The sequence below is a fragment of the Triticum urartu genome, chromosome 1A (assembly GCF_056163025.1).
Source record: "Triticum urartu cultivar PI428250 chromosome 1A, HENAU_Tu73, whole genome shotgun sequence".
Taxonomy (NCBI): domain Eukaryota; kingdom Viridiplantae; phylum Streptophyta; class Magnoliopsida; order Poales; family Poaceae; genus Triticum; species Triticum urartu.
This window is the reverse complement of record NC_141873.1, coordinates 347,053,579-347,341,936: the sequence shown is the minus strand read 5'-3', so window position 1 is coordinate 347,341,936 and position 288,358 is coordinate 347,053,579. Positions and strand designations below refer to the sequence as shown.

The window sequence follows — 288,358 nt, the reverse complement described above, 5'->3', positions numbered from 1 at the left end:
GATGATGATGGCCATATCATATCACTTATATTGATTGCATGTGATGTTTATCTTTTATACATCTTATTTTGCTTAGATCGACGGTAGCATTATAAGATGATCTCTCACTAAATTTCAAGGTATAAGTGTTCTCCCTGAGTATGCACCATTGCGAAAGTTCTTCGTGCTGAGACACCACGTGATGATCGGGTGTGATAAGCTCTACGTTCAAATACAATGGGTGCAAGACAGCTTTGCACACGCGAAATACTCGGGTTAAACTTGACGAGCCTAGCATATGCAGATATGGCCTTAGAACACTGGAGACCGAAAGGTCGAGCGTGAATCATATAGTAGATATGATCAACATAATGATGTTCACCATTGAAAACTACTCCATCTCACGTGATGATCGGGCATGGTTTAGTTGATTTGGATCACGTGATCATTTAGATGACTAGAGGGATGTCTATCTAAGTGGGAGTTCTTAAGTAATATGATTAATTGAACTTTAATTTATCATGAACTTAGTCCTGGTAGTATTAGCATATCTATGTTGTAGATCAATAGCTCGCGTTTAGCTCCCCTGTTTTATTTTTGATATGTTCCTAGAGAAAAATAAGTTGAAAGATGTTAGTAGCAAAGATGCAGACTAGCTCCGTGATCTGAGGATTATCCTCATTGCTGCACAGAAGTATTATGTCCTTGATGCACCGCTAGGTGACAGAACTATTGCAGGAGCAGATGCAGATGTTTTGGACGTTTTAACAAAAGCTCGGTATGATAACTACTTGATAGTTTAGTGCACCATGCTTTACGGATTAGAACTGGGACTTCAAAAATGTTTTGAATGCCATGGAGCATATAAGATGTTCCAAGAGTTGAAATTGGTATTTTATACTCATGCCCGTGTCGAGAGGTATGAGACCTCTGACATTACTTTGCCTATAAGATGGAGGAGAATAGCTCAACCAGTAAGCATGTGCTCAGATTGTCCGAGTACTACAATCACTTGAATCAAGTGGGAGTTAATCTTCCAGATAAGATAGTGATTGACAGAGTTCTCTAGTCACTATCACCAAGTTGCTAGAACTTCGTGATGAACTATAATATGCAAGGGATAACGGAAACGATTCCCAAGCTCTTCGTGATGCTGAAATCGACGAAGGTAGAAATCAAGAAAAGCATCAAGTGTTGATGGTTAACAAGACCACTAGTTTCAAGAAAAGGGCGAAGGGAAGAAGGGTAACTTGAAGAAGACCAACAAGCAAGTTGCTGCTCAAGTTAAGAAACCCAAGTCTGGACCTAAGCCTGAGACTAAGTGCTTTTACTGCAAAGGGGCTAGTCACTGGAAGCGGAACTGCCCCAAGTATTTGGCGGATAAGAAGGATGGCAAAGTGAACAAATGTATATTGGATATACATGTTATTAATGTGTACTTTACTAGTGTTTATAGCAACCCCTCGGTATTTGATACTAGTTCAGTTGCTAAGAGTAGTAACTTGAAACGGGAGTTGTGGAATGAACAGAGACTAGTTAAGGGTGAAGTAACGATGTGTGTTGGAAGTAGTTCCAAGGATGATATGATCATCATCGCACACTCCCTATACTTTCAGAATTAGTGTTGAACCTAAATGAGTGTTATTTGGTGTTTGCGTTGAGCATGAATATGATTTGATCATGTTTATTGCAATACGGTTATTCATTTAAGTTAGAGAATAATTGTTATTCTGTTTACATGAATAAAACCTTCTATGGTTATACACCCAATGAAAATGGTTTGTTGAATCTCGATCGTAGTGATACACATATTCATAATATTGAAGCCAAAAGATGCAAAGTTAATAATGATAGTGCAACTTATTTGTGGCACATTCGTTTAGGTCATATTGGTGTAAAGCGCATGAAGAAAATCCATGCTGATGGGCTTTTGGAATCACTTGATTATGAATCAGTTGATACTTGCGAACCATGCCTCATGGGCAAAGATGACTAAGACTCCGTTCTCCGGAACAATGGAGCGAGCAACTAACTTATTGGAAATAATACATATTGATGTATGCAGTCCGATGAGTGTTGAGGCTCGCGGCGGGTATCGTTATTTTCTGACCTTCACAGATGATTTGAGCAGATATGGGCATATCTACTTGATGAAACATAAGTCTGAAACATTTCAAAAGTTCAAAGAATTTCAGAGTGAAGTGGAAAATCATCGTAACAAGAAAATAAAGTTTCTGCGATCTGATCGTGGAGGAGAATATTTGAGTTACGAGTTTGGTCTTCATTTGAAACAATGTGGAATAGTTTCACAACTCACGCCACCTGGAACACCACATCGTAATGGTGTGTCCGAACGTCATAACCGTACTTTATTATATATGGTGCGATCTATGATGTCTCTTACCGATTTATCACTATCATGTTGGGGTTATGCATTAGAGACAGTTGCATTCACGTTAAATAGGGCACCATCTAAATCCGTTGAGACGACACCATATGAACTGTGGTTTGGCTAGAAACCTAAGCTGTCGTTTCTTAAAGTTTGGGGCTGCGATGCTTATGTGAAAAAGTTTCAACCTGATAAGCTCGAATCCAAATCGGATAAATGTGTCTTCATAGAATACCCAAACGAAACTGTTGGGTACACCTTCTATCACAGATCCAAAGGCAAGATCTTTGTTGCTAAAGGTGGATCCTTTCTAGAGAAGGAGTTTCTCTCGAAAGAAGTGAGTGGGAGGAATGTAGAACTTGATGAGGTAATTGTACCTTCTCCCGAATTGGAAAGTAGTTCATCACAGCAATCAGTTCTAGTGATCTCTACACCAATTAGTGAGGAAGCTAATGATGATGATCATGAAACTTCAGATCAAGTTACTACCGAACCTCGTAGGACAACTAGAGTATGGTCCGCACCAGAGCGGTACGGTGATCCTTTCTGGAAGTCATGTTACTAGACCATGACGAACCTACGAACTATGAGGAAGCGATGATGAGCCCAGATTCCGCGAAATGGCTTGAGGCCATGAAATCTGAGATGGGATCCATGTATGAGAACAAAGTATGGACTTTGATTGACTTGCCCGATGATCGGTGAGTCATTAAGAATAAATGTATCTTCAAGAGGAAGACGGACGCTGATAGTAGTGTTACTACAAAGCTCAAATTGTCGCAAAATGTTTTTGACAAGTTCAAGGTGTTGACTACAATGAGTTTTTGTCACTCGTATCGATGCTTTAAGTCTGTCCGAATCATGTTAGCAAATTACCACATTTTATGAAATCTGGCAAATGGATGTCAAAACTACATTCCTTAATGGATTTCTTAAACAAGAGTTGTATATGATGCAACCAGAAGGTTTTGTCGATCCTAAAGGTGCTAACAAAATGTGCAAGCTCCAGTGATCCATTTATGGACTGGTGCAAGCATCTCAGAGTTGGAATATACGCTTTGATGAGTTGATCAAAGCATATAATTTTATACAGACTTGTGGTGAAGCCTGTATTTACAAGAAAGTGAGTGGGAGCACTACAACATTTCTGATAAATATATGTGAATGACATATTGTTGATCGGAAATAATGTACAATTTTCTAGAAAGCATAAAGGAGTATTTGAAAGGAATTTTTCAAATAAAGACCTCAGTGAAGCTACTTACATATTGAGCATCAAGATCTATAGAGATAGATCAAGACACTTGATAAGTTTTTTCAATGAGTACATACCTTGACAGGATTTTGAAGTAGTTCAAAATGGAACAGTCAAAGAAAGAGTTCTTAGCTGTGTTACAATGTGTGAAATTGAGTAAGACTCAAAGCCCGACCACAGCAGAAGATAGAAAGAGAATGAAAGTCATTCCCTATGCCTCAGCCATAGTTTCTATAAAGTATGCCATGCTGTGTACCAGATCTATTGTATACCCTACACTGAGTTTAGCAAGGGAGTACAATAGTGATCTAGGAGTAGATCACTAGACAACGGTCAAAATTATCCTTAGTGGAATAAGGATATCTTTCTCGATTATGGAGGTGACAAAAGGTTCGTCGTAAAGGATTACGTCGATGCAAATTTTGACACTGATCCAGATGACTCTAAGTCTCAATCTGGATACATTTTGAAAGTGGGAGCAATTAGCTACAGTAGCTCCGTGCAGAGCATTGCTGACATAGAAATTTGCAAAATACATACGGATCTGAATGTGGCAGACCCGTAGACTAAACTTCTCTTACAAGCAAAACGTGATCACACCTTAGTACTCTTTGGGTGTAAATCACATAGCGATGTGAACTAGATTATTGACTCTAGTAAACCCTTTGGGTGTTGATCACATGACGATGTGAACTATGGATGTTAATCACATGGTGATGTGAACTATTGGTGTTAAATCACATGGTGATGTGAACTAGATTATTGACTCTAGTGCAAGTCGGAGACTGAAGGAAATATGCCCTAGACGCAATAATAAAGTTATTATTTATTTCCTTATTTCATGATAAATGTTTATTATTCATGCTAGAATTGTATTAACCGGAAACATAATACATGTGTGAATACATAGACAAACATAGTGTCACTAGTATGCCTCTACTTGACTAGCTCGTTAATCAAAGATGGTTAAGTTTCCTAACCATAGACATGAGTTGTCATTTGATTAACGGGGTCACATCATTAGCAGAATGATGTGATTGACTTGACCCATTCTGTTAGCTTAGCACTTGATCGTTTAGTATGTTGCTATTGCTTTCTTCATGACTTATACATGTTCCTATGACTATGAGATTATGCAACTCCCATTTACCGGAGGAACACTTTGTGTGCTACCAAATGTCACAACGTAACTGGGTGATTATAAAGGTTCTCTACAGGTGTCTCCGAAGGTACTTGTTGAGTTGGCGCATTTCGAGATTAGGATTTGTCACTCCGATCATCGGAGAGGTATCTCTGGGCCCACTCGGTAATACACATCACTATAAGCCTTGCAAGCATTGTAACTAATGAGTTAGTTGCGGGATGATGTATTACAGAACGAGTAAACAGACTTGCCGGTAACGAGATTGAACTAGGTATAGAGATACCGACGATCGAATCTCGGGCAAGTAACATACCAATGACAAAGGGAACAACGTATGTTGTTATGCGGTTTTACCGATAAAGATCTTCGTAGAATATGTAGGAGCCAATATGAGCATCCAGATTCCGCTATTGGTTATTGACCGGAGACGTGTCTCAGTCATGTCTACATAGTTCTCGAACCCGTAGGGTCCGCACGCTTAACGTTCGGTGACGATTTGTATTATGGGTTTATGTTTTTTGATGTACCGAAGGTAGTTCGGAGTCCCGTATGAGATCGGGGACATGACGAGGAGTCTCGAAATGGTCGAGACGTAAAGATAGATATATTCGATGACTATATTCGGACATCAGAAAGGTTCCGAGTGATTCGGGTATTTTTTGGAGTACCAGAGAGTTACGGGAATTCGCCGGGGAGTATATGAAGGAAATATGCCCTAGAGGCAATAATAAAGTTATTATTTATTTCCTTATATCATGATAAATGTTTATTATTCATGCTAGAATTGTATTAACCGGAAACATAATACATGTGTGAATACATAGACAAACAGAGTGTCACTAGTATGCCTCTACTTGACTAGCTCGTTAATCAAATATGGTTATGTTTCCTAACCATAGACATGAGTTGTCATTTGATTAACGGGATCACATCATTAGGAGAATGATATGATTGACTTGACCCATTCCGTTAGCTTAGCACTTGATCGTTTAGTTTGTTGCAATTGCTTTGTTCATAACTTATACATGTTCCTATGACTATGAGATTATGCAACTCCCGTTTACTGGAGGAACACTTTGTGTGCTACCAAACGTCACAAGTAACTGGGTGATTATAAAGGTTCTCTACAGGTGTCTCCAAAGGTACTTGTTGGGTTGGCGTATTTCGAGATTAGGATTTATCACTCCGATTGTCGAAGAGGTATCTCTGGGCCCTCTTGGTAATACACATCACTTAAGCCTTGCAAGCATTGCAACTAAATGAGTTAGTTGCAGAATGATGTATTACGGAACGAGTAAAGAGACTTGTCGGTAACGAGATTGAACTAGGTATTGAGATACCGACGATCTAATCTCGGGCAAGTAACATACCGATGACAAAGGGAACAACGTATGTTGTTATGCGGTCTGACCGATAAAGATCTTCGTAGAATATGTGGGAGCTAATATGAGCATCCAGGTTCCGCTATTGGTTATTGACCGGAGACATGTCTCGGTCATGTCTACATAGTTCTCGAACCCGTAGGGTCCGCACGCTTAACGTTTCGATGTCGATTATATTATGAGTTTATGAGTTTTGATGTACCGAAGGTTGTTGGGAGTCCCGGATGTGATCACGGACATGATGAGGAGTCTCAAAATGGTCGAGACATGAAGATTGATATATTGGACGACTATATTCGGACACCAGAATGGTTCCGGGGGTTATCAGATATATACCGGAGTACCGGGGGGTTACCAGAACCCCCCCGGGGGTTATTGGGCCTCATGGGCCCAAAGTAGTGGAAGAGGAGAGGCAGCAGGAGGTGGCACACAGCCCCCCTTGCCCCAATCTGAATTGGGAAAGGGAAGGGGGCGCGGCCCCCCTTCTCCTTCCTTCTCTCCACCTCCTCCTTTCCCCTTCTCCTAGTTGGAATAGGAAAGGGGGGGGGGCAAAACCTACTTGGAGTAGGATTGCGCCCCTTGGGCGCGTCTCCTCCTCTAGGCCGGCCCCCTCCTCCTCCACTCCTTTATATACGTGGCCAGGGGGCACCCCATAGACACAACAATTGATCTCTAGATCTCTTAGCCGTGTGCGGTGCTCCCTTCCACCATAATCCACCTCGATCATATCGTAGCGGTGCTTAGGCGAAGCCCTGCGACGGTAGAACATCATCATCGTCACCACGCCGTCGTGCTGACGGAACTCTCCCGTGAAGCTCTACTGGATTCGAGTTCGCGGGACGTCATTGAGCTGAACATGTGCTATCGGAGGTGCCGTGCGTTCGGTACTTGGATCGGTCGGATCGTGAAGACGTATGACTACATCAACCGCGTTGTGCTAACGCTTCCGCTTTCGGTATACGAGGGTACGTAGACAACACTCTCCCCTCTCGTTGCTATGCATCACCATGATCTTGCGTGTGCGTAGGAATTTTTTTGAAATTACTACGTTCCCCAATAGTGGCATCCGAGCCAGGTTTTATGCGTTGATGTTATATGCACGAGTAGAACACAAGTGAGTTGTGGGCGATATAAGTCATACTGCTTACCAGCATTTCATACTTTGGTTCGGCGGTATTGTTGGATGAAGCGTCCCGGACCGACATTACGCGTACGCTTACGCGAGACTGGTTCTACCGACGTGCTTTGCACACAGGTGGCTGGCGGGTGTCAGTTTCTCCAACTTTAGTTGAACCAAGTGTGGTTACGCCCGGTCCTTGCGAAGGTTAAAACATCATCAACTTGACAAACTATCGTTGTGGTTTTGATGCGTAGGTAAGAACGGTTCTTGCTAAGCCCGTAGCAGCCACGTAAAACTTGCAATAACAAAGTAGAGGACGTCTAACTTGTTTTTGCAGTGCATGTTGTGATGTGATATGGTCAAGACATGATGCTAAATTTTATTCTATGAGATGATCATGTTTTGTAACCGAGTTATCGGCAACTGGCAGGAGCCATATGGTTGTCGCTTTATTGTATGCAATGCAATCGCCCTGTAATGCTTTACTTTATCACTAAGCGGTAGCGATAGTCATGGAAGCATAAGATTGGCGAGACGACAACGATGCTACGATGGAGATCAAGGTGTCGCGCCGGTGATGATGGTGGTCATGAAGGTGCTTCGGAGATGGAGATCACAAGCACAAGATGATGATGGCCATATCATATCACTTATATTGATTGCATGTGATGTTTATCTTTTATGCATCTTATCTTGCTTTGATTGACGGTAGCATTATAAGATGATCTCTCACTAAATTTCAAGAAAAAGTGTTCTCCCTGAGTATGCACCGTTGCCAAAGTTCGTCGTGCCCAGACACCACGTGATGATCGGGTGTGATAAGCTCTACGTCCATCTACAACGGGTGCAAGCCAGTTTTTGCACACGCAGAATACTCAGGTTAAACTTGACGAGCCTAGCATATGCAGATATGGCCTCGGAACACTGAGACCGAAAGCTCGAGCATGAATCATATAGTAGATATGATCAACATATTGATGTTCACCATTGAAAGCTACTCCATTTCACGTGATGATCGGTTATGGTTTAGTTGATTTGGATCACGTGATCACTTAGAAGATTAGAGGGATGTCTTTCTAAGTGGGAGTTCTTAAGTAATATGATTAATTGAACTTAAATTTATCATGAACTTAGTACCTGATAGTATTTTGCTTGTCTATGTTTGATTGTAGATAGATGGCCCGTGTTGTTGTTCCATTGAATTTTAATGTGTTCCTTGAGAAAGCAAAGTTGAAAGATGATGGTAGCAATTACACGGACTGGGTCCGTAACTTGAGGATTATCCTCATTGCCGCATAGAACAATTACGTCCTGGAAGCACCGCTGGGTGCTAGGCCTGCTGCAGGAGCAACAGCAGATGTTATGAACATCTGGCAGAGCAAAGCTAATGACTACTCAATAGTTCAGTGTGCCATGCTTTACGGCTTAGAATCGGGACTTCAACGACGTTTTGAACATCATGGAGCATATGAGATGTTCCAGGAGTTTAAGTTAATATTTCAAGCAAATGCCCGAATTGAGAGATATGAAGTCTCCAATAAGTTCTATAGCTGCAAGATGGAGGAGAATAGTTCTGTCAATGAACATATACTCAAAATGTCTGGGTATCATAATCACTTGACTCAACTGGGAGTTAATCTTCCTATTGATAGTGTCATTGACAGAGTTCTTCAATCACTGCCACCAAGCTACAAGAGCTTCGTGATGAACTATAACATGCAAGGGATGGATAAGACGATTCCCGAGCTCTTCGCAATGCTAAAGGCTGTGGAGGTAGAAATCAAGAAGGAGCATCAAGTGTTGATGGTCAATAAGACCGCCAGTTTCAAGAAAAAGGGCAAAGGGAAGAAGAAGGGGAACTTCAAGAAGAACAGCAAACAAGTTGCTGCTCAGGAGAAGAAACCCAAGTCTGGACCTAAGCCTGAAACTGAGTGCTTCTACTGCAAGCAGACTGGTCACTGGAAGCGGAACTACCCCAAGTATTTGGCGGATAAGAAGGATGGCAAGGTGAACAAAGGTATATGTGATATACATGTTATTGATGTGTACCTTACTAGAGCTCGCAGTAGCACCTGGGTATTTGATACTGGTTCTGTTGCTAATATTTGCAACTCGAAACAGGGACTACGTATTAAGCAACACTGGCCAAGGGCGAGGTGATGATGCGCGTGGGAAATGGTTCCAAAGTCGATGTGATCGCGGTCGGCACGCTACCTCTACATCTAACTTCGGGATTAGTTTTAGACCTAAATAATTGTTATCTGGTGCCAGCATTGAGAATGAACATTATATCTGGATCTTGTTTGATGCGAGACGGTTATTCATTTAAATCAGAGAATAATGGTTGTTCTATTTATATGAGTAATATCTTTTATGGTCATGCACCCTTGAAGAGTGGTCTATTTTTGATGAATCTCGGTAGTAGTGATACACATATTCATAATGTTGAAGCCAAAATATGCAGAGTTGATAATGATAGTGCAACTTATTTGTGGTACTGCCGTTTAGGTCATATCGGTGTAAAGCGCATGAAGAAACTCCATACTGATGGACTTTTGGAACCACTTGATTATGAATCACTTGGTACTTGCGAGCCGTGCCTCATGGGCAAGATGACTAAAACGCCGTTCTCCGGTACTATGGAGAGAGCAACATATTTGTTGGAAATTATACATACAGATGTATGTGGTCCGATGAATGTTGAGGCTCGTGGCGGATATTGTTATTTTCTCACCTTCACAGATGATTTAAGCAGATATGGGTATATCTTCTTGATGAAACATAAATCTGAAACATTTGAAAAGTTCAAAGAATTTCAGAGTGAAGTTGAAAATCATCATAACAAGAAAAATAAAGTTTCTACGATCTGATCGTGGAGGAGAATATTTGAGTTACGAGTTTGGTCTACATTTGAAACAAAGCGGAATAGTTTCGCAACTCATGCCACCCGCAACACCACAGCGTAATGGTGTGTCCGAACATCGTAATCGTACTTTACTAGATATGGTGCGATCTATGATGTCTCTTACTGATTTACCGCTATCGTTTTGGGGTTATGCTTTAGAGACAGCCGCATTCACGTTAAATAGGGCACCATCGAAATCCGTTGAAACGACGCCTTATGAACTATGGTTTGCCAAGAAACCAAAGTTGTCGTTTCTTAAAGTTTGGGGCTGCGATGCTTATGTGAAAAAAACTTCAACCTGATAAGCTCGAACCCAAATCGGAGAAATGTGTCTTCATAGGATACCCAAAGGAGACTGTTGGGTACACCTTCTATCACAGACCCGAAGGCAAGACATTCGTTGCTAAGAATGGATCCATTCTAGAGAAGGAGTTTCTCTCGAAAGAAGTGAGTGGGAGGAAAGTAGAACTTGATGAGGTAACCGTACCTGCTCCCTTATTGGAAAGTAGCTCATCACAGAAACCGGTTCCCATGACAACTATACCAATTAGTGAGGAAGTTAATGATGATGATCATGAAACTTCAGATCAAGTTATTACTGAACCTCGTAGATCAACCAGAGTAAGATCCGCGCCAGAGTGGTACGGTAATCCTGTTCTGGAAGTCATGCTACTGGATCATGATGAACCTACGAACTATGAAGAAGCGATGGTGAGCCCAGATTCCGCAAAATGGCTTGAAGTCATGAAATCTAAGATGGGATCCATGTATGAGAACAAAGTTTGGACTTTGGTTGACTTGCCCATTGATCGGCAAGCAATTGAGAATAAATGGATCTTCAAGAAGAAGACTGACGCTGACGGTAATGTTACTGTCTACAAAGCTCGACTTGTTGCGAAAGGGTTTTGACAAGTTCAAGGGATTGACTACGATGAGACTTTCTCACCCATAGCGATGCTTAAGTTTGTCCGAATCATGTTAGCGATTGCCGCATTTTATGATTATGAAATTTGGTAGATGGATGTCAAAATTTCATTCCTGAATGGATTTATGGAAGAAGAGTTGTATATGATGCAACCGGAAGGTTTTGTCGATCCAAAGGGAGCTAACAAAGTGTGCAAGCTCCAGCGATCCATATATGGACTGGTGCAAGCCTCTCGGAGTTGGAATAAATGCTTTGATAGTGTGATCAAAGCATTTGGTTTTATACAGACTTTTGGAGAAGCCTGTATTTACAAGAAAGTGAGTGGGAGCTCGGTAGCATTTCTGATATTATATGTGGATGACATATTATTGATTGGAAATGATATAGAATTTCTGGATAGCATAAAGGGATACTTGAATAAGAGTTTTTCAATGAAAGACCTTGGTGAAGCTGCTTACATATTGGGCATTAAGATCTATAGAGATAGATCAAGACGATTAATTGGACTTTCACAAAGCACATACCTTGAAATTTTTTTGAAGAAGTTCAAAATGGATAAAGAAAATAAAGGGTTCTTGCCTGTGTTACAAGGTGTGAAGTTGAGTAAGACTCAATGTCCGACCACTGTAGAAGATAGAGAGAAAATGAAAGATGTACCCTATGCTTCAGCCATAGGCTCTATCATGTACGCAATGCTGTGTACCAGACCTGATGTGTGCCTTGCTATAAGTCTAGCAGGGAGGTACCAAAGTAATCCAGGAGTGGATCACTGGACAGCGGTCAAGAACATCCTGAAGTACCTGAAAAGGACTAAGGATATGTTTCTCGTTTATGGAGGTGACAAAGAGCTCATCATAAATGGTTACGTTGATCCAAGCTCTGACACTGATCCGGACGATTCTAAATCGCAAACCGGATACGTGTTTTTATTGAACGGTGGAGCTGTCAAGTGGTGTAGTTCTAAACAAAGCGTCATGGAGGGATCTACATGTGAAGCGGAGTACATAGCTGCTTCGGAAGCAACAAATGAACGAGTCTGGATGAAGGAGTTCATATCCGATCTAGGTGTCATACCTAGTGCATCGGGTCCAATGAAAATCTTTTGTGACAATACTGGAGCAATTGCCTTAGGAAGGAATCCAGATTTCACAAGAGAACCAAGCACATCAAGAGACACTTCAATTCCATCCGGGATTTAGTCCAGGTGGGAGACACAGAAATTTGGAAGATACATATGGATCTAAATGTTGCAGACCCGTTGACTAAGCCTCTTCCACGAGCAAAACATGATCAGCACCAAGGCTCCATGGGTGTTAGGATCATAACAGTGTAATCTAGATTATTGACTCTAGTGCAAGTGGGAGACTGAAGGAAATATGCCCTAGAGGCAATAATAAAGTTATTATTTATTTCCTTATATCATGATAAATGTTTATTATTCATGCTAGAATTGTATTAACCGGAAACATAATACATGTGTGAATACATAGACAAACAGAGTGTCACTAGTATGCCTCTACTTGACTAGCTCGTTAATCAAAGATGGTTATGTTTCCTAACCATAGACATGAGTTGTCATTTGATTAACGGGATCACATCATTAGGAGAATGATATGATTGACTTGACCCATTCTGTTAGCTTAGCACTTGATCGTTTAGTTTGTTGCTATTGCTTTCTTCATAACTTATACATGTTCCTATGACTATGAGATTATGCAACTCCCGTTTACCGGAGGAACACTTTGTGTGCTACCAAACGTCACCACGTAACTGGGTGATTATAAAGGTGCTCTACAGGTGTCTCCAAAGGTACTTGTTGGGTTGGCGTATTTCAAGATTAGGATTTGTCACTCCGATTGTCGAAGAGGTATCTCTGGGCCCTCTCGATAAAACACATCACTTAATCCTTGCAAGCATTGCAACTAAATGAGTTAGTTGCGAAATGATGTATTATGGAACGAGTAAAGAGACTTGCCGGTAACGAGATTGAACTAGGTATTGAGATACCGATGATCTAATCTCGGGCAAGTAACATACCGATGACAAAGCGAACAACGTATGTTGTTATGCGGTCTGACCGATAAAGATCTTCGTAGAATATGTGGGAGCCAATATGAGCATCCAGGTTCCGCTATTGGTTATTGACCGGAGACATGTCTCGGTCATGTCTACATAGTTCTCGAACCCATAGGGTCCGCACGCTTAACGTTTCGATGCCGGTTATATTATGAGTTTATGAGTTTTGATGTACCGAAGGTTGTTCGGAGTCCCGGCTGTGATCACGGACATGACGAGGAGTCTCAAAATGGTCAAGACATGAAGATTGATATATTGGACGACTATATTCGGACACCGGAATGGTTCCGGGGGTTATCGGATATATACCGGAGTATCGGGGGGTTACCGGAACCCCCCCGGGGGTTATTGGGCCTCATGGGCCCAAAGTAGTGGAAGAGGAGAGGCAGCAGGAGGTGGCGCGCAGCCCCCCTTGCCCCAATCCGAATTGGGAAAGGGAAGGGGGCGCGACCCCCCTTCTCCTTCCTTCTCTCCACCTCCTCCTTCCCCCTTCTCCTAGTTGGAATAGGAAAGGGGGGAAAAACCTACTTGGAGTAGGATTGCCCCCTTGGGCGCGCCTCCTCCTCTAGGCCGGCCCCCTCCTCCTCCACTCCTTTATATACGTGGCCAGGGGGCACCCCATAGACACAACAATTGATCTCTAGATCTCTTAGCCATGTGCGGTGCCCCCTTCCACCATAATCCACCTCGATCATATTGTAGCGGTGCTTAGGCGAAGCCCTGCGACGGTAGAACATCATCATCGTCACCACACCGTCGTGCTGATGGAACTCTCCCGTGAAGCTCTACTGGATTCGAGTTCGCGGGACGTCATCGAGCTGAACGTGTGCTGAACTCGGAGGTGTCGTGCGTTTGGTACTTGGATCGGTCGGATCATGAAGACGTACGACTACATCAACCGCGTTGTGCTAACGCTTCCGCTTTCGGTCTACGGGGGTACGTAGACAACACTCTCCCCTCTCGTTGCTATGCATCACCATGATCTTGCATGTGCGTAGGAATTTTTTTGAAATTACTACGTTCCCCAACAGTATATGGGCCTTATTGGGCTTTAGGGGAAAGAGAGAGGGGAGGCTGCACCCCCCCAATGCTTAGACCGAATTGGACTAGGGGGAGGGGCGGCGCCCCCTCCTTCCTTCTCTTCTCTTTTCCCTTTCCTTCTCTCCTATTCCTACTACTTGGAAGGGCTCCTAGTTCTACTGGGAAAGGGGGAATCCTACTCCCGGTGGGAGTAGGACTCCCCTAGGGCGCGCCATAGAGAGGGTCGGCCCTCCCCCTCCTCCACTCCTTTATATACGGGGAGGGGGCACCCCTTGGAGACACAACAATTGATCTCTTGATCTCTTAGCCGTGTGTGGTGCCCCCCTCCACCATATTCCACCTTGATCATATCGTAGCGGTGCTTAGGCAAAGCCCTGCGTCGGTAGCAATATCATCACCGTCACCACGCCATCGTGGTAATGGAACTCTCCTGTGAAGCTCTGCTAGATCAGAGTTCATGAGATGTCATCGAGCTGAACGTGTGCTGAACTCGGAGGTGCCGTGCGTTTGGTACTTGGATCGGTCGGATCGTGAAGACGTACGACTACATCAACCGTGTTGTGCTAAAGCTTCCGCTTTCGGTCTATGAGGGTACGTGGACACACTCTCCCCTCTCGTTGTTATGCATCATCATGATCCTGCGTGTGTGTAGGAATTTTTTTGAAATTACTAAGTTCCCCAATAGAGAGGGGGGTTGCGCCCCCCTTTCCTTCTCCTTCTCCCCCTTCCTTTCCCCTCCTAGTAGGAGTAGGAAAGAGGGGAATCCTACTCCTACTAGGAGGAGGATTCCTCCTCCTGGTGTGCCCTCTAGGGCCGGCCGGCCTCCCCCCTTGCTCCTTTATATACGGGGGCAGGGGGCACCTCTAGACACACAAGTTGATCATTGATCTCTCCTAGCCGTGTGCGGTGCCCCCCTCCACCATAATCCACCTCGGTCATACTGTAGCGGTGCTTAGGCGAAGCCCTGCAATGGTAGCTTCATCAACATCGTCACCACGCCGTCGTGCTGACGAAACTCTTCCCCGAGCTCTACTGGATCGTGAGTTCACGGAACGTCACCGAGCTGAACGTGTGCTGAACGCGGAGGTGCCGTACGTTCGGTACTGAGGATCGGCCGGTTGTGAAGACGTACGACTACATCAACCGCGTTGTCATAATGCTTCCGCTTAATGGTCTACGAGGGTACGTGGATGACACTCTACCCTCTCATTTCTATGCATCACCATGATCTTGCGTGTGCATAGGAATTTTTTTGAAATTACTACGTTCCCCAACAGTGGCATCCGAGCCAGGTTATTGCGTAGATGTTATATGCACGAGTAGAACACAAGTGAATTGTGGGCGATACAAGTCATACTACTTACCAGAATGTCATACTTTGGTTCAGCGGTATTGATGGATGAAGCGGCCCGGACCGACATTACGCGTACGCTTACGTGAGACTGGTTCTACCGACGTGCTTTGCACACAGGTGGCTGGCGGGTGTCAGTTTCTCCAACTTTAGTTGAACCGAGTGTGGCTACGCCCGGTCCTTGAGAAGTTTAAAACATCACTAACTTGACGAACTATCATTGTGGTTTTGATGCGTAGGTAAGAACGGTTCTTGCTCAGCCTGTAGCAGCCACGTAAAACTTGCAACAACAAAGTAGAGGACGTCTAACTTGTTTTTGCAGGGCATGTTGTGATGTGATATGGTCAAGACATGATGCTATATTTATTGTATGAGATGGTCATGTTTTGTAACAGAGTTATTGGCAACTGGCAGGAGCCATATGATTGTCGCTTTATTGTATGCAATGCAATCGCCCTGTAATTGCTTTACTTTGTCACTAAGCGGTAGTGATAGTCGTAGAAGTAATAGTTGGCGAGACGACACGATGCTACAATGGAGATCAAGGTGTCGCGCCGGTGACGATGGTGATCATGACGGTGCTTTGGAGATAGAGATCAAAGGCACAAGATGATGATGGCCATATCATATCACTTATATTGATTGGATGTGATGTTTATCCTTTATGCATCTTATTCCGCTTTGTTTGACGGTAGCATTATAAGATGATCTCTCACTAAATTTCAAGGTAAAAGTGTTCTCCCTGAGTATGCACCGTTGCCAAAGTTCTTCGTGCCGAGACACCATGTGATGATCGGGTGTGATAAGCTCAACGTTCATCTACAACGGGTGTAAGGCAGTTTTACACACGTAGAATACTCGGGTTAAACTTGACGAGCCTAGCATATGCATATATGGCCTCGGAACACTGAGACCAAATGGTTGAGCGTGAATCATATAGTAGATATGATCAACATAGTGATGTTCACCATTGAAAACTACTCCATTTCACGTGATGATCGGTTATGGTTTAGTTGATATGGATCACGTGATCGCTTAGATGATTAGAGGGATGTCTATCTAAGTGGGAATTCTTAAGTAATATGATTAATTGAACTTAAATTTATCGTGAACTTAGTACCTGATAGTATTTTGCTTGTCTATGTTATTGTAGATAGATGGCCCGTGATGTTGTTCCATTGAATTTTAATGCGTTCCTTGAGAAAGCAAAGTTGAAAGATGATGGTACCAATTACACGGACTGGGTCCATAACTGATGACTACTCAATAGTTCAGTGTGCCATGCCAAACCCACTGCAGGGGCAACGCCAGATGTTATGAACGTCTGGCAGAGCAAAGCTGATGACTACTCAATAGTTCAGTGTGCCATGCTTTACGGCTTAAAATCGGGACTTCAATGATGTTTTGAACGTCATGGAGCATATGAGATGTTCCAGGAGTTGAAGTTAATATTTCAAGCAAATGCCCGAGTTGAGAGATATGAAGTCTCCAATAAGTTCTACAGCTGCAAGATGGAGGAGAATAGTTCTGTCAGTGAACATATACTCAGAATGCCTGGGTACCATAATCACTTGACTCAGCTGGGAGTTAATCTTCCGGTTGATAGTGTCATTGACAGAGTTCTTCAATCACTGCCACCAAGCTACAAGAGCTTTGTGATGAACTATAATATGCAAGGGATGGATAAGACGATTCCTGAGGTCTTCGCAATGCTAAAGGCTGCAGAGGTAGAAATCAAGAAGGAGCATCAAGTGTTGATGGTCAACAAGACCACCAGTTTCAAGAAAAAGGGTAAAGGGAAGAAGAAAGGGAACTTCAAGAAGAACAGCAAACAAGTTGTTGCTCAAGAGAAGAAACCCAAGTCTGGACCTAAGCCTGAGACTGAGTGCTTCTACTGCAAAGGGACCGGTCACTGGAAGCGGATCTGCCCCAAGTATTTGGTGGATAAGAAGGATGGCAAGGTGAACAAAGGTATATGTGATATACATGTTATTGATGTGTACCTTACTAGAGCTCGCAGTAGCACCTGAGTATTTGATACTGGTTCTATTGCTAATATTTGCAAGTCGAAACAGGGACTACGGATTAAGCGAAGACTGGCTAAGGACGAGGTGACGATGCGCGTGGGAAATGGTTCCAAAGTCGATGTGATCGCCGTCGGCATGCTACCTCTACATCTACCTTCGGGATTAGTTTTAGACCTGAATAATTGTTATTTGGTGCCAGCGTTAAGCATGAACATTATATCTGCATCTTTTTTTATGCGAGACGGCTATTCATTTAAATATGAGAATAATGGTTGTTCTATTTATATGAGTAATATCTTTTATGGTCATGCACCCTTGAAGAGTGGTCTATTTGTGTTGAATCTCGATAGTAGTGATACACATATTCATAATGTTGAAGCCAAAAGATGTAGAGTTGATAATGATAGTGCAACTTATTTGTGGCACTGCCGTTTGGGTCATATTGGTGTAAAGCGCATGAAGAAACTCCATACTAATGAACTTCTGGAATCACTTGATTATGAATCACTTGGTACTTGCGAACCATGCCTCATGGGCAAGATGACTAAAACTCCATTCTCCGGAACAATGGAGCGAGCAACAGACTTGTTGGAAATCATACATACTGATGTATGTGGTCCAATGAATGTTGAAGCTTGCGGCGGGTATTGTTATTTTCTCACCTTCACAGATGATTTGAGCAGATATGGGTATATCTACTTAATGAAACATAAGTCTGAAACATTTGAAAAGTTCAAAGAATTTCAGAGTGAAGTGGAAAATCATCGTAACAAGAAAATAAAGTTTCTACGATCTGATCGTGGAGGAGAATATTTGAGTTACGAGTTTGGTTTAAATTTGAAACAATGTGGAATAGTTTCGCAACTCACGCCACCCGGAACACCACAGCGTAATGGTGTGTCCGAATGTCATAATCGTACTTTACTAGACATGGTGCGATCTATGATGTCTCTTACTGATTTACCGCTATCGTTTTGGGGTTATGCTTTAGAGACAGCTGCATTCACGTTAAATAGGGCACCATCAAAATCCGTTGAGACGACGCCTTATGAACTGTGGTTTGGGAAGAAACCAAAGTTGTCGTTTCTTAAAGTTTGGGGCTGCGATGCTTATGTGAAAAAGCTTCAACCTGGTAAGCTCGAACCCAAATCGGAGAAATGTGTCTTCATAGGATACCGAAAGGAAACTGTTGGGTACACCTTCTATCACAGATCCGAAGGCAAGACATTCGTTGCTAAGAATGGATCCTTTCTAGAGAAGGAGTTTCTCTCGAAAGAAGTGAGTGGGAGGAAAGTAGAACTTGATGAGGTAACTGTACCTGCTCCTTATTGGAAAGTAGTTCATCACAAAAACCAGTTCCTGTGACACCTACACCAATTAGTGAGGAAGCTAATGATGATGATCATGAATCTTCAGATCAAGTTACTACCGAACCTCGTAGGTCAACCAGAGCAAGATCTGCACCAGAGTGGTACGGTAATCCTGTTCTAGAGGTCATGTTACTTGACCATGACGAACCTACGAACTATGAGGAAGCGATGATGAGCCTAGATTCCGCAAAATGTCTTGAGGCCATGAAATCTGAGATGGGATTGATATGTCTCCAACGTATCTATAATTTTTGATTGCTCCATGCTATTATATTATCAACCTTGGATGTTTTATATGCTATTTTATATGATTTTTGGGACTAACCTATTAACCTAGAGCCCAGTGCCAGTTTCTGTTTTTTTCCTTGTTTTCAAGTATCGCAGAAAAGGAAAATCAAATGGAGTCCAATTGACCTGAAACTTCACGGAGATCATTTTTGGACCAGAAGAAGCCCACGGAGTACTGGGGGTGGGCCAGAAGAGTCCCGAAGCAACCACGTGGGTAGGGGCGCGCCCTACCCCCTGGGCGCGCCCCCCTACCTCGTGGCCGCCTCGTGGCTCCCCTAACCGACTTCTTTCGCCTATATATATATATATCCATATACCCTAAAAACATCGCAGAGCAGAATAGATCGGGAGTTCCGCCGCCAGAAGCCTCTATAGCCACTGAAAACCAATCTAGACCCGTTCCGGCACCCTGCCGAAGGGTAATCCCTCTCCGGTGGCCATCTTCATCATCCCGGTGCTCTCCATGACGAGGAGGGAGTAGTTCTCCCTCGGGGTTGAGGGTAAGTACCAGTAGCTATGTGTTTTATCTCTCTCTCTCTCGCGTGTTCTTGAGGTGCTACGATATTGATGTATCACGAGCTTTGCTATTATAGTTGGATCTTATGATGTTCCTCCCCCTCTACTCTCTTGTGATGAATTGAGTTTTCCCTTTGAAGTTATCTTATCGGATTGAGTCTTTAAGGATTTGAGAACACTCGATGTATGTCTTGCATGTGCTTATCTGTGGTGACAATGGGATATCATGTGATCCACTTGATGTATGTTTTGGTGATCAACTTGCGAGTTCCGTGACCTCATGAACTTATGCATAGGGGTTGGCACAAGTTTTCATCTTGACTCTCCGTTGGAAACTTTGGGGCACTCTTTGAAGTTCTTTGTGTTGGTTGAATAGATGAATCTGAGATTGTGTGATGCATATCGTATAATCATACTCACGGTTACTTGAGGTGACATTGGAGTATCTAGGTGACATTAGGGTTTTGGTTGATTTGTGTCTTAAGGTGTTATTCTAGTATGAACTCTAGGATAGATTGAACGGAAAGAATAGCTTCGTGTTATTTTACTACGGACTCTTGAATAGATCGATTAGAAAGGATAACTTTGAGGTGGTTTCGTACCCTACAATAATCTCTTCGTTTGTTCTCCGCTATTAGTGACTTTGGAGTGACTCTTTGTTGCATGTTGAGGGATAGTTATATGATCCAATTATGTTATTATTGTTGAGAGAACTTGCACTAGTGAAAGTATGAACCCTAGGCCTTGTTTCAACGCATTGCAATACCGTTTACGCTCACTTTTATCATTAGTTACCTTTTTATTTTTATATTTTCAGATTACAGAAACCTTTATCTATCATCCATATTGCACTTGTATCACCATCTCTTCGCCGAACTAGTGCAGCTATACAATTTACCATTGTATTGGGTGTGTTGGGGGCACAAGAGACTCTTTGTTATTTGGTTGCAGGGTTGTTTGAGAGAGACCATCTTCATCCTACGCCTCCCACAGATTTATAAACCTTAGGTCATCCACTTGAGGGAAATTTGCTACTGTCCTACAAACCTCTGCACTTGGAGGCCCAACAACGTCTACAAGAAGGTTGTGTAGTAGACATCAAGCTCTTTTCTGGCGCCGTTGCCGGGGAGGTTAGCGCTAGAAGGTATATCTTTAGATCTTGTAATCGAATCTTTTAGTTTCTTGTTTATCACTAGTTTAGTCTATAAAAGAAAACTACAAAAAATGGAATTAAGGTTGCCTCATATGCTTCATCTTTTTAATATCTTCCGTGAAAATAAGGATTCCGATAATTGTGCTCAAGTGCTAGAAGAAGAATGCATTAGAATGTTCGGCACTAAATATTTGAATGATGAGCATGATTGCAATGTTGTTAGTACGAATTCCTTGAATATCCATGATGCTAATGATATGCAAGGCCACAAGCTTGGGGAAGCTATGTTTGATGAAGATGATAATTTTTGTCCCCCAAGTTTTGATGAGCAAATTTATTATGATAATAGCATGCCTCCTATTTATGATGATTATATTGATGAAAGTGGGTTTGGAAGAGTGTCAACTTTAGGAAGTAATGATCCCACTATTTTGGAGGATGTTGAATATTATTGTGATAATTATAAAAGTGGATTTGGAGAGGTCATGACTTTATTTAGTAATGATTCCACTATTTCGGAAGAGGTTCCAATTGATTATGGGAACAAAGTTGCTATCTATGATGATTATTGTGATGACTTGTATGCTATTAAGAATAATGATAACCATGAAACCTGTCATCATGATTTTAGTTTTCAATTGGATTATGCCTCACATGGTAATTATTTTGTTGAGTTTGCTCCCACTAATATTCATGAGAAGAAATTTGCTTATGTGGAGAGTAATAAAATTTATATGCTTGTAGATCATGAAAATAATGCTTTATGTGATGGTTATATTATCGAATTTATTCATGATGCTACTGAAAATTATCATGAGGGAGGAATGTATGCTTGTAGGAATTGCAATAATACCAAGTTTCCTCTCTATGTGCTTAAAGTTTTAAAGTTATGCTTGTTTTGCCTTCCTATGCTAGTTGATTATTGTTCCCATAAGTTGTTTAATCACAAAATCCCTATGCATAGGGAGAGGGTTAGACTTAAATGTGCTAGTCATATTCTTCATGATGCTCTCTTTATGTTTCAATTCTTATCTTTTATGTGAGCATCATCGAAATCATCATGCCTAGCTAGGGGCGTTAAACGATAGCGCTTGTTGGGAGGCAACCCAATTTTATTTTTATTCCTTGCTTTTTGATCCTGTTTAGTAATAAATAATTCATATAGATTATGCTTATATGTGGTTTTATGATTTTAATTAGTGTTTGTTCCAAGTATAACCTTTGGGAAGACTTGGGGAAAGTCTTGTTGATCTTGCTGTAAAAAACAAAAACTTTGGCGCTCACGAGAATTGCTGCCATTTTTTATTGGAGAGTGATATTTAGATAATTATTTTTGAAGATGGTTAATATATAAATTCCTCACGTCCATCAATTTATTTTATAATTTTTGGGGTTCCAGAAGTTTGCGTTAGTTACAGATTACTACAGACTATTCTGTTTTTGACAGATTCTGTTTTTCATGTGTTGTTTACTTATTTTGATGAATCTATGGCTAGTAAAAGAGTTTATAAACCATAGAGAAGTTGGAATACAATAGGTTTAACACCAATATAAATAAAGAATGAGTTCATTATAGTACCTTGAAGTGGTGTTTTGTTTTCTTTCGCTAACGGAGCTTACGAGTTTTCTATTAAGTTTCGTGTTGTGAAGTTTTCAAGTTTTGGGTAAAGATTCGATGGACTATGGAATAAGGAGTGGCAAGAGCCTAAGCTTGGGGATGCCCAAGGCACCCCAAGGTAATATTCAAGGACAACCAAGAGCCTAAGCTTGGGGATGTGATACGTCCATTTTGCATCATGCTTTTATATCGATATTTATTGCATTATGGGCTGTTATTACACATTATGTCACAATACTCATGCCTATTCTCTCTTATTTTACAAGGTTTCCATAAAGAGGGAGAATGCCGACAGCTGGGATTCTGGGCTGGAAAAGGAGCAAATATTAGAGACCTATTCTGCACAGCTCCAAATGTCCTGAAACTTCACGGAAGACATTTTCCGAATATATAAAGAATACTGAGCGGAAGAAGTTCACCAGGGGGGCCACACCCTGCCCACGAGGGTGGGGGCGCGCCCTACCCCCCTGGGCACGCCCCCCTACCTCGTGGGCCCCCTGGTGGCCCTCCGATGGCCATCTTATGCTATATGAAGTCTTTCGATGAGAAAAAAAATCATAAGCCATCTTCTCGGACGAAACTCTGCCGCCACGAGGCGGAACCTTGGCGGAACCAATCTAGGGCTCTGGCGGAGCTGTTCTGCCAGGGAAACTTCCCTCCGGGAGGGGGAAATCATCGCCATCGTCATCACCAACGCTCCGCTCATCAGGGGAGGGCAATCTCCATCAACATCTTCACCAGCACCATCTCCTCTCAAAACCCTAGTTCATCTCTTGTATCCAATTCTTGTCTCCAAGTCCAGGATTGGTACCTGTGGGTTGCTAGTAGTGTTAATTACTCCTTGTAGTTGATGCTAGTTGGTTTATTTGGTGGAAGATCATATGTTCAGATCCTATATGCATATTAATACCCCTCTGATTATGAACATGAATATGCTTTGTGAGTAGTTACATTTGTTCCTGAGGACATGGGAGAAGTCTTGCTATTAGTAGTCAGGTGAATTTGGTATTCGTTCGATATTCTGATGAGATGTATGTTGTCTCTCCTCTAGTGGTGTTATGTGAACGTAGACTACATAACACTTCACCATTATTTGGGCCTAGAGGAAGGCAGTGGGAAGTAATAAGTATATGATGGGTTGCTAGAGTGACAGAAGATTAAACCCTAGTTTATGAGTTGCTTCGTAAGGGGCTGATTTGGATCCATATGTTTCATGCTATGGTTAGGTTTACCTTAATACTTTTGTTGTAGTTGCGGATGCTTGCAATAGAGGTTAATCATAAGTGGGATGCTTGTCCAAGTAAGTACAGCACCCAAGCACCGGTCCACCCACATATCAGATTATCAAAGTACCGAACACGAATCATATGAACGTGATGAAAACTAGCTTGACGATATTCCCATGTGTCCTCGGGAGCGCTTTACATCATATAAGAGTTTATCCAGGCTTGTCCTTTGCTACAAAAAGGATTGGGCAACCTTGCTGCACTTTATTTACTTTTGTTACTTGTTGCTTGTTACAAATTATCCTATCACAAAACTATCGGTTACCACTTATTTCAGTACTTGCAGAAAATACCTTGCTAGAAACCGCTTATCATTTCCTTCTGCTCCTCGTTGGGTTCGACACTCTTACTTATCGAAAGGACTATGATAGATCCCCTATACTTGTGGGTCATCAAGACTCTTTTCTGGCGCCGTTGACGGGGAGTGAAGCGCCTTTGGTAGGTGGAATTTGGTAAGGAAAAATTTATATAGTGTGCTGAAATTTACTGTCACTTGTTACTATGGAAAGTAATCCTCTGAGGGGCTTGTTCAGGGTATCTTCACCCCGACCAGTAGAGCAAAGACTTGCTCCTCAACCTACTGAACCTACTGAAAATGAAAATGAAAATGCCTGCTTTGAAATTCCTTCGGGTATGTTAGAAAAAACTGCTAGCTAATCCTTTTGCAGGAGATGGAACAATGCATCCTGATGAGCACCTAATATATGTTGATGAAGTTTGTTGATTATTTAAGCTTGCAGGTGTACCCGGAGATGTTGTTAAGAAGAAGGTCTTCCCTTTATCTTTGAAGGAAGATGCATTGATATGGTATAGGCTAAGTGATGATACGGGGTCATGGAACTACAAACGATTGAAATTGGAATTTCAATAGAAGTTTTATCCTATGCATATTGTTCATCGTGATCACAATTATATATATAATTTTTGGCCTCGCGAAGGAGAAAGCATCGCTCAAGCTTGGGGGAGGCTTAAATCAATGTTATATTCATGCCCCAATCATGAGCTCTCAAGAGAGATGATTATTCAAAATTTATATGCTCGGCTTTCTGATAACAATCGCACCATGCTCGATACTTCTTGTGCTGGCTCTTTTATGACGAAGTCTATTGAATTCAAATGGGATTTATTGGAAAGAATTAAATGCAACTCTGAAGATTGGGACCTCGACAAAGGTAAGGAGTCAGGTATGACACCTAAGTTTGATTGTGTTAAATCTTTTATGGATACCGATGTTTTCCGTAGATTTAGCACTAAATATGGACTTGACTCTGAGATAGTAGCTTCTTTCGGTGAATCTTTTGCTACTTATGTTGATCTCCCCAAGGAGAAGTGGTTTAAATATCATCCTCCCATAAAAGTAAAAGTAGTTGCACCTATTAAAGTTGAAGAAAAGATTATCCCTTATAATGATCCTATTGTTCCTACTTCTTATGTTGAGAAACCACCTTTCCCTGTTAGGATAAAGGATCATGCTAAAGCTTCAATTGTGGTTCGTAAAAGCAATATTAGAACATATACACCTCCTGAGCAAGTTAAAGTTGAACCTAATATTGCTATTGTTAAAGATCTCTTGTCTGATAATATTGATGGGCATGTTATTTATTTCTATGATGAAACTGCTAGAATTGCTAAACCTTGTGCTAAAGATAAACCTAGACCTGTGGTAGGCATGCCTGTTATTTCTGTTAAAATAGGAGATCATTGTTATCATGGCTTATGTGATATGGGTGCCAGTGCTAGTGCAATACCTATTGGCCTATATAGAGAAATTATGCATGATATTGCACCTGTTGAATTAGAAGATATTGATGTCACAATTAAACTTGCCAATAGAGATACTATTTCACAAATGGGAATTGTTAGAGATGTTGAAGTCTTGTGTGGGAAAACTAAATATCCTGCTGATTTTCTTGTTCTTGGTTCCCCACAAGATAGCTTTTGTCCCATTATATTTGGTAGACCCTTCTTAAACACTGTTAATGCTAAGATGGATTGCAAAAAGGATGTTGTTACTATCGGTTTAGATGATATGTCTCATGAATTTAATTTTTCTAAATTTAGTAGACAACCCCGTGAAGAAGAATTACCTAGTAAGGATGAAATTATTGGTCTTGCTTCTATTGTCGTACCTCCTAGTGATCCTTTAGAACAATATTTGCTAGACCATGAAATGATATGTTTATGAATGAAAGAAGGGAAATAGATGAAGTATTCTTTAAATAGGAACCTATTCTGAAACACAATTTGCTTGTTGAAATCCTAGGGGATCCTCCTCCACCCAAGGGTGATCCCGTGTTTGAGCTTAAACCGTTGCCTGATACTCTTAAATATGGTTATCTTGATGAGAAAAAGATATATCCTGTTATTATTAGTGCTAACCTTTCAGAGCATGAGGAAGAGAGATTATTGAAAACTCTGAAGAAGCACCATGCTGCTATTGGGTATACTCTTGATGATCTTAAGGGCATTAGTCCCACTCTATGTCAACATAAAATAAATTTGGAAGAAGATGCTAAACCAGTTCGTGATCATCAATGATGGCTGAATCCTAAAATGAAAGAAGTGGTAAGAAAGGAAATACTAAAGCTCCTTGAGGCAGGTATAATCTATCCCGTTGCTGATAGTCAGTGGGCAAGTCCTGTCCATTGTGTCCCTAAGAAGGGAGGTATTACTGTCGTTCCTAATGATAAAGATGAATTGATTCCTCAAAGAATTATTACAGGTTATAGGATGGTAATTGATTTCCGTAAATTAAATAAGGCCACTAAAAGGATCATTACCCCTTTCCTTTTATTAACCAAATGCTAGAAAGATTATCCAAACATACACATTTTTGCTTTCTAGATGGTTATTCTGGTTTCTCTCAAATACCTGTGTCAGCCAAGGATCAATCAAAGACTACTTTTACTTGTCCTTCTGGTACTTTTGCTTATAGATGTATGCCTTTTGGTTTATGTAATGCACCTGCTACCTTTCAAAGATGCGTGCGGCTATATTCTCTGACTTTTGTGAAAAGATTTGTGAGGTTTTCATGGACAATTTCTCCGTCTATGGATCTTCTTTTGATGATTGCTTAAGCAACCTTGATCGAGTTTTGCAGAGATGTGAAGAAACTAATCTTGTCTTGAATTGGGAAAAGTGCCAATTTATGGTTAACGAAGGCATTGTCTTGGGGGCATAAAGTTTCTGAAAGAGGTATTGAAGTTGATAAAGCCAAGCTTGATGCTATTGAAAAGATGCCATGTCCCAAGGACATCAAAGGTATAAGAAGTTTCCTTGGTCACGCCGAATTTTATAGGTGGTTCATTAAGGACTTCTCAAAAATTTCTCGGCCTCTCACTAATTTATTACAAAAAGATATACCATTTGTTTTTTATGATGATTGTGTAGAAGCATTTGAAATACTTAAGAAAGCATTGATCTCTGCACCTATTGTTCAGCCACCTGATTGGAATTTACCCTTTGAAATTATGTGTGATGCTAGTGATTATGTTGTAGGTGCTGTTCTAGGGAAAAGAGTTGATAAGAAATTAAATGTTATTCAATATGCTAGTAAAACCCTAGACAATGCTCAAAGAAATTATGCTACTACTGAAAAAGAATTCTTAGCAGTTGTATTTGCTTGTGATAAGTTCAGACCTTATATTGTTGATTCTAAAGTAACTATTCACACTAATCATGCTGCTATTAAATATCTTATGGAAAAGAACGATGCTAAACCTAGACTTATTAGATGGGTTCTCTTGCTACAAGAATTTGATTTGCATATTGTTGATAGAAAGGGAGCTGAGAACCCCATTGCAGACAACTTGTCTAGGTTAGAAAATGTGCTTGATGACCCACTACCTATTGATGATAGCTTTCCTGATGAGCAATTAAATGTCATAAATGCTTCTCATATGGCTCCATGGTATGTTGATTATGCTAATTACATTGTTGCTAAATTTATACCACCTAGTTTCACATACCAGCAAAAGAAAAAGTTCTTCTATGATTTGAGGCATTACTTTTGGGATGACCCACATCTTTATAAAGAAGGAGTAGATGGTGTTATTAGACGCTGTGTACCTGAGCATGAACAGGAACAGATCCTACGCAAGTGTCACTCTGAAGCTTATGGAGGACACCATGCTGGAGATAGAACTGCACATAAGGTATTGCAATCTGGTTTTTATTGGCCTACTCTCTTCAAGGATGCCCGTAAGTTTGTCTTATCTTGTGATGGATGTCAAAGAATTGATAATATTAGTAGACGTCAAGAAATGCCTATGAATTATTCACTTGTTATTGAACCATTTGATGTTTGGGGCTTTGATTATATGGGACCTTTTCCTGCCTCTAATGGATATACACATATTTTAGTTGATGTTGATTACGTTACTAAGTGGGTAGAAGCTATTCCAACTAGTAGTGCTGATCATAACACCTCTATTAAGATGCTTAAAGAAGTTATTTTTCCAAGATTTGGAGTCCCTAGATATTTAATGACTGATGGTGGTTCACATTTTATTCATGGTGCTTTCCGTAAAATGCTTGCTAAGTATGATGTTAATCATAGAATTGCATCTCCTTATCACCCTCAGTCTAGTGGTCAAGTAGAATTGAGTAATAGAGAACTCAAATTAATTTTCCAAAAGACTGTCAATAGGTCTAGAAATAATTGGTCCAAGAAACTTGATGATGCATTATGGGCCTACAGAACTGCATATAAAAATCCTATGGGTATGTCTTTGTATAAAATGGTTTATGGAAAAGCACGTCACTTACCTCTCGAACTAAAACACAAGGCATATTGGGCTATTAAAGAGCTCAATTATGATTTTAAACTTGCCGGTGAGAAGAGGTTATTTGATATTAGCTCACTCGATGAATGGAGAACCTAAGCCTACGAAAATGCCAAGTTGTTTAAAGAAAAAGTTAAAATATGGCATGATAAAAGGATACAAAAGCGTGAGTTTAATGTAGGTGATTATGTATTGCTATGTAACTCTTGTTTAAGATTTTTTGCAGGAAAACTTCTCTCTAAATGGGAAGGTCCTTACGTTATTGAGGAGGTCTATCATTCCGGTGCCATAAAAATCAACAACTTCGAAGGCACAAATCCGAAGGTGGTGAACGGTCAAAGAATCAAACATTATATCTCAGGTAATCCCATAAATGTTGAAACCAATGTTATTGAAACTGTAACCACGGAGGAATACATAAGGGACACTTTCCGGAACGTTTCAGACTCCAAAAAGGAATAGGTATGTGGTACGGTAAGTAAACCGACTCCAAAACAGTTTTTAACGCAATATTTATCCGTTTTGGAATATTTAGAAAAATAGAAAAATAAGTAGCAGTCCGGGAAGGACACGAGTCCTCCACGAGGGTGGAGGGCACGCCCTACCCCCTGGGCACGCCCCCCTACCTCGTGGGAACCTCGTGCGCTTTCCAGACTCCGTTTTCTTACACGACACATATTTTGGTCGGTAAAAATTCATTATATAATCTCCCAGAGGTTTTGACTCCCGTATCACGCAAAAATCTCCTGTCTTTGTTTCGAGCTGTTTTTCTGACAGATCTAGGTCATCATGTCGTCTTCAAGTGCCCCCAAGGACCAGTTCTTCGAGAAGGTCATCAACCCCTACCTCGCGGAGGTGCTGCAACACCCTCAAACCATTGAGATGCGTGAGGGGTTGTTGCACATCCGTGATGTTGAGGGACCAAGGAAGACCGGAAGCACGGAGGCAAGGCTCGAGGCATTGGAGCAAGAAGTTTTCAAGTGTCAGGAGATGGTGGAGCGTGGACTCGATTCCAATCACATTATGATCACGGAGTTCACCAACAACCACAAGCTGGACGTCAAGGACATTGGGGAGGCCATCTTCAAGCTTCATGAGAAAAATGAGCACCTCCAAGCCCAGATCTATGACCTGCAAAATCAAAACTGTGAGTATGAATATAGATTCAAGAGGATGAGTTTGGCTGCAGATTTGAGGTTTCAGGAGACTCGATCATCCTTCTATGATGGTGAGCCTATGCTTTGGAAGAAGGACGACAAGCCTACGCCATCAACAAAACCATCACCTTCTCCACCAACAAAGAAGAATTAAGTATCTAGTATGGGCACTCCCCTTGGCAACTGCCAAGCTTGGGGCAGTGCCCCGGTATCGTATCACCATCACTTTTATCTTTACCGTTTTCCTTAGTTTGACCCTTTTGGTAATATCTTGATCTAGTAGAATAAAAGTTCTTAGTATGATCTAGTTGTGAGTTTTGCTTTATGATCCTTCTATGTAATCGAGTCCGTGAGCTATATATAATGAAGATTAGTGTTGAGTCAAGGGCTTGATTATTTTTCCATGATCCTAAGTGAATAAAAGAAAAGAGAAATAAATAAAAAAGGAAACAAAGAGATCATATGGATCTTATGGAGAGTAATGAGCTCGCATAGAAAAAATATGATGAATAAAAGTTGTTGAGAGTTGACAAGCATAGTTTTGGTCATCGTTGCAATTAATAGGAAGTAATAAAGAAAGAGAGGTCTTCACATATAAATATACTATCTTGGACATCTTTTACGATTGTGAGCACTCATTAAAATATGACATGCTAAAGAGTTGACCTTGGACAAGGAAGACAATGTAATGGGTTATGTTTTCTTGCATCTGAGATAAATTATATTGTCATGGATCATCCAACATGGTTGAGCTTGCCTTTCCCTCTCATGCTAGCCAAATTCATCGGACCAAGTAGAGATACTACTTGTGCTTCCAAATACCCTTAAACCAGTTTTGCCATGAGAGTCCACCATACCTACCTATGGATTGAGTAAGATCCTCCAAGTAAGTTGTCATCGGTGCAAAGCAATAAAAATTGCTCTTTAAATATGCATGACTTATTAGTGTGGGAGAAAATAAACTTTATACGATCGTGTGATATGGAAGAAATAAAAGCGACAGACTGCATAATAAAGGTCCATATCACAAGTGGCAATACAAAGTGACGTTCTTTCGCATTAAGATTTTGTGCATCCAACCATAAAAGCGCATGACAACCTTTGCTTCCCTCTACGAAGGGCCTATCTTTTACTTTTATTTCCCACCTTACATAAGAGTCATGGTTATCTTCACCCTTCCTTTTTACATTTTATCCTTTGGCAAGCGCAGTATGTTGGAAAGATCCTGGTATATATGGCTAATTGGATGTAAGTTTTCATGAACTATTATTGTTGACATCACCCTTGAGGTAAAACGTTGGGAGGCAAAACTATAAGCCCCTATCTTTCTCTGTGTCCGATTAAAACTCCATACCCATAAGTATTGCGTGAGTGTCAGCAATTGTGAAAGACTATATGATAGTTGAGTATGTGGACTTGCTGAAAAGCTCTTATATATTGACTCTTTCCTATGTTATGATAAATTGCAATTGCTCCAATGACTGAGATTATAGTTTGTTAGTTGTCAATGAAGTTTACGATTCATACTTGAAATTGCGATTGAATTATTACTCTAGCATAAGAAATCATATGAAAAGAATTATATAAGTTGTTGTTCTAAGAATGATCATGATGCCCTCATGTCCGTATTTTATTTTTATCGACACCTCTATCTCTAAACATGTGGACATATTTTTCGATTTCGGCTTTCGCTTGAGGACAAGCGAGGTCTAAGCTTGGGGGAGTTGATATGTCCATTTTGCATCATGCTTTTATATCGATATTTATTGCATTATGGGCTGTTATTACACATTATGTCACAGTACTTATGCCTATTCTCTCTTATTTTACAAGGTTTCCATAAAGATGGAGAATGTCGGCAGCTGGGATTCTGGGCTGGAAAAGGAGCAAATATTAGATACCTATTCTGCACAGCTCCAAAAGTCCTAAAACTTCACGAAAGCGTTTTCCGAATATATAAAAAATACTGAGCGCAAGAAGTTCACCAGGGGAGCCACACCCTGCCCACGAGGGTGGGGGGCGCGCCCCTACCTCGTGGGCCCCCTGGTGGCACTCCGATGGCCATCTTCTGCTATATGAAGTCTTTTGATGAGAAAAAAAATCATAAGCCATCTTCTCAGACGAAACTCCGCCGCCACGAGGCGGAACCAATCTAGGGCTCTGGTGGAGCTGTTCTGCCGGGGAAACTTCCCTCCGAGAGGGGGAAATCATCGCCATCGTCATTACCAACGCTCCTCTCATCGGGAGAGGGCAATCTCCATCAACATCTTCACCAGCACCATCTCCTCTCAAAACCCTAGTTCATCTCTTGTATCCAATTCTTGTCTCCAAGTCCGGGATTGGTACCTGTGGGTTGCTAGTAGTGTTAATTACTCCTTGTAGTTGATGCTAGTTGGTTTATTTGGTGGAAGATCATATGTTCAGATCCTATATGCATATTAATACCCCTCTGATTATGAACATGAATATGCTTTGTGAGTAGTTACATTTGTTCCTGAGGACATGGGAGAAGTCTTGCTATTAGTAGTCATGTGAATTTGGTATTCGTTCGATATTCTGATGAGATGTATGTTGTCTCTCCTCTAGTGATGTTATGTGAACGTCGACTACATAACACTTCACCATTATTTGGGCCTAGAGGAAGGCATTGGGAAGTAATAAGTAGATGATGGGTTGCTAGAGTGACAGAAGCTTAAATCCTAGTTTATGCGTTGCTTCGTAAGGGGCTGATATGGATCCATATGTTTCATGCTATGGTTAGGTTTACCTTAATACTTTTGTTGTAGTTGTGGATGCTTGCAATAGAGGTTAATCATAAGTGGGATGCTTGTCCAAGTAAGGACAGCACCCAAGAACTGGTCCACCCACATATCAGATTATCAAAGTACCGAACGTGAATCATATGAACGTGATGAAAACTAGCTTGACGATATTCCCATGTGTCCTCGGGAGCGCTTTACATCATATAAGAGTTTATCCAGGCTTGTCCTTTGCTACAAAAACGATTGGGCCACCTTGCTGCACTTTATTTACTTTTGTTACTTGTTGCTTGTTACAAATTATCCTATCACAAAACTATCTGTTACCACTTATTTCAGTACTTGTAGAGAATACCTTGCTGGAAACCGCTTATCATTTCCTTCTGCTCCTCGTTGGGTTCGACACTCTTACTTATCGAAAGGACTACGATAGATCCCCTATACTTGTGGGTCATTAGGATGCCCCGGATGGCATCCCCTCTTTCGTCTTCGTACATCGGTAACTTTACTTGGAGCTATATTTTTATACGCCACATGATATGTGTTTTGCTTGGAGCGTCATTTTATTTTCTTTTGTTTTGCTTGATGTTTGAATAAAATACCAAGATCTGAAATTCTTAAATGTTAGAGAGTCTTCACATAGTTGCATAATTATTCGACTACTCATTGATCTTCACTTATATCTTTCGGAGTAGTTTGTCATTTGCTCTAGTGCTTCACTTATATCTTTCTAGAGCACGGCGGTGGTTTTATTTTGAAGAAATAGATGAACTCTCATGCTTCACTTATATTATTTTGAGAGTCCTAAACAGCATGGTAATTTGCTTTGGTTATGAAACTAGTCCTAATATGATGGGCATCCAAGAGGAATACAATAAAAACTTTCATATAGAGTGCATTGAATACTATAAGAAGTTTGATACTTGATGATTGTTTTGAGATATAAAGATGGTGATATTAGAGTCATGCTAGTTGAGTAGTTGTGAATTTGAGAGATACTTGTGTTAAAGTTTGTGATTCCCGTAGCATGCACTTATGGTGAACCGTTATGTGATGAAGTCGGAGCATGATTTATTTATTGATTGTCTTCCTTATGAGTGGCGGTCGGGGACGAGCGATGGTATTTTCCTACCAATCTATCCCCCTAGGAGCATGTGTGTAGTACTTTGTTTCGATAATTAGTGGATTTTTGCAATAAGTATGTGAGTTCTTTATGACTAATGTTGAGTCCATGGATTATACGCACTCTCACCCTTCCACCATTGCTAGACTCTCTAGTACCGCGCAACTTTCACCGGTACCATAAACCCACCATATACCTTCCTCAAAACAGCCACCTGCTACCTCTTGAGCACTGCGTTGGTTTTTCCCTGAAGAGGAAGGGATGATGCAGCAGAGTAGCGTAAGTATTTCCCTCAGTTTTTGAGAACCAAGGTATCAATACAGTAGGAGGCTACGCGCGAGTCCCTCATACCTGCACAAAACAGATAAATCCTCGCAACCAACGCGATAAGGGGTTGTCAATCCCTACACTGCCACTTACGAGAGTGAGATCTGATAGATATGATAAGATAATATTTTTGGTATTTTTATGATAAAGATGCAAAGTAAAATAAAAGCAAAGTAAATAAAAAAGTATTGGAAGATTAATATGATGAAGATAGACCCGCGGGCCATAGGTTTCACTAGTGGCTTCTCTCAAGAGCATAAGTATTCTACAGTGGGTGAACGAATTACTGTTGAGCAATTGACAGAATTGAGCATAGTTATGAGAATATCTAGGTATGATCATGTATATAGGCATCACGTTCGAGACAAGTAGACCGACTCCTGCCTGCATCTACTACTATTACTCCACTCATCGACCGCTATCCAGCATGCATCTAGAGTATTAAGTTAATGAAAACAGAGTAACGCCTTAAGCAAGATGACATGATGTAGAGGGATAAACTCATGCAATATGATGAAAACCCCATCTTGTTATCCTTGATGGCAACAATACAATACGTGCCTTGCTGCCCCTACTGTCACTGGGAAAGGACACCACAAGATTGAACCCAAAGCTAAGCACTTCTCCCATTGCAAGAAAGATCAATCTAGTAGGCCAAACCAAACTAATAATTCGAAGAGACTTGCAAATATAACCAATCATACATAAAAGAATTCAGAGAAGATTCAAATATTGTTCATAGATAGACTTGATCATAAACCCACAATTCATCGGTCTCAACAAACACACCGCAAAAAGAAGATTACATCGAATAGATCTCCACAAGAGAGGGGGGGAACATTGTATTGAGATCCAAAAAGAGAGAAGAAGCCATCTAGCTAATAACTATGGACCCGTAGTGTAGGATCGAAAGTATGTCTAGAGGGGGGGTGATTAGACTACTTGACCAAATAAAAACTTAACCTTTTCCCAATTTTAGTTCTTGGCAGATTTTAGCTATTTTGGGACAAGTCAAGCAATCATCACACAATTCAAGCAAGCATGCAAAGAGTATATTGGAAGCGGAAAGTAAAGCATGCAACTTGCAAGAATGTAAAGGGAAGGGTTTGGAGAATTCAAACGCTATTGGAGACACGGATGTTTTTCCCGTGGTTCGGATAGGTGGTGCTATCCTACATCCACGTTGATGGAGACTTCAATCCACGAAGGGTAACGGTTGCGCGAGTCCACACAGGGCTCCACCCAAGGGTAACGGTTGCGCGAGTCCACACAGGGCTCCACCCATGAAGGGTCCACGAAGAAGCAACCACCCACAAAGGGTCCACGAAGAAGCAACCTTGTCTATCCCAGCATGGCCATCACCCACACAGGACTTGCCTCACTAGCGGTAGATCTTCACGAATTAGGCGATCTCCTTGCCCTTACAAACTCCTTGGTTCAACTCCACAATCTTGTCGGAGGCTCCCAAGTGACACCTAGCCAATCTAGGAGACACCACTCTCCAAGAAGTAACAAATGGTGTGTAGGTAATGAACTCCTTGCTCTTGTGCTTCAAATGATAGTCTCCCCAACACTCAACTCTCTCACATAGGATTTGGATTTGGTGGAAAGAAGATTTGAGTGGAAAGCAACTTGGGAAGGCTAGAGATCAAGATTCATATGGTAGGAATGGAATATCTTGGTCTCAACACATGAGTAGGTGGTTCTCTCTTAGAACATATGAGTTGGAATGATGTGTGTGTTCTGATGGCTCTCTCAACGAATGAGAAGGAGGTGGAGGGGTATATATAGCCTCCACACAAAATCCAACCGTTACACAGTTTTCCAATCTCGGTGGGACCGAATCAATAAGCTCGGTCGGACCGAAAATGTAAACCTAGTGACCGTTAGTGATTTTCGGTGGGACTGACATGAAACTCGGTAGGACCGATATGGTTAGGGTTTGGGCATAACGTAATCTCGGTGAGACCGATTACACAAACTCGGTGAGACCGAATTTGGTAATTAGCTAACCAGAGAGTTGGTCAGGCAAACTCGGTGGGACCGAGTGGAACTCGGTGAGACCGAAAAGTTACAAAGGGGAAACACTGAGTTCACATCGCAATCTCGGTGGGACCGATTCGCTCTTTCGGTGGGACCGAAAAGTTACAAAAGGGAAACAGAGAGTTTGCAACCCCATCTCGGTGAGACCAAGATCCTTACCGGTAGAACCGAATTGCTAGGGTTTGGCAGTGGCTTATGACAAGTGAAACTCGGTGGCGCCGGATAGGAAGAACCGGTAGGACCGAGTTTGGCTTAGGGTTTAGGTCATATGTGGATATGGGAAAGTAGCTGAGGATTTTTGAGCATATCACTAAGCACATGAAGCAAGAGGCTCATTAAGCAACACCTCATCCCTCCTTGATAGTATTGGCTTTTCCTAAAGACTCAATGTGATCTTGGATCACCAAAATATAAAATGAAGAGTCTTGAGCTTTTGAGCTTGAGCCAATCCTTTTTCCTTAGCATTTTGAGGGTTTCACTTTCACATCCATGCCATGCCAATCATTGAGCTTTCCTGAAATAATCATCTTGAAATAGCATTAGCTCAATGAGCTATATGTTGTTATGAATTACCAAAACCACCTAGGGATAGTTGCACTTTCAATCTCCCCCTTTTTGGTAATTGATGACAACATATAGATCAAAGCTTCGACAAATGATAATAAACATGAAATATATCGTCGCTTTGAGAAGTATGTGATAAGTAAGAGCTCCCCCTAAAGTTGTGCATATTTAAAATTTGCTTTGGACTGCAAATGCACAAGGAGTTAGAGTCATGGGTTACTCTTCCATGTCACATACATCTTGGTGGAGCGCTTAAAATGATAAGAATGAAATACATGCACTCATCACCAAGAATAGTGAATGATCACATAAGATAGATAGGATAATAGCATTAAGCAAGCATTAAGTGTAGCTTATGATCAAACACATGATCATCAATGTCTCACAAATAGTGACGTAGTATCTCAAGCACTCAAAAGCAAACGAGTTCGAAAAACCACCAAATAAAGCAAGAGAGAAAAACAACACTCTCTCTCTCGAAGCCTATGATCTATACATCTTCTCCCCCTTTGGCAACAAGTTACCAAAAAGTTCCTAGAAAATGCATAGCACTAGATCAACGCTCAGGCTTGATCTTCAGGTGGTGGTGGAGTCCGGATCACTCCAAGGACGAAGGCTTCGGTAGATGCTGAAGTAGACGCTAGAGTTGGAGCTGAAGTAGATGCTGGAGCTGGTGGAACTGAGGCTGTAGCTGGTGCTGAAGTGGTGGCTCTGGTGTCAGCAACTGGCACTGCAGATGACCTCGGGCCTCGTGGCACTCTGGCAAAGGCATGAGTTGTAGTCCTGCCTCTCCTCTCCTGCATGTCCTCCTGGAGCTGCTCCACTTCAGACTGAACTTCCGTTACTTTGACATCCAAGTCATAGAACTTCTGTTCCATGATTCTCTCTAGGCTCTGCTGATTTTGAGTGAGGGTGGCCAGACTTTGCTCAATCCTCAGCGTGGATGCAATCAAGTAACCAAGCTGCTCTTGTTTGGTCTTCAAGAAATATTCAGATGCCTCCTCTTGAGTAGGCATCTTGGCAGCTTTCTCCTTCCTCGCCTTCTCCTTCTTTGCGTAAGCTTGTGCAGACGATGGCTCGTTCTCAGTCATCACAACTTCATTGTTCTCAAAATCTGGATGGATGGGCAAATGTTCCTTGTCCAATAAATATATGCCCGTGCCCATCTTGGAGTTGATGAGCTCCTGAATCTGAGGGGCATATCCGCAGCTCCTCTTCTGGTCTGCTGCAGTCCTCTTGATTGTTTCCACTATGAGGCTCATCACCTTGAACTTCTGGGGCACATCAAACACATGTAGCAAGTTGATAGCATGGCCTCTGATCATCTTGTGATCACCTGACTTAGGCAATAAGGTGTGCCTCAAGATCCAATTGATAGTCGGGAGCCCTGACAGAAGGTAATGTACTGAGCCAAACTTGAAGGTATCAAGTGCTTCATTTGGGATCTCCTTGTACATATTTGACATTGAGTTGTGGTCCATCTTCTTCTTGGCATAGATGTCCATGTCATCATCATGCTCCTATGGGGCATTAATCAACGTTGCCCATTCAGCAACTGTGGATTGGTACCTTGTACCCTCAGACATCCATGTGATCCTCCCATCTGGATAAAAGTGAGCTGTGGAGTAGAACTGCATGATGAGTTCCTCGTTCCACTTTGTGAGCTTCTGCCCAACAAAGTCAGCTACTCCACAAGCTATGAAGCTGTCTTGCACTCCAGGATAGTGCTCCTCATTGTCCTTGATGTATGTCCAATCAACCCATCGCATATCACAGACAATGGGCTTCTTATCTAGCAGCATTGTCTCATAAAAATCTTGCTGCTCCTTGGTGTGAAACCTGTAGTCCACGGCAGTCCTTCTCCTTGAAGCATATGGGTCTGCTTCTCTCCACTTCCTCAGCCCTGAATCTCTCCTGAGCTTCATGTCCTCAGCCACAGGATGAGCATCATTGTGGTCTGGGATCTTGGGCTTTAGCTTCCTTAGGACATTCTCTTCCTCTTCTTCAGCAACAGTCTCAGGCACTGGGGCCTTGTTCTTCTCAGCTGCAGGAATGCTCCTTGTATTTCTCTTGGGCTTTGGCTTTGGAGCTGGCTTGGCCTTGGAGGCAGCTCCCCCTGATTTTATGGCATCTCCCATTAGCTTGGGTGCCTTGGGCGCTGGTGCAGCCACCTCTTCCTCTTCTTCCTCTTCCATGATGGAAGCTTTGCCAAGCACTCTAGCCACAGTCTTCTTCACCCTTTCCTTTCTTTTCTTGCCCTCAGCTGCAACTGGCTCTATGGGCTTCTCAGTTGACATTCTGGCCTTTGACATTGGCTGCCTGCCTGCTGGCCTTTTGATTTTCAGGCCTGGCTTAGTGCCTTGAGCTGGCTCAACTCTCTTGGAAGTGGCCTCTTCCTCTGCCACATAGTCCTCATCTTCAGAATCTGAAGTCCTCTTCTTCCTTTGTCTCGTGGCAGCCTTTGGCAAATTTCTAGGAGTGCTCCTGCTGCCTTCATCAGAAGAGCTGGAGGGACTAGTGCCCTCACTCATGTGCACCTGCTGCTCTGACATATTTTGGCTATCACTTTGATCAGACATGCTGCAAACTGACTGCTGACCCTGTGAATAGTTTATAGAAGAGATAGAGTGGATGAGCATCACAAAATGCAGGGATTTTTGCAAAAGAATGATCCAAAAACTTAGTTTTAGTTTCCCACTGAAATCATCTCGGATCTACCGATTTTCAAACTCGGTGATACCGAAGCAGTTTTGGAACCTAAACTAGTGAACTCGGTAAGACCGAGTCACAGTTCGGTGGCACCGAGACTGCTAGGGTTTCACAGAGTTCCAAAATCGGTCACACCGATAAGTAATTCTCGGTCAGACCGAGTCTCACTTGTGCAATGGCATAAGCCAAATCGGTGGGACCGAATTTTTCAACTCGGTGGGTCCGAGATGGTTTCGGCGGAAACCTAAACCTAGAATTTTCGAATCAAACCTAATCTATGAGCGTTTTGACTGGATAGGAGTGTTTCAATCGTGGCAAGAATCATGAAGAACACAATGTGCTAGGAATTGGACGGGGAATAGCACTGTGATCAAGTCCATACCCTAGTTCGATGGAGACTTGCTACGGCGGCAACGGCGAGGCAGAATTCCCGTTGACGGCGACGGAGACCAGCGACTGGAGGCGGCTGGCGGCGAGAAGATGATCTGGAGACCACGAGGGCAGAGCAGGCTATCGCGCGGGCGAAGGGGTTCGGAGAAATTTCCAAATTTTGCCCATGACTATATATAGCTCGACCCTGTCGGTGTGACCGAGTGGAACGACTCGGTGGCACCGAGATTCATAACTGCGTGCAGTTACTGAAACTCGGTGTGACCGAAAGGTTCAAATCAGTTGCACCGAGATCGAAAACCTAGATCAACTTAATGATCTCTGTAGGACCGAAGTGGAGTATCGGTCAGACCGAGAATCATAAAGAGGTTTTGGAAGTTTAAGTCTATGACAAATCGGGGACTCCGAGCGCTCCTCACACAGAGTGGTTCGAATCTGACTTGATCAAATTTTGTGATGCAGCATGAATAGAGTTTGAGACGAGAAAAGCATCGATAGCTAGAGGAGGTTCTTAGGCATTCTTGTCCATCCACTTGGCAAAAGAAGATAAAACCAAACAATCAAAACAACAAGTGGATGTCCTCGAATGAGTAAAATATGCAACCAGCATGCTCACACAATAAGATGGCAAATGAAATATGTGACAAGGCATGCACAACCAATTCTAGCATCTATCAAGCAATTTGCGATGACTAGGTCATCTATATATGAGTATATTGACTTAGGAGCCAAGTGAGAACACTTGATCATAGGTCATACTCATCGTTTAAGCTCAAGTGGGGTTACCACTTTTACATAAAGCATTGTTGTGTTCACATCTTTAGAGTTGCTTTAGCTCAAGTCTTAGAGTAAAGCTCCCCCTAGATGTGATATCCCCCCTAAGAGGGATGAACTAACCTTGGGTTTTGTCGATGATGACTTCATGTAGATATTGAAGATGTGGATGCTCAATGTTGGTGTAGATCTCTTGGAGCTATCCATTTGAGTGAATTGCACTTTCAATACCTACATGGGTTAGTCCCACAAGGAACAAACAAGGATATCCATAGACATAGAGTGATGCACACAAAAGATGATGTCCATGAAAACTTTTAGGTTACCTTGTCCCTTGTCTTACCAACAAGAGGGTTTGTGACTCCTTGAACTAGTGCAAGATGTGGAAGTTGATTTCACTTGTTCTTGCCAAAATGATAAGAGTGAAGTATGTTGGCGGAGTCACCCTCAAGAACTCTCTAGTTCTTCTTCTTTTGGATCCACACCATCTTGATGGGAATCCTTGGAGTTGTAGTCGTACTTGATGAAGTGGAACTTGAAGTAGTCTTGGGAATCCACCTGACTAAGGTCTTAGGAGCTTCTTCAAATGCGTCAATTTCCTCTTGAAGCTTGTCCTTGCCTTTTTGCTTGTAGTCTTGTGGTGGAAGATCATCTTGAGCTTGTGTCCCCTTGAAAGAAGTATCATACTTCCCTTGTTGAGGAATAAACTTTGTCTTGGGGTATTGATCTTCTTCCCACTCAACTCCATTGGCATTGAACTTTCGTTCAAATCCAACACCTTGATTCTTCCGGTGCATTCCTTGCTTGCGCACAATTTCCTCGAATTGCTTACTCCCGGCAAGGCTTTTGTACACTCCTTTCTCTATAATTCCCTTCAATAAACTATTTTCTTGCTCAAGTGTAACTTGGCTAACAGAATCATTAGTGGAATCAAGAGAACTACTAGAAGCAACAATATTGGATTTAACATGATCAAGAGAACTACCTCATGGCCTCCTCTTTTGTTTCTTGACGTAGGGTCCAAGTCCTCTGGATCATGTTCGGTGAGAAAATCACGTTTCCGAAGGTTTCATTCCGTTTGGACTCCGTTTGATATTCATTTTCTTCGAAACCCTAAAATAGGCAAAAAAACCATCAATTCTGGGTTGGGCCTCCGGTTAATGGGTTAGTCCCAAAAATAATATAAAAGTGGATAATAAATCCCAATAATGTCCAAAACAGTAGATAATATAGCATGGAGCAATCAAAAATTATAGATACGTTGGAGACGTATCAAGCATCCCCAAGCTTAATTCTTGCTCGTCCTCGAGTAGGTATATGGTAAAAACAGAATTTTTGATGCGGAGTGCTACTTGGCATAATTTTAATGTAATTCTTCTTAATTGTGGTATGAATATTCAGATCCTAAAGATTCAAGATAAAAGTTTAATATTGACATAAAAAATAATAATACTTCAAGCATACTAACTAAGCAATCATGTCTTCTCAAAATAACATGGCCAAAGAAAGTTATCCCTACAAAATCATATAGTCTGGCTATGCTCTATCTTCACCACACAAAGTATTTAAATCATGCACAACCCCGATGACAAGCCAAGCAATTGTTTCATACTTTTGACATTCTCAAAACTTTTTCAATCTTCACGCAATACATGAGCATGAGCCATAGATATAGCACTATAGGTGGAATAGAATGGTGGTTGTGGAGAAGACAAAAAGGGAGAAGATAGTCTCACATCAACTAGGCGTATCAACGGGCTATGGAGATGCCCATCAATAGATATCAATGTGAGTGAGTAGGGATTTCCATGCAACGAATGCACTAGAGCTATAAGTATATGAAAGCTCAACAAAAGAAACTAAGTGGGTGTGCATCCAACTCGCTTGCTCACGAAGACCTAGGGCAATTTGAGGAAGCCCATCATTGGAATATACAAGCCAAGTTCTATAATGAAAAATTCTCACTAGTATATGAAATTGAAGAAATGAGAGACTCTCTACTATGAACATCATGGTGCTACTTTGAAGCACAAGTGTGGTAAAAGGATATTAGCATTGCCCCTTCTCTCTTTTTCTCTCATTTTTTATTTGGGCCTTTTCTCTCTCTTTTTTTATTTATGGCCTCTTTTTCTTTTTTCTTTTTTTTCGTCCGGAGTCTCATCCCGACTTGTGGGGGAATCATAGTCTCCATCATCCTTTCCTCACTTGGGATAATGCTCTAATAATGATGATCATCACACTTTTACTTTCTTACAACTCAACAATTACAACTCGATACTTAGAACAAAGTATGACTCTATATGAATGCCTCTGGCGGTGTACCGGGATATGCAATGACTCATGAGTGACATGTATGAAAGAATTATGAATGGTGGCTTTGCCACAAATACGATGTCAACTACATGATCATGTTAAGCAACATGACAATGATGGAATGTGTCATAATAAACGGAATGGTGGAAAGTTGCATGGAAATATATCTCGGAATGGCTATGGAAATGCCATAATAGGTAGGTATGGTGGCTGTTTTGAGGAAGGTATATGGTGGGTGTATGATACCGGCGAAAGGTGCGCGGTATTAGAGAGGCTAGCAATGTTGGAAGGGTGAGAGTGCGTATAATCCATGGACTCAACATTAGTCATAAAGAACTCATATACTTATTGCAAAAATATACAAGTTATCAAAGCAAAGTATTATGCGCATGCTCCTAGGGGTATAGATTGGTAGGAAAAGATCATCGCTCGTCCCCGACCGCCACTCATAAGGAAGACAATCAATAAATAAATCATGCTCCGACTTCATCACATAACGGTTCACCATACGTGCATGCTACGGGAATCACAAACTTTAACACAAGTATTTCTCAAATTCACAACTACTCAACTAGCACAACTTTAATATCAGCATCTTCATATATCAAAACAATTATCAAGCATCAAGCTTCTCATAGTATTCAACACACTCAAAAGAAAGTTTTATTATTATTCTTGAATACCAAGCATATTAGGATTATTTTAGCAAATTACCATGCTATTTAAGACTCTCAAAATAATCTAAGTGAAGCATGAGAGATCAATAGTTTCTATTAAACAAATCCACCACCGTGCTCTAAAAGATATAAGTGAAGTACTAGAGCAAAACTATATAACTCAAATGATATAAGCGAAGCACATAGAGTATTCTAACAAATTCCAAATCATGTATGGCTCTCTCAAAAGGTGTGTACAGAAAGGATGATTGTGGTAAACTAAAAAATAAAGACTCAAATAATACAAGACACTCCAAGCAAAACACATATCATGTGGTGAATAAAAATATAGCTCCAAGTAAAGTTACCGATAGAAGTAGACGAAAAGAGGGGATGCCTTCCGGGGCATCCCCAAGCTTTGGCTTTTAGGTGTCCTTAGATTATCTTGGGGGTGCCATGGGCATCCCCAAGCTTAGGCTCTTGCCACTCCTTGTTCCATAATCCATCAAATCTTTACCCAAAACTTGAAAACTTCACAACACAAAACTTAAAGTAGAAAATCTCGTGAGCTCCGTTAGCGAAAGAAAACAAAAGACCACTTAAAGGTACTGTAATGAAATCATTCTTTATTTATATTGGTGTTAAACCTAATGTATTCCAACTTCTCTATGGTTTATAAACTATTTTACTAGCCATAGATTCATCAAAATAAGCAATCATCACACGAAAAACAGAATCTGTCAAAAACAGAACAGTCTGTAGTAATTTGTAGCTAGCACAAGATCTGGAACCCCAAAAATTCTAAAATAAATTGCTGGACGTGAGGAATTTATCTATTAATCATATGCAAAAATAATTAACTAAATATCACTTTCCAAATAAAAATGGCAGCAGTTCTCGTGAGTGCTAAAGTTTCTGTTTTTTACAGCAAGGTATCAAGACTTTCCCCAAGTCTTCCCAACGGTTCTACTAGGCACAAACACTAATTAAACACAAAAAACACAACCTAAACAGAGGCTAGGTAAATTATTTATTACTAAACAGGAGAAAAAAGTAAGGAATAAAAATAAAATTGGGTTGCCTCCCAACAAGCGCTATCGTTTAACGCCCCTAGCTAGGCATAAAAAGCAAGGATAGATCTAGGTATTGCCATAATAGTAAGATAGATCATTAAAAATCATTTCATATTCTCTACATTCGGCGGCAAGTTTTCTTTGAGGAAAGCAAAATTAATCAAAAGGGCTAAATTTAATGGGGCAAAAGTCCCCAAGATCAACCTTGGGAGGTATAGGTTCCTCCTTTGGTCCTTCGTATTACACAACCAATTCATCATTATAAGCATTCTTTGGGTAGAACTTTGTGAGCCTATATTCAAGAGAATATCCTAGCTCATTATTTCGAATGGCCAAATCATCATTAAGCGCATAAATTCTATCAACTAAAACATTGGTACGAACCCTTTTTCTAAGATTTTCATTGAAAGCAACATAGTCTAGAGATTGAAAACGCATTATTTCTTCTTGATCAAAAAGGATAGCCTCTATGGGAGGACGGCAAGCGTCTACCCTATAATGCGCAAAGCTTTCTTTGACTTCTCTTATTATGAATCTAAACTCATGAGCCAAAAATATAGTAGCGGCACGCTTAACAGAAGAATGCTCAATATTAGAAAATTCTAGGAAAATCCTTTGTATGCAAGGATGCAGGTGCATGAATTGTCTTTCAAGTTCAACTACAAGCATGGCAATAGCGTCTGCAAGACTACTAGTTCTATGAAGGATAGAACTACCCATAGAAGGTAAAGTACCGGCACAAGTAAAGAAATCTTGAATAACTCCTTTTCCAATAATATTACCACTACCAACACGGAATTTTTTTGTATGTCAGATGGGGGGTTCTTTAGCAGGAGCATCAGAATTTTTCATGACATTATTATTGTCCATATCGACAATAATTTCCCCTATTTCAGACATAACGGCAGAAAGTGCAAAGGGCAAAAAGAGGCAAACGGGAAATAGAGGGAGGATAGAGAGAGAGAGGACGAATAAAACGGCAAGGGTGAAGTGGGGGAGAGGAAAACGAGAGGCAAATGGCAAACAATGTAATGCGGGAGATAGGGATTGTGATGGGTACTTGGTATGTTGACTTTTGCGTAGGCTCCCCGGCAATTGCGCCAGAAATCCTTCTTGCTACCTCTTGAGCACTGCGTTGGTTTTTCCCCGAAGAGGAAGGGATGATGCAGCAGAGTAGCGTAAGTATTTCCCTCAGTTTTTGAGAACCAAGGTATCAATCCAGTAGGAGGCTATGCGTGAGTCCCTTGTACCTGCACAAAACAAACAAATCCTCGCAACCAACGCGATAAGGGGTTGTCAATCCCTACACGGCCACTTACGAGAGTGAGATCTGATAGATATGATAAGATAATATTTTTGGTATTTTTATGATAAAGATGCAAAGTAAAATAAAAGCAAAGTAAATAACAAAGTATTGGAAGATTAATATGATGAACATAGACCCGGGGGCCATAGGTTTCACTAGTGTCTTCTCTCAAGAGCATAAGTATTCTACGGTGGGTGAACGAATTACTGTTGAGCAATTGACAGAATTGAGCATAGTTATGAGAACATGTAGGTATGATCATGTATATAGGCATCACGTCCGAGACAAGTAGACCGACTCCTGCCTGCATCTACTACTATTACTCCACTCATCGACCGCTATCCAGCATGCATCTAGAGTATTAAGTTAATGAAAACAGAGTGACGCCTTAAGCAAGATGACATGATGTAGAGGGATAAACTCATGCAATATGATGAAAACCCCATCTTGTTATCCGCGATGGCAACAATACAATACATGCCTTGCTGCCCCTACTGTCACTGGGAAAGGACACCGCAAGATTGAACCCAAAGCTAAGCACTTCTCCCATTGCAAGAAAGATCAATCTAGTAGGCCAAACCAAACTGATAATTCGAAGAGACTTGCCAAGATAACCAATCATACATAAAAGAATTCAGAGAAGATTCAAATATTGTTCATAGATAGACTTGATCATAAACCCACAATTCATCGGTCTCAACAAACACACCGCAAAAAGAAGATTACATCGAATAGATCTCCACAAGAGAGGGGGAGAACATTGTATTGAGATCCAAAAAGAGATAAGAAGCCATCTAGCTAATAACTATGGACCCGTAGGTCTGAGGTAAACTACTCACACTTCATCGAAGGGGCTATGGTGATGATGTAGAAGCCCTCCGTGATCGATGCCCCCTCCGGCGGAGCTCTGGAACAGGCCCCAAGATGGGATCTCGTGGATACAGAAAGTTGCGGTGGTGGAATTAGGGTTTTGGCTCCGTATCTGATCGTTTGGGGGTACGTAGGTATATATAGGAGGAAGGAGTACGTCGGTGGAGCAACAGGGGGCCCACGAGGGTGGAGGGCACGCCTGGGGGGTAGGCGCGCCCCCCTACCTCGTGGCCTCCTCTTTTGTTTCTTGACGTAGGGTCCAAGTCCTCTGGATCATGTTCGGTGAGAAAATCACGTTCCCGAAGGTTTCATTCCGTTTGGACTCCATTTGATATTCCTTTTCTTCGAAACCCTAAAATAGGCAAAAAAAACAGCAATTCTGGGCTGGGCCTCCGGTTAATAGGTTAGTCCCAAAATAAATATAAAAGTGATAATAAAGCCCAATAATGTCCAAAACAGTAGATAATATAGCATGGAGCAATCAAAAATTATAGATACGTTGGAGACGTATCACCACTGTAACATCCCAAAATTCTAAATTTTGGAATGTTATAAACAAATTGATAGATTTGATTGATTGTTTGATTGATTGTCTGAAAGTGAGTGAATTCGAAAATTTTGAAAGTTAAATGAGAGGGAATAAAAGGACTTTCCCAAACTTTCATTTTTGCATTTTGCTCTCCATGAATTCAAATTCTTTTCAAATACAAAACCCTTGAGCGAAGATGATATGACTTCTTCCATTTAAAAATAAATAAATGAAAGGGTATTTGAAAATAATTGAATTTCATTTGGAAATATTCCAATTCTGAAACTTTATGCGACTCAATGATTTTCACGAGAGAAGATAAAATGACTTCTTCAAATTATATGAAATATGAGTTGGGAGTTTTCTCAAATTTGAAAGAGGATCATTTGATTTATTTATTTCATCTTCAATTATTTTTCCAATATCAAAAATATGAGAGAGGGAAATAATATGACTTTTCCCAATTCCAGAAAAATGAAGATTTAATGAATAAATCAATTTTCGATTCTCCGGTGTTTGTTTGCATTTTTTTTTGAATAGGGAAAAATGCGTGTTTTCAAAAATTGCTTTTAGGCCCGGAGAAAAGTTCATTTTGTTCGGCTCATTTTTAGGAGTCGGGGAAAAATTTACTTTTAGAATTTTGAAGCCCGTTTAGTTTTCTTTTTCGTTTTTTTTTCTGCGCGCGAAATCTGTTTAAAAAAACTGCAGCGCCTTGGGCCAAAGGCCCAAGCCACCAGCCGGCCGAGGCCAAGGCCATCGCTAGCGCCCCAGCCTCCCCGTGCGCCAGGGAGCCGCCGCCTCTTTCTTTTAGGAAATCCTAGTAGGACTTTGGTCCTACTTCCGTATACTCCTTTTCTATTTTTAGATCTTTTCCCTCCCTCTTTTTTATTCCTATTCCTAGTCTAATTTCTTGTCCCCTACCCCAAGTAAAACCCCCCCTCCCCAATATAAATACCCAAGCACCCCCCCTCTAAATCATCAAACCCAAAGCCTAGAGCTCCACCCCACCCCGCGCCCCACACCCCAGGCCGCGCCGCCGCACCACCCAAGCCGCGCCTCACCCCGCGCCTCTCACCCGCGCCGCCGCCCTTGTGCATCGCCGCCGCGCCCAACGCCGCCCAACCCCGCGCCCTAGTGCCGCCACCGCCGCCATACACCGCCACCGCCGCCATGCGTCACCGCGCCGCCGCCGCCCTGCGTCAACGCCGCCGTCGCCGCCGTTCGCCGGAGGTACCGCGCCGCGTCTCTTCTTTCCCTCGGTTCGGTTTTTCTTATAAACCGTTCCGATTCTTTTCTTCTCTACCGATTCGTTTTCTCTTCGATTCTTCGCCAAACCGTTCCGGTTTTCTAGATCGGTTTTCGTTCTTCTTTCGGACTGTTCGTCTCAACGAACGTGATCACCGAGTATTCCCGGTTAACGACGTCCATTCGTATAACCGTTCTTCTTCTTTTTTGTTTTTCATCGGATTTATTCCGCGATCGCGATCTCAGATCCGATCTTCTTTTTAGTCTTTCTTTTCGCTCGCTTATCGGAATCAGGTGATTCAAGCGCCTGGAGTTTCATCTCGAAACCGCCGTTCCGTCTAATCAACTTGAACAAGTTTTTGCCCCAGTAAAATTTTACCTAGTTTCAACTTGCTAGAACCGAGTTGTTTTTCCGCCGTTTTCCGTCGTTTGTTCGGTTCTTTCTTTCTTTGCAACCGGAGTTCTTAAGTTGAACTATCTGGTTCGTTCTCTCGTTCGAGTTTTACTTGTGCATTAGATGAGTACTTATTGTGTGGTTACTATTGTTTGCTTACGATAGATTGACCGGAGTGTGACGAGTAGATCTATCAAGAGTTTTGAGTGCGAATCATCTTCATCAACATTGCAGGCAAGTTCACACTTTGATCATATCTTTTCTACAACCCATGTTTTATTGCATTAGATCAATCCTCTCACATTGCATGATTAGGATCTAATTAAATTGTGGGATGGGAAGTAGATGAGGTAGTACCTATTACCTGTATTATTATGAAACCTTTGGGAGTTACTTCTACGTTTGCTTATATTATGCCATGCTATGCTAGTAGACGTGGATTGGGTGAGTGATATCCATGACAGATGTGAGATTGATAATTTTAATGGTTTATCTAAGGTGGCAACTTAAACACACATCTGGGTGGATTGAGGCACCTGATGTCTATCAGGACTTGCCTGTTTTTTTTGGACCGCCACCCAGGCTCAAAGGGATCATAAGATCTTTCATGCTAGAAACTTCCGTGTGCAGCCACATGCCATTATGGGCTCTGGCATAGTTGACTAAGTTGTGCGAACTCTTACGGGGTGGACTAGCAGATGTAGGGGTTGTAGGTGGTATGGTCTACCCCACATGTAAGGTGCTAGTGCTTCTGAAAGACTATGTCTCGGTCATCCGTTTCTCAAACACCAAGTAGTGCGAGAAAACAAACGTAGGCGATCGGGTCATGTGGGGAAAAGTGCGCAAACCTCTGCAGAGTAACAAACTAATCATGATTAGCCGTGTCCCCGGTTATGGACAACTTGAGTATCTAGTACTTGAATATCATTGTGAATCTCAACATGTTACTTCTAATTAATGTTGTTGGGTTTTTAATTATTTTAATTGGGATTGAGAATGCTGTCAACCATTCTCAATGTTTCACAACCACCATGATAGTAATTAATCTTATTCCTTTGCAGTAGGGAAAAATTGGCTTTACGCAAAAACCTTATAACCATAGAGCTTTTCCACCAGCCAAATATGCATGTAGTGATAGCCATTGTTCATCATTCTCTATGGTGTGAATTTGCCAGTACATTCAATGTACTGACCCGTTTCGGGCCGCAACGTCTTATGTTGCAGGTTTCTTACGACGAGTAAGTGTTACGTTAGGGTTAAGATTTCTACACTCAACTTTGCCGTTGGTGTTGATGGGAATCCACAACCTTGTTGCTTCCGCTATATTGGATTGAGGTAATAGTATTTACGTTACTTTATACATGTGATTTACCTCTGTTATAAATCCTTCGAGTACTGTGTGTGTCAGCATACTGATCCAGGGATGACACATAAGCACAGAGACTTGATCCATTCGGGTCGGGTCGCTACAAGATGGTATCAGAGCACATGTTGACTGTAGGACGTGACCCTAGAAACTGGCAAGCCCAGAGCAAAGATTTTCTCTACAACTTTCCCTTTCAAAAAGATCTTTTACCTCTCTTCTCTTCTAAGCTTATTCAAAAAAATTCCCTTTAGTGAGACTATACCCCCTTTCCCCTTTTGACCACACGAAGGATTCCACTGATGAGACAACTCCAAGAAGTACAGGATATCAGACAAGTAAGACCATTCGGAATGAAGAGGATTTTGCCATACATTATGATAAGGGAAACTACAACGGCTGAAGAACGAAGACTAGGAGAATTGAAGGCTCTGAAGAATCACCAGATTTGTATGACCTAGGAAGGCTACCCTTTTGGAACTTGGCAGACTATGAAAGTTGTCAATACCCGAGATCAAGGTGTATGGGAGAAAGACCGAAACAAGGAGCATGAGAACTCAAAGTTCTGTTAAGGAAAACCCTAAGGCAGGGGATATCAATTATGGAAGATAGCTCATAGCAATGACAAGGGCAGAAACACGGTTATCCGTGATGTCATCCCCGCTAATGCTATTGTCACCATGCTGAGTTAAGCATGCATATGCATGGAAGGATTAAATGGTAGAAGGCTGATGGAGCACCTATTAGTAAGATGAAGTTTTAACCTTAGCCAGTGTATCACCAGGATCTGGAGTGTTACATCAAGAAGTTAAAATGGAGCTCCAGGAAGTCGTATTAGATAAGGAAGTATTTCATGAGGAACTTAGGACCCAGAAGTTGAAGTAGCCAAGCTGGAGGAGCTACAACCACGAGATACCGGAGAATTTTCAAGAACTAAAGGACAGTATGACCATGGTTCATGTGAAGGATGTTGAAACCAGAAGTTTGGAATGCCACTCCAGAAATATTAAAGGACGTCACAAGAAATTTTTGTCAACAGAGAGGATCTGGTAGAAGAAATTGAGAAGGACAAACACGATCGGAAGAAGCCATTGGAGGCATGAACAAGGCTTGAAGAGTTTGGCAACGTTGACCTTTAGAAGACCAAACCCCTATTATATACCTACGTTAGATGCGACGTTTGTGAGCTGTCATTTGTTTGATATTTTTTGACAGCCACAACAAAAATCTGTCTTTTCAAAACTTTTGTTTGTATTGTGTGTCCCTCTCCCTCTCTCTTATCTCACCCCAAAACCCATGGACCCAATAGAGGATGAATGAAGATGAGCCTATATTTTCTGGACCGATGAGTCAATTGGAGACGGACCGATGGATCCAGAACATGGAGGATCGCATGGAGAATAACCCTATAGTCGGAAAGGATATGGCCCAGCATGCTCTTCAATGCTTTGAAAGAGGTGCTGCTACTTGGTGGAGGATGTACCAAACCATCAATGGATGGCAAGGAGTAACCACTTGGAAAGAATTTAAGTTGACTTTGCTAAAGTCTCAGTTTGTGTCCCAGAAGTTGAAGCCTTATGGAAAGGATATGAGGAAACCATGTGCATGCAAGATTTGTGGAGAAATCGGACACACCCATAAAGAACACGAGGATGAATGCCCTAATTGTGAAGGAAGTCACCCAGCTGAAGAATGCCCAACTAGGCAGATCACTTGTTTCTTGTGTGAAGGGACTACCCACTACCCTGCACAGTGTCACATTTACCCCTTGGTACAAAGAACCATCCAGCAGAAGGAAGAAGCAATGAAAGGAGCCCCAATGGAAAGTTTAGAAGAACCTGCGATGAAGGAAGAGGTGGAGGACACACCGAAAGAGGAACCAATTAAACCCTGCACCAAGTCTTGCTATTCATGTGGAGAAGAAGGACACGTATCTCAAAATTGTATGAATGGGAATCTAGTAGAATTCCCGACTGAGGAAGTAGAGTATGACCCACAGGAAATAGAAGCCCTGATTGGAATGGAAAAGTCCAGAAAGAGAAGTAGATTGGATTCCAGGAAGGACCTGAGTCATATCACCTGTTACAGGTGCAAGGAGTCAGGGCACTACCTCAACAGTTGCCCAAAAAGGAAACCTCGATACTTGCCAGAAGTAATATGTTTCAGTTGTAATGGAGCAGGGCACTTTGCCAGAGAATGCCCCAAGGAGAAGGAGCCCTGTGCTAGATAGTTGAGTTTGCAACAAAAGAAATGGAGTAGTAGAAGTGAGAACATTTTCTTTTATATTGAGGTGTTGAGCTGAGACTTGTAATGGAAAAGCGAGAGATTGTAATCACTTGAGAATGAATAAAGTTAGCCTCGTTGGTACTGATATGGATTCTATGAGTTGTTACTCTATGAAGAAGGATTTTGACCATTTTTGAGAATATGAGAAATATGGTCTATGGAAGATTTGTGCATTTTAAGGGTGGTAGTACCCTGTAAGAACCCTTGACCCCTGGAAAAGATAAGGATACTCCACTGAGTGGACTTCAGACAAAATGAATACGAGTTTTGTCTCGATATGTGTGATGCCCCAAGAGTATGTGGGATGAAGTTGGAGACCGACAGTTGTTTGGACCAAAGGAGTCAGAAGAGAATGTTAAGTTTATTCGAGATAGACTGGAGGTAGATCAATCCAAGCAGAAGTGTTATGCAGACTCAAAATGCAAGGAGGTAGTCTATGAAAATCGAAGACAGAGGATATTTTCATGTGCCCCTATACGAGGAGTTAAATGGATTGGAGTTAAGGGAAAATTTGCCCCGAGATTTGTAGGATCCTACCGAGTTTTGGAGCATATGAGAGAAGTGGCCTACAAGTTTGAGTTACTCGAAGGACTGTCAGGAGTTCAAGATGTGTTTCACGGTTCCCAGTTGAAGAAGTGCCATGCAGAGATGGCCAATAATTCCGTGTAAGGACGCTTGACCCTGGAAAGGATAATGATGTTCCACGAAGTGGAATATGGACTTCATAAGTATAAGTTTTACCTCGGTATATGGGAAATCCCACGAGGATGAAGAGATGAATTACTATTGGATATAAAGGAGGTATGATGTCGGAAATATGGATCAATGGAAAATTCCATGATGAGTCTGAGTAAACATGTCCTAATGTTGGTGCCAATAGAAGGAAGGAAGACAATACAATTGGATGGATTTAAGAATACTAGGAAGTTGGAAGTTGGAATAATGATAAGTTGCCCAATGATAAGTTCAAGGACTACAAGTGATGAGATGGACCATAACCCACAGGCCCCAGGACCTGCCAAGAAGCAAGCACATTCTTGCTGAAGGAAAAACCTTGGAGGAGTTATGTTTTATCGATAGACGATTTTATAGGAGTTTACGCAAAACCTGAGAGTTGTGAAGGAACGATAGATGTTTGTCTGGCTTGCAGAATCCATGGATTATCCGAACTTGGTTCGTCGACAAGAGAAATTCTGCAATGCTTGTGAGGATGACCGAGTGTTAGAATGCGAGATTCGCTAAACCGTATACAAGGTAATGATTTGGGTGCGGGATGGATTGATCACCATACCGACTTACTCTTATTATTCGCCCTGCTATATGGGATGGTAAATCTGAGTGACTTACCTATAGTAGAGAGACGGCGATATTAAACCCTGTTTAAACTTAGAATGGTATAAGAATTTTTCCCTTGTACAAGGCAGTTTTTGCCAACCGTAGGTTATACGGTGAGGATCAACCCAGACCCATTTCCTGCAGGAGAAACCATAAATTGTTGACCACCATGAGATATCGATAGCTGTTTAGTTTTGGCACCAGACCCTTCAGCTAAGAAGACCCAGTCTCGGAAGAACCTTACCTAGATGAAAGACAGAAGAATTGAGGAAAAGGTTATGCCACTACCGGAAGAACTCAGAGAAGGAATTTTCTCGAGAATCTGAGAAGACCGACACTGTTAACAATATGGATGAAGTATATGAGTTTTGACAGAACCGTAACCATGCTTCTAAGGGTGGTAGCACCCCAGACCCCGGTGATAATTGATGGAATTTGAGGAGACCCCCAAACCCTAACCTTTTTCTTGCTAGCCTCTCCGAATCTCGAGGACGAGATTCCTTTTAAGGGTGGTAGGTTTGTAACATCCCAAAATTCTAAATTTTGGAATGTTATAAACAAATTGATAGATTTGATTGATTGTTTGATTGATTGTCTGAAAGTGAGTGAATTCGAAAATTTTGAAAGTTAAATGAGAGGGAATAAAAGGACTTTCCCAAACTTTCATTTTTGCATTTTGCTCTCCATGAATTCAAATTCTTTTCAAATACAAAACCCTTGAGCGAAGATGATATGACTTCTTCCATTTAAAAAAAATTAAATGAAAGGGTATTTGAAAATAATTGAATTTCATTTGGAAATATTCCAATTCTGAAACTTTATGCGACTCAATGATTTTCACGAGAGAAGATAAAATGACTTCTTCAAATTATATGAAATATGAGTTGGGAGTTTTCTCAAATTTGAAAGAGGATCATTTGATTTATTTATTTCATCTTCAATTATTTTTCCAATATCAAAAATATGAGAGAGGGAAATAATATGACTTTTCCCAATTCCGGAAAAATGAAGATTTAATGAATAAATCAATTTTCGATTCTCCGGTGTTTGTTTGCATTTTTTTTTTGAATAGGGAAAAATGCGCGTTTTCAAAACTTGCTTTTAGGCCCGGAGAAAAGTTCATTTTGTTCGGCTCATTTTTAGGAGTCGGGAAAAAAATCACTTTTAGAATTTTGGAGCCCGTTTAGTTTTCTTTTTCGTTTTTTTTTTCTGCGCGCGAAATCTGTTTAAAAAAAACTGCAGCGCCTTGGGCCAAAGGCCCAAGCCACCAGCCAGCCGAGGCCAAGGCCATCGCTAGCGCCCCAGCCTCCCCGTGCGCCAGGCGCAAGGCGCCAGGGAGCCGCCGCCTCTTTCTTTTAGGAAATCCTAGTAGGACTTTGGTCCTACTTCCGTATACTCCTTTTTTATTTCTAGATCTTTTCCTTCCCTCTTTTTTATTCCTATTCCTAGTCTAATTTCTTATCCCCTACCCCAAGTAAAACCCCCCCTTCCCAATATAAATACCCAAGCACCTCCCTCTAAATCATCAAACCCAAAGCCTAGAGCTCCACCCCACCCCGCGCCCCACACCCCACGCCGCGCCGCCGCACCACCCAAGCCGCGCCTCACCCCGCGCCTCTCACCCGCGCCGCCGCCCTTGTGCATCGCCGCCGCGCCCAACGCCGCCCAACCCCGCGCCCTAGTGCCGCCACCGCCGCCATACACCGCCACCGCCGCCATGCGTCACCGCGCCGCCGCCGCCCTGCGTCAACGCCGCCGTCGCCGCCGTTCGCCGGAGGTACCGCGCCGCGTCTCTTCTTTCCCTCGGTTCGGTTTTTCTTATAAACCGTTCCGATTCTTTTCTTCTCTACGATTCGTTTTCTCTCCGATTCTTCGCCAAACCGTTCCGGTTTTCTAGATCGGTTTTCGTTCTTCTTTCGGACTGTTCGTCTCAACGAACGTGATCACCGATTATTCCCGGTTGACGACGTTCGTTAGTATAACCGTTCTTTTGTTTTGTTTTTCGTCGGATTTATTCTGCGATCGCGATCTCAGATCCGATCTTCTTTTTAGTCTTTCTTTTCGCTCGCTTATCAGAATCAGGTGATTCAAGCGCCTGGAGTTTCATCTCGAAACTGCCGTTCCGTCTAATCAACTTGAACAAGTTTTTGCCCCAGTAAAATTTGATCTAGTTTCAACTTGCTAGAACCGAGTTGTTTTTCCGCCGTTTTCCGTCGTTTGTTCGGTTCTTTCTTTCTTTGCAACCGGAGTTCTTAAGTTGAATTATCTGGTTCGTTCTCTCGTTCGAGTTTTACTTGTGCATTAGATGAGTACTTATTGTGTGGTTACTATTGTTTGCTTACGATAGATTGACCGGAGTGTGACGAGTAGATCTATCAAGAGTTTTGAGTGCGAATCATCTTCATCAACATTGCAGGCAAGTTCACACTTTGATCATACCTTTTCTACAACCCATGTTTTATTGCATTAGATCAATCCTCTCACATTGCATGATTAGGATCTAATTAAATTGTGGGATGGGAAGTAGATGAGGTAGTACCTATTACCTGTATTATTATGAAACCTTTGGGAGTTACTTCTACGTTTGCTTATATTATGCCATGCTATGCTAGTAGACGTGGATTGGGTGAGTGATATCCATGACAGATGTGAGATTGATAATTTTAATGGTTTATCTAAGGTGGCAACTTAAACACACATCTGGGTGGATTGAGGCACCTTATGTCTATCAGGACTTGCCTGTTTTTTTTTGGACCACCACCCAGGCTCAAAGGGATCATAAGATCTTTCATGCTAGAAACTTCCGTGTGCAGCCACATGCCATTATGGGCTCTGGCATAGTTGAATAAGTTGTGCGAACTCTTACGGGGTGGACTAGCAGATGTAGGGGTTGTAGGTGGTACGGTCTACCCCACATGTAAGGTGCTAGTGCTTCTGAAAGACTATGTCTTGGTCATCCGTTTCTCAAACACCAAGTAGTGCGAGAAAACAAACGGAGGCGATCGGGTCATGTGGGGAAAAAGTGCGCAAACCTCTGCAGAGTAACAAACTAATCATGATTAGCCGTGTCCCCGGTTATGGACAACTTGAGTATCTAGTACTTGAATATCATTGTGAATCTCAACATGTTACTTCTAATTAATGTTGTTGGGTTTTTAATTATTTTAATTGGGATTGAGAATGCTGTCAACCATTCTCAATGTTTCACAACCACCATGATAGTAATTAATCTTATTCCTTTGCAGTAGGGAAAAATTGGCTTTACGCAAAAACCTTATAACCATAGAGCTTTTCCACCAGCCAAATATGCATGTAGTGATAGCCATTGTTCATCATTCTCTATGGTGTGAATTTGCCAGTACATTCAATGTACTGACCCGTTTCGGGCTGCAACGTCTTATGTTGCAGGTTTCTTACGACGAGTAAGTGTTACGTTAGGGTTACGATTTCTACACTCAACTTTGCCGTTGGTGTTGATGGGAATCCACAACCTTGTTGCTTCCGCTATATTGGATTGAGGTAATAGTATTTACGTTACTTTATACATGTGATTTACCTCTGTTATAAATCCTTCGAGTATTGTGTGTGTCAGCATACTGATCCAGGGATGACACATAAGCACAGAGACTTGATCCATTCGGGTCGGGTCGCTACAACCACTATACCTACCTATTATGGCATTTCCATAGCCATTCCGAGATATATTGCCATGCAACTTTCCACCGTTCCGTTTATTATGACACGCTCCATCATTGTCATATTGCTATGCATGATCATGTAGTTGACATCGTATTTGTGGCAAAGCCACCGTTCATAATTCTTTCATACATGTCACTCTTGATTCATTGCACATCGCGGTGATGATCATCATTATTAGAGCATTTTCCTAAGTGAGGAAAGGATGATGGAGACTATGATTCCCCCACAAGTCGGGATGAGACTCTAGACGAAAGATAAAAAGAAAAATGGGGGAGAGGCCAAAAAAAGAGAAAAGGCCCAAATAAAAAATAAAAAATAAAAAAATGAGAGAAAAAGAGAGAAGGAGCAATGCTACTATCCTTTTACCACACTTGTGCTTCAAAGTAGCACCATGATCTTCATGATAGAGAGTCTCCTATGTAGTCACTTTCATATACTAGTGGGAATTTTACATTATAGAACTTGGCCTGTATATTTCAATGATGGGCTTCCTCAAAATTGCCCTAGGTCTTCATGAGCAAGCAAGTTGGATGCACACCCACTTACTTCTTTTGTTGAGCTTTCATACACTTATAGCTCTAGTGCATCCGTTGCATGGCAATCCCTACTCACTCACATTGATACCTATTGATGGGCATCTCCATAGCCCGTTGATACGCCTAGTTGATGTGAGACTATCTTATCCTTTTTTGTCTTCTCCACAACTACCCTTCTATTCCACATATAGTGCTATATCCATGGCTCACGCTCATATATTACGTGAAGATTGAAAAAGTTTGAGAACATCAAAAGTATGAAACAATTGTTTGGCTTGTCATCGGGGCTGTGCATGATTTAAATATTTTGTGTGGTGAAGATAGAGCATAGCCAGACTATATGATTTTGTAGGGATAGCTTTCTTTGGCCATGTTATTTTGAGAAGACATGATTGCTTTGTTAGTATGCTTGAAGTATTATTGTTTCTATGTCAATATTAAACTTTTGTCTTGAATCTTATGGATCTGAATATTCTTGCCACAATAAAGAGAACTACATGGATAAATATGTTAGGTAGCATTCCACATCAAAAATTCTGTTTTTATCATTTACCTACTCGAGGACGAGTAGGAATTAAGCTTGGGGATGCTTGATACGTCTCCAACGTATCTATAATTTTTGATTGTTCCATGCTATTATATTATCAACCTTGGATGTTTTATATGCATTTATATGCTATTTTATATGATTTTTGGGACTAACCTATTAACCTAGAGCCCAGTGTCAGTTTCTGTTTTTTCCTTGTTTTTAAGTATCGTAGAAAAGGAAAATCAAACGGAGTCCAATTGACCTGAAACTTCACGGAGATCATTTTTGGACCAGAAGAATCCCACGGAGTACCGGGGGTGGTCGAGAAGAGTCCCGAGGCCACCATGAGGGTGGGGGGCGCCCTACCCCACTGGGTGCACCCCCTGCCTCGTGGCCGCCTCGTGGCTCCCCTGACCGACTTCTTTCGCCTATATATATCCATATACCCTAAAAACATCGAAGAGCAGAATAGATCGGGAGTTCCGCCGCCAGAAGCCTCTGTAGCCACCGAAAACCAATCTAGACCCATTCCGGCACCCTGCCGTAGGGCGAATCCTTCTCCGGTGGCCATCTTCATCATCCCGGTGCTCTCCATGACGAGGAGGGAGTAGTTCTCCCTCGGGGCTGAGGTTATGTACCAGTAGCTATGTGTTTGATCCCTCTCTCTCTCTCTCTCTCTCGTGTTCTTGAGGTGGTACGATCTTGATGTATCGCGAGCTTTGCTATTATAGTTGGATCTTATGATGTTCCCCCTCTACTCTCTTGTAATGAATTGAGTTTTCCCTTTGAAGTTATCTTATCGGATTGAGTCTTTAAGGATTTGAGAACACTTGATGTATGTCTTGCACGTGCTTATCTGTGGTGACAATGGGATATCATGTGATCCACTTGATGTATGTTTTGGTGATCAACTTGCGAGTTCCGTGACCTCGTGAACTTATGCATAGGGGTTGGCACAAGTTTTCGTCTTGACTCTCCGGTAGAAACTTTGAGGCACTCTTTGAAGTTCTTTGTGTTGGTTGAATAGATGAATCTGAGATTGTGTGATGCATATCGTATAATCTAATCATACCCACGGATACTTTAGGTGACATTGGAGTATCTAGGTGACATTAGGGTTTTGGTTGATTTGTGTCTTAAGGTGTTATTCTAGTACGAACTCTAGGATAGATTGAACGGAAAGAATAGCTTCGTGTTATTTTACTATGGACTCTTGAATAGATCGATCAGAAAGGATAACTTTGAGGTGGTTTCGTACCCTACAATAGTCTCTTCGTTTGTTCTCCGCTATTAGTGACTTTGGAGTGACTCTTTGTTGCATGTTGAGGGATAGTTATATGATCCAATTATGTTATTATTGTTGAGAGAACTTGCACTAGTGAAAGTATGAACCCCAGGCCTTGTTTCAACGCATTGCAATACCGTTTACGCTCACTTTTATCATTAGTTACCTTGCTGTTTTTATATTTTCAGATTACAAAAACCTTTATCTATCATCCATATTGCACTTGTATCACCATCTCTTCGCCGAACTAGTGCACCTATACAATTTACTATTGTATTGGGTGTGTTGGGGACACAAGAGACTCTTTGTTATTTGGTTGCAGGGTTGTTTGAGAGAGACCATCTTCATCTTGCACCTCCCATAGATTGATAAACCTTAGGTCATCCACTTGAGGCAAATTTGTTACTGTCCTACAAACCTCTGCACTTGGAGGCCCAATAACGTCTACAAGAAGAAGGTTGTGTAGTCGACATCAGGGATCCATGTATGAGAACAAAGTGTGGACTTTGGTTGACTTGCCCGATGATCGGCAAGCCATCGAGAATAAATGGATCTTCAAGAAGAAGACTGACGCTGACGGTAACATTAATGTCTACAAAGCTCGACTTGTTGCGAATGGTGTTCGACAAGTTTAAGGAGTTGACTACGATGAGACCTTCTCACCCGTAGCGATGCTTAAATCCGTCCGAATCATGTTAGCAATTGCCGCATTTTATGATTATAAAATTTGGCAAACGGATGTAAAGACTGCATTCCTGAATGGTTTTCTGGAAGAAGAGTTGTATATGATGCAACCTGAAGGTTTTATCGATCCAAAGGGTACTAACAAAGTGTGCAAGCTCCAACGATCCATTTATGGACTGGTGCAAGCCTCTCGCAGTTGGAACAAATGTTTTGATAGTGTGACCAAAGCATATGGTTTTATACAGACTTTTGGAGAAGCCTGTATTTACAAGAAAGTGAGTGGGAGCTCTGTAGAATTTCAAATATTATATGTGGATGACATATTATTGATTGGAAATGATATAGAATTTCTGGATAGCATAAAAGGATACTTGAATAAGAGTTTTTCAATGAAAGACCTCGGTGAAGCTGCTTATATATTGGGCATCAAGATCTATAGAGATAGATCAAGACGCTTAATTGGACTTTCACAAAGCACATACCTTGATAAAGTTTTGAAGATGTTCAAAATGGATCATGTAAGAAAGGGTTCTTGCATGTGTTACAAGGTGTGAAATTGAGTAAGACTCAATGCCCGACCACTGCAGAAGATAGAGAGAAAATGAAAAGTGTTCCCTATGCTTCAGCCATAGGCTCTATCATGTATGCAATGCTGTGTACCAGACCTGATGTGTGCCTTGCTATTAGTTTAGCAGGGAGGTACCAAAGTACTCCAGGAGTGGATCACTGGACAGCGGTCAAGAACATCCTGAAATACCTGAAAAGGACTAAGGATATGTTTCTCGTTTATGGAGGTGACAAAGAGCTCATCGTAAATGGTTACGTCGATGCAAGCTTTGACACTGATCCGGACAATTCTAAATCACAAACCGGATACGTGTTTATATTGAATGGTGGAGCTGTCGGTTGGAGCAGTTCTAAACAAAGCTTCGTGGCGGGATCTACGTGTGAAGCGGATTACATAGTTGCTTCGGAAGCAGCAAATGAAGGAGTCTGGATGAAGGAGTTCATATCCGATCTAGGTGTCATACCTAGTGCATCGGTTCCAATGAAAATCTTTTGTGACAATACTGGTGCAATTGCCTTGGCAAAGGAATCCAAATTTCACAAGAGAACCAAGCACATCAAGAGACGCTTCAATTCCATCCGGGATCAAGTCCAGGTGGGAGACATAGAGATATGCAAGATACATACGAATATGAATGTTGCAGACCCGCTGACTAAGCCTCTTCCATGAGCAAAACATGATCAGCACCAAGACTCCATGGGTGTTAGAATCATTACTGTGTAATCTAGATTATTGACTCTAGTGCAAGTGGGAGACTGAAGGAAATATGCCCTAGAGGCAATAATAGTTATTATTTATTTCCTTATTTCATGATAAATGTTTATTATTCATGCTAGAATTGTATTAACCGGAAACATAATACATGTGTGAATACATAGACAAACATAGTGTCACTAGTATGCCTCTACTTGACTAGCTCATTGATCAAAGATGGTTAAGTTTCCTAGCCATAGACATGAGTTGTTATTTTATCAACGGGATCACATCATTAGGAGAATGATGTGATTTACTTGACCCATTTCGTTAGCTTAGCACTTGATCGTTTAAGTTTACTGCTATTGCTTTCTTCATGACTTATATATGTTCCTATGACTATGAGATTATGCAACTCCCGAATACCGGAGGAACACTTTGTGTGCTACCAAACGTCACAACGTAACTGGGTGATTATAAAGGTGCTCTACAGGTGTCTCCGATGATGTTCGTGGAGTTGGCATAGATCAAGAATAGGATTTGTCACTCCGATTGTCGGAGAGGTAACTCTGGGCCCTCTCGGTAATGCACATCACTATAAGCCTTTGCAAGCAATGTGACTAATGATTTAGTTGCAGGATGTTGCATTACGGAACGAGTAAAGAGACTTGCCGGTAACGAGATTGAGCTAGGTATTGGGATACCGATGATCGAATCTCGGGAAAGTAACATACCGATGACAAAGGGAACAACGTATATTGTTATGCGGTTTGACCGATAAAGATCTTCGTAGAATATGTAGGAACCAATATGAGCATCCAGGTTCCGCTATTGGTTATTGACCGGAGACATGTCTCGGTCATATCTACATAGTTCTCGAACCCATAGGGTCCGCACACTTAAAGTTCTGTGACGATTGGTAATATGAGTTTATATGTTTTGATGTACCGAAGGTAGTTCGGAGTCCTGGATATGATCACGGACATGACGAGGAGTCTCGAAATGGTCGAGACATAAAGATTGATATATTGGAAGCCTACATTTGGACATCGGAAGAGTTCCGGGTGAAATCAGGATTTTACCGGAGTGCCGGAGGGGTTACCGGAACCCCCCGGGGGTTAATGGGCCTTATTGGGCCCTAGTGGAGAGAGAGGGGGGCCGGCCAGGGCAGGCCGCGCGCCCCCTCCCCCTCTGGTCCGAATTGGACTAGGAGAGGGGGGCAGCGCCCCCCTTTCCTTCTCCTTCTCCCCCTTCCTTCCCCTCTCCTAGTAGGAGTAGGAAAGAGGGGAATCCTACTCCTACGAGGAGGAGGATTCCTCCTCCTGGCGCGCCCTCTAGGGCCGGCCGGCCTCCCCCCTTTCTCCTTTATATACGGGGGCAGGGGGCACCTCTAGACACACAAGTTGATCATTGATCTCTCCCAGCCGTGTGCGGTGCCCTCTTCCATCATAATCCACGTCGGTCATACTATAGCGGTGGTTAGGCGAAGCCCTGCAACGGTAGCTTCATCAACATCGTCACCACGCCGTCATTCTGACGAAACTCTTCCCCGAGCTCTACTGGATCGTGAGTTCGTGGGACGTCACCGAGCTGAACGTGCGCTGAACACGGAGGTGTCGTACGTTCGGTACTGAGGATCGGTCGATCGTAAAGACGTACGACTACATCAACCGCGTTGTCATAACGCTTTCGCTTAACGGTCTACGTGGGTACGTGGACGACACTCTCCCCTCTCGTTGCTATGCATTACCATGATCTTGCGCGTGCGTAGGAATTTTTTTGAAATTACTACGTTCCCCAATAGTATATCACATATATATGACATATATGCATGTTTAAACATCAAAATCAGTTGTTCTAATTCAATAACCAAGCTTTGGATCAATACATAATATATATCAGAAACAAGAATAAAGAATAAGGCAGACGGATGGTTTTGTATAGAAGCTTAGCCGGCCAAATGCCTCAAATTTAGCGCTATAGCGGGAAATAACAGGCTATTAGAGCAACTCTAGCAAACCCCGCATCCCGCCGGCCCGTAAAACGTGTTTGCAGTTCGCGCAAAACTGCTTTTGCGGGTAGGCATGGACAACCAGAGATGCAGACCCCTCAAACGGACCTGCATAAAAGTATATTCGCGGAATATGCTTTTTTAGGGGTCGGCTTCTCCGGGTTCTACTTGAGCACCACTGTGAAGACCCGCAAACAGAAAAACTGCAATTCTCGCATTCGACATAATGTTTCACAAACAAGTTCAAATTCAAACGACATAACACAGTTTTACACGCAAATAAAAGCCAAGTTCAGTATGGCAAACACAAAACAGGGCCCTGCAAAAGTTTGCGCCCATGTCCCGCACCATCTTGGTCGATCTTTACTCCGCGTCGTCGAGTCCATCTTAAAGTTCATCGCCACCACCGAATCCACCTCCGACGCTTGTTCCAACTCCTGCACCGAAATCATCAACATTGGCACCATATGGAGCAAAGAAAACATCTCCGGAACTGTAGCACGCACTGGCCGACGCAACCATTCTCCTCTTCAAGATTTCTCTCCTTGCCATATCATGCCATGTTTTGGTGAGATCGTCCATATCATTACGGTTCATTGACATGATCTTGTTCTCTTCGGCGAGCAGTTTGGACATGGCTTTGTTTTCTGCAGCGCATGCTCTTATCTCCTCAATGGCAGCTTTGCGCAGCCCTTCTTCCTTGAGCACTTTCCACTTTTCTTGCTTCTCCTTTGCCTTCTTCTCGGCCAACTTTTTCTTGATCTCCAACGACTTCAACAACATCGACTCGTTTGATTGCACCATGGCATCAATCTTCTCCCTCAAAGTCGATGCTTCTTGCTCTCTCTTCATCTTCTCCTTAGTATTCTTGTCGCCATCGGTCTTGTGCAAATTTCTTGGGCCATCATCATCCTCATCTTCATCCATGTTTGAAAGTGAGCCTCTCTTGGTGGGGATTCTTTGTCGATCAACTTCCACTTCTCGCACTTTTGGAGCAACTCCCAACAATGCTCTAGTTTGAAGAATTTGCCTTCCGAAGCTTCCATGTCCTTGTATCTATGTTGAGCAATCTTGTCCTACATAATGTGAACAAAGTGATGCAATCATTTCCCATGATGCAAATATGATGATGCACAACTTGAACAAAGGCAAAAAAAACTCACATGGTCGGACTCCATGGTGCCACTTGGAGGTGCATTGCGTACTTGCTCCAAGCAAGCTGCCCAACGACTGCACATTTGCTTGATATTCTCCCAACGCCCTTGAAGCGACCGAAATGTGCGTGGAGTCCTATTGGGATGCTTTGACATAATGTGAAAGTATTGATCTTCGATCCTTTGCCAATATCTCTTGGCGGTTTGAGCATTACCCGTGCATGCATCAAGAGACACCGCACTTCATACTTTGAACAAAGCTTGATTTTTCAAGATCGTGTAGTTCTTCGATCTTATGCTTTTCCCAATTTTTGTTTGCGATTGCTCATACGCTTCCGCTTCGATCTCCTCCAATTCGTCCTCACAACCATGATCATCCACGCCGCCCTCCGTTTCATTGTTGTCGAATGCGGTGGACGGGGCTTGATCAATGTCAACCGCGTTCATGTCCAACAAGTTCACGAACTCGGTAGTTGCATTGTTTGAACCGCCACTATAGTGAACGATAACAAGTCACGAGCTATCGAGAATAATGGCGAAAATGAAAGGAAATCGCCATGACCGAAGACGCATACCTTCCGGCCATTTCGTCGAACACCTCGCTTGCGGGGGGAGCGGCACCGTTGAACGGCATCGCCGGAGCACCTCTTTCCGGGATGGAGTGAGAGGATGAAGAAGGTGACTTCTTTGTAGCCGGAATCTTCCTCCGCTTTACGCCCGCGACCTTGCCGCTCCGTCGCCGGCCGGGATCGCGCTGCCGCGTTGCCGCCCGGAGCACGGGCCATCGCGGCGGGGGCAGCCGGATTCCCGGCCTGCACGACCACGTTGCCCTGCCACTTGCGGGCAGGCACAGCGTTTGCTTGGGCGACGGCGGCGGGGCCAACATGGCGGCGACGAGATCCGCCCGAGGGGAAGGAGCGTGCACGACCTCGACGGTGACGGGGACAACAGTGGGTCGTCCATGGCGGCGTGGGACGGCCGGGAAGGAAGCACCGGAGCATGCGGGAGGAGGGACAATGGTGGCGGAGGGTGGGGGAGCGGGAAAGGGCGCGCGAAAATGTCCCTCCCGCCAAATTCGCTGCGGATAGAGGTTGAGCTCGGGTCGGCCTCCCAGCCCGTGAAGATAGAGGTTGGAGGAGAAGATTTGCCGCGCCCCGCAAAAAATTTTGCAGGCCGGGGTGGGTACGGGGTCTGATCGGGCAGGTTTTCCCGTCCCGACCCGCACTTTGGCGGTTATTTTGCGGGCTGAGGTGGGATGCGGGGTCTGCTAGAGTCGCTGTTAGCATCATTTTCAGTTTAGCGTTAAAAGTGCATAGCTTTAGCTGGAGAGCTCTTCAAAGGCTAGCTCGACTATTTAAAAGCTTGGTTATCATACTAGAAGCAATCATGTGCGTTGCTGCGCCGTTTTCTTTGTTGCGTTTTTCCATTGACCATCCACTCATTGAACTGTTACGGTGATACATAAAATATACATTTTTATGATGATATGTAAAAGATATTTGTCTTGCAAGACAATATCCATCGGTTGCACCTTATTTTCTCCTAAATATTGGTTATATATGTGATCCAGGAACGAAAGTGCCTTTCTGCTCCCGAGCTCATTTGAGCTCGGTGAACAGTAAAATTGAAAAAAAATCAAAAAAAATTCAAAAAATTCCAAATTATTTTTGGGAGAAACATTGACAAAAGTTCTAAGTGCTTGCAAAAATTCATCATGAAATCACATTCCTGTAAAGTGTGGCAAGAAAAACAAATTCAGTGCTCCAAAATGCTTTTGAAAGTAGCTTTTTCAGAATACTGATTTTGTTTCTTTTGCCACGCCTTCTAGAAATGTGATTTCATGGCGAATTTTTGCAAGCACTTAGAACTTTTGTCAATGTTTCTCCCAAAAAAAATTTGGATTTTTTAAATTTTTTTTTGATTTTACTGTTCATCCGAGCTCATTTGAGCTCGGGTGCAGAAACTCCGCGTAGGAACAATTATTTTGCTTAGCTTGTGTTGTAGAACTGTCAATTATCTACCAGAGCAGTCTAAAAGCAATCACACAATTATGAATACAACTTTAGCAAACGTAAAGCAGTATCATATGGGATGTATAAAATGTTTCAACCTCACTCCCAAGGAACGCCAAATCATTTTTACAGAACATGAAGCCTTGATTTATATCCCCCAAAACATAAAACACTCACCCTAAAAAAACATCAAAATGCAAGTACACTTGGATTAATAGTTCCAAAAATAATGTATAGTAGTCGATGCTTAAGCTTTACATAATTCACAAGTAGTCTTTTGTTCTGCAGTAAATCTACCAATATATCACCTTGACCTATCACCATCTGCATTCGGAAGGATGTTAAAAACATATTGGTTACTCCCACAAACAAATTTAAGCGGATCAATTATTGCACTTAAATTTTCCAAACATGAACATGTTTGCACATGGAGCCTATGTTCTCTCTCCTCTTCACCTAGTTCAGAAAGTTCTGAATATCTACAAAATAAAATCATCAGCATACCTTCATACTATGTCAACATGAAAAAACTCTGCAAATCTAATCATATGGCACTTCCACAAATAGACATTCATACAGCGTGTCAATGAAATGAAATGATACGGAAATCATACTCTAGTGGCCTTTTAAATTGTCTCTGAAGCCCCCGCAAAAAGAAAATGTCACTAAACTGAAAAAATCAAACTATTTGTTTTTGCTCGTATTTCAGTACAGGTTATTTGAAATATGTAGTATTCATAATCCTAAATCGGCACTTCATCTGTACTTTTATCTTGCACACATCGAGTCCGTACTGTACAGTATAGTACACCACATAAACAGGTATACAAATTTACGTTGTATGTATCGGCTACTCTGGCAGTAACCACTATATGCTAAGCTTGGGACGGTAATACACACTCGCAAATTTCTTCGTAATGGAGTCAACACATGCCATCCTTATTCTTTCAGGCGTTGCCGGGTTGTCGAGGGGGAACCAGTCGAGATGACCCTCCTCCGCCCTAGCTGCCGCGATCGCGTCTTTTATCGCAAACAAGACGGCGGAAGCGAGGAAGAACGGTGGCTCTCCTACAGCCTTGGATGAGTGTATAGCCCTTGGATTTGGAACACCCTGCAATGAAGAGAATAACATGCAGGTTAATCAAGAGACACCAGGCAAGTGAATATAAATACATGCCTTCCCGAACAACACAATTCAGGAGCGCCTTATGAGAAGACAGCTAGGAAGTTAAAATGAACTCTGGAATGCCTACGGCCTCTGAAATGGTAGGAAACCCATCCTGTCAGATATCAATTGCCTTTCCTTTTGCTAAAAAGCATTAATTCTTTTCAGATCCTAGTTAGTACCATGATTCGATGATGAATTAGTTATGTAGCAGGGTTACATTTAAACACCGAAGGCAACACAAGGCAGAATAGCAACAATTAACTGCTACGGTTAGTATAAGACTGGTTAAACGATGTTTGATTTCATTTTAAAATGATTTTCTCAGTAGTTTCAGCGAGCATTTCTTGCGAGATCTGGTGAGCATGTTACAGTATGTGTATAACAATGCCAGATATGTTGAACGAACTGATGTTGTAACAGCTGACTTGTACTGTTGCAGTACAAAACAACACTTTTCCGTTGTAATATTTTTGAATCCAACTTCTTCAACCAGGTCTAATATCCCCCCTACACACCTTTAAGACATAATGCGTTTATATTTTGGGAACTTACCTTCAATAGTGAAACCTTGAAATTGAGAGGTATATCATTTACAGAGGGTATTTTGTAAGAGCCAGGACCACAAGTGAAAAGGTGTCCAGGTCGAATCCACTTGTGGTTGTCATCCCCCCATTTTAGCTCTTCCATGGCAGCCCAACCCAAACCTTGGATGAAAGCTCCTTCAATCTGAAATAATGTATCGAAGCTGAAGAACAATACCAAAAAAAGGGGGGGAGAGGATATCACTGCTCCAGAATCCTAATCCATCATATCCTGTAAACATACCTGACCAATATCAATTGCTGGATTAATCGAATAGCCGAGATCCATGACAATATCAGCTGTCCTTGTGTGGAAATCCCCAGTTAGGGTGTCAATCTCAACTTCTGCAAATGCGGCTCCATAGGTGAAATAATTAAATGGACTCCCCTTGCCAGCAATCCAGTCAAACCCGATATCAGGGGTGATATAAAACCCATGAGCAGAAAGATCTACCCGTTCCATGTAGCATGCTTGAGCTAACTGAAAAACAGAAGATAAAAGGCCATACCAAAATTAATTGGACTGCTAATTTTTTACAGTTATAATACAATATTTTTGAATACTATCCATAAACATACACCTAGGTTATGTGTGAATAGCAGGAAGCATCACAAAGCCAGCTGCATCAATCAATCTAGAAGAATACTCACATGCTCACAGCTGGCGACAGAGGCACCAAAAAGCTATGGGGATCATCTTGGCTCAAGCTACAACCCAGATGAGCTTGAACATGGACTCAAAAATGTGAATCTACAAAGTTTGAATAGCCTGACAGGGTTTGCTTAGATGTATATCCCTAATTTTGACAACTTGTCAAGTTCAGCTTAACCTTTATCAAACGATTTATATTTCATATAAGTGAACATTATTCTTTCGATGGCACACTCACTTTTGTCGATTTTTTATCAAACACAATCTCAAAGGGGGGGAGCTAGATTCTCGACTCATTGTCAGCCCTAGTTGTTAGCTGTCAAATGTCAGTACAGGGCAAATATGACATCACTGCCACTTCCTCAGATGAAGGAGAAATTCAGTACCTACAGCAAAGAAATGGGTTTTATACTGCAATCCTGGAGGTGGCAACTTCGTGGCAGTAAGCACTCACAAAATGCAGGCATAGTATGCTAGGGAAGCACACAAAATTCTACAATATTGTGAGAGAACATATATTTGGGTTAGAACTCAACAGCCTTTGGTGCTTGGCGATCAAGGTGAGGGACTGAGGGTTTCAAGGGATTTCACAGAGGGGAAAGGATGATTTTAAGTGGCTAGATGGAGTTACAACGTCAAGCGCACTTTGTAACACCTCTTTACCATTTTATTTTCAGAGTTAGATGTCAAGAAGATGCGACACCGCCGACATGCTCCTCAAGCAGGGATGCCCCACAGCCCTATCTGCTCTCTCTGTCGCATTCATCTGGAGTCGGCTTTGCACCTAGTCGTGAACTGCTCATTCGCACGGTATGTAGGGACAGACTGCTTGCTGCACTTCGGACTGCACTTTGCCTCTCCTGCGCCTAAGGAGCACAACTCTGATGATTGGTGCTTCCGTTCCATCGGCAACACCTCCAAGCCTGCTGCCAGGAAGATTAACTGCAGTGACGATCTCTGGAGCAATGTCAATGGCAGAGGCTCCGTTTTATCCATCGGTCCTTCCAGAATATAGCCACCAATCCGTCACCACCAGTGCGTATCGTGGAAGAATGGAATAATGGAGCATCATCAGAGATGGGAACCTACAAACCTACCCACGGATGGCCACTGTCGATGCGCGCAAGCCAGGACCAGCAAATGCGAAGAGCAGTGTTCAGCAGATGTATATCATGGATCTTTTTCATACTTGATGGTACAGACGTTACAAACTATTTTACGTGCTTACACTCCATTACACTGACCCCCGATGGTTTTACTAGTCCAAAGATTGGTACATTACCTGTAGTCCTGTACTAGTTACCCAGTTGTTGGTCCCAAGTCCCAACACTAGGCCTATACACCGGCAGTATCATTAGAGATAATGCATTGTACAAATGGAAAGAGCCATGACCGAAGGATTGCTACGATAGCATAACCAGGTAGTAAGCATTACAAGGTGTCAACATAGCATAATGACAGTATTGATCATATTTAGTTGTCTCAGAAATAAAATAATGAATTCATACAGTTCACCAAGATTCTTCAAGCAAGAATCAATAATGTTGCCCAACTACTCAAAGACACAGAATAGGATATTGGTAGAATTACCTCAGCGAAGGACTTATGATTCCCCCTACTAGCAATGGGTTCCATCCGAGCCTTTATTTGCTGACAAGCATCCAAAACTGCAGCACCATACAAATCCGAACTGGCAGAGGCTGCTGTTGGTGAAGCATTTGGAACCTAAACACAAGAAATACATGATCATCCCATCGTTGCTAACACAAATAGTATAATTAAAAAAAGTGAATATATCTCGTGTAGAGGGAGACTTGTTGGCCCCCCTTACCAGGCATGGGTTCCAAATCTCACCTTATCGGTACTTGTCTCTGAGATAAATACACAGCTTATAGGGATATCTAGTGATGAGGCGGCAACTTGGGCTATCTTTGTGTGTAAACCCTGTCCCATCTCAACCCCGCCATGCGTTACCAGGACAGTACCATCAGTGTAAACTTGCACAAGAGCACCAGCCTGCAATTGTTCATCCATCAAAACTTATGTTATATTCAATTATGATGCAAACAAACATATAATAATGTAACCCATAGCTAAGTTTTTTACTTGTTTAATATTTTTCAGTGGAACATCTATAATTTAAACAAGGATTCAAAATATCATCATGGTACTGGAGTATACACTGGCGAGAAATGGCACAAAATACAGCATATTAATGAAATTTCGTTCCAATTCACAATCCACACCGAGCACAAATGCTTCCCTAGTACCAGAACCAGCAACTACGATGGGCTTGTGACATGGTAGACACTGCTAGCATGTGTTCTGGGTACATATGAGATGACTACGACACCGCCCACACCGGGGATGCCCGTTATCCCATTATCTGTTTAGCTATCAGGTGGAGAACCCAACGAGGCTAAAATTCATAACTTCTCCACAATTTTGTTTTAACTTGCTTTATGATATATATATAAGTAGAAATAAGTATAGCCGTTCATACAAATGATGCTGATCTGATAGAAAATGAGTTATAGAAGGATTACACAAATGCAAGGTTAGAACAAAAATTCATACTTTTAAAGTTTAGACACACAGGCACACCAATAGCATGTACATGAGTATGAGCAAATCAGGGAGTGGGGTTGGGAAAGCATTCCCATCCATATCGACAGCAGGAACAAATCATCCCAATGCGCTAGACTCGTTTGCCATCCTCCCCAAACATTCACCACAAAGCAAATAATGTAGTACTACATCGACAGCGGGAACAAATCATCACAATTCTCTAGACTCGTTTGCCATCCCTCCCCAAACATTCACCATAAAGCAAATAATGTAGTACTACATTGACATAAACTCAATAAACATTTAAGCAGAAAAACATGAAAATATGTTCTCAGACTTGCAACTGGAAAAACAGAGCATGTGGACTGTATAGTTTTAACATATGTTGAATAACTAGTAGTCTTATGGAATTCCCAAACATTAAGTAGCCAAAACTGAGACCCCAAAATCAGAGCTTTCTATGTGTAGTCTGTGAGGGGAAGCTATTCACCTGATTCATAAATTTTGCAGTGAAGGATATGCCAAATTTTGTGGGAACCATAGCAATGCCTCGCTTCCTCCAACGATTTTCACTGTTAAAAACATTTACAGCTTTGCGAGCCTCCAAAATATTACAAGATGCCTTCAGTTCATCCCAAACCGAATGCATTGTACAATTCTGGAGCAGCTGGCCATAATAAAGCTCAGTTCCCTCACTTTGGAAATTAAGTTCCTGTAAACAGTATATTAGTTAACCAACAATGGTGTGGCAAGGCTAGCACCATCCACTAAGCTGTGCATGCTTACTTTTATCTCCTCTGGACTCCGCTTGAGTTCTGTAGCCATGTGATGAATCCAATTCTCTGCAATCAACATGCCTTGTGGACCACCAAAACCTCTAAAAGCAGTATTGCTTGGGAAATTTGTAAAGCATACTTTCCCACTGACTCTGATATTTGGTATAGCGTACACATTTTCCGAATGGAAAACAGCACGCTCCAAGACTGCAAGGGACAGATCTAGTGAGTTACCACCGTTGTTGTAAATTTCGAGATCTAAGGCCTGTATCTTCCCGTCATTGGTAAATCCAAGCTGAAAGATCAACCATAGTTAGGTAGAATACAAAAAAGGAAAGTGAAGTTTAGTATTAGTCATATTAGAGCTAAGCATCCACTTGTTATTGTCCCCAATTGACTTCAACATTACATGACAGTGGTCCAGTGTATTTACTGGTTATCACTTAGCATTCAGATTTATCTTTCAAATCTCAAGAAATGATGCATATGGAGATATTGAGTCCTTCAGAACCAATCAACCAAGTTGCTGAGATTATTTGCTATAAACTCAGCAAACTCCAGTCATCAAACTCACAGTATTAACTATCAGACTGAAACGGATGTACTGTTTCAACTCCATACCTTATATTTCCCTAGGAAACTGTGCCTCTGTCCAGTCGTTATCATGTCAACGTCCCTGTCCAAAACAATCTTTACTGGCCTTCTTAGACAATAGGAAGCTACAGATGCCGCGGCAGCAAATATTGCTGATCTAGTTTCTTTTCCACCAAATCCGCCACCAATACGCTTAGTCTTGCAAACAACTTTTGATAGTGGAAGACCAAGAGCATTAGCGACATACTTCTGATGCTTCTGGGGAGCCTTCAGATAAAGAACATTTAGTCAAATAAGAGTATAAGACCAACTACACATGTCATGTTGAACAAAACATGACATAAGACACCAGTGGCAAGAGACAAGTGACTCACAAATAAGGGCAGGAAAGGCAATACTACTAACCTACAAACTATAGCGAAATATACACCATTTAATATGTGTTTAGTATGACATTGTTATGTTAGTGCTCCACATCCATCGTATTAAATAATGTCATACTTGTTTCTTGTATTTATTTGCATGTTCCCCGTGCATCTATGCCACACGCTGCACTGATAATTTTTCTAAACCTAAAGTTTGACAGATAACTAAAAAAAGTTTGTCAGCACCACCTTAACCAGCTCGGCAACTTCCACGTGGCCTGGATGAATGGCGGGTGATGGATTTGGGACCATGTAATAACTAGCAGCAGCATGTTGTGTTCACACTGAAATAACATCAGGCTGAAACCTGCCAAGGTCTGAACCAAGACAGCACTCAACCTTTGGACACACTTCTCTTTGACGAAAGAACGCAGTGATGAACCTTGGGTAGATGTGATGCACATGAGGCTTAATTTATACTCCCTCTGTTCGGTTGTGTTAGGCCGGTAAGCACATCCAGGTAATCCCTGTTTGTAAGGTCATAGTTACGATACTCTCACCCTTCCATGTGGTAAGATTTCATGCCCCCATGGGCTGAAAAATCCAGGCCCAAATCGACTTGAATCCACCGATTTGGCCATCAACAAACCCGAACAGAGGGAGTACTGAAGATTACTGTGATCGAGTCATTAGGTGATTAAGGACTACATAATATACAAATTCTTAGAAGTGAAGGCTACTGCGAAAATGAAAAGCAAAGCCTACTGCGAAAATTGAATGCACCAGATACTGGGCCATAGCCTACAACAAGCAGAAACACTAGTTGCAGTGGATCCCACCACCTCTACCCCTGCCTCTTAACCTGGCATGTTAGAAGAGTAGCAAGTGAGATGTTTTCCCTGCCCCGCATACTGATGTCCAGTAGGGTATTACTTTGCAATATCTCCAGGCAAGAGAAGGTTCATACTCCTTTTATTTCTAGAGTACTTATACATTTGTGAAGAAGCTATAACTCTGGGAGCATGAAACATATTATCAACATGCAATTCACATTGTAAATTCAAAACTAAAGAACAGAGCATACTTGCGTAGATGAGATCATATGAATTTCATTTCCAGAATCAACTGGCCAGACAAAAGTGCATTGAGGTTCCATGTAGAAGTGCTCTTGACCCCCGACTCGAATTTCTCCTTCTATAATTTTATCGCATGTATTGGATGCAAAACATTGTTCAACATCCCCATTTGAAAGGCATCTTGTGGTATTGGGATGAAAGCTACCAGCTTTGACAGCTTCCGATATTGAGAGGATTGCTGGCAGCTCAGAATACTCAATATTTACTTTATTTGCAGCAGCTTTTGCGTTATCATGGGTATCTGCCACAACAATTCCAATAATCTGCCAATGAGAAGAGAAAGGTGTAACTGAAAAATTAACAAAAAAATGCGGGATTCCCCACTTCCCAAGTCATATCAAAACTTGTATGCCTAAAATATCAGATCTAGCAGATATACCTGGCCAACACAAGTAACAACATCAGACGCAAAAACCTCCTCGTCATGGATAATTGGCCCAATATGGTTAGAACCAGGCACATCTTTTGAAAGAAAGAGACCAGCAAACCCAGGGGAACATTTGGCAACTGAATCGTCGATAGACAAAATGCGAGCATGAGCCTTCTTACTCAGCACCAGAGCAGCATGTAAGATATTCGGGGGTGTTGGTGTGTCATCAACATATTCTGCCTCACCAGTGACCTAGCATATTGGATCGAGAGATCAAGCAAGTCAAAAAATAAAGTATAGTTCCCTTTTTGCTGTTTTTTTTTCTTTGCTCCATTTGGAGTTTGGTTGTATTTTTGCGACACTTGTAACAAAAAAAGGTGCACATTTGGATGTTTGCTCCAAAAAAAATTGTTACAGCATAGGACAAATAATTATCCAGTAGTGGAGGAAGCTACAACAACATAGCACGTTTCTTAGTTCAAGGCTCGTCCGTATTTATTTATTTGTGCCTTTTACAAGAAGGTTGATCCCACGTGAGAGTAAGAGTATGTGTTCACTTATAACTTTTGCAGCTGGTTCTGCATATGAGTAAGTGTGCAAACGTTATTTGTGCCTCTTGCAACAGTGATGGTCCTGCTTGCGAGTATATTGCATTTATTAGTTGTTGACTTTTACAAGATTGTTAGCCTCATGTGTAAGTAAGAATGCAGAGAGGAGTGAACTCACCACCAACTCCAATCTTTATAAGTAGGAAAGGTAAATACTACTGTTAAGCTTCATGCACTAGCCAACGCAACCAAAAGTCCGAACTGATGGAAAGGGCTAGTGCAATCCACATATACTGTAACACCCCCTCTCACGTGTGACGGGGAAGACAAGTCAACACGTGCAACCGGAAGAGAGCGACGGCGTGCGAAACTCACGTATGACTCAAGAGGCCTATACGTGGACACAAAGGGGGGCATCGGCAATTTTTAGATAAATTGCACAAACCAGGACTTGAACTCAAGACCTTAGCTCTGATACCATGTTAAGCTTCATGCACTAGCCAACGCAACCAAAAGTCCGAACTGATGGAAAGGGCTAGTGCAATCCACATATACTGTAACAACTACAAGGTTAATAATACCTGAAGAATAGCTGACATATGAACCATTGGCTGTCCCACAGCAGTTCCTTGCCCCACTGATTCATAACCTTGAGTTCCAATAGAAACAGGTCTAGTGTAAGACTGTATAGCTGACATATTAGCTGCATCCAGCCCAACCTTCCATAACCCTTTATTGTTCATCTCATGCGTAACATAAAGGAAAAATTTGAAAAAGAAACTCAAAGTGAGTGAACTGCGAAATTCAACCATTCCACCTGGTGCATTCTCTGCTAGTGGGATGTCCTCTTTTAATAAATTAAAGGTCTCATCCAGCAATCCATCATCTAACTTCTTTCCAACAAGGAATTTTTCAGTTTTTGCAGCAGTAAGTGGAACCGCAGCTACCCCTCCGTAGACAATAGAGACATCAGATACTATCCAGTTTCCTTCAGCTTCTGTTATATGCATACGCATTCCAGCATTCACCAAAGCAATGTCATCCTCCCTTCTATGTGCCTGTTTAAATTCTTTTACATATTCATATGGTCTTGTCCATGGTAGTATAACAGAGAGCAATATTTCATCAGCCTTTAAATCAACTTTGCGATAGCCAAGAAAGAAATCTTTTGCAGCAGTAGTCCTAACATTATTGTTGACATCAATTATCTGGAAATTTGCACCAATGGCCATCCAAAGTGGGTTTAGATCTGATATTGGACTAGCAGTACAAATATTACCACCAACAGAAGCAACATTCCTGATTTGTGTTCCTGCAAACCATTTTAACTGCCGTAGTATTGCATGGCAAGACGAAGTTTCATGAGAACCACGCTCCGCAATAACATTTTTGAGGAACTTCTGGAGCTGTGCGAGTCTAACTGCAGAACCAATGTGTAAGCCATGTTCTTCCACTTTGAGGGTATGAAGTTCTGGAACATGGGTAACTGAGATCATGACCTTATATTGAGCATTCTTGAACTTTGTTTCAACTCCCACTTCGGAGTTACCAATGATAAGTTTCGCATCTGGGTAGCAAGATCTCAAATACAGTAGCTGCTCTAATTTAAGAGGTCTATACCATCTGATCCCATTAAACCCATTCAATTTAAGTGGCATAATTTTTCTCAACTGCAGTTCTGGGGGGAAAATGAGCTCCTTCTCGCTGTATGAATTTCCATCGATTTCGTTGTATGAACAAGGTAAGTAGACTTTCACGGAAGACAATGTTGAAGATTCATTAGCATTGACATCTGTCTCATTTCTGCATGAACATGGCTTTCCAGTTGAAGGGCAGATAGCTTGGCCATTAGCGTTTTCTAAAGGTGAAGCTGTGTACAAGAAATCATCCGTTTTCGCAAAGACGCGGAAGGCATCTATTATTGGTCTGTAGCCAGTACAGCGACACAAGTTTCCTGCAAGGCTATCTTCAATCTGCTCTTCTGTAGGAGGATGTTTACTTGATCTCAGCAGTGCATACATGGACATCACGAAACCAGGGGTGCAAAATCCACATTGTGAACCATGTGCCTCGGCTAAACGTTCCTGTAATGGACATACAGCGTCACGAGAAAGGCAAATAGATACAAATGGATGTAGGGAACTGATGAAAGTAATGTTACTCAATATTTCACTTAATTTTTCCCAGCATACAGAAGGCTGTAGAAACCTAACACAGCACGGACATGTGACAGCTTTATAGTTTATACATGACCACATTTTCAATAAATGGATTTCAAGTAATAAACTCTAGACAGTAAACTCGTTTAGTGAGAGGGTAGGTTTTTTGTTAGGGCGTGCACAATGGTGCTATTTTAGCAATGCCACCTAAGATAATTGCTGAGTTGGAGAAGAGAGAAATGAGAAAAAAAGACTTGCCTTCCCTTAGCTAAGAGCATGTCTAGTCCATCCCCCAAAAGCTAAATATGGGGGAAATTTTCTGGTTCGGGGAATTAAGCAGTAGCTAGTCCATCCCCCCAAATCTACAGCTCTAGCCCATTTTTGCTCCAAAGAAGGGCAAGTCTCAGCAAACTGGGGCAGCCCACTCGTCCCTCTCGGCCATTGTACCCATTGTACTGTTATGGATGCAACTTGATTGTATTGAAGGACCACGGGGCATATGTATATTACACAAGACTTGGGGTACAAGGAAAGGAAACATAGTCTAATAGGACTCCTTGACCTAATACTAATACTCCTTAACATGTACAAGATGTCATCTCTTAGTTACACAGGAGTATTTTCTAGTATGAATGTATGAGCCCATAAATATAGGAGTAACACTAACATACAATCCATTGCATAATATCTTTGTTTGTCTTCTCTAAATGATATGCATGGTAGATAAGGCTGTCTTATCAGTTATCAACGATTGTACATGCCCTTAGTCCACTTGACATCTTTGGAGAGTGGAGAGACTTGACCTGATTGCATAATATGGTGTATTCATATCATAAAAAACATAACCTATCAAAATAGAAATATATATTTTCCTGTACTAAGCGTAGCTAATTCATCATTTGATCTACTCAATATTCCTACCATGCCAAATTGAGCTGCTTTAGTTGTGCTCACCAGGTTCTGCAACTTTTGTTAGTCATATTTTACCTGGATACTAGTCTTACAGTAAATAGTATATCGGTGTGTCAATTATTTTATGACATTGTCGTCCTTGTATCAAGCTAAATGGGTTAATGTCACGTGTCAGAATCAGACCTGATGATGTTCCCAGAAACAGAATCAGACCACCACACCTGACCTACTGCAGTATACATGGATAGGTTTTACTGCTATAGAATCTTAACCTTTTTCAGTACGTTTTAATCAACAGAATACAGTATTATCATAAAAGAATTTAAATATTCCATATTCATCATTTCACTAGCCAGCATGGGAAAAAATACTACCTTCTACCTTGGTAGTCAGGATCATATCGGTAACAGATGTAGCTGCCACAAGTCATACAAAAACAGTGCATCACCTGGACTGGGTGCAAACCTCGCTGGCGATCTCCAATTCCCTCTACTGTGATTATGTGCATTCCTTCCAAAGAATAAAGTGGAGCCAGGCAGGCGTTTATTGCATAATGCCTACATAAAGTAAGTAAATTATGTGGGCCAAAATGGAGCTCAAATTCAAGGAATAGGCAATAGCCACAAAAGATACATGGCAGTTAATATACAGGATTTACATTTGCCACTCAAAAATGGCTCATCAGCAATGCACGCCACTATACCCTTTAAACACCACAGGTTAAGAAATGCATGCAAGCTACAGTATGCAAATGCATGTTGTGTTTCAGCTGGAAGAAAACAGAATGAATAAGGGTGAATGTACTGCAGAATCTATTTCCATTGCTATGTGACCCACAGTTTTTTAGGATTGTTTGGTTGGTGGATCCAAGTAGAATGGAATGGAATGGTTCCACCTCAGTATTTTCCACGAAGAATGGAATTATTTCTGATTTTGTTTGATTGGAGGGATGGGATAGAACGGGATGGTTCCATTATGTGTTTGGTTGGAGGGATGGGATGGAATCAATATTTTTTTGAGGATTTTTGTTTTGAGGAATGGGATGGAATAAATATGGTTCAAGGCGCGCCGTGTATAGTAATAGCGAGGTTACCTCTAGCATTTGCAAATTTGCATATGTATAAATTTCAGCAACAGCTCATTTGCATTGTCAGCAACATTTATTCGGTTTTCCAGAAACAGTAACTCAAATTAGATAGAATGAGTATGACATCACTCGTTGAAGAAATATGATTCTCACTGTGATTTCTTTGTAGTTTGATCATAGCATGAGACCATGACAGTGCAGGCACCACAACCGCCTTCACCACATCCAAGCTTTGTTCCTCGAAGACCGATATCTACAATACATGGCTACAGAGAAATTAGGAAGTAGTTTGCAAAGCACCAAGTGTAGATGATGCAAGTACTATGTGTTACATTATATCTTGAAGGCTTGAAGCTGACAAATGCAGCAGTCTATGACCCCAACGGGTGCTCTTGAACTTCTCACAAGAAGGTGATCGCTGACTATGATGATGCTATAGCGTCCATCGAGGCTCAGTTTGCTGCCTACAAGACATGGGCGGAGGAGGATAGTTCTGCCTCCACTATTCTCGGTTTCTAAGCAACGTGGTTGTTCTTTCTTAGGCACAGTTGATGCGGGCACGTGTTCGTGATCACTATGAGCCCCCTCTATGTACCTCGCTGCTATGCGACAGGAGCAGTGATTGAATCAGAGTGATGCAACAGTTGATGACTTCTTATTACCCAGCTGTCCCCGGCGTGACGTCAGATTGACTCTCTTGGACTGGAGGTTGGACAAATCTACCGGTGCTCTGAATGTCAGCACTCTCACTTGGAGCTTCATTGCATCTACAATTTCTTGACACATCTTTGGGCTGAGTTTCAACAGTTTCATGCTCAGCTGCTAGCTCACCACCCTTGTGAGTCTGTTGGAGGCCCTTGAAGCTATTCATATGCATACCAGGCTTTATGGCGTGAGTCTGCTTCTTTATCCTTCAGTTCTGGCTGTCTGGGCTCCACCTCCTGCATCTAGTATGACACCCTCCACTGTCCGTTCACCACCGGGCCTTGGTGGTGGTTCTCTTTAGCGCTAGAAAGTTTGTCTTGTGCAACTTCGTCTTCATCAAGAGAATGGTCACTACTCAAAAGAGTTGGGCCCACGACACTCAATCGAACGCATGGGCGATATCCAGCTTGAGAATGGCACGCGGCTCACCCAGCCAGTGCAGCTATCTTGCCATTTGCTGAACCAACATGAAATTATCATGTATGCAGCGTTTTCGGGTGAAAATGCACTGGTTCTCCTCTACCAAAGCCCCCAGCCTAGGCGACAACCTGGTGGCCAACATCTTCGCCACCAACAGGGAGAAGATGTGTATGAGACTGAAGGCGTTGGTAGTCCGTAAGGGCCGAGGTAGCCGATCACTTGGGATGGAGCATTAGCAGGGTCTAGTTCAGTTCATGGAGCCCCCGCCCACAGCGGATGCAGCTTGGGAAAGGCAGCCATAACATCGGCCTTCACAGTCCCCGTGAAACCGTCCGTGCCTGGCGCCTTCCCGCGTAGCAACCGACGCACCAGTCTCACACTTCCTCCTCCGTAAAGGGTTCACCGAGGCTGACCAAGTCGCCTCGGCCATGGCGGCATGGTCAGGGACCACCCAACAATCAACCGTGAGGCTATGGATAACGTTCTTCTGCTTCCTGTAGGAGGCGTGCTGGTGGAAGAAGGCCGTGTTGGTGTCACCCTCCCCTCACTCATCACCGGTTCAGGATTTTGATCAGTTTAACGAGCTCTTTCACATTATATATATTTTGGGAATAATGGCACCCACTCATCTTCTTGGGCTTTTAGTGGCTATGAATCGGTTATGGTAGACTAACTACATCATGTCTGTTTGTCAGTTCAGTTTCATTTCTACATTAGCAGCACACTGCAAAATAAACTATGTTCAGAGAACATTTTGTGTTGATTCCGAGTCCCACTGTACGATTTCTGTATAAGCAGTAACCACCAACGTGCGATTGCATAAACAGAGCAAAAACATTATTTTGAACCATACCCAGCAAGCTTTCAATTTGCTACAGTGACACGCCCCCAAACGACCTCAGGCCACCAATTCTACGATTGCCCAAAAGGGCTTTCGCGCAGCTTTATAGATAAAGCAAAACAATGAAACAGAGTCTGAAAGTACCACGACACATAGCTCCACGAAAAAAGAACCGACAAGTTCAGGCTGGGGGCAGCAGCACAACCGATTCAGGTGCAGGCAGCGCGCCACAGATGCTCACAAACGATACAAGTCAGAGGGCGGGAAGGGGGGGCGACCTCTGAGGTACTGGAGGAGGGTGAGGTGGGCGAGGCCGTCGGGAAGCACGCGGCGGACGCCGTTGACGTAGATGACCGCCTCGTCGGACCAGTCCACCGCCGCGGACGCCCCCTCCTCCGCCGCCTTCGTGAGCGAACCCATGGGCAATCACCGCGGGGCGAAGGCTTTCTGGAAGCGCGCACCGCTCGCGCCGGATGAGAGACGGAGGTGGGGGAGGAAGGATCCCGATTTGGATCAAAGTGTTGTGTGGAAGGTTGTCTGCGGCCGCGGGACTCTGGCAATTGTTTAGAGACGGGTCGAATTGGACTCGTGGAGTGATGCGGCGAGGATGATGCAGCACGTGCGGTAGTAGTGAGCAAGGCGGTAGTTCCACCTGCCGCTGAGTCACGATTCAGACAAACCGCCAAAACCGACATAAGAGCATCTACAAACGGTTCTCTCAAACCCGTCTCATATAAAACTGATCTTGTCTGTAACTTCAACACAAAATGACCTTAATCTAAAATTATTTCACGAAATGGGCCTCTTTTGCATTACGCCCGGGGCTAGGGCGCAATGCTAGTTTTGTCCATTTTCACTCTCATACGCCTGGTCGCTGCTCAGTCACGATTTTTTGACCCAGATGGGTCCCTCAAATGGCCCTTAAACATCCGGACTGACCAGCACTCCCATATTCAGCCTAAATATGGCACGGATATGGGGCGCTCGGACGCGCCCGCCACGTCGGACTGACGGCGTGGCCCCACACGGACTAGCCGGGAAACCCGATGGTCCGACGGGCGCCTCGGCGGTTGCTGCGGTGGAAACGTCGTGTGGCACCGCTCCGGCTCGCCGCCCGAGGCAGTAGCCGGCTATTTAAGCCGGCCGATGCCCCGCGACCCTAACCCAACCCCATCCTCCTTTTCGCGCCGCCAGTCCGAGCCCATCTACCTCCTCTCTTTCCCGCTCCGACGCTCTGTCCACGCTCTGGCACTCCGCCATGGTCCGGAGCAAAGATCAACTACTATGCCATGCTGACGTCGAAGCGCTGCTATGAGATCCAACAGCAGATACTCGCCCGGGAAGCCGCGCGCGCCGCCAGGATCGCTGTCGGGTTGCCTCTAGACTCGCCGGAGCCGGAGGAGGAGGAGGAGCCGGGGAGAGAAGAAGGAGCAGCCGAGGGAAGAGGAGGAGGAGGAGTCGGGGGAAGAGGAGGAGGAGGAGGAGGAGCAGCCGAGGGAAGAGGAGGAGGAGGAGGAGATGGCTCTGATGCAGGTGGACGAGGCGGAGGAGCCGGACCAGCAGGTGCCGGCCTTCAACATGGAGCAGGCAGATGCAGAGTTCGCCGTCGCTAGGGTCGCCCAGTCCGATGAGATGGCCGAGCAGCAGGCCATCCTGGAGTCCATTCAGGATGAGGCCTATGTGGAGGCCAACCGGGCGTTCATCCGGCGGCAGCAAGCGGAGACCGACGTGCTCCTCGACGAGCTCGACGTGGAGATAGAGGCGGCGGAGGCCAAAGCGGAGTAGCCGGAGTTGCAGCTGCCGCCCATGCTGCCGGAGCCGGGCACGGAGATCGTCAACATTTCTAACAACGAGTAGCTAGATGATCGATGTAGTACGTAGGTTGATTTTAGTTTGCATGTCTTTGTATGAATTTGAGAATCTAGTATGAGATGGGCATGTCCACAGGCATTTGAGAAACTGCCATATGTAGTTAGATGCTCTAAAAATGGAGAAATTTGATCTTAACCCATACTTTCTTTTTTCACCTTCATAATTTGGCCCTCGACAAATTGACGGGTGGGGCTGGACCACTTGCCCTTGAAACAACCTTAGGGCAAAACATAATTCATCTAAAATCCCTAGAAACGAGGTACTTCTGTCCCTAGCTGCTGGAATACCCATTCAAGGGGGGGTGTTTGCTTGTACTCGAAATATCCGGTTCAGGATTATTCCTTTCAAAGATGACTCCCTATCTTCTTAAGTGCTCACAAGTTACGCGTTGCATGTGCGTCATTTGTCGCAACCTGAGTTTTTTAATCATTTATTCAAGCCATTTTTGAATCGTGTGTTCAAATATTGAACAATTTTCATCGTTGGATTTATGGCATCGAGATCTTCAAAACTAGATCCTATATCATGGGTAGTGCTTTTCTCTTTTTGGGGAGAAATACAGGTTGTGCTTTCTCGCAAAAGTAAGGTTGTTCTTCTCGCGGAAGCATGAGTTGGGCTTCTCGTTTAAGTAAATATGTGCTTCTCAACGAGAAACACAACTAATTCTCAGTAAAAAAGAGAAACACAATTCTCATGGAAGCACATATTTGTTTCTTTAGCAAGTGCAGTTGTCCTTTGAGAAAAAACAAATTTTTTGTATCTCTAGACCTTGGGGAAAATCAGACAAAAAACAAAAAAACAAAAAGACAATTAAAAATCCAAACACATAAAAAAAAATGTAATTCAAAGGAAGCGCTCAACACACGAAACATGGAGGCGGTGACTGGGCGCACCACTTGGCGCGTTTCCTGACAAAAAAAGTGACCCTTACGGGAGCCCCAAGGGGTAAGGACAACCCAATGAGCGGCCCAAACAGACGCAAAATGTATCCGCATGTCAGACCTTCCCTAGTCATTGCACCCAAGGGAGCGACCCATTTGGATGAGGATACATATCAATAATTTTTAGCAATCAAAGACACAAGCAAATAGAAGGCACACGGCAACATAGGCACAAATAGTAACATAAATTTTTTTGGTATTTAAAAAAATGTAAAAATAAGCAAAGCTAATAAATAAAAGGCAAGAAAGATAAGAACAAGCAAATGATAATTGTGTGAATCGTTCTCCTACTTGTGTGGTTGTTGGGTTTCCATGAAGAGAAAGGGTGATATAGTATAGTAGCATATACCACTTCCTTCACTTAAGAATCAACGTTTATCGATCCAGTAGGAGACACCACATGGACAAATGTTAAACAGTACTTGCACACACACACAAAATACTTGCACCCCAACAAGGCAAAGAGGGCGTCACTCCCCTTGTTCTTGCCCGATTGCAAGGATTAAACCTGGTAGTGATAGATATAATAAATGAAAGTAAAACAAAGCAACGAGCAATTATAGGATTTGTTTTAATATAAATGTGAATGGACCCGGGGGTCATAGCATTCGCTAGAGGCATCTCTCTTGAAGATATCAATGGTGAGTAAACAGTTTACTATTAGGCAATTGATAGAAAAAACGCAATAGTTATACTGATCATCCATGGCATAATTAATACATAAGCATTATGTCCATGAAAAGTAGGCTGTTAAACTTATTGACATCTACTACTATTACTCAACCCCTTGGCCGCTATCCAGCATGCATCGCAAGGTATTAAGTTCATGACAAACAGAGTAATGCTTGAAGCAAGATGACATAATGTAGACAGAATAAGACCATGCAATATGTTCAAACCCCGTCGTTTTACCCTTAGTAGCAACAACACAATCGTTCCTTGCAATTCCTGTTATAGAGTAAGGACACTGCAAGATCGAACCTACTACTATGCACCACTCACTGATGATCTACTCATTAACTTGGCCAAAGAAAACTCATAGATCGAAAGCATACATAGCTATAAAATTACACATAAATAAATCTCAGAGAGGATTCAAATACTTTCAGTGAATAATCTGATTATAAACCCACAATTCATCGGAACCCAACAAATGCACCACGCAATATACATCAGATTGATCTCAGATGAGATCGTTGTATTGAAGATCATAAAAAGAGAGAAAGAGTCATCTAGATACTGCTAAGGACCCTAAGGTCTTGTGGGAACTACTCACACATCATTGCGGAGGCAACCAAGTCGATGAAGATAGCCTCCCCAATGGTTCCCCCTATGGCAGAGAACCGAAAAGGGCCTCCAAATGGGATCGCGGAAGACCAGAGGCTTGCAGTGGGCGGAAGAATTGTTTCAGAACTTGGTACCGAGGTTTCTGATTATTGGGGAATTTATAGGACTAGAATTAGGTCAGAGGAGCAGAAAGGGGGGCACAAGGCACCTGGGCGCGCCCTACCCCCCAGGGCACACCCCCTGCCTTGTGGCTCCGTCTTGCATCGTCTGGTCTCCTCCCGGAGCTTCCAAGGTCCCTTCTGGTCCAGAAAAATTGTCAAAAAGTTTCGCCGTGTTTGGACTTCATTTGGTATGGATTTTCTGGAAAACCAAAAACATGCAGAAAAAGGCATCTGGCATTGGGCATTGAGTTAATGCTGCTTGTAAATTGTGTTGGGATTTTCCCCGAAGTGAAGAGAAGATGCAACACAGTAGAGATAAGTATTTACCTTAGTGAGAACCAAGGTTATTGAACCAATAGGAGAACCAAGCGAGCTCCCCTTAGCAGCATATGCACACACAAAAGCAAATACTTGCACCCAACGCGGGCAAGAGGGTTGTCAATCCCCTTGAACTCATTACTTGCAAGGATCAAATCTTGTATAGGTAGATAGATAAATTGCAAAACAAAATAAAAGTAAATAAATTGCAGCAAAGCATTTTTAGTTTTTATGATATGGTAAAAGTAGACCCGGGGGCCATACTTTTCACTAGAACATTCTCTCTCGAACACATAGCATATAGTGGGTAAACAAATTACTGTTGGGCAATTGATAGAAAAGCGCATAGTTATGACATTATTCATGGTAATTATCGCACGTCAGCAATCCATCAAAGACGGAGTGGAAGAAGAATGGGAAGGTTGTGCCCTCCCGTTGGGTGGACGAGCACGACGCCGGCCAGATCTTTGTCGCCCCATGCTAGTTGTGCGCGCTGACCGTCATCGAGCGCACCTTATCCAAGCCCTCCTCGTTGAGGATGATGGACTTCAGCAATGCGGCCTGGCCCTGGCGCAGCCGCCTTCCCCTTTCCTTTCTTGGGAGCCATGGCGGCAGAAGTAGAGGAAACAGAGGAGCAGTGTGCAGGAAGGCGGAGAGGGAGATGAGAAGCAATGATGCGCCCACGGCCTACGCTGGCAGGCTTTATGACCAAGCCGGCGGTTACCAAGGCATCGTGGGAAGTGGAGGTGTTCCTGTCGTAGAATTGTCACGGCAGATGTCCTAGTGTGAGGACTTAGTCGCGAGGCCAACGCATCTATGTGGTAGCTTGAGAGGGGTTGAGCGGAATCGAGAGACGCAACACAAGACAAGGATTTAGACAGCTTCGGGCCCCGGGAAACATCATCCGGTAATAACCCTACATGTTGTTTGTGGCTAGATCTCATTATACTCATGAGAGAGTCGCCGCATAAGCCGACTCCCCCTTTGTGTCTAGCCCTAGATATTGTTTCTTGTCCCCTGTCCCTCTTTCGGGAGCCCTGCCCCTCCTTATATAAGTTAGAGGGGCGGGTTACATGTGGAGTCCTAGTAGGACTAGGATTATTCTATCTTCTCTTACAAGTTGATTACAAGTCCGGGTCTTGCTTCCTCGTAAAGGAGATATTCCTCACGCCTTTCCTCTTAAGCCGGCCTACATAACGTAGCTGTCCTTCTGGGCCTTGAGCCTCTTGGGCCCCCGGGTCTTGTCGCTCCTTTGATCCGCTTGCCAGGTCACCCATAAGTCGCCAGGCTCGGGCGGGTCACTTAGTGATTCATCCAGTCAGGGCAGGTCATTAATGAGTCGCCAAGTCCGGCCGGGTTATACATCTGGCCGGGTCATACCGCGGGTATATCCCCGACATTAGCCCCCAAGTTTAATTTGGATTTATCCATGTTAAACTGATCTGCAACATAAACACAAGAACAAATTGACAGGTTGCACTCCGGGTTAAATATTCTTGTAAGCCGGCACTTGATCATCCTTAAGTCCTTGTCATCTCCTCCTTCTGGAAAATCCGGGTTAATGGACCAACTTCGTAGTCAATTTGCTTGTAGAAGAAATATTGTAAATAAAGCATCCATTTGAGTTGGCCTTCAATGCTCTGACTTGACAAAAATATTGGTCTTCAAATATTCAACTTATATTCAGCCGACTTGAGATATAAAACTTGTCGGTTTATGATTACCAAAATTGCCGGGTTATAAATAGATGATGCCGAGTCATAATTGTCGCTGACGCCGGTTTATGATTTTTGCAGACACCGGGTCAATCTGATTTACTCAAACTGAAAATTTGAAGATATTTCCCCCTTATATCCATAATACCTGTAGCCCCCAAGGGCCGGTTTAATCAGTATGAATAAGCCGGGACTTATCACCATGGCTTTAAATGAAATCCAGTTGTGTAGCCCCCATGAGTCGGCTATAGTCATAGTAGTGTAGCCGGGTCATCCTAGAATTGTCTTAAGCAAAGAGCAATATGCATTAGCCCCCAAGTGTCGGGTCATTATGTAATAATGAGCAGGGACTTTGTAAATATGATGATGTAAATTTGAGCAGTAACGTGTAGCCCCCAAGGGCCGGCTTAGTAAGATAATACTAAGCTGGGACTTTTCATTGAAAATAATATCATACGATGTAACCCCCATCCTGGGGCTTGAACCCGCGTCCACAAAGTTAAGAGCTTTATGCTTTACCAACTGAGCAGTGGATCCTTCAATATATAATGGAATAAGGCTTGTGTATCTTGAATTTTAACAGGAGCAATTGGTAGCCCCCAAGGGCCGGCTCATTACAATGGGATGAGTCGGGTCTTCAATAAGGCCAATAAAAATGACTTTGCATTAGCCCCCAAGTGTCATGGTGCATGCTTGCAGCGACATGAGACTTGCATATTTGATGTAACCTCAACTTGAATAATGTAGCCCCCAAGTGCCGGGTCGTAAGCTTGCAGTGACTCGGGACTATTTCCTCCATTGTAAAATAAATCATGCCCATTGATAAAGATAATAGTTGTGGCGCTAAAGCGACTTTGAAAACCTCAATCATAATACTGGTTATTGATAATCATAATAGAAATCCAGCTATGTTGGCTATTCAAAATTTGAATAATATAATCCGGTATGAAAACCTCAATCATTCAATATCATCATTGAAAATCCAGCCATGTTGGCTATTTTAAAGAATTCAAATACCTTATCTGTTGACAAGTAAATCCGGAGTTTAAATACCCGGCGACTCTTGGCCGATGGCGATTCAATACGCCTTCATTGTAAACTGGAATTTTCATAACCCGGCGGCTTATAGCCTTTTGAGAAAAATCCAGAACGGATAATCATTTTGAAGCATCAACTTTGGTAATGAGCTTGAACTTAATCATTTACATGTCATATTTCTGCAAATGCTGCAGAGAGTTTAAACAACATATGCCCTGACGACTTAGCGTCAAAACCAGGGCGGGTCATAATATCTCACATATAACTACTGTGATATTGAATTTGTACCACCGACTTACATAACCTGTGCAGTAAGGGTGATAACCCAATCCTTAGAAGCCAATGCTTCCACATAGATGATGATTGTCATAAACTGGCGACTTATAGTCAAAAGTCAAGCCGGGTTAAGCATAAAACACTTATATATATTTGAGATATAATCCCAAAAAGGTCTCAAGTTAAGTAATTGTGTCTGCAATAAACTTTACCAGAGACAGAATAAAACTTTTTGAGGCTTCTGATTCGGATACGATCAGTAAACCATTCCAAAGGGGTTAAGCTAAGATTCGAATACGATCATATAGCCCCTAGTGGCTTTGGCGATGCCGATCAAGAGGGTATCGACAGCTATGTTCTCTTTGGTTCGAATACGACCTATGTTTGAACAGGAAGCCCCCAAATGACCTTGAGAGTTGTTTAACGACGCTGATTCGAATACGATCCACGTCGATTCCCAAAGGGGTTAAGCTATGATTCGGATACGATCAAGAAGCCCCCAAGTAGGTTCGGCAGTTTTGCCAATCAAAAGGGTATCGACAGCTATGTTCTCTTTGGTTCGAATACGACCTATGTTTGAACAGGAAGCCCCCAAGTGACCATATAAATTTTGGCATTGCGCCGATCAAGAGGGTATTGATAGCTATGCTCGATGAGCAGGAAGCCCCCAAGTGATCATAATAAGATAAGCCGTAAGGCAGGATATCCAAGTTTGAACCGCGCATCATGGCAGCAAGTTCTTTTGGCAACCTTTAATTTTTCTGAGAACTCGAACTTGCGAGAGATTTAAATCTTTTTGAATCCGGAACTTTAAACCGGATTTAAAAACTTCAAAACTTTGTGAAAGACAAATTTACCTTGAGCCGGATTTTGAACCGGATTTGATAGCTTCAAAGCTTTGCGGGAGAGAGATGTCTCTTGAGCTATATTTTAAACCGGAATCTTCATTTTGAGCCGGAATTTTTTTCTGACGGCCTTTAAATATTCGCCAATAAAGAGTAGCCTCCGGGGCCGGGTTATCTTCCCTTCAATGACCCAGAGTTCTTGAATTCATTGAAACCGGCTAATTTTGCCGAGCCATACCATTGTAGCCCTCGAGTCTCAAGATGACCCGAAGAGTTGGCTTGAGATTCTCCATATTTAACCATAGCAGAAGGTGTATATCATTAGCGTTGATAACGCGATGTGAATCCATAGAAGGTTGAGGTGACTGCGGCGGGTTATAAATGATCCCGTATGAGCCGCGTCAGCAACTCGGCCAATGGTTCCTTCCAACTGGTTGTTTTGAAGCTTAACCAAACTATAGTGGCGGCGATTTGTGCGCCTGCCCATTGAGCCATCCAGTGCAGACGGCGGCTGATAATACATGATAATTTGCCTCCAATTTGTTGGAAGAAAACCGGCTTCCCAAGCAGTGACTTGCTCATACTCAATAAACAGCTCATGCAGACAGGTGCGGCCCGGTGTGTTGATGTAGACCAGGCCGCGAGAGACGGACGGTAAAGACGACCATAACATCAGAGGCGGCATAGACAGATGAACTGGCCGTGGCGTTCTAAGCCGGTGCAGACGGGCAAGTTGTCCTCCTTGTTGTAAGCCGGCGTGGTCGCGAGAGATGGCCACGACGTTGTAAGCCGGCGCGGTAGTCTGTTGAGTAACGACGACCACTTGTGCCAAAAGATGTTGGCGTGCCTCCATCTCCGCGGTATAATATCACTTTTTGTCATAAATAATTGCCCTGCATAAACAATATTGCAGACCAAGGCAAAGATAAACTTGTTTTTTAACAAAAACAACATGTGCTAATAAAATAAACTTAGATGGATATCACCTATTTTGTTCGGATGATGGATGATCCATTCAACGTGACAGGGGTGGCTCAGGCAGACTAGCGACTCATAGTTCCGACGGCTCAGGTAGACCGACGACTTAATATAACCCCGGCAGCTCAAAGCGGCAAGGGTGGCTCAACGCGGCTCCGGCGGGTTGATGTAGATTAAACTACACGGGCGGCGACTTGCGCACACCTGTTCTATCAGTAATCGAGCGCAGACGCCGGTGCGTGATGGTGCTGACGTACACTTCATAGGCACAACATGGCACCACCTTTGCTGCACATAAAAATATACAGACCAAAGTAATTGTTCTTTGATGAAAACAATATGTTTTAATAAAATAAACTTGAACGGATAGATATCACCTAGTTTTTCCGCACAATGGATGATCCAGATGAAGCGCCGGGTAGCTCGATAGGGCGGCTCTTCAGCGGCGATTCTCCGCGAGTCGGCCACGGACGACGACTTAGGCGGACGTAGGGGCTGTGACAACCGAGCGAGTGAGGTCGGGGCACAACGGCCTTTAGCAGGAGCAAAACTGGCAAGGCGCGGTGCAGCCCGAGGAAGAAACGAGTCAACCCGAAGGCAAACGGCGGCTCAATGCAGGACGGCGGCTCGCAGGAGAAGCAGTCTGCAGCTTGCAGCAAGTCGGGGGTCCATGCTGGCGGTTTAGAGACAGAAACCGGCGGGAGTGGCAACTCGCAGCGAGGCAGCGCTGCAGCCAGGACAGCTTAAGGCGGCGGTAGCGAATCAAGGCAGCGCGTGGAGTAAAGCAGAGGCGTGAGCCGGGGCAGCTGCGTGCGGAGTGGAGAAGAGGCGGCAAAGCGCGGCTGAGACCTCAGCGAGTTGGAGAGGTGCCGGTTCAGCAGGGCCACTTGGACGGGCGGCCGTCAGAGACGCACCAGCTATGGTGGCTCAGAGATGAAAACGGAAGCCGAGCCTAAGTCCGCGGCCTCGTCCAAGCTTGGCGTTGACTTGTCAAATCGATCAGGCGTTGGAATCATGTATGTTTACGTAAGGCAAATCATGCTATTTTCCTTACGTGACTAGCACTTGGATTCGTTGAAGCCGGCTGGGTTCAGATTGTTGTATATGTTGAAGGAAATAACACGTAGCCGGATGGATTGCTGCCGGCTCACGCTCAAAACTTTTATTGATCGGATTTCCTTGAATCGTACGAAGACTGGTGTCGGCGGCTCAGGGTCAACCCTATTTTTCTTCTTCGACTTCAATCTCGCGGATTGTAAAATCTTTATCTAGAAAAATTGCAAAACTCATCTTGATGTTTTTGTCAGTGTGCACAGCCAATAATCCACCATGGAATCTCTTGGTTTTAGATAAAACGGTACTTGGCGAATCCCTGATCTTTAAGCGAGTCGGCAGATTCATCGAGCCGCTCTCTTAGTAAGTCGCCGCAAAAACTTGATCCCTGTTGGTTTCGGCGGCTCAAAAAACTTCTTCAGATGAACCTCAAGACGACGGCGGCAGGCGGCTTGCAACTCTAATTTCTCTTTCACATATCATAAATCTTGAGGCTGGTCTTTTCAAACCGGTTCTTCTTTATCCGGAAAATTGCAAACTTCTCGAAACCCTAGAAAAGATCCCTCCAAGAACTCAACACCACCGTGCGCATGCCCCATGGTGGGCGCCAACTGTCGTAGAATTGTCACGGCAAATGTCGTAGTGTGAGGACTTAGTCACGAGGCCAACGCATCTATGTGGTAGCTTGAGAGGGGTTGAGCGGAATCGAGAGACGCAACACAAGACAAGGATTTAGACAGCTTCGGGCCCCGGGAAACATCATCCGGTAATAACACTACATGCTGTTTGTAGCTAGATCTCATTATACTCATGAGAGAGAAGCCGCATAAGCCGGCTCCCCCTTTGTGTCTAGCCCTAGATATTGTTTCTTGTCCCCTGTCCCTCTTTCGGGAGCCCTGCCCCTCCTTATATAAGTTAGAGGGGCGGGTTACATGTGGAGTCCTAGTAGGACTAGGATTAGTCTATCTTCTCTTACAAGTTGATTACAAGTCCGGGTCTTGCTTCCTCCTAAAGGAGATATTCCTCATGCCTTTCCTCTTAAACCGGCCTACCATAACGTAGCTGGCCTTCTGGGCCTTGAGCCTCTTGGGCCCCCGGGTCTTGTCGCTCCTTTGATCCGCTTGCCAGGTGTAAACGCCCTCGATGCGGCTATATCTCCCACGTGTCGAAGCACGACTTAGAGGCATAACCGCATTGAAAGCAATGTCGCAAGTGAGGTAATCTTCGTAAACAACCCATGTAATACAATAGGGGAAAAGAGACACATAGTTGGCTTACAATCGCCACTTCACACAAATACATGAATACAACATTACAACATCCAAATACACTCAAGGCCCGACTACGGAGGCAAAATAAAAGAAGAACCCCAAAAGCGAAAAGGTCCCTGATCGACCCCAACTGGGCTCCACTACTGATCAACTAGAACGAAATAACACAAAGGACAAGATCTTCATCAAACTCCTCCTGAGCTTGGTTGCGTCATCTGCACGGACTCATCGGCACCTACAAGCTGGTTTTGAAAGTATCTGTGAGTCACGAGGACTCAGCAATCTCACACCCTCGCGATCAAGACTATTTTGCTTATGGGTAAGGTAAAGGTATGAGGTGGAGCTGCAGCAAGCGACTAGCATATATGGTGGCTAACATACGCAAATGAGAGCGAGAAGAGAAGGCAAAGCACGGTCGAGAAACTATGATCAAGAAGTGATCCTAGAACAACCTACGTCAAACATAACTCCAACACCGTGTTCACTTCCCGGACTCCGCCGGAAAGAGACCATCACAGTTACACACGCGGTTGATGCATTTTAAATTAAGGTCAACTTCAGGTTTTCTACAACCGGACATTAACAAATTCCCATCTGCCCATAACCGCGGGCACGGCTTTTGAAAGTTCAAATCCCTGCAGGGGTGTCCCAACTTAGCCCATGACAAGCTCTCACAGTCAACGAAGGATATTCCTTCTAGCGGGAAGACCCGATCAGACTCGGAATTCCGTTTACAAGACATTTCGACAAGGTAAAACTAAACCAGCAACACCGCCCGAATGTGCCGACAAATCCCGATAGGAGCTGCACATGTCTCTTTCTCAGGGCACACCGGATTGTCTTAACTTCCGGTAGGCCAGCCCAGAGTTGCCCCTGGTGGCCACCGGCGGCTGACAGGTTGGCCAACACTCAGAGGAGCACTGGCCCGGGGGTTTAAAATAATGATGACCCTTTGGCGCGCGACCCCCAAGGGAAAAGAAAAGGCTAGGTGGCAAATGGTAAAACCAATGTTGGGCATTGCTGGAAGAGTTTTACTCAAGGCGAACTGTCAAGGGGTTCCCATTATTACCCGACCGCGTAAGGAACGCAAAAATCTGGGAACATAACACCGATATGACGGAAACTAGGGCGGCAAGAGTGGAACAAAACACCAGGCATAAGGCCGAGCCTTCCACCCTTTACCAAGTATATAGATGCATTAATTAAATAAGAGATATAGTGATATCCCAACAAGTAAACATGTTCCAACAAGGAACAACAACTCCTTGTTCCAACAAGGAACATACTTCAATCTTCACCTGCAACTAACAACGCTATAAGAGGGGCTGAGCAAAGCGGTAACATAGCCAAACAACGGTTTGCTAGGACAAGGTGGGTTAGAGGCTTGGTTCAACAATATAGGAGGCATGATAAGCAAGTGGTAGGTATCGCAGCATAGGCATAGCAAAAGAGCGAGCAACTAGCAAGCAAAGATAGAAGTGATTTCGAGGGTATGATCATCTTGTCTGAAATCCTGCAAGGAAAAAGAACGAGTCCATGAAGAAGACAAACAGACGTAGACGAACGGGTCCTCACAAATGCGACGTTAATGGAACCAACCCGAAGAAGCAAACACCGAAAAGAAGCACACAACATAGTAAACAAACCACACATGAACATGGTATGATATGCGGGATGCGGAATGCGATGCATATGCAAGATTTGACAAGGAATGAATGAACCTGGACTCAACTTGGAAATCCAAGTGTTCCACTGGAAAGGTGAGATGAAATCGCTTGAAAACGATATAAAGAACGCCGGAATCGGAGTTACGGTTTGGAAATGGCAAGCAATTTAAATATGACTCCGGTCTGCGATATACAGCAAGTAGCCATCTAAATGCAACAAGATGAACATGCTATAGCACCCAAACATGGCAACAAAATACATGGCAGGGATCCATTCATGATGCTTAACAAAAGAGGAACACTGAGCTACGGCCAATTCATCCATTAACAGATCCAAACAGGCCTGGCAAAAATGCAAACGGTAAACAGATCTCAGACTTAGTGAAATCAACACTTGTCTGGAATTTCAGATCAAGTAGCACACTTTGGAGCATGAAAAACTATATGCTACAGGAACTTAACATGGCAAGGTAAAGCATGGCATGAAGCTACTCAAAGAGCTTAACAAAAGTCCCTTAGTGACCTTGAGCCAAAAGGGATCAGAAAATACATTTGCAAGCATGTGAACATGGCAAAAACATAATCAGACTCTCAGACTTAGTGAAAAACTGAGGAGGTGGGCCGGCGGGGACGTAGCTGGATCGCAGACGAGGCCGATTGGGCCGGCCTACGCGGGCGGCGCTGGAGGTCAACGGAGGCGCGGCGAGGGGTCCCGATCCGATCCGGGCGGGGCGGCGGCCATGGCGCGGCGGCAGTTCCTGGCGTGGCTCTGGCGAGCTCGAGGCGCGGGGCGGCCGGAGGGGGCGCGAGGAGCCCCGGATCTGGCGCCGGGCGGCCGGATCCGGTCATCTCCGGTGAGGGCGGCGGCAGGGACGACGTCAGCGAGTCGGCGGCGAGGTGTAACTGCCCGGCGAGGAGGAAATGGTAGCGGGGCGGCGCAGTGGCGTGAGTCGCCGGCGGCGCGACGCGGGGTCGCCGGCGGGAGGGATCCGGCGGCGCGGACGAGCAGCGTGCTCGGGTGGCGGATCGGGCAAGCGGGCCGGGAGGGGGCCCGCTTCAGGCCATGGCGGGCCGCGGAGGAGAGAGAAACCGGCAGAGGTGATGTGGCAGCGGCGGATTCGTCGGGGACGGCGGCGCGGACATGTCCGGCGCGGGGATATTTGTCCGGCGACACGAGAGGGAGCGGGGCTAGGGTTTGTACCGCGATTTTTGGGGAGGGGATCACATATTTATAGGTAGAGGGAGCTAGGAGAGTCTAAATGAGGTGCGGTTTTCGGCCACGCGATCGTGATCGAACGACCGAGAAGATGGAGGAGGTTTAGGTGGGTTTTGGGCCAAATTGGAGGGGTGTTGGGCTGCAACACACACGAGGCCTTTTCGGTCCCTCGGTTAACCGTTGGAGCATCAAATGAAGTCCAAATGGCACGAAACTTGACAGGCGGTCTACCGGTAGTAAACCAAGGCCGCTTGGCAAGTCTCGGTCCAATTTGGAAATGTTTAATCCCCACACACAAGAAGAAGGTAGAAATGACCACCGGAGGAGAACGGAGCGCCGGAATGCAAAACGGACAACGGGGAAAATGCTCGGATGCATAAGACGAACACGTATGCAAATGAAATGCACATGATGACATGATATGCAATGCATGACACGCAAGCAATGACAAGGCAACAACAGCGAATAACTGGATGACACCTGTCACATCGGTCTCGGGGCGTTACAACACTCCACCACTACGGGAGGATCTCGTCCCGAGATCTAGAATGGCACCGAAGGGAAAAAACGGAAGAGAACGAGGAGAGGTAAAGCTAAGTTGCTCCTTTGACAAACGAGTGAAACCAAAGAACCTTGAAAAGGTTTATACATTCCGAGAAAAGAATACAAGGAAGATAAATGAAGTTGAAAGCACTCCGCTAGCAAAGAGAAAACAAAGAAGAACAACTTTGGACAGCACTCCGATTGAAAAGAAAATGAATTGAATAAGAACTTGGTAAGATGAGAAGATACTTGATGAAATCACAACACATTGCCTCCAGAACTATTGAATGAATGGAACAAGGGGTAAGAAAGATCTCGGATAGCACTCCGGTTTAAAAGAGAAGAAAAACTTGATAAAATGAAAGAGCTTGAGCAAAGGGACACAATACTCCGGTTAAAAAGGATAAGCACGATCAAAACATGGTCCCGACAAAGCGAGAAGATGGGTTACATCACAATGCCTTCAGAACGGAGGAATAGAAGATAGATAATTGAAATAGGAGAAATGAGGAGAAAAATGCCAACTTCTGCCAAAAAGAGCTTGAGAAGGCATCCTTAGGAGAAGGGTCGAACGGAGTTGTTGGAAAACCAACAACGAAAATAATAAGCTTGATATGGTCTTATGGAATACATGTCAAATTATGAGGTGACAACCTGCCACTCACGGGAAAAGAATTGGATTGATATGAACAAATTTACGAGAAAGTATGTCGCACCGGAAAGGATAAATGAAGAAATTGGATCATTTATAAGCACCATAGATAGCAACAATCCTTAGGGAAGGCTTTAGGTGAAATTTTAACCCAAGATAACTCCAATGACGAGATAGATGGATTTAAAATACCTCATTCTTAACAACATGTGATTCATGAAACATGAACTCAAATTATCAAGAATGACATAATACCACCTCGAATGATACGGTTGAAAGAATTGCACTTTAAAATGCAAGATAAAGAATACTTGATCTCCTCTGAAAAGAATCTCGATGAACACTTCGAGAAGGAATTAAATCCTTGGTGAACCATCATGTAGAGCCTCCATGAAGAATTCCGTTAAACAAAAGGATGATCAAACGGAAGGAAAAAGAAGTTGAAAACACAAGGTGAATCCTTGTAAAGATTTTTGATAGATCTCCGTGATTCCATAATTGCGAGAGCTTGGAACTCCGGGAAAGAAAGATGAGCACTTGAAACCAAGAATAAGTATGATGAACCACTCCGAAAAACAGGAATTGAATAAACTCGATGAAACAAGAATAAGAATTACATTATGCGTATCCTTCACCAATTAAAATTGATGACAAGCAATGGAATTGGCATACTACTTATTCTTGTAGAAAGGATTACGATAGATATAGCGTCAACTTGAGAAGGTCTTCAACAAATCACCGGTCGGGATTGGAAAGAACGAATGAATTGATACTGAAGAGAGATCTTGAACGAACCACCGTAAGAATTAAAATGAACAAAGAAAAGATAAAGAAACACCGGAAAGAATTATAAAATGAACAGAGATTGAGAGGATTTAGATACATGAGAACGAAGAGATCACGAGCCGATTAAAGATCACTAGAACGAAGCACCGGTAAAATAGGAGAATGATAACTGACAGCTGAGAATGAATAAACCTGAATTGATGGACTCCGGATAACAAACTGAGAAGACTCTTGAATTGCTCCGGATAGGTGAAAATGAATACTCACGATCAAAACAATTATGAGAGGATGGAAACACGCTAGCACCACGAGTCTCTGAGAGAACGGATAAGATATGGAGGAAAACTCTTCTTCCGTCTTCAAATGTTGAGAATGACGACGAGAAACACCACCAAGAATTATTTAGACACTCCGGAAGAATCAAAACGAAGAGGTTGAGCCAACGATGAAAAGAATTTGAAAGATCTTGGAGAAGTACATTTGACTGATGATAACTCATTCTTAGGTCAAACTTTGACAAGTTGAGGATATCTCCGGGAAATAAGAAGAGTCAGGTAAGATCCTGGGAATAGACCTGTGGGTTAGGGCCCACTCAAAAGAAACACCGTTGAAATGATTAACAAAAGAGAAAGCACCGGTTGAATTAAATGGCTTGAATGAGATAACAACCTCGAAAGATCTTGAACGAATGCAGAGTGGAAACATGAATCTTCGAGATATCTTGAGCACTCCGGAACAATAGAATAGCGAGCGGTGAAAGATTATGAGGTGCACCGGCATGAGAAGGTATTTGCAACAAGGAAAGGATATAATTGGCAAAGCTTGAATTGAATTCATCGGATAAAAGAGAACGAAGAATGATGAACTAGAAGCTCCGTTAGCATCTTCCTGAGAATCACCAGATAAGAACATTGACGGAAAAGAATGGAGAGACTTCATATGAATAAAAGGATACTTGATAAACACATCGGATTCCTTGAAGAAAAAAGGGTGGGAGGGCGGGAAAAACAAAGGCAACTTGGAGACGGATGAAACAAACAACGTTGAGAATAAGTGATACTTGATCAAGCAGATGTTGAAAACGAACGGATCCACTTGAAGAGAAGCACACCAGTGAAAAGGATTGACATGACAAACTCGATGATCAAGAAGGATTGGTATCCACATAGAAATATGAGAACACCGTTTGGGGAAGGTATGGAATCAACACTTGACATTGAAGCAACTTGAATACCACAACTCCAAACAAAAACAAAGGATTGGCTTGCAGAATAAGCCGAAACAAACATATGATAGAGATTTCGTCCGAAGTTTTCATGGTGGGGCCTACACGGGCTCGATCGTACAACACCATCATGTACAAGGCAGTGCACATGACATACGAAGCGTCCCTGAGTCGGCATAGCCAAGGACTCTTTAAGACACAACGAGACCACTGTAAAACCGACCGTGAATAGGTGGACCACTAGACGTCGAACCCCAATTTCAAATCATACATCTGTCGGAAAGGTATCCTACGAGCTACTTGAATTCCCACCTATGAAACTCCTGAACCTTTCCGGTTATGCAATCAGGTGTTGGGGATACAGGGGAAGCATAATATCTCACCCAAAACTAGCAAATCCTACATCCAGTTGTATCCATCCTTCAACACATAACCAAGAAACCTTCGGAAATCGTCTACCTCAACCTTCGAAAAGCATCCGTTATACAAGTTATGGCGATACTCCCGAACTCCCGCCCCAGTACTGGGTGGCGTCGAGGTTATCTCACCAACGAACTGCATAAAAGAGATTTTCGATGTCGGCGTGCTAAACTCAGGTATTCCAGAACTGCAACGATAAAATTGTGACGACAACACCTCGGAGCTCAACTCCCCGGGACACTGCCACAACCCCTAAAGACAGGAGGCACCAAGAACAATGTTCTCGTCACAAAACCATCGGAACGATTCCAAGATACCCGCGTGATCCTAAATTTTTTTTTGTGAAATTTGAGAAGAGAAGAGTCAAAACTCTACGTCAGGATGCCTTACCAGAGCGATGAGGAGACTGGGGAGTAAAAAGAATTCCTAAACTCTCCGATATATAATTCCTAAATGACTCAAAACATTTTTCTAGACTCAACAACGACCGCTAAAAACGATCAAGCAGTGGGGGCTCCTAAGGTCAGGGAAGGCTCTGATACCAACTTGTAAACGCCCTCGATGCGGCTATATCTCCCACATGTCGAAACACGACTTAGAGGCATAACCGCATTGAAAGCAATGTCGCAAGTGAGGTAATCTTCACAAACAACCCATGTAATACAATAGGGGAAAAGAGACACATAGTTGGCTTACAATCGCCACTTCACACAAATACATGAATACAACATTACAACATCCAAATACACTCAAGGCCCGACTACGGAGCCAAAATAAAAGAAGAACCCCAAAAGCGACAAGGTCCCCGATCGACCCCAACTGGGCTCCACTACTGATCAACTAGACCGAAACAACACAAAGGACAAGATCTTCATCGAGTTCCTCCTGAGCTTGGTTGCGTCATCTGCACGGACTCATCGGCACCTGCAAGCTGGTTTTGGAAATATCTGTCAGTCACGAGGACTCAGCAATCTCACACCCTCGCGATCAAGACTATTTAAGCTTATGGGTAAGGTAAAGGTATGAGGTGGAGCTGCAGCAAGCGACTAGCATATATGGTGGCTAACATACGCAAATGAGAGCGAGAAGAGAAGGCAAAGCACGGTCGAGAAACTATGATCAAGAAGTGATCCTAGAACAACCTACGTCAAACATAACTCTAACACCGTGTTCACTTCCCGGACTCCACCGGAAAGAGACCATCACGGTTACACACGCGGTTGATGCATTTTAAATTAAGGTCAACTTCAGGTTTTCTACAACCGGACATTAACAAATTCCCATCTGCCCATAACCGCGGGCACGGCTTTTGAAAGTTCAAATCCCTGCAGGGGTGTCCCAACTTAGCCCATGACAAGCTCTCACAGTCAACGAAGGATATTCCTTCTAGCGGGAAGACCCGATCAGACTCGGAATGCCGTTTACAAGACATTTCGACAAGGTAAAACTAAACCAGCAACACCGCCCGAATGTGCCGACAAATCCCGATAGGAGCTGCACATGTCTCTTTCTCAGGGCACACCGGATTGTCTTAACTTCCGGTAGGCCAGCCCAGAGTTGCCCCTGGTGGCCACCGGCGGCTGACAGGTTGGACCAACACTCAGAGGAGCACCGGCCCGGGGGTTTAAAATAATGATGACCCTTTGGCGCGCGACCCCCAAGGGAAAAGAAAAGGCTAGGTGGCGAATGGTAAAACCAATGTTGGGCATTGCTGGAAGAGTTTTACTCAAGGCGAACTGTCAAGGGGTTCCCATTATTACCCGACCGCGTAAGGAACGCAAAAATCCGGGAACATAACACCGATATGACGGAAACTAGGGCGGCAAGAGTGGAACAAAACACCAGGCATAAGGCCGAGCCTTCCACCCTTTACCAAGTATATAGATGCATTAATTAAATAAGAGATATAGTGATATCCCAACAAGTAAACATGTTCCAACAAGGAACAACAACTCCTTGTTCCAACAAGGAACATACTTCAATCTTCACCTGCAACTAACAACGCTATAAGAGGGGCTGAGCAAAGCGGTAACATAGCCAAACAACGGTTTGCTAGGACAAGGTGGGTTAGAGGCTTGGTTCAACAATATAGGAGGCATGATAAGCAAGTGGTAGGTATCGCAGCATAGGCATAGCAAAAGAGCGAGCAACTAGCAAGCAAAGATAGAAGTGATTTCGAGGGTATGATCATCTTGCCTGCCCGCAAGGAAGAAGAACGAGTCCATGAAGAAGATAAACGGACGTAGACGAACGGGTCCTCACAAACGCGACGTTAATGGAACCAACCCGAAGAAGCAAACACCGGAAAGAAGCACACAACATAGTAAACAAACCACACATGAACATGGTATGATATGCGGGATGCGGAATGCGATGCATATGCAAGATTTGACAAGGAATGAATGAACCTGGCCTCAACTTGGAAATCCAAGTGTGCCACTGGAAAGGTGAGATGAAATCGCTTGAAAACGATATAAAGAACGCCGGAATCGGAGTTACGGTTTGGAAATGGCAAGCAATTTAAATATGACTCCGGTCTGTGATATACAGCAAGTAGCCATCTAAATGCAACAAGATGAACATGCTACAGCACCCAAACATGGCAACAAAATACATGGCAGGGATCCATTCATGATGCTTAACAAAAGAGGAACACTGAGCTACGGCCAATTCATCCATTAACAGGTCCAAACAGGCCTGGCAAAAATGCAAACGGTAAATATATCTCAGACTTAGTGAAATCAACACTTGTCTGGAATTTCAGATCAGGTAGCACACTTTGGAGCATGAAAAACTATATGCTACAAGAACTTAACATGGCAAGGTAAAGCATGGCATGAAGCTACTCAAAGAGCTTAACAAAAGTCCCTTAGTGACCTTGAGCCAAAAGGGATCAGAAAATACATTTGCAAGCATGTGAACATGGCAAAAACATAATCGGACTCTCAGACTTGGTGAAAAACTGGAGCAGGCAAAACAGATATCAAGTAGGCATGTTTACGAGCTCGATGCACTCACTACAGAGCATGTCATGACAATCTAAGCATACACCCATCAAGAATACATATAATATAAGCTAGACATGGCAAGAATAACAACATAGCATGGATGGATCAACCACAACATCCTCGGCAAAATCGCTAACAAGTAGACAATCTGCCCAGATTCACGAAATGACAAAAGTAGAGCTCGATTGACTCAAGCTAGGGTGCTCCATAATTGCAAACAAAGACATGGATCGATAGAGCACTACAAGATTAACAAATCATCCTTACTGATCATCCTCAAAAGAGGCACGGATCACTAGGAAACAACATGAACATATGGCATATTGAGATAAACAGATCAAGGACTTAGTGGAAATGCTAAGTCCCTGAAATCAGCATTAACGAATGCACCACTTTGCAAGATTGTGCTAGTCACCACACACATCACAAAAATACATGGATTTCACCTCTGGAAAGATGGCAAAGCATAAAACAAAATACATGTAGAGCTCAGGGACATATCATGCACACATTAATCATAGCAAAAATGACAAATAGCTAACTGGAGCAGCAGATCTGACAATTAACTCAAATAGCATTCTTCCAACAGCATTTCGGGCATCAAGATGAACTCAAATGAAAATGATGCAATGAGATGAAATGATGTGCTCTCTGAGACGAACATTTTGATATGCTATGTGCATGAATCGGAGCTACGGATGATGAGTTATGGCATGATGAACATGGGCATATGAAACATGGAAAACTCGGGGACTTAGTAGAATTTATAGACCTCGCGAAAAATGCACCGGGCCTGAGGAGGTGGGCCGGCGGGGACGTAGCTGGTCCGCAAACGAGGCCGACTGGGCCGGCCCACGCGGGCGGCACTGGAGGTCCACGGAGGCGCGGCGAGGGGTCCCGATCCGATCCGGGCGGGGCGGCGGCCATGGCGGCGCGGCGGTTCCCAGCGTGGCTCCGGCGAGCTCGAGGCGCGGGGCGGCCGGAGGGAGCGCGAGGAGCCCCGGATCTGGCGCCGGGCGGCCGGATCCGGTCATCTCCGGTGAGGGCGGCGGCAGGGACGACGTCAGCGAGTCGGCGGCGAGGTGTAACTGCCCGGCGAGGAGGAAATGGCAGCGGGGCGGCGCGGTGGCGTGAGTCGCCGGCGGCGCGACGCGGGGTCGCTGGCGGGAGGGATCCAGCGGCGCGGACGAGCAGCGCGCTCGGGCGGCGGATCGGGCAAGCGGGCCGGGAGGGGGCCCGCTTCAGGCCATGGCGGGCCGCGAAGGAGAGAGAAACCGGCAGAGGTGATGTGGCGGCGGCGGATTCGTCGGGGACGGCGGCGCGGACATGTCCGGCGCGGGGATATTTGTCCGGCGACGCGAGAGGGAGCGGGGCTAGGGTTTGTACCGCGATTTTTGGGGAGGGGATCACATATTTATAGGTAGAGGGAGCTAGGAGAGCCAAATGAGGTGCGGTTTTCGGCCACGCGATCATGATCGAACGACCGAGAAGATGGAGGAGGTTTAGGTGGGTTTTGGGCCAAATTGGAGGGGTATTGGGCTGCAACACACACGAGGCCTTTTCGGTCCCTCGGTTAACCGTTGGAGCATCAAACGAAGTCCAAATGGCACGAAACTTGACAGGCGGTCTACCAGTAGTAAACCAAGGCCGCTTGGCAAGTCTCGGTCCAATCCGGAAATGTTTAATCCCCACACACAAGAAGAAGGTAGAAATGACCACCGGAGGAGAACGGAGCACCGGAATGCAAAATGGACAACGGGGAAAATGCTCGGATGCATGAGACGAACACGTATGCAAATGAAATGCACATGATGACATGATATGCAATGCATGACACGCAAGCAATGACAAGGCAACAACAGCGAATAACTGGACGACACCTGTCACATCGGTCTCGGGGCGTTACAACACTGTCACCCATAAGTCGCCAGGCTCGAGCGGGTCACTTAGTGAGTCGTCCAGTCAGGGCGGGTCATTAATGAGTCGCCAAGTCCGGCCGGGTTATACATCTGGCCGGGTCATACCGCGGGGTATATCCCCGACAGTTCCCGTCCGGTCATGCTGCCACACGTCCCTTCCTGGGCCCGTAGTTTTAGGCCCTGTGTTGTTGCCCCCCCAATGGGCAAAACGTGCATGCCGTGGGCCCAGGGCTACTATCGGCCTAGTGGAAACCAGGGTACCACGGGCCACCTGCCTATGACCCAGGAAGGGGCCCGTGGCCCAACTCATGAGGCAGCCACTAGCGGGTGCCACGAGCCAGCAGCCTCACGAGGGCCCTACCCCACGAGGGGTTTGCTTTTACGAAGGACTTCACTGAAACTACCATCACGGCGAGCTGCCTCGGGAGGCCTCCCTCACGAAGTGCCCTCTCTCGAGGCCTCCCTCGCGAGGCGCCCTCTCTTGAGGCCTCCCGAGGAGTCGTGCAGGGCAGGTGCCATCTGTCACATGTGTGACGTTAACCGAGCAGGCGCCAGCCAGGACACTTTTCCATTTGGTGCTAAGGGAGCAGCTGTGCCTACCTGCCCCGAAAGCATGTCCCAAGGGTTCCCCTTTGGTGATAGAAGACCAAGACAGTGGCGCGGCAGGACGGAGGTCATCGTGGAGCCCTTGGCGCGCCATGGACAACACATTTGGAGGCGAAGACCACCTTTCGTCAAGAGAAGCATTGGCGCCTATCCCCTTTCACATTGCCGCTCTGTGGTATCCCTTCCCTGCTCATATGTTCGGGAAGGAGGTCCAAGGCATCTATATAAGGGACAATGTGGCCACCATAGCAAAGGATCGACTCCCGCCCAAATCCTAGCGCCATTGCTAGCATCTAAAGAGCTCTGGCTCATCTTGTAGCTCCAAGAGCACTGTCCACAAGCAATACAACCAAGCAGGAGTAGGGTATTACACCACATGGTGGCCCGAACCTGGGTAGCTCACTGTGCCCTCGTCACGCCTAGCTCGTAGCCTCATAACACAAAGTCAACCCCCTAGAGCTTGAACTAGAGTTTTTGGAGGATTTTCCCTAGCTCAGAATTAATCCCCCGACAAGATGTTTTGATCGGTCCTATTTATGCATGGCAAAAGATAACCATCATAATTCACCCACCTTCTGAACCGTCTTTGCGTCAAGGCCAGCCATCACCGAGCCACACACATCGAGCGACTCTTATTGTTGTCCCGATCCTAGCTTGTACATCCCTCTGATGGAGGAGGATGGATTTATGAAGTACTACCTTTGTTCCTATATGTAAGATATTTTACTGGTTCAATATGCCACGGTGTACTGTTCGTTTGGCATGTGATCACATAGACTAAGTTCGTAGTTGGAGAAGATTCTTACTCATTGTTGCTTTGCTTCATGGCTGCAGTTGGTCTTTGCGCCAATCCCACAGCAGGTCATTTAACTCCACTCGGTGCTAGCTAGCTGGTCGAGTTTATATTTGTGTTGTTTTGTTAGAGAGATGTGTATGTATGTGTTGTGTGTCCGTTTTTGAAGGTTTAGGTTATTTTGTCGCCATGGTGTGCTTAGACTTATATCAATCCGACTGTTCGGTTGCCCAATTGATACTCCTTGCAGCTATCTGTCTGTTTGGTCATGCCCGGGCAGACGATCTCCTTGCCGACCACCTTGAATGATCATCGTCAAGGCAAATACATGTGTAGTGTGAACATAATCATTTCCAGAAAATTGAGTAAAACAACTGTTCAAATGGTTCACTTAAATTTCGGCCTGCAGTTTCAAATAGTTCACGTAACTTCCGACTTGTAGTTGATCTTTGTGGCAACGGGTCATATAGTTAATGTAATAACAACTTGAAAATCAAGCACCAAAATAATTGAGCCACTATTGCAATTAACTAGCCGAACATTTAATTAAGCATGCAGTTAATTAGGTCAATTTGGAAACTAAGACATTAATGCCATTAATTAGCTTGCCAATTAATTAGGCAACAGTTAATTAGGTTCGTTTAAATAGAGATTTTTTCCAACGGTCTAATAATAAAAAGTAACCATGCTTCATGATTCGCCGACCCTATAATCTCAGACGAAGTACTTTTTTCTAGCGAGATAATAATAAAAAAATGGCAATGCTTTGTGGCTTGATATGTTTCAAACGTATCTATAATTTTTTATTGTTGCATGCTATTATATTATCTGCTTTGGATGTTTTATATGCATTAATATGCTATTTTATATGATTTTGGGGACTAACCTATTAACCTAGAGCCTAGTTTCTATTTTCCCTTGTTTTAGAGTTTCATAGAAAAGGAATACCAAATGGAATAAAACCTTCGTCATGATTTTTTTGACCAGAAGACACCCAGGAGACTTGGAGTACAAGTCAGAGGAGCCTCGAGGCGGCTGACGATGACATGTACCTAGGGTAGGGTCATAGGCCTGACCTAGACGCCCTACCCAAGGACACTACCGTAGAGTCAAGAGCATTCAAAGTACAACAGAAGATACCGACTGAAATCACCTAAGAGTGCAATCCACTCGACCAGCTATCTCACTCGAATACCCCAATTTCACTCGACCAAGACAGAGTTACTCGACCATAAGAAGAGTCACTTGGAGAATAGAAGATCTAAAGCCACCCCAGGATGGCAACGGTCAGGCATTCACTCCGTAGTCTTAAAGATCATTATAGTCATTTATTGCTAGAGTTACGAGTAACACCCTTGCCTTAAACGTACATTGAACATGTGTAACTGAGGGCTGGAGGGCCCTGACGCACTCTATATAAGCCACCCCCTCCTCTGGCACAAGGGTTCACACCCCCTGTAACTCTCATGCATAATCCAGTCGACAAAGCCTCCGGGCACCGAGACGTAGGGCTATTACTTCCTCCGAGAAGGGCCTGAACTCATAAATCTTGCATGCACAACCTCGCCATAGCTAGGGCCTTGCCTCCTCCTACGTACCCCCTATTCTTACTGTTAGGTTTGTTCCCACGACAATTGGCGCCCACCATGGGGCCGGCGTCTTAGCGACTTCCGGTGAGGTTGCAATTTCTCCGATCTCCATCAACATGGTTTCCGGCGGTGGTTTGTCATTGGGCCACGAGATCCGTCTCGGTGCGCTTGTCTTCATCGCCGATGACTCCTCTTGGCTCCAAGAAGCCCCCCTCGATGTCGAGGCCCTTCCCATCCGCGGGGCAGCTCATTTCCGCGCAAGTGCTTGCGGCGTCCTCCTGCGGCAGCCGTCGACCCAGTATCGGCCGGCTCCCGCGGCGTCCACTCTCCTCATTGTACGCCCCCACAAGCGGTCCGGTCGGTCGCGGCTCCAGCGATGGGTAAAGCACGCGGTGGCTCGACAGTCAACCACCCCTCAAGTTGCAGCTATCGAGCCCGACGAATCCCTCTACTGACCGTTCGACCTGTCGATTAGTTCCGCGGACACTCTTTCCGAGTGCGGAAGTAGAAACCCTGCGGCGGAAATCCTCATGGTCGACTCGCCTCGCAGCCCACCTGGGTTCCGTCGCGGTGGCGGCGGCGACCCATCGCGTGGTCACAATGAATATCACCCCGAAGCTCTCACTTCGGAGCAAAGGGAGGAGCTGCATCGTGATGTCTACTACACAACCTTCTTCTTGTAGACGTTGTTGGGACTCCAAGTGCAGAGGTTTGTAGGACAGTAGAAAATTTCCCTCAAGTGGATGACCTAAGGTTTATCAATCCGTGGGAGGCGTAGGATGAAGATGGTCTCTCTCAAACAACCCTGCAACCAAATAACAAAGAGTCTCTTGTGTCCCCAACACACCCAATACAATGGTAGATTGTATAGGTGCACTAGTTCGGCGAAGAGATAGTGATACAAGTGCAATATGGATGTTGGATAAAGGTTTTTGTAATCTGAAAATATAAAAGCAGCAAGGTAGCAAGTGGTAAAAGTGAGCGTAAACGGTATTGCAATGCTAGGAAACAAGGCCTAGGGTTCATACTTTCACTAGTACAAGTTCTCTCAACAATAATAACATACTTGGATCATATAACTATCCCTCAACATGCAACAAAGAGTCACTCCAAAGTCACTAATAGTGGAGAACGAACGAAGAGATTATTGTAGGGTACAAAACCACCTCAAAGTTATCCTTTCTGATCAATCTATTCAAGAGTCCGTAGTAAAATAACATGAAGCTATTCTTTCCGTTCAATCTATCCTAGAGTTCGTACTAGAATAACACCTTAAGACACAAATCAACCAAAACCCTAATGTCACCTAGATACTCCAATGTCACCTCAAGTATCCGTGGGTATGGTTATACGATATGCATCACACAATCTCAGATTCATCCATTCAACCAACACAAAGAACTTCAAAGAGTTCCCCAAAGTTTCTACCGGAGAGTCAAGACGAAAATGTGTGCCAACCCCTATGCATAAGTTCATGAGATCACGGAACTCGCAAGTTGATCACCAAAACATACATCAAGTGGATCACGTGATATCCCATTGTCACCACAGATAAGCACATGCAATACATACATCAAGTGTTCTCAAATCCTTAAAGACTCAATCCGATAAGATAACTTCAAAGGGAAAACTCAATTCATTACAAGAGAGTAGAGGGGGAGAAACATCATAAGATCCAACTATAATAGCAAAGCTCGTGATACATCAAGATCGTGTCGAATCGAGAACACGAGAGAGAGAGAGAGATCAAATGCATATCTACTGGTACATACCCTCAGCCCCGAGGGTGAACTACTCCCTCCTTGTCATGGAGAGCGCCGGGGTGATGAAGATGGCCACCGGAGAGGGATTCCCCCCTCCGGCAGGGTGCCGGAACGGGTCTAGATTGGTTTTCGGTGGCTACAGAGGCTTGCGGCGGCGGAACTCCCGATCTAGGTTTCTTTCTGGAAGTTTTGAGTTATATAAGAGGTGTTGGAGTCGGGGAGAAGTCAGGGGGGTCCCCGAGGCGGCCACGAGGCAGGGGGCGCGCCCAGGGGGTAGGGCACGCCCCCACCCTCGTGGTGGCCTCGGGACTCTTCTGGCCTACCTCCGGTACTCCGTGGTCTTCTTCTGGTCCAAAAATGATCTCCGTGAAATTTCAGGTCAATTGGACTCCATTTGGTTTTCCTTTTCTGTGATACTCAAAAACAAGGAAAAAACAGAAACTGGCACTGGGCTCTAGGTTAATAGGTTAGTCCCAAAAATCATATAAAATAGCATATAAATGCATATAAAACATCCAAGGTTGATAATATAATAGCATGGAACAATAAAAAATTATCGATATGTTGGAGATGTATCAAGCATCCCCAAGCTTAATTCCTATTCGTCCTCGAGTAGGTAAATGATAAAAACAGAATTTTTGATGTGGAATGCTACCTAACATATTTATCCATGTAATTCTCTTTATTGTGGCAACAATATTCAGATCCATAAGATTCAAGACAAAAGTTTAATATTGACATAAAAATAATAATACTTCAAGCATACCAACTAAGCAATTATGTCTTCTCAAAATAACATGGCCAAAGGAAGCTTATCCCTACAAAATCATATAGTTTGGCTATGCTTCATTTTCGTCACACACGAATGCACAACCCCGATGACAAGCCAAGCAATTGTTTCATACTTTAGTAATCTCAAACTTTTTCAACTTTCATGCAATACATGAGTGTGAGCCATGGATATAGCACTATGGGTGGAATAGAATATAATGATGGGGGTTATGTGGAGAAGACAAAAAAGGAGAAAGTCTCTGTCGGTGTCAAAACCGGCGGATCTCGGGTAGGGGGTCCCGAACTGTGCGTCTAAGGCAAATGGTAACAGGAGGCAGGGGACACGATGTTTACCCAGGTTCGGGTCCTCTTGATGGAGGTAATACCCTACGTCCTGCTTGATTGTTCTTGATGATATGAGTATTACAAGAGTTGATCTACCACGAGATCGTAGGGGCTAAACCCTAGAAGCTAGCCTATGGTATGATTGTCTGTTGTCCTACGGACTAAACCCTCCGGTTTATATAGACACCGAATGGGGCTAGGGTTACATAGAGTCGGTTACAAGGGAGGAGATTTACATATCCGTATTGCTAAGCTTGCCTTCCACGCCAAGGGAAGTTCCATCCGGACAAGGGATGAAGTCTTCAATCTTGTATCTTCATAGTCCAACAGTCCGGCCAAAGGATATAGTCCGGCTGTCCGGAGACCCCCTAATCCAGGACTCCCTCAGTAGCCCCTGAACCAGGCTTCAATGACGATGAGTTTGGCGCGTAGTTTTGTCTTCGGCATTGCAAGGTGGGTTTCTCCTCCGAATACTCCATAGAAGATATTGAACACAAGGATAGTATCCGGCTCTGCAAAATAAGTTCCACATACCACCGTAGAGAGAATAATATTTCCACAAATCTAATCTGCTGACACGTTTTGACAACATGACATCATGCCATGGCCCGGTCATTATTCAAACCGTTTTTCTCAACCAGCATCGCACATATCGCGAGGCGGTTTTCCTGACACGTCTTGTCAAAGCAAAGATCGTGTCCCCCTTATTACGGGATTCTCATTAATACGGACGTGGGTGACCCAATCATGCCCGTTGGTATGACTCCTCAATTTTAGGCAAGTCCCAAACGGCCACGAGGAGGACGCTTGATATTCACCCTCTTTATAGAGAGGCCAAGGCCTGTCGTTTTTTCCCTCTCGTGCTCAATCGAATCCTTCCCCCTCCTCGAGTTCCAACACCCAAGGCGCAGGTCAGGCGCTTCAGACCTTCATCCATGTCCCGATCCAATCTCCAAGGTCGGTGGATGCCTTCCTCTGTCACAAAGGAGGACATCAAGAAGCTGAGAGAGGCCAGGTATCTGACCGCCGAAATCTCGCACAGGCTGCCCGCCCGAGGGCAGGTCATCCCCACTCCCGAACCCAATGAGAGTGTTGTGTTCATCTCTCACTTCCTTCGAGGGCTAGGCCTCGCTCTGGATCCCTTTGTTAGGGGGCTCATGTTCTATTATGGGCTGGATTTCCATGATCTGGCCCCGGATTCCCTCCTTCACATCTCGTCGTTCATCGCCGTGTGTGAGGCCCTCCTCCGCATTACCCCACACTTCGGCCTCTGGCTCAAGACCTTCAATGTGAAGCCGAAAATGATCGAGGGGTGGCACGCAGAGTGCGGAGGTGCCGTAATAAGCAAAAGCGCTGAGTCTCCATGGCCAGAGGGTTCTTTCCCGGAGGTGTCCAGTTTGTGGTAGCGGGAGTGGTTCTATATCACAACTCCCCGGAGTTCCAAGTGGGTAGCCGCCCCTGCCTTTCGCTCAGGCCCCCCACTACAACTGACGTCATGGATCAACAAGGGGCTGAAGTGGGGGCCAGTAAATGATGTGACTATATTGCAGAGTCGCATCCGAGATCTCCTTGAGAGAGATGCCAGCCTGGTCTCGGTAATGCAAGTTATGGTAGTTCGTCGAGTCCCGCCTTGCAAACGTCGACCCCTCCGTATGTGGGAGTTCAACCCGGAAGGACCGTGAACTATTCAGCACTTCCTCGGCATGACACTCGAAGAGATGTACAAATTGTTCTTCGGACCCCAAATAAAGTGTCCGGACACCACTGAGGATGCGGGTCTGAGCTGTAATCGCCCTGATACCCAAGTAAGTAATCCCATGGCCGAACACGCTGTCTTTTTATTCATCATAACATCATTCTGAAAAGTCGCTCTTTGACCAGGACTGGATAACCAAGGCGAAGATGATCAGGTGTTCGGCCCCCCTTCCCGAAGGCCTGGCCAATCCCGTACTAGACATAATGCTCGAGTCGGCGCCTTATCAGGCGCCCTCAGGGGAAGATAAAGGGGGGAATACAGAGGCTGAAAGCGGGCCTCACTCACTATTCATCCAAACTGGGGGAATTAGCGCCTCCGCGAAGGAGGATAACCAGGGAGAAGAATTTGACATCCCCTCTCCCCAAGGAAGGAAGAGGAACACCTCTGAAGACCCGGAAACAAAGGTTTTCAAACGGGGGAAGAAATCTTCACCAGAGGGTCCCGCCTTGGAGGGTACTCTTGCCACACAGTGCCCGCAAGGGGATCGGCCCTGGACCGAGCTGTAAGTAAACAAAAAGTACTTAATAGTGAAAATATCCTACCTTACTTCTGAAGATAATAACCGAAGCTTATATCTTGTAGTTCGAATCGTAGCCCTTCTCGACAGAGTTCATCTTCGGGGGATCTTCTTCCGGAGATGATGGAGAGCGAAACACCTCCCCTTGCCACCCCGCCTCATGAGGCGGGCGATTGTGAAGTGTTGTCGCGGAGGGTTTCTCCTAATCCGCCAAGGCTAGAGGGTAATCCTTTGGCCACCCGGAGTCCTCAGTATTCGTCTCCTAAAGAGAGCAACATAAAGAGTCCGGAACCGTACAATGTGCGGTTGGACGCACTGAAGGATCTTCTGGAGCAAGCGGCCATCTCAGAAGCGCATCGTATACTAATGGGTACGGTAATTGAAAGGATTTCATCCGCCAAAAGCGGGTTGCATGAAGCTTTTACGAGTCTGCTGAAAGGCTTTGAGGTACGTGAAATAGTGTATGTTTTTGACAGTACCGCACATGTTAGGTGTGCCCTATGCAGATAGTAGCCCCTGAGACTCTGGTTGTCATCGAAAACGGCGGCAAACAGAGGATCATAGTCCCAGGTAATAACCAGACCGCCTTTATGTGCAGGTGGCTGAAGGTCCGGTGGCTAGCCGGACTGATGAGTTTGCCGAGCTAAAGCGGCAACTTGATGCGGCAGATGCCGACATCGTGCTTGTCAACAAGCAGCTTGACGAGGCACAGGGTAAGTGATTTCTCTGGTGATCAACACATAGTAAGAGGAGCATGATGCCAGTATCTTTAATATGTTGTGACTGCAGATGGAGCTGCCACCATGGAGACCCTTCGGGCGGAACTTGCCCGAGCCAAGGAGCAAGCCAGAAATAGCGATGCGGCCGCTCTAAAGGCGGTCGAAGAGCTGAGGGCCGAACAGGCCGCACATTGCCAGAGCAAGGAAAGAATGGCCAAGATGGCCGTTGAGTTGAAAGATGCCGCCGAACGTTACCAGCTTCTTGAAGAAGAAAGCTGCGCGAAGGCGACGGACCTGGAGAAGGCCATGGTAGCAGCCAAGGAAGCCCGCTCCAAAATACGAGCGACAAAGGAGGAGCTGCATCAAGCTGGAGATATCGCAGCCGGGAAGCCCTTTTTGTTGCGGACTAAGTTCGGAGACCCGAAGTATGCTCCTCTTGATCAACTATGGAGTTCTGCAGACTCATACGTGGATTTGGCAGCAAGTGCTGCTGATGCGGCCGAGTACTTCAAGGATCAAAAAGATCGTGAAGTGGAGAAGCTTTTCTGGTCACAGTTCCATGCTCCAGTGCGTCTGCTGCTGTTGAATGAGCAAATGGCCGAGTGGGCCGAGCTCCATAGGTTGTCCGTACTTGCCATGAGGTCTGTTGTGGATCATCTGTGGCTGGGAGGGCCAAGGCCGAATAGTTACTTTAGTTTAGTGCAACAATTCCTTGGTGCTGTGCTGCACATCGACGCTATGAAGAGGTCGGCATGCATAGAGGGTGCGCGGATGGCACTTGCCTGTGTCAAGACATACTAGGCAGAGATGGAGGCCACCACTATTGCAACACAGGGTTCGGCCATGGGCCGAGTAGCTGCCGAGCACTACTTTGAAGAAGTCCTTGAAGGCGCTCGTTCGATAGAGGCTCAGTGCTCGAAGAATATTATGTTCTAGTGACATGTATTCCCATTGTAAAAACAATGTTTTATTGAATTATAAAGCTTGTGTTTATTCTTTTGCCCGAAAGTATTATGCTGCCTCATGTGCGTCCGTTTATGTATATATGTATATAACCTTAAAGATTGCAGTCGTCGGCTTCAGCCCCCACACATATAATGCGGGGGTGTTCGCAAAAAACACGTATTCACACTTGATCCAACGTCTTGGTCCATAAAGGAGGTGGTGGCGCAGTGAACGAGGCAATCGGACTATATTGCTTTAACACTTTCACTTAGCCATAGGAGTTTGATGGCGGGACTACTAGATAGCCCTTGGTACCTCCGCGCTCGTCCGAATACGGGGCGCGTACGTACATGACCGGGGAACGGCCCTTCGTTAATGCGGAGGAATCCCGAAGATTCCTCTAAGTCATCGAGTGGTTGACCAGTCTCGCGCTTTATCATGACAGTCAGTTTTCGGCTTTCTCTACTGAGGTGCTCATCCGGATGAACCAGGGCACAATCGCAGTAATTCTCCCAGTGCTACTTTAGCCGATATAGCGGAACGTAAGGTACCAAAACATGGGAGCCGGGCAAACCCAACATTTGACCAAAGACATGATTCGGAGCTGATGCATATAAGGCCAAACTCGTGACGCCGAACACTCCCTAAGGTATTCGGTCTTTATAATATATGCCGGGCTGAACAATGCCCTTAATAATAAACCTCGAGTGTCCAGGCACGTGCAATATCCTGACGTGGCCACATGCCAATAACGTCAGCATCCTTCTCGGTTGTATTGAGTATCCGGAGGATGTGAACGACAAGAGATAGTAAAAAAAGGTTTACGCAGGGTCTTAATCTGAAAAGAAACCTTTGAGCGGGTCCCTGCTGCACGTCTGCGCCTGTGTCTCCGTTGTGCCATGTCCTGGATGGGTGTAGCACTATTGCACTACAAAAAAAGACACATCCTTGACATTTTGGGCCGAACGAATTTTTTTCCTGTCATACATATGACACTTCTATGACGATAATTGTGACAAAACCCGGTATCATCATAGATGTGGCGGGCTCCTACTTCTATGACAAAAAATCATGACAGAAAATGGGCTTTTTGTCCTGGGCGGGCTAGAGACGCAGCTGCATGATATTCTTTGGGTCGTCCATGACGGAAAAAACCGTGGTAGAAGCGAGGGCAAGGAAAATTTTGGGGAGTTCCCGGTTACAGTGAGAGGTCGGGGGTCGAGCGATGGACGTTTCTCTCGTACACGTATGCGCGTGTGTGCGAGGCATTGGCTCTAACTGAACCCGAGCGAGGCGTTGGGCTCTAACTGAACCCGAGCGAGGCGTTGGGCTCTAACTGAACCCAAGTGATTGCACTGCAGGCTACGTGTTACTGAACCCGAGCGATCGATCGATGGCTGTTAACTGAACCCGATCGAGCGACTCCTTCTCTACTGCTGCTAACTGAAGCCGATCGATGCTGCCTCTAGATGAATAGTGAGTGTTGCGGGGGGGGGGGGGGTTGGATGAACAGTTCCTGGTGGGGGTGGATGAACAGGACCCCGTGGTGTTGCCTCTGGATGAACATGACCCTGATCGATCGAGCCGGTTGGGGCTGGATGAACAGGACCCCGTGGAGGACAGGATTAATAGTAGACTGTGGAGGGCAGGAAGAACAGTAGCCCGTGGAGGGGTGGTTGAACAGGAGTCCGTGGAGAGGGCTGGTTGAACAGTAGCCGGTGGAGTAGCGCGCGGTGGAGGCTGGATGAACAGGAGCCCGTGGATGAACAGTCGCAGGTGGAGGCTGGAGGAGGTCGACGGTGGATGAACAGTAGCTCGTGGAGGCTGGAGGGGGTCGACGGTGGAGATGAACAGTATCCCGTGGAGTCCCGTTTTGCGGTACGCCACACCCCTCCCGATGAACAAGACCCCTGTTTCGACCGTAGCGCTCCAACACAAGTCTGTTTCGTCCGTTTTGTGGTACGCCACACCCTCCCGATGAACATGACCCCCATTTCGACCGTAGGAGGTCCGTTTCCTCTGTTTTGCGGTACGCCAGACCCCTCCTGATCAACAGGACCCCGTTCCGAACATAGGAGGCCCGTTTCCTCCATTGTGCGGTACGCCATGCCTCGTTTCCATCGCCTGTTCCGTCCAAGCCCTCCCGATGAACACGACCACACATTCCGTTCCGACCCAGCCGGTTGGCTCCCATGCGTTCCGTTGCCTCCCCATGAACACGATGCATTCCGTTGCCTCCCCATGAACACGACGACGACGCTATTTCTCCGTTCTGACCCAGCAATGTACACGAGCCCTGGCCGTATGTATGCGCGAGTAGGCGTTCGAGACCCCGCCTGTATGTACACATACGTGGCCGTATTTTCTTTCTTGCACCCTGGCCGCCGTACGTACGTGTACATGCTACGTGCGCGCCTCTACTATGACACGTGCGCGCCTCTACTACGACACGTGCGTGCCTCTACATCGACCAGTATGTACGTACACGTTCGCGACCAGAATGACAACGCTACGTATGCTTCGACCAGGTGGGTCCCGACTATCAGGCACTTCCTTGCCTGCAAAGATGTAGCTGGTGGGTCCCAGCAGTCAGGGGGCGAATCGTTTTTTTGCCCGGACGCACTTCCTTGCATGCGAAGATGTAGCTGGTGGGTCCCAGCAGTCAGGGGGAAATATTTTTTCGCGAAATACAGTGGCCCGTCCGGTGGGTCCCAGCTGTCAGGTGGAGGAATCATTATTTTCCGCGTAATAAGGAGGCACTTCCTTGCTGCGGCCGTGGACCCAGCTGTCAGCCTCTCCATGTACAGTCCACGTCCGATGGAAGTCGTTCCTTGACCACGTTGACCACGCCGTGCCGAGAGCACCAGGGCGGTGGACGACGGCGAGGCCTAGGAAGGGGACGCCACGAAGGCAGGGAAGACTCGGCAGTTGTTTCCCACGCGGAGGGGAGTACGACTGTATGAGGGTTTACTGGTTCGTCTGCCGTCTCCGGAGAATAACAGCAGGTGTGGGTGAGTAGAGGGATGGCTAGGCCAGCGATGGGAGTACGGTCGGGCGGTGAGGCCTGCGCGGCAGCACAGCCGGCCGCGAGGAGGAGGGAGCAGGCAGTCCCGTCGGCGCTTGTTTGAGCGGCTGGAGCAGGAAGAGCAGAGATTGAAGAAGCACGACGGCCGTTGGATGGACATCCAACAGTCAGTGCTTGTGCGTCAACCTTTTTTTAGGAAAGCCTCAAATCTGTGGAAAACAGCATACAACCCATCTGCCATTATTTCTAATAATTTACATCCCATTTGCTAATTCTTAAGGTTTTTTTTGGAGCCCATATTCTTTTTGTTAGCATTACAGCCCATATTGTGGCAACGGTTAAAAAATTATACGAAATTTTGCATATTTTGGTGCGGTCCGAACTGTTTTTAATCCTGAAATTTCGACTCACATTCAAACTAATTTTAAAAATAAATGTATATCAATATAAAATCCAACAAATTCTCCATGCATAAAAATTAATGTAATTTAAAATCTTGAAATGAAAAAAAAGATATTTTAAACTAATTGCCGGTTTGATGTGTTTTAAAAATGTACAACCCATTTTTCATTACCGATGGGCCATTTTCTCGGCCAGCTGAATGAAAGCTCTCCTCGTCTTGAAAGATTTGCAGCCCAACAGGCCTGACAAAGCGACTTACTTGGCAAATCACAAAAAAAACTAGGTTGTGGCCGTGGACCCAGCTGTCAGCCTCTCCACATATAGTACTCTTCCGGTGGAAGTCGTTCCTTGACCACATTGACCACGCCACGCGGAGAGCACCACGGCGGTGGACGACGGCGAGGCCTAGGAAGGGGACGGCGCGGCAGTGGAAGCCCGCGCGGAGAGGACTACGAGGGTTCACTGGTTCGGCTGCGGTGTGAGGCTGCCGTCGCCGCAGGGCCTGGCCAGCGGTGGGAATAGTAGGGGGCGGTGAGGCCTCTGCGGCAGCAGAGCTGGCCACGGGAGGCAGGAGCATGCGACACGACTGGCACTGCTTTGGGCAGCTGGAGCAAGAAGGCCAGAGGTTGAAGAAGCACTACGGCCGTTGGATGGACATCGTACGGTCACTGGAGCTAGAATCGTTCATATTGACTAAGTTGACAAAGCCCTTCATCCCCGTCAACTTAGTAGGCCCACAAGTCAGCCTCCCATCAAGGTGGGTCCCAGCTAGCCGGGGGAGTATTCATTTTTTTGTGCGTAATAAGGAGGCACTTCCGGTGGGTCCGAGCTGACAGCGGGGGGAATGTTTTTTCCACAAAATACGGTGGCCCGTCCAGTGGGTCCCAGCAGTCAGGGGGAAACGATTTTTTTCGCAAAATACTGGTGGCCCGTCCGGTGGGTCCCTGCTGTCAGGTGCAGGAATCATTATTTTCCGCGTAATAAGGAGGCACTTCCTTGCTGCCGCCGTGGACCCAGCTGTCAGCCTCTCCACGTACAGTCCACGTCCGATGGAAGTCGTTCCTTCGACGTTGACCACGCCGCACCGAGAGCATCAGGGCGGTTGACGACAGCGAGACCTAGGAAGGGGACGACACGGAGCCGGTGAAGACGCGGCAGTGGATGCCCACGCGGAGAGGAGTATGAGGGTTCACTCGTTCGGCTGCGGTGTGAGGCTGCCGTCGCCGCAGGGCCTGGCCAGCAGTGGGAATAGTAGGGGGCGGTGAGGCCTCCACGGCAGCACAGCCAGCCATGGGAGGCAGGAGCAGGCGGAATGACCGACGCTGCTTTGGGCGGCTGGAGCAAGAAGACAAGAGGTTGAAGAAGCACTACGGCCGTTGGATGGACATCGTACGGTCACTGTAGCTAGAATCATTTATATTGACTAAGTTGACAAAGCCCTTGGTACGTCGACTTAGTAGGCCCATAGGTCAGCTTCCGAAACGGCGCGCCCCAGATGTCAGGGGGAGGAATCATTTTTTGGGCGGGTGAAGCTAGAATATCCAAGATTGAAGAAGAAGCACGACATCCGTTGGATGGACATCCAACAGCCACCGCTGCTAGAACCGTGTGTTGACTATAAGTTGACAAAGCCTTGCATAGGCGTCAACTCTGCTTTTTTAGGGGACACGTCAACTTAGTAAGGCCAGAAGTGTGTGGCAGAGAACTTATAGCCCATTTGAGACTTGTAAGAATGTGTAGCCCATTTTTGAATTCTAATGGAATTTACTACAGCCCATTTACAGTTTGTTAAAAGTACAGCCCATTTCAACCAACCGTTCAAAACAGAATTCAATAAAATTTCCCACATTTTGATGGGATCCGAAATATTTTTATCCCGAAATTTCTAGTCAGATTAAATACAATTTCAATATAAATTTATATTACGTAAAAATCCAACGAAACATTGCGCTCGCAACAATTAATGAAATTAAAATTTTCAATATCCAAAAATAATATTTTATAAAGTAATCACGTGTTTGGTGCATTTTTTATAGTTACTGCCCAGTTTCTGTAATTACATCCCATTTATTATTTCTTAAAGCCCATTTTCTTGTTAAGCCTAATGCATCCCTCCTAGAAAAGATTTGCAGCCCAGCGGGGCGGAGAATAACAACTTGAGCTTGTGTGAGTATTCCTAAAAAAAGTATAGCTAGGCTAGCCATTTTCAGCTTGAAAAAAATTAATATATGGGCTGGATATTTGGCCTGGGCTAGACGGGCCACAGCCCACCCAGTTAATACCTGCAGCGATGTTTTCGTTGTTGTTCAGAGGAGAAAAATTAATATCTGGGCTAAACATCAAAAAACTCTGCAGTGCTCACACCTCAAAAACACAAATACTGCTCGAGCTGCTTGGTCCCAGCTATCGGCCGCTTCTTGTGCAATTCTCTCGTTTATTGACTAGTACTACATAGGTTGACAATGTTGTGGGACCGTGATGTCAGGAAACCAGGGGGAAGCAAAATAAATAACTCCAGCGAGCGCTTCCACCTCTGCCTCGTTGTCTCCCGTGGAAACCCCTTTCCTCCCTTTTTTTGCTCGGGCAAGGACCAATGCATGCAGCACGTCCATACGGTTATTAGGCAAGAAATAAAATCGCTTTGCATGCTATGAATTACGATGGCCTACATGGGTAGCTAATAAGGCATCATCTTAACTGCTGTGATTAAATGTTGTGTTTAGAAGAGAGAAATATTCTTCTTTTCCACCAATCTGCTTGCACCTAGGTCGTGATGCACCTTCTAATACGACTTATTCACCTAGACGGAGGGAGTATAGTTTTATACATATATATAATAAGGAGGCACTTGCGTACGTGAGGCTATGGACCTGGTGGGTCCCCATTGTCATCCTCTCCAAGTAAAGTCATCTCCTCGCCCGCGCACGCTTTCCGCCCGAAACAGTCAGCGCCGCCCACCCCGCTTCCCGGTGCAGGCGATTGCTCCGCCTTCAAATGACACAAGTGTCGTCCATCCATCCATCTACCGCCCACATTAATGATACGCGGTTGCCGAGGCGGGTACTCCGGTGCCACACATCCGTCCCTCCGCCCGCCCACCATTGCTATATAAACTGCTGCGCCGGCCATAGCCGCAGTCATCCGCATCCGTTCCCTTTCTCCTGTCCACACCACTACTGCCCACCATGGCTTCCTCGCGCTCCAGCGCTCTTTGGGACGGGCAGACGATGGACCATAAGGAGATGGCAGCCATTGCTGCCGACCGGATGGCCGGCAGGCAGCCGGAGGACGACGACGTCCCAATGGAGAACATGGTAGTGGACGATCTGGCGCCAACCCCCTCCTCCGCGCCATCCTCGCTGGTGCATTGCACCATGACCATCGGCGAGGCCCGTGCCCAATATATGGATAGTGTGAGGCAGATGCGTCAGGAGCAGTTCCGGGAGGCGCAGGCCGACGCCGCCTACAACCACCATCTCCTCCAGGAGCACCTGCAGGCAGAGGAGCAGATCGCTGCAGAGCGGGCGGAGCAGGAGGCGCAGCTCGACTCGTACCTCTCCGCCCGGAAGGGCCGCCTCGAGCGCTGGCGGGACTGCATGCGGGTGGCGGAGGCTGCGGCCGCCTACAAAGAGGCTAGCAAAGAGGGCGATGAAGCGGGCGAGGCGCTGTTTGGCGAGACCAAGGACGAGGCAGAGGACAATGCCGGCTCCAATGAGTCCCCGCTCCGGTGGCGTCGACGAGGCCCTGCTCCGCCGAGGCCCCGCGCCGCCAACAACGAGGAAGAGGACACCGCCAGCTCTGCCGAGGCCCCGCCCCGCCAACAACGAGGCAGAGGACATCGCCGGCTCAGCTGAGGCCCCACCCTGCCGGCAACACGGGGGAGGATTTCCACCGCTTCGCTGAGACGCCGCCCGCCGGCAACGAGACAGAGGACATCGCCGGCTCTGCCGAGGCCCCGCCCCGCTGCCAACGAGGCTGCGCCACACAGAAAACGAGGAAGAGTAGAACATAGTAGGTCGTCGCCGCTCGGGTCCAAGTAAAGCCACCGCTGCTACCCTCCTGTTGAAGCCAAGCTAGGCGGGTTGACCATTGACGACCGGTTAGCTTCTTGGCGGCGACGTGGAGTCGGGGAGTGATACGTCTCCAACGTATCTATAATTTTTGATTGCTCCATGCTATATTATCTACTGTTTTGGACTATATTGGGCTTTATTTTCCACTTTTATATTATTTTTGGGACTAACCTATTAACCGGAGGCCCAACCCAGAATTGCTGTTTTTTGCCTATTTCAGTGTTTTGAAGAAACGGAATATCAAACGGAGTCCAAACGGAATAAACCTTTCTGGAACGTGATTTTCTTTCCGAATATGACCCAGGAGACTTGGACCCTACGCCAAGGAAGCTTCGAGGTAGGGGGCGCGCCCTATACCCCCAGGCGCACCCCCACCCTCATGGGCCCACCGAAGCTCCACCGACGTACTTCTTCCTCCTATATATACCTACATACCCCCAAACAAACAGAGATGGAGCCAAAAACCTAATTCCACCGCCGCAACTTTCTGTATCCATGAGATCCCATCTTGGGGCCTGTTCTGGAGCTCCGCCGGAGAGGGCCGTCATCACGGAGGGCTTCTACATCATCATAGCCTCTCCGATGAAGTGTGAGTAGTTTACCTCAGACCTTCGGGTCCATAGTTATTAGCTAGATGGCTTATTATCTCTTTTTGGATCTCAATACAAAGTTCTCCCCCTCTCTTGTGGAGATTTATTCGATGTAATCTTCTTCTTTTTTGCGGTGTGTTTGTTGAGACCGATGAATTGTGGGTTTATGATCAAGTCTATCTATGAATAATATTTGAATCTTCTCTGAATTCTTTTATGTATGATTAGTTATCTTTGCAAGTCTCTTCGAATTATCAGTTTGGTTTGGCCTACTAGATTGGTTTTTCTTGCCATGGGAGAAGTTCTTAGCTTTGGGTTCGATCTTGCGGTGTCCTTTCCCAGTGACAGAAGGGGCAGCAAGGCACGTATTGCATCGTTGCCATCGAGGATAACAAGATGGGGTTTATTTCATATTGCATGAATTTATCTCTCTACATCATGTCATCTTGCTTAAAGCATTACTCTGTTTTTAACTTAATACTCTAGATGCATGCTGGATAGCGGTCGATGAGTGGGGTAATAGTAGTAGATGCAGAATCGTTTCGGTCTACTTGTCACGGACGTGATGCCTATATAGATGATCATGCCTAGATATTCTCATAACTATGCTCAATTCTGTCAATTGCTCAACAGTAATTTGTTCACCCACCGTAGAATACTTATGCTCTTGAGAGAAGCCACTAGTGAAACCTATGGCCGCCAGGTCTATTCTCATCATATCAATCTCCATCACTTTAATCTTGCTTTGCTTTTTTACTTTGCCTTTTACTTTTCACTTTGCATCTCTATACCAAAAATACCAAAAATATTATATCTATCAGATCTCACTCTCGTAAGTGACCGTGAAGGGATTGACAACCCCTAATCGCGTTGGTTGCGAGTAGCTATCGTTTTGTGCAGGTACGAGGGACTAGAGCGTGGCCTCCTACTGGATTGATACCTTCGTTCTCAAAAACTGAGGGAAATACTTACGCTACTCTGCTGCATCATCCTTTCCTCTTCGGGGAAATCCAACGCAAGCTCAAGAGGTAGCAAGAAGAATTTCTGGCACCATTGCCGGGGAGTCTGCGTAAAAAGTCAACATACCAAGTACCCATCACAGTCCCTATCTCTCACATTACATTAGTTGCCATTTGCCTCTCGTTTTCCTCTCCCCCACTTCACCCTTGACGTTTTATTCGCCCTCTCCTTCTCCTTCTCCTTCTCCCTCTCCTTCCCTTTTTTCCGTTTGCCTTCTTCTCGCTTGCCTTTTGTTTGCTCGTGTGTTGGATTGCTTGTTTGTCGCGATGGCTCAACCGAGATTTGGTGATCTTCACCTTAAAAGGTTAGAGGAGATCGAAAACAACATTAAGAAGTTTATGGTTTTGCAATTTGAGCATAATAATTTCTTTAGAAACGAGCTTAAGGAACAAAAAGGTTTTATGAGTTATATGAATAAAGAGCTTGATGATATGTCTAAAGAATTTGATGGTATAAGATCCCAAGTTGCTCGTCTAGAAAAGATGACTGCTGAAATTTCGGATATGCAAGCCACCTTAGTCAATAAGATGGCCGCTAAACCGAATTCCTATGAAAATCAAGATGAAGATCTAAAAGTTATTGATGTGTCTCCTATTAAATCTTTGTTTTGCAATATGAATCTTGATGAAACTGAATATGATCTTCCTTTACCTAGAAGGCGTTCTACAAATTCGGAGTATTTAGATCTTTATGATGAAATTGATGAAAGTGGGATTGAAAGAAATAAAAATCTAGATGTTGCTAAACCCACTATATTGGATTTCAAGGAATTTAATTATGAAAGTTGCTCTTTAATTGATTGTATCTCCTTGTTGCAATCCGTGCTAAATTCTCCACATGCTTATAGTCAAAAGAAAGCCTTCACCGAATATATTGTTGATGCCTTGATGCAATCTTATGAAGAAAAACTTGAGTTGAAAGTTTCTATCCCTAGAAAAATCTATGATGAGTGGGAACCAACTATTGAAATTAAAATTAAAGATCATGAGTTTTATGCTTTGTGTGATTTGGGTGCTAGTGTCTCCACTATCCCCAAAACTTTGTGTGATTTGCTAGATTTCCGCGATTTTGATGATTGCTCTCTAAACTTGCATCTTGCGGATTATACTATTAAGAAACCTATGGGAAGGATTAATGATGTTCTTATTGTTGCAAATAGGAATTATGTGCCCGTAGATTTCATTGTTCTTGATATAGATTGCAATCCTTCTTGCCCTATTATTCTTGGTAGACCTTTCCTTAGAACGGCTGGTGCGATTATTGATATGAAGGATGGGAATATTAGATTTCAATTTCCATTAAAAAATGGCATGGAACACTTTCCAAGAAATAAAATAAAATTTCCATATTAAACTATCATGAGAGCCACTTATGGATTGCCTACCAAAGATGGCAATACCTAGATCTATCCTCGCTTTTATGCCTAGCTAGGGGCGTTAAACAATTGCGCTTGTTGGGAGGCAACCCAATTTTATTTTTATTCCTTGATTTTTGCTCCTGTTTAGTAATAAATAATTTATTTATTCTCTGTTTTGGTTGTGTTTTTTGTGTTTAATTAGTGTTTGTGCCAAGTAGAACCGTTGGGAAGACTTGGGGAAAGTCTTGTTGAACTTGCTGTAAAAAACAGAAACTTTAGCGCTCACGAGAACTGCTGTCATTTTTATTTGGAGAGTGATATTTAGTTAATTATTTTTTCATATTATTAATAGATAAATTCCTCACGTCCAGAAATTTATTTTAGAATTTTTGGGGTTCCAGATCTTGTGCTAGCTACAGATTACTACAGACTGTTCTGTTTTTGACAGATTCTGTTTTTCGTGTGTTGTTTGCTTATTTTGATGAATCTATGGCTAGTAAAATAGTTTATAATCCATAGAGAAGTTGGAATACAGTAGGTTTAACACCAATATAAATAAATAATAAGTTCATTACAGTACCTTGAAGTGATCTTTTGTTTTCTTTCTCTAACGGAGCTCACGAGATTTCTATTGAGTTTTGTGTTGTGAAGTTTTTCAAGTTTTGGGTGAATTCTTTTGATTGATTATGGAACAAGGAGTGGCAAGAGCCTAAGCTTGGGGATGCCCATGGCACCCCCAAGATAATCCAAGGACACCAAAAAGTCAAAGCTTGGGGATGCCCCGGAAGGCATCCCCTCTTTCGTCCACTTCCATCGGTAATTTACTTGGAGCTATATTTTTATTCACCAACATGATATGTGTTTTGCTTGGAGCGTCTTGTATTACTTGTGTCTTTGTGTTTTAGTGTGCCACAATCATCCTTGTTGTACACACCTTTTGAGAGAGCCATACATGAATTAAAATTTGATAGAATACTCTATGTGCTTCACTTATATCTTTTGAGCTATGCAGTTTTGCTCTATGTGCTTCACTTATATCTTTTGAGCATTATAATTTTTCTCTATGTGCTTCACTTATATCTTTTGAGCTTTGTAATTTTGCTCTATGTGCTTCACTTAGATCTTTTAAGAGCATGGTGGTGGATTTGTTTTAAAGAAACTATTGATCTCTCATGCTTCACTTAAATTATTTTGAGAGTCTCTTAATAGCATGGTAATTTGCTTAATAATAATATGCTTGGTATTCAAGATTTGTGAAACTTTCTTTTGAGTGCATTGAATACTAAGAAAAGATTGAAGCATGATAATTGTTTTGAGATATGGAGGTGATAATATTAGAGTCATGCTAGTTGAGTAGTTGTGAATTTAAAGAATACTTGTGTTAAAGTTTGTGATTCCCGTAGCATGCACGTATGGTGAACCGTTATGTGATGAAGTCGGAGCATGATTTATTTATTGATTGTCTTCCTTATGAGTGGCGGTCGGGGACGAGCGATGGTCTTTTCCTACCAATCTATCCCCCTAGGAGCATGCGCGTAATACTTTGCTTTGATAACTTCTAGATTTTTGCAATAAGTATATGAGTTCTTTATGACTAATGTTGAGTCCATGGATTATATGCACTTTTTCCCATCCTTCCACCATTGTTTGCCTCTCTAATACCGCACACTTTTCGCCGGTATCATACACCTACCATATACCTTCCTCAAAACAGCCCCCATACCTACCTATCATGGCATTTACATAGCCATTCCGAGATATATTCCCATGCAACTTTCCACCGTTCTGTTTATTATGGCACGCTCCACCATTGTCATATTGCTAGCATGATCATGTAGTTGACATCGTATTTGTGGCAAAGCCACCGTTCATAATTCTTTCATACATGTCACTCTTGATTCATTGCATATCCCGGTACACCGCCAGAGGCATTCATATAGAGTCATATTTTGTTCTAAGTATCGAGTTGTTGAGTTGTAAGAAAAATAAAAGTGTGATGATCATCATTTTTAGAGCATTGTCCCAAGTGAGGAAAGAACGATGGAGACTATGATTCCCCCATAAGTCAGGATGAGACTCCGGACGAAAAATAAAAAGAAAAGAAAAAAGAGGCCCTAAAAAAAGAGAAAAAGCCCAAATAAAAAAAGAAATTAGAGAATAAGAGAGAAGGGACGATGTTACTATCCTTTTACCACACTTGTGCTTCAAAGTAGCACCATGATCTTCATGATAGAGAGTCTCTCGTTATGTCACTTTCATATACTAGTGGGAATTTTTCATTATAGAACTTGGCTTGTATATTCCAATGATGGGCTTCCTCAAATTGCCCTAGGTCTTCATGAGCAAGCAAGTTGGATGCACACCCACTTAGTTTATTTTTGAGCTTTCATATATTATAGCTCTAGTGCATCCGTTGCATGGCAATCCCTACTCACTCACATTGATATCTATTGATGGGCATCTCCATAGCCCGTTGATATGCCTAGTTGATGTGAGACTATCTTCTCCTTTTTGTCTTCTCATAACCACCACTCTATTCCACCTATTGTGCTATATCCATGGCTCACGCTCATGTATTGCGTGAAGATTGAAAAAGTTTTGAGAATGTTAAAAGTATGAAACAATTGCTTGGCTTGTCATCGGGGTTGTGCATGATTTAAATATTTTGTGTGGTGAAGATAGAGCATAGCCAGACTATGTGATTTTGTAGGGATAACTTTCTTTAGCCATGTTATTTTGAGAAGACATAATTGCTTTCTTGGTTTGCTTGAAGTATTATTATTCTCTATGTCAATATGAACCTTTGTCTTGAATCTTCCTAATCTGAATATTCATACCACAATTAAGAAGATTTGCGTTGAAATTATGCCAAGTAGCACTCGCATCAAAAATTCTCTTCTTATCATTTACCTACTCGAGGACGAGCAGGAATTAAGCTTGGTGATGCCTGATACGTCTCCAACGTATCTATAATTTTTGATTGCTCCATGCTATATTATCTACTATTTTGGACTATATTGGGCTTTATTTTCCAATTTTATATTATTTTTGGGACTAACCTATTAACCGGAGGCCCAACCCAGAATTGCAGTTTTTTGCCTATTTCAGTGTTTCGAAGAAACGGGATATCAAACGGAGTCCAAACGGAATAAACCTTTCTGGAACGTGATTTTCTTCCCGAATATGACCCAGGAGACTTGGACTCTACGCCAAGGAAGCTTCGAGGTGGGCACGAGGTAGGGGGGCGCGCCCCCCACCCTCGTGGGCCCACCGAAGCTCCACCGACGTACTTCTTCCTCCTATATATACCTACGTACCCCCAAACGAACAGAGACGGAGCCAAAAACCTAATTCCACCGCCGCAACTTTCTGTATCCACGAGATCCCATCTTGAGGCCTGTTCCGGAGCTCCGCCGGAGAGGGCCGTCATCACGGAGGGCTTGTACATCATCATAGCCTCTCCGATGAAGTGTGAGTAGTTTACCTTAGACCTTCGGGTCCATAGTTATTAGCTAGATGGCTTCTTCTCTCGTTTTGGATCTCAATACAAAGTTCTCCCCCTCTCTCGTGGAGATCTATTCGATGTAATCTTCTTCTTTTTTGCGGTGTGTTTGTTGAGACCGATGAATTGTGGGTTTATGATCAAGTCTATCTATGAATAATATTTGAATCTTCTCTGAATTCTTTTATGCATGATTAGTTATCTTTGCAAGTCTCTTCGAATTATTAGTTTGGTTTGGCCTACTAGATTGGTTTTTCTTGCCATGGGAGAAGTGCTTAGCTTTGGGTTCGATCTTGCGGTGTCCTTTCCCAGTGACAGAAGGGGCAGCAAGGCACGTATTGCATCGTTGCCATCGAGGATAACAAGATGGGGTTTATTTCATATTGCATGAATTTATCTCTCTACATCATGTCATCTTGCTTAAAGCGTTACTCTGTTTTTAACTTAATACTCTAGATGCATGCTGGATAGCGGTCGATGAGTGGAGTAATAGTAGTAGATGCAGAATCGTTTCGGTCTACTTGTCACGGACGTGATGCCTATATACATGATCATGCCTAGATATTCTCATAACTATGCTCAATTCTGTCAATTGCTCAATAGTAATTTGTTCACCCACCGTAGAATACTTATGCTCTTGAGAGAAGCCACTAGTGAAACCTATGGCCCCCGGGTCTATTCTCATCATATCAATCTCCATCACTTTAATCTTGCTTTGCTTTTTTACTTTGCCTTTTACTTTTCACTTTGCATCTCTATACCAAAAATACCAAAAATATTATATCTATCAGATCTCACTCTCGTAAGTGACCGTGAAGGGATTGACAACCCCTAATAGCGTTGGTTGTGAGTAGCTATTGTTTTGTGCAGGTACGAGGGACTTGAGCGTGGCCTCCTACTGGATTGATACCTTGGTTCTCAAAAACTGAGGGAAATACTTACGCTACTCTGCTGCATCATCCTTTCCTCTTCGGGGAAATCCAACACAAGCTCAAGAGGTAGTAGGGAGTTCTGCTGGAGAATAACGCTGCTTCTACTTAACTGCTGGTGCAGTTGGCTGACTGACATGTGGGCCCAACAGGCCACATGTCAGTTACGCAACTGCATTTGCAGTTAAGTCAGTGAAGCTTCTATTCGGCTTAGCTGGACACATGTGGGTAGCTTCGGTTAATTAATTATACCTCCAGCGCACCCCTTTTTAGTTAAAAAATGTATGAAATGTAATGAAATCTGGCATGTTTATATGAAATCCGTCCGTGTATGAATGAATTTATTTTTATTAGTTTGAATTCCTGTATCACTGGCATTGGATGAACATGCAAAACAATATGTACTAGCATTATTCTCAGGGTGATCACCTCGTTTGCAGCAGTTTCACATGTACTTCCTCCAGTCCTTTCTAGTCTGCATACAAGTTTTGTCTGCAGTCAAAGTATCTCTACTTTGACCAATCTGATACAAAAATGTATGCACTTTCACAATGTGTGAAGTAAAAGGAACAGAAGGAGTACAAAGAGTTTGAGCAGGTTTTTAGCGTTTCTGTACATTGCAATCAAACACACAGGCCTGGCAATTCATAGAGAACATTCAAAACAATCGATGATTATGCATCTCAGCGACTCACATGTCAGAGGCAATATTTACTTCACAACTAAAGAATAAATAAAAAATTGATCGACGCTGCTAACAGCAAGGGCGTCTCATTCGAAAATATCAAACACATGTCTTGCTAAAATCAATGAGCAAAATTTGACAAGGTTGTCCCATTCCAAAATATCAAATGCCTACGATTGTGGAATGGGCAGGGTTTACCATGAGTTTGAACATTGACATGGCACCTCGTGCTAAATAAACCAGCTGTTCTTTTTGTGCAGTTCCACCAAAATCAACCAAATTCGCGCGTAGCTTGTATGATTTCACCCTTATATGTTGCAATGCCTTGAACTTATCGGCACCTCCTTTCTTGTGGTGGAAATGAATGATTCGATGTATTCATGAACATTTTGTTCAGTTCCCATTGAAATCAAGCTGAGCACCCCTGTTTGCACAAATACAAAAAAATGATTAGTATAGAGCAAACTGTACTATGAATTTACAGTTTCAACAGGCACATACATGGTCCATGTAGAGCACACTTTTAGAAAGATGGAACTCACCAGAAAGAATCCTAGAACAACATTGTACTCGCGCATCACAGCAAAAAAATGGAGATTTTGTCAGTCCTTCTAAGCTGAAGTTAGTTTGGTCTTGTGGGGAGTAATGTAACCATCCTTCAACTACTCCTTCTGATGATAAGATAGACAAGGCTTCTTCATCCTGGCATAATCGGAACTAGTCACTTCATGTACTCCATATTCTTCTTCAGAGGAAGATGATCCTGTTGTGCAAAGACAAGAGGACTACTAAATGCTAGCATCACTGTTTGCTCGAAAAAAGGAAAGGAAATATTTAAAACAGCACAAATGAAGCACTTCTCAAGGACAATACCACTTTTTCATGACAGTATCTAAACAGTAGCACAACACCAATAGAGATGACAAAGCTCAATCATATGGATGAAATTAGTGGGCGAGTACCAACCTTTGTCAGGAGGCTTATTGTGTAGAGCATACAGATGAAGCAATTCTCCGGAACCATCTGTTGCAATCTACGGTGGCCATGCTTACTATATACTCCTCGATTAGTTTAATGTTTCCAACATCTTCTTGTGCAGTTCCACTAAAATATATGGTATCTTCAAAGAAGATCCCTGTTTGCACAAGTAGAGATAATTACATATTACATTAAGAGTGGCATCAAATCAGTGGCAAAACAATTGCTCGTTCCAGCCATAGCAATAAATTAAGATGCAAAACTATATCATTACTTGTGTCATCACAGTTCCAGTGCTTCATTACAACACCGGGAGTTGATTTTTGTTTTTCTGCCCCTTCATCACTTGGTTCAATAAAAAACAAGCTTCGCCTTCAATGTAAGATTTGGCATGTCAATTAGGGAGCACAAGTATAGTACTAAACTTAATTTTCTGATGAAAGTGGAAAAATACAGGCCAGCAGTTGTGAAATATCCTTATCTTACCTCAATGGGATATTACGGTGCACATACATATTGGAAGTCTTGTCTCCATTTGTGCAGTTCACTAAAATCAAGCAACATTATCGTACAAGTAGCACAACATATGAATGCACACCGCAGAATCATGTGAAACAAGGCTAGTACTAACCTCTCATGATGCGGAATTCAAACAACTCACAAGAAGAAGATCTGAACCAAATTCGCCTTAACGGATAGGAAGTAAGATCTCCTCTTGTGCAGTTCCACTAAGATCAAGCAATCAAGCAACGTTGTCGGTGTGACATTTTGGTTGAACTGCACAAAACACTCTTAAAACAAAAGTGTTTTGTGCAGTGCAACAAAATGTCACAATGGCAACAAGGTGAAGCAAATAACCCTGTTTACACAGAGGTGCAAAGGAAACAATTAGTGGTCAATAACGGTGGATGACATAGAAGCCAACAAAAAGAAGCATCTACCTTATCTAAATTGGAAAGAAAGCAAGACACTAGCATTTCTCAAACGATGGCATTGATTAATATTAACATAGAGATTATATTAACAATAAAATTCGTTAAACATGTAATTTGCTTTTAACTGTGGCATTGCATCAATTTTCCAGCTGCATTATTAGAGGGTGTTTGTTTACAGGGACATTTTGGTGTAGGGACTAAAAAAACTCTGTGTCAGTCCCATCTAAACCAAAGAGGAGGGACATTTAGGGACTAAAAGTGGGCATTTGGGACTAAATAAAGAAGACCCCGAGGGAGTCTTTTTGGGACTTTTTCCAACAGTTGCCCCTGCCACGCATCACACCTTGTCTCTATTAGTTCATTACTAGGGGTAACATGGTCTTTTAGCATGTCATTTAATAACCTCTAGTCCATGTTTAGTCCCTGGAACCCAGTGTTGGGGAACGTTGCAGAAAACAAAAATTTTCCTACTCGTTTCACCAAGATCCATCTAGGAGTTCAACTAGCAACGAGCCATCGGATACATCTACATACCTTTGTAGATCGCGTGCGGAAGCGTTCAAAGGAACGGTGATGATGTAGTCGTACACGACGTGATCCAAATCACCGATGACCGAGCGCCGAACGGACGGCACCTCCGCATTCAACACACGTACGGGACGGGAGACGTATCCTCCTTCTTGATCCAGCAAGGGGGAAGGAGAGGTTGATGAAGATCCAGCAGCACGACGGCGTGGTGGTGGATGCAGGGCGTCACAATAGCAGGGCTTCGCCTATACTACGTGAGAGAGAGACGTAACGGGGAGAGAGGGAGGCGCCAGGGGCTGGGGTATGAAGTCCCTCCTCTCCCCCACTATATATAGGGGTGCCAGGGGGGCGCCGGCCCTAGTAGATGGCATCTACTAGGGGGGGGCGGCCTAGGGTGGGGGGCTTGCCCCCCAAGCAAGGGGGCGCCCCCCTTTAGGGTTTCCCCCAACCCTAGCCGCATGGGCCCTTGGGAGGGTGGCGCCCAGCCCACTATGGGCTGGGTTCCCTCCCACTTCAGCCCATGGGGCCCCCCGGGATAGGTGGCCCCACCCTGTGGACCCCCGGGACCCTTCCGGTGGTCCCGGTACAATACCGGTGACCCCGAAACTTGTCCCGATGGCCGAAACAGCACTTCCTATATATAATTCTTTACCTCCGGACCATTCCGGAACTCCTCGTGACGTCCGGGATCTCATCCGGGACTCCGAACAACATTCGGGTTACTGCATATACTTATCTTCACAAGCAGACATGACCGAGACGACTCTCCGGTCAATAACCAACAGCGGGATCTGGATACCCATGTTGGCTCCCACATGCTCCACGATGATCTCATCGGATGAACCATGATGTCGAGGATTCAATCAACCCCGTATGCAATTCCCTTTGTCAATCGATATGTTACTTGCCCGAGATTCGATCGTCGGTATCCCAATACCTCGTTCAATCTCGTTACCGGCAAGTCACTTTACTCGTACCGTAATGCATGATCCCGTGACCAGACACTTGGTCACTTTGAGCTCATTATGATGATGCATTACCGAGTGGGCCCAGTGATACCTCTCCGTCATACGGAGTGACAAATCCCAGTCTTGATCCATGTCAACCCAACAGACACTTTCGGAGATACCCGTAGTCTACCTTTATAGTCACCCAGTTACGTTGTGACGTTTGGTATACCCAAAGCACTCCTACGGTATCCGGGAGTTACACGATCTCATGGTCTAAGGAAAAGATACTTGACATTGGAAAACTCTAGCAAACGAACTATACGATCTTGTGCTATGTTTAGGATTAGGTCTTGTCCATCACATCATTCTCCTAATGATGTGATCTCGTTATCAATGACATCCAATGTCCATAGTCAGGAAACCATGACTATCTGTTGATCAACGAGCTAGTCAACTAGAGGCATACTAGGGACATGTTGGTGTCTGTTATTCACACATGTATTACGATTTCCGGATAACACAATTATAGCATGAATAAAGACAATTATCATGAACAAGGAAATATAATAATAATGCTTTTATTATTGCCTCTAGGGCATATTTCCAACAGTCTCCCACTTGCACTAGAGTCAATTATCTAGTTACATTGTGATGAATCGAACACCCATGGAATTCTGGTGTTGATCATGTTTTGCCCTAGGGAGAGGTTTAGTCAACGGATCTGCTACATTCAGGTCCGTATGTACTTTACAAATCTCTATGTCTCCATCTTGAACATTTTCACGAATGGAGTTGAAGCGACGCTTGATGTGCCTTGTCTTCTTGTGAAACCTGGGCTCCTTGGCAAGAGCAATAGCTCCAGTGTTGTCACAGAAGAGCTTGATCGGCCCCGACGCATTGGGTATGACTCCTAGGTCGGTGATGAACTCCTTCACCCAAATTGCTTCATGTGCTGCCTCCGAGGCTGCCATGTACTCCGCTTCACATGTAGATCCCGCCACGACGCTCTGCTTGCAACTACACCAGCTTACTGCCCCACCATTCAAAATATACACGTATCCGGTTTGTGACTTAGAGTCATCCAGATCTGTGTCGAAGCTAGCGTCGACGTAACCCTTTACGACGAGCTCTTCGTCACCTCCATAAACGAGAAACATTTCCTTAGTCCTTTTCAGGTACTTCAGGATATTCTTGACTGCTGTCCAGTGTTCCTTGCCGGGATTACTTTGGTACCTTCCTACCAAACTTACGGCAAGGTTTACATCAGGTCTGGTACACAGCATGGCATACATAATAGAACCTATGGCTGAGGCATAGGGATGACACTCATCTCTTCTATATCTTCTGCCGTGGTCGGACATTGAGCTGAGCTCAATTTCATACCTTGCAACACAGGCAAGAACCCCTTCTTAGACTGATCCATATTGAACTTCCTCAATATCTTATCAAGGTATGTGCTTTGTGAAAGACCTGTGAGGCGTCTTGATCTATCTCTGTAGATCTTGATGCCTAATATATAAGCAGCTTCTCCAAGGTCCTTCATTGAAAAACTCTTATTCAAGTAGGCCTTGATGCTGTCCAAGAGTTCTATATCATTTCCCATCAAAAGTATGTCATCTACATATAGTATGAGAAATGCTACAGAGCTCCCACTCACTTTCTTGTAAACGCAGGCTTCTCCATAAGTCTGTGTAAACCCAAACGCTTTGATTATCTCATCAAAGCGAATGTTCCAACTCCGAGATGCTTGCACCAGCCCATAAATCGAGCGTTGGAGCTTGCACACCTTGTCAGCATTCTTAGGATCGACAAAACCTTCCGGCTGCATCATATGCAATTCTTCCTTAAGGAAACCATTAAGGAATGCCGTTTTGACGTCCATTTGCCATATTTCATAATCGTAGAATGCGGCAATTGCTAACATGATTCGGACGAACTTTAGCTTCGCTACCGGTGAGAAAGTCTCATCGTAGTCAACCCCTTGAACTTGTTGATAACCCTTAGCGACAAGTCGAGCTTTATAGATGGTCACATTACCATCCACGTCTGTCTTCTTCTTAAAGATCCATTTATTTTCTATGGCTCGCCGTTCAACGGGCAAGTCAGTCAAAGTCCATACTTCATTTTCATACATGGATCCTATCTCGGCTTTCATGGCTTCTAGCCATTTGTCGGAATCCGGGCCCGCCATCGCTTCTTCATAGTTCGAAGGTTCACCGTTGTCTAACAACAGGATTTCCAAGACAGGGTTGCCGTACCACTCTGGTGTGGAACGTGTCCTTGTGGACCTTCGAATTTCAGTAGGAGCTTGATCAGAAGTATCTTGATCATCCTGAACAACTTCCTCTCTAGTCGGTGCAGGCACCTCAGGAACATTTTCTTGAGTTGCGCCATTTACCGGTTCAAGAGGTAATACTTCATCAAGCTCTAATTTCCTCCCACTTACTTCTTTCGAGAGAAACTCTTTCTCTAGAAAGGACCCATTCTTGGCAACAAAGGTCTTGCCTTCGGATCTGAGGTAGAAGGTGTACCCAACAGTTTCTTTTGGGTATCCTATGAAGACGCATTTTTCCGACTTGGGTTCGAGCTTTTCAGGTTGAAGTTTCTTGACATAAGCATCGCATCCCCAAACTTTCAGAAACGACAACTTAGGTTTCTTACCAAACCATAATTCAAACGGTGCCGTCTCAATGGATTTCGACGGATCCCTATTTAAAGTGAATGCGGCAGTCTCTAAAGCATTGCCCCAAAAAGATAGCGGTAAATCAGTAAGAGACATCATAGACCGCACCATATCCAATAGAGTGCGATTACGATGTTCGGACACACCGTTACGCTGAGGTGTTCCAGGCGGCGTGAGTTGTGAAACTATTCCACATTTTCTTAAGTGTGTGCCAAATTCGTGACTCAAGTATTCTCCTCCACGATCTGATCATAGAAACTTGATTTTCCTGTCACGTTGATTCTCAACCTCACTCTGAAATTCCTTGAACTTTTCAAAGGTTTCAGACTTGTGTTTCATTAAGTAGACATACCCATATCTACTCAAGTCATCAGTGAGGGTGAGAACATAACGATAGCCACCGTGAGCCTCAACACTCATTGGACCGCACACATCAGTATGTATGATTTCCAATAAGTTGGTTGCTCGCTCCATTGTTCCTGAGAACGGAGTCTTGGTCATTTTACCCATAAGGCATGGTTCGCACGTGTCAAATGATTCATAATCAAGAGACTCCAAAAGTCCATCTGTATGGAGCTTCTTCATGCGTTTGACACCTATGTGACCAAGGCGGCAGTGCCACAAGTATGTGGTACTATCATTATCAACTTTACATCTTTTGGTACTCACACTATGAATATGTGTAGCAATACGCTCGAGATTCATTAAGAATAAACCATTCACCATAGGAGCATGACCATAAAACATATCTCTCATATAAATGGAACAACCATTATTCTCAGATTTAAACGAGTAGCCATCTCGAATTAAACGAGATCCCGATACAATGTTCATGCTCAAAGCTGGCACTAAATAACAGTTACTGAGGTTTAAAACTAATCCCGTAGGTAAATGTAGAGGCAGCGTGCCGACGGCGATCACATCGACCTTGGAACCATTCCCGACGCGCATCGTCACCTCGTCCTTCGCCAGTCTCCGTTTATTCCGCAGCTCCTGCTGTGAGTTACAAATATGAGCAACGGCACCGGTATCAAATACCCAGGAGTCACTACGAGTACTGGTAAGGTACACATCAATTACATGTATATCAAATATACCTTTGGTGTTGCCGGCCTTCTTGTCCGCTAAGTATTTGGGGCAGTTCCGTTTCCAGTGACCCTTCCCTTTGCAATAAAAGCACTCCGTCTCAGGCTTGGGTCCATTCTTTGGCTTCTTCCCGGCAGCTTGCTTGCCGGGCGCGGCAACCTCCTTGCCGTCCTTCTTGAAGTTCTTTTTACCCTTGCCTTTCTTGAACTTAGTGGTTTTATTGATCATCAACACTTGATGTTCTTTCTTGACTTCTACCTCCACTGATTTCAGCATTGAGAACAACTCAGGAATGGTCTTTTGCATCCCCTGCATGTTGAAGTTCATCACAAAGCTCTTGTAGCTTGGTGGAAGCGACTGGAGGATTCTGTCAATGACCGCATCATCCGGGAGATTAACTCCCAGCTGAGACAAGCGGTTATGTAAACCAGACATAGTGAGTATGTGCTCACTGACAGAACTATTTTCCTCCATCTTACAGCTGAAGCACTTATCGGAGACTTCATATCTCTCGATCCGGGCATGAGCTTGAAAAACCATTTTCAGCTCTTCGAACATCTCATATGCTCCATGTCTCTCAAAACGCTTTTGGAGCCCTGGCTCTAAGCTGTAAAGCATGCCGCACTGAACGAGGGAGTAGTCGTCAGCTCGTGTCTGCCAAGCGTTCATAACGTCTTGGTTCTGTGGGACGGGTGGATCACCTAGCGGTGCTTGTAGGACATAATCTTTCTTGGCAGCTATGAGGATGATCCTCAGGTTCGGGACCCAGTCCGTATAGTTGCTGCCATCGTCTTTCAGCTTGGTTTTCTCTAGGGACGCGTTGAAGTTGAGGACTACGTGGGCCATTTGATCTACAAGACATAGTGTAAAATATTTTTAGACTAAGTTCATGATAATTAAGTTCATCTAATCAAATTATTAATGAACTCCCACTTAGATTAGACATCCCTCTAGTCATCTAAGTATTACATGATCCGAGTTAACCAGACCGTGTCCGATCATCACGTGAGACGGACTAGTCAACGTCGGTGAACATCTTCATGTTGATCGTATCTTCTATACGACTCATGCTCGACCTTTCGGTCTTCTGTGTTCCGAGGCCATGTCTATACACATGCTAGGCTCGTCAAGTTAACCCTAAGTGTTTTGCATGTGTAAAACTGTCTTACACCCGTTGTATGTGAACGTAAGGATCCATCACACCCGATCATCACGGCGTGCTTAGAAACGACAAACTTTAGCAACGGTGCACAGTTAGGGGAGAACACTTCTTGAAATTGTTATGAGGGATCATCTTATTTACTACCGTCGTTCTAAGTAAACAAGATGCAAAAACATGATAAACATCACATGCAATCAAATAACGAACGTGACATGATATGGCCAATATCACATAGCTCCTTTGATCTCCATCTTGGGGCTCCATGATCATCTTGTCACCGGCTTGACACCATGATCTCCATCATCATGATCTCCATCATCGTGTCTCCATGAAGTTGCTCGCCAACTATTACTTCTACTACTATGGCTAACGCGTTTAGCAATAAAGTAAAGTAATTTACATGGCGTTTCTCGATGACACGTAGGTCATATAAAAGAATAAAGACAACTCCTATGGCTCCTGCCGGTTGTCATACTCATCGACATGCAAGTCGTGATTCCTATTACAATAGCATGAACATCTCATACATCACATATAGATCATTCATCATTCATCACAACTTTGGCCATATCATATCACAAACCACTTGCTGCAAAAACAAGTTAGACGTCCTCTAATTGTTATTGCAAGTTTTACGTGGCTGAATTAGGGTTCTAGCAAGAACGTCTTCTTACCTACGTTAAAGCCACAACGTGATTTGTCAACTTCTATTTACCCTTCATAAGGACCCTGTTCATCGAATCCGCTCCAACTAAAGTGGGAGAGACAGACACCCGCCAGCCACCTTATGCAACTAGTGCATGTTAGTCGGTGGAACCGGTCTCACGTAAGCGTACGTGTAAGGTTGGTCCGGGCCGCTTCATCCCACAATACCGCTGAAGCAAGAAAAGACTAGTAACGGCAAGAAAGTTGACAAATCTACGCCCACAACTAATTGTGTTCTACTCGCACAAGAAGAACTACGCATAGACCTAGCTCATGATGCCACTGTTGGGGAACGTTGCAGAAAACAAAAATTTTCCTACTCGTTTCACCAAGATCCATCTAGGAGTTCAACTAGCAACGAGCCATCGGATACATCTACATACCTTTGTAGATCGCGTGCGGAAGCGTTCAAAGGAACGGTGATGATGTAGTCGTACACGACGTGATCCAAATCACCGATGACCGAGCGCCGAACGGACGGCACCTCCGTGTTCAACACACGTACGGGACGGGAGACGTCTCCTCCTTCTTGATCCAGCAAGGGGGAAGGAGAGGTTGATGAAGATCCAGCAGCACGACGGCGTGGTGGTGGATGCAGGGCGTCACAATAGCAGGGCTTCGCCTATACTACGTGAGAGAGAGACATAACGGGGAGAGAGGGAGGCGCCAGGGGCTGGGGTATGAAGTCCCTCCTCTCCCCCACTATATATAGGGGTGCCAGGGGGGGTGCCGGCCCTAGTAGATGGCATCTACTAGGGGGGGCGGCCTAGGGTGGGGGGCTTGCCCCCCAAGCAAGGGGGCGCCCCCCTTTAGGGTTTCCCCCAACCCTAGCCGCATGGGCCCTTGGGGGGGTGGCGCCCCAGACCACTATGGGCTGGGTTCCCTCCCACTTCAGCCCATGGGGCCCCCCGGGATAGGTGGCCCCACCCGGTGGACCCCCGGGACCCTTCCGGTGGTCCCGGTACAATACCGGTGACCCCGAAACTTGTCCCGATGGCCGAAACAGCACTTCCTATATATAATTCTTTACCTCCGGACCATTCCGGAACTCCTCGTGACGTCCGGGATCTCATCCGGGACTCCGAACAACATTCGGGTTACTGCATATACTTATCTTCACAACCCTAGCGTCACCGAACCTTAAGTGTGTAGACCCTACGGGTTCGGGAGACAAGCAGACATGACCGAGACGACTCTCCGGTCAATAACCAACAGCGGGATCTGGATACCCATGTTGGCTCCCACATGCTCCACGATGATCTCATCGGATGAACCACGATGTCGAGGATTCAATCAACCCCGTATGCAATTCCCTTTGTCAATCGATATGTTACTTGCCCGAGATTCGATCGTCGGTATCCCAATACCTCGTTCAATCTCGTTACCGGCAAGTCACTTTACTCGTACCGTAATGCATGATCCCATGACCAGACACTTGGTCACTTTGAGCTCATTATGATGATGCATTACCGAGTGGGCCCAGTGATACCTCTCCGTCATAGGAGTGACAAATCCCAGTCTTGATCCATGTCAACCCAACAGACACTTTCGGAGATACCCGTAGTCTACCTTTATAGTCACCCAGTTACGTTGTGACGTTTGGTATACCCAAAGCACTCCTACGGTATCCGGGAGTTACACGATCTCATGGTCTAAGGAAAAGATACTTGACATTGGAAAACTCTAGCAAACGAACTATACGATCTTGTGCTATGTTTAGGATTGGGTCTTGTCCATCACATCATTCTCCTAATGATGTGATCTCGTTATCAATGACATCCAATGTCCATAGTCAGGAAACCATGACTATCTATTGATCAACGAGCTAGTCAACTAGAGGCATACTAGGGACATGTTGGTGTCTGTTATTCACACATGTATTATGATTTCCGGATAACACAATTATATCATGAATAAAGACAATTATCATGAACAAGGAAATATAATAATAATGCTTTTATTATTGCCTCTAGGGCATATTTCCAACACCCAGCAGGTAGGTACTAGGGAGTTTTTAACCAAACAGGGCCTTAGATTAACAACAGCTAATGAGTTGCACGGGACAGTGGACGCACCAGCACCATGTGCATCTACCGATGTACTGTGGTCATGCACAGTCTGTTGCAACAAACAACAAGCAACCAAGGAGCATATTTGTGTTGGTCCCAATTTTGTTATCTTTAGACGCCTTTCCCTATGTGAGCGCAGCAAATCTAGTCCTGCTCAAACTCTACAGCCTTGTCCCTTCCTTTCATTTTTGAACTAGTACTTTCGCCCCTTCCTTTCCTCTTTGAACCATGTCCTAGATTTATGTGATACAACTTTCCCCACTACTTCCCCCCATTCCTTTCCTCTTTGAACCATGTCCTAGATTAATGCTATACAACTTTCCTCCTTCATTTCCTCTTTGAACCACGTCCTAGATTCATGCTATATACAAATTTTCCCACTACTTTCCCCCACTCTTTTCCTCTTTGAACCATGTCCTAGATTCATGGTATACATGCAACTAGAGCAATGCATGTGGAGTAAGTAAATTATACCTTAAGGTTCTTGGGGCGTGGTTCGGTGGGCGACGGGACGGCGGCGAAGAAGAAGGGGTCGGAGGCCCTCCCGCGCCGCCGCTGGGTGGAAAGTGAACAGCTGCGCCGGTAGTCCCTCGCCGACGGCGACAACGTTAAGCCTCCTTCCCTTCACGGCGGATGGATCCTGCCGGCTCTTTGAGCAGCAGTGAGGGGAGAGAGAGGCCAACGAAGTCTTGTTTAGATCTGGAGAGGGCAAGAGAGTGTGAAGAGAGCAACTACAAGCGCTGAGGCTCTAGCGGGAGAGGGCGAGAGAGTGAGCGAACAGGCTAACCAGCTACACAACCCTCCCATTATGTTCAACGAGAGGGAAATAACCTTTTATACATTCCTGCATTCGTGTGACAAGTATGCCGTGTTTTTTTGTGTGTGGGAGTCATTGGGATTTCAATCATAATCATGTCATGTGGCTTTGGTGGTAAGACTATCCACAGTGGTGCAAAAATAATGCAGCCTTAGTCACCTTACCTCTCTCCACGTAGTACGTTGGGTCCCACCAGTCAGAGGGTGAAACAAACAAATTAATAAGAAAAATTAAAAGCGCCAGCGGTGTATCTTACCTCACACATCTCGCTACTGCTCGGGAACACTGTCCAATTGATCCCTCTGTTTGCTCACGTACTATTTTAAGGGGATCCTTATTATAACATGCACACAAATTTTGGGCACTTGTAGTCGACTTAAGTCAGTGTGCCACCGTATCTCGTATACTTACTACTCCCTCCGTCTAGGTGTAATAAGTCACGTTAGAAGGTGCAACGGGACCAAGGTGCGTGCGTGTGTGTGTGCGTGTGTGTGTTTAACACCATGTGTGTGTTAGAGAGAGCGACAGATCGACCTACTCCTACAGAGAGATGTTGTGTAGTGTATGATTTTAGCCGCGGGAGTCGGTGCATCCTCTCGTTTCCGGGCGTGTCCGGTAGGGACATGCGGACAGCTACCATGCCCGCTCCTGACCAGCCTGGCCCTCCCAAAGCCCCTCCATCGCCCGCGCGCTTCCCGCCCGAAACGGCCAGCGCCGCTCCAAAGAATCGGTGCCGCATTCATGCCCGGGCAGAGCGGACGCGACCTCTCACTGGCGCAAGAGTGATGGTTGCTTCGTCCGTCCAACTTACTGCTGGGTCTATGTGATTTGATAGCTCATTGGTCTTTATTACTGAGGTGGTAGGACTGCTGGATGTCCCACGCTTTCGGTGAAAGGAGGTATACTACTACTAGTAGATTACATTTTTCTCCATTCTTACAGCGGAGGCGTGCAAGAGCAGTGAAAACACGCAGGCTCAGTGATTACATGGCCCACCTCACACTATCACCGTGCGACACCTAACTCTTTACATAGTACTCCCTCCGTTCCTAAATATTACTAGATGAGTCCCCGCGTGTTGGCGCGGAACATCGGTATATCTCTCTGCGCAAAATTATCGATTTCATAGAACAAAAAAAACTCTATAACTGCATGACAAATGTGGTAGCCAAACTAAATAAACTCCCATCATCATTTAGATCATCCCACGTAAGGAAAAAAGATCAGCCAACTCCTACTGCATAATGGGATTATATTTTTCTTTTTGACATGTTAATGGGACTTAAAAGCTCACTTACATGCATGCTACCGGTGCATGATTCCATGCAGACATCTTGATGTGATTTAAAACCCACTCACATTCATGTGGCACGGTATTTCTGCATGCTTGCATGTGGCTTAGTGCGGAGCCTCTAAACGTCAAGATCAGACGGCTATTATGGACTGATTTACTTCATCTAACGGCTACATCAATTCTGATGACGTGGCTCAAGGAGAGGATAGAGAATTCCTAGTAGTGGGGGCTAGCTATTACTAGTAGATATAAGTCTTTGTAGAGATTCCACTACATACGGAACAAAATGAATGAATCTACACTTAAAATGCATCTATATACATCCGCATGTGGTTCATGGTGAAATCTCTACAAAGACTTATATTTAGGAACGGAGGAAGTACTAGTATAGTACGTACTATAATTTATCAGCGAGATAAATTTGTACAATGCTATGAAGCTTCCAGCTTCTGTTACATGTATCTTGCGTCCAAGGTTGCCCGTTGCAACATTTCATCAAATACAAAGGAGACTAACATGCATGCTATTGCATCTCAATGATTGACATATCATAGCAAATATGTACTCCCTCCGTTCCAAAATAAGTTTCTCAACTTTGTGCAAACTTTAGTACAAAGTTGTACTACTACTAAAGTTGACACTTATTTTGGAACAGAGGTAGCTAAAGAAAAAAATGATCCATGCAGTCCCTAGCCCTTGAACCGTGAACCCTGACCAGGCTTCAATTTGCTGGCAACGTTCGAGCTTCCTAATAAATGAAGTTTGCAACCTTTTGACCATCGGATCATTTTGTGCAGTTTCACCAAAATCGAGATGAGCATCCCTGTGGCAAAGAAATTGAACAAGCGTGATTAGAATAAGATTACTGGGACTAGTTGATGAGACATAAACTCATCACAAATACAGCACGTAGAAGCTAGTAGAGATATGTGCGGGGCAAAGAAGTAGAGAAATATCCACAGGGAGTGATGTGGGCAGCTGGAGCAGTGGTGCAAGCCGGCTGTAAAGGGAGTTGTACCCGAGGGACGTAGCTCAACCTTGAGGAGGGCGGCGGGAGGCGGCAACTGCCCACGTCGCGGCAGTGAGCAAGGGACGAAGGCAACCTCACCGGCTTTGTGAGAGAGAACGGCGGGGACCCCTGATCGGGACGTGCCGACAGTGGGTTTTCGCCGTCGGTGACGGCCACCGCATCTACACTAAGCATCCACCCCTTCCCCAAGCGGACGTGATCCGCCGGGATGTTAGAGATGTGACCACAGTCATTTTGTGTGAGAGAGTGTGAAGAGAGCAACCCCAGCAAGCAACCGTGTAGGCTGGCCCGTCCTGACTACGTATATAGTGGAGCGGTTTCCTTTTCTCTCCCTATGAACCTATCATATTGCATACGTGCCACTGAAGAAAAAAAAACTTCATTTATAAATGACGCAGCACCTACTACTCGTTCTCCTATAACCTTGCGCTTGGCATCTCCAAAATATTGACCTTGCGATTGGCTCTTTGCCTCTTCGGGAAGTCGAGTAATAATGGTAGTGCAGTATATATCGTTCTGGCTATATGAGACCGAATGAATTGCTGCACGTCCACCACGTGGGCGAGGGTCGAGGGGCGAGGGAGAGTGCTACATACGGAGCAAAATGAGTGAATCTACACTCTAAAATACGTTTATATACATCAGTGTTTGGAGTATGTACTAGTAGTTCATATTGAAATCTACTAAAGGACATATATATTCCAAACAATATGATATAATCTCTATAACCAAGGTAGTAGGGACGAGAAGTAAACGGAGGGAGTAGTAAATTTTTCTCCTCGTCCTGCGAGCCACCGCGCGCATGGGCAAGGGAGCGGGCGTAAGGCGTAGTAAGCAAGCTTCACCTCATCCTGCGAGCCACCGCGCCTATGGGCGGGGGAGACGGCGTACTAAGCAAGCTTCTCCTCGTTCTGCGAGTTGACAGGACACATCAAAAGTACTCTAGTGTATAGAGCCTTGCCTCTAAGGTAGGCCCCACATGGTTTGCCTCTTTTTTTAACATAACACGTCAAGTCGCAATTTGTTTGTTCACCCGTGGTAGACAATCCTCCCTCCACCAAGTGGACGACCAGTACACATGCCAAATTACCACGTGGGCTGCCCTTTTCATACAGAAATGAGCTCCACCGTGTACCCGCGTGGGTGTGGTTGGGAAAGAGACGGGAGTACGTGCGCCGTGCATGCACCTCTTCTCTTCGTGCACGTCCCCCACCTACGTGGGTGTGTGTGAGAGATACAAACCGCGTTCGTGAGTGTTTTTTGTTTCGGGGTGGGGGTGGGGTGGGGGTTGATTTCATGAATTATTTGTGGGAATATGTGTCGATGACATCTCAAACAAAATTTTGCATGCAATGTGTGTGAAATGGAGGCCTATCCATATCATACATAGAGGGTCAGGCAATCCACGAGAAGATAGGGAGGGGTCATTGTTGGAAATATGCCCTAGAGGCAATAATAAATTAGTTATTATTATATTTCCTTATTCATGATAATCTTTTATTATCCATGCTAGAATTGTATTGATAGGAAACTCAGATACATGTGTGGATACATAGACAACACCATGTCCCTAGTAAGCCTCTAGTTGACTAGCTCGTTGATCAATAGATGGTTACGGTTTCCTGACCATGGACATTGGATGTCATTGATAACGGGATCACATCATTAGGAGAATGATGTGATGGACAAGACCCAATCCTAAGCCTAGCACAAGATCGTGTAGTTCGTATGCTAAAGCTTTTCTAATGTCAAGTATCATTTCCTTAGACCATGATATTGTGCAACTCCCGGATACCGTAGGAATGCTTTGGGTGTACCAAACGTCACAACATAACTGGGTGGCTATAAAGGTGCACTACGGGTATCTCCGAAAGTGTCTGTTGGGTTGGCACGAATCGAGACTGGGATTTGTCACTCCGTGTAAACGGAGAGGTATCTCTGGGCCCACTCGGTAGGACATCATCATAATGTGCACAATGTGACCAAGGAGTTGATCACGGAATGATGTGTTACGGAACGAGTAAAGAGACTTGCCGGTAACGAGATTGAACAAGGTATCGGGATACCGACGATCGAATCTCGGGCAAGTATCGTACTGATAGACAAAGGGAATTGTATACGGGATTGGTTGAATCCTTGACATCGTGGTTCATCCGATGAGATCATCGTGGAACATGTGGGAGCCAACATGGGTATCCAGATCCCACTGTTTGTTATTGACCAGAGAGATGTCTCGGTCATGTCTGCATGATTCCCGAGCCCGTAGGGTCTACACACTTAAGGTTCGATGACGCTAGGGTTATAGGGAAAGTATGTACGCGGTTACCAAATGTTGTTCGGAGTCCCGAATGAGATCCCGGACGTCACGAGGAGTTCTGGAATGGTCCGGAGGTAAAGATTGATATGTAGGAAGTGAGGATTTGGCCACCGGAAGTGTTCCGGGCATCACCGGTAATGTACCGGGACCACCGGAAGGGTCCGGGGGTCCACCGGGAGGGGCCACCAGCCCTAGAGGCTTGCGTGGGACAATAGTGGGAAGGGACCAGCCCCAAGAGAAGAAGAGGGGCAAACCCTAGGGCAGATGGGCCCTAAGGCCCACCCCAGGTGCGCCTCCCCCTCTCCCCCCTTTTGGCCGCCACCCTAGATGGGATCTGGGGCTACCGCACCCCTTGGGGTGGGAACCCTAGAGGGGGCGTAGCCCCCTCCCCCCTATATATAGTTGAGGTCTAGGGGCTGCCCAACACATGAGTTGTTTGCTCCTAGGCGCAGCCATACCTCTTTCCCTCCTCGTCTCTCGTAGTGCTTGGCGAAGCCCTGCTGGAGTTCCGTGCTCCTCCACCACCACCACGCCGTTGTGCTGCTGCTGGACGGAGTCTTCCCCAACCTCTCTCCCTCTCTCCTTGCTGGATCAAGGCATGGGAGACGTCACCGGGCTGCACGTGTGTTGAACGCGGAGGCGCCGTTGTTCGGCGCTTAGATCGGAATCGACTGTGATCTGAATCGCTACGAGTACGACTCCTTCATCCGCGTTCTCGCAATGCTTCCGCTTGGCGATCTACAAGGGTATGTAGATGCACTCCTCTCTCTCGTTGCTAGTCTCTCCATAGATTGATCTTGGTGACACGTAGGAATTTTTTTGAATTATTGCTACGTTCCCCAACAGTTGCATCATGAGCTAGGTCTAGCTTCCTGATGGCGACAGCATAGAGGAACTCTCAATGAAAGCACCAATGTCGGTGTCAAAACTGGCGGATCTCGGGTAGGGGGTCCCGAACTGTGCGTCTAGGCCGGATGGTAACAGGAGGCAGGGGACACGATGTTTTACCCAGGTTCGGGCCCTCTTGGTGGAGGTAAAACCCTACGTCCTGCTTGATTAATATTGATGATGTGGGTAGTACAAGAGTAGATCTACCACGAGATCAGAGAGGCTAAACCCTAGAAGCTAGCCTATGGTATGATTGTTGTTCGTCCTACAGACTAAAACCCTCTGGTTTATATAGACACCGGAGAGGGCTAGGGTTACACAGAGTCGGTTACAATGGTAGGAGATCTACATATCCGTATCGCCAAGCTTGCCTTCCACGCCAAGGAAATAACCTTCCGGACACGGGACGAAGTCTTCAATCTTGTATCTTCATAGTCCAGGAGTCCGGCCGAAGGTATAGTCTGGCTATCCGGACACCCCCTAATCCAGGACTCCCTCAGTAGCCCCTGAACCAGGCTTCAATGATGACGAGTCCGGCGCGCAGATTGTCTTCGGCATTGCAAGGCGGGTTCTCCTCCAAATTCCGTGTACCTGTTGAATAGTGTCCGGTTTCTTGTAAATGTAGTGCTCCTTGGCTTCTACACCCAACAATGGCCGTTTTCCACGTGTTAAACGAATACGAAAAGTCAGGGTGTTTTTATACCTACACCCCTAGCCGCGTGAATGAGCCGCCTATTTAAGGGGACGAGGATTTAGATCCAAACCACACCTTCTCCCTTCCGCGAGTATTCATCAGAGCGTATCCGACAGAGGTCCATTCTATCATGGCCGGCCGCCGCAGCTCCTCCTCTCGCCCTTCCAGCCCTCAGCCTGGAGATTGGAAGAGGTGCTCCATCCCGCACAGCGAGCTAGTGACGCTCCAGACCAAGGGATTTCTCCCCCCGGCCTATATGGTCCAGGTTCAAGCCGGACTTGCCACCTATAATGGCGGAGAGCAAGCGGAGAGCGCCCCCAATCCCTCCAAAGGAGAGCGGGTATGCCTTGCCCCTTACTTAATAAGAGGGCTCGGATTTCCAATTCATCCATTTTTCCGGGGGCTTCTGGAGTTCTATGGCCTCCAGCTGCACAACCTCACGTCTGCCTCCATATTGCATATCGCGGGCTTCGTAGCCCTTTGCGAGCTGTTTTTGGGCTGCGAGGCTCATTTCGCGCTGTGGAAAAGGCTATTCTGCCTTGTGCCCCGCTCTAAGGAGGGGTCAATATATCAAGTGGGCTGAGCCGAAGTGTGGCGCATCGCCGGGACCGGATATCTATCCGGAACCCCAAAGAAGGCGTCCGAGGACTGGCCTTCGAAATGGTTTTATATAGAGGATGTCCCGCTGCCGGATCCTGTCCGAATCGGCCTACCTGAGTTCGACAGTGCTCCCCTAAAGAAGCGCCTAAGCTGGCATCCACGGAGCCCTCAGAGGGAAAGTGACAGGGACGTTCTTTACCTGATGGGCCGGATAAGATTGTTAGCTCATTCCGGACTGACCATGATCAGGGTCATGGCCGTATGCATCATGCGAGGGGTGCAGCCGCTTCAGTATAGAGGCCGCCCCATGTGGGACTTCAACGGGGAGGACGACGCCACCCGCCACGGCCGTAAGGGGCCGGATTCGGCTGCCGCTCTAATAAAGACCTTGTCCGCTTTGTACAAGGGAGAAGAGGAGGAATTTCTCCGCGTCAACCCACATGGTGGATTTTCCATGTACAATCCCCCAAGTTGGGTAAGTGGACACTCTTACTTGCCCATCCGTTTTATATTCCCATCGCTAGATATTCAGTCTAACGACTTCAACGCAGTAACTGCGCCAGGCTGTTAAAGAAATAAACAGCCCTCCTCCGCAACCCGAGGATCCGGGACGGTCCCTCGACCCGGCCTCTCAAGAGGATCCGGACTTATCTGTGGAGCTGATTGATGGGGTGTTCCATCAATTAAGCAAGGACAATGCCTTGGTGGCCATTATGGCCGATTACCCAGGGCTACTCCAGCCTCACAGGTAACTGAGACCGAACTCCCAGCACTTTGAAAAGGGATCTATCCTCGCGTGTTTTCGATTGCCGTATGACAACCGTGTTTTGCAGGGGAGGCCCTTGAGACGGGAGGACGAGCCTGCGGCGACTAGCCAACGAGGGGCGGCAAGGCCCTGCAGGCTGAAAAGAAGTGCGGTCCGGACTAAGACGCTAGCGCAAAGGTATAGCGCGCCATCTTATTCCCAGGTGTTATTCCTTCGAGGCATATTAACGCTCGTTCTCTCTTCAGGATGAAGAGACCTCGCCGGACTATATCCGGAGAGGTTGCCAATCGCGCCTCCACCAGCCAGGCTCCAAAGCCTGGTCCGGAAGCGGAGGCGAACACAAGGCACGCACCGGACGCTCCTCCGACAGAGGATGCAGATAGGCTGTCTTCCACCAATTCCGAGGTGGAGAGTGCCATGAACCACAGGCGTCGCCGGACAGTTCTTCGTGACGCTTGTTTCTCCCAAGAGGCATTGGATGCCTTCAATTCGGGAGATGTGTACCTCCGTGCCGCTCAAAATGGTCTAGCCAGAGCCATGGAGCAATATGTAAAGGACATACGGGTAAGAAAATTTTGGTAATTATATATACCAGTAGCCCCGGAGACTTGAAACAGTTAGAATAACTGATTTAAGGATCATTTGTTATGCAGGTTCTTACAGAAAAGAATACCCTACTGTCCCAGGAGCCGGAAGAGTGCAAAGCCCAACTTGAGGCCGCACTAGCCGCGACAGGGGAGCCCAAGGAGACCCCCTCTGGTAATATACACTTCGAAAGATAAGTATTTTGCGAAGTGCGGCATGGGTGCAAATCTGACAAATGAAATTGCAGATGGCGCCAGATTAAATTCGGAAGAGCAACAACTCCGACGCCAGCTGAAGGCTGGTGAGAGCGTGCTGACAAAGGTGAGGCGGGAGAAGAACGATCTCCAAGATGCCAACACCAAGCTGGGCATTGAACTGAAGGACGTTCGTGCCCAGCTGTTGGACTCCGTGAAGGAGAATCAGCGGCTTCGACGCGGCATATATAGTAAGTGCTTAAACGAACTTTGAAAAAAGAGTTCGGCGAGGAAGTCGACTAACAGAGTAATGTCTGTAGGTATGCTAACAGGTCATCCTGCAGAGGAAATGCCCGGTTCTATGGGTGACCTTCTTCCCGAGCTGTCACAACTGCACGAGCGAGTTCGGCAGGTGATGCAAAGCGTTGCCCAGGCCTTGTGGCCATCCGTCTCCATGCCAGAAGGCCTTGGAGAGCTTGTAGAGAAGCTGAAGGGAGCGCAGCGGCGCTTCCGATTGTGGAAGATATCGGCCTACCGTCAAGGCGCCAGGGAGGCCTGGGCCATGGTGAAGACGTGGTACACGAAGGCTGACCCAAACCACATGGCCGAGGTCGGGCCCGTGGGGCCCGATGGGAAGGAGATCCCTGTGAGCTTAGTATACGGCCAAGTAGAATTGGCCGCAAAGTATTCCCAACAGGACTGTAAACTAGACAGCTTGTTAGATGGTATTGAGGAGGAATACAATCAGTCAGATTGACTACGTAATTATAATTAACATGTGTAATGCCTTCTAGCCGGATTGTAGATCATTTGTCATAGACGACCTTTTCGCTTCAACCTCGGGACCTGACGGTCCGGAGTGTGTCCGAATACCCTCGCGGTTATATAAGAACCGGGGTATGCATGGAGACCAGGCGTAGGGGTCATTAGTGCTTGAACAGACAAGTGCCCAACTAGTTATGTTATATTACATGGTTAGTAAGAAACATCTTCCAGGGAGAATAGTTCCGTTAGGGGTTCCTTTCCCTGGGAGGCATGCCCTAAAGTGCATGTCCATTCTGCGAAAAGAGGCGCAGGAAAAACATCTGGGGGCGTATAGATAAAATAAAAAAGGTCATCTTTAGTTCACCGACCGAATATTCCCTTAAGAACGCTAGCTTTCGGCTTCACCCAGTCTGAAGTACACATCTGGCTGACCCGGCAGTAACAATCGCAGAGGTGCTCCCTTTACCACCTAGCCGAACAATCGGGAACGTAGGGGTAAGCACAGGAGCCAGGCAACCCAGCTTGGCCAAAACTTAAGTCATATCGATGCATATAATGGCGAATAAAAGGTACATGCGGAAGTGTGACACATGTGTTGGGCATGAAGCCCGTATAAATAAGCTTCTGTTTAAAGAAGCCCCCAGGTTTAATGAGCGCGGATAGCGCGTCACTTTATGAGCCTTTAAAGGCTATAAGAGAGAGAGATAGAGAGAGAGAGAGAAGAAGGAGAGAAATGTAAGACAGAAAGTATATAAAAAATGGACAGAGGAAGGAGACGAACACAGAGTCTGGTGCTAGGCATAGAATCTTCATAGACGAGCTGCGTTCCATGGGTTCGGCTCGAGTCGGTTATCCGATGCATCTCGCAGGCGGTATGCTCCACCAGTCAGGACTTGGTCGATTATGAAGGGACCTTCCCACTTGGGCTTGAGTTTGTCCTTTTTCTTGTCCGGCAGGCGTAGAACTAATTCACCAACGTTGTAATTTTTGGCCCGTACTTCTCTGCTTTGGTATCTTCGAGCCTGCTGTTGATAGAATGCGGAACGGGCTTTTGCCACTTCACGCTCTTCCTCCAAGGCGTCCAAACTGTCCTGCCGATCGAGCTCGGCTTCTCTTTCTTCGTACATGCGCACTCGAGGTGAGTCATGAACTATGTCGCAGGGCAGAACTACCTCTACGCCGTACACCATGAAGAATGGTGTGTATCCGGTGGTGCGATTCGGCATGGTCCGTAGCCCCCAGAGTACGGAGTCGAGCTCCTCTACCCAGTGCGTGTTAGATTCCTTAAGGGACCGCACTAATTTGGGTTTGATGCCGCTCATGATAATACCATTTGCACGCTCGACCTGGCCGTTAGTTTGTGGGTGATAGACGGAAGCATAATCGAGCTTGATGCCCATGTTTTTGCACCAGAGTTTTACCTCGTCGGCTGTAAAGTTCGTGGCGTTATCAGTGATGATGCTGTGGGGGACGCCGTAACGGTGTACAACCCCGGATATAAAGTCTATCACCGGTCCAGATTCGGCCATCTTAACAGGCTTGGCTTCTATCCATTTGGTGAACTTATCCATCATGACCAGTAAGTATTTTTCTTGTGGGTTCCGCCTTTAAGGGTTCCAACCATGTCAAGCCCCCAGACCGCGAAGGGCCAAGTGATGGGGATAGTTTGGAGAGCGGTGGGTGGCATATGGCTTTGGTTTGCAAAAAGCTGGCAACCGACGCATCGTTGGACTAAGTCCTGGGCGTCTGCCCGGGCCGTCAGCCAATAAAAGCCTGTATGGAAGGCCTTGCTTACAAGGGACCGAGCTGCAGCGTGATGACCGCCGAGTCCGGCATAAATTTCAGCCAGGAGGTTCCGCCCTTCCTCTTCGGAGATGCACCTTTGAAGGACTCTGGTAGTGCTTTTCTTATAAAGCTCTCCCTCATGGACTTTATAGGCTTTAGATCGCCGCACTATGCAGCGTGCCTCATTTTGATCCTCGGGGAGTTCCTGCCTAGTAAGGTAGGCGAGGAATGGTTCTTTCCACGGGGCGATGACGACCATTATTACGTGGGCTGAAGGTGTTATTTCATTGGCAGAGCCTCCAATTGTGTCAGAGTGTTCGGTGTCGGGCAGTGCGGTTGGGTCCGGGCTGTTATTGCCGGGTTCCCCTTTCCATACTATGGATGGCTTGAACAGCCTTTCCAGGAAGATGTTGGGGGGGACTACATTGCGTTTTGTGCCGATGCGTGCCAGGACATCTGCCGCCTGATTATTTTCCCGGGCTATATGGTGAAATTCGAGCCCTTCGAACCGAGCTGACATTTTTAGGACGGCGTTGCGATAAGCTGCCATTTTTGGATCCTTGGCATCAAAGTCTCCATTTATTTGGGATATTGCGAGGTTCGAGTCCCCGCGCACCTCTAGGCGTTGAATGCCCATGGATACTGCCATCCGGAGACCATGTAAAAGGGCCTCATATTCGGCTGCATTGTTGGAGTCTGTGTACATTATCTGGAGTGCGTATTGAACTGTGTCTCCTGTGCGGGACGTCAAAACGACGCCAACCCCTAGACCGGCCAACATTTTGGAGTCGTCGAAGTGCATGACCCAGTTTGAATATGTGCCGTACTCTTTAGGGAGTTCGGCCTCCGTCCATTCTGCGACGAAGTCGGCCAAAACTTGCGACTTGATAGCTCGCCGTGGCTTGTAAGTTATGTCGAACGGGAGGAGCTCAATGGCCCATTTTGCAATCCGGCCCGTCACGTTGCGGTTGTTTATAATATCGTTAAGTGGCACTTCCGAGGCTACTGTTATTGAACACTCTTGAAAGTAGTGTCACAGCTTCCGGGATGCCATAAATACCGCGTACGCAATCTTTTGATAATGCGGGTACCGTGACTTGCACGGAGTAAGGACAGTGGACACATAGTAGATCGGCTTTTGAAGGGGGAATTTGTGTCCGTCCATTTCTCGTTCGACGACGAGCACTGCGCTTACGACCTGATGGGTTGCTGCAATGTATAATAGCATTGGTTCGCCAATGTTTGGCGCGGCCAGGACTGGGTTTGTTGCCAAGATGGACTTTATTTCGTCGAGTCCGGCCGTGGCTGCATCCGTCCACTCGAAGTGTTCGGTGCGCCGAAGGAGGCGGTAAAGGGGTAGGGCATTTTCTCCCAAGCGGGAGATAAAGCGGCTTAGAGCCGCCACGCATCCGGTTAATTTTTGTATTTGTTTGAGGTCCTTTGGGATATGCAATTGTGACAGAGCTCGGATCTTGGCTGGATTTGCTTCAATTCCTCTACCGGATACAATGAAGCCCAAGAGCTTTCCGGCTGGAGCGCCGAAAATGCATTTTTCCGGGTTGAGCTTGATGTCGTATGTTCGGAGGTTATCGAATGTTAGCCTCAAGTTGTCTACTAGAGATTCGACATGTCTTGTTTTAACGACCACATCATCTACGTATGCCTCCACTGTTTTGCCGATCTGGTTTGCCAGACATGTCTGAATCATGCGCTGATATGTTGCGCCGGCATTTTTGAGCCCGAAGGGCATTGTGTTGAAGCAGAATGGGCCGTATGGTGTGATGAATGTCGTTGCAGCTTGGTCTGACTCCGCCATCTTTATTTGATGGTAGACGGAGTATGCGTCGAGGAAACACAACGAATCGTGTCTTGCGGTAGCGTCGATAATTTGATCGATGCGGGGGAGAGGGAAGGGATCCTTTGGGTAAGCCTTGTTAAGGTCTTTGAAATCAACGCACAGGCGCCAGGATTTGTCCTTCTTTGGTACCATCACCAGGTTTGCTAGCCAGTCCGGGTGTTTTATATCTTTGATGAATCCGGCCTCCAATAGTTTGGCTAGTTCCTCTCCCATGGCATGTCTCTTAGGTTCGGAAAAACACCGAAGAGCCTGTTTGACTGGTTTGAATCCTTTTAGGATATTTAAGCTATGTTCGGCCAGCCTGCGTGGGATTCCTGGCATGTCTGAAGGGTGCCAGGCGAAAATGTCCCAGTTCTCTCATAGGAACTCTCGCAGTGCGGCATCTACATCAGGGTTTAACTGTGCCCCGATGGAAGCTGTTTTATTGGGGTCCGTTGGATGGACCTGGAATTTGACTATTTCGTCCACCGGTTTAAAGGAGGTGGACTTGGATCTTTTATCGAGTATCACATCGTCCCTATTCGCCGTGGAGCGTAGCATTGTCAGTTCCTCGTCCACTAGGGCTTCGGATAGCGCCTCGAGGGCCAGTGTCGCTATCTTGTTTTCGGCGCGGAATGCTATGTCCGGATCACTAGCGAGAATGATGATTCCGTTAGGCCCGGGCATCTTGGGCTTCATGTACCTGTAATGGGGTATTGCTTGGAGGACTGTAAACGCTTCCCGCCCTAGCAGAGCGTGATATCCGCTACTGAACGGGGCCACCTGGAACATGACCTCTTCGGACCTGTAATTATCCGCGTGCCGAACACCACATCTAGTGTGATTTTTCCTGTACAGCGCGCTTCCCGACTGGGGATTGTTCTTCTAAAGGTTGTGCTGCTTCGCTCAATGCAGTTCCAGTCTATTTCCATTTTTTGAAGGGTTTCCTCATAAATGAGGTTCAATCCGCTGCCGCCATCCATGAGTACCTTGGTAAGACGAAAGCCGTCCACTATCGGACTGAGGACCAATGCGGCTGGTGCTCGGGCTGTTCGGAATTTAGGTTCATCACTTGCGTTAAAAGTAATAGCCGTGTCACTCCATGGGTTTATTGTTGCTACTTGGTAGACTTCGGCAAGGCTACGGAGTGTTCTTTTTCGCATATTATTTGATGCGAAAGTCTTGAAGACTGTTAATACCGTACAGGTTTCTCTGGGGTGGCTTTCTGTGGCTTCTGGAATTAGAAGATCTTCGCCAATTTTTGCCACCTGCCAGAGTATCCAACATGCTCTAAGGCTGTGAGTTGGTGTGGCGCCCTTTGCACTGTGAATTTTGTAGGGTCCATTAAGCCATCCTTCCAGTATGGTTCCGTGCCCTGTAGAGGGCTTTTGCTTTTTGGTATTGAACCCGGGTGTCTGGCGATGATGCACCCTTTTGTTTCAGACTGGGTTTGTATTCAGGGCCGGATTGTCCCAAAATTTTATTTCGGTTTTCCAGGCGCTTTCCATCGCATAGTACTTTCGTACTATGGACGCCAAGTCAGCGAAGTGTGTAATATCACGGCGACTTATGGCGTTGAGGATTCCCTTGTCCGTGCAATTATTGCAGAAGAATAAAATTGCGTCTTCCTCGCGGCAGTCCTTTATCCTGTTCATAACCAGGAGGAATCTGGCCCAGTAATGATGTACTATTTCTTCGGGCTCTTGCCTAATTTGGGATAGATCACTTATGTACGGGTGGGTGGGTGGAATCAAATCCGAAACCTCACCCAATCTGAGACCCAGGGGCCAAGGAGTTTCCGAACTCGGAAGTTTGGATTCTTGGATGTTGTCCAATGAATCTAGCCCGTCACCTGACTTGAAGTTCAGGTCTTGAGTGATGTCCTCCCTCCACGGGTATCCGGCTTGGAGGGATCGGGAATCCGGACATAGCTAGTCCTTAAGATAGATGAAGGGTCGCCACACTGTCCCTCTACCATGGCAATGTGATGGGTGACCTGGGGAGAGTTAATCTCTCTCAGATTGGGTTTAGACCCAATCTGGTCGTAATCCGTAGCGACTCCCAGGGAGGCGATGCGATCCAAGAGCTCGTTTAGGGAAGAGAGCTCCATTGGATCTAGCTGCTCGGCGAATTCCGAGCTGACGTGAAGATTGCTTTTGATGACCCGAGAGGTCATCGTCGGCGCAGCAGCCGAATAGGTGGTCATAAGGAAACCACCTAGCCGGAGAGTTTGGCCGACAGCCAAAGCTCCCTTAGAAACGGTGCCATCTTTAAAGACGGGATGAGGCATCCTTCCTGATGGCGACGGCATAGAGGAACTCTCAATGAAAGCACCAATGTCGGTGTCAAAACTGGCGGATCTCGGGTAGGGGGTCCCGAACTGTGCGTCTAGGCCGGATGGTAACAGGAGGCAGGGGACACGATGTTTTACCCAGGTTCGGGCCCTCTTGATGGAGGTAAAACCCTACGTCCTGCTTGATTAATATTGATGATGTGGGTAGTGCAAGAGTAGATCTACCACGAGATCAGAGAGGCTAAACCCTAGAAGCTAGCCTATGGTATGATTGTTGTTCGTCCTACGGACTAAAACCCTCTGGTTTATATAGACACCGGAGAGGGCTAGGGTTACACAGAGTCGGTTACAATGGTAGGAGATCTACATATCCGTATCGCCAAGCTTGCCTTCCACGCCAAGGAAAGTCCCTTCTGGACACGGGACGAAGTCTTCAATCTTGTATCTTCATAGTCCAGGAGTCCGGCCGAAGGTATAGTCCGGCTATCCGGACACCCCGTAATCCAGGACTTACTCACCCATAGCAGCCACGTAAAACATGCAACAACAATTAGAGGACGTCTAACTTGTTTTTGCAGGGTTTGCTATGTGATGTGATATGGCCAAAAGGATGTGATGAATGATATATGTGATGTATGAGATTGATCATGTTCTTGTAATAGGAATCACGACTTGCATGTCGATGAGTATGACAACCGGCAGGAGCCATAGGAGTTGTCTTAATTTATTTATGACATGCCTGTCAATGAAAACGCCATGTAATTACTTTACTTTATTGCTAACCGTTAGCCATAGTAGTAGAAGTAATAGATGACGAGACAACTTCATGAAGACACGATGATGGAGATCATGATGATGGATATCATGGTGTCATGCCGGTGACGATGATGATCATGGCACCCCGAAGATGGAGATCAAAAGGAGCAAAATGATATTGGCCATATCATGTCACTATTTGATTGCATGTGATTTTTATCATGTTTTACATCTTATTTTCTTAGAACGACGGTAGCTTAAATGAGATGATCCCTTGCAATAATTTCAAGAAAGTGTTCCCCCTAACTGTGCACCGTTGCGAAGGTTCATTGTTTCGAAGCACCACGTGATGATCAGGTGTGATAGATTCTAACGTTCGAATACAACGGGTGTAAGCCAGATTTACACACGCAATACACTTAGGTTGACTTGACGAGCCTAGCATGTACAGACATGGCCTCGGAACATAGAAGACTGAAAGGTCGAACATGAGTCGTATAGAAGATACGATCAACATGAAGATGTTCACCGATGATGACTAGTTCGTCTCACGTGATGATCGGACACGGCCTAGTTGACTCGGATGATGTATCACTTAGATGACTAGAGGGATGTCTATCTGAGTGGGAGTTCATTAAATTATCAGATGAACTTAATTATCATGAACACAGTCAAAAGGACTTTGCAAATTATGTCGAAGCTTACGCTTTAGTTCTACTGTTTTAGATATGTTCCTAGAGAAAATTTAGTTGAAAGTTGATAGTAGCAATTATGCAGACTGGGTCTGTAAACTGAGGATTGTCCTCATTGCTGCGCAGAAGGATTATGTCCTTAATGCACCGCTCAGTGAGCTGAACCTCGAGCGTCGGTTGTGGATGTTGCGAACATCTGACATACACGTTTTGATGACTACATGATAGTTCAGTGCGTAAAGCTAAGTGGTTTAGAATTGAGGCACCAAAGACGTTTTTGAAACATCGCAGTACATATTAGATGTTCCAAAGACTGAAATTGGGATTTCAGACTAGTGCCCACGTCAAGAGGTATGAGACCTCTGACAAGTTTCTTAAGCCTGCAAACTAAGGGAGAAAAACTCAATCATTGAGCATGTGCTCAGATTGCCTGGCTACTACAATTCCTTGAATCGAGTGGGAGTTAATCTTCCAGATGAGATAGTGATAGTTCTCCATAGTCACTGCCACCAAGCTATTAGAGCTTAGTGATGAACTATAACATATCAGGGATAGACATGATGATCCTTGAGCAATTCACGATGTTTGACACCACGAAAGTAGAAATCAAGTAGGAGCATCAATTGTTGATGGTTAAACCAGTAGTTTCAATAAGGGAAAGAAGGGATACTTCATGAGACGGCAAATCAGTTGCTGCTCTAGTGAAGAAACCCAAGGTTGAAACAAACCCGAGACTGAGTGCTTCTATAATGCGGGGAACGGTCACTGAAGCAGAACTACCCTACATACTACTGGAAATATGCCCTAGAGGCAATAATAAAATGGTTATTATTATATTTCCTTGTTCATGATAATTATCTATTGTTCATGCCATAATTGTGTTATCCGTAAATCGTTACATGTGTAAATACATAGACCACAACACGTCCCTAGTGAGCCTCTAGTTGACTAGCTCGTTGATCAAAAGATAGTCATGGTTTCCTGACTATGGACATTAGATGTCATTGATAACGGGATCACATCATTAGGAGAATGATGTGATGGACAAGACCCAATCCTAAGCATAGCTCAAAGATCGTGTAGTTCATTTGCTATAGCTTTTCCGAATGTCAAGTATCATTTCCTTAGACCATGAGATTGTGCAACTCCCGGATACCGTAGGAGTGCTTTGGGTGTACCAAACGTCACAACGTAACCGGGTGACTATAAAGGTGTACTACGGGTATCTCCGAAAGTGTCTGTTGGGTTGGCATGAACCGAGACTGGGATTTGTCACTCCGTATGACGGAGAGGTATATCTGGGCCCACTCGGTAATGCATTATCATAATGAGCTCAATGTGACCAAGTGGTTGATCACGGGATCATGCATTATGGTACGAGTAAAGTGACTTGCCGGTAACGAGATTGAACGAGGTATTGGGATACCGACGATCGAGTCTCGGTCAAGTAACGTACCGATTGACAAAGGGAATTATATACAGGATTGATTGAATCCTCGACATCATGGTTCATCCGATGAGATCATCGAGGAGCATGTGGGAACAAACATGGGTATCCAGATCCCGCTGTTGGTTATTGACCGGAGAGTCGTCTCGGTCATGTCTGCGTGTCTCCCGAACCCATAGGGTCTACACACTTAAGGTTCGGTGACGCTAGGGTTGTTGAGATATTAGTATACGGTAACCCGAAAGTTGTTCGGAGTCCCGGATGAGATCCTGGACATCACGAGGAGTTCCGGAATGGTCCGGAGGTGGAGATTTATATATAGGAAGTCAAGTTTCGGCCATCGGGAAAGTTTCGGGGGTAATCGGTATTGTACCGGGACCACCAGAAGGGTCCCGGGGGTCCACCGGGTGGGGCCACCTATCCCGGAGGGCCCCACGGGCTGAAGTGGGAGGGGAACCAGCCCCTAGTGGGCTGGTGCGCCCCCCATGGGCCTCCCCCTGCGCCTAGGGTTGGAAACCCTAGGGGTGGGGGCGCCCCACTTGGCTTGGGGGGCACTCCACCCCCCTTGGAGATTGCATCTCCTAGGGCCGGCGCCCCCCTAGGGGTCGTATATATAGTGGGGGGGAGGGAGGGCAGCCGCACCCTAGCCCCTGGCGCCTCCCTCTCCCTCCCGTGACACCTCTCCCTCTCCCTGAGCTTGGCGAAGCCCTGCCAAGATCACCGTTGCTTCCACCACCACGCCGTCGTGATGCTGGATCTACATCAACCTCTCCTTCCCCCTTGCTGGATCAAGTTGGAGGAGACGTATTCCCAACCGTACGTGTGTTCAACGCGGAGGTGCCGTCCGTTCGGCGCTAGGTCATCGGTGATTTGGATCACGACGAGTACGACTCCATCAACCCCGTTCTCTTGAACGCTTCCGCTCGCGATCTACAAGGGTATGTAAATGCACTCCCCTCTCCCTCGTTGCTAGACGACTCCATAGATTGATCTTGGTGATGCGTAGAAAATTTTAAAATTCTGCTACGTTCCCCATCCGTGGCATCATGAGCTAGGTCTATGCGTAGGTTCTATGCACGAGTAGAACACAAAGCAGTTGTGGGCGTGGATATTGTCAATTTTCTTGCCGTTACTAGTCTTATCTTGATTCGGCGGCATCGTGGGATGAAGCGGCCCGGACCGACCTTACACGTACGCTTACGTGAGACTGGTTCCACCGACTGACATGCACTAGTTGCATAAGGTGGCTAGCGGGTGTCTGTCTCTCCCACTTTAGTCGGATCGGATTCGATGAAAAGGGTCCTTATGAAGGGTAAATAGGAATTGGCATATCACGTTGTGGTTTTTGCGTAGGTAAGAAACGTTCTTGCTAGAAACCTATAGCAGCCACGTAAAAACTTGCAACAACAATTAGAGGACATCTAACTTGTTTTTACAGCATGTGCCGTGTGATGTGATATGGCCAAAAGGATGTGATGAATGATATATGTGATGTATGAGATTGATCATGTTCTTGTAATAGGAATCACGACTTGCATGTCGATGAGTATGACAACCGGCAGGAGCCATAGGAGTTGTCTTAATTTATTTATGACCTGCGTGTCAACATAAATGTCATGTAATTACTTTACTTTATTGCTAAAGCATTAGCCATAGTAGTAGAAGTAATAGATGACGAGACAACTTCAAGAAGACACGATGATGGAGATCATGGTGTCATGCCGGTGACAATGATGATCATGAAGCCCCGAAGATGGAGATCAAAAGGAGCAAATGATATTGGCCATATCATGTCACTATTTGATTGCATGTGATGTTTATCATGTTTTGCATCTTATTTGCTTAGAACAACGGTAGCTTAAATAAGATGATCCCTCATAATAATTTCAAGAAAGTGTTCCCCTAACTATGCACCGTTGCGAAGGTTCGTTGTTTCGAAGCACCACATGATGATCGGGTGTGATAGATTCTAACGTTCGAATACAACGGGTGTAAGCCAGATTTACACACGCAATACACTTAGGTTGACTTGACGAGCCTAGCATGTACAGACATGGCCTTGGAACATGGAAGACCGAAAGGTCGAGCATGAGTCGTATAGAAGATACGATCAACATGAAGATATTCACCGATGTTGACTAGTCCGTCTCACGTGATGATCGGACACGGCCTAGTTGACTCGGATCATGTCTCACTTAGATGACTAGAGGGATGTCTATCTGAGTGGGAGTTCATTGAATAATTTGATTAGATGAACTTAATTATCATGAACTTAGTCTAAAATCTTTACAATATGTCTTGTAGATCAAATGGCCCATGTTGTCCTCAACTTCAACGCGTTCCTAGAGAAAACCAAGCTGAAAGATGATGGCAGCAACTATACGGACTAGGTCCGGAACCTGAGGATCATCCTCATAGCTGCCAAGAAAGGTTATGTCCTAGAAGCACCGCTAGGTGACGCACCCATCCCAGAGAACCAAGACGTTATGAACGCTTGGCAGTCACGTGCTGATGATTACTCCCTCGTTCAGTGTGGCATGCTTTACAGCTTAGAACCAGGGCTCCAAAAGTGTTTTGAGCGACACGGAGCATATGAGATGTTCGAAGAGCTGAAAATGGTTTTCCAAGCTCATGCCCGGGTCGAGAGATATGAAGTCTCCGACAAGTTCTTCAGTTGTAAGATGGGGGAAAATAGTTCTGTCAGTGACCACATACTCAAAATGTCTGGGTTGCATAACCGCTTGACTCAGCTGGGAGTTAATCTCCCGGATGATGCGGTCATTGACAGAATCCTTCAGTCGCTTCCACCGAGCTACAATAGCTTTGTGATGAACTTCAATATGCAGGGGATGGAAAAGACCATTCCTGAGGTATATTCAATGCTGAAATCAGCGGAGGTGGAAATCAAAAAGGAACATCAAGTGTTGATGGTGAATAAAACCACTAAGTTCAAGAAAGGTAAGGGTGAAAAGAACTTCAATAAGGACGGCAAGGGAGTTGCCGCGCCCGGTAAGCAAGCTGCCGGGAAAAAGTCAAAGAATGGACCCAAGCCTGAGACTGAGTGTTTTTATTCCAAGGGAAGTGGTCACTGGAAGCGGAACTGCCCCAAATACTTAGCGGACAAGAAGGCTGGCAACACTAAAGGTATATGTGATATACATGTAATTGATGTGTACCTTACCAGTACTCGTAGTAGCTCCTGGGTATTTGATACCGGTGCGGTTGCTCACATTTGTAACTCAAAGCAGGAGCTGCGGAATAAGCGGAGACTGGCGAAGGACGAGGTGACGATGCGCATCGGGAATGGTTCCAAGGTCGATGTGATCGTCGTCGGCACGCTACCTCTACATTTACCTACGGTATTAGTTTTAAACCTCAATAATTGTTATTTAGTACCAGCTTTAAGCATGAACATTGTATTAGGATCTCGTTTAATTCGAGATGGCTACTCATTTAAATCCGAGAATAATGGTTGTTCTATTTATGTGAGAGATATGTTTTATGGTCATGCTCCGCTGGTGAATGGTTTATTCTTCATGAATCTCGAGCATAATGTTACACATATTCATAGTGTGAATACCAAAAGATGTAAGGTTGATAATGATAGTCCCACATACTTGTGGCACTGCCGCCTTGGTCACATAGGTGTCAAACGCATGAAGAAGCTCCATGCAAATGGACTTTTGGAGTCTCCTGATTACGAATCATTTGACACGTGCGAACCATGCCTCATGGGTAAAATGACCAAGACTCCGTTCTCAGGAACAATGGAGCGAGCAACCAACTTATTGGAAATCATACATACTGATGTGTGCGGTCCAATGAGTGTTGAGGCTCGCGGTGGCTATCGTTATGTTCTCACCCTCATGATGACTTGAGTAGATATGGGTATGTCTACTTAATGAAACACAAGTCTGAGACCTTTGAAAAGTTCAAGGAATTTCAGAGTGAGGTTGAGAATCAACGTGATAGAAAAATCAAGTTCTTGCGATCAGATCGTGGGGGAGAATACTTGAGTCACGAATTTGGCACACACTTAAGGAAATGTGGAATAGTTTCACAACTCATGCCGCCTGGAACACCTCAGCGTAATGGTGTGTCCGAACGTCGTAATCGCACTCTATTGGATATGGTGCGATCTATGATGTCTCTTACCGATCTACCGCTGTCATTTTGGGGCTATGCTTTAGAGACTGCCGCATTCACTTTAAATAGGGCTCCATCGAAATCCGTTGAGACGACACCATATGAATTATGGTTTGGGAAGAAACCTAAGCTGTCGTTTCTAAAAGTTTGGGGATGTGATGCTTATGTCAAGAAACTTCAACCTGAAAAGCTCGAACCCAAGTCAGAAAAATGCATCTTCATAGGATACCCTAAAGAAACTATTGGGTATACCTTCTACCTCAGATCCGAAGGCAAGATCTTTGTTGCCAAGAATGGATCCTTTCTAGAGAAAGAGTTTCTCTCTAAAGAAATAAGTGAGAGGAAAGTAGAACTTGATGAAGTATTACCTCTTGAACCGGAGAGTGGCGCAGCTCAGGAAATTGTTCCTGAGGTGCCTGCACCGACTAGAGAGGAAGTTAATGATGATGATCATGAAACTTCAGATCAAGTTGCTACTGAACTTCGTAGGTCCACAAGGACACGTTCCGCACCAGAGTGGTACGGCAACCCTGTCTTGGAAATCATGTTGTTAGACAATGGTGAACCTTCGAACTATGAAGAAGCGATGGCGGGCCCAGATTCCGACAAATGGCTGGAAGCCATGAAATCCGAGATAGGATCCATGTATGAAAACGAAGTATGGACTTTGACTGACTTGCCCGATGATCGGAGAGCCATAGAAAATAAATGGATCTTTAAGAAGAAGACAGATGCGGTTGGTAATGTAACCATCTATAAAGCTCAGCTTGTCGCTAAGGGTTATCGACAATTTCAAGGGGTTGACTACGATGAAACTTTCTCACCCGTAGCAAAGCTGAAGTCCGTCTGAATCATGTTAGCAATTGCCGCATTCTATGATTATGAGATATGGCAAATGGACTTCAAAACGGCATTCCTTAATGGTTTCCTTAAGGAAGAATTGTATATGATGCAGCCGGAAGGTTTTGTCGACCCTAAGAGTGCTGACAAGGTGTGCAAGCTCCAACGCTCGATCTATGGGCTGGTGCAAGCATCTCGGAGTTGGAACATTTGTTTTGATGAGATGATCAAAGCGTTTGGGTTTACGCAGACTTATGGAGAAGCCTGCATTTACAAGAAAGTGAGTGGGAGCTCTGTAGCATTTCTCATATTGTATGTGGATGACATACTGTTGATGGGAAATGATATAGAATTCTTGGAAAGCATAAAGGCCTACTTGAACAAGTATTTTTCAATGAAGGATCTTGAAGAAGCTGCTTACATATTAGGCATCAAGATCTATAGAGATAGATCGGGACGCCTCATTGGTCTTTCACAGAGTACGTACCTTGACAAGATATTGAAGAAGTTCAATATGGATCAGTCAAAGAAGGGGTTCTTGCCTGTATTGCAAGGTACGAGATTGAGCACGGCTCAATGCCCGACCACGGCAGAAGATAGAGAAAAGATGAGTGTCGTCCCCTATGCCTCGGCCATAGGGTCTATCATGTATGCTATGCTGTGTACCAGACCTGATGTAAACCTTGCCGTAAGTTTGGTAGGAAGGTACCAAAGTAATCCCGGCATGGAACACTGGACAGCGGTCAAGAATATCCTGAAGTACCTGAAGAGGACTAAGGATATGTTTCTTGTTTATGGAGGTGACGAAGAGCTCATCGTAAAGGGTTATGTCGATGCTAGCTTCGACACAGATCTGGATGACTCTAAGTCACAAACCGGATATGTGTACATTTTGAATGGTGGGGCAGTAAGCTGGTGCAGTTGCAAGCAAAGCGTTGTGGCGGGATCTACATGTCAAGCGGAGTACATGGCAGCCTCGGAGGCAGCACAAGAAGCAATCTGGGTGAAGGAGTTCATTACCGACCTAGGAGTCATTCCCAATGCATCGGGCCAGATGACTCTCTTCCGTGACAACGCTGGAGCTATTGCCCTTGCCAAGGAGCCCAGGTTTCACAAGAAGATCAGGCATATCAAGCGACACTTCAACTCCATTCGTGAAAGTGTTCAAAATGGAGACATAGATATTTGTAAAGTACATACGGACCTGAATGTGGCGGCTCCGTTGACTAAACCTCTGCCTAGAGCAAAACATGATCAACACCAGGACTATATAGGTGTTTGATTCATCACAGTGTAACTAGGCTATTGACTCTAGTGCAAGTGGGAGACTGTTGGAAATATGCCCTAGAGGCAATAATAAAATGGTTATTATTATATTTCCTTGTTCATGATAATTGTCTATTGTTCATGCTATAATTGTGTTATCCGGAAATCGTAATACATGTGTGAATACATAGACCACAACACGTCCCTAGTGAGCCTCTAGTTGACTAGCTCGTTGATCAAAAGATAGTCATGGTTTCCTGACTATGGACATTAGATGCCATTGATAACGGGATCACATCATTAGGAGAATGATGTGATGGACAAGACCCAATCCTAAGCATAGCTCAAAGATCGTGTAGTTCGTTTGCTATAGCTTTTCCGAATGTCAAGTATCATTTCCTTAGACCATGAGATTGTGCAACTCCCGGATACCGTAGGAGTGCTTTGGGTGTACCAAACGTCACAACGTAACTGGGTGACTATAAAGGTGCACTACGGGTATCTCCGAAAGTGTCTGTTTGGTTGGCACAAATCGAGACTGGGATTTGTCACTCCGTATGACGGAGAGGTATCTCTGGGCCCACTCGGTAATGCATCATCATAATGAGCTCAATGTGACCAAGTGGTTGATCACGGGATCATGCATTACAGTACGAGTAAAGTGACTTGCCGGTAACGAGATTGAACGAGGTATTGGGATACCGACGATCGAGTCTCGGGCAAGTAACGTACCGATTGACAAAGGGAATTGTATATGGGATTGATTGAATCCTCAACATCGTGGTTCATCCGATGAGATCATCGAGGAGCATGTGGGAACGAACATGGGTATCTAGATACCGCTGTTGGTTATTTACCGGAGAGTCGTCTCGATCATGTCTGCGTGTCTCCCGAACCCATAGAGTCTACACACTTAAGGTTCGGTGACGCTAGGGTTGTTGAGATATTAGTATACGGTAACCCGAAAGTTGTTCGGAGTCCCGGATGAGATCCCAGATGTCACGAGGAGTTCCGGAATGGCCCGGAGGTGGAGATTTATATATAGGAAGTCAAGTTTCGGCCATCGGGAAAGTTTCGGGGGTAATCGGTATTGTACCGGGACCACCAGAAGGTCCCGGGGGTCCACCGGGTGGGGCCACCTATCCCGGAGGGCCCCACGGGCTGAAGTGGGAGGGGAACCAGCCCCTAGTGGGCTGGTGCGCCCCCCATGGGCCTCCCCCTGTGCCTAGGGTTGGAAACCCTAGGGGTCGGGGGCGCCCCACTTGGCTTGGGGGGCACTCCACCCCCTTGGAGATTGCATCTCCTAGGGCCGGCACCCCCCTAGGGGTCCTATACATAGTGGGGGGGAGGGAGGGCAGCCGCACCCTAGCCCCTGGCGCCTCCCTCTCCCTCCCGTGACACCTCTCCCTCTCCCTGAGCTTGGCGAAGCCCTGACGAGATCACCGTTGCTTCCACCACCACGCCGTCGTGCTGCTGGATCTCCATCAACCTCTCCTTCCCCCTTGCTGGATCAAGTTGGGGGAGACGTCTTCCCAACCGTACGTGTGTTCAACGCGGAGGTGCTGTCCGTTCGGCGCTAGGTCATCGGTGATTTGGATCACGACGAGTACGACTCCATCAACCCCGTTCTCTTGAATGCTTCCGCTCGCGATCTACAAGGGTATGTAGATGCACTCCCCTCTCCCTCGTTGCTAGATGACTCCATAGATTGATCTTGATGATGCGTAGAAAATTTTAAAATTCTGCTACGTTCCCCATCAGATACTTGGTAAATGAGAAGGCTGGCAAGGTCGACAGAAGTTTTTTGAATATACATTATATTATTGTGTACTTTACTAGTACTCCTAGTAGCACCAGGGTAATAAATACCGGTTTGGTTGCTAAGTGTTAGTAACTCAAAATAAAAGGCTACGGAGACTAGCTAAAGGTGAGATGACTATATGTTGGAAGTGTTTCCAAGGTTGATGTGATCAAGCATCGCATGCTCCCTCTACCATCGAGATTGGTGTTAAACCTAAATAATTGTTATTTGGTGTTTGCGTTGAGCATAGACATGATTGGATTATGTTTATTGCAATACGACTATTCATTTAAGGAGAATAATGGTTACTCTGTTTATTTGAATAATACCTTCAATGGTCTTGCACCTAAAATGAATGGTTCATTGAATCTCGATCATAGTGATACACATGTTCATGCCAAAAGATATGAGATAGTAATGATAGTACCACGTACTTGTGGCACTGCCATTTGAGTCATGTTGGTGTAAAACGCATGAACAAGCTCCATGTTGATGGATCTTTGGACTCACTCGTTTTTGAAAAGATTGAGACATGCGAACCATGTCTATTGGTAGATATGCATGAAGAAACTCCATACAGATGGATCGTTTGGACTCACTTGATTTTGAATCACTTGAGACATGCAAATCATACCACATGGGCAAGATGACTGAAAGACCTCGTTTTCAATAAGATGGAACAAGAAAGCAACTTGTTGGAAGTAATACATTTTGATGTGTGCAGTCCAATGAGTGCTAAGGCATGCAGTGGATATCGTTATGTTCTTACTTCACAGATGATTTGAGTAGATGCTGAGTATATTTACTTGATGAAACACAAGTCTGAATTATTGAAAGGTTCAAGTAATTTCAGAGTGAAGTTGAAGATCGTCGTGACAAGATGATAAAATGTCTATGATATGATCATAGAGTTGAATATCAGAGTTACGAGTTTGGCACACAATTAAGACATTGTGGAAATTGTTTCACAACTAATACCGCCTGGACCACCATAGTGTGATGGTGTGTTCGGACATCATAACTGCACCCCATTGGATATGGTGCATTCCATGATGTCTCTTATCGAATTACCACTATCGTTTATGGGTTAGGCATTAGGGACAACCGCACTCACTTTAAATAGGGCACTACACAATTCCGTTGAGACGACACTGTGTGAGCTATGGTTTAGAGAAACCTAAGCTGTCGTTTCTTAAAAGTTTGGGGCTGCGATGCTTATGTGAAAAAGTTTCAGGCTGATAAGCTCGAATCCAAAGCGGATGAATGCATCTTCATAGAATACCCAAAACAGTTGGGTATACCTCCTATTTTAGATCCGGAAGCAAAAGTGATTGTTTCTAGAAACGGGTCCTTTCTCGAGGGAAAGTTTCTCTCGAAAGAATTGAGTGGGAGGATGGTGGAGACTTGATGAGGTTATTGAACCGTCACTTCAACTAGTATGTAGCAGGGCACAGGAAGTTGTTCCTGTGGCACCTACACCAATTGAAGTGGAAGCTTATGATAGTGATCATGAAACTTCGGATCAAGTCACTACCAAACCTCATAGGTCGACAAGGATGCGTACTACTTCAGAGTGGTACGTAATCTTGTCTTGGAAGTCATGTTGCTAGACAACAATGAACCTACAAGCTATGGAGAAGAGATGGTGGGCCCGGATTCCGACGAATGACTCGAGGCCATAAAACCCGAGAGAGGATCCATGTATAAAACAAAGTATAGACTTTGAAAGAACTACTTGATGGTCGTAAGGCTGTTGGGTGCAGATGGATTTTAAAAGGAAGACAGACATTGATGGTAAGTGTCACCATTAAGAAAGCTCGACTTGTCGTTAAGATGTTTCCCGACAAGTTCAAGGAGTTGACTACGATGAGACTTTCTCACTCGTAGCGATGCTAAGAGTCTGTTGGAATTATGTTAGCAGTTACTGCATTGTTTATGAAATCTTGCAGATAGGATGTCAAAACATTGTTTCCTCGACGTTTTTCTTGAGGAAAGGTTGTATGTGATACAACCAGAAGGTTTTGTCAATCCTGAAGGATGCTGACAAGTATGCAAAGCTCCATCAATCCTTCTAAGGACTGGAGTAAGCATCTCGGAGTTGGAATGTACGCTTTGATGAGATGATCAAAGATTTTAGGTTTATACAAAGTTTATGAGAAACTTGTATTTCCAAAGAAGTGTGTGGGAGCACTATAGAATTTTTGATGAGTATATGTTGTTGACATATTGTTGATCAAAAAATGATGTAGAATTTCTGGAAAGCATGCAGGGTTATTTGAAAAGTGTTTTTCGATGGAAAACCTGGATTAAACTACTTGAATATTGAGCATCAAGATCTATAAGGATAGATCAAAAAAATGCTCAATAGTACTTTCAAATGAATACATACCGTGACAAGATTTTGGAGTTCAAAATAGATCAGCAAAGAAGGAGTTCTTGGCTGTCTTACAAGGTGTGAGCATTGAGTAAGACTCAAGACCTGACCACGGCAGAAGAGAGAGAAAGGACGAAGGTCGTCCCCTATGCTTTAGATGTAGGCTCTATAGTATGCTATGCTGTGTACCGCACCTGAAGTGTGCCAAGCCATGAGTCAGTCAAGGGGTACAAGTGTGATCTAGGAATGGATCACAGGACAACGGTCAAGGTTATCCTTAGTAACTAGTGGACTAAGGAATTTTATCGATTATGGAGGTGATAAAAGAGTTCGTCGTAAAGGGTTACGCCGATGCAATCATTGACACTAATATGGATGATTCTGAGTAGTAAACCGGATTCGTAGAGTAGAACAGTTATTTGGAATAGCTCCAAATAGAGCGTGGTAGCTGCATCTACAGGATGACATAGAGATTTGTAAAGCACACACGGATCTGAAAGGTTTAGACCCGTTGACTATAACATCTCTCACAAGCATAACATGATCAAACCCAGAACTCATTGAGTGTTAATCACATGGTAATGTGAACTAGATTATTGACTCTAGTAAACTCTTTGGGTGTTAGTCACATGGGGATGTGACCTTGAGTGTTAATCACATAGCGATGTGAACTGGATTATTGACTCTAGTGCAAGTCGGAGACTGTTGGAAATATGCCCTAGAGGCAATAATAAATTAGTTATTATTATATTTCCCTGTTCATGATAATTGTTTATTATCCATGCTAGAATTGTATTGATAGGAAACTCAGGTACATGTGTGGATACATAGACAACACCATGTCCCTAGTAAGCCTCTAGTTGACTAGCTCGTTGATCAATAGATGGTCATGGTTTCCTGACCATGGACATTGGATGTCATTGATAACGGGATCACATCATTAGGAGAATGATGTGATGGACAAGACCCAATCCTAAGCCTAGCACAAGATCGTGTAGTTCGTATGCTAAAGCTTTTCTAATGTCAAGTATCATTTCCTTAGACCATGAGATTGTGCAACTCCCGGATACCGTAGGAATGCTTTGGGTGTACCAAACGTCACAACATAACTGGGTGGCTATAAAGGTGCACTACGGGTACCTCCAAAAGTGTCTGTTGGGTTGGCACGAATCGAGACTGGGATTTGTCACTCCGTGTAAACGGAGAGGTATCTCTGGGCCCACTCGGTAGGACATCATCATAATGTGCACAATGTGACCAAGGAGTTGATCATGGTATGATGTGTTATGGAACGAGTAAAGAGACTTGCCGGTAACGAGATTGAACAAGGTATCGGGATACCGATGATCGAATCTCGGGCAAGTATCGTACCGATAGACAAAGGGAATTGTATACGGGATTGGTTGAATCCTTGACATCGTGGTTCATCCGATGAGATCATCGTGGAACATGTGGGAGCCAACATGGGTATCCAGATCCCACTGTTGGTTATTGACCAGAGAGATGTCTCGGTCATGTCTGCATGATTCCCGAGCCCGTAGGGTCTACACACTTAAGGTTCGATGACACTAGGGTTATAGGGAAAGTATGTATGTGGTTACTGAATGTTGTTCGGAGTCCCGGATGAGATCCCGGACATCACGAGGAGTTCCGGAATGGTCTGGAGGTAAAGATTGATATATAGGAAGTGAGGATTTGGCCACCGGAAGTGTTCCGGGCATCACCGGTAATGTACCGGCACCACCGGAAGGGTCCGGGGGTCCACCGGGAGGGGCCACCAGCCCTAGAGGCTTGCGTGGGCCAATAGTGGGAAGGGACCAGCCCCTAGGTGGGCTGGGGCGCCCCCCACCAAGGACCAAGGCACCTCAAGAGAAGAAGGGGGGCAAACCCTAGGGCAGATGGGCCCTAAGGCCCACCCCAGGTGCGCCTCCCCCTCTCCCCCCTTTTGGCCGCCACCCTAGATGGGATCTGGGGCTGCCGCACCCCTTGGGGTGGGAACCCTAGAGGGGGCGCAGCCCCCTCCCCCCTATATATAGTTGAGGTCTAGGGGCTGCCCAACACATGAGTTGTTCGCTCCTAGGCGCAGCCATACCTCTCTCCCTCCTCGTCTCTCGTAGTGCTTGGCGAAGCCCTGCTGGAGTTCCGTGCTCCTCCACCACCACCACGCCGTCGTGCTACTGCTGGACGGAGTCTTCCCCAACCTCTCTCTCTCCTTGCTGGATCAAGGCATGGGAGACGTCACCGGGCTGCACGTGTGTTGAACGCGGAGGCGCCGTTGTTCGGCACTTAGATCGGAATCGACCGTGATCTGAATCACTACGAGTATGACTCCTTCATCCGCGTTCTCGCAACGCTTCTACTTGGCGATCTACAAGGGTATGTAGATGCACTCCTCTCTCTCGTTGCTAGTCTCTCCATAGATTAATCTTGGTGACACGTAGGAAATTTTTTGAATTATTGCTACGTTCCCCAACAGTCATAGCTATCGATAGAGTCAAAGAGAGGATCAAGTGGGTGGGTGCGAGATCGATGAAGAGAGCCATCGAAATTGTGTGTGTGTACAAGTCAAAGATATAGGGCGACTGGCCTACCGGAACATTAGAGGGCACACGTCAAGTTTGTGTGTGGCAGGAAGACATGACTAGAGCACTCGATGTATCGGTGTGTGGGGGGGAGGGGGTGGTGGGAGGGGTAGGCAGAGGCCTAACTATAGAGGTAGAATGACTCGTATATGTGTTGAGAAGGAGAGACCCAGCTATGTCTTGAGGGAGATCGATCGACATCCATACATAACTGAAGGACGGGAAATATGATGGGGGAGAGAGAGAGGAGAGAGAGAGGGAGGGAGAGGGACGGAGAGGGGTAGAGTGCTGGATGGGTGATGGAGTTGCTTCTCGAAGATGGTGGGAGAGGCCTACTAGACAAACTGAGGGTGGAACTGCAATGTTATCAATAAGAGCGGGGATGTGTTTCTGTGTGTGCCTGTGCGTGATAGTTCTGTCGGGACGCATCCATGGATGATGAAGGGGAACCATGTGTTTGGTAAGCAAACCTAACTAGATCGGTAGATCAATTGTTGTTTGTCGGAGGAAGAGAGAGACACAACTAATGAGGTAGATCAATTGACATGTGGGTAAAAATGAGTTATAAGGACCTACCTAGCTATATGTATAGCGAGAGATCGGTCGGTGTACGTCCATTTGTTAGAGGCAAATAAGGCCCAGCGAGACGGATAGACAGAGAGAATGGAGCTTGGAGGTGGTGCGAGAGGCCCAACTACTAGCTAGATAGGGGGAGGAGTGTGCGGTTGTGAGAGCGATGAAAAGAGGGGCGAGAGTTTACACGTGTGTCTGACCGTATGAGAGACACGAGGCAAGGACACATAAAGGAGGAGATTGAAGGTGTGTTTGTATGTTGTAGGCAGGCATCGCTAGAGAGGTTTATCGATCGGTGTGTGTCGGAAAGGAGTTGTGGAGACTCTGGGAGAACGACCTAAAGAAAAAATGAATGTGCCTGGTGGATAGAATGCCGAGGGAGGGGGAGGGCGAGGAGGGCGTGTGCATGCACGAGAGAAAGTTAGTGGTAGCTACAAAGGTTAGAGGATTGTGTGGGTGTAAGAGACTAACAAAGATCATAATTTGATATGAATGCGGATTCATATATTTGAATAGGAGATCATAGTGTTTTAAACATTGCATGCATGAATATAGCGGCGATACACGTGTTGTGCACATGTTATACCATAATGTGATAATGCATGGTGTTTGCAACTCACAGCTAAATGCCGAACAATCTAAACCATACTATACATCAAACAATCTCACATTTTATTTGAATTTGTGATAATGTGTGGCGTTTGCAGCTTACAACTAAATATCGAACAATCTAAATAATACTATATATCGAACATTCTCACATTTTATTTGAATTTGTGGTAATGTGTGGTGTTTGCAACTCACATCTAAATACTTGTAGGCGTAGGGGGCGGGGAACCATACATAATGTGATAAACACATTATACATATGAGACATGGTTTAGATTATGAAGATCTAGCTAGAGCTACAAATGTTATGTGATTTGAAATCAAAATAAAGTGGATTCAAAAAATCTAGTTCGAGTTCATATAGTACACATAGTTCATATGTAACTCGAGACTAATCATGTGGTGTGCTGTGAAGATAATACACAAACGATGGTTTAACTTGACAATAATGATGATTGTAGATCTTATTAAAACAGAGAAACGAATTCAAATGCTTTGACTTCACAACAATCATTACTGTAGATCTTATTCAAATAGAGAAACGAATTCAAATTTAGTTCATATTGAAGCGGTAGTATATAAGTTTGGAATGCACTAAAACGTTCATTTGAGTAGTAGGTTGCATGCATTATACATGTAGCGGAATATTTTAATTGAACATAACATGAATTCAAAGTTTTGAATCACATTTGTAGGGCGCATTGATTTGGTACAGTACACGTTAGGCTTGTCCGGAAATTTCAACCCGCGCCTTGTTAGCCCGAAATATTTAAGATATATCTTTCTCTCATTGTGCTCCGACAACTCCCTCCATCTCAACCCGCGCCTTGCTATTCCAAAATTACAACGCGCGTGAAAACTCCCACCTCCTGTGAAATCCTGACACACGAAATGCCCGTGGTACCCCTGAACCGAAAGAACCGCCTCAAATTGGTGGGGGTACTTTCGTAACTTACCCCACATTTTGGACAAGCGCGTCTCTAAGCCATGGTTCCCCACTGCCATCCCATCCGCCCACCCATTCGTACACCGAGGCCGCGAAAACCCACGATGAAACCCCACACCCTGCTCCGTCCGCCACCCAGCCGGAGCCTCTTCCCCGATGACGTCATCCACAGCAACACCTCGACGTCCCTCATCCACCCTATCGGATGAGGATCCATCGTCGATCTCATCATCCCGCCGGTTCAGCCACCCCGTCCTCCACCTCCAAGGATCTGCCCCGACGTTCCCCTCGTCTTTCGCACCACCTCCATTCCCACACCGCCGTCTTCACCTGCACCACCGGAAGAGCATCATCATCACCGTTTCCTCGGATGAAGCTACGGCCTAATCGGCGCCACCAAAGAGGTTGTACACTAATCGCCGCATTTTCTTCTTGATTCGATCTCACGGTGCTGCCGGCGCTCGGTTCCGAGCCGACACGGCGCGGCTTCATCCACGGTGGCGTCGCCGGCCACTTCCTCCACGGCGTCGCTCCCTCGGCGGCGACGTCGACATCAGTAGGACCTGCTGCTGCTTTAGCTCTCGCTCGCGCTGCTGCTCTGCTCCTGCTCTCGGTCCCCTGCCTGGTCTGCTCTTGCTATTGCTCTTGCTCGCGCTGCTGCTCTTGCTCTTGCTTGTGAAGCTGCTCCGATTTAGCTACACTTCACTCTGATGCCGCCGAGGTGAAGGAAGAACCAGCCGCAGCGGGGAGGGGGCTTGCCGGGGAGGTACCCCACTATCTATCTTAGGGTTCAGGATGGGGGCGGTGGTCGCTGGCGGTGGCGGGGCGGTGGCGTGGGGATCGCCGGAGAAAAAGCTCGGCACGGGGGGCCTAGAGGGATGGCCGGGGCGGCGGCGGACCGGCGGTGGGGAGTGTTTTTGGTGCGGGCAGGGTGGCGCACCGCCGGCCGCGGGCGGCGGGGGGCTGCTGTTTGGCCGGCTCAGGGGGGTGGAGGTTGAAGATGAAACGCAGGCCCTTGATTTCGTATCCAATGGCTGCAAAATCGACTGACCAGAGATGAAAAAGCCAGTCGACCGACGTGTAGCCTCACCTTGCTAGTGCGTTCAGTTTCGACAGCAAAATTCAGTTTCGACAGTTAAGTTCAGTTTCGACAGTTAAGTTCAGTTTCGACAGTTAAGTTCAGTTTCGACAGTTAAATTCAGTTTCGACAGTTAAGTTCAGAGATGAGCGGCTGATGTATTTTACATCTAGCACTTTGTGGTTATGTATTTTAGTCATGTATTGGAGATGCTATTAGAATTCCACTTAGGTTAACGTTGTTCGTTGTCTCTCTTGTCCTGCTTCAGCCTCAGCGTCGTACAACTCACCGGAGCTGCTCCAACGACGAAACCCTCCATCACAGCGGAGCAGTACCTCGGGCTCCATCTCCAGACGCCTAAGATCTTCTTCCCCTCCTCCGGCAGCCAAGTCAGTCGGAGCATCCTCACCGGCCAACCCAATCACGCTGAGATCGACATGGCTTCGCCAAAGAGGTTGTACACTTGTTGCATCTCTTTTTTACTCTACATGTTATATATATTGTCCACTGAGCACACGGATTTGTTCCTTTAGTGTCTCCTTGGAAGAAAAAACATAGGAATTTTAATTTTCACTTGTCCTCCTTTTCAAATTCCTATTCATGAAGCACAAGACTAAGAGATAGTAGCATAATAGCATTATAACCGTACATTTTCTTGTGGTTTGACTTAATCTCACCATGCTTCTTTCCATCATGTGATCTTCCAATTGTTGTGAATCAAACACCCAGATTGGCAGAAATCCTATGTTTTTAAATTCTCTGTTTTGCACGTGCATTCCTATCCTATTCCTATCTATTTCCTATCCCTGCATTGTTGGAATCCTCCAATTCAAACGAGCCCTTACAGAATTACTTCTCTTACAGATAGTTGTCAAAGAAAACCTTGCGTGGTTTGTCCCGCTCCTACTGCGTCGTCGTCCACACCAGCTCAGCTGCTCCAACGACAGAAGGGTCCAGCACAGCAGGGATCCAGCCTCCAGACTGTCTTTCGCCGCCTCAGATCTTCTTCCCTGTCGCTGGCAGCCATGAAAACTGCACTACCATCATCAACCAAGCAGATGACCTCGAGGACTACACGGGTCCGCAAGAGAGGTCGCACTCTTTCATGTCTGCTTACGTTATGCATCGCTTAATATTACATGCTACTTTATCGTCCTGTTCACCGATTAGACTCTGAGTCAGCTCCAAACTAATGGTCAAACTTGAGTTTTTAAATGGCTGTGGGGTACATATCGGGGCCGCTATCAATAGTATCTATCTACTATCTGGTTAATCTCCGGTGTCTACTATGAGTTTCATGTTGGGTGGGAAACAAACAGTAAAGAAGCCATTATCTGTATTTTTAACTGAAGCCATTATCTGCCTACTATTATTGGTTTTGGGTCTATCCACAGGTTGCTACCATCACTCTGGATTTCCGCGTGCACTCCTTACATAATCTCACTATGTTTTATTCCTATGCATGACAGTTATTGTAAACAATGGAACTGAACATGCAGAGCAAAAGAGACGAGCTTGTGTGGCAATAAAATTTCATGCAGACGTCGCTCCATGGTAGGCGCAAAGTCAGCCCCCCTCCAAGCATTTCGGAATGTAATCGAGAGGAAGATATCTATTCTGAGAGGGATTCAGAAGGAGAAGACAACTCCTATTTACCCCCTGAGGTCTTCGCTCTAACTTGGCATCCTAATGTTGGTTATGTCATGCATATGGTGTCTTGCATTGCTTACTTTATACATCAAATATGTCATCTGCTTAGTTTAGACATCCTTTGTGCGAATGCCATCTGTTTAGTTTACTCATCGTTTATGTGAATTATGCAACGCCATCTTGTTTAGCCAGGCATCTTATATGTGAATTTTGCAATGCCATCCTGCTTAGCCAGTCATCTTATATGTAAATTATATCAGGCCATCCTTTTTTTCAGTACATATTACATTTGTCAACAATGTTATTACATTCAACTGCTCTTCGTGTGCATCAGCCATTTGACACGGTGATGGCAAATTCTGGAGTGAAAACAAGGTCTTCAAAGCAGACTATGCTATCTGACGAAGCGCATATCTCGCTGGTTACGGATAGCTCCTCATAGGAGGATTCAGAGACTGATGACCAGTCCTATTCCCCCTCGAGGTGTATGCTCTAACTTGGCAGGGTTATGTTGCTCATATTGTGCGTATGGTGTCTCATATTGCTATGTCCTTTGATTAGTTTAGACATGCTTTGTGTGAATGCCACCTATTCAGTGTCTAATTACCATATATGTGAATTATGCATTGCCATCTTGTTGCAAGACATTATATATGTGAATTATACAATGCTATCTTCTTGCAAAGGCATTATATATGTGAATTATGCAATGCCATGCTGTTTAGCCAATCATCATGTATGTGAATTATATCATGCTATCATTTTTTTGTATTACGTGTTCCATTTGGCGACAACGTTTGTATATTCAACTACTCTTCCTGTGCATCAGCCATTTGAAGCGGTGATGGAAGTATCTGGAGTGAAAACAAGGTATTCAGAGCAGACAATGCTACCTTCTGAAGCAGACATCTTGCTGGTTACAGAGAGCTCCTCAGAGGAGGATTCAGAGACTGATGACCAGTCCTATTTTCCCCCTGAGGTCTATGCTCAAACTTGGCAGGGTTATATTACACATGTCATGCATGTTGTCTTGCATTGCTTAGTTTTTACATCATATATGGATTGCCATCTGCTTACTTGCTTACTATATAAATCATATATTTGAATTATATCATGCCATCATGTTTACATAGTACATACACATCATCTATCTGAATTATGGCATGGCAACCCATTTAATAAAGACATCATATAGTTATATCATCTCATCCTGTTTAGTGTTTACAGTCATCATATTTTGAATTATGGCATTCTATCCGTGAATGTATGTGAATTATGGCGTGCCAACCTATTTAATAAACACATTATATAGTTATGTCATGTCATCCTGTTTACATAGTCTCATATTTTGAACTATGTCTTTCCATCTTTTTTAGTTAGCCATCATAATGTGAAATTGTGTCATGCTATCCTGTTTAGTTAGCCATCATATATGTGAAATTGTGTCATTCTATCCTGTTTGGTTAGACAACATAAATATGAATTATTTCATGCCCTCTTTTATTCCCCACTATCCATTGCACCTGTCTATCATACAATGTCTATACTTTCAATTACTTTTCTTGTTTATCAGCCATTTGAATTGGAGAGCGTGATGGCAGTATCTAAGGGGGAAACAACACGGTCTTTAGAAAAGATAGTGCTACCAGTTGATGTAGATAGAACCATGGTTGTACTTGCCCAAGGACCAGATCCACCACACATAACCCAGACTCTCGCAGATTGTACCCCTACCCAGTTGGACAGAGAACCAGCTACACCCCTTCTAACCCCAACCACGGCAGATAGTAACCCAGTTCCAGTTGACACAACACCGTCTCCACCATAGAGCACCCAAACACGAGCAGTTAGTAAGGGAACTGCAGTGCCCAAAGCACGAGGACCACCACTCCGAATCCCAACTCAACGCCTAAAGGAGAAAAAGATTTGTTCTCAGGTCAGGTTCTGTAGCTATGGTTCATACTCCTTTGCTCTTGCATGACTGTATTTACTCATACCAACTATTTTCAAATTTGAAGGATGGAATTGAAACTCCAATGCCGTAACAGGTATGTTTTAAACCTGTTTCTTTAACTGGTTTGCTGTTGTAACCTGCTCTATGTTGATTTCAGTTTCAATTGAATAAACAGTTATTTTCTCATGTCATGCACATTACAAGTGTTGTTATTGCTCTATAGTTACCCACACTTATATTCTGTCTATTCTGCTTTGTCTTGAACAAATATTATTTGAACTGTGTCCCTATCTTGATTTGGCAACAAAAACTAGAATGATATAGACCATAAAGTGACCATGGTACATAGATATATGTTTGTTTCATGCTGTTATCATGTCCACTTTACTACTGAACTCATTTACCAAAATGAGTTTCATATACAACATGGTAAACATGTGATGTGTCTGCTTGTTTCTCTTTTAGAATGCGGACAAAATATTGGAGAACAGTACTGCGCTATCCAATGGTAAAGGAAGTAATGCAGATAAGGTTTAAGATAGTGAGACATCCCTGTTGGTCTCCAAGAAAGCTAATAAAAACTATCTTGACGACAGTGAGGGAACCCAAAAGTCCTGTCTTGATGTAGTGTTCGAGTTACTGGCCACTACTGCTGGCACAAGCTCTTCGAACTCGCTGCCTGAATTAGTTTATCTTCTTGAGTCTCAACTTCAAGTTGAAAGACATCGATCAGATGTGCTGCGACAGGAAGCTGAAGGACTGAGGAAGTCCCTGCAGAATTCAGATGCATATTTTCTGGTGCAACAGCAAGCGCTGGAGGATTTAAGCACTAAACAAGAGAAAGTTAATAAGCTTGCTAAGCATCTTGCCAGCATTATGGGTACCCAGGATATTGTTTCTTGAGATCTTCTGAAGTGGTTTCAGTTCTGGATTTGTTTTGCTGCGGTGTTTATTTGCGCCGGCCGGCAACTTTGACAACCAGTGTATATGATATGCTGCTTTGTTCCCTATATTTGCACTGGTGGCGAACTTTGATGCCCAGTGGATGTAATATGTGTAATAGCCATGATAGCCTAGCGTTAGTTGCTTGCTTATTTATTTCCTTGTTGTCTTGTTTATTTGTTTGCTTGTAGTCATTGCAGTTCTTTTTCCGCGGTTAGCTAGTGCCTGCAATAACCTATTTTTTTAAAACTAGGCCACAATAACCATGGGCTAATATTTATTGTAGTGACACTGGGCCTCCTACTGGCCGTAGAAACAGTGGGCCTTCTACGGGCCGTAGAAACAATGGGCCTTCTGCGGGCCATATTATCAATGGGCCTTATACGGGCTGTATAATCGATTGGCCAAACATGGGCCAAACAGACCGCATTATGGCCGTAAACGGGCTAGAGTTAGAATCGTCCGTTCATGGGCCGACCATAACCGGCCATCGTTAATAGGCCGTATTTGATGATGCTATGAAATCGACCCAACGTATTAACGGACCACAAACGGGCCAACTGTAACCACGGGCTGAATTTGGCCCACAAGCAGAAAATGACAGTAACGGGTCGTAAGTAAATGAATGCTGGAAATGAGCCCAAGAATAAATGGGCTCTGAGAAGGCCGAAAGATAACATGGGCTAGAAACGGCCCAACGGAATAACGGGCCGTTAATGGGTATAAAGTGATACACTGTTCATTACGGGTCAGTTTCACCACAGGCCGTTAATGGGTGTAAAGTGATACACTATTCATTACGGGCCAGTTTCACCATGGGCCGTTAGTAGGCCAAGAGTTACATAGGGCCTCATATGGGCCGAAAGACGTCATGGGCCATACATGGGCCAGAAGTGAAAACGGGCTGGAATCATATTGGATGGCTCAGATGACGCTACTGGGCCTAATTCGGATAGGGCGTAACGGGCCTTGGGTTAGCGGGTTGTAAATGGGCTATATTCGAACATGCCGTTAACAGGCTTTCCATTGGGCCGGCCCGCCAGCTTTTGACCAAGTCAAACGGGCCAGCCTTTTCACAGGAATGGGCCTCTGATGGGCCGTGCCACTTGTCGACATATCATAGGCGCCTTCTGTCCAATGAGTGGTTGACATCTGTCCCAACGATGAGCCGACACGTGTTTCCTCCAGCCAATGATGATTTTACACGTGGAAAATCCCCATTGGTCGGGGCTGTTAACGGGTTATCAGATCCAAAACCCGACCTGATAGCTTAACGGCATTCCGTTACGGTGGATGCCACGTGTCGGTCACCCTTGACGAAAGCACTTCTGTGACGCGCAATTTATCATCATGGAAGTGGACACTTCCGTGATGATAATTTTGGTAATGTCATGGAACACTTCTACGACAGCACATGTATGACTATCTTGATTCTGTCATAAATTTGTCATGGATGTACATGCATGACAAAAAAGCGACCTACTGTGACAAACACGTATCATCACATAAGTGTATTTTTTGTAGTGTTGTCATCTGTAAAAGAGAAGAACTTAGGTGAAAGTTGTCGTGCCAGAAAATTGGTTATTATCAATAAACCATTAAAATTCAAGATAAGTCAAGTTGAGCCAAACTAGCCCTGATTACACGCGGGAAGCCCCTTGTACCGTCTATGAGGGTTTAACCCTCAAACCAATCTCATGTATATGTAGTGATGCACCAGACTCATCTAACCGTGTCCGTGGTCTTAACGACCTGTCATTTTTCCTGGTTGGTGAGGCCGTCTAGTGCTCGACTGTTAAAGCTGCCGCACATTCTTCCGCGCATAGAGAACGCTCAATATTTCCAATAACTGTGATGGTGCCACGTGGACCGGGCATCTTAAGCTTGAGAGAAGTGTAATGCGGTACTGCATTAAAACGAGCGAAAGCCGCTCTTCCGAGTAGTGCTTGATAACCACTTCGGAATGGAGCGATGTAGAAAGTTAACTTTTCGCTTTGGAAGTTGTCAGGAGAACCGAATACAACCTCTAATAATAGAGAGCCCATACAGTGGGCCTCTGGGCCTGGTATTACTCCCTTGAAGGTAGTATTACTGTGGCTTATTTTTGTCGGGTCTATCCCCATTTTGCGGACTGTGTCCTGATATATCAGGTTTAGACCACTGCCGCCGTCCATAAGGACTCGTGTGAGATGGTATGCGTTTGTTATTGGGTCTAACACCAAGGCAGCCAATCCTTCATGCCGGATGCTTGTCGCGTGATCCCCATGATCAAAAGTGATCGGGCAGGCCCACCAGGGGTTGAACCTAGGGGTGACGGGTTCTATGGCGCGTATGTCTCGAAGTGCATGTTTGCTTCTCCTCTTCGTCACATGGATCATGTTTACTGTTTTAACCTCTGGTGGGAATTTTTTTATCCTCCAATGCTTTGCTGGCGAGGTTCGTCCTCGTCTTCGCTTGGTGTCTTCCCCCCTTGTGTTCGGCGTTTAGCTTACTGGCCTGCTTGAAGACCCAACATTCTTTGTGGGTGTGATTTGCAGGTTTATCGGGGGTGCCATGAATCTGACATAGTTTGTCAAGAATCCTGTTTAGGCCAGACGGTCCATCTCTGCTGCATTTGAAAGGCTTTTTCCGCTGACCTGGTCGAGAGCCCCTGAATCCGGCGTTTACCGCCGTATTATTTGGGCTATCATCTTTATTTCGACGCTTGTTTTTATTGCGTCGTGGTTTTCCATTGCCATCCCTGACTTCGGATGTGCTAGGGTCGCTGGTGCTACTGCAGGCTAACCAGCTATCTTCGCCCGCGCAAAAGCGGGTCATGAGGCTTGTGAGGGCTGCCATTGTTCTCGATTTTTCTTAGCCGAGGTGTCTGGCGAGCCATTCGTCTCGGACGCTGTGTTTGAAAGCTGCTAAGGCTTCGGCGTCCGGACAGTCGACGATTTGGTTCTTCTTAGTGAGAAACCTGTTCCAAAGCTTTCGAGTTGACTCTCCGGGCTGTTGAATTATATGACTTAAATCATCTGCATCTGGAGGTCGGACATAGGTCCCTTGAAAATTAGCCCGAAAAGCGTCCTCGAGCTCCTCCCAACTTCCAATTGAGTTTTCAGGGAGGCTTTTCAGCCAGTGTCGAGCTGGTCCTTTAAGCTTGAGGGGCAAGTATTTGATGGCATGGAGATCGTCTCCGCGAGCCATATGGATATGGAGGATAAAGTCCTCAATCCAGACCCCAGGGTCTGTGGTCCCATCGTACGCCTCTATGTTCACTGGTTTGAATCCTTCTGGGAATTCATGGTCCAACACCTCATCGGTGAAACATAGGGGGTGTGCGGCACCCCTGTATTTGGGTGCATCATGGCGTTTGGACGGTTGTAGTATTCAGTTTTGATTTGGTGCCGGAGCATGCTTCCTGGATCCATAGATGGATCTGGTCATACTGGATTTCTGGCGCAAGTCCTCATGTAGATCGTGTGTTGACTTATGTGCGACCTTGTTAGCCGCTCTATCACGGTCGCAAGTTGGTTGATCCAGCCGGTTAGCTGTATTATTTTTTGGCTGTGTGGGCTCTAAGGCCTCATCGTCGAATTTAGGTAATTGCTTGCACTTTGGATAGCTCTTTGTGTGGTAACTTTCACCATACTTTTCTTCGTTGTGGAGCACTTTGTTCCACCTGCTGTTGAGCGTATTTTGTGCGGCCTTAAGCCTTTGCTTCTGCTTCTTCAGACTCCTCGTTGTGGCAATAAGCCTTCTGCAGAGGTTCTCTTGCTCCAAGTGCGTTTCCGGGATGATGTGTGCATCTTCGTCCGGACTGTTTTCCTTCCCAGAGGGGGTTTGATGAGGTTTATCCTCGGCGTCGCCATGTTCGGATGTCGGATCCGTACTATGTTCGCTGTTTGCAGCTTCATCGTGCTCTGCTGCCGGGGCAATGTGGTCGTCGTTTCCTCTGGAGTCGACTGGAGTGTTATTTTCTCTTGCGCTGTTATCGATGTTTTTGCCAAGGCGGGATTTGGAGCGGCGCCTACGACGACACTTTGTTTGTTTCTTGGAGGGGTCATCCTCCGCTGTCTCCTCCCGTTCGTCGTCGTCGTTTTCTTTGGGTGTATCCATCATGTATATGTCATGTGATGAAGTGGCTGTCCAGTGCCCTGTGGGCACTAGTTCCTGTTCCTCTCCTGCATCGTCGTCCATGCCGTCGATGTCTGCGGAGTCGAAATCAAGCATGTCAGTTAAATCATCGACAGTGGCTACTAAGTGGGTGGTGGGTGGGCAGCAAATTTCTTCGTCGTCCGCATCCCATTCTAGCCGGACGTAGTTCGGCCAAGGTTCTCCTGGCAAGGAGAGATACCTTAATGAATTTAGCACATCGCCGAAAGGCGAGTGCTAAAAGATATCCGCAGAGGTGAACTCCATGATCGGCGCCCAATCGGATTCGATAGGCACGGATGCAGGCAGCTTAGATTCCGTGGCCGGAGGCAAATCCCATAATTCAGTGACACGGCTCTCGTAAGGGGTGAAGTCGGTATCCGGCTCCATCGCCACTGAGAGTGCGGCCTCCATGGAGGGGTCTATCCCTCCGTCCTCGGATGGCGCAATTTTGCTCCGGATTAAAGGCCGGAGTAGTTGCAGATGCGATCTCCCGAACACTGTCCGACGGCAGAGTTACGTCATGCTCGTTGTGATTGTGCGACGCACCTAACATGGGCTCGAATCCGTCGAAGATCAAGTCTCCGCGGATGTCGGCGGTGTAGTTTAGGTTACCGAACCTGACCTGATGGCCAGGGGCATAGCTCTCGATGTGCTCCAGATGGCCAAGCGAATTGGCCCGCAGTGCGAAGCCACCAAATACGAAGATCCGTCCGTGGAGGAAAACCTCACCCTGGACTGCATCGTTACCGATGATCGAAGGGGCCATCGAGCCTTATGGTGACGGCACAGTGGAACTCTCAATGAAAGCACCAATGTCGGTGTCAAAACCGGCAGATCTCGGGTAGGGGGTCCCGAACTGTGCGTCTAAGGAGGATGGTAACATGAGGCAGTGGACACGATGTTTACCCAGGTTCGGGCCCTCTTGATGGAGGTAATACCCTACGTCCTGCTTGATTGTTCTTGATGATATGAGTATTACAGGAGTTGATCTACCACAAGATCGTAGAGGCTAAACCCTAGAAGCTAGCCTATGGTATGATTGTCTGTTGTCCTACGGACTAAACCCTCCGGTTTATATAGACACTGGATGGAGCTAGGGTTACACAGAGTCGGTTACAAGGGAGGAGATGTACATATCTGTATTGCTAAGCTTGCCTTCCATGCCAAGGAAAGTCCCATCCGGACACGGGACGAAGTCTTCAATCTTGTATCTTCATAGTCCAACAGTCTGGCCAAAGGATATAGTCCGGCTGTCCGGAGACCCCCTAATCCAGGACTCCCTCAGTCTCACATTGACGCGGCTAATCAACCGGCTAGGGAGATGCCCATCAATTGATGTCAATGCAAGGAGTAGGGATTTCCATGCAACAGATGCACTAGAGCTATAAATGTATGAAAGCTCAACAAAAGAAACTAAGTGGGTGTGCATCCAACTTGCTTGCTCACGAAGACCTGGGGCATTTGAGGAAGCCCATTGTTGGAATATACAAGCCAAGTTCTATAATGAAAAATTCCCACTAGTATATGAAAGTGACAAAACAAGGGACTCTCCATCATAAAGATCATGGTGCTACTCAAGTAGAACAAGTACTTAAAGCTCAAAATGATTTGCTCAATGAATTGAATAGTAAGAATAATGATAATGCTGTTAGAGTTATGACTAGAGGTGGTAGAATGACTCAGGAACCTCTGTATCCTGAAGGCCACCCTACGAGAATTGAGCAAGATTCTCAGAGAAATAATATAGATGCACCTAGTCCTTCTAATAGGAAGAAAAAGAAAAATGATAGGACTTTGCATGCTTCTAGTGAACCTATTGTTGATACACCTGAGAATCCAAATGATATTTCTATCTCTGATGCTGAAACACAATCTGGTAATGAACCTGAAACTAGTGATAATGTTCATGATGATGCTCAACCTATTAATGATAATGATATAGAAATAGAACCTGTTGTTGATCTTGATAACCCACAATCAAAGAATCAACGTTATGGTAAGAAAGACTTTGTTGCTAGGAAGCATGGTAAAGAAAGAGAACCATGGGTTCAGAAACCCATGCCTTTTCCTCCCAAACCATCCAAGAAAAAGGATGATGAGGATTTTGAGCGCTTTGCTGAAATGATTAGACCTATCTTTTTACGTATGCGATTAACTGATATGCTCAAAATGAATCCTTATGCTAAGTATATGAAAGATATTTTACAAATAAAAGAAAGATACCAGAAGCTGAAATTTCCACCATGCTTGCTAATTATACTTTTAAGGGTGGAATACCAAAGAAACTTGGAGATCCCGGTGTACCAACTATACCATGCTCCATTAAAAGAAACTATGTTAAAACTGCTTTATGTGATCTTGGAGCCGGTGTTAGTGTTATGCCTCTCTCTTTATATCGTAGACTTGATTTGAATAAGTTGACACCTACTGAATTATCTTTGCAAATGGCTGATTAATCAATTCCTATACCTGTCGGTATTTGTGAGGATGTGCCTGTTGTAGTTGCAAACGTTATGATTTTAACGGACTTTGTTATTCTTGATATTCCTGAGGACGATAGTATGTCTATTATTCTTGGAAGACCCTTTTTGAATACTGCAGGGGCTGTTATTGATTGCACTAAAGGCAATGTCACTTTTCATGTTAATGGTAATGAGCATACAGTACACTTTCCGAGGAAACAACCTCAAGTTCATAGTATCAACTCTATTGGAAAAATTCCATCGATTATATTTGGAGGTTTTGAATTTCCTCTTCCTACTGTCAAGAAGAAATATGATATTCTTATTATTGGGGATGTGCATATCCCCGTTGAGGTAACATAGTGTTATTTGAACTTTCTCCGGTTCCATGTTATTCAGAATGAGTTCGTTAACAAGACTTGATCAACCTTGTTAGTGGATTCCTTTTGATGAGCATGAGATGGATGAAACTAGAAGGCACAACCTTCTGTATCCCACTTTTACTTGCTGTTATTTATATTAAATAAAATAAAAATAGTATTTTTCTGTTCGTTATCTGAATTATCCGTGCAATATAAAAATACCCCGAAAATAAAAGTTCTCCAAATGCCCTAAAATTTAAATATGATTTTTTTTCTGGAATATTTGAGAATATTTGGCACTGAGAACACAGCAGGAGGAGCTGGCACCTGGCCTCGAGGGTCGGGGGCGCGCCCTACCCCCTGGACGCACCCCATGCCTCGTGGGCCCACGGTGGCCCTCCTCCACTTATCATTTAACCCACACACTCCTTCTTCCTCCCACAAATATGAATAACCAGCTCAAACCCGAGTCCAAGCTCATTTTGCTGCCATTTTCGATCTCCTTGCTCAAATCACCTCTCACAAAACTGCTTGGGGAGATTGTTCCTTGGTATGTGACTCCTCCATTGGTCCAATTAGTTTTTACTCTAGTGCTTTATTCATTGCAAATTTGTGCTGCCTAGGTGACCATGTTCTTGAGCTTGCATGTCAAATTTATATGGTTCCAAGTAGTTTTGATGCATGATATAGGCTCTAGGCACTTGTAGGAGTAGTTGCTATCAATATTATTGAGTTTGGTTTACATTTATTTTGAAGTTACTAAAAAGTTTAGAATTTTTCAGAAAATGGTAAAGAGATTTTTGAGGGGCTTGTCGAGCCAAAGCTCAAGGGAAAAGCAAAATGAAGAGGCACAAAAGCACAAGTATAATCTGCCTCGCACCGCGGAGGTTAGGCCGTGTGAATAGCCCTCCGATAATTTCTTGAGGGCCACCGGGATTTATGAGGATTTTTATGAATTGGCTAAGAATGCAGGCCTCACTGACTTCCTCCACGACCAACGCGAACAGTATCTCTTACTCACCAATACTTTTGTGCAAAACTTCTACTATTATCCTAGGGAATCACCTCCTTCAGTAGAATTTCATTTATATGATGTGGTTAAGAAGATGTCACTTTATGATTTTTGTCAGGTTTGTTTGATCCCTTTCGAGGGCAAAATAGAGGAACCACATCGTGATGATGTGGATGGGTTTATTGATACCATCACCGTAGGGGAAACGAGAAAGGTTTCCGATGCATGAATCACTAGCATACATTTTCCTGTTTTACGCTACTTTGCAATATTTGCTAGTCATTGCTTAATTGGTCGCGAAAACTGTGGAAACCTTAGTGTTCCTGATATTATTATTTTGTTCCATGGTTTATTCTGTGATAACTCTGTGAGTATGGGCGGTATTATTGCTAAAAGGTTGAGTCTGAACCGTACAAAGGGCCCAATCTTTGGTGGTATCTATGCTTCACGCCTAGCTGCACATTTTAACATACCTATTAGGCATTAGGAGAAGGAAGAAAAATTGATGCCTTGTGTTTATTTAGATTATAAGAGTATGGTAGCACATGATTTCATTATAAAGAATAGGGAAGGGGAGCTTCAATACAAATTGTTCTTTGATAAACATCATCCGGAGACTATTACCTTGCCTGCTCCTTCCTTGTTTGATTTATCTGCAGGCCAATACCTCGTCTCGCCGGAGGACATTCACGCCTACCGGAACCTTGCACCAGCCATAGAGCCAGAGTCGGAACCACAAGTTGATCCTCCACGACAGTCTAATTACCAGTGGGATCCGGAGATGATTGCCAACCAGTGGCAATCAGAGTCTTGTTCATCGCAGTACAACCCCAACTATTATTATGGATATCCGCCAGGCTAGCCATGGCCATAGACCAACTTAGGCCAAAAGCCTATGCTGGGGGAGTACGTATTTCCCACCGACATTACATTTATGTTCACACACTCATTGCTAGATGTGGGTGCTCATACTTTTTCATTGTATCATCCATGCTAGTTTATTTTCCTTTTTATGCTTTCTTCTTGTGTGTTTGATAAACCTTAAGAAAAAACAAAAGAAAATTAGTTCTAGCTTTTAATTAGTTTACTTTCCATGCTTGTAGTAGTAATTAAAAAGAAAACCCAAAAGATTTCATGTTCTTCTTTTGCTTGTTGGGAGCTTTCCCGTGTAAATAGTTTTATTTCTTTTCTTTTCTTTGGGGGTCGATAGGAGAAGACCATAATTAAATTGTTGAAGCGGCTATTATATGCATTATTGTTGATCTGACAAAAGAGCCCATATTGCCTTGTCTTCTCCTGCTTATTGAATGCTTGCAGATTCCAGCTTAGTCCAATGCACACGCACTATTATTATTATCCACATCATTCGGTCGTGCAAGTGAAAGGCAATTATGACGATATATGATGGACTGACTGAGATGAGAAAAGCTAGTATGAACTCGACCTCTTTTGTTTTTGTAAATATGATTAGTTCATCATTCATGATTCAGCCTATCATGAATAAACATGTTTGCAATGACACTAGAGATCATAGTTTCTTGTGCCATTCTTGATTAGCTAGGAGCTTGTAATGGTTTACCTTGCGTGCCAACATGCTATTAAAATGGTTATGATGTGGTATGATAGGGTGGTATCCTCCTCTGAATGATTTAAGTGACTTGACTTGGCGCATGTTCACGCATGTAGTTGAAACAAAATCAACATAGCCTTCACGATATTTATGTTCATGGTGGATTATATCCTACTCATGCTTGCATTCGGTGTTGATTAATTTTAATGCATGTTCATGACTGTTGTTGCTCTCTAGCTGGTCGCTTCCTAGTCTTTTGCTAGCCTTCACCTATACTAAGTGGGAATACTGCTTATGCATCCAACTCCATAAACCCCAAAGTTATTCCATATGAGTCCACCATACCTACCTATTTACGGTATCTACCTGCCGTTCCAAGTAAATTTGTATGTGCCAAACTCTAAACCTTCAAATAAATATCCTGTTTTGTATGCTCGAATAGCTCATGTATCAACTAGGGCTGTCCGTATCTTCCATGTTAGGCGGGTTATTCTCAAGAGGAGTGGACTCCGCTCCTCACTCACGAGAAAAATGGCTGGTCACCGGGATGCCCAGTCCCATGCTTTATGCAAACCAAATCAAAATAATTGCAAACAAAGCTCCCCCTGGGACTCTTGTTAGTTGCAGGCACTCGTTGTTTCGAGCAAGCCATGGATTGATGCTTGTTGGTGGAGGGGGAGTATAAACTTTACCATTCTGTTTGGGAACCGCCTATAATGTGTGTAGCATGGAAGATATCGCTATCTCTTGGTTGTTATGTTGACAATGAAAGTATACTGCTCAAAATATTATTCATCTCTATTTCAAAATCGAGCTCTGGCACCTCTACAAATCCCTGCTTCCCTCTATGAAGGGCCCATCTATTTACTTTTATGCTGAGTCATCATCCTCTAATTAAAAAGCACTAGTTGGAGAGCACCATTATCATTTGCATTCATTATTGTTAGTTTACATTGAGTATGACTTGACTGGATCTCTTTTACCATGAATTACAATGTCTAGTCAGTCCATGATCTTTAAAGGTGCTCTGCATTTAGGTTTTGTGGTCACAGAAAGGGCTAGCGAGATACCATCTTGTTATATCATATTATGATTGTTTCGAGAAAGTGTTGTCATCCGAGATTTATTATTATTGCTCGCTAGTTGATTATGCCATTGATATGAGTAAACTTGAGACCTAAGTGTTATTGTGAATGTGGTTAGTCATAATCTTTGCTAAAAACTTGAATGTTGGCTTTACATATTTACAACAACAAGAGCAAACAGAGTTTGTAAAAGTTTTTCTTTATCACTTTCAGTTTATCAACTGAATTGCTTGAGGACAAGCAAAGGTTTAAGCTTGGGGGAGTTGATACATCTCCGTCGTTTCTACTTTTCCAAACACTTTTGCCCTTGTTTTGGACTCTAACTTGCATGATTTGAATGGAACTAACCCGGACTGACGCTGTTTTCAGAAGAATTGCCATGGTGTTATTTATGTGCAGAAACAAAAGTTCTCGGAATGACCTGAAACTTCACGGAACATCTATTCGGAAATAATAAAAAATCCTTGCAAAAGATGAAGGCCAGGGCCCCACCACCTGTCCACAAGGGTGGGGGGCGCGCCTGCACCCCTAGGGCGCGCCCCCCTACCTCGTGAGGCCCCTAGAGCTCCTCCGACCTCAACTCCAACTCTATATATTCGGTTTCGGGGAGAAAAAAATCAAGGAGAAGAAATCATCGTGTTTTACTATACGGAGCTGCCGCCAAGCCCTAAAACCTCTCGGGAGGGCTGATCTGGAGTCCGTTCGAGGCTCCGAAGAGGGGAATCCGTCGCCATCGTCATCATCAACCATCCTCCATCACCAATTTCATGATGCTCACCGCCGTGCGTGAGTAATTCCATCGTAGGCTTGCTGGACGGTGATGGGTTGGATGGGATCTATCATGTAATCGAGTTAGTTTTGTTACGGTTTGATCCCTAGTATGCACTATGTTCTGAGATTGATGTTGCTATGACTTTGCTATGCTTAATGCTTGTCACTAGGGCCCGAGTGCCATGATTTCAGATCTGAACCTATTATGTTTTCATCAATATATGAGAGTCCTTGATCCTATCTTGCAAGTCTATAGTCACCTATTATGTGTTATGATCTGTTAACCCCGAAGTGACAATAATCGGGATACTTACCGGTGATGACCGTAGTTTGAGGAGTTCATGTATTCACTATGTGTTAATGCTTTGGTCCGGTACTCTATTAAAAGGAGGCCTTAATATCCCTTAGTTTCCGCTAGGACCCCGCTGCCACGGGAGGGTAGGACAAAAGATGTCATGCAAGTTCTTTTCCATAAGCACGTATGACTATATTCGGAATACATGCCTACATTACATTGATGAATTGGAGCTAGTTCTGTGTCACCCTAGGTTATGACTGTTACATGATGAACCGCATCCGGCATAATTCTCCATCACCGATCCATTGCCTACGAGCTTTCCATATATTGTTCTCCGCTTATTTACTTTTCCGTTGCTATTGCTATCATCATTACAAAATGCCAAAAGCATTATTTTTGCTATCATTACCTTTTGCTACCATTACCACTACTATCATATTACTTTGCTACTAAATACTTTGCTGCAGATATTAAGTTTCCAGGTGTGGTTGAATTGACAACTCAGCTGCTAATACATGAGAATATTCTTTGGCTCCCCTTGTGTCGAATCAATAAATTTGGGATGAATACTCTACCCTCGAAAACTGTTGTGATCCCCTATACTTGTGGGTTATCAATATGATGTCTAAACTACGCAATGCAAGACACCATATGCATGATATGAGCAGTAGAACCATGCCAAGTTAGAGCATACACATCGGTGGGGGAATAGGACTGGTCATGTGTCTTTGAATCCATCTTTGAGGAGCTATCGGGACCCAGCAAGAGATCTGCTTCGACAAGTAGCACTGTCTGCTCTGAAGGCCTTATTTTCACTCTAGATTTTTCCATCACCCACTCAAATGGCTGATTCATAGGTAGAGTAGTTTAATGTACAAACATTGTCGACAAATGGAAATGTAATGAAGAAAAGGATGTGCTAGATATCATTCAAATATATGATGCCTGGTTAATAGGATGACATTGCACATTTCACATATATTATGGCTGGCTAAAAGACATGAGACTGCATAATTCCCATATATGATATAGAAACTAAACATGTGGCATTACAGAACATATCTAAACTAAGAAGATGACATATATGACGTCGAAAGTAGGCACTGCAAGGCAACATATGCATGATATGACTAACATCATCATGCCAAGTTAGAGCAAACACCTTGGGGGTAAATAGGAGTGGTCAGCTACGTCTGAATCCGCCTCAGAACAGATATCTTCCTCTGGATTACAATCTAGAGAGGGGGGAGGGTTTGCCAATGAACCCACCATGGAGCGATGTCTGCATGACATTGTATTGGCGCGCAAAACTCTTCTCTTTTTCTCTACATGTTCAGCATGACTATGTACAATATCTGACATGCATACAAAAAATATAGAGAGAGATTATGTAAGGAGAACATGCAAAAATCTAGAGTAATGGTAACAACCAGTGGATGGATCCAAAAATAATGATAGCAGGCTGATGATTGCTTTAATTTAATAAAAAATAGATGATGATTGCTTTATTATTTGTTTCCCACCCAAGATGAACAACATAGGCAAACCCTAGGTGAACCAGATATTAGACAGAGATATTATTCATTACTGCCTTGATATGTGCCCCACAACTAATTTAGAACTCAAGTTTGAACATCAATTTGGACCTGACATGGAGTCTAAGAGTTAAACATGACAATAAAGTAGCAGGTAATATTAAGCAATGCATAACATAAGCAAAAACAAAAGAGTGCGACCTCTCTTGTGGACCCGTGTACTCCTCAGGTTCATCTGTTGAGTCGATGATGGTGATGCCGTTGCGGTGGGTGCCGGTGACAGGGAAGGAGATCTGAGGCGGCGAAAGACGGTCGGGAGTCGTGATGTGTAGTTTGGTGGATGCTTCTGTCGATGGAGGAGCTCAGGTGAGGTGCACGACGTCGCAGCAGGAGTAGGACAAACCACACAAAGTTTTCTTCGACACCTACCAGTAACTGAAGTAATTCTGTAAGTGCTCATTTGGCTTGCATGATTCTAAAAACGCATGGATAGGAGGAAAACCACCGGAATAGGATAGGAATGCACATGGGAAACAGAGAATTTGTGAACACATGATTTCTGTCAACTTGGGTGTTTGGTTCATAGGAATTGGAGGAGCAGAGGAATGCAAAGAAACATGGCCAAAATAAAGTGAAACCATATGAAAGCGTGTATACTTAGAATGTTATTCTGCCACTAATGCACTTGGTCTTGTTTTCATGCATAGGATTGGTCGCTGAAGAAGTTGAGGCAGAGGTGGCTCTAAACTTGACATGAATGTAGAGTAATAAGTGATGCGACAAGTGTACTACCTCTTTGCCATAGCCGTGTTGACCTCAGAATCATTGGGTTGGTCGCTGAAGAAGTTGAGGCAGAGGTGGCTTTGAACTTGACATGAATGTAGAGTAATAAGTGATGCGACAAGTGTACAAGCTCTTTGTCGTAGCCGTGTTAACCTCAGCATCATTGGGTTGGTCGCTGAAGAAGTTGAGGCAGAGGTGGCTGTCGGAGGTGTGGAGGAAGATCTGAGGAATTTGTAGACGGTGTCCAGGGCACTGCTCTGTTGTGATGGATCGTTCCGTCACTGGAGCAACTCCGGTGAGCCGTAAGACGCCAAGGCTGAAGTAGCACAAGACAGACATCGTTAATCTCAAGTGGGATTCTAATAGCATCTCCAATAGATGATGTAAAATGCATTATCAACAAGTGATAGATGTAAAATTTACATCACCAAAAACCACCCGACTACAACAAATGAGGTAAAAACTGTTGACTCTGAACTGAACTTTCGAAAATGAAATTTACTGTGGAATCTGAATGTTACTGTCAAAACTAAACACAATGGTAGTAGAGAGGCACTTCACATGGGATAGTTTAGGGAGGGCCTGCAGTTCATCTTCAACCTGCACCCCCTGAGCCGCCAGCCACCACCGGCCGAACCCCTCACTGCCCCAAAACAACCCCCCACCATCGGTCCGCCGCCGCCCCGAAACAACTCCGCACCGTCAGTCCGCTGCCTCGGCCAGCCCTCTAGCCCCCGCCCACCCGGGCCAAGCTTTTTCTCCGGTGATCCCCATGCCACCGCCCCACCACCGCGCCCCCCACCGCCGGTGAGCAGCACCCCACCCAGAACCCTAAGATAGATAGTGGGGTACCTCTCCGGCGAGCTCCCCTCCCCGCTGCGGGTGGTTCTTCCTTATCTCCGTCGAGACCCCCCACCCCCTGAAAATTGACTGACCCAAAAGTTAATTTAGTCGACTGAAGTTCAGCTAAATCAGAGCAAAGCAGCAGCACGAGCAAGGGGGAGAGCAGAAGCAGCGCGAGCGAGCAGGAGCTAGAGCAGCAGCAGCGCGAGCGAGCGAGAGCCGGAGCAACAGCAGCTGGGCGAGCGAGCAAGCGAGATCCGGAGTAGCAGCAGCAGCGGGGCAAGCGAGCGAGCGAGATCCAGAGCAGCAGTAGCTAGGCGAGCGAGCAAGCGAGAGCCAGAGCAGCAGCAGCAGTGTGAGCGACCAAGTGGCAGTCGGAGCAGCAGCAGCAGATCCGGCTGGTATGGCCGCCGCCGCTGAAGGGGCCTCACACTCGGGAGAGCCGCCGTGGAGATGTCGCCCGCGGCGCCAGCTTCGAGGTAGCCGCTCCATGGGGGTAAGGGATGGAGCACTGTCGGCGCCGGGAGGTCGAGTTAAGGAGAAGGTGTGATGCGATGAGTATACAACCTCTTTGGTGGCGCCGAGTAGGCCTCGGCTTCGTCCGAGGAGTCGGTGAGGATGTTGTGGTTCCGGTGGAGCAGGTTAAAGCGGCGCTGTTGGAATGGATCAGCCGCGATAGATGAGGCGATCGTCAGAGCACTCCTTGGAGGTGGAGGATGGGGCGACCGAACCAGTGGGACAACGGGATGGACGACGGATCCTCATTCGGGGTGGTGGATGAGGGGCATCGACCTGTTGCGGTGGATGACGTCGTCGGGGAAGAGGCTACGGCTGGGCAGCGGTGAGGTGGCGGATGGAGGAGGGTGGGGTTTCGTGGCTAGAGCGAAGAGCTTATGGCGGCCTGGGATTTCGAATGGCGAAAAGGAGGCGACGGGAGGGGAACCATGACTTAGGGATGAGCTTGTCCAAAATGTAGGGTGTGTTACAAAAGTACCCCCACCGATTTAAACTAGCGACCCTTTCGGCTTAGTGTTAGAAGGGGGATTTCGCGTGTCAGGATTTGGCAGCTGGAGGGATTTTTTGCGCGCGTTGTAATTTCGAGATAGCAAGGCGTGGGTTGTGAAGGCGCTAGTTTTGGGAGCATGATATCTGAGTTTTCGGGATATAACAAGGCGCAGGTTGAATTTTAGGGACAAGCCTAACGTGTAATATTGTACTTGTAGTACGTACCAAATCAATTCGCACTTCCCTCAATGAAAAAAACGAAAAAATAAAACTATTCACACCACACAAAGAGAGTCTTGTCCCGTTTTACTATACAAATGCTATTCAAAGCTACTCCCTCCTTCCATCTATATAGGGCCTAATGCATTTTTCGAGGCTAAATTTGACCAACCAAATATTAGAGGAATAATATATGACATGCAACTTACACAAAGCACACCGTTAAATTCGTGTGTGAAAGGAGCTTTCAATGATATAATTTTCACATTGTGCATGTCATGTACTATTAATCTTGTCAATAGTCAAAGGCGGTCTTAAAAACGCATTAGGCCCTATATAGATGGAAGGAGGGAGTATGGATCCATGTTATGTCCAATTAAATTTTTTCACTAGCTGTATAATGCATGTAACCTACTCATGCCAACATTTTAGTGCATTCCAAATGTCTATACTACCGCTGAAATTCAAACTGAATTTGAATTCGTTTCTCTATTTCAATAAGAATCTACAATCATGATTGTTGCCAACTTCAACCATCATTCGTGTATTACCTTAACAACACACCACATGATTACTATAGAGATAGATATGAAATATGTGTACTATATGAACTCGAATTCAATTTTTTGAATACACTTGATGTTGATTCCAAATAATAGTACATTTGATGTACTAACTAGATATTCATAATCTAAACCATGTTCCATACGTACACCGTGTTTATCACACAAAGTATAGTGCCCCACCCCCTACATTATGACAAGTATTTAGCCCTGAGCTACAAAAGCCACACATTAGCCCAAATTATAATCAATGTTCTACATTATGATATCTTCTTCAAGTATCCGTATCCACTTTTTTATAATGAATTATGATCTATGTTCGTCTTTAACACCTTCACGATCCTCTTCCCTTTGTAGCTAGCTAGCGCTAATTTTCTATCGTGCATGCACACGCCCGCCCCCCTCTCACCCTCCCTCGGCGTCCCCTCCATCGCGCACGTTCGTTATTTCTCTTTAGGCCATTCACCCACGGTGTGTGTAGGCCCCCCGACTCCTTTCCGGCGCACACCGGTCGATATACCTATCTAGCCAAGTGTGCCTACCACAAACACATATTTCCCCTCTTCTCTTCTCACCGTCCATGCACCCTATGTCCAATATGGTTCCACGCAGGTGCACACTCCCGCCCCTCTTTTCATCGATCTCATACTCGCACACTCCTCCCCCCTCGACATAGTAGGCCTCTCGCACCACCTCCTAGCCGCACCCCTCTCCCCCTGTCTGTCTCTCCGGACCTTATTTGCTTCTAACACATGCATGCATTTATACGTACTGATCTCCCTACATATAGCTAGGTTGACTATAATTCTTTTTCCCACGCACCGATAGATTTACCTCACTAGTTATGTCTCTCCCTTTCTCGGACACATGATGGTTGATCTTCCTATGTAGCTACGTATGCTTACCACAACCATATCGTCTCCCCTCATAATCCTTGCATACCTCCCGACCCATCTCTCACGCGCACGTGCATAGACAGACAGACATCCCCGCCCTCTATTATTGATATTGCACTCGTACCCTCCGTTTGTCTAGCAGGCCTCTCCCACCATTTGTGAGACGCCACTCCACCACCAACCTTCCGACACTCTACCTTTCTCTTTCTCCCAACCTTATTCCTATGCTACACATATCCATGGATGTCGATCGATCTCCCTCTATACATAGCTAGGTCTCTCTCCTTCTCCACACATATACTAGTCGATCTACCTCTCTATAGTTACGTCTCTGCCCCCCCCCCCATGATAGTCGAACGTTGTAGGTAGGTCTCCATGCCACAGAGAAAAACTGCACCTCTGCCCTCTCAAATTCTAGTAGGCCAGCCGCCCTGTATCTTTGACGTGGGCAAACACAAATTTGATGGCACTCTTTATCGATCACGCAGCCACACACTTCATCCCTGTTTTCGATTCTATCAATATCTCACACCGATGAACCATCCACTCTCTTCTCGTGGATCGCTCCCTCTATTTATGATATATCCATGACTCTGTTTCACACACATTGCATATGTTACATTTTTTGTTTGATCAATTATATATTTTTCTTTATTTGTACACCTTCTCACAACTTTGTCTTTAGTTGTGATGTGAATATTGGCGCTGATCTGCGAACCATTGAGATGCATTAGCAGCGATGGTAGTTTCATTCGTATTTGATGGAATGTTGTAACGAGATAATCTTGAGGCAAGAGGACACATGAATCCTAAGTTGAAACCTTTTTTTCCTGTGGGAACCAAAGTTGGAACCTTCATATCATCACAATACAATTTCATTAAAATTATGTGTACATATAAACAAATCCTGAAGGATTGATAGCAATGCCAGAAACAATTCAACTTCGTTTCGCCAACATGTGGGACATCCTTCATCCGGCTCCACCTGTCGTACAACAATATTGAGTGCACAACTACAGGGAAAGATTCACCCTAGTCATTGCGCCGCATTAGTAATGACTAGTGAGCAGTCAAATCACAGAGCCCCACCTTCGCCACAGTAAGTTGCTCAGACGAAGCAACCATCATTTCTCCGTTCCTTGAATCCGCTGGTACTCCCATATTCCCAGAGTAATAAGTTGCTCGGGCGAAGCAACCATCACTTCACCTTTCCCACAGTAAGTACCTCCTTGGGCCCACTGAAAAATCACTTTCCTCTCTCCGTCAAGTGCATTTATTGTCAATCTAACCCTATCACTGAAACACCTCTTTGGCTACAGTTAGTTCAGAGTTACTCATGAGTTAGTCTAACCTCCAGCTAAGTTAGAGTATCCAAACAGGAGCAGTATAGGACATGCAAGTTGGTCAAAGCATACAGTCAAATTTGTACGTGAAAGGATCTTTTTTCTTTATGAAAACAGAACGTGAAAGGATCTTCGAATGATATAATTTTCAAATTATATAAAATCTTATCAATAGTCAAAGGCATCCTCGAAGAATACATTAGGCCCTACTCCCTCCGTCTAGGTGTATAAGTCACCTTACGAAAACCAAATAATCCCAAAATACTTAGGCGCGGTGCATTAACTCCCGCCTCGTTTCTTGTTTCTTGACATATCCACCAATAAGAGATGTGGGGCATGCATGTTTTCAATGACTTAGACTACCAAACACGACATGCAATGGTTAGTTCATTGCATGTAATGCTATTAATTAGCAAATAAATATTAATTTCTCTCGTTTTCCCCTCTTCCTTGGTCACGGTGCACAATACGGAGGGAGTATATAAAATATTACCAATAGTCAAAACCAAGTGTTACTACTACACCAAACAAGTTCAAAACAAGAAAATGGACCCACTCACGGCACGGCACGCCTGTCTTGTTTGGTCCTTCGGTCAAAGCGCTTCCTCTTCTTGGCATAACATTAGAGTACGGTAAAAATTTTAGAATGCTCTTGGCATGTCGCTAACATTTGATGAGTTAACCGACCTCAATAGACAGCAAAAACGCCAGTCTGCCGCACTTTGAGAGAGACGAGGAGCGAGAAGTGATACGGGCTGGTGGATTTCTAGAGCTAGGTGTCGCACGGAGGCCAAGAAATATGGTCATAGCGTGGGTTGGACACGTACATTATGATGTAACTACACTGGGCTGCCGTGTTTTGTACTCTTCTAGTCTACTATGGAGATGATTGGTTGATTTTATATCGCTAAATAATATAAAATATTATGAGTGCAGATGCTCCCCCACGAGGTTCCTTGCTCCTTCTCGGTCATCGGGAATCTATGTTCTTCCACTCTTTTTTTTGACATGAGCTTTGTTCATCCTTGTGCCAATACGCGGGACATCTAGCATCAAGGTGCACATGTCATGCAAGAAAATGGAGATAAGAAGTGCGTAAGTGAGTCGTGCACTACGATGGCACCTAGTACTACGTAATATTTTTCCTCCTCGATGGCACGTGAATAGTGCATGTACTCAATGACGGAGCACGGGATGGTAGACATGGACATGGTCGGCCCTTTCTGGAGAGAGTACTAAATACGTATTAAATTTGATGTGTCCTGTCAACTCGCAGAACGACGAGAAGCACACATTGAATGACAGAGCACGGGATGGTAGCCATGGACATGGTCAACCCTTTTTGGAGACTACTTTTGATGTGTCCGGTCTACTCGCAAACGAGGAGAAGCTTTGCTTACTAGTAGTACACTATCGACTATCGTACCATCATCATTGTTCGACTTTTGGAAGAGGTGAAGAGCCAAGCGCACGGTCACCTACTCACAGTATAACCAGCCATGTTTGCACTAATTTTTTAACGTAGTACCTGAGTGTATTGCTCCAATGGTCATCACACAAGAGCCAATCGATTCGCACCCTTCCACGCTCCATTTAGTCTTGTGTTCCTTCCTCCGTCCAACACGCTGACAAGTGGGCCCAATGCTCATGTATGCTAACGTGGTAGTTAATTATTTTGCAAGAGTCAGCTATCACACCCATTTGATGCCACATCAATGTACCCACTAGAAACAAGTTATACTTGTTTGGTTCAACCACCTCCCTAGGTGTTTGGAGAGGAATTGGCCTACGCCGCTTGCCCACCTAAAGAACCGCCTCCCGCTTAATGTTTATTTGCTAATTAATAGCATTGCATGCAATGAACAAACCACTACATGTCGTGTTTTCTAGTCTCAAGTCATTAAAAGCATGCACACCCACATCTCTTATTGGTTGATATGTCAAGAAACAAGAAACGAGTTAGAAGTTAATGCACTGCGCCTAAGTATTTTGGGATTATTTGGTTTTTGTAAGATGACACCTAGACAGAGGGAGTATTATACTTGAAGGCTACAAGGTTGGCTATAGATGACGTGGCAGTGTCATGTAGCCATCAGCTGGTTATACTATTAACCATGCTCTTATAATACTCCTATATTTAGGAATGGAGGGAGTAGTTGGCATGCATGATACTACCTATAATACTCCCATTACAACCAGTCTGGTAGAATTAAAATACCTAATCTAAATGGTTGCCGCCCGATCTCTTTGTCCTCCAGCATCCGACAGAAGAAGAATCGAGCAAGACACCGGTTGTATTCGCCGGCGTCGCCTCGGCGGTGGCCTTCATGGGATACAATCGACGGCGGTCTCCCGTGTTCTACTTTTCCTCGATGATGGCGGCGGGCGGGGACGTGTTTCCCATCACCTCGTCCACATCCACGTAGTCGCATCACCTCGTCCACATCCACGGCGGCTTCTTTCTCTGCCTGCATGTCGCGGTTACGCGTGCGTCAACGGCAGATGGCGCAGTGGCAGACACTAGAGGCGTTGTATGACACGGAGGCGTCGAGGGCAGCGACAATGCCCGTGCCGCCGTGCTCCCTGACAAGACGGCATGGAGCAAGTCGGCACTCTTCCTCGAGTTGTATTGGAGAGGCCAGCTGCGGAACCACGTGCTGGCTTAGTGCGGCAACTACCTCCGATGGGCTAGGCGAGGTAGGTGGAGAAGCGAGTTGCCGGGCTCGGTGGGCCACCCAGACGACTTTTATGACAGAGAACTGCTCTTCCTGCTCGCCGGATGCCGCCGAAAGAGTGGACAAAATGGTGGAAGGAGGAGCTTTGCCGGCGTCCTGCTCCTGAACGGACGTGTGTGGCCGGAGTTGGTTTCTCGCATTCCACGCGGGTTTCTATATCTATACTATCTTCTTCTTCTTCTATTCTTCTATTCTATATATAGTGTACCAATTTAAAGTAGGACTAAGAACATCAATCATAACTCCGTACGTTCACCATGATGCAAGAGGTGTGAGCCGAGGAACACTGTTGGAGACACCCTCCCATAATTTCCCTCGTCATCATCTGAGTCATAGAAGATCTCACCCACATCATCATTAGGCATGCAGCCGCCTTCATAGACAACGTGCGAAGAGGGAGTAGAGGCGACTGGGGACGCACCAAGTCGTGGGCACTCCGTATGTGCTCGTGTGTGTGCAGCGTGCGTGCTTTTCCATCGGTGCTAGCTCTAAGGCCGAGGTTGTGGTCGTCTTCGTCTCCAGCTAGTCATTGAGCAACGACGGCAAAGAAGTGCTGCAAGAGATGCGTAGGCGCCATTGTGTGCGTGCTTCGCCGTAGCACGACGAACCGGACGTCACCGCAGATGGCGCACGCCTCCATGCAGCCGCGTGTGTGCGCATGCATGTGTTATTCACGTGCATTCTGCGGCCAAGTGTGTGTGCATGCATGTGTTGTGTACGTGCGTTGTGTGCTCCATGTTGCGCATGTTTGTGCATGAGTTGGATCGGGATGAGTTAGTGCGTCGGCATATGTACATGCGTGGCTGCATGCGTGGCTTCTTGCATGGTTATCAATACTTCCTCCATCTCGGTTTATAAGACATGCGCATCATTCTAGGTTGACAATTTAACTAGCTAAATATGTATCATAATTGATGAAAAATATATGTTTAGAAACTATATCCACTTAAGAATCTAATGATATACTTTTGGTGACATATAACTCATATTTAGTTAGTCAAATCAATGACTTAGAACTACGCGCACACCCTACAAACCGAGACAGAGGGAGTATAAACTAATAAAATATCTTCAACTTAGCATCCTGATGTATCATATCTAGTGGTTAGAAAAGAGTTCATGTTCTTTTATTTGTTTATAGGTGGGCAGGCGGCAAAAAATAGGGAAAACGCACAAGGTTCCTTGCAGACGCTCCACCGCGAGGTTCCTTGCTCCTTCTCGGTCGTCGGGAATCTATGTTCTCCCACTCTTTTTTTTACGTGAGCTTTGTTCATCCTTTTGCCAACACGCGAGACATCTAGCACCAAGGTGCATGTGTCATGCAAGAAAATGGAGGTAATCAGATAAGCAGTGCGTAAGTGAGTCGTGCACTTTGATGGCACCTACTCCTACTACGCAATATTTTTTCTCCTCGATGGCATGTGAATAGTGCACGTACTCAACGACAAAGCACAGGATTGTAACCATGACATGGTCATCCCTTTTTTGGAGAGAGTACGTACTAAATAAATTTGATGTGTCCCGTCAACTCGCAGAACGACGAGAAGCTTGCTTACTACGCCTTCTCCCTCGCCAACACGTGTGCGGTGGCTCACAGCACGAGGAGAAACTTTTGCTTACAAGTGGTGGACGTGCAACAGTTCATTTGGTGTCGGATTGCCAGAAGTACTATTGTAGTACCACCATTATTGTTCGACTTCCGGAAGAGGCGAAGAGCCAAGCGCAAGGCTAGCCATAGTGGGAGTAACATAAGTAGGAGTACCTCCTTTTTTTATTCTAGAAACAACTACACGTGAATATTGGACGGTAGCAGCACAACAACTGAATCAAAAATCGAAACCTTCCCGGCCGGCGCCAGCTGAGCCCGCCGCTCCACATTGATGGCAAGTCAGGGCAACGAGGCCTCTTGCTGCTTCAGCCGTTGAAGCGGCGCACCGACCGAGGGCACCGCCCGCTGCACGCCTGGCATTTCAGACTACACATACTTCGTGAGACAAAAGGTGGGGCCATTATTAATGATATAGTATTATACTAAAGGTACTAACTATTGTAAGCAGGCTACGTATTAGGTTGGTTCTAGATGATGTGTCAACTTCATATAGTTGGATGTTGGATATACTATTAACCATGCTCTAAGTGCGGTGTGAGTCGGAAAATTTATGAAGTCATTAATTAATAACAAACGGACGCCTTAATTACTCAGCCGTTTCTGATTCTTTTGGATAGTGGGGATATTATTGACTTGGACGTGAGGTTTGGGCCAAAGGCCTACTATTATGTACTACTTGGTCTTACTCGCACGACCGGCCTGACAAGCTCTACCCTAGCCGCCGCTGTATCATATGGTTTCGCACCATTCCAGATCTTAGCGCCGCCATGCAATTCTTCTCCATCCCTCCTTCAGGCGTGCACCACGAGAAGGAATAGCAGTCCTCCGAACCCTGCCTTTCGTGATCCTGTACGGGAGAGGGGCGATCAGGTTTTTGGGGAGCACACTCCTGTGACTGCTGCCAGCGACGACTTCCTCAACGACAGCCTTCTTCCCCGACCTCGGTAGCCTCTTCATCAACGACATGAGTGACAACATCAACCACAGCGGTTATTCTCCCACTGTACAGTATGTGATTCTGTCCTCCTGGTTTAGTCCGCACCATTACTTTGATCTTTACAATTGTCGTCATGATCTATTTACTGTTGATTCGGATTACATCTAATAGTAAATTGCTCATATATTCAACAATCCAATCCAAAAACCTGATTATAGGCAATTTACTCCGAGTGGTTTTGCTGCGCTTTTGAAGCCGCCTACTTTAAAGGGGGTGCAATATAAAAGGTGGAGCACAAGAGCAGTATGTTTCAGATCATGTACTGCTATGACGCCACTAAGGGTAAGCCTGAGGGTGATCTTAATCCTACACAGCAGGAAGCTTTTGAGAACATGGATACCCCCTTCAAAGCCGCCCTGCTGAGTGTTCTTGACGATTCCATTGTGGATTCATATATGTTGTTTGACAGCGGCAAAGACATGTGGGCTGCGCTCGAGGCCACGTTTGGGGCCTCGGGCGCTGGCAACGAGTTGTACATCATGGAGCAATTATGTGACTACAAGATGACTGATGAGCGCTCTGTTGTTCAGCAAACTCATGAGATACAGTCACTCGCTAAGGAACTTGAGTACTTCAAGTGTGTGTTGCCGGACAAATTTGTTGCTGGGACCATCATTGCCAAGCTTCCACCTTCGTGGAACGATTTTGCTACTTCTCTAGAAAAAACAAGAGACATGAGTTTTCCGTTTCGGGTCTCATTAGCACTCTTCCTTTTGAAGAGAAGGCGAGAGCTAAAGACACACATGCTTGGGTCACTGAGGGAGCTTCTAGTGCCCACATGGTACACGAGAAGAACTTCCAGCCCAACCAGCCCCAAAACAACAAGAACAAATCTCGGGGGAAAGGCATGTTTTATGCAAAGAACAAGTCGTCACATTCTACTAACTTCAAGAAGAATTCTCATAACGGGAAGGGATACAAACCTCAATTTTGGTAGCACCGTGCAAAACTTATATGGCTGCATCTACCTATTGTTAGCTAACCTCGTGGTGCTCCAGGTATTCCTACATTCGTAACTAGGTACAATGACCACCGCAAGATGAAATAAGCTTATTTGTACGTTGACTTGCTGATTGCAGTGCGGAACAATCTTGTCATGTGTGGAGTAGCAAACAAGCAGTGCAGCCGAAGGTGGAATTCAACCAAGGACTTATGAAATTATATATAATCTTCCTCAGGCAGGTCAATATCCCCTTCGTCCAAATGATCATTTTTTTGTCATGCCGAGCTATTGATATGTGCTACTGTTTTGCAACACCGTTTAAGTATAGCTATTGTTTTCCTATCTTTTCAGATTCAGGACAATGAAGATGATTTCAAGGGAACTGCACAATACGGACTCATGTTGAGTCATCTCTATTGCCTCATGTGTTTGCTGCAAATGTGTCAGCGTCAATTGCAAGATGAGGCAGCTAGCTAGATGTGGAGTCGCCAGCTTGCTCAAAGTGCTCGCAACATTGAGAAGAAACAAGCATGCCCAGGAAATTAATGTGTGCGCAGGGAGGCCCTTTGCTCAGAGAAGCATCGACCGATTTTCTTTATTTGCACACCTTCTCACAGCTTTGTATTGGTTATAGTATGGTGAATAATTGAGATGCATAAACATGCTGAACTTTTGTTCTTCTGAATGTTAGTATGCATACCGTATCTTCTGAAGCTGTGTTTAATGTAAATGTTGACTAGCCTGTGAACCTTCACAATCTAGTAAGTATATTGTAGGCCTGTTATTTGACACCTCACTTTGTCGCGCTACGCAACCAGTGTGAGTGTCTGCATCCAGTACCGCACCCTCTAATTTGGTGGATGCCAAGTTGAAAAAGGTTACCGATGAGTAGCCATAAGCTGGAAGCATCTTTTTTTTCTTTCAATTGAGCAATAAGCTGGAGAGTGTCTCGGGCTGCCTCTAGCACAAGGCCCTCCAGTACGAAACACGGGCAGCAGACTGGGCCGATACAAAACCCTATCCATCTTAAAGCCCATTTGTTTTTGTTTTTTGTGAGGAGAAGCCCATATTTCTTGAGGGGGCGATCCAAGGAAAACCCTCCTTCCTCCTCGCTTCCACTTACGCTTCCGTATCGCCCCAATTCCCCCGTTCCCCATCTTCCTCACTCTTCCAAAAAAACGCTCACCTTCTTCCTCACTCATACAAAAAAGCCTCCTCCTCTTCTTCCACTCCAACAAAAAACCCCAGCCCTCCTTCTTCCCCACTCGCACTGCCACTAGGCTCGTCTCTGGCTACTCTGCTCAAACCTGTGAGCTCGGCGCGACGCCCACAAGGAAAATGGAGTCAGCTGGCCCCAACGCCAAGAAGATGAGGCTCCCGCCAGCGGCGACGCCGGTTGTGGATTCCGGACCCGACATCGTGGGGAGAAGAGTGAGCCCCCACCCACCCGGATCTGAGGAACCGGTAGAATCTCCGGTGGACCGCATTAGCGATCTCTCGGACGTCATCCTTGTGGGGATCATCTCGCTTCTCCCCACCAAGGATTGCTGTCGCACACTAGTCCTCTCAACTCGGTGGCGCCCTCTATGGCGCACCGCGCCCCTCAATCTCGACTGTCGTCAGATATCTGTCCTTCCTGAAATTGATCTCCTCAGAGCCATCATCTCCTCTCACCAGCAGGGCCCCGTTCAACGCCTCTGCATCCCAACACACCACCTGTTGTCCATACCTGGCATGGTGGACGCTTGGCTGACATCCCCTGAATTCGAAAACCTCCAGCAATTTGAGTTCTACCATTACCATGAAAGTTTCATACCATGAACATACCAAGACGTGCCCACACCACCGTTGTCCATCTCGCGGTTTTCCTCCTCTCTCCACACCGCCACCTTCGCCCGGTGCCATCTACCAGACGATCTGGTACAAATGCTTCCACTCCCACTGCTAAAAAAACTTTCGCTTGTGGTGGTTTATTTGTCAGAGGCCTCACTGCATAGCATCATCCACTCCAGTTGCCCTGCCCTGGAGCACTTGTTGATTGTTTTGGGAATAGAAATCCCTATCACTTGTCTCCAAATAAAGTCGCATCACCTTAACAGCATTGGATTTTTTTGAAGGACAGCAGCTCATCATCGAAGATGCCCCTTCACTTGAAAGGTTGCTCCTTGATAATTGTTATAAACCTTCGCAAATAACTGTCGTCTCTGCGCCCAAACTGGAGACCTTGGGTGTAATTCGTGATCCGTTTAATGATCACAAGAAGTTGGTGTTTGGCTCCTCACTTTTTCAGGTACCGTATATTATCATCTACACATTTGTAATCATAAGCTGCATTTTTCATTTGTGCGCATAAGTTTTATATCATCTTGGAGTACACTTTGGGTACTAATATTATGTTATATGCTCAATGAAGAGTTCGTCCATGGATAGCCTATCAATGCTGCTGGATTCTGTCAAGATCTTATATATCGGAATGTATAGTTATGATCTAAACATAATTATTGGCTTGTTGTGATGCTTTCGGTCTCTGGATAATTTATATATGGAGGTGATGATTTCATGCACATTGAAAGACTGTATATATTGTACTAGAATTAACCGTTCAGCTGTTGCTCTTTCGACATACTCTTTTTTCAGACCTTAACTGTTTTCAAATCTTCATGTCTACTTAGGTACTCCAAGCGCATGGACAAAAACGTATAACCAATCGGTGGCGTAATAAGCACCAGGATTTTCTCAGTTCTCATGACATTCGTTTGAGGATAATAATGATGGAAGGATATGCATCTAACCAGGCAAACAGAAGCTTTGTCACATTCTTCCTGTTGAATGCGAGGTTACTATTGTCCCTGAGGCTTAAGTTTTACCGCAAAAGATTTCTAACGGACGGACATGTTAAAGAGAAAAAAAGAAGTGTTTGGTGGACAAATGGGCTTATAAACATGCTCGGCTTCTATTTACAACAAGTTGTAGTCATCGTGCAATAAATTTTTATGCACGAGATGTTGATTTTATGGATCAGACCGATCCATTTGTTTGTGACTGCGAAAAAGAGTGGTTGGGTTAGATGTTACTGCCATGTTCAATCTGTGTTTTGTCTAAAAATTTGATGAACAATTAATCCTTGGGCTTTTTGTACCGTTTATAAGCTTGAGTTGCATGTTGTTGCCCTCGTACTCCCCTCCACCTGCCACTACACTGCCACATCTTCCATGGCTGATGTTCCTTCCCATCCGAGGCCTCGCCATCGTTCTCCGCCTTGGTTCGCTTGTTGTACCCGCCTCTGTCTGGCATTGTCAACATGGTCAACAACCAAGAGGAATCAGGAGATGATTGTATGTGGAGAGGCTGACAGTAGGAACCCACCAGGGTCATTGCATTACGCAAGCAGGTGCCTCGTTATTACAAGCCAAAAAAATACTTCCTCCTAATTCCTCACTGCTAGAAAATCACTTAAATGTCTTAAAAGGTCAAATGACCCCTGAAATTTTCCAAAATTTGACATGACAGGTGTTTTAGTACTACAAAATTTCTCGTTCATTTAAAACACCATCCGTTGCCACTTTACTCCAAATTCGTCTTTCACAGCTAATAAAAAATATATACAACATCACACACAGTTGTTTTCTAGGAACCGTTTGCGATGAAAATATCTGGGTCTATTTAACTCTCCCTCCTTAAGCTTCGCCGTCTCGTCTGCTCCAGTGCCGGCAACCCTCGAATCCACGAACCCCAATCCCCATTCCCGCACCCCCTTCTTGCAAAGATGACACCGTGGAAATGCTTCGTGAAGGCCCGTACGATGGCCGCGTCCCGTCCCCCCCGAGCGCCGCCGCTTGCGCCAAGAGCGCGGTCCCCTACGCCGAGAGTGCTGCCGCGTCCACATTGAGCGCGGCCGCTTCCGCCGAGAGGGCATCTGCGGCAGCCGACAGGGCAGCCGCGGCAGCCGAGATGGCTACAGCTGCTGCTGCGACGGCGGCTCCAAACGCCGAGAGCGCTCGAGCTGCCGTCCATGCCGCCGATGTCGCCCTGGCCCGGGTCGAGGCCATCCATGCCAAGATCGAGGATGCACACACCAAGATATTCCAGGCCACCTCGGACTCCAGCATGCAACCCACGTCTGAAAAGGCGGCGAAGGCCATGGAGCACCTGCTTCCTCATGAGGTCGCTGAGCGAGAGCTGGAGATGCAGGAGGCGACGGAGATCAAGGAGCGTCGGGAGGAGGAGTTGTGCGTGGCCGATATCGAGGTAGAGAAGAGTCTGTCCGTCGAGGAATCGGCGATGGAGTACCAACGCGGGCTCTGGCGCAGCCACTACTACAAGTACTACAACCTTGAGGGCGGCGTCGAGGACGAGGACGCGGACGACTTCGGCAAGGGGGACGCGAGTCCACCAACAGCGGCATGTCACCAGGACAAGTCATCGACGCCTCATCTCACACCGGCGATGCATGCCGGCGCGCGGATTTGTTAAAATTACACAACGAGGGGATAACACCAGGGACCCAGCAGCTCGCCCAGTTGTTTTTTTAGTTTCAGAGACGGAGCTCAACTACGTGTTGTGCGGGGGCCGTGGCCCGCCTAGCCCACGCTTACGCTTTTATTTAAGCACATGATGAGCCTAGTTGATATCTTTTTTTTCTTTCTGAAAATGGCTAGCCTAGTTCTTTTTTTTTGGAGAACACCAAAACCGAGGCCTACTTGCTTTTCTCAGCCCTGCTGGGCAGCAAATCTTTCAAGACGAGGAGGGAGGGATGTAAACTAGTAAGAAATGGGCTTCCCCAGAAAATGTGCTATAAGTTGTAAGAAATGGGTTGTAAATTTTTAAACCAAAGCCAACCGGCAATTACATTAAAATATCTTTTTTGGATTTCTCTACTCCCTGCTCTTATAAAAACCAAAGCCAACTGGCAATTACATTAAAAGGTCGTCTTTTCTCTCACAAGATAAACTACTCATACTCATACAAATGCATCTTTATGTTTCGTGCAACGCACAGGCATCTTGCTAGTTAAGATTTTAAATTTCATTCATTTTTTGTGGAGAATTGTTTTTTGAATTTATTTTGATATAATTTTTTAAAAAAATAACGCGACTCGAAATTTCGTGATTAAAAGAGTTTGGACCCCACCGAAATACGAAAAATTTCATTGAATGTTTTAGCAGTGCCCAGAATATATGGTCTGTAATGCTAATAAAAAGAATATGGGCTTCAAATATCCTTAAGAATTAGCAAATGGGCTATAAATTATTGAAAATAATGGCTAATGGGTTGTATGTTGTTTTCCACAGATTTGGAGGCTGACTTCTGGGCCTACTAGGTTGACGATGACGATGTCCTAATTTTTTTGATGCGTACGCAAGGCTTTGTCAACTTAGTCAACACAGAGTAGTGACTGTTGGATGTCCATCCAACGGTCATCGTGCTTATTCAATCTCTGATCTTCCTACTCCAGCCGCCCAAACCAGCGCCGGCGGGACTGCCTGCTCCCTCCTCCCGTGGCTAGCTGTGCTGCCGCCAGGCCATCCCTCTACCCACCCGCACATCCTATTATTTTCCGGTGATGTTAGCCTCACCTTGCAGCCGACCAGTTAGCGCTTGTACACCCCTCAGCGTGGGCATCCGCTGCGGTGGCTTCGCCGGTTCCGGGTCGTTCCCTTCCTAGGCCTCGTCCTCGTCCACCACATTTGTGCTCTCGGCGCGGCGAGGTCAACATGGTCAACAAACAACAGCCGTCGGAAGAGGCTGATAGTAGCGGTCCACACAAGGAAATGCCTCCTTATTACGCGCAAAATAATGATTCCGCCACCTGACAGCTGGGACCCACCGGAAGGGCCTCTGTATTTCTTAAAAAAATATTCCCCTCGCTGTCAGCTCGGACCCACCAGCTATATCTTCGCACACAAGGAAGTGCCCACTTATTACGCACAAAAAAATGAATACTCCCCCTGCTAGCTGGGACCCACCATTTTGGGAGGCTGACTTGTGGGCCTACTAAGATAACGAGGACGGAGGGCTTTGTCAACTTAGTCAATATGAACGATTCTAGCTCTAGTGATCGTACGATGTCCATCCAACGGTCGTAGTGCTTCTTCAACCTCTGGTCTTCTTGCTCCAGCCGCCCAAACAAGCGTTGGCTATGCCGCCGGCTCCTGCCTCCCGTGTCTGGCTGTGCTGCCACCGCTGGCCATGCCATCCCTCTATACTCACCCACACCTAATGTTATTCTCTCGCGACGGCAGCCTCACACCGCAGCTGAAGCAGTCAACCCACATACTCTCCTCCGCGTGGGCATCCACTGCCGCGTCTTCCCCAGCTCCGCATCGTCCCCTTCCTAGGCCTCACCGTCGTCCACCGCCTTGTTGCTCTCGGCACGGCGTGGTCAACGTGGTCAACGAACGACTTCGATCGGAAGAGAACTGTAAGTGGAGAGGCTGACAGCTGGGTCCATGGCCGCAGCAAGGAAGTGTCTCCTTATTACGCAGAAAATAATGATTCCTCCACCTGACAGTAGGGACCCACCGGACGGGCCACCGTATTTCACAAAAAAACGTTTCCCCCCTGACTGCTCGGACCCACCAGCTAAATCTTCGCACGCAAGTAAGTGCCTGACAGTCGGGACCCACCCAGTTGAAGCGTATGTAGCGTTGTCATTCTAGTCGCGAACGTGTACGTACATACAATCGGTCTGTCTGCAGACTGCAGCGATGAACCGTGGCCATAGTAGCATGTACACGTACGTACAGTGGCCAGGGTGCAAGAAAGTAAATACGGCCATGTACGTACATACGGGCGGGGTCTCGAACGCCTACTCGCGCATACGTACGGCCAGGGCTCGTGTACATGGTTGTGGCTGGGTCGGAATGGAGAAACTGCATCGTCGTCGTGTTCATGGGGAGGCAACGGAATGCATCGCGTTCATCGGGAGGCAACGGAACGCGTGCTGTTCATCGGGAGCCAACCGGCTTGGACGGAACAGCCGATGGAAACGAGGCCTGGCGTACCGCAGAACAGAGGAAACGGCTTTGTGTTCGAGCGGCCACAGTGGAAACAGGATCCTGTTCATCGGGAGGGGTCTGGCGTACTGCAAAACGGAGGAAACGGACCTCCTACAATCGAAACAGGGTCCTGTTGATCGGAAGGGGTGTGGCATACCGCAAAACGGAGGAAACAGACTTGTTTTGGAGCTCTACATTCGAAACGGGGGTCCTATTCATCGGGAGGCGTGTGGCGTACCGCAAAACGGGATTCCACGGGTACTGTTCATATCCATGGTCGACTGCCTCTATGGGCTACTGTTCATCCACCGTCGACTGCCACCACGGGCTATTGTTCATCCATCGTCGACCTCCTCCAGCCTCCACCTACGACTATTCATCCACGGGCTCCTGTTCATCCAGCCTCCACCGCGCGCTCCTCCACCGGCTACTGTTCAACCCGCCCTCTCCACGGGGTCCTATTCAACCACCCCTCCACGGGCTACTGTTCATCCAGCCCTCCACCGGCTACTGTTGAACCATCCCTCCACCGGCTACTATTCAACCAGCCCTCCACGGGGTCCTATTCATCCAGCCCTCCACGGGGTCTTGTTCATCCACCGGCTTGATCGATCGGGGTCCTGTTCATCCAGCGGCAACGGCCTCTACTACCACGGGGTCCTGTTCATCCAACCCCCCACCGGGAACTGTTCATCCAAACCCCCCAACAACGCTCACTGTTCATCAAGAGGCAGCATCGATCGGCTTCAGTTAGCAGTAGTAGCGAAGGAATCACTCGGATTCAGTTAATAGCAAGGGATCGATCGATCGCTCGGGTTCAGTAACGTGTAGCCTGCAGCGCAATCGCTCGGGTTCAGTTAGAGCGCAACTGTAACATCCCAAATTTTCAATTTGGAATGTTATACATAGGTCGTTCATGCATATCATATTTTTACTGCATTTTGTTTCTCGATCCTCGAAATTCTAAGCAACTCAAGGACCCACGGGGAGAGTTGGGGATTTCATGTTTCTCATATTTGAATTTTATCAAATATTGAAACAAGGATCATTTTGCTTTTAATGATTTTCTCTCTGAAAATATTTCATATCAAAAAAAATATGAGAGGAGATAATATGACTTCTCCAAAATAAATGAAATATGGAGGAAAAATATTAAAATCAAATAAATGATTTTTATTTGGTTTTTACTGCAATTTTATTTGAATTAGGAAAAATACTCGTTTTTCAGAATTGCATTAGAGGCCCAAATAAATGTTCACTTTGTCCTGCATATTTTTAGAGGACGGCGAAAATTTATTTTGGGATTTTTGGAGTCCGTTTAGTATTTCCTTTCTTCGTTTTTCTGCGCATCGGAATATTATTTTTAAAAAAAGAAGGTTACCGCCTTATCGGGCCGTGTCCGACCTGGACTTCGACCCGGCCAGACATATAAGCCGCCCCCGCGACCCCCCTGCAGCCCGTCCCGCCGACGCAGCACACCTGCGCCCCAAACCCTAGCCGTCAGCCCTGCCCGCCTCGATCTGCGTCCCCGCCGCCGCTGCCGCTTGCCGCTTGCCGCCGCCACCCGCCGAAGCCCCGCCGCCGCCGGAGTAGCCGCCGCCGTAGCCGCCGCAGTCGTCACGAACGCCGAGGTAGCCACCGGTTTAAAAAAACGATCGGTTTTATTTTGAAAATTAGATTTGTTTTTTAGATTAGATCGGTTCGGTTTTTCCGTCGGTTTATTTATTTTGCGGACGTTCGTCCGCGCGTTCGTTTTAACGAACGCCGTTCATCCGTTAGCCGCAGACAGCGAACGTTCGTTCGTTGGCCTGTTTGTTAGTTTTTCTTTTTCCAGGGTTTTCCGCAATTATTTTCGATCGCAATTTCTGCCCTCATTTTCGTTTTAGTTTATCTTTTCGCTCGTTTATCGGAATCAGGCGATTCAAGCGCCTAGATCTTCATCTCGAAGCCCTCTTTCTGTTTAACCAACCTGAACAAGATTTTGATACTGTAAAACTTGACTTTAGTCTAGATTAGTAATCGGATCTTGTTTCTTTCGTAGTTTGAGTTTCGTTGCTCCGTTTGATTTAATTCTTTTTGCAAACCGGAGTTCTTCAGTTGAACTTTCTGGTTAGATCTTCTTATTTGAGATTTACCCGTGCATCTTTGATTGATTGCTTATGTATGCTATTGTTTGTTTGCGATAGAATTCCCGGAGTGCGAAGCATGCTACTAGGAGTCGCTAGGTTTTGCAGATCGTCAGCAAGGCAAGTAACACATTGATCATACCTTTTCCATACCCAGTTTTTATGCATTAGATACAACCTTCACACATTGCATGAGTAGGATCTCTTAACATGTGGGTTTGGGAAGTAGTTGCTGAGGTAGAACCTATTACCTATTTATTTTCAAACCCTTTGGAGTTACTTCTACGTTATGCTTATATTGCTATGCTATGCTCGTAGACGTGGATTTGGTTTGAGTGTATCCATGACTGATGTGAGTTGTTAATTAATGGTTCAACTTAAGGTGGCAACTTTACTACACATCTGGGTGGATTGCTTGTGGGCACCTGGAGAATCCAGTGTTGTCCTAGGATATCCCGGAGTACCCGCGTGATCATCCTACAGTCTGTCATCCAGGCTCAAAGGGATCATAAGATTATTCATGCTAGAAACTTCCGTGTGCAGCCACAAGCCATTATGGGCTCTCGCATAGTTGAGTATGTTGTGTGACCTCTTTCAGTGGTGGGCTAGCAGATGTAGAGGGAAAGTAGGTGTAACTGTCCACCCAGAGTAAAGAGTTAATGCTTCTGAAAGACCGTGTCTTGGTCATCCGTTTCTCGAACACCAGGTAGTGCGAGAAATCCAACGAAGGAGATCGAGTCTTGTGGGGAAAAGTGCGCAAACCTCTGCAGAGTGTATAAACTAATCATGGTTAGCCGTGTCCCCGGTTATGGACAATTTTGAGTATCTGGTACTTGAGTTATTGATTTGATCTCATCACTCTAAATTAATTTGTTGGGTTAAATGATTACTTTAATTGGGATTGAGTTGGAGGAACCTTCTCAATGATGTTTCAACCACCATGATAGTTAAATAAAATTTATTCCTTTGTTGTAGGGAAAATTTGGCTTTTCGCAAAAACAATATAACCATAGAGCCTCCACCAGCCATATATGCATGTAGTGATAGCATTTATCTGTTCATTGCTCTCTAGTGTTATATTGCCAGCATATTCCATGTGCTGACCCGTTTTCGAGCTGCAATGTATCATGTTGCAGACTTTTCAGACGAGGAGTAAGGTGCGCTAGGTCATTTGTCATGCACTCAGCTATGTCGTTGGAGTTGATGGACTCGCTTTATCTTCCAAGCCTTCCGTTGTTATCTTATTCAGATGGCCTTAAGCCATATTTATTGTAATAAGTTCTCTTTGGAGACATTCGATGTAATAAGTGTGTGATTGCGACTTTGTTATAAATCCTTCGAGTAATGTGTGTGTTAGCATTACTGATTCGGGGATGACACTGAAGCACAGAGACTTGACCGTCTGAGGTCGGGTCGCTACAAGATGGTATCAGAGCACACGCTGAATGTAGGACACGACCACTAAGAAAATCCATAGGTCACTCTTCTCTACTCATTTCTGACTCCTCCCCATTTTCTACTCTTTAGGATGGCGGACTCAAGGAACAAGTTTGCACAACCGGATGAAGACACACACTTTGGACGACACTTGAAGGAAGTCACTAGATACCTGAACATCAGAATACCAAGCTTCACCGGGACCTACACCGCCACTTTACCAGAAGAGGGGCGATGGATGATTCGAGTTCAAGTTCCAGGAAGGACATTCACGCCAGTTACGGAGCCCATAGAATTTTCCTTTGATGCACCAACCTGGAGTCTAGGAAAGAGCATGGCAGCCCACATCGCCATGGGGCGCATCGGCGAAGTTTACCACAAGGATCTCAAGGATACTATCTACTAGATATGTGGGTGCCGAGATGAGCAATGGGACATAGTCAGCACCAGGAGGGACAGATCCATTGCAGCATTCATCCAGGACCTAAACCAGCACATTCAACGCCGGGAGAACCAGATGTGCGCAAGCATGATAGATTTGAAGAAGGCGATGAACAGGATCACAAATCTAGAAGAGGAGCTCAAGTCTATACGCGATGGATATGAGGAGGAAATGACGATACTTGTGGAGATGAATGACGACCTGACGAGGAAGCTAGGAGTTTTCATGGGAGACCCCACACCAGGAAGAGAAGACGACGAGCCCAAGGAGACGACACCGACTCCGACCCTGACGATGGTGATGATGACTATGAAGACGAAGCTGGAGCGGATATCATGGAGTCTTCCACCGATCAAAATTTCTAGTAGACCACCATATGATTAGTAGTATTCCCCCAGGTATATAGAATAGTTCGAGCACTGTAACGATAGTCAGATCGATTGTATGCCCTTGCTTGATTGATTGAGTGATATGATATGATTGTGTTTGTCTCATGTGCATATGGGTAGTGCTTTCTCCTTAGACCTCATTCTATTCTAATCTCTCCCCTCTAAACCCATCAGATGCCTCCGAGACGTGACCCCGGATTTGCCTTCCCACCAGAGCTCACTCAGTTGATCCAGCATCAGAATACACTAATACAGTTGCTAGTTTAGAACCAAGGCAACAACAACAACAAAATCCCTCCGCCACCACCACCAGTTGACAACTTAGCCCGCTTTCTGAGGTTGCAACCGCCGGTGTTTTCCAGTAGCACCGAGCCCATAGTTGCGGATGATTGGTTACGCAAGATTGGAAGGGAGTTGACCACCGCAGGTTGCACTGATGCTGAGAAGGTGTGTTTTGCCGCACATCAATTGGATGGACCAGCAGCATCATGGTGGGAGAATTACACAGCCACTTTCCCCATAGCCAATATCACTTGGGATCAGTTTCAGCAAGCATTCCGCACAGCCCATGTCTCAACTGGAGCTATGAGCATGAAGAAGCATGACTTTCGCAACTTGCGCCAAGGGAATCGTACTGTGGCTTAGTACATAGATGAGTTCAGTAAGCTATCCCGTTATGCCCCTGATGATGTGGCCATAGATGCCGCGAAGCAGGAGAAGTTTATGGAAGGGATGAATGATGAGATGAGCATGCAGCTGTGGCAACATCTAACAACTACCAGGAGTTGGTAGATAAGGCTCTTATGATTGAAGGGAAGCAGCAGCAGATTGAGAGCCGCAAGAGGAAGTATGGACAAGGAAGGTACAACTCAGGAACTCAAGAAGCCTCGTTTCACCCCGAACTCGGGAGGATTGACCCATAACCATGGAGGCCATACTCACAATGGAGGGAGTTCCCATAACCACAATGGCCCCAAGAATGGCAATGGGAATGGAGCATGCAACAATCAGAACCGCTCCACTCCAGCCACACCCGCCAAGAAGGACCTAAGTCACATTACTTGTTTCAAGTGCGGGAAGACTGGACACTATGCCACTGAGTGCCCTGAAGCGAAGAATGGGAATGGCAATGTAAGCTCTGGGAAGAAGCCCAACCCTATCAATAGGGGACAAGTGAACCACGTGAACATGGAGGAGGTTGAAGAGTAGCCTGATGTAGTTATTGGTAAGTTTTTGGTTAAGTCATTTACTGCAATAGTTCTTTTTGATATTGGTGCATCGCATTCATACATATCAAGGGGATTCGTGGATAAGTATAATTGCCCACTAAAGTACTTAGGACACCTATGTTAGTAAGCTCACCAGGAGCGGAGTATATGGCAAGTCAAGGATGTTTTTAGATGCCATTGACCATTGGAAGCCATGTTTTCCCTCAGACCTGATTATTTTGGAGTCACAAGGATTGGATGTAATACTTGGCATGGATTGGCTATCGATGTATGGAGGAAACATCGATTGCGCCAGTAAGTCGATTTTACTCACTACCCCGGAGGGGAAAAGGATCAAGTATGTATCCCGGCATGCGCCGAGGACGACCCCAGTAAATTCTCTCACGGGAGTTCTTCAGGAGGAAGTGCCTGTTGTGAAGGATTACCCAGATGTATTTCCAGAGGAGTTACCAGGCATGCCGCTAGATCGCGACATCGAGTTTTTGATAGAGCTATTGCCAGGCACCGGACCGATATCAAAGAGACCATACCGGATGCCCGCAAATGATCTGGAGGAGATTAAGAAGCAGATTAAGGAGTTGTTGGAGAAAGGTTGCATTCGACGAAGTTCATCACCATGGGGAGCCCCAGTGCTCTTGGTTGAGAAGAAGGATGGATCGTTAAGGATGGTTGTTGACTATCGTGCGTTGAATGAAGTAACAATCAAGAACAAGTACCCACTGCCGATGATCAATGATTGACACATCTCCAACGTATCTATAATTTTTGATTGCTCCATGCTATTATATTATCTATTTTGGATGTTAATGGGCTTTATTTTACACTTTTATATCATTTTTGGGACTAACCTACTAACCGGAGGCCCAACCCAAATTGCTATTTTTCCTATTTTAGGGTTTCGAAGAAAAGGAATATCAAACGGAGTCCAAACAAAATGAAACCTTCAGGAATGTGATTTTCTCAACAAAAGTGATCCAGGAGACTTGGAGTGGCCGTCAAGAAACAAGGGAGGAAGGCACGAGGCAGGGGGCACACCTACCCCCCTGGGCGCGCCCTCCACCCTCGTGGGCCCTCCGTTGCTCCATCGACGTACTTCTTCCTCCTATATATATCCATGTACCCCCCCCCAAACATTCAGGAGCACCACGAAAACCTAATTCCACCGTCGCAGCCTTTTGTACTCGAGAGATCTCATCTCGGGGCCTTTTATGGAGCTCCGCCGGAGGGGGCATTGATCACGGAGGGCCTCTACATCAACTCCATGGCCTCCCGGTGATGTGTGAGTAGTTTGCTTCAGACCTACGAGTCCATAGTTATTAGCTAGATGGCTTCTTCTCTCTCTTTGAATCTCAATACAAAGTTCTCCTCGATCTTCTTGGAGATCTATTCGATGTAATCTTCTTTTGTGGTGTGTTTGTCGAGATCCGATGAATTGTGGGCTTATGATCCAGATTATCTATGAACAATATTTGATTCTCCTCTGAATTCTTTTATGTATAATTGGTTTATCTTTGCAAGTCTCTTCGAATTATTAGTTTGGTTTGGCCTACTAGATTGATCTTTCTTGCAATGGGAGAATTGCTTAGCTTTGGGTTCAATCTTGTGGTGCTCGATCCCAGTGACAGAAAGGGAACCGACAGGTATTGTATTGTTGCCATCGAGGATAAAAAGATGGGGTTTATATCATATTTCAGGAGTTTATCCCTCTACATCATGTCATCTTCCTTAAAGCATTACTCTGTTCTTATGAACTTAATACTCTAGATGCATGCTGGATAGCGGTCGATGTTTGGAGTAATAGTAGTAGATGCAGAATCGTTTCTGTCTACTTGTCTCGGACGTGATGCCTATATACATGATCATACCTAGATATTCTCATAACTATGCTCAATTCTATCAATTGCTCGACAATAATTCGTTTACCCACCATAATACTTATGCTCTTGAGAGAAGCCACTAGTGAAACCTATTGGCCCCCGGGTCTATCTTTCATCATATTAATCTTCCAATAATTAGTTATTTTCTTTGCTGTTTATTTTACTTTGCATCTTTATTTCTCTTTATCATAAAAATACCAAAAATATTATCTTATCATATCTATCAGATCTCACTCTCGTAAGTGGCCGAAAAGGGCTTGACAACCCCTTTATCGCGTTGGTTGCGAGGTTCTTATTTGTTTGTGTAGGTGTGTGGGACTTGAGCGTGATCTCCTACTGGATTGATACCTTGGTTCTCAAAAACTGAGGGAAATACTTATGCTACTTTGATGCATCACCCTTTCCTATTTAAGGGAAAACCAACGCAGTGCTCAAGAGGTAGCAAGAAGGATTTCTGGCGCCGTTGCCGGGGAGATTCGCGCCAAGTCAAGTCAAGATTTGACTCCCACAACGAGTCATTTCTGGTGCCATTACCAAGTCAAAATATACCAAGTACCCATCACAAACTCTTATCCCTCGCATTACATTATTTGTCATTTGCCTCTCATTTTCATCTCCCCCACTTCACCCTTGCCGTTTTATTTGCCTTCTCTCTCCGTCCTCCTTCTCCTTCCCTATTTGCCTCTTTTTGCCCGTTTCTTGTTTGCTTGTGTGTTGGATTGCTTGCTTGTCACGATGGCTCAAGATAATACTAAATTTTGTGCCTTTGCCAATACCAACAACAATGATTTTCTTAGCACTCTGATTGCTCCTCTTACCGATGCTGAATTTTGTGAAATTAATGCTGCTTTGTTGAATCTTGTCATGAAAGATCAATTCACCGGCCTTCCTAGTGAAGATGCCGCTACCCATCTAAACAACTTTGTTGATTTGTGTGATATGCAAAAGAAGAAAGATGTGAATAATGATATTGTTAAATTGAAGCTATTTCCGTTTTCGCTTAGAGATCGTGCTAAAGCTTGGTTTTCGTCTTTGTCTAAAAATAGTATCAATTCATGGAATAAGTGCAAAGATGCTTTTAACTCTAAGTATTTTCCTCCCGCTAAGATCATCTCTCTTAGAAACGATATTATGAACTTTAAGAAACTTGATCATGAACATGTTGCACAATCTTGGGAGAGGATGAAATTAATGATACGTAATTGCCCTACACATGGTTTGAATCTTTGGATGATTATACAAAACTTTTATGCCGAATTGAATTTTGCTTCTAGAAATCTTTTAGATTCGGCCGCGGGAGGCACTTTTCTAGAAGTCACTTTAGGAGAAGCTACTAAACTCCTAGATAATATTATGGTTAATTATTCTCAATGGCACACCGAAAGATCTACTAATAAAAAAGTGCATGCAATTGAAGAGATTAATGTTTTGAGTGGAAAGATGGATGAACTTATGAAATTGTTTACTAATAAGAGTGCTCCTAATGATCCTAATGATATGCCTTTGTCTACTTTGATTGAGAATAATAATGAATCTATGGATGTGAATTTTGTTGGTAGGAACAATTATGGTAACAATGCGTATAGAGGTAATTTTAATTCTAGGTCGTTTCCTAGTAATTCCTCTAATAATTATGGTAATTCCTACAACAATTCCTATGAAAATTATAATAAGATGCCCTCTGATTTTGAATCTAATATTAAAGAATTTATTACTTCGCAAAAGAGTTTCAATGCTTTGATTGAAGAAAAATTGATTAAGATTGATGAGTTGGCTAGGAACGTTGATAGAATTCCTCTTGATGTTGATTCTTTGAAACTTAGATCTATTCCACCTAAGCATGATATTAATGAGTCTCTCAAAGTCATGAGAATTTCCATTGATGGATGCAAAGAAAGAACCGCTAGGATGCGTGCTAAGAAAGATTGCTTTATAAAAGCATGTTCTTCTAGTTTTCATGAAAATAAGGATGAAGATCTAAAAGTTATTGATGTGTCTCCTATTAAATCTTTGTTTTGCAATATGAATCTTGATAATGACGGGGCTGAAGATGAGCCACCTTTACCTAGAAAGCGTTCCAAAAATTCAGAGTCTCTCGATCTTGATGCTAAAATTGTTAAAAGTGGGATTGAAGAGGTCAAAACCTTAAATATTAATGGACCCACTATTTTGGATTTCAAGGAATTTAATTATGATAATTGCTCTTTGATAGATTGTATTCCTTGTTGCAATCCGTGTTAAATTCTCCTCATGCTTATAGTCAAAATAAAGCTTTTACTAAACATATCGTTGTTGCTTTAATGCAATCTTATGAAGAAAAACTTGAGTTGGAAGTTTCTATCCCTGGAAAACTTTATGATGAGTGGGAACCTACAATAAAAATTAAAATTAAAGATCATGAGTGCTATACTTTGTGTGATTTGGATGCTAGTGTTTCCACGATTCCAAAAACTTTGTGTGATTTGCTAGGTTTCCGTGATTTTGATGATTGTTCTTTAAACTTGCACCTTGCGGATTCCACTATTAAGAAACCTATGGGAAGAATTAATGATGTTCTTATTGTTGCAAATAGGAGTATTTGTCACACGCAATTGACAAAAAACCAAAAGTGTAGCAGCAACAACGTTCAACTCATTAGTAGTTCTCACATGCCTTTGCTTTTGCAAACCAATTGCCTGCAAAAAAATAGTTATCCAGAATTAGAACAGAACCCTCAATGTTTCAGTAGTTGACAGAGAACTTCATCGTCAGTGTTCCAGTCTAACTATCTGCACTATCCGCTGACTAAAAAGGGGTTAGAAGAAAATTAATGCAAAGTCAATTCTCTAAGTCAGGACATGACAGCTTGGCAAGGAACTTCCTTGAACAGGAGGTTGTGGCGGACCAGTAAATCAAGCAACACCATGAGCTGTAAATAGACTGGGGCAGGCCATTGACGATGTTAACTCTCCCATTGAGGGTCTTGGACATTCCTTTTCGATACAAAAAATTATTACTAACTTGACCAGTGACGACGTTGACACTGAAATTAGGCTCCTTCATGCTCTTGTCTTCTGTTTAGATAGCAGATATAATTTATAAGCTCGCCTGATGAGCATAGTTATACTCCGATCGATGTCCATTATGTCCATAGGTTGTACATGAGAGGATTATGCTTCCCAACCAATCTCCATGAGTCATCCATAGGTTGTACGTGAGAAGAGCCGAGATTGCATCCCTGGAGAGCACAACACTATCCAAGCACACATACAAAACAAACTGAACCCAAAACCAATGTTAATGTTTATTCAGAGTATAAACCTGCAAGAAAAGGATTAGAACAAAATATTGTGTGAAATGAACCTGATAAAGATGAGGACAACGGTTTTGAGTCAATAAGCTCCTTTAGCATAGCGGATCCATGCCCCAACTTGGTCTTGAGAGAGACATGGGTTAGCTCTCCATGGGGTTGGAAGTAGCAGGAGGGAGAGACATGCCGCAAGATTGTTTGAGGTTGTATTTTAACAGGAAGAGGAATAGACAGTGGAGAAGCAGTGATCTCTTTCGGGTCTCGAAGAAGTACAGGGCGTCAAGGCAATCAACAATAGTGTGCAATCTTTCCGATAATACTGCCGCTTAATGATGTTGTATCTTTTTCCTAGCCTACTTTTGTTTTTACTCTTATTGTCTAATTCTGCACATACCATTTATTAGTTCTGTTCTGTGAGCATGATAATAATTGGCAAAAGGGCAGCAGGTCCTGGACCACATATATAACAATTAAGTGAGTCAATTACCATAACTTAGACAAAACTGTACGTTTGATATGCAGCACTCCCAGCTACACTTTGATAGAAAAATATATGTGAAAATGATTTAGCGGATCTGGCAGACAAACTGAAGCAATGTACAACACATAGTTTCAGAACATGTGACCCTCCCAATAATAGTACACTGGATTTTGTCGAGCATAATAGATCGCTAGTTCACTACCTCTTGAGGAAAGGAGCGTATACACAATATTATTAGTTGAGGGTCTCTCCCACGTAATAATTTAATAAATCTGTTACCATGATTTTTTAAAACAAATTTATTTCAAGATAAAAGAAAACTATTTGACAGCTTGCATGGAAGTTATATTTACCTCAGACTATGAGTATCTTCAATCAAACATTTATGTATATACTGACTAAAAAAGTAGTATATTGATTCCATATATTGCCTTACAAAAAATGTTGTATATGCTACATCACAAAAACGGTATACTTACTTCAATACAAATATATGTTATATACCCTTTTGATTTGATTTCGTAGGCTACATACTGCCATGCACAAAGATCAGTGTGCATACTACATGGTTATAGATGTAAAGGGCAGCCCGCTGCATGTAGCTCCTGCTTGAGCAAGGTCCATGGAAGGGTTCGACCACTTTGGGTCTTTTGTATATACTTGAAATTAGTACCTTATATACTACTTTTGATGGTAGCACATACCACAATGAAGATAAAAAATGACTTCGGCTATTCAAATCAGTTAAAAAATGTGGTATCAAGTCCATGGGCAAAATGTGGTATATATTCCATTATCACAAAGTCAGTATATGTAATATCACAAATATATTGTTCTGGTATATACTGATTATTGACACCATACTCCGTTCAAGGCTCCCCATGTTCACGGCAATAAGAAGTAAAAGGGCCGTATATTTTAAGAGTCGGCCAGATAAGCTAACATTTTAGGTACCTTTCTATATACTACATAGATACATTCTCTTGAAACGTGCATGCATATGAGCATATCTGAAAAGGCGCAAATGTCATGTTTGGTTTAGCACACACAGTTTAGTAGTGCACCATAAGGAAAATCACAAACGTGTCTAGAACTGAAAGTAAATATAAGAAGCAGCATGACGATATTGTTGGAGTCTTGAAGATTATTAATCCAAGTACTATAGAAAACAAATCTCACTGAAGTTATGTGGCAGTCTTAGCTGTAGTTGAAGGCATAAAACTGATTGAGCAAACTATCAAATACATGCAAATCCATATGGCTGATGGCATGAGTTCCACAGGAGCCTGAAACCCTGACTGGCGTTGATGATGAACATCCAGCCCATCCAGCACAGGGTCTGCATCAACAGTTAAAATCATTAGCCTGATTGGTAAGAAGAAAAAGTTCTTCAAACAACACTAATCCTATGGCGCACACACCAGATTATCTAATTTCCTTATTAGAAATTCCATCAAGTCTATTCAACATTGCTTAGGCTCAAATTTCAGATTAGTAAACATCAAATGTTATGTAATGTCAAGCAGCTTTGAAGCTGCACTAATGATGACATCCTAAAGTGGTCCTCAAAAATCAGGAGTGGACATCTACACTCATAGTCATAGGTGCGGTAGTATTTCTCCAGTGAGTTAACCCGCCTTTGCCAAAAGATGCTAATTATCCATGTGACCATGTCTCTGCAGAATAAACACATGAAGCATCAATGTTGAGTGATAAATACTTGGGACAGGGAATGAATTGCTCCTTCTTGTGGGAATTAACACATACATTTTCTTGGCAAACAAAGCTCAAGTTCTGCATATTAAACTGTAGTACACTGGGCAAAAAACAACAACAATGCATTTGGTATTAGGTAATTTAAAATATGGTAAGGTTCAATAGGTAAAAGCAGAACTCTAGTACTTCACACCAAGCTTCACCATTCATCACCGAAAATCCACAGAACTATATCGTAGTAAGCTAAACAGCAATTGAGCCCATGAACCATTTTTTAAAACTAACTAAACCACCAATTACAACAAAATTGTATTGTACTCTGCCAAATTCAATCCAATCGAGCACTCTCAACTATTAGTCCTAACTGAAGCACCTGTTAATAAAGTAACTAAACCATCATGATTGGAAAAAACAAAAGTATCTAAATCACCATTGCAGAGCCAAAGGATAGTAGTATTGAGCCAGTTCCTCGGCAACCCAAGTTCGTGTGTGAGAGGAGATTGTACCTACTAACATGGCAATCAAGTGGCACTCCACCTAGCACACCCACGAATCCATTCCACCCAAGTTCCATGAGAGAACTTCAGAGAAGAAATTTATCTTGCCGGGCAGCCACTTAGAACACGGCAGAATTTGCTATGCGGAGCGCGATCTTCTCCTGCTACTTCGGCGCCTCGGCGGTCCATCGTTTGAAGGGGCACAATAGGACACCATTGCTGTCGTTTATAAGCATGGCCGCAGGATAGTAGAGTATCGTGTGTTATAGTAACTACGGACACGACGTTCGATGGGAGAGGAACGGGAGATGGGCACAGATCGACGACAGTACACAGTACGCCTCACCCACGTTCCCTCGACCAGCCGCGTCGCTACCACGCAATCGGAAGCAGGCGCCGCCGCATGCTGGTCCAAGAGAGAGGACCGAGGAGAGAGATGGTTCACACTGGCGGTGGAGACGGCGGTGGGATGCAACGGATTGTGGATGCGGTGGGCAGCGGTGGCGGATGGGGCAGGAAGCAACACAATGGTTGGGGCACAGGGCGGCGCCGCGATCCATGGCAGCTGATGTACGGGATGGTGGGGGTCAGGAGAATAGGGATAAGGGAAGAAGGCTTCTGTTTTTCTGAAAAAAGGACCGTGGGCCTTTAGAGTGTTTTTTACTGAATTAAGCATATAATTAATCAAAAGTCAGATATGTCGATTAATCTACACCGTAATAATTTGGTCCCACCAGATTAACGGTCCGTAAAATCTAATTAACGTCGGCATTTTTAGGAAGTCCAGAATTGGTATAGATAGATAGATAGATAGATAGATAGATAGATAGATCTTCGCTTTTATGCCTAGCAAGGGGCGTTAAACGATAGCGCTTGTTGGGAGACAGTCCAATTTTATTTTTATTCCTTGCTTTTTGCTCCTGTTTAGTAATAAATAATTTATCTAGCCTCTGTTTTGGTTGTGTTTTTTATGTTTAATTAGTGTTTGTGCCAAGTAGAACCGTTGGGAAGACTTGGAGAAAGTCTTCTTGATCTTGCTGTAAAAAACAGAAACTTTAACGCTCACGAGAATTGCTGCCATTTTTATTTGAAAAGTGCTATTTAGTTAATTCTTTTAGCAGATGATTAATACAAAAATTCCTCACGTCCAGCAATTTATTTTAGAATTTTTGGGGTTCCATAACTTGCATTAGCTACAGATTACTACGGAGTGTTCTGTTTTTGACATATTCTATTTTTCTTGTGTTGTTTGCTTATTTTGATGAATCTATGGCTAGTAAAAAAGTTTATAAACCATAGAGAAGTTGAAATACAGTAGGTTTAACATCAATATAAATAAATAATGAGTTCATTACAGTACCTTGAAGTGATGTTTTGTTTTCTTTCGCTAACGGAGCTCACAAGATTTTCTATTTTGAATTTTGTGTTGTGACACTACAAAAAAATACACTTCCGTGATGATACGTGTTTGTCACAGTAGGTCGCGTTTTCTGTCATGCATGTACATCCATGACGATTTTATGACAGAATCAAGATAGTCATACCTATGCTGTCGTAGAAGTGTTCCATGACATTACCAAAATTATCATCACGGAAGTGTCCACTTTCATGACGATAAATCGCGGGTCACAGAAGTGCTTTCATCAAGGGTAACCGACACGTGGCATCCACCGTAACGGAACGCCGTTAAGCTATCGGGTCGGGTTTTGAATCCGATAACCCGTTAACAGCCCCGACTAATGGGGATTTTCCACGTGTAAAATCATCATTGGCTGGAGGAAACATGTGTCGGCTCATCGCTGGGACAGATGTCATCCACTCATTAGACAGAAGGCACCTATGATACGTCGACACATGGCACGGCCCAACAGAGGCCCATTCCTATGAAAAGGCCGGCCCGTTTGACTTGGTCAAAAGGTGGTGGGCCGGCCCATGGAAAGCATGTTAACGGCATGTTCGCATATAGCCCATTTACAGCCCGCTAACCCAAGGCCCGTTACGCCCTATTCGAATTAGGCCTAGTAGCGTCATCTGGGCCATCCAATATGATTCCAGTCCGTTTTCACTTCTGGCCCATGTATGTCCCATGACGTCTTTCGGCCCATATGAGGCCCTATGTAACTCTTGGCCTATTAACGGCCCGTGGTGAAACTGGCCCGTAATGAACAGTGTATCACTTTACACTCATTAACGGCCCGTGGTGAAACTGACCCGTAAAGAACAGTGTATCACTTTATACCCATTAACGGCCCGTTATTCCGTTGGGCTATTTCCAGCCCATGTTATCTTTCGGCCTTCTCAGAGCCCATTTATTCTTGGGCTATTTTTCAGCATTCGTTTACTTACGGCCCGTTACTGTCATTTTCTGCTTGTGGGCCAAATTCAGCCCGTGGTTACAGTCGGCCCGTTTGTGATCCATTAATACGTTGGGCCGTTTTCATAGCGTCATCAAATACGGCCTATTAACGATGGCCTTTTATGGTCGGCTCATGAACGGACGATTCCAACTCGAGCCCTTTTACGGCCAGAATACGGTCTGTTTGGCCCATGTTTGGCCAATCGATCATACGGCCCGTATAAGGCCCATTGATAATACAGCCCATAGAAGGCCCATTGTTTCTACGGCCTGTAGAAGGCCCATTGTTTCTACGACCCGTAGAAGGCCCACTGTTTCTACGGCCCGTAAAAGGCCCACTGTTTCTACGGCCCGTAGAAGGCCCACTGTTTCTACGGCCCGTAGGAGGCCCAGTGTCACTACAGTAAATATTAGCCCATGGTTATTGTGTCCTAGTTTTAAAAAATAGGTTATTGCAGCCACTAGCAAACCGCAGAAAAAGAACTGCACTGACTACAAGCAAACAAATAAACAAGACAACAAGGAAATAAATAAGCAAGCAACTTACACTAGGCTATCACGGCTATTACACATATTACATCCAATGGGTATCAAAGTTCGCCACCAGTGCAAATATAGGGAACACAGCAGCATATAAACGCCGCAGCAAAACAAGTCCAAAACTAAAACCACTTCAGAAGAGCTCAAGAAACAATATCCTGGGTACCCATAATGCTGGCAAGATGCTTAGCAAGCTTATTAACTTTCTCTAGTTCGGCGCTTAAGTCCTCCAGCGCTTGCTGTTGCACCGGAAAGTATGCATTTGAATTCTGCAGGGACTTCCTCAGTCCTTCGGCTTCCTGTCGCATAACATCTGATCGATGTCTTTCAACTTGAAGTTGAGACTCAAGAAGCCGAACTGATTCAGGCAACGAGTTCGAAGAGCTGGTGCCAGCAGTGGTAGCCAGTAACTTGAACACTACATCAAGACAGGACTTTGGGGTTGTCTCAGTGTCTTCAATATAGTTTTTATCAGCTTTCTTGGAGACCAACAGGGATGTCTCACTATCTTGAACCTTATCTACATTACTTCCTTTACCATTGCATAACAGGGTACTCTTCTCCAATATTTTATCCGCGTTCTAAAAGAGAAACAAACAAACACATCTCAGGTTTACAATGTAGTATATGAAACTCATTTTGGTAAATCAGTTCAGTAGTAAGGTGGACAGGATAACAACATGAAACAAACATATATCTATGTAGTATGGTCACTGTATGGTCTATATCATTCTAGTTTATGTTGCCAAGTCAAGATAGATACAGTTCGAATCATATCTATTTAAGACAAAGCAGCATAGACAGAATATAAGTGTGGGAAACTACACAGCAATAACAACACTTGTAATGTGCATGGCATGAGAACATAACTGTTTATTCAATTGAAACTGAAATCAACATAGAGCAAGTTACAACAGCAAACGGCCAAACACGTTGAAGAAACAGGTTTAAAACATACCTGTTGCGCCATTGGAGTTTCAATTGCATCCTTCAAATTTGAAATTAGTTGGTATCAGTAAATACAGTGATGCAAGAGAAAAGTAGTATGAACCATAGCTATGGAACCTGACCTGAGAACAATTCTTCTTCTGCTTTAAGCGTTGACTTCGGGTTCGGAGTGGTGGTCCACATGATTTGGGCATTGCAGTTGCCTTACTAACTGCTCGTGTTTGGGTGCTCTGTGGTGGAGACGCTGTTGTGTCAACGGGAATTAGGTGTCTATCTGCTGGGGTTGGGGTTAGAAGGGGTGTAGCTGGTTGAAAGTGCAACTATCCCTAGGTGGTTTTGGTAATTCATAACAACATATAGCTCATTGAGCTAATGCTATTCCAAGATGACTATTTCAGGAAAGCTCAATGATTGGCATGGCATGGATGTGGAAGTGGAACCCTCAAAATGCTAAGGACAAAGGATTGGCTCAAGCTCAAAAGCTCAAGACTCTTCATTTTATATTTTAGTGATCCAAGATCACATTGAGTCTTTAGGAAAAGCCAATACTATCAAGGAGGGATGAGGTGTTGCTTAATGAGCCTCTTGCTTCATGTGCTTAGTGATATGCTCCAAAACCCTCAACTACTTTCCCATATCCACATATGACCTAAACCCTAAGCCAAACTCGGTCCTACCGATTCTTTCTATCCGGCGCCACCGAGTTTCACTTGTCATAAGCCACTGCCAAACCCTAGCAATTCGGTTCTACCGATAGGGATCTCGGTCTCACCGAGATGGGATTGCAAACTCTCTGTTTCCCTTTCATAACTTTTCGGTCTCACCGAAAGAGCGAATCGGTCCCACCGAGATTGCAATGTAAACTCTTTGTTTCCCTTTTGTAACTTTTCGGTCGCCGAAAGAGCAAATCGGTCCCACCGAGTTTACCTGACCAACTCTCTGGTTAGCTTATTACCAAATTCGGTCTCACCGAGTTTGTGTAATCGGTCTCACCGAGATTACGTTATGCCCAAACCCTAACCATATCGGTCCTACCGAGTTGCATGTCAGTCCCACCGAAAATCTCTAACGGTCACTAGGTTTACCTTTTCGGTCCGACCGAGTTTGTTGATTCGGTCCCACCGAGATTGAAAAACTGTGTGTAACGGTTGGATTTTGTGTGGAGGCTATATATACCCCTCCACCTCCTCTTCATTCATGGAGAGAGCCATCAGAACACATACACAATTCCAACTCATATGTTCTGAGAGAGAACCACCTACTCATGTGTTGAGACCAAGATATTCCATTCCTACCATATGAATCTTGATCTCTAGCCTTCCCCAAGTTGCTTTCCACTCAAATCTTCTTTCCACAAAATCCAAATCCTATGAGAGAGAGTTGAGTGTTGGGGAGACTATCATTTGAAGCACAAGAGCAAGGAGTTCATCATCAACACACCATTTGTTACTTCTTGGAGAGTGGTGTCTCCTAGATTGGCTAGGTGTCACTTGGGAGCCTCCGACAAGATTGTGGAGTTGAACCAAGGAGTTTTTAAGGGCAAGGAGATCGCCTACTTCGTGAAGATCTACCGCTAGTGAGGCAGGTCCTTCGTGGGCGATGGCCATGGTGGGATAGACAAGGTTGCTTCTTCGTGGACCCTTCGTGGGTGGTTTCTTCTTCGTGGACCCTTCGTGGGTGGATCCCTCCGCGGACTCGCGCAACCATTACCCTTCGTGGGTGGAGCCCTCCGTGGACTCGCGCAACCGTTACCCTTCATGGGTTCAAGTCTCCATCAACGTGGATGTAGGATAGCACCACCTATCCGAACCACGGGAAAAACATCCGTGTCTCCAATTGCGTTTGAATTCTCCAAACCCTTCCCTTTACATTCTTGCAAGTTGCATGCTTTACTTTCCGCTGCCAATATACTCTTTGCATGCTTGCTTGAATTGTGTGATGATTGCTTGACTTGTCCTACAATAGCTAAAATCTGCCAAGAACTAAAATTGGGAAAAGGTTAAGTTTTTATTTGGTCAAGTAGTCTAATCACCCCCCCTCTAGACATACTTTCGATCCTACAAGTGGTATCAGAGCTTTGGTCTCCATTTGCTTTGATCTCCATAGCTTTTGGTGGTCATAGCCTTGGTTTCACAACCTAGGAGAGTATGGCGTCTAGCGAGGGAAATTATCACCGTAGAGGTCCTTACTTTGATGGTACTAATTTTTCTAGTTGGAAGCATAAAATGAAAATGAATATTCTTGGACATAACCCCGCCGTTTGGGCTATTGTGTGTGTTGGTCTGCAAGGTGACTTCTTTGATGGGAAAGAACCAAACCGTGAAGCTACCGCGGATGAGTTAAAGATGTTGCAATATAATGCTCAAGCTTGTGATATTCTCTTCAACGGATTGTGCCCCGAAGAATTCAACAAAATCAGCCGTCTTGAGAATGCAAAGGAAATTTGGGACACTTTGATTGATATGCACAAAGGTACCGACTCCGTCAAGGAATCCAAGTTGGATGTGCTTCAAAGTCAACTTGACAAGTTCAAAATGAAGGATGGTGAAGGTGTCGCTGAAATGTACTCTAGGCTTGCTCTCATCACAAATGAGATTGCCGGCTTAGGAAGTGAAGAGATGACCGATAGATTCATCATCAAGAAGATTCTAAGAGCCTTGGATGGAAAATATGATACCGTGTGCACATTGATCCAAATGATGCCCAATTACAAAGATCTCAAGCCAACAGAGGTGATTGGAAGAATTGTTGCTCATGAGATGTCACTTAAGGATAAAGAGGAACTTCACAACAAATCAAGTGGTGCCTACAAAGCCTCATGTGAAGCCCCTACATCATCAAGTGAGAAACAAAACTTCAATGAAGAATTGAGCTTAATGGTGAAGAACTTCAACAAGTTCTAAAAGAGTAGAAGCAAAGATAGAAGCTTCAAGTCAAGGTCCTACAATGACAAAAGATCTTCTAGTCGAGAGCGAAACTGCTACAGTTGTGGAAGACCCGGACACTATTCCAATGATTGTACGGCTCCCTACAAGAGAAGAGAAGATTCTCCAAAAAGAAGAAGCAAAGAATCACCACCAAGAGAGAGAAGGAGTAGAGATGATCGTTATGAACGAAGATACTCACGGAGAAGCAAGGATTCGGAAAGGAAGGAAAAATCATCAAGGAGCTACACAAAACGAAGACATCAAGCTCATGTTGGTGAACGGGTATCCGGCTCTGACTCCGACAGCCACTCCGAGAGAAGTTATCACTCTGACTCCGAAGATACTCAAGATGAAGGTGTTGCCGGTCTAGCACTTGTGTCAACCAACTCCTACGACATATTTGACTCACCAAATGAAGGAATTGGAAGATGCTTCATGGCCAAAGGTCCTAAGGTAACACACCCCGAGTATGTTGATTTCAATAGTGATGAAGATGACTTGTTAGGTGATGATTTGCTTGTTGACAACTCTAGTGATGAATACTATGATGAAACATCAATTAATCATGCTAATCAAGATAAAACGAATGACAATGATAAGGAGAAGATTGAGGCTCTAACTAAAGAACTAAACACTCTTAAGTTAGCTCATGAAACTATCTTTGAAGATCATCAAGAACTTTTAAGAACTCATGAGAAATTACGCTTTGAAAAGATCAATCTTGAGCAAGAGCATGAGTTCTTAAAAGCAATCAATGATGATCTCCGCAAGAAAAGTTCTTCTTACATTGCCAAGAGTTTACTCTTATCCACTTACATGCCTCAAGTCAAGTCTAGTAACAAGAACAAGAAAGATTCTTCCTCTAGCAGTAACAATGATCATGCTAAATCCAATATTGTTGCTTCTAGTAGTTCTCTTGATTCCACTAATGATTCTCTTAGCCAAGTTACACTTGAGCAAGAAAATAGCTTATTGAAGGGAATTATAGAGAAAGGAGTGTACAAAAGCCTTGCCGGGAGTAAGCAATTCGAGGAAATTGTGCGCAAGCAAGGAATGCACCGGAAGAATCAAGGTGTTGGTTTTGAACGAAAGTTCAATGCCAATGGAGTTGAGTGGGAAGAATATCAATACCCCAAGACAAAGTTTGTTCCTCAACAAGAGAAGTATGATACTTCTTTCAAGGGGACACAAGCTCAAGATGATCTTCCACCACAAGACTACAAGCAAAAAGGCAAGGACAAGCTTCAAGAGGAAATTGATGCATTTGAAGAAGCTCCTAAGACCTTAGTCAAGTGGATTCCCAAGACTACTTCAAGTTCCACTTCATCAAGTACGACTACAACTCCAAGGATTCCCATCAAGATGGTGTGGATCCAAAAGAAGAAGAACTAGAGAGTTCTTGAGGGTGACTCCGCCAACATACTTCACTCTTATCATTTTGGCAAGAACAAGTGCAATCAAATTCCACATCTTGCACTAGTTCAAGGAGTCACAAACCCTCTTGTTGGTAAGACAAGGGACAAGGTAACCTAAAAGTTTTCATGGACATCATCTTGTGTGTGCATCACTCTATGTCTATGGATATCCTTGTTTGTTCCTTGTGGGACTAACCCATGTAGGTATTGAAAGTGCAATTCACTCAAATGGATAGCTCCAAGTGATCTACATCAACATTGAGCATCCACATCTTCAACATCTACATGAAGTCATCATCGACAAAACCCGAGGTTAGTTCATCCCTCTAAGGGGGATATCACATCTAGGGGGAGCTTTACTCTAAGACTTGAGCTAAAGCAACTCTAAAGATGTGAACACAACAATGCTTTATGTAAAAGTGGTAACCCCACTTGAGCTTAAACGATGAGTATGACCTATGATCAAGTGTTCTCACTTGACTCCTAAGTCAATATACTCATATATAGATGACCTTGTCATCGCAAATTGCTTGATAGATGCTAGAATTGGTTGTGCATGCCTTGTCACATATTTCATTTGCCATCTTATTGTGTGAGCATGCCGGTTGCATATTTTACTCATTCGAGGACATCCACTTGTTGTTTTGATTGTTTGGTTTTATTTCCTTTTGCCAAGTGGATGGACAAGAATGCCTAAGAACCTCCTCTATCTATCTATGCTTTTCTCGTCTCAAACTCTATTCATGCTACATCACAAAATTTGATCAAGTCAGATTCGAACCACTCTGTGTGAGGAGCGCTCGGAGTCCCCGATTCGTCATAGACTTAAACTTCCAAAACCTCTTTATGATTCTCGGTCTGACCAATACCCTACTTTCGGTCCTACCAAGATCATTAAGTTGATCTAGGTTTTCGATCTCAGTGCAACCGATTTGAACCATTCGGTCACACCGAGTTGCAACAACTGTATACAGTTTTGCATCTCGGTGCCACCGAGTTGTTCCACTCGGTCACACCGACAGGGTCGGGCTATATATAGTCACGGGCAAAAATTTGGAAATTTCTCCGAACCCCTTCGCCCGCGCGATAGCCTGCTCTGCCAACTTGGTCTCCGGATCGTCTCCTCGCCGCCAGCCGCCTCCAGTCGCTGGTCTCCGTCGCCGTCAACGGAAATTCAACCCCGCCATTGCCGTCGTAGCGAGTCTCCGCCGAACTAGGGTATGGACTCGATCTTTGTGCTATTCCCCAATCCGATTCTTAGCACATTGCGATCATCATGATTCTTGCCACGTTTGTTAAACTTCTATCCAGTCAATGAACTCGTAGATTAGGTTTAATTCGAAAATTTTAGGGTTAGGTTTCCGCCGAAACCATCTCGGACCCACCGAGTTGAAAAACTCGGTCCCACCGATTTGGCTTATGCCATTGCACAAGTGAGACTCGGTCTGACCAAGAATTACTTATCGGTGTGACCGATTTTGGAACTCTGTGAAACCCTAGCAGTCTCGGTGCCACCGAACTGTGACTCGGTCTGACCGAGTTCACTAGTTTAGGTGCCAAAACTGCTTTGGTATCATCGAGTTTAGAAATCGGTAGATCCGAGATGCTTTCAGTGGGAAACTAAAACTAAGTTTTTGAATTATTCTTTTGCAAAAATCACTGCATTTTGTGATGCTTATCCACTCTATCTCATCTATAACCTATTCATAGGGTCAGCAGTCAGAGTTTGCATCATGTCAGACCAAAGTGATAGCCAGAACTTGTCAGAGCAGCAAGTGCAGATGAGTGAGGGCACTAGTCCCTCAAGTTCCTCAGATGATGGCAGCAGGAGCACCCCTAGCAATCTGCCTAAAGCTGCCACAAGACAGAGAATGAGCCATCATCTGCCCAAGCACAAGCCAAGAAGGAGAAGGCGAGGAAGGAGAAAGCTGCCAAGATGCCTACTCAAGAGGAGGCATCTGAATATTTCCTGAAAACCAAACAAGAGCAGCTTGGTTACTTGATTGCATCCACCCTGCGGATTGAGCAAGGACTAGCCACCCTAACTCAGAACCAGGCAAGCTTAGAGAGGATCATGGAACAAAAGTTCTATGACTTGGATGTCAAAGTGACAGAGATTCAGACTGCAGTGGAGCAGCTCCAGGATGACATGCAGGAGAGGAGAGGCAAGACTACAACTAATGCCTTTGCCAGAGTGCCACGAGGTCCGAGGTCATCTGCAGTGCCAGTTGCTGACCCCAGAGCCACCATGTCTGCACCAGCTACAGCCTCAGTTCCACCAGCTCCAGCGTCCACTTCAGCCTCGACTCCGACCACGTCTACAGAAGGCTTCGTCCTTGGAGTGCTCCGGACTCCACCACCACCTGAAGATCAAGCCTGAGTGTCGACTTAGCACTATGCATTTTCTAGGAACTTTTTGGTAACTTGTTGCCAAAGGGGGAGAAAATGTATAGATCATAGGCTTCGAGAGAGAGTGTTGCTTTTATTCTCTCTTGTTTATTTGGTGGTTTTTCGAACTTTGTTTGCTTTTGTGTGAGATACTATGTCATTGCTCGTGAGACATTGATGATCATGTGTTTGATCATAAGCTACACTTAATGTTTGCTTAATATTATCATCTTATCTATCTTATGTGATCATTCACTATTCTTAGTGATGAGTGCATGTATTTCATTCTTATCATTTTAAGTGCTCCACCAAGATGTATGTGACATGGAAGAGCAAAATTTAAATATGCACAAATTTAGGGGGAGCTCTTACTTGTCATATACTTCTCAAAGCGACAATATATTTCATGCTTATTATCATTTGTCGAAGCTTTGATCTATATGTTGTCATCAATTACCAAAAAGGGGGAGATTGAAAGTGCAACTATCCCTAGGTGGTTTTGGTAATTCATAACAACATATAGCTCATTGAGCTAATGCTATTCCAAGATGACTATTTCAGGAAAGCTCAATGATTGGCATGGCATGGATGTGAAAGTGGAACCCTCAAAATGCTAAGGACAAAGGATTGGCTCAAGCTCAAAAGCTCAAGACTCTTCATTTTATATTTTAGTGATCCAAGATCACATTGAGTCTTTAGGAAAAGCCAATACTATCAAGGAGGGATGAGGTGTTGCTTAATGAGCCTCTTGCTTCATGTGCTTAGTGATATGCTCCAAAACCCTCAACTACTTTCCCATATCCACATATGACCTAAACCCTAAGCCAAACTCGGTCCTACCGATTCTTTCTATCCAGTGCCACCGAGTTTCACTTGTCATAAGCCACTGCCAAACCCTAGCAATTCGGTTCTACCGATAGGGATCTCGGTCTCACCGAGATGGGATTGCAAACTCTCCGTTTCCCTTTCGTAACTTTTCGGTCTCACCGAAAGAGCGAATCGGTCCCACCGAGATTGCAATGTAAACTCTTTGTTTCCCTTTTGTAACTTTTCGGTCTCACCGAAAGAGCAAATTGGTCCCACCGAGTTTACCTGACCAACTCTCTGGTTAGCTTATTACCAAACTCGGTCTCACCGAGTTTGTGTAATCGGTCTCACCGAGATTACGTTATGCCCAAACCCTAACCATATCGGTCCTACCGAGTTGCATGTCAGTCCCACCGAAAATCTCTAACGGTCACTAGGTTTACCTTTTCGGTCCGACCGAGTTTGTTGATTCGGTCCCACCGAGATTGAAAAACTGTGTGTAACGGTTGGATTTTGTGTGGAGGCTATATATACCCCTCCACCTCCTCTTCATTCGTGGAGAGAGCCATCAGAACACATACACAATTCCAACTCATATGTTCTGAGAGAGAACCACCTACTCATGTGTTGAGACCAAGATATTCCATTCCTACCATATGAATCTTGATCTCTAGCCTTCCCCAAGTTGCTTTCCACTCAAATCTTCTTTCCACAAAATCCAAATCCTATGAGAGAGAGTTGAGTGTTGGGGAGACTATCATTTGAAGCACAAGAGCAAGGAGTTCATTACCTACACACCATTTGTTACTTCTTGGAGAGTGGTGTCTCCTAGATTGGCTAGGTGTCACTTGGGAGCCTCCGACAAGATTGTGGAGTTGAACCAAGGAGTTTGTAAGGGCAAGGAGATCGCCTACTTCGTGAAGATCTACCGCTAGTGAGGCAAGTCCTTCGTGGGCGATGGCCATGGTGGGATAGACAAGGTTGCTTCTTCGTGGACCCTTCGTGGGTGGTTGCTTCTTCGTGGACCCTTCGTGGGTGGAGCCCTCCGTGGACTCGCGCAACCGTTACCCTTCGTGGGTTGAAGTCTCCATCAACGTGGATGTAGGATAGCACCACCTATCCGAACCACGGGAAAAACATCCGTGTCTCCAATTGCGTTTGAATTCTCCAAACCCTTCCCTTTACATTCTTGCAAGTTGCATGCTTTACTTTCCGCTGCCAATATACTCTTTGCATGCTTGCTTGAATTGTGTGATGATTGCTTGACTTGTCCTACAATAGCTAAAATCTGCCAAGAACTAAAATTGGGAAAAGGTTAAGTTTTTATTTGGTCAAGTAGTCTAATCACCCCCCTCTAGACATACTTTCGATCCTACATTGGTTCTCTGTCCAACTGGGTAGGGGTACAATCTGCATGAGTGTGGGTTATGTGTGGTGGGGCTGGTTCTTGGGCAAGTACAACCGTGGTTCTATCTGCATTGACAGGTAGCAAGATCTTTTTTGAAGACCGTGTTTTTACTCCCACAGATACGGCCATCACTCCCTCCAATTGAAATGGCTGATAAACAAGAAAAGTAATTGAATGTACAGACATTGTAAGATAGACAAGTGCAATGGATAGTAGGGAAGAAAACAGGGCATGAAATAATTCACATTTATGTTGTCTAAGCAAAAAGAATAGCAGGACATAATTTCACATATATGATGGCTAATTAACAGGATAGCATGACACAATTTCACATATATGATGGCTAACTAAACAGGATAAATGACATACTTCAAAATATGATGACTATGTAAATAGGATGACATGATATAACTATACGATGTGTCTATTAAAGTGGTTGGCATGCAATAAATCACAAACATGTCGTCGATGGAAACATGATGGCATGATATAATTCACGGATAGAATGACATAATTTAAAATATGATGACTATGTAAACAGGATGAGATGATATAACTATATTATGTCTTTAGAAAATGGGTTGGCATGCCATAATTCAGATACATGCTATCTATGTAAACATCATGCCATGACATAATTCAAATATATGATTTATATACTAAGGAAGTGAGCCGAGGGCAATCGCATATATGATGTGTCAACTAAGGAGATGGCATTCAATATTGTGTATATGATGTAAAAAAACTAAGCATTGCAATACAACATATGCATTATATGAGTAATATAACCCTGCCAAGTTTGAGCATACACCTCAGGGGGATAATAGGACTAGTCATCTGCCTCTGAATCCTCCTCTGAAGAGCTATCTGTAACCAGCAAGATATCTGCTTTAGCAGGTAGCATTGTCTGCTCTGAAGACCTTGTTTTCACTCCAGATTTCTCCATCAGCAATTCAAATGGCCGATGCACAGGAAGAGCAGTTGAATATACAAACATTGTCGACAAAAGCAATGAGAAATGCAAAAAAGGACGGCATGATATAATTCACATATATGACGCTTGCCTAAACAGCATGGCATTGCATAATTCACATACATAATGCCTTGGAACAAGATAACATTGCATAATTCACATATATAATGTCTTGCAACAAGATGGCATTGCATAATTCACATATATGGTAATTGGACACTAAACAGGTGGAATTCACACAAAGCATGTCTAAACTAAGCAAATGACATAGCAATGCAAGATACCATACGCACGATATAAGCAACATAACCATGCCAAGTTAGGGCATGCACCTCGGGGGGGGGATATGACTGGTCATCTGTCTCTGAATCCTCCTCTGAGGAGCTATCGGTAACTAGCAAGACATGCGCTTCGTCAGATAGCATTGTCTGCTCTGAAGACCTTGTTTCCACTCCAGGTTTTTCCATGACCGTGCCGAATGGCTGATGCACAGGAAGAGTAATTGAATGTACTAAAATTGTTGACAAATTTAACACGTAATAAAAAAATGATGGCATGCTATAATTCACATATAAGATGACTGGCTAACCAGGGTGGCATTGCAAAATTCACATATATGATGCCTGGCTAGACAAGATGGCATTGCATGATTCACATATACGATAAAGAAACTAAACAGATGGCATTGACACAAAGCATGTCTAAACTAAGCAGATGACATCTTTAATGTATACAGTAAGCAATGCAAGGCACCATATGCATGATATTACCAACATCAGTATGCCAAGTTAGAGCAAAAACCTCATGGGGTAAATAGGAGTGGTCTTCTCCTTCAGAATCTCCCTCAGAACAGTTATCTTCCTCTTGATTACGATCTGAAATGGGTGGAGGGGGGCTGCCTTTGCGCCCACCATGGAATTACGTCTGCATGAAATTTTATTGCCACGCAAGGCTCGTCTCTTTTGCTCTACATTATTAGTTCCATTGTGTACAATAACTGGCATGCATAGGAATAAAATATAGTGAGATTATGTAAGGAGTGCATGCACAAATCCAGAGTGATGGTAGCAAACTGTGGATAGACCCAAAACCAGTGATAGCAGGCAGATAATAGCTTTAGTTAAAAAATACAGATAATGGCTCCTTTAATGTTTGTTTGCACCCAACATGAAACTCATAGTAGACACCAGAGATTAACCAGATAGTAGGCAGATAGTACTGATTGCTGCCCCAATATGTACCCCACAACCATTTAAAAACTCAAGTTTCAGCATTAGTTTGGACCTGACTCGGAGTCTAATAGGTGAACACGACGATAATGTAGCATGTCATCATATTAAGCGACGCATAACGTAAGCAGACACGAAAGAGTGCGACCTCTCTTGCGGACCCGTGTAGTCCTCAAGGTCATCTGCTCAGTTGATGATGGTAATGCAGTTGTCGTGGCTGCCGGCGGCGGGGAAGAAGATCTGAGGCGGCGAAAGACAGTCTGGAGAGCGGATCCCTACTATGGTGAACCCTTCCGTCGTTGGAGCAGCTGAGCTGGGGTGGAACACAGCGCCGCAGGAGCAGGACAAACCACACAAGGTTTTCTTTGACACATATCTGTAACAGAAGTAATTGAGTAAGGGCTTGTTTGAATTTGAGGATTCTAACAATGCAGGGATAGGAAATAGACAGGAATAGGATAGGAATGCACGTGCAAAATAGAGAATTTAAAAACACAGGATTTCTGCCAATCTGGGTATTTGATTCACAACAATTGGAAGATCACAGGATGCAAAAAAGCATGGTGAGATTAAGTCAAACCACAAGAAAATGTACGGTTATAATGCTATTATGCTACTATCTCTTAGTCTTGTGCTTGATGAATAGGAATATGAAAAGGAGAAGTGGAAATTAGAATTCCTACGGTTTTTCTTTCAAGGAGACACTAAAAGAACAAATCCTACAGTTTTCCTTTGCTCCATTCCTTTGCACCACATTCATGAAAAGTAGTACCATAGAAAACTTTCCAATTCCGATGTTTTTCATTCACTTTTCCTTTCAAGCACTGGCGATTCTAGTAGGCAGGCTTGAGCAAGGAAAATCCTACACTAAAAAAATGTTTTTGTGTTACTTCTATTACTTTGGACCCAGGCCACTGCCATACTAGCTCAACTCCCAGGCCCATCGACAAATGCACAGCTCAAACGCGCAGAGATAAATAATGATGGCGTTCAAGAGAGTTCATCACGGATAGCTAAGTTGCCTGGTACCTCACTGCTTGTCATATAGTAGGATAAAATAATCGTATTTCCCGTTACTACGAGTGCTCAGTGGACAATATATATAACATGTAGAGTAAAAAAGAGATGCAACAAGTGTACAACCTATTTGGCGAAGCCATGTCGATCTCAGCGTGATTGGGTTGGCCGGCGAGGATGCTCTGGCTGACTTGGCTGTCGGAGGAGGGGAAGAAGATCTTAGGCGTCTGGAGATGGAGCCCGAGGTACTGCTCCACTGTGATGGAGGGTTTCGTTGTTGGAGCATCTCCGGTGAGTTGTACGACGCCGAGGCTGAAGCGGGACAAGAGAGACAATGAACAACGTTAACCTGAGTGGAATTCTAATAGCATCTCCAATACATGACGTAAAATACATAACCACAAAGTGCTAGATGTAAAATACATCAGCCACTCATCTTTGAACTTAACTGTCGAAACTAAATTTAACTGTCGAAACTGAATTTAACTGTCGAAACTGAACTTAACTGTCGAAACTGAACTTAACTGTCAAAACTGAATTTTGCTGTCGAAACTGAACGCACTAGCAAGGTGAGGCTACACGTCGGTCGACTGACTTTTTCATCTCTAGTCAGTCGATTTTGCAGCCGTTGGATACGAAATCAAGGGCCCGCGGTTCATCTTCAACCTCCACCCCCCTGAGCCGCCAGCCACCACCGGCCAAACAGCAGCCCCCCGCCGCCCGTGGCCGGCGGTGCGCCGCCCCGCCCGCCTCAAAAACACTCCCCACCGCCGGTCCGCCGCCCCGGCCATCCCTCTAGCCCCCCCTCCCCCCGTGCCGAGCTTTTTCTCGGCGATCCCCACGCCACCGCCCCGCCAACGCCCTGCCACCGCCGGCGACCACCGCCCCCATCCTGAACCCTAAGATAGATAGTGGGGTACCTCTCCGGTGAGCCCCCCTCCCCGCTGAGACTGGTTCTTCCTTCACCCCGGCGATCCCCCTCCCCGCTGCGACTGGTTCTTCCTTCACCCCGGCAAGCCCCCCCACCCCCTGAAAATCGACTGACCCAAAAGTCGATTCAGTCGACTGAAGTGTTGCTAAATCGGAGCAGCATTGCAAGCAAGAGCAAGAGCGAGAGCAGCAGCGCGAGCAAGAGCAATAGCAAGAGCAGACCAGGCAGGGGACCTAGAGCAAGAGCAGAGCAAGCGAGAGCTAAAGCGGCAGCAGCTCCTACTGATGTGGACGTCGCCGCCGAGGGAGTGACGCCGTGGAGGAAGTGGCCGGCGACGCCGCCGTGGATGGAGCCGCGCCGTGTCAGCTCGGGACCGAGCGCCGGCAGCACCATGAGATCGAATCAAGAAGAAAATGCGGCGATTAGTGTACAACCTCTTTGGTGGCGCCGATTAGGCCGCAGCTTCATCCGAGGAAACGGTGATGATGATGCTCTTCCGGTGGTGCAGGTGAAGACGGCGGTGTGGGAATGGAGGTGGCGCGAAAGACGAGGGGAACGTTGGTGCAACTACTTGGAGGTGGAGGACGGGGTGACTGAACGGGCGGGACGATGAGATCCATGACGGATCCTCATCCGGTACGGTGGATGAGGGACGTCGAGGTGTTGTTGTGGACGACGTCGTCGGGGAAGAGGCTCCGGCTGGGTGGCGGACGGAGCAGGGTGTGGGGTTTCGTCGCGGGTTTTTGCGGCCTCGGTGTACGAATGGGTGGGCGGATGGGATGGCAGTGGGGAACCATGGCTTAGAGACGCGCTTGTCTGAAATGTGGGGTAAGTTACGAAAGTACCCCCAACAATTTGAGGTGGTTCTTTCGGTTCAGGGGTACCATGGGCATTTCGCGTGTCGGGATTTCACAAGAGATGGGAGTTTTCGCACGCGTTGTAATTTCGGAATAGCAAGGCGCGGGTTGAGATGGAGGGAGTTGTCGGAGCACAACGAGACAAAGATATATCTTAAATATTTTGGGCTAACAAGGCGCGGGTTGAAGAGGTGGGATTTTCGCAGCATGATAGACACAGACGCTAGCTTGAATTTTCGGCATAACAAGGCGCGGCTTGAAATTTCGGAATAACAAGCTTAACGTGTACCCAAAAAAGACAATTTGCACCTCAACATGCACAACACACACACACACAAACACCATTGAGACTAGAGTAAGGTACACGTGCATTGCATGCATGAGATTTGGCAACAAAATAATGAATAAATACCACATTATAGCATGCAACTTTGAGTCATATATGCATGATGTAGATGTTCGTTTAATTCTTATAGTTCATTTCATTCAAAATCATCTAGTTTTTATAAGAAAGCTAATCTATTTTAAGATTCATGGAATTGCGTGTCATAAGACATAAAGTAAAAACAAATAATGGCAAATCATGTAGAAAAACATTTGGGCAATTCTGATACGGAAGATTCTAGAACAAATAAGAAGTGCTTGTGTTTTGATGTTTGTGCATTATGCTTAAGTTCAACCATGGAGTCTTCTAGATTATACATGTGGCGAAATCTGGTGGAATCTAGATGATATCCAACGGCCAGTAATGCTCAAATTTGCCATCTTTGGACCATCGGATTCGCCTCATCCAACGACCATCTTTCAAAGTTAAAGTTACCTGCACACAATATAAAAAATATAAACTATAATATATATAGGGGTATAGATATAGATATGTGATGCGAAAGCCACCCATCATTTCCAATTAGAATAGTGTGTACATACACGGATGCAACGTGGCCAAATGATGTCTGCCATCGGTATCTCAAATTCAAATCAGTCTAACCTTGTTCAATGTGTATACATTACAACATGCTCATTTCCAAACCACACCGTGCAGATCTCCGTTATATTCATGCATGCATGGGTTTCAAACATCAGGATCTCTTATTCAAATATTTGAATTCAACTTTACATTGATTATGACCTCACCTATTCTTTTACACCCACACAGTAGTCTTCTCTTTATAATTGTACCACTAACTTTCTCTCGTGCATGCATGCACACACACTACCAGTCGGCATTATCCATCGCACACATGCAATCTTTTTCTTCAGGTCGGTCTCCCATGAAGGCACACACCCACACACATCCCCCTATCCATCATATCGGGCATTCTTTATCTCTCACGCGTGCATGCGCAACGATCGATGTTCCTCTATGTATGTGTGTATATAGCTAGGTCTTTCATAGTTTTCCACACAAACCGATCAATCGATATATCCAGTGAGGTCTCACCCTCTTTCCCATGTCCACATCGATCAATCTATACCTCTCTATATAGGATTAACATATATAGCTAATACACCCACATTAATTATATATCCAACGTCCCCCTCTCATCATCCATGCCTTCCGCTTCATCTCTCAGACGCGTGCACAATGGCGAAGACAGGGGGCAGTAAGGGCCCTGCCCCCCTCCCCCCTAACATCACTATATATCGAGGCTAATATGAATGTGATCATTAGACAATTGTTCCTAAAAATGGTTTAAGTTCATGAATTGACCCTTCTCGTAAAGGATTAGCAATGCTTGGCCCCCTAGCTCATTTATTTTTCATGGCTCTGCCACTGCGTGCAACAGCGCATGTGTTCGCCCTCTCTCTCTAAATATCGATCTCGCACTTGTGCATTCCTTCATAGTCTCCCCCCACTCAGCCCCTCGCACCATCTTCTAGCCCCCCACCGGACTTTGCCACATGTACAATCGAGCTGACTCCATGGTTGAACTTAAGCATAATGCACAAACCTCAAAACAACAGTGGTTCTTTTTTGTTCTAGAATCTTCCGTATCATAACTACCCAAACTTTTTTTCTAGTTGAATTGCCATTATTTGTTTTTACTTTATGCTTTACAACGCACAATTCCATGAATCATAAAATAGATTAAGGGCTTCTTTGATTCAAAGGATTCTCAAAGGAATTTTGGAGGATTCTAATCATTAGGAATTTTTCCTATCTTGGTTGTTTGATTCGTAGGATTGTAAACTATAGGAATTTTTCCATATGATTCATTTGCACTAGATTTCATAGGGAACATCCCATCCACTCAAACCTCTTTGAAAGAATTCTGCGTTTTTTTCTATACACAATCAAACACTCGTACAATACTGTAGGATTCAAGACGACATTCCACTATAATCCCATGATTTTCCTATTCCCGCGTTCTTAGCTTTTTATAAAAACTAATTGATTTTGAATGAGATGAACTATAAGAATTAAACGAAGGGCTATATCAGGTATATATGACTCAGAGCTTACATGCTATAATGTGGTATTTATTCATAATTTGGTTGCAAAATCTGATGCGTGCAATGCACGTGTACCTTACTAGTACTTCGAGTATGTGAAAAACACGTAAATTAGAATACCAATGGCACGCTACACAATGTCTCTCTTACAGTTCATGAAGCCACGTGGCACATGTGGAGGCGTTGTCGCGACCTCCTTGCGTGGATTGATCACAGTGACGTGCTGCTGGTTCCAGAAGAATGTACTCGTCCTCCCTGAGCCATACTGGCGGTACATGCACGAAGCGAAGATGTGCACGCACGCCACGCACGCACTCATTCCCTCGCACGCACACGGGGGTACATGGGCGGACGCAATTCTGTACCAAGATCCACCCCATGTGATAATTTGACGCGTGTAAAGTCGTTCACTTCATTGATGGTCAATTAAGACAGCGCATGCAAATTGAGTGGACGTGAGGGCAGAAGAAAGACATTATTACTCCACTGCGCGCATGCGAGTAGTTAAATCGTGGGTTGCTAGTAGTACTTCCATTGGTCTCCTTCGTATTTTGTGCCAATTTTTGACAGTAACATAATATTTACGCATTTGAGCAGTGTAGTACTTGAAATTTATGTTCCGCTAAACTCATCAGGAGCCGTTTCGGGCCTCGAAACCAAAACAATCAATTAATCTTTACCTTGTTCCCATCATATTCGAAAGCTTGCGCACACCTACTAGTACGTACCAAACCTGAACGTGTTCCCACTATGCAGGTATTAGTACTAGTGCTAGTACTTAGGTTATAAAAAGGGGAACTACCTAACCGAAAATTACTCTACCTTTCCTCCTCATAAGTGCTTCCTCTTCGTCCGTCGTTGCCATGGCCGGTGAGCAGAGCTCTAGGTCGAGAACTACTCGTTACAAGGGAGCGGCAACCAAGGCTGCGGAAAAAAAGAGGGCTCGCCGCCACGCAGAGACCTTGAAAGATCTCTCACGGGCAGGCGATGGCTCCCAGGAGTGCCCTAGCCGCGGAGGCGAACATGCCGAGCCGGCAGAGCTGAAGTCGTTATCCCTCGACGGCATGCCTGATTAGCTCAATAAGCACCTCAATAAGCGGAAGGAGTTCATCCAAGGTGTCGGTGTCAAAACCGGCGGATCTCGGGTAGGGGGTCCCGAACTGTGCGTCTAGGCCGGATGGTAACAGGAGGCAAGGGACACGAAGTTTTACCCAGGTTCGGGCCCTCTCGATGGAGGTAAAACCCTACGTCCTGCTTGATTAATATTGATGATATGGGTAGTACAAGAGTAGATCTACCACGAGATCGGAGAGGCTAAACCCTAGAAGCTAGCCTATGGTATGATTGTTGTTGTGTATGTTGTCCTACGGACTAAAACCCTCCGGTTTATATAGACACCGGAGAGGGTTAGGGTTACACAAAGTCGGTTACAATGGTAGGAGATCTACATATCCGTATCGCCAAGCTTGCCTTCCACGCCAAGGAAAGTCCCTTCCGGACACGGGATGAAGTCTTCAATCTTGTATCTTCATAGTCCAGGAGTTCGGCTGAAGGTATAGTCCGGCCATCCGGACACCCCCTAATCCAGGACTCCCTCAGTAGCCCCTGAACCAGGCTTCAATGACGACGAGTCCGGCACGCAGATTGTCTTCGGCATTGCAAGGCGGGTTCCTCCTCCAAGTACTTTATAGAAGATTTTGAACACAAAGATAATATCCGGCTCTGCAAAATAAGTTTCCACATATTGCCATAGAGAGAATAATATTTACACAAATCTAATCTGCTGACATATTCTGTAGTGCGACACACCACGGCCAAGCCTTTATCCAAGTCGTTTTTTTATCCCACCTCAACACGTCATGTGAGGCGGTTTCCTTGGCACGTCTTGTTAAAGCAGAGATCGTGTCCCCTTATTCCGGGATTCTCATCAATATGGGCCTGGGTAACCCAACCGCTTCTAGGACTCCTAGATTATAGGCAAGTCCAAACGGACACGGAGAGGACGCTTGATATTCACCCTCTTTATAAAGGGACAAGGCTTTTATTTTTCCCTCCCGTGCTCAATCGAATCCTTCCCCCACCTCAAGCTCAAACGCCCAAAGTTCAGGTCAGGTGCTCCGAACCTTCAGTCATGTCCGGATCTAGCCTTCAAGGCCGATGGGTGCCTTCCTCCGTCACAGAAGAAGACATCAAAAAGTTGAGGGAGGCCAGATATCTGACCGCCGAGATTTTGCATCGGCTACCTCCCCGAGGGCAGGCCGTCCCCACCCCCGAACCCAACGAGAATGTCGTGTTCGTCTCCCACTTCCTCCGAGGTCTAGGCCTTGCTCTGGATCCTTTCGTCAGGGGTTTGATGTTTTATTACGGGCTAGACTTCCATGATCTAGCTCCGGACTCCTTTCTTCATATCATGACATTTATTGTCGTGTGTGAGGCCTTCCTCTGGGTTACCCCTCACTTTGGCCTATGGCTCAAGACCTTTGAAGTGAAGCCGAAGATGATTGAGGGGCAACATGCAGCGTGTGGAGGTGCCTCAATACACAAGATGACGGGAGCTCCGTGGCCCAAAGGTTCCATCCCAGAGGTGTCTGAATTGTGGCAATAGGAGTGGTTCTACATCACGGCTCCTAGAAGTGCCAAGTGGGCGGCCGCCCCTGTTTTCCGCTCGGGCCCTCCACCACAACTGATGTCATGGATCAGCAGAGGTCTGAGCTGGGGTCCAGCCAAGGACGTGCCTATACTGCAAAGCCGCATTCGAGATCTCTTCAATGGAGATTTCAGTTTCGTTGCGGTAATACAAGTTATGCTGGTTCGTCAAGTCCAGCTTTGCAAACGCCGGCCTCTTCGCCTGTGGGAGTTCAATCCCGAGGGACCGCGTGTCATTCAAAACTTTCTCGGCCTGACGCATGAGGAGATGTACAAGTCATTCTTCGGACCTCAGGTGGAGTGTCTGGAAATCACCGAGGACGTGGGCCTGAGTAGTAACCGTGCCGCCGAACAGGTAAGGCATCTTTCGGCCGAACATACTATCTCTCCTTTGTTACGAAGTTATTTCTGAGAGTTCTCTTTTTGACCAGGACTGGCTAACAAAGGCGAAGTTGATTCGGTGTTCGGCCCCCCTCCCTGAGGGTTTGGAAAATCTGGTATTGGAAAAGATGCTCCAGACCGCACCTTGCCCGGAGCCCTTGAAGGAAGATACTGTGGAGGATAATGCGGGCGGACGCGGGCCCCCAATGCTGCCCATTCTAACCGAGGGAGCGAGCGTTTCCATGAAGGAAGACGACCAGAAGAGGAAAAGGACTGCGCCCGGGGATTCGGAAGCCGAAGCTTCCAAACGGGAGAAGAAGTCTCCCACAGAAGGTCCTACCTTGGGGGGCACTGTTGCCGCACAAAGTCCGCGGGGGGATCAATTCTCCCGCGAGTCGTAAGTGACCCGAAATACTTTAATAGTACAGATATGCCATCTTTTTCTTCTGAGAAAATAACCACCGCGTATATTTTTGCAGTTCGGGCCTTAGCCCCTCCCAAATGAGCTCGTCTTTGGGGGATCTTCTTCCAGAGATGATGGAGAGCGAAACGCCTCCTCCGGACTCCTCCGCTCCGGAAGCGGGCGACCCTGAAGTGTCGTCGCGGTGGGCCTCTCCGAGTCCGGTGAGGCCAGAAGATAATCCCATTGACCCCCGAAGCTCCCAGTGTCCGGCTCCCAAAGAGAGCAGACAAAAGAGTCCGGCACCGTCTAGTGTGCGATCGAATGTTCTGAGGGAGTTGGTGGGGCGAGCGGCCATCTCAGATGAACACCGTGTGCTGATGAATACGGTGATGGAGAGAATATCGTCCGCCAAAAGCGGATTGCATGAAGCTTTTATGAGTCTACTGACAGGCTTTGAGGTACGTAAAAGAATGTATGATAGTCCTGCACATGCTAGGTGTGCCCTGTGTAGATAGTAGCCCCTGAGACTCTAGTTGTCGTCGGAAACGACAACAAACAGAGGATCATATTCCCAGGTAATAAGCACACTGCCTCTATGTGCAGGTGATGGAAGCTCCGGTGGCTAGCCGGACTAGCGAGTTTGCCCATTTAGAACGACAGTTGGATGCGGCAGACGCCGACATCGATCTTGTTAACAAAAGGCTTGACGAGGCACAGGGTAAGTGTCATTATCTGGTAAACGCCACATAGGAAGAGCAGCATGATGCCAGTATCTTTAATATGTTGTGACTGTAGATGGAGCTGCCACTGTTGAAGCCTTGCGGGCAGAACTTGCCCGAGCCAAGGAACAAGCGAGGTTGGGTAATGCAGCTGCTTTGAAGGCGGCCGAAGAATTGCAAGCCGAGAAGGCCGCGCATGGCGAGAGCCGAGACAAGATGGCCATAGAATTAAAAGCCGCCGCCGACCGTTGTCGGGTTCTTGAAAAGGAAAACCAAGCGAAGGCATCGGACCTTGAGAAGGCTGCTGCGACAAGAAAGGACCTCCGCTCTGCTATGAGGGCAAAGAAGGAGCTGCAGGAAGCCGGGGATATTGTAGCTAGGAAATCCTTTATGTTGCGGAGGAAGTTCGGAGATCCACGGTATGCCCCTCTGGATCGGCTGTGGAGTTCGGGGGATGTATATATGGATTTGGCGGCGAGCGTTGCCGATGCGGCCAAGTATTTCCAGGGTCAGACGGACCGTGAAGTAGACCAGCTATTTTGGAGACAATTCCATTCTCCCGAGCGTCCGCTTTCATTGACTGACCAATTAGCCGAATGGGCCGAACTAAATAGGTTGTTCGGACTCTCCATGAGGTCTGTTGTGGATCAGCTATGGTCGGAAAGGTCAAAACCGAACAGCTATTTCAGCTTGGTGCAGCAGTTCCTTGACGTGGTGCCACGCATTAATGCGATGAAGAGGTCGGCGTGCATAGAGGGCGCACGGATGGCCTTTGCCCGTGTTAAAGCATACTGGGCAGAGATGGATGCTACCACTATTGCAGCGCGGGATTCGGCCATAGGTCGAAGGGCTGCTGAGCACTACTTTGAAGAAGTTCTTGAGGGTGCTCATTTGATAGAGACCCAGTGCTCAAAAAATATTATGTTTGAGTGATATGTAATCTCATTGTAAGCGAAATGCTTTTATAAATTTTTATAAGGCTATTTTTATACTTTTGCCTGAAAGTAATATGATGCCTCCTGGGCGGCCGTTTATGTATACACGTGTATAACCTGAAAGATTGCAGCCGTTGGCTTCAACCCTCACGCATATAATGTGGAGGTGCTCGCAAAAACACGCGTTCACACTTAACCCAATGTTTTGGTCCTATTAAGGAGGTGATAGCGGAGCGACCGAGGCAACCGGACTATAATGCTTTAGCACTTTCACTTAGCCATAGGAGTTTGACAGTGGGGCTACTAAATAGCCCCTGGTGGCTCCGCACTTTCCCGATCCCGGGGTGCGTACATGCCTGGCCGGAAAACGGCCCTTCGTTAAGGCGGAGGAATTCTAATATTCCAACAGGTCATCGAGTGGTTGACCAGTCTCGCGCTATATCATGACAGTCAGTTTTCAGCTTTCTCTACTGAGGTGCTCGTCCGGATGAACCAGGGCACAATCGCAGTAGTTCTCCTGGTGCTACCTTAGCCGGTAAAGCAGAACGTAAGGCACCAAAACACAGGAGCCGGGCAAACCCAACATTTGACCAAAGACAATGATTCGGAGTTGATGCATATAAGGCCAAACTCGCGACGCCGAACACTCCCTAAGGTATTCGGTCTTAGTGGTATAAACCGGGCCTAAATAATGGCCTTTGTAAGAAGCCCCTTGTGTCCAGGTACGTGCATTGTTCTGGCGTGGCCACATGCCAAGACGTCAGCATCCTTCTCAACGGTGGATATGTATCAGCAAGAGACAATAAAAAAGGTTTACGCAGGGTCTTAATCTAAAAAGAATCCTTGGAGCGGGTCCCTGCTGCACGTCTGCGCCTGTGTCTCCGTTGTGCCGTATCCTGGACGAGTGTAGCAGATGATCGTCTATAAAAGACAGGAATTTAGGTGAAAAAGTTGTCGTGCAAAAAGATAGTTTTTTAAGGAAACCATGTATAATTCAAGATGAGGAGAAATTGCCACTTGTCTGCGCGCGTTGAGCCCCTTGTATTGACAAATAGGGGTGTGACCATTTATTCGGTATAAGTAGGGGCGCCGGACTCAATTAGTTGTGTCTGAGGTCTTGACGACCTATTGGATGCTTTCGCTGGTCCGGGCGCCTTTAGTGTGCGGCTGCCAAGGCAGCCTCACTCTCTTCGGCGTGCAGAGATCGCTTGATATTTCTGTGCACTGAAATGATGCCACGTGGACCGGGCATCTTGAGTGTGAGGGAGGCGTAGTGTGGTATTGCATTAAAGCGAGCGAAAGCTTCGCGTCCGAGCAGTGCTTGATAGCCACTTTGAAACAGAGCGATGTGGAAGGTTAAATGCTCGCGGCGGAAGTTATCGGGGGAGCCGAATATAACCTTTAGTAGGAGGGAGCCCGTACAGCGAGCCCCTGGGCCTGGCGTTACTCCTTTAAAGGTAGTATTGCTATGGCAAATTTGTGTTGGGTCTAACCACATCTCGCGGATTGTATCCTGATATATTAGGTTTAGGCTGCTGCCGCCGTCCATCAAGACTTGTGTGAAGTGATATCTGCCAATTACTGGGTCTAATACTAGGGCAGCCCATCCTGCATGTCGGATACTTGCTGAGTAATCGCGATGGTCGAAAGTGATCGGTTGAGACGACCAGTGGCAGGACTTCGCGGTGACAGGCACTTGGGTATATTTTTCCTGGGAGTGCCATGTTGTTTTTTCCCTTGATCACGTGTAACACGTTTACCGTTTTGACTTCTGGTGGAAACTTCTTTTGTTCCCCCGTGTCTTGCTTGGGAGGCTCGTCCTCGTATTCACTTGGTGTATCCTCCCCCTTGTGTACGGCGTTGAGCTTGCTGGACTGCTTGAAGACCCAACACTCTCTGTGGGTATGATTAGCAGGTTTACCAGGGGTACTGTGGATCTGACATACTTGGTCCAGAATTTTGTTGAGGCTAGACAGTTCATCCCTGGTGCCTTTAGGGGGCGGCTTTTGACCTGGCCGAGAGCTTTTCCGGCGTTTGTTATTGCTGTTGTGCCGTGATTTCCCGTTTCCATCTCTAACTTCGGATCTACTGGGGTCGCTGGTGATGCATCTAGCTAGCCAGCTGTCCTCACCCGCGCAAAGGCAGGTCATGAGGTTTGTTAATGCGGCCATTGTTCTCAGCTTATTTTGGCCGAGGTGTCTGGCGAGCCATTCGTCACGGACGCTATGCTTGAAAGCTGCCAAGGCTTCGGCGTCCGGACAGTCGACAATCTGGTTCTTTTTAGTAAGAAACCTGTTCCAAAGCTTTCGGGCTAACTCTCCGGGCTATTGAGTTATATGACTCAAATCGTCCGCGTCCGGAGGTCGGACATAAGTCCCTTGAAAATTTTCCCGAAAGGCGTCTTCGAGCTCTTCCCAACTTCCAATGCAGCTTTCGGGGAGGCCTTTGAGCCAGTGACGAGCTGGCCCTTTGAGCTTGAGGGGTAAGTACTTGATGGCGTGGAGATCATCTCCTTGAGCCATATGGATATGAAGGATATAGTCCTCAATCCAGACCCCAGGGTCTGTTGTTCCGTCGTATGCCTCTATGTTTACGGGCTTGAATCCCTCTGGAAATTCATGGTCCAGCACCTCATCGGTGAAACATAGGGGGTGTGCGGCACCCTTGTAGCTGGGTGTACCGCGTTGTTCGGATGTTTGTTGTGTTGCATTGTACACTGGGGCGCGCTTGCGTGGTCCATAGATGGATCTTGTTGCGCCGTCCTTTGGGTGCGAGCCCTCGCATGGGTCGCGTGTTGTATTGTGAGTGGCGTTATATGCCGCTCTGTGTTGATAGAGGGGTCATCTATCCGACCAGGTGGCTGCTTTGGTATTTGGTTGTGGGGGGTCTGAGGCCTCCTCATCGAATTCAGGTAGCAGCTTCCGCTTTGGGTAGCTCTTGGAGGGGCGATTGTCGCCGTACATCGCTGCTGTGTTGAGTATTTTACTCCATCTGATGTGGAGTGTGTCTTGCGCAGCCTTGAGCCTTTGCTTCTGCTTTTTCAGACTCCTCGCAGTGGCAACAAGCCTTTTACGGGCAGTCTGCTGCTCCGGGTGCCTGTCTGGCGTTATGTCGTCCGGACCATTATCCTTGATAGGATTTGTTTGTTCGGTTTGATTATCCGGATTGCCGTTGTACATATAGAGAGTGCTCGTCGCCAAATTATGCATATAGTACTATTAAAAAGGCTAGTCACAATAATGGTGTCCAGCACAACCCACCCCTCAAATAAAACTAAGAGGGTGCTTGGATACGTTTTAGTCCCATGACTAAAAGTAGTGGGACTGAAACATGCTAGCCTCACTCATGCTTGGATCCAAATACTAAAAAGGCTAAAATCAAGTTAATGAGCATTTATTATCCTCCAAACCCTCCAATCCAGAACTCGCCTGTGCTAAAAGAGAGGAGTTAAATGAGTAGAGAGAGGACTAATCCACATTTTAGTAGGGGTACCCCTGACTAAAAAAATTTAGTCTCAAGACTAGTTTTAGCCCCTCTTTAGTTAGGGGTGCTTGGAACTTTAGCCTCTTAAAGAGACTATTTTTAGTCAGAGTAAGATAAGTCCCTTGGATCCAAGCACCCTCTAAGCATCCTAAATTCTTTGACAAAACTAAGCACCCTGAAATTCTTTGAAAACTAAACTGCTGGCTATATGATGTTGGCCATATATATTGTACGTATATAATGTGAAGAAATGAGTGGTAGTACTATACCAACTAAAAGATGAAATGTAAGAAATACTAGTATGTACGTACTGAAGAGTTAAAGTAACGAGAAGAAACATAACATAGCTCTGCTAGGGGCTCAGCACAACACACCCCTCAAATTAAATTAAGCACACCTGAAATTAAACTTTGCAACTATTCCGGTTGACACTGCATTAGAACCACCATGAGCAACGACACTGCCACCTTACTCAGAGTCCTCGTCCACGTCCTCGACTTCGTCCTTGTCCCTCTTCCTCTTGGCCGATACTTCTTTGCTTGAACCGCACACTTGGCTGTTGCTCTTCATCCAACCCTTGTAGATATTGAAGCAAAGGTAGCCATCCATTGCAGTGTAGTGGATGTGGTCGATATCTAGTACATTCCGCTACCATGCATGACGATGAAACGTGTATGGAGGTTTCTCTAGTTTACCATACGAAGGATGAACCATGGATCCTACCAGGGTCAGCATTGAAGGCTGACGAGAGGACACCAGCCGATTCTTCTAGAGGTCGAAGGGGTTGCCTACAACGAGACCTATCCGACACAGGACATCCCTGACGTTCTTAAAGTCTACCGTAACGAATTTCACTGTTTTGTCCTTGAGGAAGTTCTTAAAATCCTGACACTCAACGTCGGCATGGCATATGTGGTAGACCAAGCAAACGTTATGTACGCAAACCTGGATCACAGCAGGCTTCTTCCTCTCTTCGTCCTTTAGATCCTTCTCTGGTCCCAGGACTGTGGTGTACTCAACATCTAGCCTAGCGACCCACTCATCATCTGAGTTTTCGAACATGCGTCTGAAGCGAGAAAGGCATCCTTTCACCGTCGCGGAAGAACGGGTGTAGATGACGTCGAACTCATCACCGGTGATGGTTCTAACCTTGTACTCACCGCCGATTGTGGAGATTTGGGACGCCATGGATTTGGGAGGAGGGTTAGGATTAGTGGAACTGCCGTAATGTGAATGGACGGGACGACTAGGAGCGAACCGCTGTAGTATTGAAGGATGTGCGGGGACGAGTAGGAGCGAACTGCCAGCGTGCGAACGGCAGGGTAGTGGCTTTTCCATTCTCCCATGATACGGGCTTCCGAGAGCCCTTGGATCTGAGATCGAATGGTTGCATGGCGTGATTCTAGACCTATGGGTGAATATCCTATCATGGAGGGTTGTTCTGCAAATTTTCAGCAACTTAGCATGCGACCGTTTGATCTCAGATCCAAGGGCTGCCAGCAGCCCGTATCATGGTCGCGCCTACCACGACCGTCGCGTCGCTCGCGCGGTCGCGCCCTAGGAGATTTAACACGCTGCGTTAGGCTATCTGATGTTGGCATGTCATACATAGTCATCCCTTAGTCACTCATACTACAACAAGGTTGGATATAAGGTTGGCTATAAGTGTATTTTTTTACTCCTCTCTATCTCTTTATTCGTAATGGAGGTGGTCAGGAATCGGGAGACTCATGTCGGTCGTAGCGCCGTAGTTAAAATGATAATGGGAAGTCAAATCATGGGGCCCCACCTGTCCAGCAGTAACTCGCTGTCAAATCACACAGCCCTTTGTTTGCAGCAGCCTACTCCCTCGTCTTCTCGCGTCTCTGTCGAACCGACTAGGCGGAACTGCCCCGCCGCCTACCACGCAGGAAAAGCCCCGCCCTCGACTTTTAAATAGTATACAGTATACTAATTTTGTATCCATGGATTGCGCCCGCGCCATGGAGCAAAGCGTCTAGAAAATGGTGGTACACATGTACGGAGTATACAGCACGCCCGTCGCGTTCGCGTCGCACCCCAGACGGTCGGTCGATCTGGCATGCTGCTCTCCGAATGGAACGCCCGTCATATTGCGTTTGCACACACATGTGGGACGGCAATTGAGAACCGACCATAGGCACACTCCCCGGCCCGCAAGTCGGGTGACTTAATAGAAGAGGGAGACGAGCAATAGTACTAGAGAAGTGTTGTACTACGTTGGTGCCTGGACGATCCCTGCAAGACACGGAAGATCAGTTCGTCCATGCATGTGACTAGACTCCAGCAGACATGCCTGGATTGGCTATCGTCTACATATCGTGCAGGTTGTGTTGTACATGGCTGTAGTTGTGGTGAGAAATCTAAAAAAGGTTTCTTGTCATCTCGCAAAATTAGGTGTCATGTGCTTCGGATCACTGCGAGGGTTAAACAGCGACAACTGAGTTGGGCTGGTCATTGGGGGCACATGCACGAATAGTGACTACTCGGCTGCCATCTAGGTCAAGCCGGCTATGTTAATTAGGACATCTATCGATGGACCCCTTTTCTACAAGTTTATCTTTAATTTGAGCTTTGTTCCTCGTCTAGTTTGTCCGTCGGGATTCATGTTGTCTCCTTTGGGCAGTGAGGTTATGATTTCTTGTCATGTGGCATTTTTTCGTGTTATATGTTATAATCCGGTGCTTCAGATCAAAATGACGACAACTGCGCCTCCGGGCCACGTGCATGAAGACTTCTTGACAGTCATTGACGAGGTCAAGCCAGCTCCGGTAGACAAAAGAAAACTAGTACTACTCCACTATATAGGCAGGAGCCTCCGTGCTTGCTTGCTAGTGTTGCTCTCTTCACACCGTCTCGGCCTCTCCAGATCTAAACACGACAGCGGTGGCCACACACTCTCTCTCTCTGCTCACCGCTGGTCACAGATCAAGCCGGATCCTCTCCGCCGGGGAAGGTGAGAAGGTGCAACGTTCACGCGGTCGTCCTCGGCAACGGCTCTTACCCACTGCTGGGCGCGTCCCAATCAGCCTGCCTTGCTGTTCTCTCCCAAGCACCGCTGGCGAGGGAGGGCCTCTGACCCCTTCTTCTTCGCTGCCGTAGTGTGGGCAGATCTGGCCTCCCGCCGCCCACCTAGCACATCCCGGCGACCATCAGGTATAACTTCCTTCGAAACCGGCCTTGCTCTACTTCCCGAGCTCCTGATGTCACTACATTTGTATCTTTTACTATTTCTCAGGCCCCCTCGTAGATAGGATCGATCGGCTGTTCGAAAACCACCTAATTTTTTTACGTTTAAGAGGTAAAACTAGTTCATGCACTCGAATCTAGTACTACTTGGTTCAAACAAGGAAGAAAGGGGGTGGGGTGGGGGGGATTTGTTACCTGAATCTAGGATTTGGTCGAAAGAGGAAATAATGGGGACGAAAAGTAGCAGAGACTGGCCATCCAACTGGTCTCTAGGTCTAATAGGGAAATAAAGGGAAACACAGTACAAACTCAATATAAACCCGATCTATTGGTTGAAAAAGGAAAGAAAGTGGGGACTGGGGGACAAGTCAACAGAGTAAGTCCAGCCCTAGATTTGCTAGCCTCACACAGTATAAGGTGGCTATACCGAACAAAAATTGGACCAACCCAGATATCCTGTTCTGATGTTTGTTGCCCCGAGCCACTCTTATGTAATGCCACTGGTAAAATGTAGCAGTCGCACTGTTAAAAGTAAGGACGCATTAAACCAATGTTGTTTTCAATGTAATGCCTCCAGTAATATGAATCAATGGCACTTCTTTACATGTCCTGCTAAAATTTCCCATTAAGATAAGTTGGTTCTTTTCGTTAGAAATGCAATTGTCCTGGTCCGCCTACTCTCTCGTGCCCAAAGTAATGTCGTATTTAACGGTTGTCATAGTTAATCCTAATGCCCACACTAATATCTAGCAATGCCAGTGCTTTAGAAATTTCTACTGTCCTTGTAGGATTGCCATTCAGTTAAGGAACATGCTTCCTTTCATTTGATGCATGTTTCATCACTTGTTAGTCACCCTCCTTTCCACCTTTTTTGTGCAAACAGAGATATACATTTCACGCTCGATCTTAGTTGAACTGCACAAATGATATCCAAATTATAGTTGGGCATTCCAGGAGCTTCACAACCAACCTTGATATTGCTCAATTTTATTGCAACTAATAAAGAAGAAGCTCTGTGGGTTTCGTTTTCTGATGGAAATGGAACTGGGGTTGGAGCCCTTTTCTTAAAAAAAATTGAAGAAGAAGCTGCTAGCTCACAGGACATTGCTTCATTTTAGGTGAACTGCACCAAAAGTTCCCATGAATTGAATCATCCATGTTGGTGACTGAAAGAGCCAGCTTCAGCATCCCAGTCTAAGCACCCCCGGCCTCCATCCTTGCGACGCATGGTACACCTCGTTTGCCACCTGCTCGACCCTAGTGTCACTGATAAAATGAAGTAATAATACAGTTAAAATAGAGCAAGTGTCATCTCTATCATTTCATTTCCAATGTAGATAAAGAAAGTGCTTCTCTGTTTTAATGTATGTTTCATCAACTAGTCCCATTGTTAATGTTTAAGTGTTTCTGCAAACTGGTGTGCTTAATTTTAGTTGATATGTACAAAAATAGAGATTTGAATGTCTCAAGGCGCCTCCTTGTACTACCGCTGTACACTGATGTTCATCACTGGCAGAAGGTGTATCTGGGAGACTTGGGACGATGTCCAGTATGAGGCGTACCGTATGAGGCGTCGCAGGGCCCATCTCGCCCTCGCAGCATGGCATACTATGATACTATCGCAATATTTTCTTCTATTTATTTTGTGTGTTTCATCAACTAGTGCCACTATAATGTAATCACGCTTTTTCATTATCTATGCAAACAGGGTTATTCAGTTGCATTTTGGTGGAACTGCACAAATGTACGTATGGAACCGGCATATATGCAGAGTGCGAGGTGGTTTTGCAATGGAGAAGATCAGAAGAGGGAGAGGCGAGACAGTGGTTTTGGAATGGAGATGATGGAGAGGAGAGGAGGTGGTTTTGCAATGGAGAAGAGGGAGAGGAGTGTGCGGCAGCGATTTAGGATTGGACGAGAGGGCCGGCGCGCTGTGACTGGATCAAAATCAAAATCAATTTACCCTTCAATTAAGAAAGCGACCCCACATTAACTAGTCTCCCTTTTATTTTGGGTCATAATTGACCATGATTTTCGCACATAAAATATATGTTATACGTTGCAAAAATAATATAATTTGAAAGTACATTCAGATATGAACCAAACGATACAATTTTTGGTGACATGCATTCAAATTTTGCTTGTCAAATACAGTATGTGGTCAAACTTTGACCCAAAATACGCAAAACAACAAAAAATACTTCCAAGACCAGCGCCGCTCTTCCGCTCTTCTCCTCTTAAACTACCGCCGCTCCTCTCCTGTTCCAATCTAAATGCAGCGCCGCTCCTCTCCTCTTCCATTTCAAAACCACCGCCCCTCCTCTCATGTTCCAGTCCAAAAACAGCGTTGAGCGCTGCTCCTCTCCTCTTCCATTCAAAAACCACCACCGACGAGTGAAGGTGCTGTGGAGAAGTAGATCGATGGAGGAGTACAACTGATATGTGAGGATCGCAGACGGTGACCCTGTGAAGCTAGCTAGGATGTTGGAGATGCAGTCTTGGTTTGACAACAAGGACCAACTAGCGGCGACGGCGACATCCATGGCCAAATATCTGCAACAGAGCGAAAAGGCGGTGATACTCCCGGGGGGAGTCGCACCGGAGTACATAGAGCTGCTCCTCTGGGCCATGGAGCAAACAGATTCACTGAATCCGACCGTGAGGGAGCGGTGGTGGGAGTATCGATCCCAGATGGAGCATCCACTAGAGATTGAAGGATCGAGCATCTACAGGGTGCCGTTTGTGAGGGTGTCCTGCCAGAGCGAGCCGGTGGAGTCTTCGTCGATCGAACCCAACTGCAAGAGGAGAAAAGCAGTTGGCCCGACGACGCTTCCCCGCCATCGTCTCCCTCGCCGTTCACATCATCTCACAGGGTGGCTGTCTGCCGCCGAGGAATAGGAGGGGGCTGCCCCCCCAGCCCAATAGTCGGGCAGGTTGTGAATTGTCAGGAGCTTAGGGTTGTCAGTATTTGCAAGTTGTGAATTGTGTTTTGTGTTGTGTATTTTGAGAGTACTTTCAGATATGAATGTCTTTTGAATTTCAGATTTGTAGTATTGAGCATATGAAGTATTTTATGAATTCTAGAGATCTATTTTTAGCACTTAAAAAATGTAGTTTCATAGGAGTATAAAAGTGCAGACAATGTGATTCTCAGAGAAGAAACTGCAAGTTTCAGTTTCAGATAAGAAACTGCAACTTTCAGAGGCAGAGCATTTATATTAACACGGCCTTTTCAAACAGGGTTAACATCATGTTGGAAGTTTTATTCATGGTTGAAAATGGAACTACCAACCAGTTAACATCATGCTGATCAACATTCATGCATAGCACATCTTCATATGATGCACAGTCAAAATGCCCACACAATATCGAGTGTGCGAAACACAGAGAAAACGAGGGACGAAGTTTTGGCAAGTGTTGGACGTGGTTTTGGGCTGCCCCGTCTAGGCTTTCATTTTTAACATGCGCAGCCCACGACCTCGGATGGGAGGTCCATAGGCCTGTTTGTATTTTCTTAGGGCCGTCATGTATCGACTGGCCTATGGACCTCCCATCCGAGTTTTTATTTTTGGCAGGCCAATTTATGTATTTTTTTGAAGAAAACGCAGAGGTCTGTTCCATTTTTCTATATAAGAATAGGAACGCCAGGTCCAACTTATGTTTCCCTTCTAACTACATTATATATATTTAAATTATTTTATATGTTATTATATATTATTTTTGTTGTCATCATATATTTAACAGATACTTACATACGTAAGAAAACAATATCCCACATCTTATTAACTTATAAAAATAATTTCTTAACAAATAAAATCCTGGATTGTTTTGGCACGAAAATCCTAGTGATTGTGTACAAAAGCTTGGTAAGATTTAAGGACGAATGTAATAATATCACTTATTATTTAAATATATTTATAACAAAATGCGCAGCCCCTTTTTATTTTTTGATAACATTGCTGGCCCAACCCAACATTATAATTAGAATCAGCCCAGCAAAATCGTGTATTTCGAGAAAGTGCAAATGGCTTGTAATTTTTTAGAAAATAAAATAAATAGGCCGCATGGACGCTACATTATTTGTTCACCCAGCCCAGCTAATGGCTATAATTCAAAAAAATCAAATTGACTGTAAATTCTACCGCGCAAAAAAAAAGACTGTAAATTCTGAAAAAATGGGTTGAATACGTGCCATATTTTTGGAGGCTGAAATGTGGGCCAATAGGTCGAAGCCAACGCAAGTCGTTGTCAATTTAGTCAACAAATGATTCTGACATGTTAGCCGTTGGATTTACATCCAACGACCGGCATCCATCTTCAATCTCTCGTCTTCTTCCTCCAGCGCCGTCGCGACCACCTCCCGCCTCCTGCCGCTAGCAGCTCTGCTTAGCACACTTCGCTATGAAGCGCTACTCCACCGTTGGCCAGGCCACCCCTCCACCCCTCCACACCTCCTGTTCTTCTCCACCGACTGCCGAACCACACCGCACTAGAACTAGTTAACCCTCGTACACCTCTTCGTCCGCGACTCTACTCCCGCGTCTTCCCATCTCCGCCTCATTGCTGTCCGGGGCCTTGCCGTCATCCACCACCTTGGATGCGCTTGGCGCGGCGTGGTCAATGTGGTCAACGAATGACACCATCGGAAGTAGACTGTGCGTGGAGAGGCTGACAGCTGGGTCCACGACCGCACACAAGGAAATGCCTCCTTATTACGCGCAAAATAATGATTCCTCCACCTGACATCTGGGACCCACCGGAAGGGCCTCTGTATTTCACGAAAATAACGTGCCCCCCGCTGACATGTCGGACCCACCAGCTATCTTCGCACACAAGGAAGTGCCTCCTTATTACGCACAAAAAAATGAATATTCCCCCTGCCAGCTGGAACCCAGCATAGTGGGAGGCTAACTTGTGGGCCTACCAAGTTGACGGGGACAGAGGGCTTTGTCAACTTAGTCAATATGAACGATTCTAGCTCCTGTTACCGTACGATGTTCATCCAACGGCCGTAGTGCTTCTTCAACCTCTGGTCTTCTTGCTCCAGCCGCCCAAACCAGCATCGGTCGTGCCGCTTGCTCCTGCCTCCCGTGGCCGGTTGTGATGCCGCGGAGGCCTCACCGCCCCTACTACTCCCATCGTTGGCCAGGCCATCCCTCTACTCACCCACACCCCCTGTTATTCTACGGCGACAGCAGCCTCACACCACAGCGAACTAGTGAACCCTCGTACTCCTCTTCGCGTGGGCATCCATTGCTGCGTCTTCCCCGGCTCCGAGTCATCCCCTTCCTAGTCCTTGCCGTCGTCCAGCGCAGTGGTGCTCTCGGTGCGGCATGGTCAACGTGGTCAAGGAACGACTTCCATCGGACATGGACTGTACGTGGAGAGGCTGATAGCTGGGTCCACGGCCGCAGCAAGGAAGTGCCTCCTTATTACGCGCAAAATAATGATTCCTCCACCTGACAGCAGGGACCCACCGGACGGGCCACCGTATTTCGTAAAAAAAATGTTTCCCCCTGACTGCTAGGACCCACTAGCTACATCTTCGCACGCAAGGAAGTGCGTCCGGGCAAAAAAAATGATTCGCCCCCCTGACTGCTGGGACCCACCAGCTACATCTTCGCACGCAAGGAAGTGCGTCCGGGCAAAAAAAACGATTCGCCCCCCTGACTGCTGGGACCCACCAGCTACATCTTCCCACACAAGGAAGTGCCTGACAGTCGGAACCCACCTGGTCGAAGCGTACGTAGCGTTGTCATTCTGGTCGCGAACGTGTACGTACATATATACTGGTGGATGTACAGGCGCGCACGTGTCATAGTAGAGGCGCGTACGTGTCGTAGTAGAGGCGCGCACGTAGCATGTACACGTATGTACAGCGGCCAGGGTGCAAGAAAGAAAATACGGCCATGTATGTGTACATACGGGCGGGGTCTCGAACGCCTACTCGCGCATACGAACGACTAGAGCTCGTGTACATGGCTGGGTCGGAACGGAGAAACAGCGTCGTCGTCGTGTTCATGGGGAGGCAACGGAATGCGTCGTGTTCATGGGGAGGCAACGGAATGCGTCGTGTTCATCGGGAGGCAACGGAACGCGTGGGAGCCAACCGACTGGGTCGGAACGGAATGCATGGTCGTGTTCATTGGGAGGGCTTGGACGGAACAGGCGATGGAAACGAGGCCTGGCGTACTGCAAAACGGAGGAAACGGACCTCCTACGTTCGGAACGGGGTCCTATTGATCGGGAGGGGTGTGGCGTACCGCAAAATGGAGGAAACGGACCTCCTACGGTCGAAACGGGGGTCTTGTTGATCGGGAGGGGTGTGGCGTACCGCAAAATGGACGAAACGGACTTGTGTTGGAGCGCTACGGTTGAAACGGGGGTCCTGTTCATCGGGAGGGGTGTGGCGTACCACAAAACGGGACTCCACGGGATACTGTTCATCTCCACCGTCGACCTCCTCCAGCCTCCACGGGCTCCTGTTCATCCAGCCTCCACCACGCGCTACTCCACCGGCTACTGTTCAACCACCCCTCCACGGGCACCCCTCCATCGTCTACTGTTCATCCAGCCCTCCACACCACGGGGTCCTGTTCAACCACCCCTCCACGGGCACCCCTCCACCGTCTATTGTTCATCCAGCCCTCCACCACACCATGGGGTCCTGTTCATCCAAAGGAAACGCCACCGCTCACTGTTCATCCAAACCCCCCGCAACGCTCACTGTTCATCCCAGAGGCAGCATCGATCGGCTTCAGTTAGCAGCAGTAGCGAAGGAATCGCTCGATCGGGTTCAGTTAACAGCCATCGATCGATCGCTCGGGTTCAGTAACGTGTAGCCTGCAGTGCAATCGCTCGGGTTCAGTTAGAGCCCAACGCCTCGCTTGGGTTCAGTTAGAGCCAACGCCTCGCACACATGCGTGTACGTGTACGAGAGAAATGCGCATCGCTCGGCCCCCGACCTCCCACCGTAACCGGGAACTCCCCGAAATTTTCCTTGCCCTCGCTTCTACCATGGTTTTTTCCGTCATGGACGGCCCAAAGAATGTCATGCAGCTGCGTCTCCGGCCCGCCCAGGACGAAAAGCCCATTTTCTGTCATGATTTTTTGTCATAGAAGTAGGAGCCCACCACATCTATGATGATACCGGGTTTTGTCACAATTATCGTCATAGAAGTGTCATATGTATGAGAGGAAAAAAATTTGTTCGGCCCAATATGTCACGGATGTGTCTTTTTTTGTAGTGTGAAGTTTTCAAGTTTTGGGTAAAGATTTGATGGATTATGGAACAAAGAGTGGCAAGAGCCTAAGCTTGGGGATGCCCATGGCACCCCAAGGTAAAATTCAAGGACACCAAAAAGCCTAAGCTTGGGGATGCCCCGGAAGGCATCCCCTCTTTCGTCTTCGTCTATCGGTAACTTTACTTGGAGCTATATTTTTATTCACCACATGATATGTGTTTTGCTTGGAGCGTCTTGTATGATTCGAGTCTTTGATTTTTAGTCTACCACAATCATCCTTGCTGTACACACCTTTTGAGAGAGACTCACATGATTCGAAATTTATTAGAATACTCTATGTGTTTCACTTATATCTTTTGAGCTATATAGTTTTTGCTCTAGTGCTTCACTTATATCTTTTAGAGCACGGTGGTGGATTTGTTTTATAGAAACTATTGTTCTCTCATGCTTCACTTATATTATTTTGAGAGTCCTTTAGAACAACATGGCAATAATAAAACTTTCATATAAGTGCATTGAATACTATGAGAAGTTTGATACTTGATAATTGTTTTGAGATATGGAGATGGTGATATTAGAGTCATGCTAGTTGAGTAGTTGTGAATTTGAGAAATACTTGTGTTGAAGTTTGTGATTCCCGTAGCATGCACGTATGGTGAACCGTTATGTGATGAAGTCGGAGCATGATTTATTTATTGATTGTCTTACTTATGAGTGGCGGTCGAGGACGAGCGATGGTCTTTTCCTACCAATCTATCCCCCTAGGAGCATCCGCGTAATACTTTGTTTCGATAACTAATATACTTTTGCAATAAGTATGTGAGTTTTTTATGACTAATGTTGAGTCCATGGATTATACGCACTCTCGCCCTTCCACCATTGCTAGCCTCTCTAGTATCGCGCAACTTTCGCCGGTACCATAAACCCACCATATACCTTCCTCAAAACAGACACCATACCTACCTATTATGGCATTCCCATAGCCATTCCGAGACATATTTCCATGCAACTTTCCATCATTCCGTTATTATGACACGCTTCATCATTGTCATATTGCTTGCATGATCATTAGTTGACATCGTATTTGTGGCAAAGCCACCGTTCATAATTCTTCATACATGTCACTCATGCATCATTGCACATCCCGGTACACCACCGGAGGCATTCACATAGAGTCATATTTTGTTCTAAGTATTGAGTTGTAATTCTTGAGTTGTAAGTAAATAAAGTGTGATGATCATCATTATTAGAGCATTGTCCCAAGTGAGCAAAGGATGATGGAGACTATGATTCCCCCACAAGTCGGGATGAGACTCCGGACTAAAAAAATAGAAAGGCCATAAAAAAGGGAGGCCCAAAAAAATGAGAGAAAAAGAGAGAAGGGACAATGTTACTATCCTTTTTCCACACTTGTGCTTCAAAGTAGAACCATGTTCTTCATATAGAGAGTCTCCTATGATATCACTTTCATATACTAGTGGGAATTTTTCATTATAGAACTTGGCTTGTATATTCCAATGATGGGCTTCCTCAAAATGCCCTAGGTATTCGAGAGCAAGCAAGTTGGATGCACACCCACTTAGTTTCTTTTGTTGAGCTTTCATATACTTATAGCTCTAGTGCATCAGTTGCATGGCAATCCCTACTCACTCACATTGATATCTATTAATGGTCATCTCCATAGCCCGTTGATACGCCTAGTCGATGTGAGACTATCTTCTCCTTTTTGTCTTCTCCACAACCACCATTCTATTCCACCATAGTGCTATATCCATGGCTCACGCTCATATATTGCGTGAAGATTGAAAAAGTTTGAGAACATCAAAAGTATGAAACAATTGCTTGGCTTGTCATCGGGGTTTTGCATGATTTAAATACTTTGTGTGGTGAAGATAGAACATAGCCAGACTATATGATTATGTAGGGATAACTTTCTTTGGCCATGTTATTTTGAGAAGACATAATTGTTTAGTTAGTGTGCTTGAAGCATTATTATTTTTATGTCAATATTAAACTTTTATCTTGAATCTATCGGGTCTGAACATTCATGCCACAATAAAGAAAAATTACATTGAGAAATATGTTAGAAAGCATTCCACATCAAAAATTCTTCTTTTATCATTTACCTACTCGAGGACGAGCAGGAATTAAGCTTGGGGATGCTTGATATGTGTCCAACGTATCTATAATTTTTGATTGCTCCATGCTATTATATTATCTATTTTGGATGTTAATGGGCTTTATTTTACACTTTTATATCATTTTTGGGACTAACCTACTAACCGGAGGACCGGCCCAAATTGTTGTTTTTGCCTATTTTAGGGTTTCGAAGAAAAGGAATATCAAACGGAGTCGAAATAGAATGAAACCTACGGGAACATGATTTTCTCAACAAACGTGATCTAGGAGACTTGGAGTGGCCCTCAAGAAACAAGGGAGCAAGGCACGAGGCAAGGGGCGCGCCTACCCCCCTGGGCGCGCCCTCCACCCTCGTGGGCCCTCCGTTGATCCACCGACGTACTTCTTCCTCCTATATATATCCACGTACCCCCAAACATCCAAGAGCACCACGAAAACCTAATTCCACCGCCGCAACCTTCTGTACTCGAGAGATCCCATCTCGGGGCCTTTTTCGGAGCTCCGCCAAAGGGGGCATTGATCACGGAGGGCCTCTACATCAACTCCATGGCCTCTCCGGTGATGTGTGAGTAGTTTACTTCAGACCTACGGGTCCATAGTTATTAGCTAGATGGCTTATTCTCTCTCTTTGGATCTCAATACAAAGTTCTCCTCGATCTTCTTGGAGATCTATTCGATGTAATCTTATTTTGCGGTGTGCTTGTCGAGATCCGATGAATTGTGGGTATATGATCCAGATTATCTATGAACAATATTTGATTCTCCTCTGAATTCTTTTATGCATGATTGGTTTATCTTTGCAAGTCTCTTCGAATTATCAGTTTAGTTTGGCCTGCTAGATTGATCTTTCTTGCAATGGGAGAAGTGCTTAGCTTTGGGTTCAATCTTGCGGTGCTCGATCCCAGTGACAGAAAGGGAACCGACAGGTATTGTATTGTTGCCATCGAGGATAAGAAGATGGGGTTTATATCATATTGCATGAGTTTATCCCTCTACATCATGTCATCTTCCTTAAAGCATTACTCTGTTCTTATGAACTTAATACTCTAGATGCATGCTGGATAGTGATCAATGTGTGGAGTAATAGTAGTAGATGCAGAATCGTTTCGGTCTACTTGTCTCGGACATGATGCCTATATACAGGATCATACCTAGATTTTCTCATAACTATGCTCAATTCTATCAATTTCTCGACAGTAATACGTTCACCCACCGTAATACTTATGCTCTTGAGAGAAGCCACTAGTGAAACCTATGGCCCCCGGGTCTATCTTTCATCATATTAATCTTCCAATACTTAGTTATTTCCTTTGCTGTTTATTTTACTTTGCATCTTTATTTCTCTTTATCATAAAAATACCAAAAATATTACCTTATCATATCTATCAGATCTCACTCTCGTAAGTGACCGAAAAGGGCTTGACAACCCCTTTATTGCGTTGGTTGCGAGGTTCTTATTTGTTTGTGTAGGTGCGTGGGACTTGAGCGTGATCTCCTACTAGATTGATACCTTGGTTCTCAAAAACTAAGGGAAATACTTACGCTACTTTGCTGCATCACCCTTTCCTCTTCAAGGGAAAACCAACGCAGTGCTCAAGAGGTAGCAATGATTTGTTCGACCAGCTGCAAGGAGCTAAAGTGTTTTCAAAGATTGATTTGCGATCAGGATACCATCAGCTGAAGATCCAAGAAAAGGATATACCTAAGACAGCTTTCACCATAAGGTATGAGCTATATGAGTATACGGTTATGTCGTTCAGATTGACCAACGCCCCTGCCTATTTCATGAGTATGATGAATAATGTGTTTATGGAGTTCTTGGATAAGTTTTTTGTGGTGTTCATTGATGATATATTAGTATACTCGAAGAATGAAGAAGAACACAAGGAACATTTGCATTTGGTTATTGAGAAGCTCAGGGAACATCAGTGATATGCCAAGTTCAGCAAATGTGAATTTTGGTCGAAGGAGGTTGGATTGCTTGGACATGTTATATCAGGAGAAGGTATAGCAGTGGATCCTACCAAGGTTCAGTTAGTCACTGAGTGGTTGGCATCCACTTCAGTTGGAGAGATCCACAGTTTTCTTGGACTCGCGGGATACTACCGGAGATTTATTGAGAATTTCTCCAAGATTGCGAGGAAGAGTTGTTTCATATGCCTCATGGCAACTTCGACCGCATGAGTTAAATTATGCCACGCATGATTTGGAGTTAGCAGCTGTAGTACATGCGCTCAAGACCTGGAGACATTTTCTTATCGGTAACTATTGCGATGTGTACACGGATCACAAAGAGTTTGAAGTACATTTTTACTTAGAAGGAGTTGAACCTCGGGCAGAGGAGATGGTTGGAGCTCATAAAGGATTATGATATAAAGTTGCACTATCATCCAGGCAAGGCCAATGTCATAGCAGACACTTTGAGCCGGAAGAGTTATGTTCAATACCCTCGTAAGCGGAGGTATGCCAAAGGAGTTGGTAGAAGATCTCAGGGAGCTACGGGAGATAGTTCCTAAAGGTTTTGTTGCAGCATTAGAGGTTCAATCAACATTATTGGAAAAGATTCGAGAAGCTTAGAAGGATGACAAAGAAATTGCCGAAATAAAGGAGAAGATGAGTGAAGGAAAAGCCAATGGTTTTCGTGAGGATGAGCATGACACCTTGTGGTTTGAGGACCGTGTATATGTGCCCAATAATGCAGAGATCGGGAAGTTGATACTACAGGAAGCTCATGACTCGCCATACTCGATACACCCCGGAAACACCAAGATGTATTTGGATTTGAAGGAGCGTTTCTGGTGGACCGGAATGAAGAAGGATATTGCCGAGTATGTAGCGGTATGTGATGTATGTCAGAGAGTGAAGGCAGAACATCAGAAACCAGGAGGATTACTGCAGCCTATGCCGATTCCCGAATGGAAGTGGGATAAGCTTGGCATGGATTTTATCACCGGATTACCCAGGACCCGATTGGGATATGATTCTATCTGGGTAGTAGTGGATCGCCTGACCAAAGTAGCTCACTTTATCCTAGTGAAAACCACCTATACAAGTGCGAAGTTGGCCAAGATATATATGACCAGGATCGTATGTCTACATGGAGTTCCGAGGACCATCGTATCAGATAGGGGAACACAGTTTACTTCGAAGTTTTGGCACCAACTGCACCAGACTTTGGGAACCAGGCTGGAGTTCAGTACAACTTTTCACCCGCAGACAGATGGACAGACTGAGAGAGTCAATCAGATTCTGGAGGACATGTTGAGAGCTTGTGCGCTAGACTATGGATCTAGTTGGGATGACAACTTGCCCTACGCGGAGTTCTCTTACAACAATAGCTACCAGGCCAGTTTGAAGATGGCACCATTTGAAGCCCTGTATGGAAGAAGATGCTGAACACCGTTGATGTGGGATGAAGTTGGAGACCGCCACTTGTTTGGACCGGATTTGATTAAGGAGTCTAAAGAGAAGTTTAAGCTGATTCGAGATAGACTGAAGGTAGCTCAGTCCAGACAGAAGAGTTATGCAGACTCGAAACGCAAGGAGGTAGTCTATGAAATCGGAGATAGAGCATATCTGCGAGTGTCCCCTCTTCGAGGGGTTAAGCGTTTTGGAGTTAAGGGAAAGTTAGCCCCGAGATTTGTAGGACTGTACCGTGTTTTGGAACGCATGGGAGAGGTTGCCTACAAGTTGGAGTTACCTGAAGGATTGTTAGGAGTTCATGATGTGTTTCACGTTTCCCAGTTGAAGAAGTGCCATGCCAAGATGGCCGATATTCCTCTGAGAGATACAGTGCCCCTGGAAGCAATACAGTTGGATAATGATTTGACGTATGAGGAGAAACCTGTCAAGATTCTTGAGTTTGCCAGTCGAGTTACTCGCAGCAAGGTTATCAAGTTTTGCAAATTTCAGTGGAGCCACCATACCGAGGATGAAGCCATCTGGGAACGAGAGGATGATCTATGCAAAGACCACCCACGCCTATTCTCTAGCCAACCTGAATCTCGAGGACGAGATTCATCTTAAGGGGGTAGGTTTGTAACATCCCAAATTTTCAATTTGGAATGTTATACATAGGTCATTCATGCATATCATATTTTTACTGCATTTCATTTCTCGATCCTTCAAATTCTAAGCAACTCAAGGACCCACGGAGAGAGTTGGGGATTTCACGTTTTTCATATTTGAATTTTATCAAATATTGAAACAAGGATCATTTTGGTTTTAATGATTTTCTCTCCGAAAATATTTCATATCAAAAAAATGAGAGGAGATAATATGACTTCTCCAAAATAAATGAAATATTGGAGGAAAAATATTAAAATCAAATAAATGATTTTTATTTGGTTTTTACTGCAATTTTATTTGAATTAGGAAAAATACTCGTTTTTCAAAATTGCATTAGAGGCCCAAATAAATGTTCTTGTCTGGCATATTTTTAGAGGACGGGGAAAATTATTTTGGGATTTTTGGAGTCCGTTTAGTATTTCTTTTCTTCATTTTTCTGCGCGTCGGGATATTTTTTTTAAAAAAGAAGGTTACCGCAGACGTTTTAACGAACGCCTTTCATCCGTTAGCTGCAGACAGCGAACGTTCGTTTGTTAGCCTGTTCGTCAGTTTTTCTTTTTCCAGGGTTTTCCGCGATTATTTCCGATCGTGATTTCTGCCCTGATTTTCATTTTAGTTTATCTTTTCGCTCGTTTATCGGAATCAGGCAATTCAAGCGCCTAGATCTTCGTCTTGAAGCCCTCTTTCTGTTTAACCAACTTGAACATGATTTTGATACCACAAAATTTGACTTTAGTCTAGATTAGTAATCGGATCTTGTTTCTTTCGCAGTTTGAGTTTCGTTGCTCCGTTTGATTTGATTCTTTTTGCAAACCGGAGTTCTTCAGTTGAACTTTCTGGTTATATCTTCTTAGTTGAGATTTACCTGTGCATCTTTGCTTGATTGCTTATGTATGCTACTATTTGTTTGTGATAGAATTCTCGGAGTGCGAAGCGTGCTACTACGCGTCGCTAGGTTTTGCAGATCGTCAGCAAGGCAAGTAACACATTGATCATACCTTTTCCATACCCAGTTTTTATGCATTAGATACAACCTTCACACATTGCATGAGTAGGATCTCTTAACATGTGCGTTTGGGAAGTAGTTGCTGAGGTAGAACCTATTACCTGTTTATTTTCAAACCCTTGGGAGTTACTTCTACGTTATGCTTATATTGCTATGCTATGCTCGTAGACGTGGATTGGGTTTGAGTGTTGTTAATTAATGGTTCAACTTAAGGTGGCAACTTTACTACACATCTGGGTGGATTGCTTGTGGGCACCTGGAGAATCCAGTGTTGTCCTAGGATATCCCGGAGTATCCGTGTGATCATCCTACGGTCCGCCACCCAGGCTCAAAGGGATCATAAGATTATTCATGCTAGAAACTTTCGTGTGCAGCCACAAGCCATTATGGGCTCTGGCATAGTTGAGTATGTTATGTGACCTCTTTCAGTGGTGGGCTAGTAGATGTAGAGGGAAAGTAGGTGTAACTGTCCACCCAGAGTAAAGAGCTAATGCTTCTGAAAGACCGTGTCTCGGTCATCCGTTTCTCAAACACCAGGTAGTGCGAGAAATCGAACGGAGGAGATCGAGGCTTGTGGGGAAAAGTGCGCAAACCTCTGCAGAGTGTATAAACTAATCATGGTTAGCCGTGTCCCCGGTTATGGACAATTTTGAGTATCTGGTACTTGAGTTATTGATTTGATCTCATCACTCTAAATTAATTTGTTGGGTTAAATGATTACTTTAATTGGGATTGAGTTGGAGGAACCTTCTCAATGATGTTTCAACCACCATGATAGTTAAATAAAATGTATTCCTTTGTTGTAGGAAAAAATTGGCTTTTCGCAAAAACAATATAACCATAGATCCTCCACCAGCCATATATGCATGTATTGATAGCATTTATCTGTTCATTGCTCTTTGGTGTTATATTAGCAGCATATTCCATGTGCTGACCCGTTTTCGGGCTGCAACGTATCATGTTGCAGACTTTTCATACGGGGAGTAAGGTGCGCTAGGTCGTTTGTCATGCACTCAGCTATGCCGTTGGAGTTGATGGACTCGCTTTATCTTCCAAGCCTTCCGCTGTTATCTTATTTAGATGGCCTTAAGCCATATTTATTGTAATAACTTCTCTTTGGAGACATTCAATGTAATAAGTGTGTGATTGCTACTTTGTTATAAATCCTTCGAGTACTGTGTGTGTCAGCATTACTGATCCAGGGATGACACTGAAGCATAGAGACTTGACCGTCTGAGGTCGGGTCGCTACAGCAATGCCTCACACACACGCGCGTACGTATGAGAGAAACGTGCATCGCTCGGCCCCCGACCACCCACCGTAACCGGGAACTCCCCCGATATTTTCCTCGCCCTCGCTTCTACCACGGTTTTCTACTTCATGGACGGCCCAAAGAATGTCATGCAGCTGCGTCTCCGGCCCGCCCAGGACGAAAAGCCCATTTTCTGTCATGATTTTTTGTCATAGAAGTAGGAGCCCACCACATCTATGATGATACCGGGTTTTGTCACTATCATCATAATAGAAGTGTCATAAGCATGATAGAAAAAATTCGTTCGGCCCAAAATGTCACAGAGTGTCTTTTTTGTAGTGTAAGTGGGTGTGCATCCAACTTGCTTGCTCATGAAGACCTAGGGCATTTTGAGGAAGCCCATTATTGGAATATACAAGCCAAGTTCTATAACGAAAATTCCCACTAGTATATGAAAGTGACAAAATAAGAGACTCTCTATCATGAAGATCGTGGTGCTACTTTGAAGCACAAGTGTGGTAAAAGGATAGTAGCATTGCCCCTTATCTATTTTCTCTCATTTTTTTGGCCTTTATATTTTTTATCACATGGGAGAATGCTCTAATAATGATGATCATCACACTTCTGTTTATTTACAACTCAAGGATTGCAACTCGATACTTAGAACAAAATATGACTCTATAGAGTGCCTCCGGTGGTGTACCGGGATGTGCAATGAATCAAGAGTGACACGTATGAAAAAATATGAATGGTGGCTTTGCACAAATACAATGTCAACTACATGATCATGCAAGGCAATATGACAATGATGGAGCATGTCATAACAGACGGAACGATGGAAAGTTGCATGGCAATATATCTCGGAATGGCTATGGAAATACCATAATAGATAGGTATGGTGGCTGTTTTGAGGAAGATATAAGGAGGTTTATGTGTGACAGAGCATATCATATCACGGGGGTTGGATGCACCGGCGAAGTTTGCACCAACTCTTAAGGTGAGAAAGGGCAATGCACGGTACCGAAGAGGCTAGCAATGATGGAAGGGTGAGAGTGTGTATAATCCATGGACTCAACATTAGTCATAAAGAACTCACATACTTATTGCAAAAATCTACAAGTCATCAAAAACCAAGCACTACGCGCATGCTCCTAGGGGATAGATTGGTAGGAAAAGACCATCGCTCGTCCCCGACCGCCACTCATAAGGATGACAATCAAATAACACCTCATGTTTCAAATTTGTCACACAACGGTTACCATACGTGCATGCTACGGGACTTGCAAACCTCAACACAAGTATTTCTCAATTTCACAACTACTCAACTAGAAAAACTCTAATATCACCATCTTCATATCTCAAAATAATCAACAAGTATCAAACTTGTCTTAGTATTCAATGCACTTTTATGAAAGTTTTTATTATACCCTTCTTGGATGCCTATCATATTAGGACTAATTTTATAACCAAAGCAAATTACCATGTTGTTCTAAAAGACTCTCGAAATAATATAAGTGAAGCATGAGAGATCAATAATTTCTATAAATTAAAACCACCACCGTGCTCTAAAAGATATAAGTGAAGCACTAGAGCAAGAATATCTAGCTCAAAAGATATAAGTGAAGCACATAGAGTATTCTAATGCTGGGTTTATGGTACCGGCGGAAGTTGCGCGGTACTAGAGAGGCTAGCAACGGTGGAAGGGTGAGAGTGCGTACAATCCATGGACTCAACATTAGTCATAAAGAATTCACATACTTATTGCAAAAATCTACAAGTCATCAAGACTAAGCACTACACGCATGTTCCTAGAGGGGTAGATTGGTAGGAAAAGACCATCGCTCGTCCCCGACCGCCACTCATAAGGAAGACAATCAAACAAACACCTCATGCTTCAAATTTATTACACAATGGTTACCATACGTGCATGCTACGGGACTTGCAAACCTCAACACAAGTATCTCTCAAATTCACAACTACTCCACTAGCATGACTCTAATATCACCATCTTCATATCTAAAAACAATCATAAAGAATCAAACTTCTCATAGTATTCAATGCACTTTATATGAAGTAATATAAGTGAAGCATGAGATTTCATCTATTTCTTTAAAATAAAACCACCGCTGTGCTCTAAAAGATATAAGTGAAGCACTAGAGCAAACGACAAACTACTCCCAAAGATATAAGTGAAGATCAATGAGTAGTCGAATAATTATGCAACTATGTGAAGACTCTCTAACATTTAAGAATTTCAGATCTTGGGATATTATTCAAACAGAAAGAAAAACAAAATAAAATAAAATGACGCTCCAAGCAAAACACATATCATGTGGTGGATAAAAATATAGCTCCAAGTAAAGTTACCGATGAATGAAGATGAAAGAGGGGATGCCTTCCGGGGCATCCCCAAGCTTAGGCTCTTGATTGTCCTTGAATATTACCTTGGGGTTCCTTGGGAATCCCCAAGATTACGCTCTTGCCACTCCTTATTCCATAGTCCATCGAATCTTTACCCAAAACATGAAAACTTCACAACACAAAACTCAACAGAAAACTCGTAAGCTCTGTTAGTATAAGGAAATAAAATCACCACTTTCGGTACTGTTGTGAACTTATTCTTTATTTATATCGGTGTAATATCTACTGTATTCCAACTTATATATGGTTCATACCCTCCGTTACTACTCATAGATTCATCAAAATAAGCAGATTCATCAAAATAAGCAAAGAACACACGAAAAACAGAATCTGTCAAAAACAGAATAGTCTGTAGTAATCTGTAACTCTCGAATACTTATGTAACTCCAAAAATCCTGAGAAATTAGGAAGTCCTAGGCAATTTGCTTACTTCAGAAAGAATTAGTATTTTATCACGCTTCTGTTAAAAATGAGAATTGTTTTTTTGAGCGCAAAAGTTTCAGTTTTTAGCAAGATCAAACAACTATTGTCCAAGAAGATTCTAAAGGCTTTACTTGGCACAAACACTAATTAAAACATTAAAAACACAACCATAACAGTAGCATAATTGTGCTAACACACAAGAACAGAAAGTAAAAAGCAAAAATAAATTTATTCATTGGGTTGCCTCCCAACAAGCACTATAGTTTTACGCCCTTAGCTAGGCATGACGATTTCAATGATGCTCGCATAAAAGATAATAATTGAAACATAAAGATAGCATCATGAAGAATATATATAGCACATTTAAGCCTAACCCACTTCCTATGGACAGGGATTTTGTGAGCAAACAATTTATGAGAACAAGAATCAACTGGCATAGGAAAGCAAAACAAGCATAACTTCAAGATTTTAAGCACATAGAGAGGAAACTTGATATTATTGAAATTCCTACAAGCATATATTCCTCCCTCATAATAATTTTCAGTAGCATCATGAATGAATTCAACAATATAACCATCACATAAAGCATTCTTTTCATGATTTACAAGCATAGAATTTTTATTACTCTCCACATAAGCAGATTTCTTCTCATGAATAGTAGTGGGAGCAAACTCAACAAAATAACTATCATGTGAGGCATAATCCAATTGAAAATTAAAATCAGGATAACAAGTTTCATGGTTATCATTGTTCTTTATAGCATACATGTCATCACAATAATCATCATAGATAGGAGGCATGCTTTCATCATAATAAATTTGCACATCAAAACTTGGTGAATAAAAATATCATCTTCATCAAACATAGCATCCCCAAGCTTGTGGCTTTGCATATCATTAGCATCATGGATATTCAAAGAATTCATACCAACAACATTACAATCATGCTCATCATTCAAATATTTAGTGCCAAACATTTTAATGCATTCTTCTTCTAACACTTTGGCACAATTATCGGAATCCTTATTTTCACAAAAGACATTAAAAAGATGAAGCATATGAGGCAACCTTAATTCCAATTTTTCGTAGTTTTCTTTCATAGACTAAACTAGTGATAAAACAAGAAACTAAAAGATTCGATTGCAAGATCTAAAGATGTACCTTCAAGCACTAACCTCCTCGGCAACGGTGCCAGAAAAGAGCTTGATGTCACTACACAACCTTCTTCTTGTAGACGTTGTTGGGCCTCCAAGTGCAGAGGTTTGTAGGGCAGTAGAAAATTTCCCTCAAGTGGATGACCTAAGGTTTATCAATTCGTGGGAGGCGTAGGATGAAGATGGTCTCTCTCAAACAAACCTGCAACCAAATAGCAAAGAGTCTCTTGTGTCTCCAACACACCCAATACAATGGTAAATTGTATAGGTGCACTAGTTCAGCGAAGAGATGGTAATACAAGTGCAATATGGATGCTAGATATAGGTTTTTGTGATCTGAAAATATAAAAACAGCAAGGTAACTAATGATAAAAGTGAGCACAAATGGTATTGCAATGCGTTGAAACAAGGTGTAGGGTTCATACTTTCACTAGTGCAAGTTCTCTCAACAAGGATAACATAATTAGATCATATAAAAATCCCTAAACATGCAACAAAGAGTCACTCCAAAGTCACTAATAGCGGAGAACAAACGAAGAGATTATTGTAGGGTACGAAACCACCTCAAAGTTATTCTTTCCAATCAATCCATTGGGCTATTCCTATAAGTGTCACAAACATCCCTAGAGTTCATAGTAAAATAACACCTTAAGACACAAATCAACCAAAACCCTAATGTCACCTAGATACTCCAATGTCACCTCAAGTATCCGCGGATATGATTATACGATATGCATCACACAATCTCAGATTCATCTATTTAAACCAACAGAAAGAACTTCAAAGAGTGCCCCAAAGTTTCTACCGGAGAGTCAAGACAAAAACGTGTGCCAACCCCTATGCATAAGTTCACAAGGTCACAGAACTCGCAAGCTGATCACCAAAACATACATCAAGTGGATCACGTGAATATCCCATTGTCACCACAGATAAGCACATGCAAGACATACATCAAGTGTTCTCAAATCCTTAAAGACTCAATCCGATAAGATAACTTCAAAGGGAAAACTCGATTCATCACAAGGAGATAGAGGGGGAGAAACATCATAAGATCCAACTATAATAGCAAAGCTCGCGGTACATCAAGATCGTGCCATATCAAGAACACGAGAGAGAGAGAGAGATCAAACACATAGCTAATGTTACATACCCTCAGCCCCAAGGGTGAACTACTCCCTCCTCGTCATGGAGAGCGCCGGGATGATGAAGATAGCCACCGGTGATGACTCCCCCCTCCGGCAGGGTGCCGGAACAGGGTCCCGATTGGTTTTTGGTGGCTACAGAGGCTTGCGGTGGCGGAACTCCCGATCTAGGTTTCTTTTCGGGGGTTTCTGTATTTATTGGACTTTTTGGCGTCGGTCTCATGTCAGGGGGGTCTCCAAATCATCCACGAGGCAGGGGCGCACCCAGGGGGTAGGGTGCGCCCTCCACCCTCATGGACGGCTCGGGACTCTTCTGGCCTAACTATTTTACTCCGGGGGCTTCTTTTGGTCCATAAAAATCATCAAAAATTGGCATGGCATTTGGACTCCGTTTGGTATTCCTTTTCTGTAGAACTCAAAAACAAGGGGAAAATAGAAACTGGCACTGAGCTCTAGGTTAATAGGTTAGTCCCAAAAATCATATAAAATAGCATATAAATGCATATAAAACATCCAAGATGGATAATATAATAGCATGGAACAATCAAAAATTATAGATACGTTGGAGACGTATCAACAGTCACTCGCTAAGGAACTTGAGTACTTTAAGTGTGTGTTGCGGAAAAATTTGTTGTTGGGACCATCATTGCCAAGCTTCCACCTTCCTGGAACAATTTTGCAACTTCTCTGAAAAACAAGAGACATGAGTTTTCCGTTTCGGATCTCATTAGCACTCTTGATTTTGAAGATAAGGCGAGAGCAAAAGACACATGTGCTCGGGTCACTGAGGGAGCTTCTAGTGCCCACATGGTACACGAGAAGAACTTCCAAACCAACCAGCCCTAAAACAACAAGAACAAATCTCAGGGGAAAGGCAAGTTTTATGCAAAGAACAAGCCGTCACATTCTACCAACTTCAAGAAGAATTCTCATAACAGGAAGGGACACAAACCTCAATTTTGGTAGCACCGCACAAAATTATAGGGCTGCATCTACCTGCTGTCAGCTAACCTCATGGTGCTCCAGGTATTCCAACATTCGTAACTAGGTACAATGACCACCGCAAGATGAAATAAGCTTATTCATACATTGACTTTCTGATTGATGTGCGGAACGATCCTGTCATGTGTAGAGGAGCAAACAAGCAGTGCAGCCGAAGGTGGAAATCAACAAAGGACTTATGAAATTATATATAATCTTCCTTAGGCATGTCAGTATCCCCTTCGTCCAGATGATCGTGTTTTGTCATGCCGAGCTATTGATATTGGCTACTATTTTGCAACACCGTTTAAGTATAACTATTGTTTTCCTATCTTTTCAGATTCAGTACAATGAAGATGATTTCAGGGGAACTGCACAATATGGACAAATGTTGAGTCATCTCTATTGCCTCATGTGTTTGCTGCAAATGTGTCAGCATCAATTGCAAGATGAGGCAGCTAGGTAGCTGTGGAGTTGCCAACATGCTCAAAGTGCTCGCAACATTGAGAAGAAACAAGCATGCCCAGGAAATTAATCCGTGTGCAGGGAGGCCCTTTGCTCAGAGAAGCATCGACCGATTTTCTTTATTTCCACACCTTCTCACGGCTTTGTATCGGTTATAGTATGGTGAATCATTGAGATGCATAAACATGCTGAACTTTTGTTCTTCTAAATGTTAGTATGCATACCATATCTTCTGAAGCTTAGTTCAATGTGAATGTTGACTAGCCTGTGAACCTTCACAATCAAGTAAGTATATTGTAGGCCTTTTATTTGACACCTCACTTTGCCGCGCTACGCGACCAATGTGAGTGTCTGCATCCAGTACCACATCCTCTAATTTGGTGGATGACAAGTTGAAAAAGGTTACCAATGAGTAGCCATAAGCTGGAGGCGTCTTTTTTTTCTTTCGAATGGGCAATAAGCTGGAGAGTGTCTCGGGCTGCCTCTAGCACAAGGCCCTCCAGTATGAAACACAGGCAACTGACTAGGCCGATACAAAAGCCTATCCATCTTAAAGCCCATTTGTTTTTGTTTTTTGCGAGGAGAAGCCCATATTTCTTGAAGAGGGGGCGATCCCAGAAAAAACCCTCCTTCCTCCTCGCTTCCACTAATACTGCAGCTCGCTCTCCTGCTTCCGTCTCCCCCAGTTCCCCTCGCTCCCCATCTTCCTCACTCGTCCAGAAAACCCCAGCCCTCCTTCTTCCCCACTCGCACTGCCACTAGGCTCATCTCTAGCTACTCTGCTCAAACCCATGAGCTCAGTGCAATGCCCGCAAGGAAAATGGAGTCGGCTGGCCCCAGCGCCAAGAAGATGAGGGTCCCGCCAGCGGCGACGCCGGCTGTAGATCCCGCACCCGGTAGCGCGGGGAGAAGCGGCGAGCCCCCCCCCCCACCCGAATCTGAGAAACCGGTAGAATCTCCAGTGGACCGCATCAGCGATCTCCCGGACGTCATCCTCGAGGAGATCATCTCGCTTCTCCCCACCAAGGATTGCTGCCGCACACAAGTCCTCTCAACTCGGTGGCGCCCGATATGGCGCACCGCGCCCCTCAATCTCATCTGTCGTCAGATTTCTGTCCTTCCTGAATTTGATCTCCTCAGAGCCTTCGTCTCCTCTCACCAGGGCCCTGTTCAATGCCTCTGCATCCCGACACGCTGCCTGCTGTCCATACCCTGCACGGTGGACGCTTGGGTGACATCCCCTGAATTCGGAAAACTCCAGCAGTTTGAATTCTACCATTACCATGAAATTTTCATACCACGAACACAACAAGGATTTGTGCCCACACCACCATTGTCCATCTCGTGGTTTTCCTCCTCTCTCCACAACGCCACCTTCGCCCGGTGCCATCTACCACACGATCTGGTACAAAATTCTTCGACTCCCACTGCTAAAAAAACTTTCGCTTGTGGTGGTTTATCTGTCGGAGGCCTCACTGCACAGCATCATCCACTCTAGTTGCCCTACCCTGGAGCACTTGCTGATTGTTTTCAGAATAGAAATCCCTATCAATTGTCTCCAAATAAAGTCACCTCACCTTAAAAGAATTGGAATTTGTTTTGAAGGACAGCAGCTCATCATCGAAGATGCCCCTTCACTTCAAAGGTTGCTCCTTGATGATTGTTATAAACCTTCGCAAATAATTGTCGTCTCTGCGCCCAAACTAGAGACCTTGGGTGTAATTCGTGATTCGTTTAATGATCACAGGAAGTTGGTGTTTGGCTCCTCACTTTTTCAGGTACCGTATATTATCATCTACACATTTGTAATCATAAGCTGCATTTTTCATTTGTGCGCATATGTTTTATATCATATTGGAGTACACTTTGGGTACTAATATTATGTTATATGCTCAATGAAGAGTTCATCCATGGATAGCTTATCAATGCTACTGGATTCTGTCAAGATCTTATATATCGGAATGTTTAGTTTTGATCTGAACATAATTATTGGCTTGCTGCGATGCTTTCAATCTCTGGAGAATTTATATATAAAGGTGATGATTTCATGCACATTGAAAGCCCATATATATATTACTAGAATTAACTGTTCAGTTGTCGCTCTTTCGACATACTCTTTTTTCAGACCTTAACCATTTTCAATCTTCATGTCTACTTAGGCAGTGCTAACACATGGAGAAAAACATATAACCAATCGGTGGCGTAATAAGCACCAGGATTTTCTCAGTTCTCATGACATTGATTTGAGGACAATAACGATGGATGGATATGCATCCAACCAGGCAAACAAAAGATTTGTCACATTCTTCCTATTGAATGCGAGGTTACTATTGTCCATGAGGCTTAAGTTTTTCATAAAGAGATTTATCACGGACGAACATGTTGAACAGCAAAAAAAGAAGTTTCAGGTGGACAAATGGGCTTCTGGACATGCTCGGCTTCTATTTACAACAACTTGTAGTCATCCTCCAATATTTTTTTTGCACATGATGTTGATTTTCTGGATCAGACCGATCCATTTGTTTGTGACTACAAAAAAGAGTGGTTGGGTTAGGTGTTATTGCCGTGTTCAATCTGGGTCTTGTCTAAATTTGATGAACAATTAATCCTTGGGCTTTTTGTACTGTTTGTAAGCTTCAGTTACATGTTGTTGCCCTCGTACTCCCATCCACCTGCCACTATAGTGCCGCACCTTCCACTGCTCCAGTTTGTTCCCGTCCGAGGCCTCACCGTCGTTCTCCGCCTTGGTTCGCTCGCTGTGCCCGCCGCCGTCTGGCGTTGTCAACATGGTCAACAATCGAGAGGAATCAGGAGATGATTGTACGTGGAGAAGCTAATAGTAGGGACCCACCATGTTCATTGCATTACGCAAGCAGGTGCCTCGTTATTACTCCTACAAGCCAAAAAAATACTTCCTCCTAATTGTTTGACAACTAGGTCCCACACCATTGTCAATGTAGTCAATGAACGAGAAAATTACACAACAAGCGGGTAACACCAGGGACGCAGCAGCTCGCCCAATTATTTTTTAGTTTTAGAGACGGAGCTCAACTACGCGTTGTGCAGGGGCTGTGGCCCGTCTAGCCCATGCTTACGCTTTTATTTAAGCACATGACGAGACTAGTTGATATTTTTTCTCTTTCTGAAAATAGCTAGCCCAATTCTTTTTCTTGGAGAATACCCAGCCGAGGCCTACATGCTTTTCTCAGCCCTGCTGGGCCACAAATCTTTCAAGACGAGGAGGGATGTAAGTAGTAAGAAATGGGCTTCCCCAGAAAATGGTCTATAAGTTGTAAGAAATAGGCTGTAAATTTTTAAACCAAAGCCAACCGGCAATTACATTAAAATATCATTTTTTTCTGGATTTATCTACTCTTATAAAAAGCAAAGTTGGTGATGATGGTGTGCCTGCCATCCTGCAATATAGGTCGTCCGATCTATATCTAACGTATAGTAAGGAAACTATGACAATTTACCCGCACTCATGTCCACATTTGTAGATACGGCCTTCCTGATACGTCTCCAACGTATCTACTTTTCCAAACACTTTTGCCCTTGTTTTGGACTCTAACTTACATGATTTGAATGCAACTAACCCGGACTGACGTTGTTTTCAGCAGAATTGCCATGCTGTTATTTTTGTGCAGAAATAAAAGTTCTCAGAATGACTTGAAATCAACGGAGAATATTTTTGGAATATATAAAAATACTGGTGAAAGAATCAACACCAGGGGGCCCACACCCTGTCCACGAGGGTGGGGGCGCGCCCCCTGCCTCATGGGCCCCCTGATGCTCCACCGACCTCAACTCCAACTCTATATATTCACGTTCGGGGAGAAAAATCAGGGAGAAGGATTCATCGCGTTTTATGATACGGAGCCGCCACCAAGCCCTAATCTCTCTCGGGAGGGCTGATCTGGAGTCCGTTCGGGGCTTCGGAGAGGGGAAACCATCGCCATCATCATCATCAACCTTCCTTCATCACCAATTTCATGATGCTCACTGCCGTGCGTGAGTAATTCCATCGTAGGCTTGCTGGACAGTGATGGTTTGGATGAGATTTATCATGTAATTGACTTAGTTTTGTTAGGGTTTGATCCCTAGTATCCATTATGTTCTGAGATTGATGTTGCTATGAATTTGCTATGCTTAATGCTTGTCACTAGGGCCCGAGTGCCATGATTTTAGATCTGAACCTATTATGTTTTCATGAATATATGTGAGTTCTTGATCCTATCTTGCAAGTCAATAGTCACCTATTATGTATTATGATCTGTTAACCCCGAAGTGACAATAATCGGGACAATTACCGGTGATGACCATAGTTTGAGGAGTTCATGTATTCACTAAGTGTTAATGCTTTGGTCCGGTACTCTATTAAAAGGAGGTCTTAATATCCCTTAGTTTCCAATAGGACCCCGCTGCCACGGGAGGGTAGGACAAAAGATGTCATGCAAGTTCTTTTCCATAAGCACGTATGACTATATTCGGAATACATGCCTACATTACATTGATGAACTGGAGCTAGTTCTGTGTCACCCTATGTTATAACTTTTGCATGAGGAATCGCATCCGACATAATTATCCATCACTGATCCAATGCCTACGAGCTTTTCATATATTGACCTTTGCTTAGTTACTTTTCTGTTGCTACTGTTACGCTTGCTACAAAACTGCTACTATTACTCTTCCTACCGTTACCGCTACTATCATATTACTTTGCTACTAAATACTTTGCTGCAGATATTAAGTCTTTCAGGTGTGGTTGAATTGACAACTCAATTGTTAATACTTGAGAATATTCTTTGGCTCCCCTTGTGTCGAATCAATAAATTTGGGTTGAATACTCTACCCTCGAAAACTGTTGCAATCCCCTATACTTGCGGGTTATCAAGACTATTTTCTGGCGCCGTTGCCGGGGAGCATAGCTCTATTCTTTGAGTTACTTGGGATTTATATCTGTTGATCACTATGAGGAACTTGAAAGATGAAAGAACCAAGATTTTTCCCTCAACTATGAGGGGAGGTAAGGAACTCCCATCTAGCTCTGTACTTGATTCACCTTCTGTTTTGAGTAAACTTGCGACACCTACACGTGCTATTGATTCTGATATGTCGCGTGTTATTGATGATGCCACTTCTGCTATGCATGATGCTTATGATGAAACTACTTCTATGCTTGATAATACTGTGCCACTAGGTGAATTTCTTGATGAACAACTTGCTAGGGTTAGAGAGAATGAAATTATCGAAACTGATAATATTGATGAAAGTGATGATGAAGATTCTCCCCCTAGATATGAATTGCCTGATGTTCCTGAGGGTTATGTTATGGATGGATAAACTGCTAGAGACTTTTTAGCTTGAAATGATAGATATGATCTTAAGAAATTGTTAGCTAAGTTGAAATAGAAGTCTTTGAATGCTAGAATGAAATATGACCCTGCTTTTACTACTTCACCTATCTTTATTTCTGATAAGGATTATGATTTCTCTATCGATCCTGAGTTCATTACTTTGGTTGAATCTGGTCCTTTTTATGGCTATGAATCTGAAACTGTTGTGGCACATCTTACTAAATTGAATGATATAGCCACCCTATTCACTAATGATGAGAAAACTTGCTATTACTTTATCCTTAAGTTATTTCCATTCTCATTAAAGTGTGATGCTAAAACATGGTTTAATTCTCTTGATCCTGGTTGTGTGCGTAGTCCCTAGGATATGATTTATTACTTCTGCGCTAAATATTTCCCTGCTCATAAGAAACAAGTTGCTTTAAGGGAAATATATAATTTTGTGCAAATTGAAGAAGAGAGTCTCCCACAAGCTTGGGGGAGGCTTCTCCGATTACTTAATGCTTTGCCTGATCATCCTCTCAAGAAAAATGGAATACTTGATATCTTTTATAATGGACTAACCGATGCTTCCAGAGACTACCTGGATAGTTGTGTTGGTTGTGTTTTCAGGGAAAGAAGTGATGAGCAAGCTGAATTGCTAGCTATTGAATAATATATTGAGTAATGATAATGATTGGACACTTCCTGAACCAACTCCTAAGCCAACTCCGAAGAAAAGGGGTATCCTATTTCTTAGTCCTGAAGATATGCAAGAGGCAAAGAAATCTATGAAAGAAAAGGGTATTAAAGCTGAAGATGTTAAGAATTTACCACCTATTGAAGAAATACATGGTCTTGATAACCCGATAATTTTATTGTTATAAACAAGAAAACTTCAATGCTTATGTTGGTAGACAATTGAAATGTAATGCTTATATGATTGAACACTTGAGTGATTATATGTCTAGAGTTAAGGGTGAACTTAAACTTATTAGTAAACATGCTTCTATGGTTACCACTCAAGTAGAACAAGTGCTTAAAGCTCAAGATGATTTGCTTAATGAATTAAATAATAAGAAAAATGATAATGCTATTAAGGTTGTGACTAGAGGAGGTAAAATGACTCAGGAACCTTTGTATCCTGAGGGCCATCCTAAGAGAATTGAGCAAGATTCTCAAAGAACTAATGTTGATACACCTAGTCCTTCTAAGAGAAAGAAAAAGGAAAATGATAGGACTTTGCATGCTTCGAGTGAACCTGTTGTAGACACACCTGAGAATCTCAATGATATTTCTATTTCTAATGCTGAAACACAATCTGGTAATGAACCTAGTGATAATGTTAATGATGATGTTCATGTTGATGCTCAACCTAGCAATAATAATGATGTAGAGATTGAACCTGTTGTTGATCTTGATAACACACAATCAAAGAATCAAAGTTATGATAAGAGAGACTTCGTTGCTAGGAAGCACGGTAAAGAAAGAGAAACATGGGTTCAGAAACCCATGCCTTTTCCTCCTAAACCATCCAAGAAAAAGGATGATGAGGATTTTGAGCGCTTTGCTGAAATGATTAGACCTATCTTTTTGTGTATGCGTTTGACTGATATGCTTAAAATGAATCCTTATGCTAATTATATGAAAGATATTATTGCAAATAAAAGAAAGATACCGGAAGCTGAAATTTCCACCATGCTTGCTAATTATACTTTTAAAGGTGGATTACCTAAGAAACTAGGAGATCCAGGAGTACCAACTATACCATGCTCCATTAAAAGAAACTATGTTAAAACTGCTTTATGTGATCTTGGAGCCGGTGTTAGTGTTATGCCTCTCTCTTTATATCGTAGACTTGATTTGAATAAGTTGACACCCACTAAAATATCTTTGCAAATGGCTGATAAATCAACTGCTATACCTGTCGGTATTTGTGAGGATGTGCCTGTTGTGGTTGCAAACGTTACTATTTTAAC

The 288,358-nt window shown here is 44.6% G+C and overlaps 1 protein-coding gene across 3 annotated transcripts; it reads right to left on the bottom strand.

Moving 5' to 3' along the window:
* Positions 1-67,662: 67,662 nt before the first annotated feature.
* On the bottom strand, positions 67,663-82,464 carry LOC125510511 (xanthine dehydrogenase). 3 transcript variants are annotated; one of them, XM_048675722.2, is made up of 14 exons: positions 82,157-82,464; positions 80,066-80,165; positions 79,274-79,382; positions 76,336-77,838; positions 75,216-75,458; positions 74,785-75,099; positions 73,363-73,602; positions 72,752-73,036; positions 72,456-72,677; positions 71,252-71,413; positions 70,988-71,122; positions 68,990-69,226; positions 68,717-68,890; positions 67,663-68,107 (listed from the first exon to the last, which is right to left on the bottom strand). In XM_048675722.2, exons 1-14 carry the CDS (start codon positions 82,296-82,298, stop codon positions 67,865-67,867), a joined length of 4,110 nt encoding a protein of 1,369 aa, XP_048531679.2. In that variant the 5' UTR covers positions 82,299-82,464; the 3' UTR covers positions 67,663-67,864. The 3 variants fall into 3 exon arrangements, with proteins under 3 accessions (XP_048531679.2, XP_048531689.2, XP_048531696.2); XM_048675732.2 differs by lacking the exon at positions 80,066-80,165 and having other exon boundaries at positions 82,157-82,287; XM_048675739.2 differs by lacking the exons at positions 80,066-80,165; positions 82,157-82,464 and having other exon boundaries at positions 79,200-79,315.
* Positions 82,465-288,358: the final 205,894 nt, after the last annotated feature.

Bases quoted from the DNA above. Each gene is read 5' to 3' on its own strand.
- LOC125510511 (XM_048675722.2), bottom strand. From the start codon at position 82,298: ATGGGTTCGCTCACGAAGGCGGCGGAGGAGGGGGCGTCCGCGGCGGTG. The intron at 79,383-80,065 runs GTGAGAATCATA...TACTTTATGTAG, and splicing joins CAAACTACAAAGAAATCACA to GCATTATGCAATAAACGCCT. The intron at 73,603-74,784 runs GTATGCTCTGTT...CTTTATCTGAAG, and splicing joins ATATGATCTCATCTACGCAA to GCTCCCCAGAAGCATCAGAA.